Source organism: Zootoca vivipara, chromosome 2 (assembly GCF_963506605.1).
Source record: "Zootoca vivipara chromosome 2, rZooViv1.1, whole genome shotgun sequence".
Classification (NCBI taxonomy): domain Eukaryota; kingdom Metazoa; phylum Chordata; class Lepidosauria; order Squamata; family Lacertidae; genus Zootoca; species Zootoca vivipara.
In genome coordinates this window covers 24,977,340-25,265,697 of record NC_083277.1, presented here as the reverse complement: position 1 = coordinate 25,265,697, position 288,358 = coordinate 24,977,340, and the positions used below count along the sequence as shown (strand labels likewise).

Genomic DNA, 288,358 nt, shown 5'->3' with positions numbered 1-288,358 from the left:
TTTGTGCATGGCAATTTGCTTGCTTCTGCCTTTTTCCCTCAGGTCACACGGGGAAAGTCCCAGGGAAGATGTCTGTGTGTCTGTGTGGAGTTGCCTTGAGCCTGAAGGTCTGCTACAGTCTAAACCACTGAGCCTCTTGGGCTTGCCGATCAGAAGGAGCGGCAGTTCAAATCCCCGTGACGGAATGAGCTCCCATTGCTCTGTCCCAGCTCCTGCCTACCTAGCAGTTCAAAAGCACACAAGTGCAAGTAGATAAATAGGTGCCACTGTGGCGGGAAGGTAAATGGCGTTTCCGTGCGCTCTGGTTTCCATCACGGTGTTCCGTTGCGCCAGAAGCAGTTTAGTCATTCTGGCCACAGGACCCAGAAAGCTGACTGTGGGCAAACGCCGGCTCCCTCGGCCTGAAAGCGAGATGAGCGCCGCAACCCCATAGTTAGTTACCTTTGACTGGACTTAACCATCCAGGGGTCCTTTACCTTTTACCTTGCTACAGATTCCCATGCCAAAGTTCCCCCCAAGCACTGAAATTAATGGGAGCGGCACAAGAGCCGAACTATACAGAACTGAACTATAACATTCTACACAGTCTGCTGCTGGCTAATGCCTTTTATAAGTAACACATTTCTGATTCTCGTTGCTGTTCAATCAATTCCTTTCTCTGCTTTTGCTGCTGCCTCTGCTGTTGTCTGCTGCAGAAAGCACCTCTCTTCTAGTTTAGAAGGAAATTCGTGCCCTCTCTCTCTCTTACTACCTTAGCATTAAACCTTCCCTCAAAGCCTGAACAAATCCAACTGGAATCTTCTGCCCTCAAGGGGTAGCCCCAAACATTGTAGATGGATTCTACTCTCATACCTGATTTATTCCGTTTTGGCTTTGGAGGAGTTAGCTTTGATTGACGTGGATGTAATTAATAACAGAATCGGGTCTTTTGTCACAGTTTAAAAAGCAACATTTTTTAACAGGAGGGGAAGCGGGTGTTGGGCAATGAGAATTAGAAATGTGTTACTTATAAAAGGCATTAGGCAGCAACAGACTGTGTAAAATGTTATAGTTCAACAAACACTGTGCCTAATAAACTCGGTTGACTAATGTGATCAGTTCAGCAGCTTGGGGGGGGGGGAGAGAGAGAGAGAGAGAGAGAGAAAGGGAAGGGGGGAGGGAGGGAGAGAATAATTCCAGTATGGTGAAGAAACCCAAAGCCGGATGAGACCAGCGGATCCAGCAGCACAGATGTTTTTTATTTTAAAAGATATTCAGTTTTCCATATAAAAAAGGCTGTTTGGTGCAGAGGAAACACTTAAGGGGGGAAACGGAACGAAGGATTTCCATTTTTTTTATAAAAAGATCAGAACCATTGTTTATTTCATAGAGGGGGGGGAGGAAGCTGCCTTATAATGAGTCAAACCATTAGCCCACCAAGCTCAGCATTGCCTACACTGACTGGCAGCAGCTCTCCAGGGTTTCAGACAGGCATCTCTCTGGATGCCAGAACAGGTGCCAGAACACACCATGAACACCTCCCTTGTGCTCTTACAATGGCAAGGCTGAGCACCTGAGAGGTGCTGGAACCGAGTTCCAGTGAGTTCCAGCTGGAAAAAAAACAACCCTGCTCAACACATATGTTTCACAACTCTGTGGCAAGTCGTCTTTAATGAATATTGACAATTTAAACAGCAGCTGTTGACTTAAAAGTCTGGAGAATATTTAGCAAGCAAAAGGGGCTTGGAAGAAGAACATATTTAATGTGGCTTGGATGAGATGCGTTCTTACAGATGTGAATTGCCATGGCGGCAAAATAAATGTAATTCCACCTAGACTTTTGGTACCAATCAATAACAGGATTCTTCCTCCTCTTCTTCTTCTTCTTCTTCTTCTTCTTCTTCTTCTTCTTCTTCTTCTTCTTCTTCTTCTTCTTCTTCTTCTTCTCCTCCTCCTCCTCCTCCTCCTCCTCCTCCTCTTGTTCCTTGGAAGCATTACAGAGTTATCACTAAGAATACTGCTAACCCCCCTCCCTCTTAGCCACTTCAGTAAATAAATTAACATTCAGATAATGATTTTGTGCTTGCTTTCTTGAAAGCCATCAACAGGCTGAATCACATAAGCAGGTACTTCTTGCTCAATCAGATGAGGACACAAATAAAAAAAGCAGAAGCTCCATTTATGGTTGGCTGCTAATTATTTAAAAAATGATCAATTAGCACAGGAGAAAAGTTAACATTATCCTGATGACAAATAGCTCCCTTAAACCTTGGAAGGAAAAATGAATTGAAGTTGTGGCATCTGGGTCTCAATCCAGATATTCACACCCAGGAGGACCTGCCTCCTTACAGCTAGGATTGGGAACCTTGGGGCCATTATCCCCATAGTTAGGGATGATGAGAGTTTAGACAGGAGGCATTCCCAGCCCTCTCCATTCATAAGCAAACCCTATTGAGTTCAATGGGGCAGATTCATGCCACACATTTAAAGCACATCCGATGCACGTTTAAAACACGCCCTCGGAACAACAGAGCCACGATTCCCAGAGCTCCCTGTGGAAGAGGGGTAAATTCTTAAAACATTCCAGAAATTGTAACTGGGGCTTCCTAACAGCTCTCAGCAGCCTTAAGAAACCATAGCTCCCAAGATCCTTTGCATCATAGAGCTTTATACATATGGTGTGAATCACCTGTTAGAAAGTAGAAAGAATGGGGCTGCCTGTAACCAGTTCCAAAACAGATGACCTACATGTCCAGAAAGAGGCCTTTCAGTTTGGGACATGTATTCACAATAGCAAATATATCATTTTCAAGGAGGGTGGTGGATCCACGTCCCAAATCTGTGAGCTTTAACGTAAGCCATTCGCTTGCTTTCCTAATTAGATCAATATATGCAATCCTAGCCTCTCCTGTGCAAGGGATTAATTCCATTTCATAATTTAAGTAGCCTTTCCTGGATATCAGGTGGGTATTGATTTCCAGTAATACCCTCAGATCACATTGCCCTCTACTCATATCACCTTATACAAGGCTAAATGCATTGTTCTGGGACATATCTAATTCCCTGACCTTGTTCACCACATAACACCATTTGCCTTATCTCCCGTGCCAAGTGCCAGTTGCATCCCTCACACTTCCTAAGAGCCAATGTGGTTACAGTGTAGGACTAGGACCTGGAAGGCTAGAGTTCAGTTCACATTTTGGCCATGAAGCTCCCTGGGGGATCTTGGGCCATTCACTGCCTCTTAGCCAAACCTACCTCATTTTTGTTGTTTAGTCGTGTCCGACTCTTCATGACCCCATGGACCAGAGCACGCCAGGCACTCCTGTCTTCCACTGCCTCCCACAGTTTGGTCAAACTCATGTTCGTAGCTTCGAGAACACTGTCCAACCATCTCGCCCTCTGTCGTCCCCTTCTCCTTGTGCCCTCCATCTTTCTCAACATCAGGGTCTTTTCCAGGGAGTCTTCTCTTCTCATGAGGTGGCCAAAGTATTGGAGCCTCAGCTTCACGATTTGTCCTTCCAGTGAGCACCCAGGGCTAATTTCCTTCAGAATGGATAGGTTTGATCTTCTTGCAGTCCATGGCACTCTCAAGAGTCTCCTCCAGCACCATAATTCAAAAGCATCAATTCTTCGGCGATCAGCCTTCTTTATGGTCCAGCTCTCACTTCCATTCATCACTACTGAGAAAACCATAGCTTTAACTATACGGACCTACCTCATATGATCATCATAATCATCAACTGCTCTGTGCAATGACTGGGTTTTGTGTCCAGTCCTCAGAACGCTTCTACATAATTTCACTGGTCCATAGCCTTCTGACCACAGGGACAGTAAGATCAGTAGGCTGGGTGTGAGAAACCAGGAGCGAGTGGCAACTCAGCAGCCAAAGAACAGTAGTAATTTGAAAATGAGGGCCGTGCAAATGAGATGGAGCTCTAGAGCATGGGTAGATCCCAGGTAAAATCACTGGCCCCTCCTGTTAAAGGGAGTTTGGATGGCAGGGCTAGGTAAAACCTACCAGGGTGTAGGGGCACTGCCAGTCCGAGTAAACATACTGGTTGAAATGGGCCCACAATCTTACCCAGTATATGACCTGTTCATATAGCAAGTCTGGTTGGCTGCGATGCCTCCTCAGCAATGCTGGTGTCCCCTTTCAGCAGCACAGAGCCACTTCATCAGAAAAAGTGTGGTTGAGATAACATCTGCCTAAGTGCCCCAACAGGATCCTTTTAGGATTCAGTCACACTTAATTCTGAAATTGAGCTCTGCATGTTCCAGAGCCATGACTTGACTTTCTCTCCTGTTTCTTCCAGAGCTCGTGAGTTGCGGGGCTCCCCAAAGGCCAGGCGAGCAGCGACATAAATTGACCCACCTCTCATTCGGAGAAAGCCCCGGTGAGTGTGAGCGTTAATACAGAAAGTGGCCAGCCGCCAAAAAACGAAAGTTACCAGATCTGCCGAGAATCCCCAGTGTGACATCATGAAATGGAAGGAATCTGCTGGGCGCCAAAGCGTCTGTTAAAGATCAAAGAAAGGAGCTGGGGGAGAGTTAAGGAAATAGAAACTAGGAGAGAAAATGGGGTGGCTGGTTTGAGGAAAAGGATGTGAGATTTGGCGCATGGGTGGGGGGCGGAGAGGAAGGGAATACTCTGGAATAAGGAAATCCCCAGACACTTTCATAGGCCTGAATTACATGTGCATTTTCTACTAAGTTCACCGTATCACAAACTCAACCTGACTTTTACAGCAGCCAGATCTGCTACACTGGTAGAAACAGAGGAAGCTGCCTTGCACTGAGTCAGACCATTGGTCCATCTAGCGCAGTATCGTCTACACTGACTAGCAGTGTCTCCCCAGGGTTTCAGGCAGGAAGTCTCTCCCAGCCCTGCCTGGAGATGGCAGGTGGATTGAGGCCTTCTACATGCCAGGCAGATGACCCAGCACTGAGCTGTGTCCCTTCTCCAAACTTTGCCCCGTCCCAAAACTGGCCCCTTTCCCCTGAGTGATTAAGCTTACAAAGAACCACTTTTGCATGAGTTCGAAGTATTTTCTACATACAGTGGTACCTCGGATTACAGACGCTTCAGGTTACAGAAGCTTCAGGTTACAGACGCTTCAGGTTACAGACTCCGTTAAAGCGCTTTATATCATCTAATATAAAGCAGGTTGTGGTAGGGCTGTTAAGAAATTTAATATAGGGTTTGGGCTGGGGCCTAGGCCACAGGTCATGCTGAGTAATGGGGGCGTGGTTATTTAAATGAATGTATTGGGATTGGTGGAGGGGGCCCCCATTTAAGCTTGTGTCCTCCATTTTCTGATCACTTTTGCCTTGGCGTTCAAAAGGGGACAGATGATTGAGTCCTGTCCCAAGTGGACAGATGAGTTGAGTCCTGTCCACAATGGACAGATGGAGATGGTCCTTCTTAGGGAAGGACGAATGGTTAACCAAAAGCCTAAGCCAACACTCGGATTAAAATTGCATTTAAATAAAGTTGTGGCCTAAATTAATGCCAAAAACCAAACAAAAATTTCCGTGTCTGTTGTGAGTTATTTTAAGGGTAATTTCTGGTAAGCCTCGACACACAACCCAGAAATAGTACCTTGGGTTAAGAACTTTGCTTCAGGATGAGAACAGAGAACAGAAATTGTGCGGTGACAGCGGGAGGCCCCATTAGCTAAAGTGGTACCTCAGGTTAAGAACAGGTTCAGGTTAATAACAGACCTCCAGAACGAATTAAGTTCTTAACCCAAGGTACCACTGTTGTTTCACAGCACAATTATTGTCCATACAATATACATGTCTACTCAGAAATGAGCTCAAGGGGACCTACTCCCCATTACCAGGCTTGGGAAACATGTGTCCCTGTATAATGAATCATTATACAAAAGCAGGCATAGCTGCTTACTTCATTTCCAGGAGAGTGCCTTATTTATACATCTGTCCATTTGCAGATCCCTGGACGACCTTGAAATTTCAGCTATTGAATCAGCAGGCTGATCATTCCCCTTGATGGCCATTACCATTTTTCTCATTTTGTTCTCAGGTATACTCTTGTGTTTCCAGTGTGTGTGTGTGTGTGTGTGTGTGTGTGTGTGTGTGTGTGTGATTCCTTTAAGGTATAACAATACATGTTTCAGCACAATGAATTAACCATGTACTAGGATATATATATTTTTACTGTTTGTGAGAGTGTGGGTGTAGACCCAATCTCCATGCTTATTCTAATGGATATACCTTCCTGCTATCTGGGCACCAATGGGAATTGCTGCAAGGGAAAAGGCCAATTTGATGGAGACCATGGCTGGGGAAGGAAGGCTGAAATTTCCCCTCCCAACATACTGTGAACTTGATAATAACCCCCCTTCCCAGCAGCTGTATTTAATTTTTCTAAACATCAGGGGCATAGCCAGGATCAAAATTAGGGGGGACAAGGAGCAAGGGGCAGGGCCAAGGCATGGGGGAGGTGCCACAGTGGGGCAAGGAAAGCCATGGGATCAGCCTGGGGGCCGCAGGATCAGCCTGAAATTGGGCTGCTCCAACCCCCTCCTCCCCCTCTGCAACCGGCAAGGGCGAGGGGGCGCCAGGATCAGCCCGAAATCGGACTGCTCCGACCCCCTCCTCCCCCTCCACAATCGCCGGGGTGGGTGGAGGGAAAGCTGGCTTTCTCTCCACCCGCCCCACAACCAGCAAGGGAGAAGGGAGACGTCTCCCTTCTCCCTGGCTGGCTGTGGGGCGGGCGGAGGGAAAGCCAGCCAAACGCTTTGCGCAGCTCTGGGGCTTTCCCTCCACCCACCCCACAGCCAGCCAGGGAGAAGGGAGACGGCACCGGGCGGCGACGGGCAGCGGGGCAGGCTGGACAGCGGCCCTGCTTCTGGGGGGGGCAACTGCCCCCTCCTGCCCCCCTGCCTACACCCATGCTAAACATGGCAATGATGAGCAAGCACACCATTAGTATCACATGTAATTAGGTCCTGAGTGTTTGATTTAAAAGAAAGGCATTACCCGATTTAGGAAAATGCTGAATATCTGGTTTTGTGTGTTTGTGTGTGTTTTTTTTCAGAACTGCTTGCTGTATCTACTTTGGTTTTTTCTCCTATGTTCTGCACTTGCTTCCTTGTCGTGTGTTCTCAGCAGTGTTCATTTTGCAACACCAGCAAAATTTCAGCCCTGTCTATGTGTTGAAATAAAGGATCAGCCTTTGCTTACGATCTTATTTAGAAGACGATATTGACTCAGGCTGCTTGTTCTCAGTCCGCATTTACCATCATCTTGACAAATGAAGAAACCGGTCCTTCAAAGATTATTCCAAACATTTTGTTGTAAGCAAGGATTATTCCAAACTTTATGAAGTATTTGCACATAAATCTTGGTGTGTGTGTGGATTTTGTTGTTCTTGCTGTTGTTGCTGCTGCTGCTGACTCGGGTCGTTTAAAAGTCATTTCCATGTTTGCTTTTAATAATGCCATTCCGGTGGAGCCTATTGCATCTGTGCAAAAGCAAACAGACAGCGTGTTTCTTAGTAGTAATAAAAGATTCACTGGAACACCCTAATTCAAGCATGTCCAAAGTCTGTTTTGGGGGGCCTAATCTGTCCCTCTGGTTGGTTTAATCTGGCCCCTGTGGCAGTTTATTTCCTGGGGTGAAATCCTTTTTTAAAAAACCCTCAATAACTTCAATCCTAAAAGAAGCTTAGCAACTTTGGCATAAAATCCTTAAAAAAAAGGTCAACAATTTCAATCCTAAAAAAGGGGTCAACAACTTCGGTCAGCCCTCACGGCCCCTCACTTCATCAAATCTGGCCCTCTTTGAAAAAAGTTTGGACACCACTGCAATTCTTTTAACCTGCGACCGTCCTTTTGCATTTGTATTGCTAGCTCTTTTGAATGCATCATTCATTCCGCGGTGCAACAAACACCAATGGGAGTCGCTTGCAACAAATGAATCATAGAATTGTAGAGTTGGAAGGGATCCCAAGGGTCATCTAGTCCAACCCCCTGCAATGCAGGAATCTTTGGCCCATTGTGGGCCTTGAACCCACAACCGTGAGATTAAGAGTCTCATGATCTAACAACAGAGCTATCCCAGATTGGTCAGGCACAAGATTGGTTTGGGAAGCAATCCTCTTTAGTCATATGTAGAAACTTTCAACACAGCATCAGCGGTTGGCTAATCTCAGGTCCAGGGATCAAATGTGGCTCTCCAAACCTCTCTACCTGGCTCTTTCTCACCACACTCCCTGTCCAACCACATCCCTTCCTCCCAGGCCATGCCGCTCACCAGTCCTGCGGAAATAAAAATGTCGGAGTCCTGCTTGAGCTGGCTGGTGGCCCATCTAATATCCAGCATACGGATCACTCAGCAGCCAACCAGATGCCCATGGGATGCTGTGCGGTGGCACTCAGAGCTGTGTCCTTGAACAATGCTTTTTGCGTGCCTGGATGCAGGATGGAGAGGTGTGCGAGTAGAAACCAGTGTACTGTGCAAAGGTAAAAATTGCATTTGTTGCCCTGCACACTTTTGCACCTGGCCCTGCCTACCTCTGGCATGCGGACCTCGGGAAGGGTGTCCAGAAGAGAACGTGGCCCTTCAGCTTTAAAAGTGTGTTCTCTGCGCACTACGTCTTCATGAGTAGAGACAGGGTAGAAGCGTAGAGTTGGAAGGAACCTCGGGGGTCAACCCTCTGCAGTCCCACATCCAATTTGAAACCACACCAGACCCTGCTTAAGTTTTGCAAATGTGCTAGCGGCTTTATTGCTGCACCACTTGTGTGCTGCCCTTTTGGAACAACAGTTTATAACCAAGTTGCAATAATGGTGAGCTGCCCCGAGATCTTTGGATGAAGAACAGTATATAAATTTAAGTAATTAATTTAATTAATATGTTCGTTGGTGCTGGTGACTTCTGACTGCCATTCATACAACTTGGTTTTCCCTTTCCCTCCCCATTGAAACATCAAATATATTAGACTCTGCTGGGGTTCCCCCCCCCTTTAAAACAAGTTGGCATTTCACACAGGTTTGTGTGAAAATATGTGGGGGCGGGGGAGATTCTCTCTCAAGTTTCCTTCTCAGCAGCCAACCCCAACCGCTTGTTTGTGTTTTATTATTACTATTATTACTATTACTATTACCACTACTACTACTACTACTACTACTACTACTACTATTTTGGAAGATTCTACTGTGGAATCTGCCAGAATGAAAACTTTCTGAAGAAATCCTGGTGTGGAAACTTCAGGACAGTCAAAAGGAAGCACCATGCCTCAGCATACACCGTTAAACTATGGAGTTCGCTGCCTCAAGGTGTGGCAAGGGTGGCTGGGCTGGATGGCTTCAAAGAGTTGGGTAGACATTCATGGATGTCAATAGCCACAATAACTATGCAGTACCTCCCGTACTGGAAGCAGTCTACCCCTGAACACCAGTTGCTGGGAATCTCAGATAGTGAGAGTGCTAGAGATCTTGAAAACGCCAAACAGAGCAAACAGGAGCTGAGACCATCAAGAACACAATAATTTGAATACAGCTCCTCTGTGGTGCAACTCTTTTGTAAAACTCAAGCTGCACCTATGAAATTTCAGGCATAAGATTTCATCGGCAAAAAGGTCAGGTCAGGGGTAAGCTCCTTGAACACCTGCGCAACTTCTTTATCGTTGCTGAATAGAGCTTTGTGTGTTGGCTGAGCTGCCTCTCTGACCAACGATGCTATTAATTGGCACTGACGCAGATGTTCACAGCTGCCTACAAGATGTTGGAAACTGCTCCCATGTCAGCTGCACATGCTATCACCAAGAAAATTACTTTAATTCATTCCTTGGGGGTGAGGCTTTTTGTTGCCGCGATGCGACCCGCTAAAACGAAAGGCAGATCTGCCAACAGAAGAGAATAGTCACCAGCTGGGCCGGGGGGGGGGGGGGTCATCAACCTGGCTGGGCACCTGGGCACATTTGCAGGCCAAAGGAACTGTCGTGGTTATTGCACATGCACCACAACTAAGCACCACGACGTATTATATTGATGGCGGTATAATAATGCTTCTTCCAAACCTAATTTTAGCAGGTGGGAAAGGACCCCAGCTGTTCTGTTATAAGCTGAACAAACAGGGCCACTGCTGCTAAACTTCCTCATATAGGCAGGAATTTAAAAATAACTCAAGAAAATCTTAATAAGAAGAAGAGGAGGAGGAGGAGGCGGAGGAGTTTGGATTTGATATCCCGCTTTATCACTACCTGAAGGAGTCTCAAAGCGGCTAACATTCTCCTTTCCCTTCCTCCCCCACAACAAACACTCTGTGAGGTGAGTGGGGCTGAGAGACTTCAAAGAAGTGTGACTAGCCCAAGGTCACCCAGCAGCTGCATGTGGAGGAGCAGGGACATGAACCTGGTTCCCCAGATTACGAGTCTACCGCTCTTAACCACTACACCACACAAAAGACACATTGCATGATCCAGAAGAATGGGAAACTTCTTCTGAACATTCCCCCCTACAAAACATTCTCTCTCTCTCTCTCTCTCTCTCTCTCTCTCTCTCTCTCTCTCTCTCTCTCTCTCTCCCTCTCTCTCTCTCTCTCTCTCTCACACACACACACACACACATTGATTGGTAAGGATGGCAAGAAGCAACAGTGGTAGCAGCACTGTACCCTCCTTGACACCCATGCTTTCTGCTCTTTCTCCTAACTAGCTTTGTAATGTCATCATATGGCTGAACCTGACCATGTGATGACATATTGGCATTGCAATGCAATCACACTTGCTATGTGGTAACCCAAGGGATGATGGCACCCGGGGGTGGAGCAAGGTGGGGGCGGTCCACCCCGGGTATCATCACCAAGAGGGGTGACATTCGGCGCACCGCCCACCCGCGACTCTTGCCTACCCCGAGCCATCAAAGGAAGGGGGTGAGTTGCGCCTCCCCCCCTTCGCTTTGACAGCTCCGCTCTCCTGGGCTGCTGGAGGAGGCAGGCAGGCAGGCAGGCAGGGGGATGACGGGAAGGAGGCTGGCGAGCAAACAAGTGGAGGGTGGATGGAAGGAGAGAAACAGAAGCTCCCTCAAGTCAGGACCCAAACCCTGTAACCCCCCAAAAAGCTCAACAACTCATGACGATGGGTAGTTACACAGCCAGTATTTTTATACTGTGAGTAGATCCCAGTCTCTTGGGAGTCCAACTAGATTTCAAGGTGGGGAGGGGGGCAAGAAATTTTCCACACCGGGTACCACCTGACCTTGCTACACCACTGATGGCACCAAAGGAGTTGCCAGCTCTTAAACAATGAGTAAACAAGGGGAAAGTCTGGTAGGTTTTTAGCATCCCCCCCCCCCTGCCACATGCACTATATTTGCACTGAAAATGTTTAACTGTGAATATACCCTGCAGCCTACTTTTAACGCCAATTCAATGGGACAGATTTAAACATATGTTAGCAAGACTAATAGCTCCGGCTACATTTCAATTTTGCATACAGCTCTAAAATGATGTGCAGAACTTGCCACTAACCCTTTCCCCAGTTTTCAAGAAATGCTGGGCAGCATCTACGTTGGTGACTGTACAATGTACCATACAGTGGTACCTTGGTTTACAAACTTAATCTGTTCCTGAAGTCCGTTCTTAAACCAAAGCCATTCTTAAACCGAGGTGCGCTTTCCCAAATGAGGCCTCCCACCGCTGGTGCCCTTCCACTGTTCGGCAAACTGGAACACTACTTCCAGTTTTGCGGAGTTTGTAAACCAAATAGTTTGTAAACAGGGCTGTTCGTAAAGCGAGGTACCACTGTATTAAAAATAGAGCTGCCATAGTTAACCAATTAATCAGTTAGATTGATCAATTAAAAATTGTTTTCTTTGTAGGGAATGGATTGGGGACAGACTAAAAATGTTGTCCCTAATTAACTGAAGATAATTACTTTAACATGATTTAAAAATATTGTTGTTTATGATCTTCTACTCTGGAGTAGGACCCTGGCAGAGACATATGCTCGACTGGCATGTTCTCTCCCTCCTGGTCGATCGTTCAGGAGCTTCAAAAGCTTTCTTCAGCCCGAACATCACAGCGACTGATGCCAACTGACATCAGCACACTCAGGGATCTGCAGAGTGTTCGCAATTGCGTAACAGACCTCAGCAACTCAGCATTTGGCTAATCTATTTTATTTACATATAAACACACACGGAGCACTGCAACATGGCTCCCTCTCTCTCTAGCATCAGACAGCAAAGAGAAAGAACAAAGGACAATAGTCCCACTTCAGGAAACACGGCAACACAAACATCCTGTCTACATCACTTCCCACTCTGTGGAATGAAAACATATATCATCATGTGATAGACAACAATCCCATGAATGCAGACACGGGGAATGCATCTCCAACCATTTAGTAGTGTCCGACTCTTCGTGACTCCATGGACCAGAACATGCCAGGCATTCCTGTCTTCCACTGCCTCCTGCAGTTTGGTCAAACTCATTTTCGTAGCTTCGAGAACACTGTCCAACCATCTCGTCCTCTGTCGTCCCCTTCTCCTTGTGCCCTCCATCTTTCCCAACATCAGGGTATTTTCCAGGGAGTCTTCTCAGGAAGTGGCCACCAAAAGACACCTCTCAAAAATGGCTGAGTTCCAGTGAGTTCTGGCTGGAAAAAAAAGCCCTGCTTAGGCTACATTCACACCATGCATTTCAAGGACCATGACAGTCATGGCGAACCTATGACACACGACATGACACGTAGAGCCCTCACTGCCGGCACACGCCCCATCGGCCCATTCGAACTGTTGTTGTTGTTTTCCCCCCATTTGTTCTCCCGCTCCTCCTCACGCTACAGCTTGTCTCCGCTGTTAAAACCCGGATCCTTTGTTGTTGTTGTTGCTGCTGGTGGTGGTAGCCAGAGATTGGTTTTTTAACCCTTTCTGTGCTGTTTTTTCTGGCGCTTTGGCAGACGATGATTGGGTGTAACAGCGTTCATTTTTAACCCGTTCTGTGCTGGGGTTTTTTGGCGCTTTGGCAGACTATGTCGGTGCTGTGTGTTAGTTCCAGCGAAGGTATTATTCAACATTTATTTCTGTTCTCTTTCCCCCCCAAAAAGCACAGCAGCTTTGGGGCACCCCCCCCCAAAAAAAGCAAAGCAACTTTTGCACACACACCCCCCAAAAAAACCTACAAAACTTTGGTCAGCATCTCCCCCAAAAAAGCTCAACAACTCTGGGCACTTTGTGATAAATAAGGGGTTTTTGGTTTGGTTTGTCAAATGATTAGTTTTTGGTTTATTAAATACAGTTATATATTACAATTGTACATTTTTGTTATTTAAACTATAAATATGGTGAAATTATGGTGTTTTTTCTTGAAGTGACACACCACCCGAGTTATGCTCGGTTTTTGGGCGAATTTTGACACACCAAGCTCAAAAAGTTTCCCATCACTGGAAACTTTAAATGCTCATGGGTCCCCTCCCCAAAGGATTCTGGGAGTTGTAGCTTGTTAAGGGTTCTGAGAGTTATTAGACCTCCATTCACCTCATAGAACTACAATTTACATAGTGACTTAACAAACAAAAAAACCTCTCTTCATGGGAAAATCCTTACGTGCTTTAAATTTATGGTGTGAAAGTGGCCTTGGAAAGGAGGGGGGAAATAGCTTCTCTTCTACTTCATTTTTTTTTTAAAAAAATAGGATTATACTCATGGGCGGAGTCAGGATTTTTGTTGGGGGGGCGGAACTGACATTATTGGTCAGTTAAGTATTTCTATTGTTTTACTTGAGGGGGGGGCAACTGCCCCCCCAGGTTACACACATGATTATACTGCATCGTTTCATCCTAGATTTCAGCATGTTAGGTTAGTTTACATAGCTTGTGAAGTCTTGCCAATAAAGATGTTTGAACACAAATATAAAATGGGATGGGATAACCCTTTTCTCCAGTAAAGAAACAAATATGTGTAAGATTTTAATTTCCCTCTGATCCTCAGTTGATAATCAAGATTTTTCATATTGCAAATGATGCTAGAAACAAGGGTGTGTCCAGTTTCCCCACCAAAGCAATCTACATAAGAAAAGAAATTTAATCTACCCTGTTTAATGTTATGTTGTCTCACAACAATACCCCATCTGCTTAGTGTAGCTAAAAAGGAATCATTATACCCCTCATCAAGTTACAGAAAGGAGTAACCTTCAAATTACGCCTTTTCGGGCTTTGAAGGAAACATTGACAAGGTAATTAATCTAAGAACACAAAACAGGTTCACTCTGGATTCTAGCTATACAAGCAAATGGCAGCATGGTCTTCATGGTGTATGAAATTTGCACTTTTCAGTGGCCATTTTGAATTATTTAAACAGAACTTGTTTAACCAGTGTTTTTTATTTTAAAAAGCACAAGCACATTAGAAATGCGTTCCTTCTTTTCTCTTGAATAAGCAGGGCAATCTCACTTTATCAATTACAAATGTTTTAAATGGACTAAAAAGTTACCCCTGATTAGCCTGGCAAACTTTCTTTTCTTTAAAAAAAGTTACTTACGGTTTAAAACAAGCATCCCCAAACTGCGGCCCTCCAGATGTTTTGGCCTACAACTCCCATGATCCCTAGCTAACAGGACCAGTGGTCGGGGAAGATGGGAATTGTAGTCCAAAACATCTGGAGGGCCGAAGTTTGGGGATGCCTGGTTTAAAACAAGTATTTATTTTTTTAACTTCAGGAAGCAGGGCCCTCTCCTGCTATTAGATAGCATCAGCTGAAATATATGCATTCACAATCCAAACACACAGCATAGCTGCCAACTTATCCCTTTTTTAAAGGTATTTTCCATTATGCTGAATAGGCTTCCTCGCGAGAAAAGGGAAAACTTGGCAGCTATGCACCACAGTCCTAACCCAGTCTGGTCAGAAGTCCTTCTGAAATCAGTTGTTCTTACCCCAGGTTAGGGTGGCAGCCTAAGCTAGCTCAGTGTTTCCCAACCAGTGTGCCTCCAGATGTTTTGGGACTACAACTCCCATCATGCCTAGCTAGCAAGACCAGTGGTCAGGAATGATGGGAGTTGTAGTCCCAAAACATCTGGAGGCACACTGGTTGGGAAACACTGAGCTAGCTGAATGCAGCTCCCATTGAAATCAGTGTGAGAAGTTAGGTCTGATTACAAGTCTCATTGATGACTAGGGGCAGCTAATGTAGTTCAGATCCAATTTAGTTTATGGATCCTCCTCTTCAGTTGTGTGCAGATTCTATTAATAAAAACCAAATGAGTCAATCTATACATACATACATATGTGTGTAATATTTATAGATACACACACACACACACACACACACACACACACACAGGAGCAACCATAAAACAATCTCTCTAGTCCTCCAGGCTAAGGACCATCTAGTTCAGCATCCTATTCTCACAGTGGCCAACCAGATGCCCATGGAAATACGTCCAGATGTGTGGAGTTGAACTTTTAACTTCTCTTGCATAGAAAGGCACGGCTCTTGTTGTCTTTGCCAGTGCCATGTTTCGAAGAGTGATGGCATCCACCGACGCTTGGCTCAGGAGCCCCCTTTGTTAGATCCCCTTGAGACTTGTCATACAAGTCCATCGGCATGCCTTCTCGTTGTTCACACACATTTGGCAGCATGTTTGGAGCCGCAGCTGTACTTCTGGAAACTGAATCTGTTTCCCAGTCTCCTTCATGCCTAATTGTACGGTGCCCTTTTGGGAACCCAATGACCTCATTCAAACAAAAAGGGTAAGCCTGAGATAACTTTTCCCCCGGGTTGGCGGGGGAAAGCAACCCCCAAGCTATATTTGGTGATCTCCCTCCACCCCAAGGCATTCACGGTGTCCCCCCCACACACATTTCCAAAGCTTTTCCTTATCCCTTTTTTAAATACAGTAGTACCTCGGTTTACAAACAGTCCTGTTTATGAACTACAGTGCTACCTCGGGTTACAGACACTTCAGGTTACAGACTCCGCTAACCCAGAAATAGTACCTCGGGTTAAGAACTTTGCTGCAGGATGAGAACAGTAATCGCATGGCGGCAGCGGGAGGCAGCCATTAGCTAAAGTGGTACCTCAGGTTAAGAACAGTTTCAGGTTAAGGACGGACCTCCAGAACGAATTAAGTTCTTAACCCCATGTAAGGGGGAGGGCTTATAGGGAACAGCCCCCCCATCAGGTCGAGTTCCTCTCAGAGCAGCAAGTCCAGTAGCAGATCAGATTACAGGAATCAGGAAGTAGAGAGGGAGAGGAGAGGCTCAGACAGCATGAGAGAGCCTCAGCACCGAGTAGAGAAGGAAGCAGCTGGGGAGGAAATGACGGGAGAGCAGTCAGAAGGACGGCCCTTCCGTCCGACGCCTGAATTGAGAAGCATGGCATCCTGTAGGGCGAGAGGGAGGTGCTTTGGGGTTCCCAAGCTGTTATGTTGGGCGCGAAACAAAAAGAAGCCATTGCAAAGTTCTGACTCGGACCAAGCAGACATGTTTTCCAGATTCTTTGCACTGTAAATAAGATGCACAATAAAAACACCTTAAAGACAAGCAGTTATGGAGTGTCATTACTCAAGAGTAGCCACAAGAACCTCTGACACCTGAGGTACCACTGTATTCGGTTTACGAACTCAGCAAAACCAGAAGTAGTGTCCCAGTTGGCAAACTTTACCTCGGTCTACGAATGGAAGCCAAATGGTAGAAGGGCACAGAAGGCGGGAGGTCTCATTAGGGAAAGCGCGCCTCGGTTTAAGAACAGTTTCGGTTTAAGAACGGAATTCAGGAACGAATTAAGTTCATAAACCGAGGTACCACTGTACAAGTTTAAAAGTAATTGGGAGCTAAGCACAAAATGGAGTCTCTCTCTCTCCTCTCTCTCTCCTCTCCTCTCTCTCTCTCTCTCTCTCTCTCTCTCGGCATATCTTCATGGAAGATTCCAGTTTAGCACAAAACATGAATGGTATATATGGATGGAAAAAGGAAGCATTAAGTGGTGCTTAGCTCTGCGTCACCTTTTGCCCCATTGGTGGAGTTTGTGGCCTTGCATACTTCGTATTGGCATGGGGTGTGCATATCTCCACAGGTATACAGGATGGTTAGTATGTCAGGTGTCACGTCACATCACCCCTGGCAAAAATCACATAGGCTGTCACAGCCAATCAAATTAAAGGGCAGGGTGGGTAAATGATGTCAAGGGCAGTGCTGGCAAAGAAAGAGAAAGGAGGGGAAGGTGTTCATGAGAAGCAGCTGCCAGTGAAGAAGAGTTCTCAGTGGCATAGATGCAACACAAGCTCAGCAGTGGAGTGCATGCTGTTTACACATAAGAAGCCTCTGGTTCAATCCGTGGCAACTCCACTTTAAAAGATGAGATCAGAGAGAATGAGAAAGACCCTGGAGAGCCACTGCCAGTCAGAGAGGCAACACAGGGGTAGACGGACAATTAGTCTGATTTTGTAGAAGGCAACTTCACATTTGTTTCATTGCTGGAAATGGGGGAAATTACAAAAAAAAGATATGTAGATGGATAGGTGCATATAACTATAAAAATATTTGAGATTCAATTATATTTTTTTAAAAAATGCCACAGAAATATAGTGTCACATAGGGCTTGACTCTTTTGCATAGGGTTCTTGACCTTTAGACCAGATTCAGGCAGAATAGCCGTTCAAGTAGAGGACTCCTTCAAACAAAGGTGGGACCTCAAAGGACTGCACCTGTAAAGTAGGACACACTGGCTCTTCTTACATTCTGATGAGATCTGCATGATTTTCCTTTCTTTTCTCCCCGAGAGCTGCAGCCTGCAAATATGCCCTTCCCTCCTTCAAACAGCCTTTGTTCTGGAAGAGTTGCCATCTTTGAAGCTCTGTTTTTCTGAAGATGGGGAACGGGAACGAGCGAAGCAATGCCATCCCCATGGATACGGAATCGAAACCATAATTGTCAAGGACCTTTCCAGTGATCAGTTATCTTCTGCTCTTTATTTTAGTCCCTGTAATACTGGGCTCCATTATATTTGCTTTGTCTATCAAGGCTATAGGCAAAGACATTTTGAGCCCCTGGTCCTGGAGGACTTTATTAATATGACTCTATAAAGCACAAAAGAGCTCTTTGTATTTTATTTTTTATATACAGCAGCTCTTTGTCTAGGCAGGTATCCAGCCCACCAGGAATAAGATCTCAATACTCTCAATTGAATCTGTCGTTTACTACCTAGCTCTTGTTTCATTGGGGGGGGGGACAAAATGGCAATTCCTGGGCAACCGGCAGATCTAGTTTGAAGTAATCTTATGCAGGGTAATTGAGGGTGACAGTATGGGAGAGAGGAAGATAGCATTGTTAATGTAAAACATGGTTTCCTGGAGATAAACCAAAAGCCTTCACATTTCTTTTGTATTTACAAAGAATTCAACCCTCCCTTTGGAATGCTTCTGTTGACAACCTGTGAATATCAATAAGTTGTTGGGGTCTCTCTGACTTGAGAGACAATGGAAGAGAACACCATCAAGGATAAAGTAAAAACTGCTGGAAAGTTATAGCACTTGCGGTGGCCGTAGAGATCAATATGGGCGAGACATATTTTATTGCAGCTGAGACAGTTTCACTGTTACAGATTCACCATGATGTTTCCCCTCTCTGCATTCCTCCCAGTGGTCATTCCTCCTCTGGTCACTGCTGTGGCTACACAACCTGACTGTCTGTTTCCAGGCACTGTGGTCATTTGCAAGGGACTCCCAAACGGCAGGGCTAACGATGCCAGCCTTCCGTGTCATATTTGCAGACATCTTTATAATGAAGAGTTGGTCTGCCAACAGGCCTGGTGCCTGAAGCCAGCTGTTGTCCACCAGTATAAAGCACATCCTTGGAGATTCTGCCATCTTCCATTCTGTGTACATGACCAAGCCAGCGTGGATGTTGCTGAGAAAGGAGTGCAGAAAGGCTGGAAATGTGGGCTTGGGAGAGAACATCTTTGTCTTGCCTTGTGATGCCCAGACACAGCTCATATGGAAGGCACTGGGGCATTGCTCCTGCTAAGTGTAAGTCACACACGACTCACTTCCATAAATCAGTGCGCTCAACATGCAAGCCTGGTAGACCTTCTACCAGGAATGTCAACAAACTATTCATATGGTTTACAAGTAGGGATGCTACTTCTCATGCGGATCCATTAAGAACATAAGAAGAGCTTGCTGGGTCAGATCAATGGCCCATCTAGTCCAGCATTCTGTTCTCATAGTCACCGGCACGGTGTATGTTGGAAATCTGAAAGCAGGGCATGAGCACAGCAGCACTCTCCTCTCCTATGATTTCCAGCAGCTGGTATTCAGAAGCATTACTGCCTCCAGCTATGGAGGTCAAGCATAACTATCAGGGTTAGTACCCATTGCTAGCCTTTATCCTCCATGAATTTGTCTGATCCTCTTTTAAAGGCATCTAGGTTGGTGGTCATCGTTCCATAGTTTAAGTATGTGCTGTGCTTATTGAAAAGCCAGGGCTGTGCCACAGACAAACTAATGCCAGGGTAGTGGAAGAAGCAAAGATCACCAGTGCCAAAGCAATGATTCTTCAACATCAACTTCGTTGGACTGGTCATGTGGTCCGGATGCCTGATTATCATCTTAGAATCATAGAATCATAGAGTTGGAAGAGACCACAAGGGCCATCCAGTCCAACCCCCTGCCAAGCAGGAAACACCATCAAAGCATTCTTGACATATGCCTGTCAAGCCTCTGCTTAAAGACCTCCAAAGAAGGAGACTCCACCACACTCCTTGGTAGCAAATTCCACTGCCGAACAGCTTTTACTGTCAGGAAGTTCTTCCTAATGTTTAGGTGGAATCTTCTTTCTTGAAGTTTGAATACATTGCTCCGTGTCCGCTTCTCTGGAGCATCAGAAAACAACCTTTCTCCCTCCTCCATATGACATCCTTTCATATATTTGAACATGGCTATCATATCACCCCTTAACCTTCTCTTCTCCAGGCTAAACATACCCAGCTCCCTAAGCCGTTCCTCATAAGGCATTGTTTCCAGGCCTTTGACCATTTTGGTTGCCCTCTTCTGGACACGTTCCAGCTTGTCAGTATCCGTCTTGAACTGTGGTGCCCAGAACTGGACACAGTACTCCAGGTGAGGTCTGACCAGAGCAGAATACAGTGGTACTATTACTTCCCTAGATCTAGATGCTATACTCTTATTGATGCAGCCCAGAATTGCATTGGCTTTTTTAGCTGCTGCATCTTCCAAAGCAACAACTTTATTCCCAACTTAAGAATGGAAAGCGAAATACTGGTGGACAACAATAGAGGTTTAAAGATATTCTCAATACAAATCTAAAAAAATGTAGTATAAACACTGACAACTGGGAAACACTGGCCTGCGAGTGCTCCAATTAGAGAACAGCCTTTACCAAAGAGGTCATGGGCTCTGAAGACGCTCAAACTCAAGGCGAAAGGGAGAAACGTGCTAAGAGGAAGACATGCTTGGCAAAACCCTCACCATGATCAACTCCCGTCCGGAAACCTATGTCCCCACTGTGGAAGGACGTGTGGATTCAGAATTGGCCTCCACAGTCACTTACAGACTCACTGTTAAGACCATGTTCATGGAAAACAATCTTACTCGGCTACGAGTGATTGCCAAAGAAGAAGTGTGTGTGTGTGTTTGTGTGGGTGGGTGGGTGGGTTAAGTATCTATATATTCTTTTTTTAAAAAAATCTAAATTAGTGCACAAATACATACAACACACACACACAAAAGTCTCATTAGTTTCATCTTACCAGAATGCAAAGTGAAGTGAAATCTTTGGATGTTGCTTATACAGATGTTGCCCCCATGGTAAACTAAAAGCGAAGGAACTAAAGTACAGGAAGTTATGTGGACTGCAAGTATCCATCATTACAGACAATAGTTTGATGCTGCAATGGTCAAAACAAAACAAAAAAGCCAGGGAGATCAAACCCATTAAGGATGAAAATGATGTTTCCAATGCCTTCATGTGGAATCTGCTCAGCAAAATACCCATTTAAGGTGCAATTCCAGTTCCAGGCAGACACAGGGGAAGGAGAGAAGCATACACAACCGGGGTTCTGGAAAAACCAACAACACACCAGCAAGGCAGCTCAGCTGTGGGGAAAACAATCAAGGCATCCCAGGTTGTAACTTTACCCACATGATGGCTGCGTAGGATTACCACCGCAGGCCGGATTCGAACTAAAGTATGCAATATTCTGGTTTGCAGTTTTAATGTTACTGTCATCATTTGTTTGTATCAAAAATGGTTAATACTGCCTCTCCTGACGAAATCACCCCAAGGCAGCTTACAACAGAGCCCTAATATCAGCAAAACCGCCATATAAAATAGGTGACTATGTAACAGCATTATATATTCAACTCTCCCAAGACTCCAGATGGTTCCTTCAAGCATTTATAACATTATTTATTCAAGCATGTGTTAAATAGGCAAATAAAAATAACGGAGCAACCTTTCAACTGCTTCCATCTACTCAGCACCGTCTTACGCAAGGAAAAGGGTTGAGCTGGAATCCTTCCCGCTAACATGTAGTTTTCTCTGGAAGCTTATAATATTATGCATTGCACAGAGGGAATGAATAGTTTTTTCTCCCTCAGAACACTAGAACTCGTGGACATACAATGAAACAGAATTTTGTAAGATTCAGGACGGCAGATAAAAGGAAATTCTTCCTCGCACAGCGCGTACTTAACTGTGGAACTCACTGCCACAGTGGGCAATGGTGCAGATGACACCAAATTGGGAGGGGTGGCTAACACCCCAGAGGACAGGATCACACTTCAGAATGACCTTAACAGATTAGACAACTGGGCCAAAGCAAACAAGATGAATTTTAACAAGGAGAAATGTAAAGTACTACACTTGGGCAAAAAAAATGAAAGGCACAAATACAGGATGGGAGACACCTGGCTTGAGAGCAGTACATGTGAAAAGGGTCTAGGAGTTTTGGTTGACCACAAACTTGACATGAGTTAGCAGTGTGATGCAGCAGCTAAAAAAGCCAATGCAATTCTGGGCTGCATCAATAGGAGTATAGCATCTAGATCAAGGGAAGTAATAGTACCACTGTATTCTGCTCTGGTCAGACCTCACCTGGAGTATTGTGTCCAGTTCTGGGCACCACAGTTCAAGAAGGATACTGATAAGCTGGAACGTGTCCAGAAGAGGGCAACCAAAATGGTCAAAGGCCTGGAAACGATGCCTTATGAGGAACGGCTTAGGGAGCTGGGTATGTTTAGCCTGGAGAAGAGAAGGTTAAGGGGTGATATGATAACCATGTTCAAATATATAAAAGGATGTCATATAAAGGAGGGAGAAAGGTTGTTTTCTGCTGCTCCAGAGAAGCGGACACGGAGCAACGGATTCAAACTACAAGAAAGAAAATTCCACCTAAACATTAGGAAGAACTTTCTGACAGTAAGAGCTGTTCGGCAGTGGAATTTGCTACCAAGGAGTGTGGTGGAGTCTCCTTCTTTGGAGGTCTTTAAGCAGAGGCTTGACAGCCATCTGTCAGGAATGCTTTGATGGTGTTTCCTGCTTGGCAGGGGGTTGGACTGGATGGCCCTTGTGGTCTCTTCCAACTCTATGATTCTATGATTCTATGATTCTATGACCACCTGCCCAGGTGGCAGCAGTGCTTATGAAGACCAATCGCTGGAAACTGCAAGAGGGAAGAGTGCTCTTGTGCTCGAATCCTGCTTGCGTGTTTCCCACAGGCATCTAGTTGGCCACTCTGAGTACAAGATCCTTTACTAGATGGGCCATTGGCCTGATCCGGCAGGCTCTTATGTCCTGGTGATTATGATGATTTAAAAGGAAATTCTGGTGTGGGGGGTGATTTTCCATAGCTGCCAAGTTTTCCCTTTTCTCGCGAGGAAGCCTATTCAGCATAAGAGAAAATCCCTTAAAAAGGGGGATAACTTGGCAGCTATGCAGTGATTTTCACTGGGGCCACAACTCATTGGGCTTCAATCCTTCTAGGTGCATTGCCATTAAAAGCAACAACAACCCACAACCCTCCACGGTGTTGCGATTACCCTTAGAAAAACAGCTCTCTGAGTGGCCAATAATCCTACAGTCTTGTGCCAGGCTGTGACGTGTGGATGAACTGCGTCAGGTTCATGGGTGGAGATGAAAGGGTTAAACCTCCCCTCTCATTGTGCCGCAGTCCAGATGAAAACCAGGGAGCCCTGCACGGATTAATATTTTATTCTAAAATCACAGGCATGAGTCACTAAATTAGTGCAACATCTGGTTTGGCTCCGAGCCCAAGCCACTTCTTTTGCACCCACATTTGCTGCATCAGCGTAACATCTGCTTTAAAAAAGACAAAGTAATGAGCCTGGGAGGTCCAAGGCAATAGATGGAATCCGAGCAAAGGTGGCATAGCCCTTTTGCTCCTGCCCAGGCATGCCACACATCCTTTATGCCTTTGCTGTATGTTCGGGCACCTGCGCTCAGGGCCAGCTCCAGGCTTTTTAAGAAAACAGAAACAAATTTCTGCCACATCCCTATACAAAAGCCCAAAAGACAGGCAGTCAAATCTTAGTCCTTCATTGCCGATGGGGCACCATCCTTCGCTACGCCTGAGGACATGTCAGGGCAGGCCGTACAATAAGGTTACCAATTTTTTTTCAATGAATCCAGGGACACTTTTCAATGTCAGTAGGAATGATAGGATTTTGTCAGGGGACTGATTTGTAAATCTGGGGACTGTCTCCGGGAAACGGGGTGTCTGGTAACCTTACGTAGGACACACTCCATTCTGTTTAGCCCCCACCCCATAGTATCTGCCACCTGAAGCAGCTGCCTCACTCTGCCTAATGGTAGGGCCGGCCCCACTTCCAGCCTGTCCCCCTGCCCAATATCACAATGTTTCATGGTTACTGAACACGCTCAGTTCTCACTGAGCAGTTTGGGGGAAATGGCTCCCTCCCCAGAAAATTGTTCCTAAATACTTTTTGTGTTTCTGCAAACATCCAGATTCTGCTTCTGAGGCTGCCGATACTTCCCTTTTGGGTGTGGACAATGCCATTTTGTCTACATAAGAATCAAAACTCACCTCTGAACATCACTAACTGAGGGGATGATTACGTAAACGTCTGCTTTCTGTCGAGGTTTTCTTGTTGTTGATATATAAAATGTGTGGAGTGCAGGTATTAGGATTTATTTTTGTCAGAATAATCAGCAGGAAAGCCTAATTTATAATTCCCTGGGTAGCAGCTGAAGAGAGAAAGTTAAAAGTCTGCCCTAATATTTTTTTGGAAAACTGAAGCAAGACAGGTCACTTAGGAAATTTCAGTCTTCATATTAGTTACTACCTGAAGACCACCCCATTATTATTATTATTATTATTATTATTAGAATGAGCACAGTGGCAAATGTTAAACTAAGCGAAAGACTATAGATCTGATTCTCTTTCAAGGCTGCTGGTTCAAATGTTTAGCAACATAAAGCTATCGTGAAGCAGTTGTATTAACAGAATTTATGGACTCCAGAGTCTTCCAAAACAAGGGGTGTCCTTTTAATTTCTCTACTGCAGACTTCTCCACCCTCAGGTCCTCCAGATGTCTTGGACTAAAAGTGCTCAAATTCTTGACCATAGGCCATGCAGGGCGGGGCTGGTGGCTCTCGTGTTCCAAACATCTGGGGGGGCACCATATTGGTGGTGGAGGCTGAAAAAGAGACATTTCTTAAAAAACACCAGGCAGCTGATCTCACATCAGAACTGGTGCCTCTACATTTACTTAAATGGGCTCTGATGGCCTGATTAATAACAGTGGTCCAGTAAGCATGGCACCGACTGCACTTTTTTGTGCTCCTTAATCACCTTAATCTGATTTATCACTCTGTGTTACAGCTCACTCCATTTGGATGTTTAAAAGCCATGTTAAAATGTTTGGATGATTCAGTGTCTAGTCAGCAGTAACATCTGCTTACATCTAATTATTTTCAGGTGGAATCTCAACAGCAAACCGTAGTTGTTGGTTTTTTTTGCAAGGATAGCAATGATGCTTTCAGGAATACTGATGGAAGACAGAACACGTGAGTTGTATGTGTTGCTTTCTCTCCAAATTAACATCATCTCTCTCCCCCCCCCCCCCCGGCAACCTTGATAATATTGCTTTTAAAAATAAAATTATTTAGATAAAAAGGCTGGTGGCAACTCATAGATGACCCCACTTCAAAAGTGCACCCCAGTGGGACTGGCACAATGTTTTGCACTTCCAGAGCTGCTATGGTGATGGTGGGGGTGATGTTGATAATAAAATGCTTGCATCTGCCAGGACCTTGACAGCGCTCTTACAGCAGATGGATCTCAAGGGGTGTCCACAGCACTGTCTAGTCCTGTTGTGTTGGATGAGCTTATGTTAGTAAGGCTCAATGTGGACAAGGTATTTGGATCGGTAAGAGCACCCACTTGCTCTCTGGACCCTTGCCCCTCTTGGCTGATAAAAAGTAGCAGGGAGGGGACAGCTGGCTGGGCCAGGGAGGTGATTAATGCTTCCATACAAGAGGGAGTGGTCCCTGCCTGCTAGAAGGAGGTAGTGGTAAAATCACTTTTCAGGAAACCCGCCCTGAATTCAGAAAGTCAAACTAATTACTGGCCAATTGACAATCACCCATTTGGGGGCAAGGGTCTGTTGCTAATGAATTTTCAGTACCATATACAGTGGTACCTCTACTTACGAATTTAATGTGTTCCGAATGCACATTTGTAAGTCGAAAAAAAATGTAAGTCGAATCCCATAGGAATGCATTGGGAGAAAAAATTCATAAGTCGAAGCAACCCTATCTAAAAATTCATAAGTAGAAAAAATCCTATCTAAACCGCATCCAAGATGGCGGGCGGAGCTCCGTTCGTAAGTAGAAACATTCGTAAGTAGAGTTATTCATAAGTAGAGGTACCACTGTACAGTAGCTTTATGCCATGGGTAGGCAAACTAAGGCCCTGGGGCCAGATCCGGTCCAATTGCCTTCTAAATCCAGCCCGCGGATGGTCTGGGATTTTTACATGAGGAGAGAGAGAGAGAGAGAGAGAGAGAGAGAGAGAGAGTCCGCCCCCCCCCCACAAGGTCTGAGGGACAGTGGACCGACCCCCTGCTGTAAAAGTTTGCTGACTCCTGCTCTAAGCTTTCCAAAAGCTCTACATTTCTCTAGGTCCATGAGCCTTGCAAGAAGTAAAATTGTCCAAAATATTTCCCACAGAGTGCTGAAGAGCTCTGAATTGGTTGTTGTTTGTTTGTTAAAGCACAGCAGAGAAGGATTTTTTTTTAAAAAAAGTTTAAAGCAGGCATCCCCAAACTGCGGCCCTCCAGATGTTTTGCCTACAACTCCCATGATCCCTAGCTAACAGGACCAGTGGTCGGGGAAGATGGGAATTGTAGTCCAAAACATCTGGAGGGCCAAAGTTTGGGGATGCCTGGTTTAAAGTGTGCAACATTTTAGACAGCCTCATGTTGCGAGGCCTATAAGGTGTTCAGAGGACACAAGCATCAGAAATGAACAGCTTGTGCAAAACTATAAACTTTAAAAAATATATACAAGCACCAAATATACATGCACCAAATGTGCACACCTCTATTGTTTTAAGGTAAGGAAGAGCAAGAGATAAAAACACTTTCCCAATATGGAATTATGGAGGAAATTTGATCACTTTCTCCCACAAAAGGCCCCTGGACCTATTTGGCTATAAATTGGCAGGCTTAATCCCATGCCTGTAAATTTCATCCACTGTCATCCTATGCCCGCTCCTCCCCTCCAGTTATTTGGAAGGCAATAAGAGTGTATCTTTAAAAACTGAAAAAGGAATGAGCAGAAGGTCAAAGTGTAGATAGCGAGATGAAGTATAAAGAGACCCGTCTGGAAAACAGACAACTATCAGGCAAATGTGTTGTCTGGCGCTGAGATAACAAGGTTTTGTGGTGCCTGTAAGGAGATGGAGGTAAAACTAGTCATTTACCACAGATGCAGCGCTATTCTCAGTGACTCACATCTTAGCTATCCAAATAAGTCCAGGAGGTTTCCGTATGTTTGCATTTACGGTTCCTCTCCCCTGCTGCGAATTTACAACTTTACAGAGCAACAGTTCCATCCACGAGAAACTTTAAAAAATTAAAAAATTAAAATGTGACGGTGATCTTCAAGTCCTAGTACTTTTTGGCTACAGTACAAGGCCCACCAGCTGCCATCTTATGGCAAGTGAGCACAATCCTTCAGCTTCTCTCTCCTCTCTCTGTGTGTGTTTTAGATATTTCCAGAAGTTGAAAAAGGAAGAAAATCACAAGAAAGGAAGATAAGAAGATGGGTAAGTAGCAGGTGTCGGGGCCACTTCACCCATCTCTATATAATGGAATTTAGAGAGGAAAGATGCTATGTGGTTGTCTGAAATGCTTTTATGCGGTGGGCTGTATCATGCACTACAGCTTTAACAGGATTGTATGTTTTCAGACTTGCTAAATTTGTAGCATTTGTAGCAGGCGTACGTATCTTTCTGCATTCCACATGCACTTGAGAACTCCCCTCCCCAAAGGTAGGGTCAATCGCAGTGCCACGGTGCGTATGAAATAAAATAAACATGGTCAAGGTTGATAAAAGTATAAGTGTGGGGAGAGAATGGAGCAGATTCAATATAGACAGAAAGATGTACTTCCTTACGCAATGACGCATATCACTAGATATAGCAATGCCCATTAGCACAGATGACTTTTTAAGAGGTCTAGACATCTTCATGGACCACAGTTCAGTTGCAGCCTATTGGACATGATAAGCAAATGACAGGGAGACTATAGTTCTGAGGTCATGATGCTGTTTGTAAGATTCCAGAGGCACCTGTTAGAAATACAGTGGTACATCGACTTACGAACGACTCGACAACCAAATTTTTCGACTTACGAATGGGGGTCATGGCCGTGCGCTTACGAATGTCTCGACATCCGGGGGGGAAACCGCAGCGGTTTTAGATAGGGATTTTTCGACTTACAAATTTTTAGAATTTTTCCGTTTTCAATGCATTCCTATAGGAAATTGCGTTTCCAATGGCGTTTTTCGACTTGCGAATTTTTCGACTTACGAAGGTGCCTTCGGAACGGATTAAATTCGTAAGTCGAGGCACCACTGTACAACTGGGGATTTGATGGGTCCAAGTTGGTCAAATAACCCAGGAAAACATAACTCATGTCAAGGGTGGCTACCCTACAGCTAGTGCGCCATATCTGGCCTACCCCCCAAGCAATTTCTGATGGACCCCCCCAAGCTGCCCAGTAACTTTGCTGCTGTTTTACCAAGCAGGAGATGGCACTGCTGGACCCCATCGTCACACTTTTGTGAGCAGAGAAGTTTCCCTCTCTCTCTGTCCAGACCTGTGTGCCAATGCTGAGCAGGAGGAGAGGATGATGTTGAGCCCCACCATCATACTGGTGCAGGGATGCATGAACATGCTGAACATGTGTCAATTAATTCTGATTTTAATTTACACTTCCATCTGGCATTTTCTGTTTTGCTGCCCTTTGTTTACTCTGCACAAACCTGTGTTTCTTCTCATAGTTTGCTTATGTGGAAATATTCACATATGTTAAACATAGCACATGATAGACACATATCTCAGCCATCAACATATTTGTGAATCAATGACCTCAGCATGTCCCCCTTTCAGAGCTATTGCAGAGCCTACTATGGCTGCAAACCTATTCATGTCTAATCAGAGGTAAGTACCGTAGAATTCTGTGGGGTTTACTGCCAGGTAAATGGGACACACGTGGCGCTGTGCGTTAAACCACAGAGCCTGGGGTTTGCCGATCAGAAGGTCGGCGGTTCGAATCCCCGCGATGGGATAACACTCTATTCAGGGTTCCAGGCACTCCATTCCATTCTCCCTCTCAGAGGTTTTTGGTTTTTGGTTCCCAACAGTTAATCCACATTCTGCAGCTGCTGAGCATGCTCAGTCCTCATTGGGCTATTCTAAGGGTTCTCCTCCCTACTAACCGGTAGAGTTTTCCTCTGCTGTGGATTTTTCGACTTCTGCAAATCTCGGGCTTTCCCCAAGCCTGCATGAGTGATGCTGTCTAGCTACATAACACTCACACAAACTGAACACTGGAAACCGAGGGAATGATTTGTAATCAATGTGAACCAAATCTGCCGAGGAGAAACTCATTCTCTTTGCACACAAAATATAAAGATGGCCTCCCCCAGTCTTCACTAAGGATGGAGGAGGACTTTGACTCATTTTGTGCGAACATACCTAATTTGACGCAGGTGGCGCTGTGGTCTGAACCACAGAGCCTAGAGCTTGCCGATCAGAAGGTTGGTGGTTCGAATCCCCGCGACAGGGTGAGCTCCCGTTGCTCGGTCCCAGCTCCTGCCAACCTAGCAGTTTGAAAGCACGTCGAAGTGCAAGTAGATAAATAGGTACCACGCCGGTGGGAAAGTAAATGATGTTTCAGTGTGCTGCTCTGGTTCGGCAGAAGCAGCTTAGTCATGCTAGCCACATGACAGAGACGCTGTCTGCGGACAAATGCCGTCTCCCTTGGCCAGTAAAGCGAGATGAGCGCCGCAACCCCAAAGTCGTCCGCGACTGGACCTAATGGTCAGGGGTCCCTTTACCTTTACCTTTAAATGGGATTAGAGTTGCAATCACTCTCACTACCTTGATTTAGAAGGTCAGTATAAACTCATCATCCTATCTCATTTCCCCCACACCAGAGACGGATAGTTTAATGCAGTGTTTCCCAACCTTGTGCCTCCAGATGTTTTGTGACTACAATTCCCATCATCCCTGAGCACTGGTCTTGCTAGCTAGGGATGATGGGAGTTGTAGGCCAAAAACAGCTGGAGGCACAAGGTTGGGAAACACTATTTTAATGATAAGTCAAGAAAACCTTAGGGGTGTGAGGAGAGGAATTTTGAATTTAATTTTACTTTTTAAATGAGGTTTTAGGGTGGTCAGAAATGGGCAGTCAAATCCAGGTGGTTCACCCCACTTTCACTAAGAGGCTAGAATTTTATCTGAGGAGTAATGATTAAATTCACAGGTCACAAAAGAAATAAATTCTGTTAGAAGAACAATGGGTTACTCGTTACTAGACTCCTCACAATTATTGTTGCCTCCCTTTGCATGCACTGCAATTTGTCTTGGTCCTTTTCAAAGTGTGATGGCCCAATACTTCAGATGCAGCCTGAACTGTACAGATTAGAGAGGTTCAGAGCTGGGAGCCAACATGTGAAGAGCAGCCTCTCAGCTGTAGATGCTGAGCTCAAACAAAAGGATGGGCTCTTAGGAATGCAGTGGGAATCGCATTAGATAGTTCCACCCATATCCTCACACCAGGGATCACTGTCCCCTCGGGATGCGGCAGAAATCCAATTCTAAGTTGAATGCCCCCTTAATTCTTAATTTCTGAAACAATATGTGAACCAAGAGTCTTAGAAATGTGCCCTTCTCTGAATTCTGCAGTGCAGTTCTCCAGCCAAGCAGTGTGTCCAGAAATGCATATGCAAGGGTGAAGTATGAATGTAAATGAATATATCGGTGAAAGTAACGTTCAAAAATGCATTACACCAGGGGAATGTGTATATTTTGTACATGTGCGCACAAAAATGTGTGTATCTGGGGTGGAAATCACATGAATTTTCAGGAGGAGTTGTTGTTGTTGTTTAATACAAATACAAGTTGGAAATGTAAAGAACTGAATTTAGGAGTGGAAACAGAGAAACAAAAACGGTCAGAGTCTCCCCACTCCCTCCCATTAAATGTTGCTGATGGTTTCTCTCTGCCTGCTATATCCATCCACTGTGCACTGGCCTATGCTTCACTGTTCCCAAAGCAGCATGTGTTAAGTAAACCAGCCAGCTTATAAACAAGCACATTGGCCTTCCAGATCCATAAAAGGAAAGTTGAGTAACGAAAGTCGGTGATGTGTATCGTCCAGGGCTAGCCCAAGGCATTTTGCTGCCTGAGGTCCAAGTCTATGTACAGAAGCCAGCCAGGCTGACAGCATCTCCTGCTGCATTTCAGGCCAGCAGGCTGCCTTGGGAGGTGTATGGCAAGCCACGCACAATGCACAATGCCCTGTGCTCCAACACCTCTTCACCATTCCCTGCCTTCCAGCATCTGCCGCCTGAGGCAGCTGCTTCACTCTGCTTAATGGTAGGGTCAGCCCTGGTACCTTCTTGGAAGCCATCTTGCCTTTCACCTATCCAAATTTCCATGACACAATCCTGTTTCTTCCCCACACTTTGTATAGGTGATTTAGTTTTGGCAGATACGTCCAATACACTCGTTCCCTCTGCCCCCCCCCCCCTGGTCCCAAGTTAAAACAGAAGTCCCATATGTCCTCCCTGGATTTTCACACATCATTCTTCATATTCTTGGATCAGGGCCACCATCCTCTGTGTGCCAGTATAAACCTCCAGCTTTCTATTTTTCTTTTTTAATTGCATTCAGGGTTTGTTTCTGATTTGCAAAACAAAGTAGGAATCCAGCTGTAGTACAGTACATTTTTGAATGGTGATTTTATTCCAGGAGACCCCTGGGTCCTACTTAGCAATACATGGCAATGGGCTTGCAAAACATGTTCAGAGCACATCCAAAAGGAGGAGCAGGCCTTCACTCAGAATTTAATGACATAACAAGCCGTGCAGTATGAAACCAACTAATCGTGTGGCCTTCGCTTTTAAAAAAAGAGAAAAACAAAGCCGTGCAAAATTATTGATTTTTTTTACCCAGTCATTTCACTCACAAGTCTCCCAAACTGCATTCTGCTAACTCTTACCATGAAATTATCTCATCATTGGGCCATCCTGCTGAATGCTGTGTGCTCTGACTGGTTATGGCTTTCTGGGATCTCTAGTGGAAAGGAAGGGCCTCCAAAAATTTGCTCCCCAAAATTCTTTGGGTTAGCAATTGAGCCAAGCAATTTCTATTCGCAAAGTAGGTACCCCACCACTGAACTATAATTATTGTTGTTGTTGTTGTTGTTGTTGTTGTTGTTTATACCCCACCCATCTGGCTGGGTTTCCCCAGCCACTCTGGGCAGCTTCCAACAGAAAAATAAAATACAGTAATCTATTAAACATTAAAAGCCTCCCTAAACAGGGCCTAAACTAAGACCCTGCACTAATCAGACTATGGAGCTGGACAAACCTCAAACCCCCAGGCCACTTTGGGGACAGATTTGGGGCTTGTCAGAACCAAAACAAGGCTTCTTCCCGTGCCGCAGTGTTTGGTTTTTTTATTGAGGGGGCCCCCTCAATGTTCAGAGGGTGTTCGGCTACACCCCCTGGCTCCTTGGGGTGTCATCAGGATGCTGTGTGACATCACACATATGACATCGGGACATTGCGTTGGGTCCCCTCAATCATCTTGAGAAGATTGTGCCTCTGCCCTGAACTAGGGTATGTAACGCTTACCCACCTGGTACTAACATGCTTGTCTTTTTCCAGCACCAGGTTATGACATTTCTCTATTCCAAGGTGTTTGACTGGAAAATGAGGAGCTGATTTCATTCCCTATGATTTAGTCTCTTGGGGGAGAGGGTAAATTGCTGCATAGAATTTGACATTGTGTTTGTTTCTAAAAAAATATATATCTGAATCTGTGGTAAGACGCCTTGAGAAAAAGTCTTCTAAGAAATTTAATAAACTAAAATTAACTTAACTAATGCAATTTGCTGAGTATCAACGTTTCCCATGGAGCATATGACTAAATTAACATATGAAGCTGCTGTGTGAGGTTTCCTGGAGTCTTGGGTCATAGCTGCCAAGTACCCCGTTTTCCCTGGGAAACCCCCGTTTTTAGTTACCTTTTCCCGGTGGTCCCCCGTATCACTTGGTCTCCCGTTTTTCTCCGTTATTTTCTCCTGCCGGCAGCCATTTTTTTCTTTCCGATTTGCCCTTCTATGGGCACCAAAAATGGCCACTGCCGGCTTCAAAAGTCGCATCTGCGCATGTCTGGAAGTCCTGACATGCGTACAAGTGACTTTTGAAGCCGGCGGTGGCCATTTTTGGTGCCCATAGAAGGGCAAAGCGACACCGGAAGTTACGTTGACGCAACTTCCGGTGTCACACGGCTGCCGGTCCCGGATTCTGCAGTCCGGGACTTGGAAGGTAAGTCTTGGGTTTTGGTACCCCTAATATGCTGATGACACACAAATCTGCCTCTCCTTTACCAACTGCACTCTACCGGGCTATAGAGTTTATTGATGTTTTTACTGCTTTTGGTTATTATTTTGTATTTTTAACTTTGTTTTTTAGTGCCAGTTACAAGTAGCTAGCCGTGTTGGTCTGACGTAGTCAAAACAAAAAATAAAAAAAATCCTTCCAGTAGCACCTTAGAGACCAACTAAGTTTGTCATAGGTATGAGACATAGGTATACCAATGACAAACTTAGCTGGTCTCTAAGGTGCTACTGGAAGGAATTTATTTATTTTTTATTTTAGTGCCATTAGCTGCCCTTGCTGGGATGACAGTCCACAAATATATATAAAAAGTACGAAAATAAGTATATAAATAAACAAATTGTTCTTTGTCGGGTATTTCCTGATCCCTTCCTTTAAAAGTTGGGTCTGGGGGAACCAGAGAATTTGATGTGATGTGAAAGAAATGTGTATATGTGAGGATTATGTGTACACACTATTTATTGAGGGAAAAGACACCGCAGAAGAATGTTAATAATGCAAGGCAGCAGTTGGCACTCAACGGGCTTAAATCTAGCTTTCCTTTTGGCTTTCAGAAGCAGCTGGATCTCCATGTTGCTTCTGGGACAGCTGGCTACATGTGGACGATTCAGCCCTCTGAAAAAAACAACTAAGTATGTGTACGTCAAGCTTTTTATTCAGAGCAAAGGGGCTTGCAAAATGTATACAGTACTCAGAAAATAAGAACTAAATGCTTAGCCAAAGTAAACACCGTGATCAACATTGCGAAACCAAATAAGGCCTATATCCTGTGTTGGCATGTACTGTGACGGTCTTCACATAGGTTTGTATGTTTGTTTTCAAACCAATATTATCACAGCCACTTTGTGATGCGTCTCAGGCACAGAGCCTCTTCATAGCCTGATTGTCACCGGTACGTTTAATGCGTCCTTGGGCTTCTCTTCTTCTCTACATGTCTGGAATGTGAATCACGTCCTCAAGGGAAAGCAGGAAACCGTTTTTATCTGAAGGCAACTGCTCATGATGCAAGAACCAAAATAGTTTTGCAGTAGGTAGGCAGAATTGTTCAAAGATTCAGAGATATGAGGGGGCCAAATTTACAGATGACAGCAAATTATTCGGGAGTGTGAATAAACCAAACTAGATTCTGAAAAGCTGAGGAAGGATTTTTTATATTTTTTAAAAAGGTGAATAGGCAAGCAACTGGCAGATGTGGCTCAATGTCATAGCTGCCAAGTTATCCCTTTTTTACAGGGATTTTCCCTTATGCTGAATAGGCTTCCTCGCGAGAAAAGTGAAAACTTGGCAGCTATGCTCAATGTAAGGAAGTAGAAGGTGGTGTAAAATGGGGTACATAAATGAATAAATTCTAGCTTAGATCTGTGTGATCTGAGCTGCCCAGGGAAGAGTTATTGGTATCATGACAAATAACTCAATATGTAGATCTAGAGCAGGCATAGGCAACTTTGGCTCTCCAGATGTTTTGGAACCCCAACTCCCATGATCCCTGACCACTGGCTGTGTTAGCTAGGGATCATGGGAGTTGTAGTTCCAAAACATCTGGAGAGCCAAGGTTGCCTATGCCTGATCTAGAGTATGGCAGATGTGTGTGGGGGGGGTGGACTTCATGCTAAGGCTCATTTGGAAAGAGATAGAAAATGCAAATATCACGATGGCTTTATAGAAATCTATGGTGCGGTCACACTTGGAGAACGTTGTTTGTACAGTTCTGATTGTTGCCTTTCAGGAAGAATATTGTAGAGCTGTAAAAGATGCTGAAAAGGGGAACAAAAATGAACAAAAGGTTAAAGTAATTTCCATATGAGGAAGAGGTACAATGTTTGGGTTTGTTTTTTTTAGTTTAGAAAAAAGAAGGAACCCTATATAGTCAGCCAGTGTGCTGTGGCACCCTCGAGTGCCTTGAATGACGGTTAGGGGTGCCGTGGGCAACACTGGCTCCTGGACCTCTTTCATTCCCTCCCTCCTCTGATGCCCTCTTGTGTCTCTGCTTCCCAAAGGCTTGCACAACTGTTTGTTGCAACAGCCCTGGCTACAAGCTCCCCAGGCGAATGGTGCCTCTGGGACTGGCTTCCCAGTGGGGCAGTGGGAGGAGGCACCTCTCTTTGGGGGCAGCTGTGGCTGCCCAGAGGATCCCAAGGAGAGGGAAGAGGATGCTAGGGAATACTCCATTTGTGGAGGACAAAGCTATTCGTGGCCACTAGTAATGATGTCAGTATGCCAACTCCCAACTGTGTGCTTGTTTCTGTGCCCACATAATGCTTGCATGACTTAGGCATTAATAAACAAACCAGAGTTTGCTTCAGAAATTATTCCTCCACGTTTTAAAAAAATATGCAAGGAGGCTTTGCACATTGGACATGCCCCAAATGTTTCCATCCGTTCTCATTCCACCCCACCCCCACCTCCCAACAATCCTCAATGTGACTGCAAATCGCAGTTCAGAGTTTTCAGTTACGTGGAGATTTCCAAATACCTTCAGCCAAACATATGAAGATTCCTGCATTAGACCTTTTCACTCAGTGCATGGTCAGGAATGGAACTGGCAGGGGTGTTGGGCCCGACAGGAACATCAACATTGGGAGTGAGGCATAGCTGTGCCCCCACTTACTCATTCAGACATTTAAGCTGAATGGCTGTAGAGGGACCACAATTCTCCCGCTTCCTGCCCTCCAGAAGGAAACTGGCCTCTTGAAACGCTGGCTCGGACTTCCCACCACTCAGCAAACTGGTGGCGTGAAACATTATTCTTAAAAAGACACGCCTGGTTTTGCCAAGATTGGATTAGAAGTAACACCTGCTTTGAGGTTATCTATGGTTATTCATAGAAAACTCACAGATTAAATTGCTTGAGCCTAATCTTTCTTGACCCCCCCCCCCAGGTCAGCTGAGGCCAGACAATTCACAGAAGCCTCCATTCATCAAAAGCACGCATAGCAAAGGACCAACATGGCACATTCATTCAAAATGGCGACTCCATCAGCACTTTCAGCAGTAATTTATGATTTTTTGAAAAATAGGAGGATTTTTAGAGCTAGGGGGTAAAGATATGGTTTCTTTCCTTTCGAACTGAAGACACAAGCTCGCTTCAGGAGTTTGGGCCACTTTTCTTGAATGTCATGCCATGAAGTGTGGTTGAGTTCCAGCTGCCTGCTGTGGACATGTTATTTGGCATGTTGCAGACATGCCTTCACATGTATACTTATACATACGGTACATAAGCAAGCTATACGGATTGCATAAAATAAATAAATGAGCTTTATGTTTTCTTGTAAAGTTCAGCTTCTTGTCTTCAGAGACACATTGCGCTTCTGGAACCTGGGTTGGTCGATACAGCTCTCCCCTTTGAAAACCCCCAACAACTTTTCCATGTACACTACAACCGCGGCTAGGACTTTATTAGCCCAAAAATGGAAATTACAGGAGTTACCAACGATTGAGGAGTGGCAGACGAAAATGATTGACTATGCAGAGTTCGCAAAGTTGACCTGCGGGATCCGAAACCAGGGAGAGACAAAGTTCCAAAAAGAAAGGAGTAAATTCGTGGACTATATGGAGAAGAACTGTAGAAGCTTAAAGACACTTGCAGGACTGAAATAAATCCTACGAATTGGTTTTAAATAGGACTAAAAGGAACTGCGAGATAAGAGTGGGAAAGAAAACCGAATAATGGGAGGGAGGGAAGTCAAAGCTCAGCAGAGCAAAATGAACTAAAATAGGTGAATAGAAGATAAAATGCAAAAAAATATTGTTTTTTGTTTGTTGTTGTTGTTATTTGTTGTTTTCATTGTTGTTTGATGTTGTTTATTTGAAAATTTAATAAAAAATATCTCTAAAAAGAAAAAGAAAAACCCCAACAACTTTTCCAGAGTGTAGCTGTGTTATGATAGACCACTTGACATGCAGAGAACACATGAGGAGAAAAGGGCTAAAAGGAACAGGCTAGGTAAAATCAGATTAACATAGTTAGTCAAGTCTCCAGGATTATTTATGAAGCTGCCTGGCAATCAAGCCAGAGAATCAATAATTCACTGTTTTACACAAACATCAAAGAACATGGCCTGAATTTTGAAAACATAACCTGCCTGTGGGATGGGGCTTTCTTGTTTTTGATGTCCTTATGTAAGCCGCTGTGGGAGCCTTTTCACCGGTTGGAGAGCAGGATAAGAATAATATATTTCACATCAGCTTTCCCCCCAAGCTGATGTCCTCTAAATGTTGTGCATTCCAACATACCCATCAACACCAGCCAGAAGGATACAGAACATAGGTACAAGCTGTTCTCCACACATTTACATGTGTTTGTGTGAAAGAGTCTACACTTGTTGATTTGTGTGCAGGTAAACTATTGGGCGGCTGGCTGCACACATTGAAATTTACATCTGTATATGAGTGTGTACTCAACTGCTGTGTATGCTGGTACACATGCTCATTGAGTGCAACGTGCGGACACCTCTAATATGGTCCATGCTCAAGGGTGATGCGAGCTGTGGTCCAGCAACATCTGGAGGGTGCCAGGTTGGGAAAGGCTGACTTAAACAACTGAATCAGCTTTTTGCGACCCAGTGCCCCCAGATGTTGTTGGACTACAACTCCCATCAGTGCGGGCTGGGACTGATGGGAGTTGTAGTCAAGTTGGCAAAGAGTGAACAAGATAAACCTAGAAGCAAATATTTGCCTGTTGCCTCCCATCTGAGGTTTCCTGTTTTCCCATATGCAACAAATGAAAATGTGAATTTTTTAATGCTTGCACAATCTAGCATAACAGATTCTCAGAAAACATCAAAGATGGGAAGAAATCCAGCTTGAGGTTGTACCAATGCCCTTGTGTGGTTTCCTGGGGTGTCACCCATTCCTGCCAAATCTACAGCCGTTCCTTCTGACAAGTGGGCAGGTGTCTGTATTGTATCTGTCGAGCACATTGAAGACCTTCATCTTCTTCTGTCTAAATGGAAAGGGAGGGCAAAGAAGGTAAACGATGTTACTAAACATCACCTCGCTGCTTGCATCTGATGGACAAAGGCAAAAGTGTTGATCTTCTGTGCAATGTCTTTGGCACCGGAACAAACAACAACCCCTTTCAAACATGCTGGCTTTCCACAGTGAGGAGACTGGGTTGAAAGTAGAGAGGGAAACGGTGCTTTTTTGGTAGGCAACATTTGCATAATGTATGTCTCATGGTTCAATTAATATCTGAGCGTTTTCAAAGAGGCAATTATTGTTTTCATTTATAAATCATGAGAGAGAGGTATGGAGCATTTGCCTTGCTCTATGTGGCTTTTGCAAATGAGGGCTGGTTGGCTTCCTGGTCGTGTAATCCTATCTGGTCTCAGCCTTCTGTACAGATTGCATGCCAGTGCGATTATGTATTTGTCTCTCCCCAGCTGCCAAAATTGCATATAGTACAGCATTTGCAATTTGACCTCAAGTACAGGCTATAGAACCAGGGGGGGGGGTGTTTCCTTTTCTACTCCCTCCAGGCTCTCCACATATTATCCTGCCCACAGTTAGTATCTCCCAACAATGATCATTCCCAAAACCCCTTGGATTTCATGAAATACTAGTCTCATTCAGCCCGTTAAGAAAATGGGCGCTAGAGGTGCGACAGGGCCGCGGCCTTCCCTCCCTTTCTGCGCTCGGCCACAGGGCGCGCCGGGAACGCAATTAAACAAAGCGCTCTCCCGTCGTGTCCCGCAGCCGAGCACAGACAGGGAGGGAAGGCCGCGGCCCCGCCGCTCGTCCCACGGGCAAGGTGGGGTTGTCAGGAGGAGGTGGCAGCAGACCAAGATGGCGGCATCGGGCTCTGGGGCTGCGGCCCCAGGCGGCGGGAGCCAGACCGGGCTCCCGCCGCCGCGGCCCTGGCCCCGGAGCCCGATGCTGCCATCTTCGTCCGCCGCCACAGGGGAACAGGAGGCAGAGGGTTGAGGGGGGGAGAGAGCGTGCGCATGTGTACGTCCCACCTCTTCGTCCAGTCCCTGTGTCCGTGGGGCACATGCGCAGTAGCACAAACCAAGGGACACAGGGAATACTGGACGCAGAGACACAGGGACTTTATTATATAGGATGCCAATTTCGGAAGCCTGAATCATTCATGGTAGAACTTCAAGTCTGGATGTAAAAGACTATACAGTATGGTCCTGGCTCTATGATGTGCTGGCTGAGATCTAGATGCCTGAAACCAAGATGCCTCATTATAAACCCTGTGGTTTTGGGAATACAGTGGTACCTCTACTTACGAATTTAATGCGTTCTGAACGCACATTCGTAAGTCGAAAAAAAATGTACGTTGAATCCCATAGGAATGCATTGGGAGAAAAAGTTCGTAAGTAGAAGCAACCCTATCTAAAAATTCGTAAGTAGAAAAAATCCTATCTAAAACGCATCCAAGATGGCGGACGGAGCTCCATTCGTAAGTGGAAACATTCGTAAGTAGAGGTACCACTGTACGTTTTTGTTTCTCCTATACATTTTGTACTATTGGTTGTGAATGGTTTTCTAAAAGATACAGTAGATTCTCTGTATTCAGACACCGATTTGAACTCCTCCCACCCCACTCCAGTACATGAGACCTGTAACATCAAAGGTCATCCGTCACAATTATTCTTAAACAAAATAATCTCAGTTCACACAAACCAGACAGTATGCAATGCATGATGAGATGCACAGGAGGCATAGAATAATGTGAATTACAGTCTTGGTTTAAGGAGACAGCTTCAGCCTTGGGTCCCACATTTTTCAGCTGACATTATGAAAAGGGACAAGAGTTAAGAACGAGCTGTCAAATCAGCATGTGAAATTCAGCCTCACTGCCTCTGGTTCTTGGCTCTCATTGGCCCCTTCTGGTTTCCAGGCTATGTAATGCTGTAATGGCAATAGCAACCACAACGGACAGAACTCCGTGAATATGTCAGTTTCTCATCTTTCCAATCTTAAATTCAGTTTTCCACATCAGTTTAATTTTATTTTAAAGTCCTCATGAAAATTCACCAGAATGTTAGTGTGGATTTCTCTGAATATACTTTTTTTTTTCAAAGGAATTTCCCCAAATATAATGCATTTTGTTTGTTATTTTCACGAATATATACCTTTTAATGCACACTTTGCCTTAATATGTGTGTTTTTGTGCACATTACTTGGCTGAAGAATTGCACCCTGCTGGAGAAGAGCGACTCAAAGGATGGCTGTGTTTTGCTTCATGTGTCGTTTCAGAAAGTGTGAATTGGGGCAGGTTCACCTTGAAATGTGAACTGTATTGAATTCCTCCCCCATTCCTACCTGCTCAGAGTTGAAGCTCTGAAACTTTTGCTTCTCTGCTTCCTTTTTGTCACAGTGCCCAACCCATTCTAAGCCCCATATGTGGTTTTTTTTTTTGTAAAGACCCATTATTGTATATGCTTGTTCCACCATCTGAACCACTTTTCCTTTCTTTTCTCAGTGGATAGCATACTGAGGCATCTTTGCCCCATGAGTCAAGGCAATTCCAGTACCGTGGAAAGCTCCAGGTGAGCAACTAGCTCCAATTTAGGCTGGAGATGCAGTAAGACCATATGGATGCTTTAGCTGAGATTCTTGCATTACAGGGGGTTGGACTAGACCCTTGGGGGGGTCCCTTCCAACTCTACAATTCTATGAGTTCCTCAAGCTCCACTCAGGGCTGGCGCAAGGCATTTTGGCACCTGAAACGGACCCCAAAATGGTGCCTCCCTCCCCGTCAGGGAAGAAGGGGTGAAGGAAGATCCACAAAAGGAACAAAGTGGAGGAAGAAAAATTGACATCAGGATTTGCTGCCCCGGTGGGTCCAACAGTCTGAGGCAGTCCTTCACCTTGCCTCATGGGTGGGCCAGCCTGCCTGAAGGATGTGAATCCTTAAAGGGCCAACCCCCTGGCCTTAAGATGAGCATGTCACATTTCTCTGGCTTTCCTCGTTGGCAAGCCCAAGAGGCTCAGTGGTTTAGACCACAGTGCCATGTGATGGGGTGAGCTCCCGTTGCTCTGCCCCTGCCAACCTAGCAGTTCGAAAGCACACCTGTGCAAGTAGATAAATAGGTACCACTGGGGCGGGAAGGTAAATGGTGTTTCCATGTGCTCTGGTTTCTGTAACAGTGTCCCGTTGAGCCAGAAGCGGTTTAGTCCTGCTGGCCACATGACCAGGAAAGCTGTCTGTGGACAAACGCTGACTCCCTCGGCCTGAAAGCGAGATGAGCACCACACCCCATAGTTGCCTTTGACTGGACTTAACCATACAGGAGTCCTTTACCTTTACTGTTTTACCTACTCCCTGCACTGTAGGGCAGCTACACTGGGGAGGGGGGACTCAAATCTGCTGAATTGAGCTCAAGGGATAGCATCAACAATGGCTTGGCTGCTGACCACTAGCCTCAGGTTCAGTATCAGGAATCCAGTCTAGCTCCTCAGACAGTGACACAGCAGTCAGTCTTTCTGTTATGTACTGACTGAATCCTAGAACAATAGGATCCAAAATGCAGCAGTCTGATTGGTTTGCAGGAGCCACCCAATCCAGCTCCAGGCAGAAGTGAATCCGCAACCTGATTGGCCTGCAGGAGCAACCAATCAGGCTGCTGGCAGAAGTGAATCTGCAATATGATTGGTCTACAGGTGCAGCCCTGAAGTAGCCAATCACGCAAGGCCCATTGTGTAAATAATGTATATAAGCAGACGTTTTGGGAAAAGAGCCATTCTTCTCTTCTTCTCCTTTGCTACTACAAGCTGAATAAAGAGTATGAAATTCACTCTCGACTCCGAGTATAATAAAAAAATTCCTTCAGTAGCACCTTAAAGACCAACTAAGTTTATATTTTGGTATGAGCTTTCGTGTGCATGCACACTTCTTCAGATGCCGCTTTCGTGTGCATGCACACTTCTTCAGATGCCGTATCTGAAGAAGTGTGCATGCACACGAAAGCTCATACCAAAATATAAACTTAGTTGGTCTTTAAGGTGCTACTGAAGGAATTTTTTTATTTTGCTTCGACTCAGACCAACACGGCTACCTACCTGTGACTCCGAGTATATTTCACTCTCCGTGGCCAGCTCATCCTCCTTTGACTCAAAGCTCAAGGCCAGGGTCACAACATACTATTCTTTGGCTATAATATAAAATTTCATTTGCCAAACTGCAGATGACCTCTCTTCAAGGTGTAGGACACTCTGAAGAGTACAAACCTTTTTAGCACTTTTTCTCCTCCATAGATATATGGATTTGTTATTACAGCTTTCATAAAAAGGTAAAGGTAAAGGTACCTCTGACCATTAGGTCCAGTCACGGACGACTCTGGGGTTGCGGCGCTCATCTCGCTCTACAGGCCGAGGGAGCCGGTGTACAGCTTCCAGGTCATGTGGCCAGCATGACTAAGCCGCTTCTGGCAAAGCAGAGCAGCACACGGAAACGCCATTTACCTTCCCACCAGAGCGGTCCCTATTTATCTACTTGCACTTTGTCGTGCTTTCAAACTGCTAAGTGGGCTGGAGCAGGGACCAAGCAACGGGAGCTCACCCCATTGCGTGGATTTGAACTGCTGACCTTCCGATCGGCAAGCCCTAGGCTCTGTGGTTTAACCCACAGCACCACCACCTAATTTGGTACCAAGAGGGGTCAAAATGTCTGAATGAGATCAACAGTGTAATGAAATAATTAGTGGAAGCATTAAGCAAAAGAAAAAAGGAAAGGAAGGAATACTCAGGAAATGGTGCCAAACAAGTTAGCATGGTGTGTCTGTGCGCAAGATTTTGTTTTCAGGTTTTGTTGATCTAGATTTTTATTTTATACATCTCTATATTGCCCTCCAGCCAAACGGTTTCCAGGGCAGTTCGCAATAAAACACAGGACAATATGTTCAGTATAACAAAACCAAAATCACAGTGGAAACCAGCAATTAAAAGCACGAGATAAACAGCTTTATCCACAAAAACTGTTTTATGGAGTTCAGAGTTTTGATCCATATGCTGCACATTAAATCCTAAAATGCCCTCTCTCTCCACCCCACACCACTGCAGCTTGCTATTGATACTGTGAAACACTGCTCACTTTGCAGATATGACTTTTTATAACATGAAAGAACGGAACGGCTCAGCCATGTTATGTTCCGTTCTTACTTGGAGAACAGCCGCTTTTCTGTTCAGAAACTGTTTTTTTGCCATGAGGTTCTGGAGGTTACAAAAAGGTCCAGAAAGCTATAGGAGGTATGATAGGTCAGCTGAGGAAACTGAAACCTAAAGGGGAAAATAGAAACAAAAGAAGCTCTGCTGCCTTTCTGGTTGGGAGAGGGAGTTACGAGTAGGGAATACAAGGAGAATTGGCAAGCGGGCAAGAGATTTGTTGAGAATTTCAGAGAAGAGTTAGACATCACAACAAGGGAGAGTTCTGTTGCACTCATGCCCTGCTTATGAACTTCCCATAAACAGCCGGTTTGGGCCACTTTGAGAACATGGTGCTGGATTAGTTGAGAATACAGTGGAACCTCGGTTTATGAACACCTCGGTTTACGAATTTTCGGTTTACGAACGCCGCGGACCCGTCTGGAACGGATTAATTCACTTTCCATTACTTTCAATGGGAAAGTTCGCTTCAGTTTATGAACGCTTCAGTTTATGAACAGACTTCCGGAACCAATTACACCCATGCTTCAGGTTAAGTACACTTCAGGTCAAGTACTCCGAGGACCCGTCTGGAACGGATTAATCCACTTTCCATTACAATGGTACTTCTACTTACGAATAACTCTACTTACGAATGTTTCTACTTACGAATGGAGCTCCGTCCGCCATCTTGGATGCGTTTTAGATAGGATTTTTTCTACTTACGAATTTTTAGATAGGGTTGCTTCGACTTACGAATTGTTTCTCCCAATGCATTCCTATGGGATTTGACTTGCAAATTTTTTCAACTTACAAATGTGCGTTCGGAACGCATTAAATTCGTAAGTAGAGGTACCACTGTACTTTCAATGGGAAAGTTCGCTTCAGTTTAGGAATGCTTCAGTTTATGAACAGACTTCCGGAACCAATTGTGTTCATAAACCGAGGTACCACTGTATGTAATCTCCTCTACCAGTAGCGGTCCCCAGGAGAGGGAGAAATCGGGCTCCTTTTCACTAGACCTTGGTCTGACCCAACGGGGCTTGGAATCAGTAAAAGTCAGGATGGAAAGTGTTTTGCAGATGTCTGTGGGAAACCTGCAGGCCAGACCTGAGCACAAAAGCCCTCTCTCCTCCTGCGCTTTCTAGCAACTGATCTTCAGAGACATTATTGCCTCTGACTGTGGAGACAGAGCACAGCCATTGGGGCTAGTAGCTATATTATTATTATTATTATTATTATTATTATTATTATTATTATTATCTTATACCCTGCACATCTGGCTGGGTTTCCCCAGCCACTCTGGGCGCCTTCCAACAAAAGATTAAAAATACATTAAAACATCAGTCATTAAAAACTTCCCTAAACAGGGCTGCCTTCAGATGTCTTCTAAACGTCAGGGAGTTGTTAATTTATTTGACATCTGATGGGATGGCGTTCCACAGGGCGGGCGCCACTACCGAGAAGGCCCTGTGCTTGGTTCCCTGTAACTTCACTTCTCGCAGTGAGGGAACCAACAGAAGGCCCTCGGCGCTGGACCTCAGTGTCTGGGTTGAACGATAGGGGTGGAGACACTGGCGGAGGAAGAGGAGTGTGGGGGGAGCGCACCGCCCCCAGCAGCGCGATCCTGGTGGGGTGACATCGTGGCTTCCCCCCCCCCCCATGCTGGGCACCCCGCCCCTGCAGGTGGCTAACCCCGCCCCCAGGATGCACGCCAGCCCCGTACCCACCTGCTCTCCATCCCACCCCCCACCCCCCGGTACTGGAGCATGAAGCTCTGCCACTGAGTGGAGACACTCCTTCAGGTATACTGGGCTGAGACTGTTTAGGACTTTAAAGGTCAAAGTGCAAGTAGATAAATAGGTACCGCTCTGGCGGGAAGGTAAACGGCATTTCCGTGCCCTGCTCTGGTTCGCCAGAAGCGGCTTAGTCATGCTGGCCACATAACCCAGAAGCTGTACGCCGGCTCCCTTGGCCAGTAAAGTGAGATGAGCATCGCAACCCCAGAGTCGTAAACGACTGGACCTAATGGTCAGGGGTCTCTTTACCTTTACCTTTACCAATACTTTGAATTGAGCTCAGAAACAGCTTATTAAAGATAAATTTCTCCTGCTCCTTGGGAGCACTTTCATACCATCCACACAGTGTCCAATGGTACTTTGGCAAATCCCAGTACATAAACTCTTCTTAATTTCCTTCTGCGGTCATATAAAGATGAAATTACCACAAAACTGCTGACAGGGGGGTTCAGGTGGAGAAAGGAGCTCCGGATATTTGGCAGGGAGGGTGTTTTTCAAGTCCCACACATTTTGGAAGAATCTTTCTTCTGGGGCACTATAAATATACAAAATACACGCACAGGGAATGGGGTAGTGAAGGTTCATACTAAATAAATAGGATGGAAAATTATCTAATTACTTATGGATTTTTTTTAGCTTTCCAAAAACCAGAGCACTACGTCAAGGACAGCAAAATGTTTTTAATACACCATATTAATAAACATGAGACTAGTATACTTTACGATCCCATTTCCTCTGTATAAAGAAAGAGAGTAAGAGAGAGAGTATTTATAGCAGCCCTGAAGAAATTCTGAAATGCATCAAGCCTTAAATAAATCCAGAAAGAAAAGTACGCAATAGATAGTTACAATAATTTCTGGTGGCACACTGCTTATTAAAGAACGACAATATGATGCTGCCATTGAACAGAATTAGGCTTGCATCAAAGTACTTTAGAATAAAATTACAAGATATAAAACATATCGGTATGCAATACGAAAGCACCGTACAACCATCAAATCACAACACATTATAAAATATATTATAAATAAGGGTTGAGGTAAAAACCACAAACACAATACAAGTAAACTGGTCTTCGCCAACCAGGTGCCATCCAGGTTTGGTTGGACTACAACTCCCATCAGCATGTGTTGGCTGCAGCTGATGGGAGTTGTAGTCTAACGGCATCTGGAGGGTGCCACGTTGGTGCAGGATGTGTAAAACCAATGAATACATTAAATAGCACTGGGCAGAACAACATTTCAATAGGCTCGGCCTCCTAAAGCATCACAGGAAAAGAAGCTCTTGAGCTGCTTCTGGAAAGATGATCAGATAGGAAGGCATCCCAAAGCTCTGGAGCTAAAACAAAGAAGACCCTGCACTTCTTGGAATCCAACCTGACCTCAACGTACCGTAGGATGGTGTTTGCAGCAGGGCATTCGGTCTTAAATTTCAGGACAGGTGACGAGGAGTCACACAGGAAGGGACATTTCCTGAGATAACCAAGCCCCAGACTGCTTAGGGCTTTGGCACAGATTGGTATCTTGCTGTCAAGGAAAAGAATGTGGAAGGGTGCCACTGAACAGCTGGTTCCCCCCCCCAAAAAAGCTATTAAAATATTTGGAAAGGAGCACAAACCCACAAAAAAACCCACAACGACCTACAGAGAAGTGGAAAAGCTTTCTTCATGATGATGAAAATGAAAACACACATAATTACCTTAACGGACATTAGGTAATGTCCGCATTTCATCCTCTTTCTTCTTTTCCTTTTCTCTATTTCCTTGTTTTCTGTTTTTCTCTCTTTGAATCTTGACTTCTTCTACTTCTTTCTCAATTTACTTTATTTATTCTTTTTTTCTCTTTTCTTTTTTTTTATCTTTTTTTCTCCTTTTTCTATTTTTCTTGCCAGTTTTATTATTTTATGTGATGATGTTATGTTTGGATTACATAAATGCAATGTTTGTTATTTGTTATTGTTTTTAACTGTGTAAATCAATAAAGGTTTTTTTAATCGAAAATAATTTTTTTTAAAAAAGAAGACACACATAATAAATCCTTCTCACACCCTATGTGGAAAGAGACAAATCCGCCTTTGAAATCATTGGCCCTTAGCTTTTTTAACTCTCAGCACATCTTCACTTGCACCACCCTGGGAGGTTTTAATCCCATTGGGTGATAGCAAGGAAATTGCCTTAAACGGAGACAGATCATCGGTCCATCTAGCTCAGTATTGTCTACGCTTGACTGGCAGTGGTTCTGCAGGTTTTCAGACACTTCCGGCCCCACCTGGAGATGTTGAGTATTGAACTTGGGACCTTCTGAATGGAAAGCAGATGTCCTACCAGTGAGTTATGGCCCTTCCTGAATCCTAGTGAAACAAACAGCTTTCTGTTCCCTCACAGAACCTGGACTGCAAAATGCCGTGTGTCTTGGGCAACTGGTTTTTCCACACCAGTTCATCCAATCAGCAAATGACATGTGATTTATAGGTCAGGTGCATGTGAGTCACAAACTATGGTTCCCAGTAGGCCCCTCTGGTTTGTCATTAACAAAGCTCCCAATTTTCCTTAACGTTATGAAAGTCAGATTGAATGGATTCTTTTAGTAACCGGAAATCATTTTCAGATTTTGCATGGCAAAGAGCCAATGCCAGAAAAAAATGATCTCATAGCAGTGCAGGTTGAGAATTTTGGAAGCTTAGCTATGTTGTTATAAAATTCCTGTAAATATCTATCAGCACATGAGCTATTGAAGCACAATATTTGCTTCTACATGTCAAAACTAGGAACATTATTCAAATCCTCTTCTTTGCACATTTTCCTCATTAACTCGTTAGAAAAATATTGCTGCTTCTGTACAATCTGCTTAATTTTATCCTCCCTGATTTTTGCATTTTCTTTCCCCATCTCTGCAATCTTCTGAGCAGATTTTGATTTTAAACAGCCATATGGTGTTGTTTATTCGTTTAGTCGTGTCCGACTCTTCGTGACCCCATGGACCAGAGCACGCAGGCACACCCGTCTTCCACTGCCTCCCGCAGTTTGGTCAAACTCATGTTCATAGCTTCGAGAACACTACAACCATCTTGTCCTCTGTCGTCCCCTTCTCCTAGTGGCCTCAATCTTTCCCAACATCAGGGGCTTTTTCAGGGAGTCTTCTCTTCTCATGAGGTGGCCAAAGTATTGGAGCCTCAGCTTCACGATCTGTCCTTCCATTGAGCACTCAGGGCTGATTTCCTTAAGAATGGATAGGTTTGATCTCCTTGCAGTCCATAGGACTCTCAAGAGTTTCCTTCAGCACCATAATTCAAAAGCATCAATCCTTCGGCGATCAGCCTTCTTTATGGTCCAGCTCTCACTTCCATTCATCACTACTGGGAAAACCATAGCTTTAACTATACGGACCTTTGTTGGCACGGTGATGTCTCTGCATTTTAAGATGCTGTCTAGGTTTGTCATTGCTTTTCTCCCAAGAAGCAGGCGTCTTTTAATTTTGTGACTGCTGTCACCATCTGCAGTGATCATGGAACCCAAGAAAGTAAAACACCCATATGTGTGTATACATGAGCACACATAGCTCTCTGAAAACCAATGAATTGGACATTGAATGGTTGAACACCAAAGCTGATAGACTCATGGCACTCCAAGGAGGAAAGAAAATAAAATCTGAACATCCAGGGTGCTTTTTTTTTAGCCGAAACTCACCAGAACTCAGTTCCTGCACCTCTCAGGTGGACACCAATGACATTATAAGAGAACAAGGCACAACTTTTTCTAGAAAAATAGCACCGTGAACATCTACTCTAAGGCAGAGTCATCTGCACATCACAGACCCAGATTAGCCTACGTAATGCAAAACCTACATGCCACACAAATAAAGAGCAGGTGATACCATGGCAGGGTGCCATGTTTCAAGTGGGTGAGCAAATGTGTTCTTTTCACTGAAGCATCACTCCCGTATACCAAACTAGATAGAGCATTGGTCTTACCCAGTAAGAGGCAGATTCCTAAACTGTGCTAAAGCCAGTTTGACACTGAAAGCTTCTACATCAAAAGATGCAGTCAAATATGTTGATGAGGTGATGGATATTAAGGGTGGTGTTGACTATTTGGGGGGTTGTGGGTGCGGCCGCAATGATATTTTTATGGCATGAATGTTCACTTGACATATGTTTGGCACATGCTTCGATGCAGCCTGCCACCCAACCTGCACCATCCATCTGAAAGCCATTTCATCATGTGTCTGGCAAATACACACAGCGTAATCTTGGCCTATTGCTTCGCCACTTGCAACCATCAAGCATTGCCGCCCAGGATCCTCCACCCGAACAACCATCTTGAGATGTGCTTCTACCAAGTGTTGATTAATAATGGATCCAGGCACAGACTGTTGGTCTGTTTAATGTCCAACAGTTTTTGTCTCTCTGTTTCCATCTGGGGTCCTCAATAACTCAGACTGGATGACTGACACTAGTTTTGTGCCAAAACGTTTCCTCCAATTTCTCAAAAGTTTCCTACACTTGTGAAAGAGCCTTCGGTTTTTCTGCCTCATCTGATGGACACTTTAGAATTTTGAATGATTCTAGTGGGTGAGCTTACTTTATCCTTGCAAGGGGGCTGTTGTGCATGTTTTACTTTCCGCTACTTATTTCTCCAGGGCTCGGCAGCCTTCCTGCCTGCCGGCATTTCCTGATCCGATAGAGCCCAGTGGGAGGACTTACCTCATGACACCTTCTCTTGAGTTTTTAATTGAAATGAGGGAAGCCAGGGAGGGTGGCTAAGAAGCATGTGAAAATGGTGCACTCATTGGTTTTGTTTTTTAAGGGAAGTTCTACCTTTTATCTGCTTTAAAAAATCTTTCTGTGCTGATTCATTTAAAAGTAAAAAATGTGACTTTAAAAATAAATTGTACAGAGCAGCTGCCAGCAAGATGGTAGACAATCTCCTTGGCTTCCTGCACTTACAACAAGACAGTGTGGTGTAGTAGTTGGACTAGGAGTTAATGGTGGGGTATATGTTGAAGTAACCTTAGCCCTTAGACTACATGTTGTCTAACCTTAGAATATATGTTGAAGTAACAGGGTGGCGCTGTGGGTTAAACCACAGAGCCTAGGGCTTGCTGATCAGAAGGTTGGCGGTTCGAATCCCCGTGACAAGGTGAGTTCTTGTTGCTCGGTCCCAGCTCCTGCCAACCTAGCAGTACGAAAGCACATCAAAGTGCAAGTAGATAAATAGGTACCGCTACAGCAGGAAGGTAAACGTCATTTCCGTGTGCTGCTCTGGTTCGCCAGAAGCGGCTTAGTCATGCTGGCCACATGACCTGGAAGCTGTACGCCCGCTCCCTCGGCCAGTAATGCGAGATGAGCACCACAACCCCAGAGTCGGTCACAACTGGACCTAATGGGTCAGGAGTCCCTTTACCTTTACCTTTAACCTTAGTCAAGGGATATCCAACAATGTGGCCTTCAGATATTATTGGGCTCCCACTAGCCCCAACCAGCATGTCTAGTACTCAGGGATGATGGGAGCTGTAGCTCAACATCTGGGGTAGTCATTCCTGCCTCTGAATTCACACACACATTTCTTGTGTGAGTAAGGAATAGGCACTAAAAGTGCAATCCTGTGTCTGTGCACCCAGCAGAAAATCCTCAAGGGGACTTACTCTCAGATCAGTGTGCATAGGATGCAGCAGAAGAGTTCCCTGACAGTGGACATCAGCAATATTCTAGAGCTTGTGGGTGTGCCGGGAAGCATTCATAATTCTTAAAGCATTAGTATTTGTATCACACAAATGGGAAATACAGCCATGATTTTTGTAAGACAAAAAAACAAAGCAAAACTATTTATTGGAGCCTCTTAGTCCCTCAGCTGTTCTCCCAATATTCCTAGAGTTTAATTAGGATTTTCAACTCTTCACCCCAGCTTACTCCTACTTCTTAAACAACACCATGTTCTGCAGAAATGTAACTTTGCGTGACCAAGTTGCGACTGTCCCAGCTCCCAGGGACCACCAGAAAGGAATAAAGACTCGTGACAACGTGTTATGGAATTAAAATTTGGCCACACTTTCAAATGTAGGAAGACCTTGGCTTAGGCATTGGGCATGTTTTCCTCCCAGCCCCCCAGCCGGGGGAACTGGGGTTTCTCAGGGTAAATGGGATATGAGGGTGCCCTGCAAGACGCATGTGTACGCAGGCAGCCCACCCCATATCCCTGCATGCAAAGTAGTTCACTGATTACCTTTCAGTGTATGGCCAGTGACACCCATATTACAGTGGTACCTCGGTTTACAAACACAATTGGTTCCGGAAGTCTGTACTTAACCTGAAGCGTACTTAACCTGAAGCAAACTTTCCCATTGAAAGTAATGGAAAGTGGATTAATCTGTTCCAGACGAGTCCGCAGAGTACTCAACCTGAAGCGTACCTAACCCAAGGTATGAGTGTAATTGGTTCCGGAAGTCCGTACTTAACCTGAAGCGTACTTAACCTGAAGCGAACTTTCCCATTGAAAGTAATGGAAAGTGGATTAATCCATTCCAGACAGGTCCTCAGAGTACTTAAACTGAAAATACTCAAACCGAGGCGTACTTAAACTGAGGTATGACTGTACAACCCCATAAGAGGGGACCCTGGAATCGCTGCTGGGGGGGGGGTGTCACCAATTCTAAGCCCCACACACACACCATTTAGGGAAGAAAAAACTAAAGGATTCCACCCAAGGCCTTAAATCGCCAAAGTTTTGACGAAGTGCTACGGGAAGGACAAAACCTGCCAATGCAGGAAAATTTCTTCCTGGTTCTTCAACAGCAACCAGTCAAAAGACTGTCGCAGTGCCCGCTAAACAGGAAGAAAAAAGTTAACCTGCAAACAAGAAACATGAAACGAAGGGAGGGTTGGGTGGGTGGGTGAAGCTCCTGAGCTGACTGCCTGGCTGCTGCCGGCTCCACCCCCTATTTATGCGACCAGGGCCGGCTCTAGGCCCGCTCCCGGTGGCGCGGGGCGCCAGGCCACCAGGGGCGCCGCTGCGCCCGCTGAGAGGTGCGGCTGAGGATGCCCCAGGCGTGCCTCCGCTGTTCAGGGGCGTCGCAACAGGGGGCATGCAGCGCCCCCTGGCCCAGGGCCGGCCCTACGGCAGGCTGGGTAGCGCAGTGCAGGGTAGCGCCCGCCGCAGTGGGAAACGGGGCAGGGGGGCGCCGGAGGGATCCGGCGCCCCACGGCGCCAGGGCACCGGGCATGCTTAAGACAGCCCTGTATGCGACTGGCCCCACCTCCCAGCAGTGTAATTTGACTAACTGAGGCTGGGTGTGAACATCCAAAGAATAACACTGAGAGGCAGGTCAGCCCATACAACTGGTAAGTTCCCCCAGGTCCGAAGCACCATGCACGATCCCGCAAAGGGCACCCACAGAATAAGTGTGAGTGCTCATTCCATGACAAAGATATTAAAGTGTTGAAAAATATATTTTGTGGGGGTCGTCAGATACCAATGCACCCCTTGTTCTCTGTGCACTTGGGCAACAGGTGAAAAGACTCTCACAAGTTGACATACATGTGTGTAGGGCTTCTCCATATGAGGAACCTGGCCCAATCAGGGTCCCCTCTAACACAGAGAAACGCTACATGCAGAAATGCAGAGCCAGTGTGCAGTAGTGGTCAGAGTGTCGGACTAGAACCTGGGAGATGAGGGTTCAAATCCCCACTCGGACATGAAGCTCATGGCCGCTGCCTCTCAACCCAGCCTGCTTCACAGAGCTGTTGTGGGGATTAAGTGAGGAGAACCATCTACACCACCTTGAGCTCCTTGGAGGAAAAGGTGGGGTGTAGATACAACAGATAAAAATAAATCAAATTGATCTGGTTCACAGAACACAGTGAGCCACCGTGAGCAGACCTGCGGGCTCTCAACGCAAGGTTTGGCTTTATATGTCGCCCAAACAACTAAGCTCTCTCCTCACCAATCATGAGCTGTGAGGAAGACCATAGTTTGGCTTATTGTGTCATGGGAACCAGTTCATTATTATGCCCAGACTCTTTGCACACCAGCCAAAAACATGAATGGCAGGGAGATGTGGTTTCTGGATGCGTTGGTTGAGGCGGGGCTATTCCCCACCAGCCCCTCATATCTTCTTTCAGTGCTTAGAGGAGTAGTAATTGGGGGCAGGAAACAGTAATGGGGCTGAAGTATCCTGCTTCGTTCTGCACCCATGCAGGGTTAAGTGTCCTTGTTAAGGACACTGGAGTGAAGCTGTGAAGAGATAAATAACGCTGGGACAGAACAGCTGAACAGAAGCCAAGGCTCATTGATCTCAGCCAGGGACTGGAGCTGGAATGGAATGGGAAGTTGTTGTTTAGTCGTTTAGTCGTGTCCGACTCTTCGTGACCCCATGGACCATAGCACGCCAGGCACTCCTGTCTCGCACTGCCTCCCGCAGTTTGGTCAAACTCATGTTCGTAGCTTCGAGACCACTGTCCAACCATCTTGTCCTCTGTCGTCCCCTTCTCCTAGTGCCCTCAATCTTTCCCAACATCAGGGTCTTTTCCAAGGATTCTTCTCTTCTCATGAGGTGGCCAAAGTATTGGAGCCTCAGCTTCACGATCTGTCCTTCCAGGGAGCACTCAGGGCTGATTTCCTTAAGAATGGATAGGTTTGATCTTCTTGCAGTCCATGGGACTCTCAAGAGTCTCCTCCAGCACCATAATTCAAAAGCATCAATTCTTCGGCGATCAGCCTTCTTTATGGTCCAACTCTCACTTCCATACATCACTACTGGGAAAACCATAGCTTTAACTATACGGACCTTTGTCGGCAAGGTGATGTCTCTGCTTTTTATGATGCTGTCTAGGTTTGTCATTGCTTTTCTCCCAAGAAGCAGGCGTCTTTTAATTTCGTGACTGCTATCACCATCTGCAGTGATCAAGGAGCCTAAGAAAGTAAAATCTCTCACTGCCTCCATTTCTTCCCCTTCTATTTGCCAGGAGGTGATGGGACCAGTGGCCATGATCTTGGTTTTTTTGATGTTGAGCTTCAGACCATATTTTGCGCTCTCCTCTTTCACCCTCATTAAAAGGTTCTTTAATTCCTCCTCGCTTTCTGCCATCAAGGTTGTGTCATCTGCATATCTGAGGTTGTTGATATTTCTTCCAGCAATCTTAATTCCGGCTTGGGATTCATCTAGTCCAGCCTTTCGCATGATGAATTCTGCATATAAGTTAAATAAGCAGGGAGACAATATACAACCTTGTCGTACTCCTTTCCCAATTTTGAACCAATCAGTTGTTCCATATCCAGTTCTAACTGTAGCTTCTTGTCCCACATAGAGATTTCTCAGGAGACAGATGAGGTGATCAGGCACTCCCATTTCTTTAAGAACTTGCCATAGTTTGCTGTGGTCGACACAGTCAAAGGCTTTTGCATAGTCAATGAAGCAGAAGTAGACGTTTTTCTGGAACTCTCTGGAATGGGAAGTAGAGGAGCATATAAGCAGAGTTGGGTCTGCTCCTTCCCTCAGATCTGGAACCAGTAGCCAGGCTTCCCACATCAACACTGGCCCCTGGCCCATCACCAATGGCTGGCCCTGCAGCAATTAACAGGTGATTGTGTTTATCTCAATGGCCCCAATAGCTTCAGCTGCTGATTTCTGCATATTAAACTTGGATGGAGATCCAGAGGCAGATCAGGTTTGTGGCGTCCCATGGCCAGTAATTCACATCTGCAAATACCCCTATTTTCAGCTTTCCGCACAAGTCTTATCTCCAGGGGATCCTCCAGACAGCCCATTCATGGCCTCATTCAGAAGCTTATATGGCATTACCAGCAGCACCCGGAGTGAGCAAGCGACTGTATGAAAGGCTCTTTGATTGATAAGCTAGCTTATATCCTCCAGCTATTACAAGACCATTTATTTTGGCCTTTGAAACTACTGGAAACGTCTGTCCTGGGAGTCATTGCTTCCTCACTGTTTTATGGCTATGGCCTATCCCTTTGGCCAGGATTTCTCCAGTTCAGGCCAACTCTTCAACCACAATTGGAACCAGATATTGTAAAGTTCTCAACACCTACCAATTAAGAACACATTCTTTTCCCCCCTCCCCACCCTTCTTTCTTTTTTCTTTTTTACACTTCTCAGCACTGAGAGTCAAAAGAAGATCCCTTTCCACCCACCCCTAAGTTCTAAGTCACCATTTGAAGTTTCCCCAAATGCCTCAAAGCACACAATGTAATATCACTCTGGTGCATTGTGGGAAATTTAAATGGCAGCTCAAAATCAGTAGCAATCCACTTGGGGAAGGGCAGGTGGATTCTTCTGGGATGCTGTGACCCCAATAACTGTATAAAGGTGCTGGGTGTTGATCAGAAGTGTCTTTCCCATAGGGCTTAGTGGCTCAATGCACCAGGGTGCTGGCCTCTCAGGGGGGGAGCTTTGCGGCTTTGGTGGCAGCCTCCCCTTTCCCTGCATGCCGCCAGATGGTTGACAGGGCACAACGAGCCACTAAGCCCTATGGCTCCTCCTCGGCTGATGCCTCCTCTCCCTCGGCCGCGGGAATCCCCTCCGCACCTCAGCGTCAGGGCGCCCAACCTGCTTGAGACTGCCCTGGTGGTGGGAGTGGCAGTGGCAGGAGTGGCTCCCAATGGGCCTCCCCTGCGTCACCAGTGTCCGCCGCCCCACCACCACCACCACTCCCCGGGACGCAGGTGGTGGCGTGGCAACCACCTCCTGCTCCTCGGTCTGCTGGGCAACAACAAGAGTGCTGGCAGCGGGCTGTCGTTGCCAGGCAGTGGAGGAGGAGGAGGTGCCCTGGAACCTCACAAGCAAGCGTGGGGTTCCAGCAGTTTGGCCAGCCCCGCCGCAGCGACCACATCGGCGGCGTCTTCTGTGGGCGGCGGCTCCCGGGGCTACGAGGTGGTCCGCAAATTTGGCCCCAAGTTCTAAATTCATGGAAAGGGAGGGGGCGCCGGAGGGATCTTTGCGCCACGGTGCCTGGTGTGCTTAAGACGGCCCATGAGGCAAGGTGAGGAGACCGTCTCAGGCAGCAGGACCCACAGGGGCAGCAGATCCCAACGTTGATCTTTATTTCCCCATTCTTCCTAATGTACATCTTCACTCACCCCTTCTTCCCTGGCAGTGGCGGGGGGAGCTGCCATTTTGGGATTTGCCTCAGGTGCCCAATTGTCTTGGGCCGACCCTGCAGCCAGCTCAGGCTTGCTGCCACAAAGCTTACGTATCAATCTGTCTGAAGCTTAAACTATACCACACTTTCTGAATATGAGCCATGAATTTTGAGTTGGGTGGCAACTACACAGAGTGACTGGCACCAAGAGGTATGGTGAGCTGGCGGAGGCTATTCCTTTCCCGTTCTTCTATACATTCTCATCCCATTATGTGTAACTGTCCTGACTTATCATTTTTCTCACTGACCTGAAGAGGATTAAGCTGTTGATTCTTCGTACAAACTGGAAAGTTCCTCGAACAAGTGTTTGAAGAGCAAATATTTTTTTTAAAAAAATACACACACACATACACACACACATACACACACACACACACACACACACACACACACAAAAAAAACCTCCCTCAGGAGACCCAATCAAGGATGAGCAATCAAGGATCACACAGCCTTCTGGTAATAATGAAAACTGAGGAAACCAAGTGGCTGTCTTTATATCAAATGACTATTGAATATAAACCAAATGGTCTCACTTCATGAACTGACCCTCCTGCTGCTAGAGAATCTCTTGGCGATGGTGGCCTGTAGGAAATGGCATTCTTTCTTTGGCAACTGTTGGCTAATCTGTTGTACGCCATTTAGAGTTTTCGGTTGTTGTGTTTCAAGTAAATGGTTTATACATTCTATAAATATATTCACCATTTTTGTGCATTTCAAATGGCATGTTTATTTTTCTCAATTATAGCAGAGACCGTAAAGATTTCTAAGTAATCAAGTGATCATCCATGTAGCATAGCCAAACTGCTGAGGTTTTTTTGGGGGTTTTTTGTAAATCCCACCCATTTTAATTGTATGGGTATGAGTTTGTACAGTGTTATACAATACAATTGTACAGTGTTGCTGCAATGCACTGGATTTTGTTTTAGTGTTTTAGAAATTATTACTTTTTCCTGATATCATTTTTTTAAAAAACTTTAAATGTAACTTTGGGTTCAGTACCTGTTATCATCAATTCTGTCCTCCACCTCATCTTAAAATTTTATTCCTGTTCCTTAATAAAGGAAGCCTGTGCAGCAAGAACATAGTGGAGCCACATTGAATCGTTTTATGGAGGACTTAATAAAGGTAACCGACAGGGTAATGGTTAAATAATTTGTCTGCATCATCACAGCTTACACACAAAGAGCCTTTAATTGTTTTCTGGCATCCAAGGAAAGAGGGGGAAAGAAATGCTGAGCTCACAGACAACATGTAATCCATCTGTGTTTGTTTTGGTGCATCCTGGATTTGTGGGAGATGCTGGCAAAAGATGTTGCCTGGGGTACAGTGACCTTTGCACACCCGCTGAAGGAATAGCTCACGAGACGAATAGCGTGTAAAACAAGAAGGCTGCTTGTCTTTAGATTATGACCTGGGTCACTTCAAGCATGTGGGAAAAATGTGTTCAGATAAAGGCAACAAAATTGTTAACACTTTTAATTATGCCTAGATTACAGGGGGGCATTATCCAAAGAGTAGAGTTCACATTACTGAAAACCTTATCATCTGCCATTCGGTGAATGGTCAGGGCTAGCAAAATCCTCGGAGTTTCTTTCTTGGCATATTCATTCACCATGCCTCTCCATCCATTTAGCCTCTTTTGAAGAGTCATCCAAATCTTTATCCAGATCAACAATAGCAGCTTCATTCAGGTCTCCATTATCACACGGTGCTTAAAGCAATGACCTCCTTACCAGAAGAACACAGTTTTTGTGCTCTAGGTTATTTGGCACAAGCTTCTAACGGAGCCGAAGAAAGCCTGTGCGAAAACAATCCAGTTAGAACCCTAAGGTGCTATTTCGTTTCTTGGAGGCTAATGCCCAATTAACACGTTCCCTTTTCAATTGCATACTGTTGCAAGATGTTCTAAGCCTGCACTTAAAAATGCAATGCAACAAATGCATCCTTGCAAAAATGTGCATCATACAGGTATGTTCATCGGTGAAACACGATTGGCTGAAGCTCCTTGTCAAATGTGCACTTGGTGCCAAATACAAATTTGCTTCTGTGTGAAATAGAACTAACTGGAGATGCTGGAGCATAGCTGCCAAGTCTCCCGTATTCCCCGGGAAATCCCCGTTTTTCCAGCTGTTTTGTTTTTCCCCGGTTTATTCTGGCGCGGCGGCCATTTTGGAACTGGGCGGAGCATGCTCAGAAGCGACTTTTGATGCTGCTCTGCCCAGTTCCAAAATGGCTGCAGTGCGACTTCTGGCGCGGTGGCCATTTTGGAACTGGGCAAAGCAGCATCAAAAGTCACTTCTGAGCATGCTCCGCCCAGTTCCAAAATGGCGGCAGCACTACTTCTGGTCTGCTACTTCCGCCCGGTCCCTTATTTCTCCGACAGCAACTTGGCAGGTATGTGCTGGAGCTGTTCTCAGCAGCCAGAGTTGGATATTTGGGGTTCTCAAAAACCCACCGCAGAGGTGCAAGCTTTTATAGCCCCAGAATTCCACTGCTGCTTGGATCAAAATCCAAGCCAGAGAAGAACTCCCTCACTTGGCACACTAACATCAGCCTTCACCATAGTGCCCTCCTAGCCCGTCCCCCACCTTCCCCTTTTGGTTCCCGTAAGTTGCAACTTGTTGAGTCAGTGAGAACAGTGGGGAGAGAGGGGGGGAGGGAGGGAGGAGAGAGGGGGAGGTTTGCCTCTTCTCTCACTTCCTGTTATTGGGCATGATGGGTAGCAGCGTGGCAAAGCAGAAAGCCTGGAAGACCATGGATGATGCCTACATCTTCCATAAATCTCCAGCCTTTTGCACCCTGACACACTGCTAATTGGTGCTTTGGGGGCAATGGAGAAAGGGGAATAAGGAGGGAACTCTCCTCACGCCATGAACCACTCCTCCTGCCTCCAATGCCCCTGTTACTTACAAGGGAAAAGAGAGCAATGGGAAATGTGTTTGGTGGCGGAACATGAAGAACTGGGAGAGGTGGCTGGAGCCTTGGATTGCTTCAGGCAGTAAGTACATCGTCGTGGAAAGTGTTAATATAAGAGTCATTTTCAGGGACAAGGATTTCGAACAGTTGTGGTTGGAGATGGACAACTGCAGCCCTGTGCCTAGATACAAGGCCAACGGGCCTATTTAGTTGTTTAAACCTTTTCTATAGGAGCTGGTCATTTTTTAATGATTATTTGCATTGTTTTGAAAGTAGCTAATGCTTTACTGCACCTGTGGTGCCAAAGAAGAAGGATGTTTTGCTGGACTCCAGCTTTATATTTTATATAAGGTGGCAGTCTATAAAGATGGTTACAAATAAACAAATGATATCCTCCAGGCCAGTAGGCAGATTGCCACTATGGCTAGCCAGATGCTTCTGAGACTCTCACAAGCAAAGCATGAAAGTAGCAGCTCTATTCCGAGATATGCTCCCTCTGAACATGGGGTTCTGTCATATCTCATACCCATTGATTGATATGCTCTCCATTTTTTTTAAAAAAAAATCTAAGATGTGGATTAGGGACGCGGGTGGCGCTCTGAGTTGAACCACTGTGCCGCTTGGGCTTGCCGATCAAAAGGTCGGAGGTTCGAATCCCTGCAGCAGGGTGAGCTCCCATTGTTTGGTCCCAGCTCCTGCCAACCTAGCAGATAAATAGGTACCGCTCTGGCGGGAAGGTAAACGGCGTTTCCGTGCGTTGCTCTGGTTTCGCCAGAAGGGGCTTAGTCATGCTGGCCACATGACCCAGAAAGCTGTCTGCGGACAAACGCCGGCTCCCTTGGCCTGTAAAGCAAGATGAGCGCCGCAACCCCAGAGTCGTTCGTGACTGGACAGTAATTGTCAGGGGTCCCTTTACCCTTTAAGAGGTGGGTTATATGACCATTTAAGCCAATAACCATATCCACATCTTGTGGCAGTGAGTTCCATACACTACAACTACAGTTGTGTGAAGAGGCACCAAGGATGGCAAGATCAAAGTTGCCCGAGGCTAAGAAGTTTGAAATCCGGTGACTGAAACATTTCATTGCAGAACAGGAAGGCATGCTACGCTGACTTTTCCCTTTTCTCTTCTCTCCATTACCCATTTGCAATATTTCCATATGAGAATACTCTCTCTTTTCTTGGGATAATCTTGTTATGTTCACAGATGTATGTCTGAGAGGTACAAATTGGTTTTCAAATGAAAATTAATCCACCGGGGCTCTTAATCATGTAGACTTTACATACACACAGTTAATCATGCAGATTAAATAATTAGGTGCAGATACTGAATGAGTAATGTAACTGGGAAATGTTTACCTGATTGTGGGACATTTCTGCAGTTTAGCATTTCAAAGGCTGAGTGAGTTTTGACCCCAGAGATGATGGCTGCTCTTCGAGAATCAATGTGGTCCATATGCCTGATGAATAGCTTTGTCAGGAAGTTGCCTGGAATTGAGTTTCCCAGGAGGGCACCAGATCACAGGATTAGGTATTGCGGCAGTCAAGTTTGTTACCTACAGGGAAAGATAGAGGAAAGATCACACTCTACCATGCTGCAGAGTGGATGGGGGTTAGAAGCAGGAGGGGGGCAGAATCCATTGGTCAAGGAAAACAAAGAATTTATCGGACTTTTAAAAAAACACCCCACCCCATACATGCATCTTTCGAGCTGTGCTGCTCTTTATGGAAAGCCAAAACAAGTAAGGTGAGTATTTTAACTTGGCTTCATTTGAAGATTTACCTCTGCACAGTATGGCTGCAATCCAACTGACCCAGCTCTGCTGAACTCAGTGGGATTTATTCCTGAGCAAATTATCCTCGAGTCAAATGGCTCTGCGTGTTTCATTTACTCGTCAGCTCCTTGGTTTGCAAAAGGCAGGGAGGGCACTTCTGTAATCTATATAAAAGGATGTCAAATATATATAAGGATGTCATATAGAGGAGGGAGAAAGGTTGTTTTCTGCTGCTCCAGAGAAGCGGACACGGAGCAATGGATTCAAACTGCAAGAAAGAAGATTCCACCTAAACATTAGGAAGAACTTCCTGACAGTAAGAGCTGTTCGGCAGTGGAATTTGCTGCCAAGGAGTGTGGTGGAGTCTCCTTCTTTGGAGGTCTTTAAGTGGAGGCTTGACAGCCATCTGTCAGGAATGCTTTGACGGTGTTTCCTGCTTGGCAGGGGGTTGGACGGGATGGCCCTTGTGGTCTCTTAATTTATTTCCATTCTCTCTTTCCTTTTTTGTACACTGCCTTGGGAAAATGTGTATGTGTGTGTGTGTGTTGAAAAGCAGCTTAAAAGTTATGCGATAAATGAATAAAAGCAAATGTATAAGAAGCGTTAGCCTGCAACGATTCCCTAAAATATTTTTTCCAAATGGGTGCATTTAGGCCTTGTCCCCTGTACGTTCACCCTCCTTGCTATCAACAGATACACTTGCCGTGTTTTCTTGAATCGCACTCTGTTTGATTCCCTGCCCCCCCCCCCTTTTATGATGCCAGCCACCAGGAGGTGGCACAATTGCCCCTGACCTAAAGACACTCAGGGCACAATGGAAATCCCGACCTCTGCTCCACACACTCTCCCTCCCATGGCCTTCAATATGGACAGATATGGATTAATCTGGAAACATTGAGAAGTAACTTGGCATAGTAACAGCAATCTGGATTCAGGCATTAGACACAAGGAGAGTAAGCCTATCTAAAACAAGCTATTCCCTCCCCCATTAACACCCCCCCCCCAATTCATAACAATTGCTTATTCCACTCAACACATCTGCCTTTTAACACCCACAAAGTCTGACGCTGCCAGCAGGTAGGGGTGGCTGAGTAAGATATTCCTCAAATAGCCTCAATAATAGCATAAGTAATTGCTGTAAATATTTACATGACGGTTATCAGTAAAATGGAGATACTGTAAACACATACATGCATGCAAGCAAAACCCTAATAAGCACTGCTGTGCTTTCGTTAAGATACAAAGCACATTGAGAAACGCTGCCTTTTGATGGATAGCTTAACCAATGAAAAAATGCTTCTGTTTCCTTTTGGATCCCTTAATTAAAATAATTCTCATAACTTCTTCTTCTTCTTCTTCTTCTTCTTCTTCTTCTTCTTCTTCTTCTTCTTCTTCTTCTTCTTCTTCTTCTTCTTCTTCTTCTTCTTTCTTCTTCTTCTTCTTTGCAAGGAAGCCTTTACATCTGATTCCTGTGAAAATCCCAGTTAGTATGCACATTGTTTCCACCCATCCTGAGCCACACACACACACACACAGACAAGCTCCCCCACCACCCACCCCCTGTGCATGGGAGTCTTGGCCCATGTGTGCAAATGTAACATAAAAAAAGGAGGTCTGATGCCAAGGAAATTCTCGATTTGCATTGCATCTTCAGGGGATCACATTCCGTTCAGGGTTTTTGTCCCTTTCTTTGTTGCCCACTTACTTGAGGCCTTTTCAAGAGTTGGAATGATAAATTAGTGTAATTTAGCAGGCCATTGTTGGGAGCGATTAGGTTTTTTAATTACCGCTGATGTAATCCCAGGAAACCACTCAGTGATTCTTCAGCAGTGGTTAATGACTGGTTTGTTAGTGAAGAGCTCTGAGCCAAGTGAGGGGCAGGTTAAACTCTTCTGAAGGGCTTGTTAATCCCCAAACAAGAGCTCAATGCAGCTATTAACCATGTTTGGCCATTTTAGAGCTCCCTCCGAATGGGTGCAAGCGGTGGGAAATGGCCTCAGCTGTAATTGCCTCGCACAGCGTTTGCCTTGAGCTTTGAAGAAAGGCCACCTCAAAGTCAAGACATCTCGTTTCTTTGTCTTCGGGACTTCGCGTCAATCCCACGAGTTTTAAAGGGACCACTTTGTGGGTTTGCGAACCAGCGGCTCCAAACAGAAACAGAACGATTGCAGCAAATGATTGCCAGAAACAAACCTTGCTCTGGACTGCTGCTCCCACTGTGAATATACTGACTTTCAGTCGATAAACTTGCAATTTCTTCTTGCCGGTCCTTTGATTACTGACTGAGCACCTTCTCCTAAGCACACACCAATCATGCCCTTTTAAGATGCTTGCAGCAAATATGGGGCGGGGGATGCCATGAGCTTTCATAGAACCATTGAACTGTAGAGTTGGAAAGGACCCCAAGGGTCATGTACTTCAATCCCCTGCAATGCAGGGATCACAGCTAAATAATCCCTCTGTTTGTCAGCTCCCCTTTAGCGAGGGGCTGCTTTGTGGGCAGGAACCGGGTTCCCATAGCGACCCTGGAGTGGGTGCAGGTAAGGCGCCCACGTCAGCTGGGTCCCCGGCCGCGTCTCCTTCAGCCCAACCAATTGGGCTTGCTTAGGGGCGTGGCTTCACCTGCTTAAATGTTGGCGCGGCCGGGGATGCTGCCCCTTCTGCTTCCAGTCGTCGGATCTCCCAGCCCGCCCGCCCTATTTTTCGTGGTTCGGCTATGACTTATGTCGGTCGCCTGGTTGTTGGGGCCGGGTAAGAATTTTTCCACTTGGCATAATTGGCTCTAGCCACTTGGTTTTCACCTACCTAGTAGCAATCATCACAACTTTGTGAGGCTAAGAATTGGGTAAGCCTTTTATGGGAGGGGAGGTTGCTGCCTCCGCCTGCCCCTCCACGGTAAGGGTACCCCGTTAAAGGGATCTGGGGGTGTGGTCCCTGTCTGAAGCTTGGGCATGGGCTAGGGCCATGGCACATCCTCAACTTGACCCATTTGATGTACATCAGAGGGCACCCCCCCGGTGGTTAACCCTTCAAAGAGACTTCCTGCGGGCGTGCAGGAGTCACGTTATAGTCTTGCTTCACCCAATTGCCTAAGCCAATACCGCTCACATCTGTAACCAATGAAGTTGTGGCCTTACTTATCCCATTAACCCAATATTCTTGTGTTCGTGTGTTTTATTTCCAAGGAAGCTGGGGGGGGTCTGGGTCCTTGCATAGCTGCCAAGTTCCGGCCTGAGAAATAAGGGACTGGACCGGAAGTAGCAGACCGGAAGTAGCGCTGCAGCCTTTTTGGAACTGGGCAAAGCAGCATCAAAAGTCGCTTCTGAGCATGCTCCGCCCAGTTCCAAAATGGCCGCCGCGCCAGAATAAACCGGGGGGAAACAAAAAAAATCCATTTTTTCTGCTGGGGACAGCTGGAAAGCCAATAAGGAGCCTCAAGCAAGCCTTGCTTTTTGTGTGTTTTGCTGGTTTGTGGCAGCTGTTTCTCCAGAAACCATGGTGTTAGGGAGGGAAGGATGGGGGTAAAGGGAGAGAGTCTGGGCAAATAAGAGAGCTTTGTCCCCTTCCTTCCTTCCTTCCTTCCTTCTTTGCCTTTTGCAAAGTCTCAGAGGGTTTTCCTGGAATTCCCCACCATTTTGGGGGCCAAAATTCCATGGCCGTGAACACATTAGACATTTTCAGACATGAATCTATGGAAATCGTCGACTCATTATGCAAACTCTTGCCTAACAAACGGTTCCCTGAGAACTCATTGTGTTTGGATCGTGAGACCTTGCATGTACACCACTAAGGGGCTTCATCTTAGCACTACATCGAATTCCTCCCAATAGACGGGGGGGGGATGCTTTAACGTGTAACAGGAAGTAGCATTAGGAGGGCAGAATTACATCGGGAAAATGGCAGAGGTCAAGGGTTACTTCTCCCACACCATAGTACAAACCTCCCACTCAATGGCTGCTCTCAATTTTTTAAAACAAGGAGACCCTGTTACACAGATATCCCAGGTTTCATCTAGGTTGGAGCATCAATGTGTGGCTCACCAACCTCACTGTGATGACCCTCCACACCCCCAAGTCCACAACCTCAAGGCTACTGGTGTAGTGGCAGCAGGAAGATGAGGTCATGATTATGATGTTTTCCTTCTTCGGGATGAAATCCAGCTTGTCTCACTTGGGAATGAATTAACAGTCAGTCCCTGGGTACTCTATTAGTAGTCAGAAGATACGGGTTTAAGTATAGCTCTTAAAGATATATATATATATATATATATTTTAGCCTGGTTATGTGCACATTTCCGCCATGACCGAACTGCTTTTATTTTGGGCTATTAGACGTAGTTGTAACATAGCCAAGCACCGCCATATAACATCCACACATTTCTTAGCACATGTGCTCATTTCTTTTCCCCCCAGGGACTACCTTTCTGCTGTAATCTGGCCTGGAAAGAAACCTATTATTTAAATGACCTTGGCATTTTACATCACATTTCCGTCAATTATGCCTCTTGGGCTTCTTTAGACTTTAGCTGGGGGTGGCAGGGGGGGGGGAGAACCTCCAGTATGTTGTGCAAACTGTAGAACAATGTTGCTATGAAAAATGGCACTTTAAGGAGTTACCGATATAAATGATTTTGGGACACGTGCCAGAAACGCATCTTATCGGCTCATTCTCCCCATATGGGCATTTTAAAAAATTATGCTGGCCAGCATCAATGGCCCCTGGAGATGTGAACTCATTAACATTAAGACACTAACATCCTAGTCATAGTTAGTTTTAAAAAATGCAGGATCTGCCTACTTTTTATGTAAGGTTTCAGCCTCTGTGTTTCGTTTCTGTATGTTTCCAAACAAGTTTAATACTGTAATCAGACATTGCTTTGGGACTGTATTTTCCTGTTACGTGTTGCAAGCTTGTGAATACAGTTGTGGAGTTGCCTTTAGAAAGAAGCACTTTTAAAACTGCAATTGATGGAGTCCAAAGGTTCTCTCATAGCCAGCTGTGATTCTACACGTTAAACTCTGGCAACTAGACTTGCCTGCCTCTAATCTCCTTCCTTAGAGCAGTTAACTGAGCACGTGGTCAACCCAGAACATTTCTGGATAAGATATCCATTTCCCCCCAGTAAGATTTCCCATGGAACTGTGGTTGCGTAATAAAATTGGATTGGCTGGTTGATTGATTGAGTTATGTTTCCGACCTGGCTTTGGAACTGATACTGTTTTGGTGATAATGGTGGAAGATAGAGTTATCTATTTATTTTAGTGGAAGATCTGTGCCAGGGGTTCCAGAGGAGGAGAGCAGAAGCTGAACCCTACTGGTTCAGACCAAGGCATGAAGCAATAGCCTGCTCCAATTGTTACATGCTTTCCGTTGCTAATCAGAGCCATACTGTCTCTGAACCTAGAGGATCAATATAGCCAACCAGTTATTAAAGGTAAAGGTAAAGGTGCCCCTGACCATCAGGTCCAGTCGTGTCCAACTCTGGGGTTGCGGCGCTCATCTCGCTCTATAGGCCAAGGGAGCCGGCGTTGGCCGCAGACAGCTTCCGGGTCATGTGGCCAGCATGACAAAGCTGCTTCTGGCAAACCAGAGCAGCACACGGAAACGCCGTTTACTTTCCCGCTGGAGCGGTCCCTATTTATCTACTTGCACTTTGATGTGCTTTCGAACTACTAGGTGGGCAGGAGCTGGGACCGAGCAACGGGAGCTCACCCCATTGCAGGGATTCGAACCGCCAACCTTCTGACCAGCAAGCCCAAGACTCTGTGGTTTAACCCACAGTGCCACCTGGGTCCCTTGTCCCTCTCACAATTACTTTAGTAGTTTCACAGACTGGGATCTTTTGGAAAGGCCTGTCCCTGGAGGTTGATGAATTCAACTGGTTTCTGACCATTCTGAAGGATTCGTCAGCTAAAATGGCACGCCTGTCAAAGCCCTGGCTTTGTGGAACGCAAGGATGAGTCAGGTAGTTGATGGGTCATGACTCTTGAGCATCCTCTCAAGAATCATTATCAACCCTACCTGGTGCCAGTGAAGACACTTGGCTGCTGTCATTGCACCCTCGTTATACCATCCAGCAGAGCTTTTGGGGGGGTAGTTCTTGGCTTTTTACATATTGGCCCGAAACAGCAGTGGTCCACTGTGGTTAGTTTGGAAAGCATTTCAAGCAGTCCCTTCCAATGGGACAATTCTATGATAAATCCACTTGCATCCTCCAGTACATTATAGCAGATGACTCTCAGGAGGTATCCAGAACACAGTCTAGTTCTGTGTTGGAATAGTTCTAGGAGGTGATGTCTCCACTTTGGAAAGTTTTTGTGTTCTCCACAGGAGCAGCTGATGGGGGTGGCACAGATATCGGCTAACCTGGCTACTAAACTGCCCTGACAACTTTGAGCCTGCAGTCCCTTAAGTGATGTAGAACAGAACAAGGCTCATGAGTTCAAGTCATTCCTATATCCCAAGATTTGTTCCCAAAAAACGCCGCCCCGGCAAAGAGGCTCAACTGAGGATCGCATCTTCTTGAGGGTCTTGTCTGAGACTGGCAGAGAAATCATCTTTGGGTGTACAGTAAATATTGATTCAGATCTGGTTTGTGGGCTCTGACTTCTTATCTCACATGGCTTTATCGTTCAGACTGTGTTAGGTTATCTCTCAGGAAAGCAGAAGGACCTCTGTAAATACGTGAAACTTACCTCGAAGCACCATTTGCAGATCATTTACATATAACAGTCTTAGGTCAAAAGGGTTGGAGACTCCATCCTAAGTGTATGTCTGGCCGACAATATGAAGAACAGCGGGAGGAATTGGTCATTGGGAGCTCAGGGGAGAAGCTGGTTGCTTTCAAATATTTAAAGAATGGCAGGGGGGTGGAAGGGATGTTTGCAGCTGGAATGAAGTGTTTATCTTACACACTTTAGATAGGATAAGAAGTAATGGCCCCAGTTCCTTGATCCTAAAGTGTAAGACTAGACTGTGAACACACACAAATGTGTGTTTGGCTCTTTAAAAGAATTTCAGGAGGAAGGAACTTCAAATCAATTAAAAATAAATTAAAGGGAGAACTTCAAATCAATTAAAAATAAATCAAAAATAACAGAGGCAGACTTCCTTGTCATACTCGTTGGTGTTTGGAAACTTTTAAAGAGTGGGCTATCTATATTCTATTGAACACAAGCTATAGTTTTAGAATAGTAAAGTGATTATCAATTTCAGTAATCCTCTCTGTTAGAATTTACTGAAAAGTTGATTCAATAACATTTGCATAACATTTGTCTTTACTAAGCTGGAGTTCAGTGGGATTTACTCCCAAGTAAGTGTATATAGGGTTGCAGGCAAGGGTCCAAAAATACCACATAGAAAGTAGTAGTTTTGCTAATAGTTTAAAAACACTCTCTTTATAATTGGTAATGTAAAGAAATAAAAAAAGAAAGACTGAAAATGAGTCAAGGCCCTATTATGTTCTGGAAGAAATGGAATGTTAAAAGTCAAACAGACCTTGCTGAGCTTCCACTATTGGCTTGGGTAATTCTTTGCTTTTTTGAATGGCAGAATCTGGTTGGCTTGTTGAGTGTGAATAGACGTGGAATAGACGGCGCATTCTGCGTCTTGACAATGATGCTGACTCTCATCACTGTGTGGCATGTCAGAGGCCTCTATGCTCAGGCAGTTTGAGATGCAAGGGCACAGAAGCGCCCCTAGCCCAACTCAGGCTTCGCCATATATATGTGCAAAAACTGCTGTCCATATTACACATAAAAGTGGACCAAAGACTGCATCAGCCCATGCGATGTGCTCAAAGTATCTTATCCAGCCATCTGATGGCCACTTAGATATGTTTTGCCACCATGCTTGAAGCATCAAGTAAACCAAATTAATAAGAACATGCTGTTCTGAGTAAGCAAACTGTGCTGATCCCTGGGATAGAGTAGAACAGTTCATTCTTAACTATCCTTATCTATTCCTCATAACAATTCCCTCCCCCAACAATTCTAGCCAAGGCTAAGATACCTATCTCATTTGTGCAGCCTCCTGCCCCCTCTCCCCCAGCCAGCCCACATTTACTCGATGGGTTTGTGTTTTTTCATCCACTGTGTTAATACAGTTTTCAAATCGTTTTAAAGAAATAGATTCCCCCCCCCAAAAAAAAACCCCAACACCCTCTAATGCTCTAGAGCAGGGGTCCCCAAACTAAGGCCCGGGGGCCGGATGCGGCCCAATTGCCTTCTAAATCCGGCCCCCGGAAGGTCTGGGAATCAGCATGTTTTTACATGAGTAGAATGTGTCCTTTTATTTAAAATGCATCTCTGGGTTATTTGTGGGGCCTGTCTGGTGTTTTTACATGAGTAGAATGTGTCCTTTTATTTAAAATGCGTCTCTGGGTTATTTGTGGGTATAGGAATTCGTTCATATATTTTTTTTCAAAATATAGTCCGGCCCCCCACAAGGTCTGAGGGACAGGGGACCGGTCCCCTGCTGAAAAAGTTTGCTGACCCCTGCTCTGGAGGAACATATGAAACAGATATTAAAGCCATGGAACTTAGCTCTGCCTGCCTGCTGGAAGCAAGGGAGCTGAAACAATAGGCTCCAGCATTCAGAGAGATCTAGCTTGAAGACAAAGGCAAGGCTGGAGAAAGCTAACTCTGTGTGTGTGTGTGTGTTCTTCCACACAGGCGGGCACCTAAAATGTACCTGTATAAATCTGTCTCTGTTAAATTCCAGGTTCCATTCACCAGCCTGGATAACCCAGTTGGTTAAAGCGTGGTGCTGATAATGCTAAGGTTGCAGGTTCAATCCCCGTATGGGACAGCTGCATATTGCTGCATTGCAGGGGGTTGGACTAAAGATGACCCCCAGGGTCCCTTCCAACTTTACAATTCTATGATTACTTAAGCATCCCAAAATATATGGAATGTAAATGTGTCAATGTACGTGGAAGCAGTCAAGAAGATAAACTTAGTGACACAAAGATGGAACAGCTACCAGGAAAAGATTCAGCATCAGAGGGACGGAGGAGGAGGAGGAGGAAGAGGAGGAGGAGGAGGAGGAGGAGAGAGAGAGAGAGAGAGAGAGAGAGAGAGAGAGAGAGAGAGAGAGAGAGAGAGAGAGAGAGAGAGAACACACATGCAGAAGGGTCAGAGAGAGTTAGGAATGAAAGAAAGCCTGTTTAAATAAAGCTATTTGTTTTATAAGTCCACTGCCTGATCCTTAATGATAAGGGGTGGGGGTTATTGTTTCATTATGTATTTTGTGTTCTTGTTTTGTAGTTTTTCTGTTGTGATCTTCGGATGAAGGGCCATACTGTATATAAATTTAATAAATAATGGAAACTCTGAAACAGTCCTTTTACCTGTGTGATGGTACTCACCGATATGGAGTACTGTCACGGAATTTCTCCCCATCCCTTCATTCAATGCCAGGAGGGGCATTTTGTAACTAGATAGTTACATAAGAGGAAGAATTTCCTGAGGGACAGCTTTTCATATGATATTTCTATCATGTGGGTCCCCCCCCCCAGTTTGGCCCCGTGAAGCATTGACCTTATGGCAATCATTTTTTCCCTTTCATTTGCACCTGATCTGTTTGCCTCATGTTCCTAGCAGGATAGCTCCACCTCAGGAAACATATAATCACATGCAAAATGCATAGAGCTTGCCGCCTTCCTCTTCTCCTTGTCTGTGCCAAGTCTGAAAAGCACTTCTCAAGACAAATATCTTTTTCAGAGCCGGTGACGCTATGCCGGGGCACACAGCTCTCTATTATCCCTCAGACAGATTTGCTTGGGAGCATTTGAAGGGGGGAGAAGGAGGGATAAAATATCTCTTGTTATGAAATGGTAGGTTTTCAGCACAAGATAAATGATGCTTGCCGTACCAGCAATGAGGATGCTGGCTACAACCAAGGTCTCAGCAAAGTACTGGGACACAGAAGACAGTCCTTTTAATTCCCCAAACCACACATGCTTCTCTTTAGATGTCTGGGTCATAAGAATATAAAAAGAGCCCCACTGGATTCTGACCCTATGGCCCATCCAGTCCAACACCCTGTTTTCCAAAGTAGCCAGCCAGGGCTTGAAGGCAACAACCATCTCCTGTTGATGCTCCCCAGCAACAAGTACTCAGCGCTGTGCTGCCCATGAACCTGGAGTTAGCATATACAGTGGTACCTCAGTTCTTGAACGTCTCCATTGACGAACATTTCGGAACCCAAACACCGAATGGTCTTCCAGAATGGATTACATTTGAGAATCAAGGTACCACTGTAACCATAATGACTAATGGCCATTGAAAGACAGAGAGCCACTACCGCAGCCAATGCCCTGCTTGTTAGGGCAGAAGGTGGGTGGGCTGATGAGAACCTGTGAGCTTTCAGGAGATACAGAATAGTGGTGGAAATGGAATCTAGTGAATGCTCAAGGATGGGAGAGAGCCCTCCAGATGTTTTGGACGACAATTGCCTTTATGTCAGGGACTGGGCAGTGGAGGAATGGTGGAGACCGCCTTCCCATCCTGACCCTCCCAGGGAGAAGGAAGAGGAAGACAGTATAGATTTACAACAGGGGTTTGAGGGAGCTCACAGCTCAGAGGTAGATGAAGGGGAAAGCTGGGAAATAATGGGGGGGGGGAGTCAGAACCGTAGCAGCAGCTGGCTGACATGTTGTCACTAGAAAGCATTCCAGGCCCTCCATCTCCCAGAATCCGGTAAGCCTTAAAAGTAGGAGAGCAAAGAGCTCAAAGACAGAGGGCCCGTAGCAGCACCCATAGAAGTGATGAATGAGGAAGTGGGAGAAACGGGGGTTGGAGATTCACTCGGGGCAACACCATTATCCAAGAGGCTGGGTTCTATAGCCTCTCTCTGTAAAGTTTGAAATAAAAAGGACTGTAAGAAACTTTTCCTTGTCTTTATACTTTCCTGGGCAACCAGCTGGGAGCTGCTGACAGCATTCTGACCCTTTAGTTCCAGCGGCCTACTGCCATACTGGCTGGGGCTGATGGGACCTGTGTCCAAAACATCTGGAAGGCTAGCAGAGACTGGTCTGGTGCAGTGCCTTGCAGCCAATTGCATTACAAAATCTAAGCAGCTACCCCGGCTCTGCAATCTTCACTTCTGCTCTCATGAACAGAACACAAGATCTATTCCTTTCTGTCCTACCATGCCACTCAAAATACCACTGGACTCATTGGCAACACAAGGGCTGGAAATTGAGCCAAGAGTTCAGCATTTCAATACAATGTTTTGTAAGCCTTCTATATAGTGGTAGAGAAAGGTTTGGGAACCTGTGATGCTCTCTCCACATTGTTGACCTCCAGCTCCCATTAGCCCCAACCAGCATGGTGATGGGAGTTGCGGTCCACCAACATCTGGAGGGATGCAGCTTCCACATCCCTGGGACAGACAGAATCCTTCCTCCCCTTTCCTATACTTACGTATTACTTTCTAGGAAAGCAAATGCAAACTGGAGAACAAAATACAGAATATTTTGTCTTCCAGAACCTACCCCCCCCCAAAAAAAACAGAGGGTGTTTCTTGATTCTTTCTCTCTCTTTTTGACTTTCATGTTGTGTCTATGAAAGACGGAATTTTACAGGCACAGATGGCAAGACAGTTTAGCAGACATTGTTCTTGTGTTGAAACAGCTTGTTGGTTTTGCTACGAGATAAGATTTTCTTTTACTACCACTGCAGTGTGCAAATGTAAACATTTCAGGTGGTTACTAAGCAAAACAATGGTGAAGTTTTGGGCAAAAGGACAGTCATATTTCTCGGTATCTGACAAACAAAGCCATTCTTCAGAGTTGATCTAGTGTAACTAGGGACTCCAGCTTGGACAAAGGTCCAACTTCTTTTGCCAAGAAACTGGATCTCATGCAATGCAATCCCATGCAGGGTTACTCAGAAGTAAGTACTACTGTGCTCAATGGTGCAAACCAGGCATGTCAAACCTGCGGCCCTCCAGATGTTTTGGACTACAATTCCCATCTTCCCCAACCACTGGTCCTGCTAGCTAGGGATCATGGGAGTTGTAGGCCAAAACATCTGGAGGGCCGCAGGTTTGACATGCCTGGTGCAAACGTTCCCATACGTAAGTGTGCAGAAGATTGCAGCCTTAGATGCTTTTTGGCAAGAAGGCCATTAAAACGAACAAGGTCTGGAATGGTTAAGCAATTTAAATATATTATGGAAAGGCTGCTTTCTCCACTTCTTTTACTTGATCTAGCAAAGCAGACACAGGCCGGTCCCTCCTTCTGTTTATAGATTGAGGCCTCTCTTGTGTCTCTTCATACATACCCAGACTGCTAGCACTTATACAAAACAATAATTTTCAATGAATTTCGACCATTCTATTCCTAAATTTGAAGCGTGAGATGGACGCACACCTGCACTGATTCAGAGTGTGATGAACTTCATTGGGCAAGTAGAGGGAATCCATCTGGGATTAAAGGAAGCACTTCCGGATCAGAGGGCACTATTTCCAAACAGCGCTAGCCCAAGACATTTTGATTCCTGGAATGGAACAGCAACAAATGCCCCGATCCGAATCAAGATGGTTTGCAAACAGGGTAGCCATTTATTCATCATCAGAGAAGGGAGTGCAGATTCACATGATTTTTTCATATGCTAACTTATAGAGACAGATGCAAATCTAGAGATACTTGCTATAATTAAGATTTTAAAATGTAGTAAATCTCACCATAGTGGGAGTAGACTGTGATTGGATGCTCAGTCTGCTGTCTATGTGCTGACACATTCAGGGGCACTGCTCACCATTCTTATCTTTCAAACAGCCTTGGGCCAGATAGCACTTCAAAGAAAGAACTGTCCTCTGTAAAGTAGGACACCCAGCAACCCTCTTTCCGCAGACTTTCCGCAGACTTTCCGCAGACATGCTCTAGTTATCTCTTGCTTGGACTACTGCAATGCGCTCTACGTGGTGCTACCTTTGAAAGTGACCCAGAAACTACAACTAATCTAGAATGCCGCAGCTAGACTGGTGATTGGGAGCGGCCGCCGAGACCATATAACACCGGTCCTGAAAGACCTACATTGGCTCCCAGTACGTTTCTGAGCACACTTCAAAGTGTTGGTGCTGACTTTAAAAGCCCTAAACGGCCTTTGTCCAGTATACCTGAAGGAGTGTCTCCACCCCCATCGTTCTGCCCGGACACTGAGGTCCAGCGCCGAGGGCCTTTTGGCGGTTTCCTCACTGCGAGAAGCAAAACTACAGGGAACAAGGCAGAGGGCCTTCTCAGTAGTGGCTCCCGCCCTGTGGAACGCCCTCCCATCAGATGTCAAAGAGATAAACAACTACCTGTTGCAAACAATTAACTGGCAGTGGAATTTGCTGCCAAGGAGTGTGATGGAGTCTCCTTCTTTGGAGGTCTTTAAGCAGAGGCTTGACAGGCATATGTCAAGAATGCTTTGGTGGTGTTTCCTGCTTGGCAGGGGGTTGGACTGGATGGCCCTTGTGGTCTCTTCCAACTCTATGATTCTATGATTCTATACCTGACATATGATTCTATGATTCTATACCTGACAGCCCTGTTTAGGGAAGTTTTTAATGTGTGACATTAAATTTTAATCTTTGTTGGAAGCCGCCCAGAGTGGCTGGGGAAACCCAGCCGGATGGGCGGGGTACAAATAATAAATTATTATTATTATTATTATTATTATTATTATTATTATTATATTAAGCCAGAATTGGTAAATGGTAAGGGGGAAAGGAATATTCTAGCCCAAGACTCAGAATGCCCAAACCATAGCATTCTACTAGGCACTCCTGCATTGCATAACAGTCCCCAGGCATATTAGATTTGTAGCAGGGGGGCATGCCCTAAACGCAAGGGAGATTGAAAAGCAGCTCCTCAAACATAGCTTGCTGTTCTGAATGGAGTTCTGAAGCCTGCCTTTTTCAGTGGCCTGGCCTAGGTCAGTTGCAGTCATTAAGAAAGGCATGATCTCATGCTGAGGGAGTTCTGTCTGACCAGTTTAGCGCATAAGGTTTCAGCCCAGAAAAAGCTTGACCTGCTCTAAATTTGAAGTGTATAAAGGCATCCCAGGGATTGTATTTAACAGAAAAAGCTGTTTAAAAAAAGAAGAAGATTAAAAGTTACATAGCAGCGGAAGATGGGGTTAGTAGGAATCGGCTTTCTTGTAACTTGAGTCATTAATATACTACCGCCTTTTAAATATGTTTATGGGAGGGGGACTATTGTTTTCTTGTTTCTGTTTATTTGTGCTTTTATCTTGTATTTTTGACTTGTGAACCACCCTCAGATCTCTTGATGAAGGCTGGTATATATAAAACAAACAAACAAACAAATAATCAAGTCCTAGCTTCCAGAGCAGGAGAAAACAAGCTTGCTCCATCTTCCTTATGACAGCCCTTTAGATATTTGAAGATGGCTATCATATCACCTCTCAGTCTCCTCTTCTCCAGGCTATACATACCCTCAACTGTTCCTCACAAGGCTTTGTTCACAGACCCTTTATCATCTTGGCTGCTCACCTCTGCACATGCTCCATCCTAATTCCATCATGCGCAGGGAATCCCATGGATCACCCTTCCCCTCAGCTGACTTTTGTGAGTGGGGAGGTTTAGCTCAAAAGTCAATCATTCACTTAATAGCCATCTGCCAGCTTTCCTAGCAGGAGAAATTGATTGCAGTGAACTTCAGAAAATTTGAAGCTAGCTGTGTACAAAGAGCTGAACGCCCGGCTTCATTGGGCATAACTTGTAGGTGGCATCTCAACTCCGTGCAGTTTGTTAAACAATCAACAGTGATGGCTTCATTGTATTGTTTAAATAAACCTCGGAAATCTGTTTGCTTATTGCATCTGACATTATGCCACAGAAAGCAAATTGCAACTGAGTTCTTCAGTACACACCAGAAATAAAATGAAAGTCACAGCTGCGGGTGTGGCAGATGTGCACTGATTGTGAAACTGCACAGGACCTAAGAATATAAGGCAAGTCTGCTGGATCAGACCAAGGGCCCATCTAGTTCAGCATCCTGTTCTCATGGTGGCCAACCAGATGACTGCCGGAAGCCGGAAAGCTAGACATGAACGCACCAGCAATCTGCTCACATGCAATTCCCAGCAACTGGTATTCAGAGGCATGATGATGCCTCTCTGACAATTGTGGTGGGACAGAGCCATTGTGGCTAGTAGCCCTTGGGTAGCCTTGTGCTCCATGAATTTGTCTAATCCATCCAAGTTGTCTAAAGCCATCCAAACTGGTCACCACCACAGCCTCGCGTGAGAGTTCCATAGCTTTGGTATGGGCACAGGATGTGTTTGTTCCAAAATGATCAAGACGTCAACTGAAGTGGGCGTTGGCTTCATTTCCCCCCTGCTCCCCATACACTCTTGAGGTTTGCCAGAATCCGAGCATCCTCGGGGCTGATGCAAGGGCAAGCGTTTGATGGCCTTGGTTAAGCAACGGTGAGTGCTAGCAAAATATAGTATCGATGATGTGCATCAATACCAGTGTGGTGTAGTGGTTAAGAGCGGTAGACTCGTAATCTGGGGAACCGGGTTCGTGTCCCCGCTCCTCCACATGCAACTGCTGGGTGACCTTGGGCTAGTCAAACTTCTCTGAGGTCTCTCAGCTCCACTCACCTCACAGAGTGTTTGTTGTGGGGGAGGAAGGGAAAGGAGAATGTTAGCCGCTTTGAGACTCCTTCGGGTAGTGATAAAGCGGGATATTAAATCCAAACTCTTTTATGCACATCTGGAATCTATTTCTGAGCTGCCATTCTGCCTGCAGAGAAGTGAGGGCAAAAATTGGGAATGTTGGGCAAAGCAATAAAAGAGTGAGAGGTCAAGCCAACCTCCCACAGCTCTGAAACCCTACCTAAATTTCAAGAGCTAGCAAGTAATCTGTGCCAATTTATTATCGTTGTCTTGGACCAAGGGGCTGAATATCTGCCTTCCACCCCAAACTTTATGCTTTGGAACTGGAGTTGATTCCTGTGTAAGACAGGGTCTAAACTGAGTTTCCCCCCAGTCACTGAGACTTGCACAGTCAGCTGGTTTCCATAGATATAGACACAGATATAGATAGATATAGATATAGGTATAAATGTGCTGGAACTCACCATCTCCCTTTGTTCTCTTATAATGGCAATGGAGCCACCAGAGAGGTGCCTGAACTGAGTTCTGGTGAGTTCTGGTTGGAAAAAAAAAACAGTTGTCACCAGTAAGCAAAAGAGAATTTGGTGGTGGGAAAAGCTCGGTTTAGACAAAATACAGAGCATGTCAGAAAATTAAAAAATGACCAAAAATCAACAGTTTGGTAAACACTGAATAAATTAAACATTACCAAAAAAAAAAATTTAGATCACGTAGATTTCAAACCCTAAAAAGAAAGTTTAATTGTCATTTCAGGCCATTTCAAAATGGCTTCAACCACATGGTTGCCTGACCACCACATTAGACATAAAGAGGAGTTGCTCATCATCACAGGGATGCTTGAGGAATTAGAGCTTTGGACGTTCCTGTGCAAATGACTGGTTTACAGGACAGCTAGCCAGTGTGCAAGCTTCATTGTTTTGCAAAAACCGAGAATTGCCCTCTGGAAGCTACCCGTGTCAAGCTAGCCAATATAAGCCTCTCTGCCAATGGACAACTCTGGTATGGTCTATGATTGATTTGGGCTCATGGAAAGGCTTCAGCTTTGAGTCTGTTTTCATGTGAGACCATGCGTGAATCTGCTTTTGTATTTCTGTGTTTGAGTCTGTGTTTCTCGTGTAAAGCAACGTGTGTATTAGAGAGACAGGCTGTAACTCGGTGACTGGGCGCAGGATCTTAAGAACATAAAAGTATGAAAGCCCTGCTGGTTCAAACCAAAGGCCTATCTAGCCCCACAGGTGCCTATGGGAAGTTCACAAGCAAAAAGTGCTTTATATTATCAAATATAGAGCGGGTTGTGGAAGGGCTGGAAAGAAGTCCCTTAAGGTGTGGGCTGGGACCTAGGCCTTGTAAGGAGCTGAGTAATGGGGGGGGCGTGGTTATTTAGATGGGCATAATGTGATTGGCTGGAGGGCCCCTACTTAACGCCAGCTTCTTTCACTTTTGGGCCACTCTTGCTTTGGTGTTTGAATCTACCACCCACCCGCCGCTTTTTCTTGCAGGTTTTAGCCTGACCTTGCTTTGCCTGTCATGGGGTCGCCTGTTGAAGGGCCCCAGTAGGAATTTTGCCATTTGGCTGATTGGCTTTGCCACTTGGTCTTTGCCTACTGCTTAGCAAATCGTCACAACTTGTTAGGTTGGCAGTTAGGCTTTGGGTTATTGAATTTGGTTGGAGGAGGGGTGTGGCATCCAAATGCCTACCCCTCTTTTAAGGTTGCTCCACATAGAAGTATTCCATTAAAGGAATCCTGGAGCTTTTGCTCTAGTCCTGACATTCTTGGTCGAGAGGGTTGAATGTCTGGACACAGCTACCTCCTCTCCCCAGGGGTGTTTTCTTGACTTCCTTATCTATACCCTTGGGGTAGTCGGAGCTGGTACTGTCCCAAGATGATCTGAGTCCTGTCCCAAGATGGACAGATGATACGAGTCCTGTCCCCGAGCGGGGCAGATGAATATGGTCCTTCCCAGAGAAGGACAAGTGGTTAACCAAAAGCCTAAGCCAACACTCAAATTATAATTGTATTTAAATAAAGTTGTGGCCAAAATAATGCCAAAAAAACCCAAACCTAAAATATTGTGTCTGTTGTGAGTTATTAGGGGGGGGGGGATTTCTGTCAGCCTCGTTATTCCTCAGCGACTGGTGTTCAGAGGCAGTTTGCCTCTGATCCCGGAGGGGCCATAAAGCCATCATGACAAATAGCCATTGCTAGCCTCATTCATCATGAATTTATCTAATTCTCTTTTAATACCACTTACAAGTTTGTGGCCGTCACCCCATCTTGGGGCAGCAAACTCCACTGACTAACTGTGTGCTGTGTGAAGAAATGCTCCGTTTTAACCAGTGCTGCTCCCCCCCCCGGGGGTACTCAATGGCACGCAGTACCAGCACCTCCTTTTTGTTGTTAAAAAGTGTGGCACTTACGGTAACAAGTCCATGGTGAGTACCACAGAGCCATAGCTACAGGAGGGCTGGCCAGGTTTTTTGCCCCAGGTGAAACCTGCAGAGGGCCACGTCATTGAGGCTCCCAGCCTGCATGTGTGTGTGTGCAAATGTGCATTAGAATAATAGAATCATAGAGTTGGAAGAGACCACAAGGGCCATCCAGTCCAACCCCCTGCCAAGCAGGAAACACCATCAAAGCATTCCTGACAGATGGCTGTGCTGTCAAGCCTCTGCTTAAAGACCTCCAAAGAAGGAAACTCCACCACACTCCTTGGCAGCAAATTCCACTGTCGAACAGCTCCTACTGTCAGGAAGTTCTTCCTAATGTTTAGGTGGAATCTTCTTTCTTGTAGCTTGAATCCATTGCTCCGTGTCCGCTTCCCTGGAGCAGCAGAAAACAACCTTTCACCCTCTTCTATATGACATCCTTTCATATATTTGAACATGGCTGTCATATCACCCCTTAACCTTCTCTTCTCCATGCTAAACATACCCAGCTCCCTAAGCCGTTCCTCATAAGGCATCATTTCCAGGCCTTTGACCATTTTGGTTGCCCTCCTCTGGACACGTTCCAGCTTGTCAGTATCCTTCTTGAACTGTGGTGCCCAGAACTGGACACAGTATTCCAGGTGAGCTCTGACCAGAGCAGAATACAGTGGTACTATTACTTCCCTTGATCTAGATGCTATACTCCTATTGATGCAGCCCAGAATTGCATTGTGGGTGCCAAACTGGGTGAATTTCACCCCTGATTTCACCCCTGATTTCACCCCTGAGTACCAGCACTTATTTTTCTGGGGGGGTGGGAACCACTGCCTTAAACTGACCTGAATCTTCCACTGCTCGGCTTCACTGGGTGAATTACTGGCAGCCCCTGCTTGTTATAGCATGTCTGCAGAGCTAGAAGCCAAAATACACCACGGTACTTTGCAGGAAGGAGTATTCCTAGATGTTGTTCGTTGCCTGGCAGAGATGACAGATTCTACATCCAAATAAAATAAAATAAAATAGACTTGTCTGTTGCTCGGCATAATAAGACTTTGTTTCCAACGGTTGCCCTCTGGAACGATTGCAGTGCTCCTTCGTTAGCAGCGTTGTAGGAATAGGGCTGGGTGGCGATAGAATTTTTTCTTCCCTGCAATCCCAAGTACCTAAATTCTAAAGCTATTTTATAGCTTTTCACTTCACTGACCTCGCCTTGTGTTTCTCTCTGTCTGTTCATGCATTATGCATCCCTAATTCCAAGCACCATATGAGGCTTCACTGTAATGTGAGTAATCCCATGGGAACCATCCACATAGGTATCTTTAATAGGGGAACGGTTCCTTTTTTTATATAACCGTGAGCGCCAAACCAAACTCCCAAAGTGGACGATGAGGTGACTTTCCTTTGTCTGCCCCCAGCCATAAAAGCTTGCTGATGCTAATACATCTCCAGTGCTGCTCGTCAGTGCCTAGAGCCCTTTTGACCTGCACAGCAAGGGGGAAACCCTCCCAGCCATGCCCTACAACCCATCGGAAGTGTAGGGGAAAGGGAAGAGGCTCAGCAGTAGGGAGCAGGCTTTGCCTGAAGAAGGTCCAGGTTCCATCCCTGGAATCTCCTATCTGAAATCTTGCAAGCCTTTGCCAGTCAATATAGATCAGTGGTTCCCAATTGCTGGTTCCCCAGAAAGTCTGCAGCCATGTCACCCTTCACATAACAAAAACTACCATGGAGATATCAAAATATCTCCTGCTCGGGGGGGGGGGGGTAGGACTCGAGGCAATGGCTTCAAGTTACAAGAAAGGAGATTCCAACTAAACATCAGGAGAAACATTCTGACAGTAAGAGCTGTTCGGCAGTGGAGCAGACTCCCTCGGGAGGTTGTGGACTCTCCTTCCTTGGAGGTTTTTAAGCAAAAGTTGGATGGACATCCATCTGTCATGGATGCTTTAGTTGAGATTCTTGCATTGCAGGGGGTTGGGCCAGATGACCGTTGGAGTCCCTTCCAACTCTAAGATTCTGTGGTTCCGTGAAAGGTCCATGACTTGGGTTTTGAAAAACAGGGCATTTGCAGTACTTAGCTAATTGGGAACCACTGGTGTACAGTACAGTGGTACCTCGTTGCAGGTAGGTAGCTGTGTTGGTCTGACGTGGTCGGAACAAAATAAAAAAATCCCTTCCAGTAGCACCTTAGAGACCAACTAAGTTTGTCATTGGTATGAGCTTTCGTGTGCATGCACACTTCTTCGGATACACTTTGGTTTACGAACAGCCCTGTTAATGAACTATTAAGTTTACAAACTACGCAAAACCAGAAGTAGAGTTCTGCTTTGAGAACTTTACCTCAGTCTAAAAACGGAAGCTGAACGGTGGAAGGGCACCGGCAGTGGGAGGCCTCATTAGGGAAAGCGCGCCTCGGTTTAAGAACGGATTTGGTTTAAGAACAGACTTCAGGAACGGATTAAGTTTGTAAACCAAGGTACCACTGTAGATTATATTGACAGAGATGGACACATGGTCTCATTCTATCAATCAGCTTCCTTTGCTTCTGTGAGAAGGCTGCAATTTGCACCATGTCAAATGTATTGCCTTTATCAGTATCTTTGGTGCTTTTGTGCAGGCACAGGACATTTAGTGGCATGTGGCGTCCTAGTTATGGACCTGCCACTTCCGTAATTCTTGTGGGACTTTACTGTTTCAAGTTCCCATGAATGCATAAGGGGGTACATGGTTGCACGGAATTGAAGTGGGGGGGACTGAATGGAGACTTCTCAATCATATGGGGCACCAACACAGTGTCACGGCTTAAAAATTAGCCGCTGTTTCTTTAATTAAAAAAGGAACTAAGTCAGCGGCCTGCAAGGAATTGGCAAAGCCTGCATGACTCATGCAACCTTTCACCCAAATATGCTTGTGTGTATATATAGGATGATCTGTGTGGGTGTTTGTGGTGGTTGGGTTGGTTGGTTGAAGGGTAGAAAGCTGGTTGCGGTTGATGTGTAAAGCTGTTGGTCGTGGTTGGAGAAGTTTTTGTATTTGTAAAAAAAAAAAGCAGCATTCTGCAAAGTACTCTTTTTCAAGGACTCTTTGTGCCGACTAGGGTCCGAGGACCAGGCAAAGGAGGCTGTCAGGGGATTGTTGCGGCTACTCTCGAGTAAAGACGCTCCAGTCTGCTCTGTCTTTAAGAGCTTTATTGTGCATATTATTTACAGTGCAGAGACATCAGAAAACATGACTGCCTAGTCTGATTCAGAATCCGGCAATGGCGCTTGTCTGCTTTTGCGCCAGCATAATAGCCTGGGAACCCCAAAACGCCGCCCCTTTGCCCTATGTCTGGGTGCATGACCCAATGTGGGCGCCGCAAGGAGCTGTGTTCCTTCTCCCGTCCTTTGGCTGGAGCGTTGCAGAGGCTCCAACACCTTGGTACGTTGTCCTTCCTCCTCTGGACAGCTGGGTCGGTGCAGGGGCTCTGATGTGACTTGGAGCCCCCTCTCCATTCCGCTCCATTCCTCATTGCCTCCTCCTGACCCGCTACTTGCACTGTCACTGTGCTGGTCAGGATGACTGGGGGAGGGTCTCTGTAGGGAGTCCCCCTGACAGAGGCAAAAGAGGTCAGAACCTTTTTATTTTTTTCAAAACGCTGACACACAGATGGGGAAAGTGCCCCCCTTCTAAAGTTATTCCTCAAAAACATGAGAGGCTGAGAGGAGCTGCACAATGTCTGGCAGGGCTAAATATGCAGCCCCTTTGGATCCTGGCTGCGATGGGTCCAAAGGATCCCCATAGTTCAACGTGCAGAGTCAGCTCTAGTTGAGCAACCTCTCCAGTTGTTTCCAAGGATCTTTCTGAGCAAAGCAAGTGTGCATTTCAAAACCTCTCTGCCATGGAGTGAAGATGATCTGCAGTGCTATGGCAACATCACGATCTTCCATGAGCCCTTCTGCACTGCTTCACTTTGAAACAGTAACTGCAATCAGAAAAAGAAGACTTGGACTTCTCAGAATGGATTTCTGAGGCACGGCATTCATGGGCGAAGCTCCCAATTGGTATTTGTTTTTTATATACCGGTATATAAAAAACAAAGCAAAACAAAGACAAAAACAAAGAAAACCTTCCTTTTTCTCCAGAGTGCCCAAGGCACTGGTTGGACAGTGTTCTCGAAGCTACGAACATGAGTTTGACCAAACTGCGGGAGGCAGTGCAAGACAGGAGTGCCTGGCGTGCTATGGTCCACGGGGTCACGAAGAGTCGGACACGACTAAACGACTAAACAACAACAAGCCCAAGGCACTGTGTGAGTGTCTGGAGGCAGTTGGAGGATGGATGGCAGCTAACAGATTGAGGTTGAATCCTGACAAGACAGAAGTACTGTTTGTGGGGAACAGGAGACGGGCAGGTGTGGAGGACTCCCTGGTCCTGAATGGGGTAACTGTGCCCCTGAAGGACCAAGGTGCGCAGCCTGGGAGTCATTTTGGACTCACAGCTGTCCATGGAGGTGCAGGTCAATTCTGTGTCCAGGGCAGCTGTCTATCAGCTCCATCTGGTACGCAGGCTGAGGCCCTACCTGCCCACTGACTGTCTCTCCAGAGTGGTGCATGCTCTAGTTATCTCTTGCTCGGACTACTGCAATGCGCTCTACGTGGGGCTACCTTTGAAGGTAACCCGGAAACTACAATTAATCCAGAATGCGGCAGCTAGACTGGTGACTGGGAGCAGCCACTGAGACCATGTAACACCATTCTTGAAAGACCTGCATTGGCTCCCAGTATGTTTCCGAGCACAATTCAAAGTGTTGGTGTTGACCTTTAAAGCCCTAAACGGCCAGTATACCTGAAGGAGCATCTCCACTCCCATCGTTCTGCCCGGACACTGAGGTCCAGTACCGAGGGCCTTCTGGCCGTTCCCTCGTTGCGAGAAGCCAAGTTGCAGGGAACCAGGCAGAGGGCCTTCTCGGTAGTGGCGCCCGCCCTGTGGAACGCCCTCCCATCAGATGTCAAAGAGAAAAACAACTACCAGATTTTTAGAAGACATCTGAAGGCAGCCCTGTTTAGGGAGGCTTTTAATGTTTAGTAGATTATTGTAATAAAAAAAATTCTCTTGGAAGCCACCCAGAGTGGCTGGAGAAACCCAGCCAGATGGGCAGGGTATAAATAATAATAATAATAATAATAATAATAATAATTATTATTATTATTATTATTATTATTATTAGAATAGCCCTGCTCCATCAACCACATTCGGTGGATAAGAAATCTTTGTGTATATAGGAATGGGTGAGGAACACGCTTTCTGTTCTTGCCCCTTAGCGTCACGCATTCACCTGGCATTCACCTGTGCTGAGCCCTGCACATGTACCAGCAATATGCATGTAGGCTAGTCTGCACCTTGCATTTTTGTGGAGACAGCCGTGAGGATAGTACTTCCTCAAGAATCCAGTCCACAACTGTGTAGTTAGGCTCTGTGCAGAAGTTCCTATGGATTCCCGCTCTGTCTCACCTCCATGGTGTGTGGCCTTTGGTGTTGAATTGGCCGTCATTCCTTTGGCTTAAGGGGAAGCTGGAACTCTACAATGAAAATCTAGTTGTAAATGTCATATGTTCTGCAGCTTGAATACACTGCACCATTTTGAATGATCAGACTAAAAGCTTCACCGTAAGGCAAAGGGTAGCAACTGCCTCAGGCAGTAAACGCTTTATGCCACACCAGACCCATTGGTCTGTCTAGCTTAATATGGTCTGCATTGATTGGCTGCAGCTCTCCAGAGTCTTGTGAAGATGTTTTCTTCAGTACTACCTGGAGAGACTCCCCGCTCACACAGTGTTTCAGGAATGAAGGAGGGGAGGAAGCAGCCAACTTGCCTTCCTAACACTCCATCCCAATCAGTAGTATCCCTTTGCTGGATCCAAAGTCTTCCAAGGATGGAAGAAGCCTTTTCACCCATGGAAATTGACGTTGGGCTCCAACCCAATGGCTTATTTAGACTCGCCTTCTGCACCAGAGGAGAGGAATCGAGCCCAAGCACTCCGGAAGTTAGGCACCACTAGAAACCAAGTCCATCTCAACCTCCACAGTTGTTTCCAACTTCTGTTTTCTTGCCATAAAGTTTTAGATCATGCTTTCAAAGAAACCTTTATCGCAATTTCTCATGTCACATTTCTTGCAAGGACATTCTGTATTGCACTTGCCTTTGTTTACCGCCAGAGAAGATACTACTACACCCATCCATAGATGCAATCTTTTTCAAGTGCAGGTGCCAAGGATTGACAGGGCAATCCTATCATGTGTTTGCTCAGAATTAAGTCGGACTATGCTCAGTGAAGCTTACTTCCTAGTAAGGCTGCAAACCAATACACACCTACCAGGGAGTAAGTGCCATTGAACTCAATGGGAATTATTTCTGGTAGACGTAAATAGGCTCGCACTGCAGTTGTGTTTAGGGTTGCATCCATAGCTGCCAAGTTATCCCTTTTTTTAAGGGAAATTCCATTATGCGGAATAGGCTTCCTCGCAAGAAAGGGGAAAACTTGGCAGCTATGGTTGCATCCTGTATCTGGGGCCATGGGTGCAGGGAATGTGATCTTCCAATAATCCCCATGATACATCCCCATTAATCAAGTTAAGCAAAACCGACCCTTTTTGTTTTGACTAAGAATGCCAGGGTGCCATACGTAAATTAACACAATATGCAGCCTTGCTGAAGAGAGTTTTCTTGTGCTAGAGTTTAAACACCAAAGTCTGTTCAAATAACATAACTTTACTCTCCTATTAAAAAGGCCTGTAGACCAGTGGTGATTTATACAGATGGATTGTATAAGGGCATGTTCCTCTCACAGCAATTCATTTATCATCATTATTATTGGTGTCATGAAATAGATATTATAAATGTATTGTTACAAGTTTGGCTTAGCCCCTGCTATCTTTCATTCTTCCCTTCTTTTTATCTTGGCCTCTTCTGTATTCAGTCACAAATCTTCTTTTCAAACCCCATTTATCACCTGCTATTTCTTAGCTTCGTCCTTTTTCCCTTTCTTTCTTGTCAAATTGCATTGCTTGGAACATTCTTCCACCATACATCCAAATGCCTTCTTCTCTTCATTTTAAGATCTTTTTTTTAAAAAAAAAAAACACGTCCCTCCTCTTATTATTTTCTTTTCACTTGCTTTTCCTTCTTGGTCCTTCTTTGATTCCTGGTCAACATTTGGAATGCTCTTGCTCTTGGGGGAAAAACCCCTGTCCCTTTCCCCTAGGTTACCAGACTTCAAGCCTGCATGGAGAATTATATCCCTTTTAACTTCTGCATGGTGCCTCAAATAGGAATACATAAGGCATAAGAAAGGCAGTGATGCGCCTCCTTATTCATGCACAAATCCCCCCAAATCAGTGGGACTTAACCCAGGTACACCTATAGGCAGGATTGCAACACACACCCCTCCCGGTTTTTTATTCTTCAACTGGTAGTTTGCCACTTGTCCTTTGCCTGGGCTCCTCAGGGAGCTCAATATCCCTTTCACATCTTACTGAGATCACACTCTGATGAGAGGGGGACACTTCCTGAAGTGCTTATTTAGCACAACAGGGGAGAGGCAGTCAGGCAGTACTGAGAGCATGGTTTTCAATTGCACAATTGCACGAAGAGAAAAGTAGAAAATAGGAGGCTGGGTTTCATTGATGTCTTCCCCCTAGCAGGAAGGAAGCAACATCGATGGCCTTGGGCTGATGTAGGAATCAGTTAAGGGAAGGGAGATATAAAGAGACAGTATCGTTTTTCACCACAGGAGCCCCCAGGGTTGAGAAACACAATTGGCATAGTAGGTCAGAAGATAGAGGAGAAGACACTGTTATCTCCCAAGCTGTTTGCTTTGTTTTCTAAGTTGGGTTGAGGACAGACATCACCAGCATCTCAAATGGTAAGGATAGTGCTTTGTTTCTCTCTTCCTTCCCGGGGGAAGGGCAGAGGCCAAACCAGTTTGTTAAGCATCACATATGGTAGCCACGCATGCATTGCCCTGCAAAAGATACATATAAGTTGCCTGTGTTATCTATATGAATAGATGCAGGTGTGGAAGTATTATAACTTAAGTAGATTTTATAACTTAAATAGATTGTTGTTGTTGTATAGTCGTTTAGTCGTGTCCGACTCTTCGTGACCCCATGGACCAGAGCACGCCAGGCACTCCTATCTTCCACTGCCTCCCGCAGTTTGGTCAAACTCATGTTGGTAGCTTCAAGAACACTGTCCAGCCATCTCGTTCTCTTAAATAGAAACATCTATATGAATAGATGCAGGTGTAAAAGTATTATAACTTAAATAGATTGTTGTTGTTGTTTAGTCGTTTAGTCATGTCCAACTCTTCGTGACCCCATGGACCAGAGCAGGTGTCACGGTCCGGTCGGCGGGCGGTTGAAGCCCTGGCTTAGGACGTCAGGATCAGGGCAAGATGGTGGTGTAGAAGCAGGAACCGGTGCAGGGTTGAGGGTCCAGCAGCAGGCAGTCGCAGGGTCAAGGAGCAAGGCAGAGGCAAGGGTCTGGGAGTCAAGGAGCAAGGCGTCGGCAAGGCAAAGGTCCAAGGGGCAAGGATCAAGGCATCGGCAAGGCAGAGGTCCAAGGGTCGAGGATCAAGGCGTCGGCGAAGGCGAGGGTCCAAGGAGCAAGGCGTCGGCAAGGCAAGGGTCCAAGGAGCAAGAGGCCAGAGGCAACCAGGCAGGGATAGTGTTGCTGTGGCAAAGAGCTGAAGGGAAATGCTGAGCTTTTATCCCTCCCAGCTCCTGCCACCAGGTGCAGTGAGATATCAAGTGGTCTCACCTGAGTGGCCACTCCTTGCTTCTCCAGCACAAGCTGAGGCAGGCCCCAGAGCCTGACTCCTGCCCATACTCCTGACAGCAGGCCAGGCACTCCTGTCTTCCACTGCCTCCTGCAGTTTGGTCAAACTCATGTTGGTAGCTTCAAGACACTGTCCAACCATCTCGTCCTCTTAAATAGATACATGGTACAATAGTTTGGGAGTGTGTGACCAGATGACCTGCATGCCTGCTCAGCTTGCTCTCCAGGAGCTACTTGTAGATGGACAACTACAAGGCCCCTGCTGTCCATTATGATGGCTCTTTATCTTTAAACCAGTCTTGGACTAGGCAGACCTACCAATGGAAAGCGCCTTCTATAGAGGACTGTCAGAGGATGCATGACTAATTTGCACAGAGAACTCTAGCAGGATTCTGAACCAAGGAGAGGCATCATCTGAAACAATCCAGCGGTAATAAGGAGTAGGCTGAGTGAGGGGAGCCCATCCAATGACAACCCCCCAGCTATGTGTGGAAATAACAGAGAAAAGGGCAACTCTTTCACCAGTGGGCCAAAGAGGAGAAGTTAACCAGCTGCCCCCTACACAGCTAATATGTCCAGCTCACTGACTCTGCAAAGGATGTGAGAAGGGGTTAGACCCGTGGTTCCCAACGTGGGGCACACATCCCACAGGGGGGCAATTATATTTTTAAGGGGGGCAATTCGAGAATGAATTAGACCAAGTTAATGGCATTTTAGGCTTCTTCCACTTGAATAGGAGTTCACTTTTTGAATAATAAGAATTATATGTCACCGGGGGAGGGGGAATCAATATTTTAGAGATGCTTAAGTGGGGCATGGCCAAAAAGAAGGGTGGAACCACTGGGTTAGACAGAAGGACTTTTCTGGCATCCGTTGTTGATTTGTCTCTGTGTGTGATTATTTTGCAGTTGTTGCACATCAAATTTTGGATTCCTCAAAGTTTCCCCACCACCACCACATAAGATCCTGCACAATATGTTTGTTATGAACTGTGCTTGATCTATAGTTATTCAGAAGTATCACTGAGTAAAGGTTACTCTCTGGTAAGGATGAACAGGTCTTTAATCATTTACACCATACCTTTCTTTCCACTGGGACCTGTAAGACAACCTAATAACAAAATGAAAACCACACAGAATGAAAGCCGCAATGCAAACAGCAGTATCATGAAACCAGAACTGAACTGGGCATAGGAGCAGCTAGAATTGTAGAGCTGGAAGGGACTTCAAAGGACATATAGTCTATTCCCCTGCCAACACGGGAAATCCAGATATCTAAAAACTAATTGGCTTAGAGTCCAGCTGAGTTTCTGCTCATGCAAGCATCTCATGACAGAAGTTCCAATAATGGGATACACATGCCAGTGGAAGGTGGGCTGTAGCATTTTTTGCTTATCAGCACCAGAGGATTGGGGGGGGGTGTTTCAGATAAAGCAGGTAAGTGACACAGGGCGAAGGCTTCATCAGTGAAAAATGCTGCCCCACCCCTATACTCCAATGGGGCATCTTCTGATCCTAGTTCCCCCCCATAGACAAAAGGTTCCCTTTCTGCTCATGGAGGGCTAGTGAGGATCCAAGCCATCACCTATTATCCCCAAGGTCCTCTGAAACAGCAGGTTCTTAATGAACTATCTCAATAAGATAACTGAAGAAGATGTGCTAGCTAGCCTCTCATAAGAAGGGAGTTGCATTTTAGGCGCCACTACTGAAAGACTCCTGCCCACAAGGTTACGTAGGGAGCATAGCATAGTTCAGAAGACAGAGCAAATGCTTTGCATGCAGAAGGTCCCAGGTTCAATCCTGGAAAAGATATTCATTTGTCTGGGACCTTGTCAGTCAGAATAAACAACAATGTGCTTGGTAGGTAAATAGCCTGGCCTGGTGTGTGCTAAGGTGTGTATAATGACCACAATACTTTCTCATATCTGTAGCATTTGGGAACAGCCTGATCTGTTTTACTCGGTGTCATTCTCATTTAATTCTTTATTTAGGTCCAAATCTGATCTGTTAAACACAAAGTTCTGTTTTCTCCCCATTGATTATAATAGAGAATCTAAAAGTGTCTGCAACTTTCCCTGCTTTTCACATAAGTGGATGAAATTTGCAGGCAAAGAAACCCCTCCAGAGTGGATTAAGCTTGCCAAATTTCAGGCAGATCATCCATGGTTCACAAACGTTGATGTCACAATAAATGTGTGAGTTCTTAAGGTGTCACACACAAAAACTCTTTGCTGCTTTTGCTGCAGCTGTCTAACACAGCTCCCCCTCTGGAAATTGTAACAAGGGAAGTTATAATGTAATTTTCTTTGGAATCTTTTTGAGCGAGTGTCTGTTACATGATATTTTCTTCTCTCATCGAAGGAAAAAACCATTGTCTTTTCTGTACAAACGTGAGCATAACAAGATAAACATTGCACTTGGCATGGCAACCAAAGGAAAATATCTAGAGGTCAACTGAGATGTGGAGATGGAATTAGGAGACAAAGCGTCCTTTGTATCGTAATCAGAAGAAACACATCCTATAAGACCCTCATAATGTCATCAGATAAAAGAGAACCTTTGCGTGCGCACACAAAAGCCCCTACTAGTATGGACGTGTTCTTTGTAGTCTTTGCACTGCCAACATCAATATCTCTCCTTTTCTTTGTTCCTTTACCTGTTTGAAAAGCAAAATAAACTAGTGACCACAGTTGAGTCCATTTCCATGGGGCAACCAGATTTAATTTTGATTCATCTTCCAGAGGTTTAAAATCTTTTGGTTTCATAAATGTGCTTCCCAGGATATATGGGCAATTTGGAACCTTTATTTTATTACTTTTTTTTAAAGGGATCATAAACCAAGCCCTGAAGATCGCCACTAGGGTGAAATAAGCAGTTTAACAAAGCCAGCCATAGAGCATTCTGCCACTGGAAGGTGAATAAAACTTGTGGAATAACAGGGTTTGGTTTTGTTGCATGGCAGAAATATGGGTGAGCTGCCCATCCTTGCCAGTGGCACTGAATCCATTTCCTTGGCACGACATTTGTTTTTACAAACATTCTGCCAACGATAAAAATGCACCATCGATTTTATTTGTTCCACTGCTGTCTACAGCACGGATCGCCATTTTGCCACCGTGATACACATGAGGAGCCATCCCTATTTTTCTAACGGTGGTTACATTGATTTCTCACTGCGGCCATTAATTTGGCCATTAATTTTAATTGTACATAGATGCTGCAGTGCTCACTATTTAGTGGAATCAATGGAGGGAGGGAACGGCTCCAGCAGCAGTTAGAATAAAGGCCCTTCCTTTTGGGACAATTTAATTGGCCGTTTTCAGTTCTAGGCTTATCCCAACTACTGAATTAATCTCCGGGGAGAAATACCAAAATTGTCAGTAAGGACTTTTCTTCAGGACATAATTATGAGAGTAAGGAAGCAGCATAAGTTATTCAAGACTGAGAAAACTCACCAATTAACTATTTTATCCTCCCAAAAGTTACTTTCCCTTTCCCTCTCCTCAGAAGCAAATGTGCAGGAGTCCTTACTAAAGTTGGAAGATGTCACATTTAAAAGCCTCCTTAAGGTTACATTCACACCACACATTTAAAGCACAACAATAACACTCTGAATTCTCATGGCTTCCCCCAAGGAATTATGGGAGTTGTAAATGTTAAGGATACTGGCAGTTATTAGGAGACCCCTATTCTACTCAAAGAGCTACAATTCCCTGAGTTGCCTGTGAAGGGGGATTGACTGTTAAAACACTTTGGCTATCGGAGCTCCGTGAGGGGAAAAGGGGTTTCCTAATATCTCTCAGCACCCATAACAAACTACTACCCCCATGACAGTTCCTTGGGGGAAGCCATGACAGTTAAAATGGTATCATAGTGCAAGATCATCGCCACTGGTCCCATCACCTCCTGGCAAATAGAAGGGGAAGAAATGGAGGCAGTGAGAGATTTTACTTTCTTGGGCTCCTTGATCACTGCAGATGGTGACAGCAGTCACGAAATTAAAAGACGCCTGCTTCTTGGGAGAAAAGCAATGACAGACCTAGACAGCATCTTAAAAAGCAGAGACATCACCTTGCCTACAAAGGTCCGTATAGTTAAAGCTATGGTTTTCCCAGTAGTGATGTATGGAAGTGAGAGCTGGACCATAAAGAAGGCTGATCGCCAAAGAATTGATGCTTTTGAATTATGGTGCTGGAGGAGACTCTTGAGAGTCCCATGGACTGCAAGAAGATCAAACCTATCCATTCTGAAGGAAATCAGCCCCGAGAGCTCACTGGAAGGACAGATCGTGAAGCTGAGGCTCCAATACTTTGGCCACCTCATGAGAACAGAAGACTCCCTGGAAAAGACCCTGATGTTGGGAAGGATGGAGGGCACTAGGAGAAGGGGACGACAGAGGACGAGATGGTTGGACAGTGTTCTCGAAGCTACAAACATGAGTTTGACCAAACTGCGGGAGGCAGTGCAAGACAGGAGTGCCTGGCGTGCTCTGGTCCATGGGGTCACGAAGAGTCGGACACAACTAAGCGACTAAACAACAACAACAACAGTGCTTTAAATGTATGGTGCCGATGTGGCCCGAGAGCACACAAACAGCAGAATGAAGTCATGGGACCCAGCATCACTTCACCATATGCCACATATACAAGACTTTGTTCTTTCTTTATCTAATGAAGAGGAAATCCATAACTCAGTGTATGGAGCAAGTGTGTTAGCCAGAGAGATGGAGATGTTGCTGACTTGTTCCTCAACACTGGTGGGGTGGGGAGGCAGTTCGTATCCTTTCCCCTGCTGTCCCTAAATGGCACTCTTGCTTGAACTATGGGGGGGGGATTTGGAACAGGATGGGGAAGTGGCTTGACAAATGGAGGGGGGTAGGCTGTTTATAGGATGTAGCAAGAGGCCCAAAACAGGAAGGGAAGGAGACAAAAGGACCGATAATCAACTGCTTACTATTCTTTTGTTGTCTTGTCTCTTCAAACAGTCCACACCCTGCACACCTACACAGCAGGTCCAAGGCCTGGCCGGCTTAAAGGAATAATAAACAAATCACTCTTCATAAAAATAATGCTTTCTGTGAAGCATAGATTTCAAGTTTGGAACACAAAACTAATGTGGTAGCTCAGTGGCAGGGCAACCGCTTTGCGTGTAGAAGGTTCAATCCCTGGCCTTTCCGGGTAAGGCTGTCAGAGATCCCTGCCTGAAGTTCTGGAGAGGCACTGGCAGGCAGAGTAGACAATACTGAGCTATATGGACCAGTAGCCTGCTTTGATATAAGGCAGCTTCCTAGAACACTCCCCGCTTCTGAAAAAATGACGACAGGGGTCCTAGACGCTCTTGTGAAATTAATTGTCTCTTTCCACCACACCAGCTCCAGTTTTTGCAGGATCCCTGGCCAAGGCATCTCCTGTGCTTGCCTCTGCCTTGGGGCTGTAACTCCTCAACATAGAGCAGGTTAATGAATTCCCCAGTTGTTACGTACATAAGTAGCCATTACTTAGGAGTAATAGGAGTATAGCATCTAGATCAAGGGAAGTAATAGTACCACTGTATTCTGCTCTGGTCAGACCTCACCTGGAGTACTGTGTCCAGTTCTGGGCACCACAGTTCAAGAAGGATACTGACAAGCTGGAACGTGTCCAGAAGAGGGCAACCAAAATGGTCAAAGGCCTGGAAACGATGCCTTATGAGGAACGGCTTAGGGAGCTGGGTATGTTTAGCCTGGAGAAGAAAAGGGTTAAGGGGTGATATGATAGCCATGTTCAAATATATGAAAGGATGTCATATGGAGGAGGGAGAAAGATTGTTTTCTGCTGCTCCAGAGAAGCAGACACGGAGCAATGGATTCAAACTTCAAGAAAGAAGATTCCACCTAAACATTAGGAAGAACTTCCTGACAGTAAGAGCTGTTCGGCAGTGGAATTTGCTGCCAAGGAGTGTGGTGGAGTCTCCTTCTTTGGAGGTCTTTAAGCAGAGGCTTGACAGGCATATGTCAGGAATGCTTTGATGGTGTTTCCTGCTTGGCAGGGGGTTGGACTGGATGGCCCTTGTGGTCTCTTCCAACTCTATGATTCTATGATTCTATTCTATGATTCTACTTTCATTGCCTCTCCCTCCCTCCCTCTCTCCCTCTCTCTCTAATTTTGCTTCTCTCTCTTTTGACATATCATGGGAGTGAGTGATCTATCAGGGGACTTTTGAATAGTTACCCCAGCATCCAGGGATTACTTTAGAAGTTGACTCCTCTGAAAGTATTTGTTGCTTACTGCTGCAGAATGTCATCTGTACAGCCAGGAAGCTGCTATCCGGCCAAATATGAAGCCAGCAGGATTCAATTCAAAGGAATGCTTAGCCAACTTTGGAAAATGAATAGAATTTGTGACCCAGAAACTAGAGAAGTATACAAACGAGTGGTCAGATACAGCTGTACTACATAGCGCTTTCCAGGGGGCTCTAATCTGATACATGTCATGTTTTATGTCATTTAAAAAGATATTGCTTGTTTTGCTTTCTAGATTATTTCACAAAGCAGCCAGTGAAACCCTTGACGAAAATTATCACTGCTAGTTGTTTAAGCTTTGCATAAATGTTTGGGTCCAGAATGTTTAGCTTCAGAAGTTGAGTATGTAGCTTTCCATTCCAAGTTGCAGTTGTATCGCTTCCATGTGTCTGAGAAATCCAAAAACATTTTGAGCATGCTTTGCCTGCTGCTTCCCCAGAAACTCAGTTGTGTATGTCTGCTGACTTGAGGGGGTGGGAGGTGGGGATCACATGTTTGAGATCACAAGTTATCCTCACGTGTTGGGATCCCACAAGGCTGTTCATCATGTACAGTGGGCTGGAAGGAAGCCCAAAGTGAAAATGAAATGGGCAAGAGTTGATAGTACATAGCGATTCTGACATTCCTGAGCTGTTACGTGGGGTTTGCATCTCACCAGAAACCAAAAGGGCCTAGAAACCCAAATCAGCAAGCAAAGGATCACATTCCTGTTGAAGATGAGGCAACAGATCTCCTCCAGCGCTATTGTAAGGTTGCTGCTGAACTGCTCTGTGTTGCGTTTTAGAACCACCACTGAAGATAGTATTGTGGATACTACAGATAGGAGGCAAAAGGGGAAGGTGAAATCTGCTCACCTCTTTATGCCTTGCGTTCTTCCACTGCCATTTATTTGGCAGTGGCAACAGCAGGCTTTTTCTCGATGCCAACACTCTCCATCCCAAATGAAGTGTACATGGGTTTCTACAAGGTGAGACACAGTGATAACAGCAAGAGGCTTTATTGAGCTAACAGAACTGAACAACAGGGACAAAGCAACTGCTTGTACAGTGGAACCTCGGTTTATGAACACCTCGGTTTACGAATTTTCGGTTTAGGAACGCCGTGGACCCATCTGGAATGGATTAATTCACTTTCCATTACTTTCAATGAGAAAGTTCGCTTCAGTTTATGAACGCTTCAGTTTATGAACAGACTTCCGGAACCAATTGTGTTCATAAACCGAGGTACCACTGTATGTATTTCTGAAGGCCTGGGCCATTCCCACTCATCGTGATTGGCTGTCTAAACCCCCAAGCTGTGAATTGCAACTCAGCGCTTAAGAGCCAATGCCAGTAGACCAAAACCTGATAATGCTACGTGATTGGATATCATGTATCGAATTAGAATACAGTGCTTTCTTTCTTAAAAATGTTTAGGGGTACTCTCATTTTGACTCAAGAAAACCACCATTTTATAGTTCAAATCGGGGGGAAATAAATACAGTAAATGGACAAAAGTACAAAGATTCACAAAATGTTTAGGGGTATGCATACCCCCCAGAAAAAAAGCACCGAATACCCCTGAAAGCAACAATATATTGCCATCTAGCCAGGGTGGGGAAACTTTTCCAGTTCAAGGGCAGCATTCCCCTATGAACAACCTGTTGGAGGCCACATGCCATCTGTGAGGAAAAAGTTGTGACTCTTTTCTTTGTAAAATCCAGTCACGCAATTGCTAGAGGTTTCTACACACCATCATACACATAATTTCAATCGTCTGTCAAGGCAACCAAGAGGCATTACCTCACTTGAAAAACACATAGACACTGTGGAATTTGGTCTGGAGGAGAGAAAGGTCCTGAGGTGTGGATAGAGAAGAAGAAGAAGAAGAAGAAGAAGAAGAAGAAGAAGAAGAAGAAGAAGAAGAAGAAGAAGAAGAAGAAGAAGAAGAGTTTGGATTTGATATCCCGCTTTATCACTACCCCAAGGAGTCTCAAAGTGGCTAACAATCTCCTTTCCCCTCCTCCCCCACAACAAACACCCTGTGAGGTGGGTGAGGCTGAGAGACTTCAAAGAAGCGTGACTATCCCAAGGTCACCCAGCAGCTGCATGTGGAGGAGCAGAGACTCGAACCCGGCTTCCCAGATTACGAGTCTACCGCTCTTAACCACTACACCACACTGGCTGAGGAGCTGCATTTGGGCCCAGAGATCTCTCAGAGAATTCCTCTCAGAGGAATACTTTTCTGATTGTTCTGTCAGCACAAGCATTTCCACTTGCCGGGTGGAACAATCCCTCCTCTCCTTCCCCCATGCAGTGTTTTCCCAACTCGCAGAGCAGAACTGGGGTGCAGGAAAGGCCCTTTGCACTAGTAGGAGCCCTTGCTTTGCTTTTCACGAGCACACCAGGTTAGTTGAATCCGGGCCAGAGGTTCCCTATCCTTGTCGAATAGCGTCATTCATCGGTAGGACACACCATTTATTTATTTTTTAAACCACACAGAAGGCCTCTGGTATGTACGCTACCAAATGACATACCATCACTCACAGCGGCCTGGACCATCTTTGATTTTACAAAGTTACTCGTAGTTTAATTTGCCCCATTTTCCTCCCTCATAATAGCCTCGTAGCAACCCTCTAAAAAGCCATACATTGGCAGAGGGAAGAGAAGTCATTTCGTTTTATAGCCGCACTCATTCATTATCCACCCGAACTGGAAACCTGGCAGACATTGCCTTGCTTCTGTCATTCTTGGCTGGTTTCGTGTATCTTGTCTTCAGTCCTGAGAACGGCAGCTTTCATCTGGGTTGCACTCTCACATACATATATTTGTACCCTGAAATTAAATGGTTTTCCTTGTTTTGGTTTATTGAAGACTCAAACCACACAACGAACAAACAAGCCGTAAATCCTTGATGGGTGTGGGGCCTCTACCCTAGCGACCGTTTCACCACATTAGATGCAACATCACCTTTGATCGTTGCCTTAAAAACCAGGCTAAGTAGGACTCGGAAGGACACCCAGCAAGCCGCAGACTGAAAAGGAAATGGACTGAACCTCTCACTCATCTCTTCATTTGTTTTTTTAGGAATCTGTGGCACATCAAAAAGAAGTTTCCTTCCCCACATATTGCAACCAACAGAAAGGGTTCATTTGCAACTCTTTCAATCACAGTGTACAGTATTGGTTATTATTCTGCATACATGTGATTTAAAGCTGTAGCCTGTGGGCTGTTTAAACCAACATTTCTTGTCCTCAGCTAAGCCAGAGATCCATTCCTGCAGGATCTAGTGCAAAGAGAAATTGCCTTCTCATCCCAGTGGTGGGGATTGGTCTGTTCCATTGCGCAATTCATGCACAGCTGTTGCGTTACTATTACCATGAATTACTTTTGTATCCCACCTTTCTTCCAAAGAGCTCAAGATGGCTTACATAGTTATCCTTCCCATCTTATCCACACAACTTCTTACTGTGAGGTATGTTGTTGGGCTGAGCCCAGTGAACTTCATGGATTTGAACCCTGGTCTCTCAGGTCATAGCCCAACACTCTAGCCACTATGTCCAATGGCATGGTTGGGCCAATACATTTCTCTGGCATTGGCATGAAGTAGAGCAGGGGTGGGTGGCCAACCTCCAAGAGACTGCGATTTACTCACAGACTTAAAAAACGGGCAGTGATCTACCCCCTTTGGGGGGGGGGTCCAGGTCAAAGTTATTGAGCTTTTTTAGGAAGGAAATCCCTGTTTTGGGGGGTTCAGGTCAAAGTTGTTGAGCTTTTTTAGGAAGGAAAGCCCTGTTTTGGGGAGTTCAGGTCAAAGTTGTTGAGCTTCTTTAGGGAGGAGAAAAGCAACATTGGCATTGAGATTTATTTATTTTTAGGAAGGGGAGCCCAGTTTTTGGTGGTTCAGGTCATTTTAGGGGTGGAGGGCAAAGACGTTGAGTTTTTTTAGGGGAGCCAATTTTTTTTAGCTTCTTTGGGGGGAGCCACTGATCTACCAGTGATCTACCACAGACGGCCAGTGATCTACCAGTAGATCACAATCTACCTGTTGGACATGCCTGAAGTAGAGGATAAGGCTCTCTCTACTACCCTCTTGCAAAGCATTGCCAGGCAGCTTTGTTTCCCAAGCATAGGAACGCACTTCAACAACACTGTTGTCTGTCACTCTTTGCGCTACCACAGCCTAAACTGAACCAAAGGATTGATTGCCTCTAGTCCTGCATTCAATTATGTCCAATGAAATCAGTGGGGCTCATGTGGGTGTAACTTCCATCACAGCAGCAACAGATAACGGAGTCCTGCCCTTCCCCTATCAACTGGAACCTTTTGCAGGTGAAGAAGCTGTGGTCTATCACTAAGCTGTGGTCCTTCCTCTCTTGAGTAGCGAATGATGAGGAAGTGGAATAGCACTCACAACTTCCTGTTTCTTCTCTTCTATTGTACCAGTGTACTTCTATTGTACTATTGTACCAGTGTACCAGTGATGGGTTGTGAGTACAGTGCTACCTCGGGTTACAGACACTTCAGGTTACAGACTCCGCTAACCCAGAAATAGTACCTTGGGTTAAGAACTTCAGGATGAGAACAGAAATCGGGTGGGGGCATTGGTGCGGCGGCAGCAGGAAGCCCCATTAGCTAAAGTGGTACCTCGGGTTAAGAACAGTTTCAGGTTAAGAATGGACCTCCAGAACGAATTAAGTTCTTAACCCGAGGTACCACTGTACTCATGTGCTGGGTAACCATTGGACCAGGAATTGGGTAACCCTGGCCTGCAGGTGTTGTTGGACTGCAACTCCCATCATCCCTTATTGGCCATGGCTCCTGGGGTTGATGGATGTTGGAGTCCAACAATATCTGCAGAGCCACAGGTTCTCTCCATCCCTGCATTAAGTTGAAGTCATCTACATGGGTGGAGGGCAGGGGGACCAACCTGTTTTGGAAGGTTTTGGAATTGCACTGTATTTTGCATATGTTTTTATTGCAGATATTGCCTCATCCAGAAATTATCTGCAAAGAGTTACGGCTCAACGCACCTAGCTTTCCTTCAAGCAAACTCCCAACTTGCACTCCTCTATTTGCATGTCTTTAAACTTGTAGGCGTAATGCACAACATTTATGTTATGTCTCAGTCTCATGATCCCTGTGGGACAAAACATGCATCTTTAAATGTATATTTGGCTTCAGCTAGCTTCCTGGCTCCATAAATAGAACAGGAGTGGCATACGGTTTTCTGCTATGTCTTCCAAGGTTCCACCCAGAGACAGGTGAATCAGCTCATTTCCAGTCCTTGTCACTTTTACATATATAGAGCAATTCATAGAATCATAGAAGTTGGAAGGGATCGTGAGTGTCATCTGGTCCTGCAATGCAGGAATCTCAGCATGCAGTCCCTCATCAAATTTGAAACTATACTTAGCTTTGCAAATGTGTTAGCGGTTTTATTGCTGCACCATTCCCATTTATGCACTTATCTGCTGCTGTTGTTGAAACGAACCATATGGGGGTTGCGTTCAATGAAGCCTGTCCCATCAGTGCAAGGATTTCTCCTCTTGCAGCAGAATGTTCTCCCTCTCTCCTCCCCACAAGCATTCCCCAAATCTGTTCTGGGCTTCCCCCAACACTCAACAGCAGATTTGGTAACAGTATGGGGAAGGAGAGAGAGGAGGAAATCCCACTGAGCTAGCACTCGTCTTTATGCTAGCACAGATATGTCATTGAATACCGCCCATGGTAATTCACATTTAAATACGTATTTAAACACACATTTCTGAACATCCTTTCCCTCAGGATATTATCTGTGGTTGTGGTTGTTGTTTTTTGAATTTATATCCTTCCCTTCCTCCCTAGGAGCTCAGGGTGGCAAAGAGACATACAATTTAAAAACAAAGTAACGTGTTAAAAAATGCTAAAAGCAATTACAATTCAAAACATCTAAAAGCAGTTATAGTTAAAAAAATTCTAAAGACTATTACAATTTAAAAAAATTGATTTCAAGGTTGCCTGGATTTGCAGCTAATTATTATTATTATTATTATTATTATTATTATTATTATTATTATTATTATTATTATTATTTATACCCCACCCATCTGGCTGGGCTTCCCCTGCCACTCTGGGTGGCTTCCAACAGAATAATGAAATAAAATAATCGATTAAACATTAAAAGCATCCCTAAGCAGGGCTGCCTTCAGATGTCTTCTAAAAATCTGGTAGCTGTTTTTCTCTTTGACATCTGATGGCTGGATTTGCAGGGATGTTTTCAAATTCTTCCTGAAGGTTAATAATGACGGTGACAGGCATACTTCTCTAAGGGGGGGATTCCCCAACTGGAGAACCATCACTGAAAAGGTCCTGCCACAAGTCATTGATGGCACCACCAACAAGGCTTCGCCTGAGGTCAGGCTATGCATTTTTGATCCAAGCCCTGTGGCAGATTTTTTTTTTATTTATGCATGTATTCATTATATTTGTATACACCCTACATAACTGAGTTCTTTGGTCAGGTTCAATAAGTGTAAAAATCAGCGAATAACAAAGGCTATAATTCTAAACCCGCTTACCTGGAAGTGAACCCCTATGAAGTCAGTGAGGCTTAATTCTAAGTAGGATTGCTACCACATTAGTTTTGCACATTAGCCTGGAAGGTTTGCATTATAATTCGCAAAGTTCAGGATCCTTGGCTATCCCTGGTTCCTCCATTGTTTGTCTCTGACTGGACTGAGGACCACCAGGGATGACGGAATAAACTGCTCTCCTCCTGTTTACTTAATAATCCTCACACACAATGAAGCACTTCTAGTTTAATAGAAACATAAATGTGAAGTTCTTCCCTCCTCTCATAATTATCTCTGCCCTTGATTTCCCCACCACCACCAGAGTAGTGTTAGCGCATTGTCACTTTTCGTGATTTTTTCCCCTTCTCACATTGATGTGCAAAAAATTACTTTATTCTGGAGAAGATAATTATATTAGCATGTTGTTCTGTTTCTTCAACAGCTGATGACAAGGCTGAAGTTTCATGTCTCTTCAGTCTCATTGAGCTTCCCCTTTTTTTATTGCCTTTGTCTCATCTCATTGTAGACACGCTGGGATGAAAGAATCGGGTGGCCTATTGTCAAAAGGTTTGAGGCTGGCGTACTCTGCCACTCCTCTCACTAAAAGATCCTCTGGTGATTTCTATTAAAAAACACTTGAAGCTGTGATCTTCAGCACCCTTAGATGAAAGGGACTTCCATTGAAATCTGTGGGATTTATGTCCAAGTAAATAAGTAGCGATGTAGAATAGGTAAAGGGACCCCTGACCATTAGGTCCAGTTGTGACCGACTCTGGGGTTGTGCGCTCATCTTGCATTATTGGCCGAGGATGACAAAGCCGCTTCTGGCAAACCAGAGCAGCACATGGAAACGCCGTTTACCTTCCCGCTGTAGCGGTTCCTATTTATCTACTTGCATTTTGACGTGCTTTCGAACTGCTAGGTTGGCAGGAGCTGGGACCAAGCAACAGGAGCTCACCCCGTCACAGGGATTCAAACCGCCAACCTTCTGAACAGCAAGCCCTAGGCTCAGTGGTTTAACCACAGCGCCACCTGGGTCCCAAGAGCGATGTAGTATAGTAAAAAAAAAAAACAGCGTGAACAAAACACTCTGATATTTGTTCATACAACTAGAACGTTATATGGATCCATGTCAGATGGGAAAGAAAGCCTTGCATACAAACAAAACATATGCTCACAAGATATGTCTTGACCGACTGTGATGCTTCCATGATACAGATACCACAAACCAAAAATCTGCCTTCTATAGCAATCCTAGGCCTGCAGTTGTTGGTCAATGAATAGTATTGATGCTTCTGCTCTGTAAGATGGTGTAAGAAAGGAGACATGAGTCTGCTTTTGGGTCAGCTACCTCACTAGCTTCCCATTGCTATTAAACACTGTGAAATACAGAAAAGTGCACATTAGGGACATGGGAAGCTGCCTTATACTTGGTCCATCTAGCTGAGTCTTATCCACACAGACTGGTTGCAGCTCTCCAGGTTTCGGGCAGGAGTCTCTCCTAGCCCTAGCTGGAGATGTCTGGATTTGAACTCCGGACCTTATGCCTGCAAGGCAGATGCTCTACAGTGAAGGATGGCTGTGCGTTGGTTCTTGCGTTGTTTCAGAAAGTGTGAATTAGGCAGGTTTGCCTTTAGACGCATCACTGAAATGAATCTCTCCCCCATTGCTAATCTGGAGGCCTGTGGGTTTTCCATCCCTGCTCTAGTGATGATTGCTGAGTATTCTTCCCCACTTCTCAAAGGAAGGGGGCAGTTTCTCCGGCTTTTGCTTGGAAAGAGCTCAGGCGGGCTGGCAGGGAAGGGGCTCCCTTGTTTATTCTCCAAACTTTCATGTAGAATGCACAGAAACAAATTGCTCCCTCCCCACCACACACCTCTAAGAGTTCCCAGGAAAGCTGGTTCTTTCTTTTCTTTTCAAACCCAAATAGTTTTTGAGATGAGCAACGGGGAGTTCACCTAATACCATATTTCATGCTGCTTTTGGTGTGTGGCACAGACATGGCAGACTTCCCTGTCCCACTGACACCTCAGAGGTGGTGCGCTTTGCTTGTGCCGACTGCACGCTCAGCTTTTTTGGGGAGTTCCAATGAAACGCCTTGAATCAGAGCAGTGAGTTGTACTGTATAACTTCCTACACTTGCCTCCAAGCTCCTTGCATGTTCTCCCTCTCCCTCCCCACCCCACCCCACCTGCTGTTTTCACTGCTGCCTCGCTTCTCTTGTTTGATGAAAATGGCAACTTGCTCTATAGGGGGGGGAAAGGGTAGCTGGAATTAATCTCTTCCGGAATATGCTCCTTCTGTTTGTTAATTTAGCGTGTTTATGCAACCACTTCTGCACAGATTTCTGCCTCATGGCCAAGACAGCAAAGAATGCTAGCCTGAAAATAGCCTCCTAATCCCTTCACTGCAGTGTTTTCCTACGCGGTGCACAGAGCTGTAGAGAGACGCTCTCTTCCTCCCTAACTGGGTCTCTTGCGCTCTTTGGCAACTGATTCCATGTGGAAACAGCTTCTAAACTGGGGATACAGCAAAGAATGGAGGTGCAGAAGAAAACACTGAGGTGTGCCACATGGAATAAATGGTCCACTGTGATACATAAGCTGCAGTTCTGCACACAGTTCTGGTTTAGGGTTGTGATTTAAGACCCTTTTGTGTAGAACTGCGGTTGGGCCATGTCGTTCTGAACAGCAACTCTTTCGTAACTAAGGCTTGGAGAAGTTAAGAAGGCTCTCTGTGTGTGAATCCCACACTTGCAAGACAACTTCATTCGGTGTGCGGTTGTTGGAGAAGTGGCGGACTTGGGGCTTTCAAATTTCAGTGGTGGCTTGTGCGCAACACCCAAAATCTGGCACCCCCCACCCCACCTCTCATCTTCCACCCTAAGTCACTGTAGTGGTCCCTGCTGCGGTGGCATCTCACTTCATGTGAGTAAGAAGTGTTGCCCCACTCTGGTCTGAAACTATTAGAGTCCTACGCATGAGTGAACAGGGTTCCTGTGAACTGCAAGTAGATCTATCGGCGGTCTGGCTGCCATGGTCCCACTAGGCATTTGCCCCAGTTCACCCTCTGCATCTGACTTTGGATTTTTCAATCCCAAAAAAGTTATCCACAAAGTTCAGCAATGGGCAGTGAGGCTGTGTACTCTTTGAGTTAAGTTACATATCATTTGAAAACCTTTCTGTGTTCAGAGTGTTTTGCTCTGTATCTGTCACTTGTCCCTATGGGGCTAATTTCCGTTTTATGGACAGAGCAGAGGAGGCAGGACTGATCTGGGATTTGAATTCAGGTCCATCACCCTTCATGACCCTAAAGTTTGGAATTGGCTAGATCAGTCTGGTATGTGGGTGGAAGACCATTCCGCTCAGTCTATTGAATAAAGTAAAGGTAAAGGGACACCGTACCATTAGGTCTGGTTGTGACCGACTCTGGGGTTGCGGCGCTCATCTCGCGTTATTGGCCGAGGGAGCCATCGTACAGCTTCCAGGTCATGTGGCCAGCATGACAAACCAAGCTGTCAGGGGTTGTTGTGGCTACTCTTGAGTAACGACCCTCCACATCTGCTTGTCTTTCAGATGTTTTTATTGGTGCATATTATTTACAGTGCCAAGTGTCTATAAATCATGTCTGCCTCAATCTGAGTCAGAACCTCGCAATGGCTGCTTTCTGTTTTGCGCCCAACACAACAGCCTGGGAACCCCGAAGCGCCTCCCCCTGCTCCAACGAGGAGCCGTTCATCTCAATTCCGGCATGGGGGGGGGGAATGGCCTCCCGGCTGACTGTCTGCTGGTCCCTTCTTCCCCTGCTCTCTTTCCCTCCCCTTGGAGCAAGGGCTCTCTGAGGCTGTCAGAGCTTCGGGTCTCCCTTTCTGTTTCCAGGCTCTTGTAATCTGATCCTGCGCTTGACTTACTGCTTGGCGAGGAACTCGACCTGATGAGGGGGGGGGGCTGTTCCCTATAAGCCTTCCCCCTACACAAGCAAAGCACAGAAACGCCATTTACCTTCCCACTGTAGCGGTACCTATTTATCTACTTGCACTTTGACGTGCTTTCGAACTGCTAGGTTGGCAGGAGCAGGGACCGAGCAACGGGAGCTCACCCTGTCACGGGGATTCAAACCACCGGCCTTCTGATTGGCAAGCCCTAGGCTCTGTGGTTTAACCCACAGCACCACCCGCGTCCTCCATTGAACCTAAAGGCCCTTAATTTCATGTTGTGAACGGCCATGTGATCTATGGATGGTAGGCGGTATACACATTTTAATAATAAGAATGTGACAAAACTATGTCCTTGTAAGTACCACATCTGACAAGACTGAGAGTGGGAGATGGGAAGATGTTGGTGATCCCCTGTACTAGAATTTGAAGAACATGCCCTCAGCTATGTACCACCCAGCGGACATGTGTTTTCCACATGAGAACATACACATTTTCTGCCAATCTGGGTCTAATTTTGACCGTGTCAAAAACACATTTACATAGCAGTCATGCTACAATTAATCAAAGCAATTTCCGTACACACTTTCAGAGTATAAGGTTTGCTCTGTCCCTTACCCAGTTCACATCCCAACAAAAAAAATCCAGTGAGCAATACAGTGGTACCTCGGTTTATGAACACAATTGGTTCCGGAAGTCTGTTCATAAACTGAAGCGTTCATAAACTGAAGCGAACTTTCCCATTGAAAGTAATGGAAAGTGGATTAATCTGTTCCAGACAGTCCACGGAGTACTTAAACTGAAGCGTTCATAAACTGAAGCGAACTTTCCCATTGAAAGTAATGAAAAGTGGATTAATCCGTTCCAGACGGGTCCGCGGAGTACTTAAACTGAAGCGTTCATAAACTGAAGCATGGGTGTAATTGGTTCCGGAAGTCTGTTCATAAACTGAAGCATTCATAAACTGAAGCGAACTTTCCCATTGAAAGTAATGGAAAATGAATTAATCCGTTCCAGATGGGTCTGCGGCGTTCGTAAACCGAAAATTCATAAACCGAGGTGTTCATAAACCAAGGTTCCACTGTATTGTGACAGTTCCTGTTCTACACATAGGAAATGGATAGACAAGGTCATAGGGGGGTGCTTGTTACCTAAAAACAAAACAAAAGCCCTACCAAATGTGTTTACGACTAAGCAGCTATTAAACCCAGTTCTATGTTTCATAGGATATCCCACTGCCTTACGCTATTGCGGTGGGGCAGATTACAAAGGCAACAACACTATATCATAAAACATGCTGGCGAATACAGAAAATTAGGCTAAAACTACTGTAGGGTGATCTTAATCACGTTCACTCAGATATAAATCTCATTTAGTTCCAAGTTGTTTTCCTTATATTTGGAGCCTTGGAGACGTCACTCCCTTCCCTTTAGCAAAAACATAAGATTAAGCCAAATATTATCATGTCCAATGTGCCTTTCACAACTTGCTGCTCATCTGATTTAGGGCTTTAAGTCTCCATAACAATTATGGGGCAAGGTTAGCACTTGGCAATCAGTAATGGACTCAGGTTCGGACCAGAATTTACCTCACAGGCATTGATTCCAGTGCACCACCAGGCATGTATCCATCTACCTACCACCAGAACCACAATAGGCGACTATCAACTGCCATAAGCGGGCTACTGACGCCATTGTGAGAGTCGTGAAAACAGGCTTTGAAAGAAAAGGATTAAAAATATATACGCTTGCACAACTCCCAACCCACCAAGCCAAGCACAACCCAGCTATGTTGTGGGTCTAACAAGACCTAAATGATGCAGGCCACCCCAAGTATCCTTTTTTTTGGTGATGGGGGGGGCGCAGGGAGTACAAACTGGTAAAATAGTCCCCCTCCCACAACCATGCCATGATTCTATCCCTTACATATGCTAACACAAGTTATGAAAGGAAAGTTTCTATTTAAATTCTGAAATTGCATTTCTAAAATTACACCAAGGTCCACACTGTGGCTTTTCTACCACATTGCTTTTGGCTACTTTTGTTTAAAGCTTGCTGACTACCATATATACTCGAGTATAAGCTTACTTTGTCAGCACCAAAAATGTGCTGGAAAAGCCGCCCTCGGCTTATATTTGAGTGAGGCGGGCGGCGGCGGAGAAAGGCACAGGACCGGGTGTTCGGAGAAGCACTGCGCTGCAACTCTCCGAACCTCCGTCCTATGCCTGCTCTGTGCGAGGTGGCGGGGAGGGAGAAGCGGCAAGGAAGGGATCCATTCCAGCCATTTTGGAACTGGGTAGAGCAGCACCGGAAGTCACTTCTGAGCATGCTCTGCCCAGTTCCAAAATGGCCGCCGCGCCAGAAGTCGTGCTGCGGCCATTTTGGAACTGGGCAGAGCAGCCTCGAAAGTCACTTCTGAGCATTCTCCGCTGAGTTCCAAAATGGCCGCCACGCCAGAAATCACTTCTGCGCATGTCCAGAGACTCCAGAGCCTCCCCCAGCCGGTAAGTAAACCGGGGGAAAACAAAAAAATCCATTTTTCCAGCTGGGAACGTCTGGAAAAACGGGGGTTTCCCAGGGAATACAGGAGACTTGGCAGCTATGAGCATAGGATGGTATTTATTTTTATTTTTGAAATTTACCAGTAGCTGCTACATTTCCCACCCTTGGCTTATACTCGAGTCAATAGGTTTTCCGAGGTTTTTTTGAGGTAAAATTAGGTGCCTCGGCTTATATTTGGGTCAGCTTATACTCAAATACGGTATATTATATTTTACAACTTTACGGTTGGTCCTCGGAAAGGGATTCATCTGTCAGTGTTTTGATTCTTCTCATTATAATGGAACAACAGAGCTGCAAACATTAATAATAATAATAATAATAATAATAATAATAATAATAATAATAATAAAGCAGCTTTAAAGCTTTATTTTTCTGGCTCCCCCCCCCCACTGAAAAATCATGAATTGTCTCCGCAAAGTCCATTTCTCTTGCAAGTTCACACTCAGTGGACAAAAAGACTTCTGTGTGGTTCTTTTGAAATTCTCACAAGGATAAACATGCCCCCCCCTGCCCCGGGGGGGGGGTGCTCCAGATCTCAATTTAGGCAAAGGGGGGGATGCCCCCCCAAACCCATTGGTAGGTCTGGGTTCAATGGCCCTCCAATTCTGGTTGCCTTCCTGCCTCCAGTTCTGGGACAGTAAAACCAGGATGGCTGTTAAATACTCTTGGCAAGCTGCAATCATATATACCCGGTGGGCTGTGTTAAATTTGCTGGGTCACAATTCATCCAGGCCTGCTTTAAAATATAACCCGATGGGGAGGGGTGTGTGAGAGGGATTAAATCCCTCTGTCCCTTTGGCAAATCACCTCTGAGTAATCTCAGTTTTAATAAGCGTGTCTACCGGCATAGGAAGCTATTCAGATTCATTAACAGGGAGCCTACAGATATGAGAGCCAGCCGATAGGCAGCATGTGAAGCCATGCCAGGAAGTCAGTTCTGCTCTGCTACACCTTATGCCAGACAAAAATCTGAGAAGCAGCGAGAATCCTAGCTGTAATCAGTTAAGCATGCTGGGATTAGAGGGGGAAAGTGGGGAGGGCAGAATGGAAATTAAAATATTCAATAAAGGCTTGCCAGCCACAGATGGATATGGCAAATGCCAAGGCAAAAAAAAAATATGGGGGGGGAATCTGCTTAGAGGACCTGCAGAATAAACATAATCATGGAAAGGAAAGAACCAGAAGCTGAAACCAGCCAAAAAAGAAGAAGAATAGCAAATCATAAAGATTTGTGTGGAGGGTGGTTGTAGGCAAATGACAAGGGCCTGTCTAATGACACAAGTGTCTAGATTCTGATTTATTCTCACCATTGATGCTCCTGCTGCAATTTTTATCTGCTCCCTGTATTTTTTCGGTTTATAATCGCATTGGCTTGTTTTAATTTGCATTACCATCCTGGTATCACATTGCTATGAAGTGGAGGGATTATAAGAAAGGAGGTTCTGACTAAACATCGGGAAGAACTTTCTGACAGTAAGAGCTGTTTGACAGTGGGACAGATTCCCACGAGAGGTGGCGGACTCTCCTTCCTTGGAGGTTTTAAAGCAGAGGTTGGATGGCCATCTGTCATGGATCCTTTAGTTGAGTTTCCTGCATTGCAGGAGGTTGGTCTGAACAGCCCTTGAGGTCCCTTCCAATTCTACGATTCTATGATTCTATGAATTTCAGTTTCTCATGTTTCCAATATTAAGCTCAGTTCTCCACTTAAGATTGCAAAAAATAAAATAAAAATTAACCCCTCATGAAAATTCACCAGTATTTTAGTGCCAATTTCTCCTCACACACATGTTTTCGTATACTCTTACACCTAAGAGTGGTTTTTCTGTTTTGTTTTGTTTTACAAAACAGTGTCCCCTAATACAGTGTTTCCCAACCTTGTGCCTCCAGATGTTTTGAGACTACAATTCCCATCATCCCTAGCTAGCAAGACCAGTGGTCAGGAATGATGGGAATTGTAGTCCGAAAACAGCTGGAGGCACAAGGTTGGGAAACACTGCCCTAATAAAATGCATTTGTGTATGTTATTTTCACTTCAGCATACGTTTCTATGCACTCTTTTACCCTAGTTTGCACATTTTTGTACCTGTTAGCTGGCTCGTGGGTGGCATTGCAAAATTCGGAGGAGAACAAATTTCAAAAGGGGGGGCTGTGGTTTGGTTCACAGGTTGCAAATTAGATGGAGTTCACATTCAGATGCAAGCGGAATGAAATTTCTTCCCCATCTCTAGTTCTAAGGTATGGTGCTTATATAAGGCTGGTGGGGTTTGTTTTGTTTGTTTTATTCTTTGAGGTTGATGGCATTGGGTTTTATTCTGTCACTTATACAGTGGTACCTCTACTTACAAATTTAATGTGTTCCGAACACACAGTTGTAAGTCAAAAAAAATTGTAAGTCGAATCCCACAGGAATGCATTGGGAGAAAAAATTCGTAAGTCGAAGCAACCCTATCTAAAAATTCGTAAGTAGAAAAAATCCTATCTAAACCGCATCCAAGATGGCGGACGGAGCTCCATTCGTAAGTAGAAACATTCGTAAGTAGAGTTATTCGTAAGTAGAGATACCACTGTATGTTTATTGTGAATTCCTGTGAGAGCCCAATAGAGCCAATTTAGACTCTTTGGACCCTGGACGTCCTGTTCTTCAGGTGATGGAGACGCTCTTGGATGGAAATACTATTACTTCTTTCATTTAAAAATGTGGTACACCAGCTATGCTGTGTTTCGGGGGGGGGGGCTTTCTGTTAATCTGCCCTCCCCCCAATCCTGTCTTGAAGGTATCACTGGGTTGAAGTGGAGTGTTAATTTAAAACACACACACACAACATTTAAAAAACCCCTCTTATCTGTATACGATGCTGTCCACATAGTTTAGCTCTGAGAAAATGTGCTGTTTGACAGGGGAAAGCTTGTTATGACAAATCTCGTTTACTTTATAATGCTTTCAGAAAACCACACAGAAATTGTGATGGTGGGGACTGTGTTGATCTCCAGCACTGCCACGCTGACGCTGAGGGCTGACTGAATGATTGAAACAAGTGTCCAATTGCCCTCTCGCCTTCTTCGCACAGGGACCATAACCATGCAGGCTAATAACAGAGGCCCCTTTCACATGCAAGTGTACAACACAGATCCTAAAGGTCTGGAGGGGCGACTATGAGGTCATGCAGTCCCCCGTCCCGTTCCCTGCCCCCCCCCAGCCTCTTGCATGTTGAAGGATAACTTCAGAAGCAGTGAGCCTTTTCTCTTCAAAGGGGCTCCCTGCACCATTTGGAAACCTGAAAGATTTCTACAATTCTATGACTGCACAGAGTTTCTATAGCAGGGGTCAGCAAACCTTTGCAGCCGGGGGCCAGTCCACTGTCCCTCAGACCTTGTGGGGGGCCGGACTATATTTTTTGGGGGAAAATATGAATAAATTCCTATGTCCCACAAATAACCCAGAGATGCATTTTAAATAAAAGGACACATTCTACTCATGTAAAAACACCAGGCAGACCCCACAAAAAACCCAGAGACACATTGTAAATAAAAGGACACATTCTACTTGTGTAAAAACACCAGGCAGGCCCCACAAAAAACCCAGAGATGCATTGTAAATAAAAGGACACATTCTACTCATGTAAAACATGCTGATTCCCAGACTGTCCGCGGGCCGGATTTAGAAGGCAATTGGGCCGCATCCGGCCCCCGGGCCTTAGTTTGGTAACCCCTGGTCTGTAGAAATAGAAAAGGCTCCCAGCTTCAGAGGTTATCCCTCAACACTTGAGTGGCCGGGAGAAGCCACGTGAGCCGGGGGGGGGGCTAAATGTACACCATATGGTACTTTAGTATCCACATTTCCATTTTGTGCATGAAGGGAGCTTTTGTCATTGGTCCATCTAGTTACATCCCTTGTCGAGCAGTTGCGAAACCAACCCTGCTAGGGTAGCTAATAGGTGGAAAGAAGGAAAAATTTGGCAAAGGTCAGTCACCGAATACCTCATCTATACCAGGATGCTAGAAGCCAGGGTAAAACACAGAATTTCTATAGTCTGGTGCCACTGTTTTCAACACCTACATAACTGGGGTAGCTGCGCAGAGCAGCACAGCTAGAAAGGAGTCCCGAAGGGACCCTGTCTCTGCATCCTTATTACTACTACTATTATTAAATAAATTTCTATACCTCATTTCATCTGAAGGGCACAGTATTGCTTACAATATAATAACACAAAAATGCATGCCACAGTAAAAAAGCAAGAACAACCAAGGCAAGCAAGCCTTAGGTCCCATATTGAGAAGAGAGCGTGCGGTTGTGTGTGTGTGTGTGGAAGAGGAGGGGTGTGTCTGTGGAAATGGCCACATCCTCACACCAACTTAAACAAACTTTATATGCAAGGACAGGTAGGGTTTTATAATACAAAGCCCTGAAAAGAAACATTTTTTTTAAAAAAAATAACTCTTATTAATTTTACAGAAAGGAAAATACAACACTTTAACACAACAAATACAAACAAAAATAACAAAAGAAAACATTATAAGAATAACAAAAAACAACAACACAAAAGTCCAAATACCATAATCCTTTTCCCTTAACATTATCAGAGGGGCCTTTCTCAAGTTCCCTCTATCTGCGGTTCATTTCTCATTCATCTTTAGCAATTTCCAATTCATTATTTAAAACTCTTTACAATTTCAATTCTCTCATACATCAATTTACTTAACATAATACTTAAACCCGCAGTTTCTATAAACTTCTAAATTTAAACTTAATATACAATTTTACCATACTTTTTAAGATAAACTTTAAAATCTTTCCACTCTTCTTCTGTCGCTTCTTCTCCCCGGTCGCATATTCTCCCGGTCATCTCAGCCAGTTCCATGTACTCCATTATTTTCATTTGCCAATCGTCCACTGTTGGTAATTCTTGGGTCTTCCAGTTCTTAGCTAATAATACCCTTGCCACCGTTGTAGCATAAATAAAGAAATTAACATTTTTTTAGTTAAAGGTTTTTTTTTTGGGTGGTAATAATGGTTTCTGAAATCTTGGCTTGTTAGAGGAAATGTTGATCCAATTGGGGGAAAAGACATTGGGAGGGGGGAAGGAGAGTGTTTCAAAAATTTAGGGTTAGGAGTTTTCTGGAGGGATTAGAAGAATGGTTGAGGAAATATTTTAGAGTTTGTTTTTAATATTTTTTGTGTTTAGAGAGGTGTTTGGGTAGAGAGCTGCCTGTCTCCCTCTCTTTACTCTTTGCACCTAGTGGCAGGGGGTGCTCTGAGGGGAGAGGGAAGGGTAGAAGGAAACCCAGACACAAAAATGGAACCTTTAGAGTGCTGAGCCCCTCGGGTTACCCTAGTGGCAGGAGGGGACTCGGAGGAGGAGCAGCATGAAGAAGGAGAAGGACTAAGTTAATATGATAAGAATAAGATTTTGAATTAGAATAGAAAATCCGCCATAATCAATTAAAGAAGTTTGGGAAACCAGGAGGAAGAGAATCGAGGAAGCCACAAACAAATTGTTAAGAAAATAAGATTTGGGATTTTATATTTTTTCTTTTTTTCTTTTTCTTTTTTCTTGTTTTTTCTTTTTTATTTTTCTTTTTCTATTTGCTGTTTTATTGTTAAGTAGATTGGTATGTTGAAGAATTAGCTGGGGGAAAAACCAAACCTCAGAGATCCTCCGCTTCTGTCCTCTCAGTGGCAGGGAGGGGATGAGGGTGGAGGAGGGAGGGGGGAGGCCAAACCCAGCTTAAAATGGACCCCTTTGTTTCCCAATGCCCATGGGTATCACTGGTGGCAGAAGTGGTCTTGGGGGTGGAGGGAAAATGAAGGGACAGAATTTAGTTTGCGTGTTTTGTTTGTCTTGTTTCTATAAAAACTAATAAAAATTATTTTTTAAAAAAGAAATTAACATTTTTCTTGGGAATCTCTTTTCCAACTATACCCAATAGAAAGGAAATGTGTTTTTCAACACTCTCTTTGGTTCATTATAAATCTTCTCCCAGAAATCCCTTACTAGTGGGCAAGCCCACCACATATGATAAAAGGATCTTTCTTACATTTCCAACATTTATTATCTTGATTATGAAAAATCTTAGCCAAATCTTTTACTGAAAAGAAACAATTGGCAGGACCTCCGCAGAATCCCCTGCTTATATTTAAAATGTTCCATTTTTAAGATGTAAAGCTTTGGCTTTGTTTGGTTTAGAAGAATTTGATCAAGCTTACACGGAGCATTCTCTAGCAACCACAATGTTTTCATTTATTGATTAACAGACTAGACTAGAGCTAATGCTGATCTAAGGCATTCAAACCGCACATCTATGTTGCATTAATAGCTTTTGAAATCTATTCCTTATGTGGAGTGGAGGAGATCTAGGGGCAGCCTTAGGACTAAGAACACCACCACCCCCGGCTTGAGCATCTGCAACTTATTATCCATGATTATTTTTCTTCTGGCTTAGTAGCTCCAATTAAGACCAACTCATCTTCCTTTGTCTCATTTGCTGAAGATAATCTAATGCCTGCCAACAGGCAGCTACACCAATCAAAGACCAATAAAGGCAGAAACCTTCAATTTCTACATGAAGCTACTGGGAATGATCATCTGGAGGGAGCTGTTGTCAATATGCTGATGACACCCAACTCCATTTGTCTCTCTCTCTCTCTCCCCCCTGCTCCCCATCCATTCAGAAGAAGATGCTCTGTTGCTTAACCCGAAGCATGGCCTGGAAGCCATGAAAATCGTTTCTCAGAGAGATGGAGGGAATAATGGTTGGAGTCTGGAAGGGAGGGAATTAGCTGGTACTGGTGTCTCCAAAGCTGAAAACAAAATAAAAGGGTTAATTTCTAACAACGTTTCAGGATTCTTTGTTGCTTTTGCTACTATAGATTAATAAGGCTACCCTTTTGGAATTTATCCCTAGCTTTGGTTGAATATTTCTGAGATGTCTTTTGGCTCCTCCTCCTTTCCCCCCCTTTTCTATTATGTCTTTTAAGTTTCTAAGCCGATAGACAGAGGCCCTCTTGCTTTTAATCAACTGTATGCAAGCTGCCCTCCAGCCTTTTTAGCAGGGAAGGGGCATTAAATAATATTTTTCAGAAATAAAGTGTGATAGGTTTACAGCTTGGAAGAGAATAAAGAGTTACAGGGAGTTGTTGTTGTTTAGTCATGTCCGACCCTTCGTGACCCCATGGACCATAGCATGCCAGGCACTCCTGTCTTGCACTGCCTCCCGCAGTTTGGTCAAACTCATGTTTGTAGCTTCAAGAACACTGTCCAGCCATCTCGTCCTCTGTCGTCCCCTTCTCCTTGTGCCCTCCATCTTTCCCAACATCAGGGTCTTTTCCAGGGAGTCTTCTGTTCTCATGAGGTGGCCAAAGTATTGGAGCCTCAACTTCAGGATCTGTCCTTCCAGTGAGCACTCAGGGCTGATTTCCTTCAGGATGGATAGGTTTGATCTTCTTGCAGTCCATGGGACTCTCAAGAGTCTCCTCCAGCACTATAATTCAAAAGCATCAATTCTTCGGCGATCAGCCTTCTTTATGGTCCAGCTCTCACTTCCATACATCACTACTGGGAAAACCATAGCTTTAACTATACGGACCTTTGTTGGCAAGGTGATGCCTCTGCTTTTTAATATGTTGTCTAGGTTTGTCATTGCTTTTCTCCCAAGAAGCAGGTGTCTTTCCATGAAAGTAAAATCTCTCACTGCCTCCATTTCTTCCCCCTCTATTAGCCAGGAGGTGATGGGACCAGTGGCCATGATCTTGGTTTTTTTTTATGTTGAGCTTCAGACCATATTTTGCGCTCTCCTCTTTCACCCTCATTAAAAGGTTCTTTAATTCCTCCTCACTTTCTGCCATCAAGGTGGTGTCATCTGCATATGTTTTGCCATTTGCACCTTATTTCAGAAAAGATGGGAAAGGTGGAAGCTGTCATGATTTTTTTTAAAAAAAAAAACACCACTTCAAGGCCAGGCTGCTTATACAGTATGGGATTGCTTTTGGAATTTGGCTGCTACAGAATGCTGCACCTTGCTTCCTAAAGGCTGTTGGAAACTGAGAATGTTACAGTGACGTATGTGATGGACTGGTTGCACGCAGAGGAATGGTGAGAGGAAGAAGGCTCAGAGCCTGGGGATTGGTGGTGAGACAATGATGAGTGGTCAGGGGGAGCAGGTTGCAGATCTTGGCCTTAGGGAGCAGAGAGAGTCTGTGGCTGAGAGAACTCCAGAAGCAGAAGCAGGAGAGGGGGGAGGCCAAGAGGCAGAGATGCTTGTGAAGAGGCATGGAAAGCTATGACAAGCTCCCCTCCCTCCTGGTCTCCCAGAACCAGGAGGGGCATGAACTGGGAGGAGCGAAGACAGGCACACAGGCCCAGTCTCTGATTGCTTGGGAAACACCCTGGAGAGCAGGAGACGTAGTCAGCAGTGAGGAGGCCCCATTAGTCTTGGCAACTGCTTCATGGGGACAAGATCCTTCGCAGATCCTGTTTTGCTAATAAAGAGTTAACTTCAGTTTGCCCTGCGTGATTTACTGCTGGCCCACTCCTGTCAGCTTAGCAGTAAAGTCTGACTAGGAAGAGCTCCACTTGAGAGCTCTCCTACCACCATCAGTCCACCAAGGAGAGGCCATAGCCCAGGAGCGGTGTGTCACTGCTCTCTCGACCTGGATGGGGATGGGGCCAGGCAGGTCAATGGTGAGGCTGTGGTGTGCGGTTGTACCAGGGAGAGGGATGGATTGGCAGTACCATCACATGACTCCAACACTGCTACAGCCCCATCCAGACCTGTGCAGGTAAACAGGAGCAATACCACTATCAGGAAGGTGGCATCTACATCTTCACCCAGCCACATGTCTTGTTACTGCCACAGCCATGGCCATAACACCCAGTTATTTAGATTCAGTGCAACTGTAATCCTGTGCATTGTTTCCTGGGAATGAGTCTACCATTGCCAGCTTGTAAATCAGACTGAACTTTAACGAAAGATCTCCAGCTAACTGAAACGAGCTTTGGCAAAAGATCAGCTGAAACGCAACTTTAAGACGTCCAATTAGAAATGCAAATTAAAACTGCGCAGAAGTGTTATCATTTAAACTGCTAGCATGAACTCGGAATTCCATCAAAGGGCAAAACTATCCCGCCTCTGCTTGATTATTTCCCTCCTTATCTGACTTCCTCCAAGCTAATCTGTTACAAACAAACTTAAAAGCCTCGTTATCACCTCATTCCAGGCAAAGAAGAGTCCCCCAGTTGTTCTGGTGCACCAGCAGATGATGTCATCACTCCTGCTTTGAAAATGTCCTGTGCTTGTGCACTCCCGCATGCTGTCCTCCACTATACCACTGATGTAATCAGATAACTTCCCTTCCGCTGCATTGAGTTCCAGGCTCAAGATGCTGGTGCTTATCTTTAAAGCCCTGTGTCGCCTGGAAACAATCATATTTAAGAAAAGCCACTATCCTAACATCACAGTTTAAGGGCTTGGTGTAGTTTAGCAACATAGCTCATTCATTGTGACCCAGTCCTAGCTGTTGGAAGATAGACAACATTATTCTTATTACTTAGACATGGCTTTGGGAAAGAATAGTGTTTTAAAATCTGATTTTAATACTAATGTTCTTAACTGGCACATTTTGCATTTTTTTTATTGTTCTGCTTTTTACAGGCCATTTTCTGACAGCAAATTATTTTTAGCTGCCTTGGTCGCATATGTGGAAAGGCTGGGTTGAAATTTGGTAGATGAATAAATGAAGAGCCATATGTTGTAGAAGTGCTCAAACCAGTATATCAATGATTTAGGCCAAGGAAGCATTGCTTTCAGTCATTGGCTCCTAAGGCTGCAAGATATCTGAAGATAAACTGCCTGATTCCGTGATCTGAGGAAGTATTTTGTGGTACATTTTGCCAACTACACCTTGGAATCCTTTTTTATATTTAACAAATACTTATTTCCACATTTTCTCAAGCTTCTCCAACAGCAAGAGCAGACTTTGCTCTAAATCCACACATTTGTTTCTTATTTTATAGGTTAGGTATGGGGAGCCTTTGGTCTTCCAAGTCTTGTTAAACCAAAACTCCCATCACCCCCAGCAAGCATGGCCAATGGCCAAGTGATGATGGGAGTGGTAGTTTATCAACATTAGAAAAATCAAAGGTTCCCCAACCCAGTATAAATTGATCTCTTCCAGCTCAGGATACAGGTCACCTTACCACAAATTGGTACCATTTTGGCAGGTTTGCTGATATATCTGGTACAGTTTCAGCATCCACCCAATAATTCTTAAAGAACTCAAAGGTGACATTGCTTGTTTCTTAACAAAAAAATATGTAACGTGTCCCTGGGATCAGCCTGGAAAGTGGCCAATGTAACACCAATTTTTAGAAAGGAATCCAGGGGGAATCCTGGAAATGACACTAGAAAACTAGTGGGAATTACTGTTAATGGTTAAACAACCAAGCATATAGAAGAACAAGCCATGCTTGAAGCAAAAACAGCATGGCTTCTGCCATGGTATGTCCTGCCTCACTAACTTATTAGATTTCTTTGAGAGTGTCATCGAGCATATATAGAGGCAATCCAGTTGACATAGTTGCCAAAAAGCTTTCGATAAAGAACCTCATTGAAGATTCCTGACGAAGCAGTTGTGGAATATGAGGTGAGGTACTTCTTGTGCAGGATATTGTTAGACCCGGGATGGGGAAACTGTGGCCCTCTAAATGTTGCTGGAGTTCAAATCCCATTATCCCTGGCCATTGGCCACACTGGCTGGGATGGTGGGAGTTTGATTTCATCGTCTAAAGGGCCACAAGTTAGCCACACCATACAAAAGTTTTGCTAATGCCTCATTTTTGCATAAGATGTTATCAAAAAGGGGGTGGAGATGGACACCTGTGAATTGCCAGAAGGACCACTAGGAGGCACTGTGTTCAGACAGAGAAAGTGATTTGTACCACAGAGTGGTGTAGTAGAGAGGCACACAACTTTTAATGCACAAATGAGTCATCATCACAACCCAGCTCCTCTTTCCCATCAGCCCTTGCTCTGAGCAAAGCTTAGCAGAGTCAGCGCACATTGGAACAAAAGGGGGACTTTTATGCAGTGGCTGTTGAGTAAATTTCAAGTAGCGTGGTTCCATTTTATTTTATGCAAATGTATAGCCCTGTAATACTATAACAAAAAGGCACTCCATAACATTAATTAATTCTATTCCCACCCCACCCCAGTATTTCAGTTGGAAGTCATAGAGCCATTTAATTTCCACTCTACCCTAACTCTTTGGGGTAAATCTAACTTAGGGGTTGCCAATATTGGGCCCTTCAAATGTTGCTGGATTCCAGCTCCCATGAGTCAACGTCCCAGACCACTAGCCATGTTGGCTGGGTTTGATGGGAGTTGGAGTCAAAACATCTGGGACCCACCACATTGGTACCCCCTGATCTAACTGCTCGATTCTGTGTTCAAGATCATTCCTGTACGGTTTGGCATCACTCTCCAAACGCTTCACGGCTGTTGGGATTGTTTCCAACATGAAGAAAGAACAGAAATTTTGGCACGGATTCTTTCCAGAATTAAATGCAGATCAATCATGCTGGAGTTTGCTTCTCTACAAGGGTATGAGCGTTTTGTGCTTTCGTATAAGGGCTCTTTACAAAACAAAAGGAAAAGAGAAGAGAAAGAACGAGAAAAGCACAAAAGCCGATGGCAGATGCTAAGCCACAAAGCCAAAGTTAATGCAGAAGGCAGAAAGGAAGGCATTGCGACAAACTCTCTACTGCACCATTAGATGATAAAACAAGGACTATGGAATAAGAAGAATCCAAACTGGACACGCACAGTGCAACCAACACACTTTTATAGACAAGACCCCACTGCCTTCAAATAATAACTCAGACCCAGGTGGATCTGAGCCAAAACACCTGTGTCTTTCTCTAACTCATGCGGGATAACCCCTTTACTTCCATGAATGGAAAATGGCAACATGCCATCTCATAGCTCCTATGTTAGTCTAGTCCAGGGGTCCCCAGACTTACCGCGCAGCGGGCCGGTGCCCACCGCGCCGACCGCGCGGCGGGCCGGAGGTCAGGGGAGTGCGCGCGCAGCGGGCCGGAGGGCGGGGGAGTGCGCGCCCGTGCGCATGCGCACACGGGCGGGAAAAAAATCGCCGATAATCGCTTGTGCGCATGCGTATGGGCCTCCCCCGACCCGGAAGTGCACCAGAAATGACCTCTTCCGGGTTGGGAGAGGCCCATACGCATGCGCACAAAGGATTTTCGGCGATTTTTTGCCGATTTTTAAGATCGCCGCTGCGCCGCGCGCCGTGAGAGCGGGTGGCAGCAGGCGGCGGGGGTCGTCGCGGGCCGGATTGGAAGGCCGATTGGGCCGCATCCGGCCCGGGGGCCGTAGTTTGGGGACCCCTGGTCTAGTCACACAAGCACATTTTGCGTAAGAAATGTTTTAAACCCCCTCAAAAAACAACAACAACCCAGCTGCTGGCATATCATTGGAACTGATTCTCATAACAATTTATTCCTTAGAATGCTAGGTGCAGCTTTTCAATAAAATTGAAGTACCTACATTTTCCTGCTTATGACAAATGGGAGGCTGGTTACTTCACAAAGAACCTGTTTAGCAGGGCTGACTACAGGTTTGAAACTTGGGGATGAGGGACAGAGGGCCCTGGATAAAATATTCCTCTGGTGTCCCCTCGCCTCTGTCAGTGGGCCTCAAGGTGTTTACCCGGCTGTGGTGGTAGTGCTGCAATCAGAACCAGGCAGCTGGGTCTAGATACCATTTTAATTCCCCATAATCCCCTGGGGTGATACTAAGTCAGGGGCATTGTGGGAAATTAAAAGGGTGTCTAGACCCAGCTGTCTGATGCTTCTCAGAGCACTGGACCAGTGGTGAGGGACGCACGGCAGGCATCAGAAGTGGACCTGCTTCTCATCTGCACTGAGACCTTGGCAGCTGCCTAAGGATGCCTAGTTGTTGTTGTTGTTGTTAAAATAATATTTATTAAAAATATTTCCAATCAAACCAAATTATATATTCCAAATTATAAAAATTATCCAATAATCAAACAAGCCCAATGTTATGCCTAATTATAAATTATTATTATTATTTAGCTGACTTCCCATGCTTCGAGATCGGAGGGAATCCTAATCATCTCATAGTTCTACTGCATTTCAAAATATTACAATAATTCCCTTAATACATTCTGGTGCTAATCCTTCATTATTTTCAACAGCCTCTGTGTTCATTCTGCAAGTGAGTTTAAGTCCAAATAAAATGTTTCTGTGTGGATTTTATGTCTACTCTTCTTTATAGTCCAAATCTGTAGTCCAAGATTCCCCTCTGTAAATTCACATCCTCTCTTCACAAACTGGTGATTCTGCCGAATCAGTCCAGGAGCCTTCCACTGCAGGTAGCTGCCTTATTGGCACACAGTCCAGATAAAATCAATCATGGCTCGATTTTGGGGCACTCCCACCACATGTGGAAATATGTTCCTGTTGAGGTGCATCCTCTCCAGCATTTTTTTGAGGTTCCTGGGCATATTAGCGCTAGTTTTCGTGGTGTTAGGTACCAGCTGTAGATGAGTTTCAGAGTGAGTTCTTTCCTTTTTGTTGATATGGATTTAAAGGGGAGTTGAGACCACATTCTGGTCCATTGAGTGGGGTTGATCTCGTAGCCTATGTCGTCTTCCCATTGTCTTTTGATTTTGTCTAGGGGATTAGTGGGATTTTGGAGTAGTATTTTGTATATTGCAGATGCCCTCCCTTTGCTGTGTCCCTTTGCCCAATGTTGTTCCTTAACCAGCTGCTATTCAAACATTAGCTTTGCCCGGTGTGTGTGTGTGTGTGTGTGTGTGTGTGTGTGTGTGTGTGTGGTGTTACCAAGTAAACTGGAAGTACAAGTATCGAAAAGTAAAATGTTAGAAGTTTAGCGCCCCCCCCCCCAGCAATATAATTTGATTCAGCTAGCTGGTCAGTCTACTTTTGGTTTCACTCCTGGCTCCTTGCTATTATTATTATTAGTAGTAGTAGTAGTAGTAGTAGTAGTAGTAGTAGTATTAGTATTACTCCACCCATCTAGCAGGGTTTCCCCAACCAATCTGGGCAGTTTACAGCAGCCCTGTGGTTTAAGGAACTCACATTGGCAGTGAGGTTTAGTAAGCACAAAATCCAGGGTAAATCTCAGGCCTGCTTTAGAACCATGTTCAGCATGCATCTACATTGAGACCTGCCTTTTGGATCTGACCTCACTTCCTTGCACAAGGCCCACTGGCATGTAGCGAAGCAAATCTAAACATGCTGCTAGATTCACTGAAGCAGCCTAAAAGAAATTTGCCCCACTTTTCAGCCTCTCTGTTCACGCTATTCTTCAGAATTGTTTCTCAATAACAGCAGCAAGTCCTTGGCTCCGGAGTACTCCTCGGCAATAGCCTTCAAGGATCCCATCTAACTTGAAAACAGAGGTCAGCCTGACTTGCCCATTTTGGAAAGCAGCAGTGGAAGGGAGCTTAACCTGCTCCAGTGAAGACTGGGGGTGACAAAGAGATAAAATGAAACTTTCAGCAATCCCATTTGTAACAACAAACTGAGTAGTAACCTTGCCAGCTTCTCTTCTGTCTCCTCTCCACAAATTCCTTATCAAGCAATGGCTTCTGCATTCTCATAGTCTGCTGTGTGAATTATTTGGTATCAGTATCTGTGCAGGACGATACATGTTGTTCTTCTCTTCTCTTCGCAAAGCCCAGTCCCTAGTTTGGTCTGGAGTTGTTCTCATCCTTATCTGCCTTTTTTGTTAGGCATCAAAATGGTAAATGAATCTAGTGCTCCACAGTTCCTTTTTCTCTTTCTTTTTAACTCCCATGTTAAGTGTATATTAACGCGAATGGCGTTGAAGCTGGCGCAGGCACAAAGCCTGCTGTTTTAAGCCAATCCAATTGGCAGTAAGGCCTAGTAATCACACACCGCAGGCTGGAACTGAAGCCTTACTGAGAAGCCAAGTCCTCTCTGGCTGGCATTGGCTCGCCAAATTCATGCTGAGTTCCTTTACAGTAGTTAGGGATTGCTTGCTGACTTCCACAGACATCTGGTTTGCTACTATGATAACAGGATGTGGACTAGATGGGCCATTGGCCTCATTCAGGGAGCGAATCCAGGGAAAGGGCCTGCCCAAGACATTTTGCTGCCTGAGGTTCAATAGCAAATGTTAACCTCTCCCTCCCCAAGTCAGGGTACCCATGACCTATTCTTCCCCCTCCTCCCCCCATCCACCCCGGCTCATGCCTGTGACTCCCCCCACCCTGTCCAGACCCATGACCTATTCTGTTCCCTCCCCCCCCCCCGGCTCATCTCTGTGACTCCCCCAACTCTGTCCCAACCTATGATCTATTCTGCCCCCTCCTCCCCACCCCCGGGTCATTCCTGTGATTCCCCCCACTCTGTCCCAACCCATGACCTATCCCGCCCCCTCCCACCCTGTCCCCCTCACAAACCTCTGCGGCCTGGCCGGTTCGCCCGCATTGGTGTTGTTTTCTGTTAAAGGCCCATATTCAGTTGGTTGGAATGTTCTGTTGTGCCACTGATAGTATGCAGCCAATGGCAGCAGGTGAGGTGCGCCTCACGTCCACTGGAGGGCGCTGGTTTTTTTGTGATAAAATTCCGTTTTTACCTGCCAAAGGTTTGGCACATGTGGAATCTAAGGTTATGTTGGCACTCGCGTATCGGTACTGGACGCTGTGTCAAAATTTGAACGCAATCGGTCAAGCGGTTTCCGAGAACAGTGGAAAGTCCCAAACATGGACCCTTTACACACACGCACACACACACACACACACACATTATATATATACTGTTTCTCCAAAAATAAGACGTAGCCATAATATAAGCCGTAGCAGGATTTTTAACCATTCAAGGAATATAAGCCATACCCCGAAAATAAGCCATAATGATAGGCACAGCAGCAATGCCGGCCACAGCAGTAGAAGGAGGAAAAAATAAGACATCCCCTGAAAATAAGCCATAGTGGGTTTTTTTTTTTGAGGAAAAATAAATATAAGACGGTGTCTTATTTTTGGAGAAACACGGTGTGTGTGTGTGTGTGTGTGTGTGTGTGTGTGTAGATATATATAGAATTTTTATGCTGCAAACCGCTCTAGTGAAGGGTGGTATACAGATTCAATTTGTTGCTGTTTTTGTTGTTGTTTCCCATTCCTCTCACAGACCTGCAGTTCCCAGAGTTCCTTGGGAAGAAGGATTGATTGTTAAACCACTATGGTAATTGTAGCTCTGTGAGGGGAATGGGGATGTGTGTTTCTCCTAACAACATTCAGCACCTTAACAAACTATAAACTTCCCAGGATAATAATAATAATAATAATAATAATAATAATAATAATAATAATAATAATAATAATTTATTATTTATACCCCGCCCATCTGGCTGGGTTTCCCCAGCCACTCTGGGTGGCTTACAAGAGAAAAATGAAATAAAATAATCTATTAAACATTAAAAGCCTCCCTAAACAGGGCTGCCTTCAGGATGACATGGGGGAAGCCATGACAGTTTAACATGGTGTGTTACTGCTTTAAGCGTACGGTGCTGATGGGCCTGTAAAGTAGTGAGACGACACAGCCATTCTTCCAAAGCAGCTCTTTATTAGGAAGATGAAACAGAACTGAACTTACTGCTGAGCCGGCCTGCTTTTATAGACGGCTGACTCAAACAATGTATCCAGCCTGATTCAAAGTTCCCTCCTAAAGTTCCCTCCTAAAACAACTGCCAAGAACTTGAGGGAAAACTATATACACCAATACATAACAGGGCCTCAAAGTAGACCGACTGAAATCAAAATTAGACTTGAGGGACATACACCCAGGCTAAATGTAACCAGTAATGTTAAGATTTAGGATGGACACAAGGAACCTGTGGTCTTCCAGACGTTGCTGGAGCCATTGGTCATCATGGCTTCAAGGTGATGGGAGTTGGATTCTAGCAGCTTCTTGGGGACCACAGATACCCCATCCCTGATTTAGGACAATGGCTGAGGTCCCTAAACCCACCCTAACAAATAGCATTGGACTACTAAGTAATATATAACACAGTTATATAAGCTTCTGCCTTTGGAAAGATGCAGTAGTCAACTGATTAACCTTACGTATCACAAAGTGAGGGAAGAAATGTGGCTTCTGGGAGAAAATTGGTTGTATCCTTTGGGTGCATCAGCTCTCATTATCATGGATCCCATACTTGCCCCCAGCTGAAGAGGTTTATGTTTTCCTATAGCCCCTCTCTACGGATTGATTAAAAATGTGTCCATCTATCACAGTCTAAACAAATATTATGCCTCTGAAGATATTATTAGTTCCTCTGTGATTATTTGGTTTACTCTACTTCCCTAAACTATTTCCAGATTTAAGCCATTGTTAATCTGTGTGTGGAATTATTGTTATTTTAATTTATTTTAATCTTTATTTTTTTTAAAATCTCCAGAACTGTATTATATCATCATTGTAGAACTGGAACTAAATAAGTGAAGTTTATCTTGGCTTGACTTTTTACAACTGTGGCTGGTTCTCTGGCACCTATCCCTTGTGGAAATGTATTTATGCAACTGTCAGTCCTTGCAGTTGCTGAAGATTAGATGGGAGCCCTTTTGTTACCAGAGCTTTTGTACCTGATGCGTGATAAAACCTCATTGCTACCTGCTCAGTGTAACAACAAGCACACACTTGGCATTTATATGGCACTTTGGAATGTTCTGAGAGTTGTGTTGCATTTTCTCAGTATCTTTGCAACGAGGGTCAATGGCAGCTTGGGGGTGGATGAGCCTGTGGTGTCTGCTGAAATGCCAAAAAGTATCTTTTGATCCAGCAGAGGCTTTTTGTCAGTAGTATGGGGAGGGGTTCAAAATTGGTTCAAAATTGGGAAAGGGGTACGACAAGGCTGTACAGTATATTGCCTCCCTGCTTATTTAACTTATATGCAGAATTCATCATGCAAGAGGCTGCACTGGATGAATCCCAAGCCAAAATTAAGATTGCCGGAAGAAATATCAACAACCTCAGATATGCAGATGACACCACCTTGATGGCAGAAAGTGAGGAGGAATTAAAGAACCTTTTAATGAGGGTAAAAGAGGAGAGTGCAAAATATGGTTTGAAGCTCAACACCAAAAAAACTAAGATCATGGCCACTGGTCCCATCACCTCCTGGCAAATAGAAGGGGAAGAAATGGAGGCAGTTACTTTCTTGGGCTCCATGATCACTGCAGATGGTGACAGCAGTCACAAAATTAAAAGACGCCTGCTTCTTGGGAGAAAAGCAATGACAAACCTAGACAGCATCTTAAAAAGCAGATACATCACCTTGCCGTCAAAGGTCCGTAGAGTTAAAGCTATGGTTTTCCCAGTAGTGATGTATGCAAGTGAGAGCTGGACAATAAAGAAGGCTGGACCATAAAGAATTGATGCTTTTGAATTATAGTGCTGGAGGAGACTCTTGATGGTCTCATGGACTGCAAGAAGATCAAACCTCTCCATTCTTAAGGAAATCAGCCCCGAGTGCTCACTGGAAGGACAGATCCTGAAGCTGAAGCTCCAATACTTTGGCCATCTCATGAGAAGAGAAGACTCCCTGGAAAAGACCCTGGTGTTGGGAAGGATTGAGGGCACAAGGAGAAGGAGACGACAGAGGACGAGATGGTTGGACAGTGTTCTCAAAGCTACCAACATGAGTTTGACCAAACTGCAGGAGGCAGTGGAAGACAGAAGTGCCTGGTGTGCTCTGGTCCATGGGGTCACAAAGAGTCGGATCACGATTAAATGACTAAACAACCACAACAACTCTCAAATGAATCCAAATCCCAATGCCTAAAATTCCTTGTAGAAAATAAGGACCCTGAGATTACGATAAAAGTAGCCAAATTTTGTGCGACTGCTATAAAACTCAGGGAACAAGCGGTGTCACCACAATGATTAAGGCCCCCAACGGCAATTTCAGGCTGTATTTTAGCGACCCAGTTTTAATTTACATATTCTAAATGCTGTAATATATACATGTGTATTGTCCCTGCTGTGTAAATTTTAATGCTACATCATTGAGTTTTATGATTTTTGATTCTGTATGTGAGCTGGTCTGGGACCGTAAATAAAATTGAAACAACAAGAAGAGGAACAACAACAATGGGGAGGGGGCAATGTCTTCTGATTCCCCTGCCCTCCTGGGTCAAGCTGTCCCAAAGGGTTCATCTGGAACTGATTTGGTGTGGGAAGGCTACAGGGGAGAAGGGGAATTGACAAAAATGGCCTCACTCCCCATTCCACTGAATGGGAAAAATCTTCACTGGATCGAAGAACCTTCTGGGCCTGTGAGGGATGCCAGCCTAAGGGAATGGGCAGATGTGGTCTGGTGTGTATTGTGTATGTATCAATCGATCCTAGTGCTGCATATGCCCCATACATTTAAAGCACACACACCCAAAAAGAATCCCAGGAACTGCGATTTACCCCACCCCCCCAGTGACCCACTTTTCAGAATTCTTAAACTATAGTTCCCAATATTTTGGGGTGGGTGGGTTTTTAATCTATGGGGTATGAATCCTATGTCTCTGGGTTTCTTTAATGTGAAGTGTTACTCCTTTGAAAGTGTTCTACACCAAACCTCGTTCCTTCAAGAGGCACACTTTCTTTTTCAGGTACATTTTGTCATGGGGGACAGACAGTTTTTCTCCGGAGGGTCCTTTCAAACAAGTGGCTGCCCCTGGGGGACAGTATCCTGCGGTCTTAGAAAGTGACTGTTTGAACTAGGCGTTTCTTTTAAATGTTATCAGTTTTGTGAACATAACAGGAGGCACAAACCATTTGAGCTCGGCACAGTTGACTCTTTGTCTTCAGAGGAAAGAGGGCAGACAGCAAGCCCCTTCCTTACCAGCCGACCTTTTTTATATTTAGAAAATGCCCTGGTTCTGTGTTTCCCTTTTTTTATTAACCAGCTCACATTTTTATGGTGGCTAGAACTGACGATATGGACAAATTTTGCCTCAAAAGAAATGCTCTGTTATAAATATAAACACAACCCCTAGATGAATTTAGGCATGCCAGGAGAACTTGTCTTCTGTTTAATATTCTTCCAAAACCATCTGGTATCTTACATTCATGGCCAAGAAACACAGTCATTTTATTTCTTTTAGAAGAAGATTCTGCTTCTAATCTTAGACTCTCTTGGGTACTAGTTCAGACAGAATATTTCAAGCTGTACAACAGAGCCTAACTAGAACTGGTGGGTGGGTTGTGTTAGTCTCTATTAGTGATCCCAACAAAAGCAGTTGTGGTCTTGCTGACCACTAGCCAAAATGCTCTCTCCTTTTTCCTTTTAAAAAAAAATAGGCTGTGTTTGGGTGGGGTGCTGTACTGTTCCATTTGCTTTCCACACCCATCATTTTAAGGGTTAGCACTCCTACTTCATTAGCATTCACAGGAAGCCACAGCAGTGAACTCAACATCTCAAAATGGTGCCTATTGTTGTGCTCATTCTGCTCATGTTGTGGAGAATGTAACTATGCAGAGGGATGGGGGATTAAAAAGTTCATGAAGGCAGGAAATCTCAGAATGTGGCATTTTTCACTATACAGTAATAAGTGAGAGCTACAACAAAATGTTACAGTACAGAGTGCCAGCCATGTCTTGGTCGACAGTGTGCCAGAACACATAGAATCGTAGAGTTGGAAGAGACCACAAGGGCCATCCAGTCCAACCCCCTGCCAAGCAGGAAACACCATCAAAGCATTCTTGACATATTCCTGTAAAGCCTCTGCTTAAAGACCTTCAAAGAAGGAGACTCCGCCACACTTCTTGGTAGCAAATTCCACTGCTGAACAGCTCTTACTGTCAGGAAGTTCTTCCTAATGTTTAGGTGGAATCTTCTTTCTTGTAGTTTGAATCCATTGCTCCCATCCATCCATCCATACATTTTCCATCGTCCCCCATCAGTATTCCATGCCCATGCAATATGCTCAGTTGTCAATGGGCTATTTCATACCCTCTGCTTTCGGAAAGAGACATTGTACTCCTGCAAATCTTTAAATTCCCCCCAAGTAGATACTTCCTGCTCATGTCCAGCTGGTGCCATTTTGGCTTTCTAAGGATCCACACTCAGAGAAAGAGTTTGTTGTAAGTATGGACATATGAGTTTGTGGTTAGCATATACTACGCTGTATGAACCCCATCATAGTCAGATCCTGGTAGCTGCAACCTAGAGAACTCCATTGTCTCTTTGTCAACAAAGCTGAAGGAAAATGTGTAGCCAAGGTTACCTTACCCCTGTCCTGTCATTCTTCCTCCTCTCCACCTGCTGGACCGGGTAGAGTTCTCCTTTAGTGGCCCAGCATATGTGATGGGAGCGGACGATGAGTTAGGTAGCTCCCTCTTTCTTCGTGGCTCCAGAATTACTAAAGGGACAGAGGAGCTTCTCCAATCTGGCAACCCTTTGGAAAGGGAATTCTCTAAGGCAGGAGTGGCAGAATGTAGATTGGAATCTATTGACAGATTTCAGGTGAGCTGAAGTAGATTGGCAAAGATGCATGACGTATAACAATAAAGTTACCTCAAATAATATCCTGCTGAAATAGGGTGAGGTAACATGGGAATGTGTTTTCAGAGACTTTCCATTTTAAAATGTATTTTTAGAGTACCTTCATCGTATTTCAGCAGTGTATTCTGTTCAGTTTTGGTACTCAAAACAAATTCTTGCACTCAGAATTTCATTCTAAGTGTGTAGTTTTTGCAACAGGCTTCAACAACAAGGTAGATTCTGCAAGCCTGAAATCTGCCTTCCCCTGCTCTAAGGTATGTTCTTTAACTGTTCAAGGCATCATAGATTAAAATGGAATTATTCCATCGCTGACCTGGCTGGAATAGTAAGTCATTGCATGCTGTAAGGAGTGTTTTATGTAGGTTGTTGTTGTTGTTTAGTCGTTTAGTCGTGTCCGACTCTTCGTGACCCCATGGACCATAGCATGCCAGGCACTCCTGTCTTCCACTGCCTCCCGCAGTTTGGTCAAACTCATGTTCGTAGCTTCGAGAACACTGTCCAACCATCTCGCCCTCTGTCGTCCCCTTCTCCTAGTGCCCTCCATCTTTCCCAACATCAAGGTCTTTTCCAAGGATTCTTCTCTTCTCATGAGGTGGCCAAAGTATTGGAGCCTCAGCTTCAGGATCTGTCCTTCCAGTGAGCACTCAGGGCTGATTTCCTTCAGAATGGATAGGTTTGATCTTCTTGCAGTCCATGGGACTCTCAAGAGTCTCCTCCAGCACCATAATTCAAAAGCATCAATTCTTCAGCGATCAGCCTTCTTTATGGTCCAGCTCTCACTTCCATACATCACTACTGGGAAAACCATAGCTTTAACTATACGGACCTTTGTTGGCAAGGTGATGTCTCTGCTTTTTAAGATGCTGTCTAGGTTTGTCATTGCTTTTCTCCCAAGAAGCAGGCGTCTTTTAATTTCGTGACTGCTGTCACTATCTGCAGTATGTAGGTAGGCGCAGCTTATGCCGTCAACTGAGGCATTGGTCCTCTGCTGTGCAGGAAGTCTGCACAACGGGGTTCCCCGCTGACAAGAAAGAGGTGACATCCTACGGGAAAGCTTCAAGTTGTTTTCTTCCACAATGACAATCTTTGAGATATAATACAACTAACACATGCCAAGCTACAAGAACAAGTGTGCGGGAAGGAAGCAACTTGTCAGGGTTTCTGAGGTCTTATGGTGTGAATAACTCAATGGGAACGCATCAGGTTTGTCCATAGGTATTGAACACACAGTGTCGGCCCATTTTCAAAGAAAGGAAAAACATGTGTATTTAGAAGTCTGGTCCTCTTGGGCACCCTTGCTGATGGATTGCGTGGCTTTGGATGAAACATCTGATTGCTGCAGGTTTTTCAGCTGAAAGGGGGGGGGGGACAAAACAGAAAACCAATCCGCCTTTCCTTATGGGCTTGCTTGAGTGATTACTATTATTTCATGCTTTACGAAATATTTGGTGTAAGAATACATAGCAATAGGGCTGAAAGTTCTCTGGTCTTGTATATAACCTCTACATTTCACAAGTCCTTTGCTGGCTTTCAGACAAGAAGCATCTGTTGTGTTTGCTCTTAATTGGGTACTATTTATAAATTTATTGGCAAGGACACCTGGGTCACACTCCCAAGTGCACTTGTTCCTGCAGCTTCATTACCGTGTCATGGTATAATAAGCCAGTGCTTGCTTACTTGTGAGGAAACCACACTGATTTCAGTGGGACTGAACAAGCATGGTAAAAACACCTCCTGAGATAACTATAAGGATGAATGTGTGTGTGTGTGTGTGTGTGTGTGTGTGGCCTCGGTCCAGTATACCTGAAGGAGTGTCTCCACCCCCATCGTTCTGCCCGGACACTGAGGTCCAGTACCGAGGGCCTTCTGGCGGTTCCCTCGTTGCAAGAAGCCAAGTTGCAGGGAACCAGGCAGAGGGCCTTCTCGGTAGTGGCGCCCGCCCTGTGGAACGCCCTCCCATCAGATGTCAAAGAGAAAAACAGCTACCAGATTTTTAGAAGACATCTGAAGGCAGCCCTGTTTAGGGAGGCTTTTAATGTTTAGTAGATTATTGTAATTTTTTTCTCTTGGAAGCCGCCCAGAGTGGCTGGGGAAACCCAGCCAGATGGGCGGGATATAAATAAATTCTTCTTCTTATTATTATTATTATTAGACAGTGTTTCTCAAGCCTGGGCCCCCAGCAGTTGTTGTACTACAGCTCCCATCATCCCTGACCACTGGTCCTGCTTTGGGGGCTGCATGATGACGTTCTTACATTTTTGTTATATAGTGGGATATAACAGTATTGAAAATCCATTTGAAAAGAGTTTGGCTAGGGTCTCCAAGGGTTGCTGCACACTAGACAAAAAATACCGCTCAGTGAAATATGAGTTGAAAGGTGTAAAATTGCTGAAAAGGCAGAAATAAACTGGGAAACATCCATAAACCATTGCAATTACTCCTCTGTAAGATTATTTCTCAATAAGGCCGCAGTCCCACATATTGCTAAAGCATCCATCCACACCACTGAAATCTACGGGCCTTCCACATTAGCATTCATTTTAGTATTTATATAGTACGTCTGAGCAGGGACGGGCAAATGTTTCAGCCTGAGGGCCACATCTGAGAACAAAAATTGTATGGTATTCCACGAAAGGTATTACCGTCATCTCCAAGAAGAAGGCTGGCGCTGTGAATTATGAAGGGAGGAGAGCGAAAGGAAGTGAATGGACATTTGTTTGCTTGCTTGTTTGTTTTACTGAAAAAGGCACCTAAAAATAGCCATTTCTTTATTTCAGATAACACGAGCTCTTTCTTTTGCATGTCAAACTATTATGCTTTATAAAGCAGACACAAACATACACATGAATCTTTGCAACAACCCCCAAATGCAATGTTATTTAATCAAGTATTGTTTTTTCAAGCTGCAGACCATACTACATTTCCAACTTTGGTTGGCACATCTGAGTCGTTGGCACAGAGACACACTCTCCTCTGACTGCATTGCATGAGGCTCCTGGATGCAGAGCGATTGCAAGAGTTGTCTCCCCTTGGCCTCCCATCTTTGGCAGGCAGCACAGTCCTGCAAGAGGCAGCTGGTCTCCGAAGAAGCACCCAGATTGCGCCTCCATCACCTTGGCAACATGCCAGCTTCCTTGGGCTTGGCAACTAGATCAGTGCATCCAGAAGAAAGCCTCTGAATTGTCCTGTCCAGGGTGGTCTGCTGCACCCGGTTAGTCCAGCAGCATCTTCTCACAGTGGCCAATCAAATGGCTATGGAAAGCTTGCACGCAACAGCCACCCTCCCACTTGTGATTCCCAGCAGCTGGAATTCAGAGACAAGGTGCCTCTGACAGCGGAGGTACTAGAGCTGCCTGCCTTTCAAGGAAGCATATTAACTTTTCCTGATCTTCTCACCGAGGAACCCATGATAATATTCCAGAGGATGGTATGCAGCTAAGGCCACATCCACACCATACATTTAAGACCGAGACCACATAACACCGGTCTTGAAAGACCTACATTGGCTCCCAGTACATTTCCAGGCACTATTCAAGGTGTCGGTTCTGACCCCTAAAAATGGCCTCAGCCCAGTATACCTGAAGGAACGTCCGAACCCCCATTCTTCTGCCTGGACACTGAGGTCCAGCGCTGAGGGCCTTCTGGCGGTTCCCTCACCGCGAGAAGTGAGGTTACAGGGAATCAGGCAGAGGGCATCTTTGGTAGTGGTGCCCACCTTGTGGAACACAGATGTCAAGGAAATAAACTATATGACTTTTAGAAGACATCTGAAGGCAGCCCTGTTTAGGGAAGCTTTTAATATTTGATGAATTATTGTATTTCAATATTTTGCTGGAAGCCGCCCAGAGTGGCCGGGGAAACTCAGCCAGATGGGTAGGGTATAAATAAATAAATAAATAAATAAATAAATAAATAAATTATTATTATTATTATTATTATTATTATTATTATTATTATTATTATTGTTACATGATGGTACCACTCTATATCAGGCACGTCCAACAGGTAGATCGTGATCTACTGGTAGATCACTGGACGTCTGTGGTAGATCATTGGAAGATCACTGGCTTTTCTCCTCCCTAAAAAAAAGCTACACAATTTAGACCTGAACCCCTAAAAAATGGGCCTTCCTCTTCCCTAAAAGAAGCTAAACAACTTTGACCTGGAGCCCCCAAAAGGGGGTAGATCATTGCCAGCTTTTAACACTGAGAGTAGATCGCAATCTCTTGGGAGTTGGCCACCCCTGCTCTATATCATCATGGCTTTGCCCTAACAATTCAGGGAGGTGTAGTTTTGTTTAGGGTGCTGAGAGTTGTTAGGAACACACACACCCCATTCCCCACACAGAGATACAATTTCCAGAGTTCCCTGCGAAGATGGAATTGTTTATTAATCAAGGGAGAAGGGAAGGAAGTCCCGTCATGCTAGTGGTGACCCTGGCGCTGGCAGGATGTGGTGGGAATATCGCCTTTTGAATGATGACCATTCCAACTATCAGATACTGCGAAAAATATAACACATTTTTTTAATAAAAAAAAACAAAACCCAAAAGACCTAACAACGTCACATTCAGCATTTCTAGAATTGAAGGGATGGAAATAGATGTTCTTTCCCCTCAGTTTTATAAGAGTGAACCACAATTCATAAAATGTGTAACAAGCTTCCCAAGTCTCCAAATTTCAATATTGTAATAAAATAAATAAATAAGTGTTTTGCTTGTTCCAATTAGTTTCTGCTCCGCTACAAGGAGCCATTTCCCACCACATACATCATGTAAAACAAGTACACCTATTTTTGTCTGGCAAATGTTGGAGGGCACTGAGTTATAACTAGTCTCCAGCATTCTGCAGACACTCGCTCGAGCACATGCACTGCCCCCCAATCCCTGAGCGCTATGTGGGGCCAATGAGATATGGGGAGAACGGAGAAGTGGAAGCCAGAGGCAGAAGAACTAGCTACTGGGTAAGAGTTTGGTCATAAATTAAAAACCCTTCAACCAGTGCATGATCAAAAAGCTTTTGCTTGGCAGGCAGACTTTTGAAAATTAAATGTATGCCAAGAACCTGCAGGTTTTTGGCTTCCTGACTAGGGTTGAAAATCTTGGATGCTGTAGGGTTTACAGCAAACGCTCTGACATAATAACTGAAAATATATTTGTAAGAGATAACCCTTCCTGTAAAGATAAGACTCACTAAATTCAGAAAATGGTAGAACATCGGAAGGAAGGATCAAAATCTCTGTTGAATGCACGATAACTAAAGGGTATAATGCCAAGAAAATCTGGATTGTGCCAATAATTTAATAGTGCAATGCTATACATGTGCACTCAGATTTAAGTACTCCCAAATAAGGGAGGATAAGATTGCACCCTGAAATGACCAATCCAGAAGATAAGGGGGAACACCTTTCTGTAGATTATTTTCATTGGCAGAGAGTCTGAAACAGTTCTGACTCTGTAGTGACAAAGACATTTTGCCTAGTATAACATTTCAGATACTATATTTGCTCTCTGAAATGTACTGGATATGTTCAGTGAATGGTTGATGGTTAAGAGTCAGTTAGGTAGGGGGCCACATTCCATTCTGGGCAACTTCCCTAGGGCCACATGCCAGAGGCAAAGGTTGGTGGAGCCAGGAACAGAAATTTTGCCTTTGTACAGTGGGCAAGTTTCTATAAACACACCTACCTCTCTCTATCCTCTATTTAGGCAAGCAAGGGGCATTACCTGAGTTCACGGATCCACATTCCCACTGGGCCAGTGAGGGGTAGGGCCTGGGTTGACATAAGTTAGCCCATTCATTTCAGTGGGCTTTTTGGCAGGTATAAATGGTGTTTAGATCCACATGCTGTAGAACAGATTTGTTCATTTAGATACCAAGGTATACTTTTATAGTGAGGTATCATATGGAGCCCGTGAAAGTCAAAGCAAAGAAAACCATAGGGACATTGATGAAGTTCTATTACAATAAAGGAGCATTTGTTCCTGGTATTTAGGCACTTGCTTAAAGGATCAAATCCATGCCCCCTCCAGTCTGAGGTTTTACAGAACATGGGCTGCATGATTATTAAATTCACTGGCTCTGATCTAGCCGGCTCTGATTTAAAAGCTGAGGGACTCACCAGCTCATTGCAACCTAACATTTTTCACCAGGTCTTTTCGTCACACCTAATGTTGGGAGAACAGCATCACAATTTTCGGAAAAGCACAAATTCCACATGACAGCTGCCTTCAGTTCGCTTACTGATTTGGGAAGTGAAAATTACCCGATGAATTTCTCCCCATCTCTGCCTGGGACTGGCTCTCAGGGGACCTGCTCACATGCAGATCCGTTAATATATGAACCATGTCTAACCATTGGTGAAAATCATCGGGCAAGTTAGCTGTTACTAGCTTAAGTCTCCCTGATTTGATTGATTTTTTTTCAGGATAAAAATGGCAAACCTTTTCTAGGCTGGGCCAATACGCCCAGATATTTTGAATGAATATTCAAGCACATAGATTCGGGCTGCTCCCTCGGTAATCAATCCGATCCTATAGAGTGGGAAGGATTTCAGACCCACATAAACGAAATGTTCCTCCCTCCCTCTCTCTCTCTCTCTCTCTCTCTCTCTCTCTCTCTCTCTCTCTCTCTCCCTCTCTCTCTGCGTGTGTGTGTGTGCGTAGTGTAATGTTTGCACTAATATTATTATATCCAGAGCTGTCTGTAAGTAAAAACAGATCCTTCATGATAGGGAAGCTATTTGCTGAGTTGGTATTTAGGATTACGGCTCCATTCCTTCAGATGTTGCATATCTATTCACTTAGGCTGTGATTTTCCTCCGGGCGTCCCATCTGCAAAGATTCACAACGCCGAGCTGTACGAGGCTTGTCTGTATATCATCCAAACTGCCAATAAAAAGTCATTCAAACACTATACCACCCAGGAACTGGTGGCCACAGCAGGGGCTGATCTATAGTACCATTCCTTAGTTGATGGCTCTTTTAAGTGTAAGCATAAAAGTATGTTGATTAAGCCTGGAAATACAAACAACAGCAAAAGCATTTATTGTTTGACCTTTTAGCATTGAATTTGGAGCTGGTTTTAAAGAAAAAAAGCTAAGGGATTCAGATGGCCATCATTACCCTCAAAGGATGTATCTTTCCCCCCTAACCACAATGAAAGAAATGGGTTTGCCAATGTAGTCTTGTCACACAGCATAATATTATTTCAAAGGATTTAATGCCGGATACTGTTCCTTAAAGCAACCATCCCACTATCATATCCCTTCTCGAAAATGTCGACGCAATCCTAAAGACTTCAGTCCTAGACACTTACATGGGGGGTGTAAACACAGTCAACAGTGCAGAAATTATTCCTGAGTAAGCAGATAGGATTGTCCTATAAAAGTCACCATTCATATTTTGGGTAGATCCAGGGGTATCTTTCACATGATTCTTTTTAGGTTGTCCAGGTTTGCTGTGTACTCTTCAGAATCTGGAGCAATCTGAGGATATGACCCCATTGGCCCTCTTTAATGTGATTTACAGACAATCATGCCATTATGTTTTACATCTTACAGGTAAAGGTAAAGGCACCCCTGACCATTAGGTCCAGTCGTGGACGACTCTGGGGTTGCGGCGCTCATCTCGCTCTATAGGCCAAGGGAGCCAGTGTTTGTCTGCAGGCAGCTTCCAGGTCATGTGGCCAGCATGACTAAGCCGCTTCTGGTGAACCAGAGCAGCACATGGAAACACCGTTTACCTTCCCGCCGGAGCAGTACCTATTTATCTAGTTGCACTTTGATGTGCTTCTGAACTGTTAGGTGGGCAGGAGCTGGGACCGAACAATAAGAGCTCACCTCGTTGCAGGGATTCGAACCGCCGACCTTCTGATCGGCAAGCCCTAGGCTCAGTGGTTTAGACCACAGCACCACCTGCGTCCCATTTACAGACAATCATGCCATTATGTTTTACAGCTTACTTGCATTCAAATTATTTCTTTCTTGTTTAATTTGAGCCACCCAGAGAACTTTGTGTTATGGGGCAGCATGCATGTGCCATGAATGAATGAATAAATGAATCCTATCCATGTCTACTCAGAAGTAAGTCCCATTGGGTCTAGTGTGATTTGCTGTCAGATAAGTGTGTATACTATAGAATTGCAGCTTTACTCAAATAGATACCACCAGTAATGTGTGCAGCCTGATCATAACACTATGGCCTGCTTGTGTTCAGTGTTTTGAGAGCTAGTATTTCCTAGCGTCTTTTCAGATACATCATATTTCAGTTTTTCCTGCCACTGATACAGTACTTCAGTTTCTTTGTGGCTAGAATAAATGCAAAGTTTTCACTTGGCCATTGCAATTTCATAGGCTGTGAGTCATGTGATTGCCATCGGTACCTATTGGCTAGTGCCTGTGACATCACTGGTGAAGAACAACCATACACTCTGTTCTCATGCATGCAACGTTCTGAGAATACCAAAAGTGTTTTTATTTCCTTTTGGGGGTTGCACTGATCGAACAGAAGCACTGAAACAGCCTTCTAAAAGAAAACAAAGCACACACGTAAAACCTAAGCTGCTGGATACCAGCAACTATCCCTCCCTCTCATTCCACCGGTAGCTTCCTCCCATTTCACGAACAGTTTTTCTTTCCTCAGTCTCTTTAATTATTTGACACGCTGTTTTTCTTTCTAGTACTATAGCACACTTTGGCCATGTTTGAATTTTTTTTTTTTAAGGAGGGGGAACCTGTGATGAGATCATTCTTCTGTAGCAAGATGGTGGTGTCCTTATTGCCATCCAGGATAAATCTAGGCTAGAGCTTCTGCTCTAGCATGAACAGTGAAGGTGATGTGAAGAGGTTCTAATGTTAGTAATATTTATTTGGACAAACATTTCTGGGCTGCTTCTGCACATTGACCCAAACCACATCTGCACCTGATTGTGCAGATGTTCACCTATCCATCCTCTCTCCACAATAGGAGGCACTGTCCAGCTTTGTGTTCTTTCCCCAACTAATTTCCCACAGGCTCACCTATTTCTGCAGTGCCTTACACAGAGCAGGTAACATCAGAGCTCCACCACCGTAGACGTGGTTGACCTCCCTTGAAAGGCCTGCTTTCATCCCGAGCCAGGACAGAACACAAGAACAATGGCTTTTCAGGGAAAGTGTGCCCAACAGACTGAAGTAATTTTAACAACGGATTGGCCTCTTTTGTATTCCCAGGGTTTATTTTAACTTATTTGGACATGTATCTTACATAGTTACTAATAGGCTGGTGCGGTTTACAAAAATTGGACCTTGCAGGGTAGCGCTAGCTAGTGGCTGCAAAGCATGTTGAGAAACATCCTGACATGCATCCAGGAACATACCGAATTCTGCCAAACATGCTTCTCGCACTCAGCTTCCAGCTGGTCTGGGCTTGTTGTTGGGGGGTGGGGTGGGGTTAACTACGTTTTGCCACACAATGACCATACAGTCATACCTCGGGTTACGAACACCTCGGGTTATGAACTCCGCAAACCCGGAAGTATTTTCGCCATGCGCACGTTCTGCACATGTGCAGAAGCGGCACACGCGGTTAGCGCATGTGCAAAGCACAAAAATTGCAGAAAATGCACTTTGCGTATGCGCAAAATGGCGCTTCGGGTTACAACCATTTCGGGTTACGAACTGCGTCCCGGAATGGATCATGTTCATAACCCGAGGTACCACTGTATGTGCAAAGTATAATAGAGTTTCTCTGCCAGTATTTTGCACTAAGAGCTGCAACTCAGTGGTAAAACATCTGTTTTGCATGCAGAAGGGCTCAGGATCAACCCCCCCCCCGGTGGGGCTCAAAATATCCTTTCTCTGAAATCCTGGAGAGCGGCTGCCTGTCACTGTAGGCAAAATTGCATTTCCCAGGAGTTTTGGTGTCTGGGGTGTCACTAGTGCAAATTTTAAAGCACCAGGGAAGGAGGTGGGTGGTTGTTTTGATTTGGAGTCAGAAAACAACTTTTGAGGAACATGCAGCAGTATTTGCAATGCATCTGAACCCTGCAAGTTGCACAAGTCCATGTTCTTCAGAGCCTATTAACTTTGGTGATGTCTCTTCTTTTAAATACACAAACCCATCAGTCTTCAAGGTTCTTAAATTAATCAGCTTAAACGAGATTGTTTCCTTCATTTCACGTGCCTGAAACCTTTCTTTCTCTCCCTCCCTCCCTTACATTGTCCCCACTCTGCATTTCTGTAAATGTTGTTTTATTCACAAAGGGGTTTCCCTTATTTGTGATGAACTGGAATATTTCAATAAGGAAAGATGGCTAAAGTATTGCATATCAAAGCAGTATGAGGGGTTCTGTGGGTTGATTGAATAAACCAACAAACTTTCTTATATAGACACAGACTTGGTAAAAACAAAACACGAAAAATTCATATACACTGTGTTAAAATATATCATAATTCTATTAGCCAAAGACAGACACAAACTGAGATGGAATAAATTTAACAAAATCCCTTTCCTAGTCTTTGCCGCAGAAATGAGAATTCTAGCAATTATTTCTGTTATCTGTAGAAAACAGAATCAGGCATACATGAAATTTAAAAAAAAAAATGGCAAGGTGATTCATGTTAAACTCTGATTTTACAACCAATGTTTTGATTCCTGCAAGAAAAAAAATCAGTTCCTGGGATTGTTGATCTAGAATCATCAAGTGGCTTTTCAGTAGAATTTTCAGACCTGTGGGTTGTTTTGTGGATTTACTGTGTACTGCATCATGGGACTTGCAGTGTCCGAGTTACGGAGCACATACAGGGTTCATAGGACAAGGCTGCGCTGGTCTTATTAATTTCTCGTGCGTCCCTTCAGACTTCCTCAAACATTTCAGCTGAGGTTTACTGCTAAAATCCAGTAAATCTAGGTAGCATCTGTTCTGACAAAGTAACAGGGTTTTGTAGTGATCCTATCCGGCCGAGGAGACATAATTTGAGCATACGATTGTAATGAAAGGGGGTAGAAAGAGTATCTCAATAATGGCGTCCTTCATACAAACCTGCTCGGAGTGCTTTATTCAACATTGGTCCATCCACCATCGGATATATGGTTGGAGGATCCTTGGAAGGACCAGACTTCAGGAGGCCCTCAGCTCAGTGCTACCAACACACACACACACACACACACTATAGCAGGGGTCCCCAGACTTACCCGCCTTTGGGCCGGTGCCCGCAGCGCCAATCGCGCGGAGGGTGGGGGAGTGCGAGCGCAGTGGGCCGGAGGGCGGGGGAGTGCGCGCCCGTGCGCACGCGCACACACATTTACTGACGCGGTGGCACGCTTCCAGGCCGGAAAAATCGCCAAAAATTGTTTGTGCGCATGCGTATGGGCCTTCCCGACCCGGAAGTGCACCTCCCCTGACCCGGAAGTGCACCGGAAATGACCTCTTCTGGGTCGGGAGAGGCCCATACGCATGCGCAGAAACGATTTTCAACGCTTTTTTCAGATCTGGAAGTGCGCCGCCGCGCAGCGCGCCGTAAGAGCGGGCGGTGGCAGCGGGCGGCGGGGGTCGTCGCGGGCTGGATTGGGAGGCCAATTGGGCCACATCCGGCCCCCGGGCCGTAGTCTGGGGACCCCTGCTCTATAGGGTCATGCAGTCAAGCTTGGATCCCATTCAAATGTGGTGTTACTGGCCACCCATTGCTAAAATGGTCACCTGGGGGCAGGCTGAGGGGTGGCAGCATAGTTGGGGTGAGTCAATATGAGGTAGTAGATACAGAGCGCCAATTGGATCTAGCCAGGACTCCAACTTTTATTGCCAAGGAATCCACCTTGCCTCCCCTATGGCATATCTAACTAAAATCGAAGTCCCTAAACACCGAAGGGGTTTTACCCTGACTCGATGTCATGCCCTCCCCTCGGCCGTTATTGAAGATACAGGAAGATTGACTACCTGGAGTTACAATGCCCCTGTGACTCGGGACAAATAGAAACATTAGACCAGGCATCCCCAAACTTTGGCCCTCCGGATGTTTTGGACTACAATTCCCATCTTCCCCAGCCACTGGTCCTGTTAGCTAGGAATCATGGGAGTTGTAGGCATTTGGAGGGCCACAGTTTGGGGATGCCTGCATTAGACCATGTCCTTTTCCAGTGTATTACAAAGACATTTGTACTAGCCTGATTTTCCCGTAACCCAGGGCGCACAGGACAATTTTACACCTCCCTTTTGCTCTCAGATACTGATCCTGATGCAATGTATAGTGTTGCTAGGTTCTGCACAGCAGCACTGGAGATTCGTAGGAGGAGGATTTGCCCCACAAATCAGCTTTAATGAACATATCAGAATGCTCTGTAAATGATAGTTAAAGCCGTTATATAGCAACCTTTTGTGCTCTTCCACACTCGCCCAATGTTCCTGACCCTTCTTTTGGCTTCTTTTGGCTTCTTTTAAATTCTTATAGACTTTTATAGTCACCTTGTGTTTCCATACCTTTTAGTTTTCTAAAACGCTTTTTAGATTTTAAATGCTGGTCTATGATAATTTGTATTGAGTCAGTGTGAGAGGTAGTGCAGTGGCAGCCTGACTACTAGTGCTGAGCCTGGTACTTGGGACAGGGCCTTTTCATCTTAAATCTGAAATAACCTTTCTAAGGAGGTCTATTTGGCACACAGCTGTTTGCTTTAGACAGGCAGGGAATACAATTGTACAAGCTTTCCCCGAGCACTGCTTTTAAAGTGTGATTTTGATTGCTGCTGCTGCTGCCTTTTAACCTGCTTTTAGTTTTAATTATGTGGCTAGAGGGACCCAGGTGGCTCTGTGGGGTAAACCACTGAGCCTAGGGCTTGCTGATCAGAAGGTCAGCGGTTCGAATCCCTGTGACGGGGTGAGCTCCCGTTGCTCGGTCCCAGCTCCTGCCCACCTAGCAGTTTGAAAGCACATCAAAGTGCAAGTAGATAAATAGGGACCGCTCCAGCGGGGAAGGTAAATGGCGTTTCCGTGCGCTGCTCTGCTTCGCCAGAAGTGGCTTTGTCATGCTGGCCACATGACCCGGAAGCTGTCTGCGGACAAACGCCAGCTCCCTCGGCCTATAGAGTGAGATGAGCGCCACAACCCCAGAGTCGGACACGACTGGACCGGATGGTCAGGGGCCCCTTTACCTTTTTACCTTTACTCAGATTCTTAGAAAGTTGAGGTAGTTTTAAACTGTTTTAGTATTTTCACCTTTGAGTGTTTCAAAGTATGGTTGTGAATTTTTCTTGATTTTCCTGTTTTGTAAACTGAGGTTGTTGGGGTTGTTTATTTTTACAGTCAAGTGGAATATAAATTTTATGAGATAGATAGATTATGGTTTCTCCGTGTTACTCATGTTTCCCATCTGGGTATGTTTACTCATGTTTCCCATCTGGGTATGTTTAGCCTGGAGAAGAGAAGGTTAAGGGGTGATATGATAACCATGTTCAAATATATAAAAGGATGTCATATAGAGGAGGGAGAAAGGTTGTTTTCTGCTGCTCCAGAGAAGCGGACACGGAGCAACGGATTCAAACTACAAGAAAGAAAATTCCACCTAAACATTAGGAAGAACTTCCTGACAGTAAGAGCTGTTCGACAGTGGAATTTGCTGCCAAGGAGTGTGGTGGAGTCTCCTTCTTTGGAGGTCTTTAAGCAGAGGCTTGACAGCCATCTGTCAGGAATGCTTTGATGGTGTTTCCTGCTTGGCAGGGGGTTGGACTGGATGGCCCTTGTGGTCTCTTCAAACTCTATGATTCTATGATTCTATGATTCTTCAGTTCTCCATACTTCCACACCATTTCACCTTTTTAAAAGTCCTCTAGAAAATTCACCAGCCTTTTGGTGCTATTTTTTCCTAATACACACATTTTCCAATCCTATTTCCCCTAATATACATTCACTAATGTATGCATTCTAATGCACTCCTTGCCCTACATGCATTATTGTGCACATTACCTGGCAAGAGAACTGCACTGTAAAATTCAAAGAAGTGCAAGTTTTGAAAGGTAGCTGTGTTATGGTTGTCTCGGAAGATGCAGGTTCTCCCCTATCCCCAATACCATATAGATATATATTAATTTTTTATTCAGCCAGAACTCAAGGGAACTCAGATGGGCTAGATTGCCATTGTAAGAGAACAAGAGAGGTGTTCGTAGTGAGTTCTGGCACCTCTTTTTTTCTAGAAAAAATAGCACTGTTGTGTGTGTGTCATAAAAATACAGTGGTACCTCGACTTATGAACGACTCGACAACCGAATTTTTCAACTTATGAGTGGGGCAAATGGCCGCACGCTTTCAAATTTCTCGACATCCGAACGGAAACCGCGGCGGTTTTAGGTAGGGTTTTTTCGACTTGCGAATTTTTTGATCTACAAAGGTGCCTTCAGAACGGATAAAATTCGTAAGTCGAGGCACCACTGTATAGATAAAAAACCTTGTTACATTAATTTACCGACCTCCCTTCACCCTAAAAACAGATTTACCTAAACTCTGCATATTGCAACTTGGATTATTTACTAGAAAAACAAATACCCTAGCCTGGGACTGCATACTGCCTGTTCTCACTGTGTTTTATTCACTGCTTTTATATTCTTCCATTTACTGCCCACCCCCTACCCCCCCACATTAAGTTTAACACGGAGAGCAGAGGGTCAAATACCGTTGCTTGAAATGGCTGGTGGAAACCGTTTCCCAGAAAGGAAAATTTCAGCAAGCGAGGTTTTCTCCCCTCACGCCTGCTCTACAAGATGAGAAACAGCACCTATGAATAGGACCCTTGTCCGGCATTGAAGTTGCAAACCTTATCAAACCACACCTGCTCAGCTTGTGACCTGTAGAGCAACTCCCAGAATTGTCTTGGTGGACTATGGGGTCTGTCTAGTATTATTAGGGTATTTAGAGCCCTGTTCACCCATTACTTGCCTGAAAGGGCAACGTGGGGGGGGAGGGGGGTCGAGGCGTTTAGTCCTGCCTCCAAGGTTATATGGCTCCACCCAACCTCTCCCATGCTGAGGCTTAACTTTTCGAGGACACCTTTTCTATCCACGTGGGCTCCCTATGTGATTTAGGACTCTGATCTTTCAAGGGTCTAAATCACAAAGGGAATCTGTTAAATAAGCAACAACAACAAAAATGTATATAACAAGTTCTAATAAGTGTTGGAAGTGTAAAGAGTGGTGGAATTGTAAGGTAATCAAAAGCTATTGGGAAATGATTTATAATGAAATGAAAAAAAAAGTTTAAGATAACTTTTGGGAAAAGACCAGAAGCTTTTATGTTAGGCTTTACTTTGCAAGAGGTCCTGCTGTTTCACTAAGAAAAACAAAACAAAACAAAACAAAACAAAACAAGGGGGAAAGGTAAGATTATTGTGGCTGATGACTCCCCCCCCTTCTCTCTCTCTCTCTCAGTATCAAGGGGAGCTAGCTCAGGGAAGCGACAAAGGGTTTTCCCACACTCCATAAAGTATTAATAATGTGCAGGATTGTTCCAGATTAACTCTCAGTCCAATGAACGATAAATAGGTGCGAACCTTGCCCGCTGCCGCTTATACTTTTCAAAGTAGCTTCCTCCTTTTTGGAAGAAAACAAATTATAGAGAAGGGGAGTAATTCAAGCGGGCAGTTTTCGGCTTTCAACAGACAGGGGTTGAGAGAGAGAGAAAGTGAATGACGAAGCACAAAAGGAAACCGAAGAGCCGGCCACTAAAAACTTTTTGTGGAAATGTTTATATTGTGCCACATTTATTGGCAGTCCAGGCTGCAGAATTCAACCACCACCACCACCCCCCCAACCCCGATCGCTCTTCAAAGCTTAAGATCTCGGATCTCTTCTGCCTTTTGGGCTCGGTTTCGGAAGGAGGCCCTTTTGATTTCCACCCGAACCTGCAAGAACCAACATTTTATTTGGAAAGGCGAATAGGCGAATCCCAGAGCCTCGCTACGGGACACTCTCGCAAGTAACGCGGGGGACACCGACGCACGCACGCACGCAACCAACTCCTTCTCTCTCTCAATCCCCTCCTTAAAGGGAGGCGGGATCTCCGGGCATTTGATCTCTGCGATCCCGCCCCTACTCCGGTATCCTAAAGTGGTTCCCAAGCACTCTCTAGTCCGGCAGGCAAACGGGGGGGAGAGGGAGAGAGGGGTGGGTGGGAGAGCAAAGGAGGCAGCCCACCAAAAGTGCAGCGGCGTCTTTCCCGCCCCCCCCCCCACGCCAGCCCCTCTTCCCTGCACTATGGTGCACCCGATCCACCGCGCTCGAGTCTTTCCGCTCCTGCCGATCAACAACTCTCCAGAGCGGGCAGTGGTGGCCACAGCAGAAAGCGACTCGGATCGGAGGGATCCCCACGTTTAATAAAAGTGAAGTTGCGGGAGGTGGAGGAGGAGGGAGGGAGGGAAGAAGGAGAGAGGGAGGGAGGAGGGGAGGCAGTCAAGGAGAGTGGGGGAAAAAGCTCTCTCTGAAGTTTTGGCTCCAACAACCCCCCCCCCCGCTCTCCTCGCTCCCCCCCCACTCCAAGTCAAGCAGTAAGAAGGGGACGAAGCGGGGGTGTGGAAACGCTGACCCGCTGCAACGGAGCGGCACAAACCACCATGCAGCTTGTGTTATGGGCAGTGGGATTAAGCACGCTCTTCCTGCAAGACTTCTTGAATGTAGCCGGTGCAGCAGCAAGGAAGGAAAGGTTGCATCTGAGACAAGGTAAGATACAGCAGCGCCTGAAATATTTCTTTTTAAAAAAATTAAAAAATGTTTTTTTTCATGTTCTTCTTAAGTTTGGCATTGCTTTGCTTGTGGCGGGGTGGGGTGGAGGGGGTGTCACGCTTTTCTCTTCAACGCGGGGAGGCAAATCTGCAAAGCGCAGAAAGCGTTCCTAAGCAATTGGAGCTCCAGACGTATCCAGTCTGCTAGCAGCTCCGCCTACAAATATATGTATGCTGTGCTTAAGATTTCGAAACACTTGCAGCCCCGCAACATTGCTGTCTGTAGTTCAGCTTGCTTTGCTTTTCTCTTTTGCTGCCTGTGGCTGGAAAGCAGCCTCCTTAAACTTTTTTTTTTTTAAGAAAACCTAAAACTCCAGCACTTGTGCCATGTGTACTTCTGCTGCAAACAGCTGGACATTTTATGTTAGCTCTTTTAGTGTTGCTGCTTGCAAGCTGCTCAGTGTTTAAAGGCAAAACTTTTGCATTGGGGAGAGTGGGGGGAAGGGAGCTCCTGTTAGCAAACCTGTTAATTCGCTCACCTCCCGAAAGTTTCCTTGGGTTGAACTGCCTCAGAAGGATGCTGTTTGCAATGGCCCATAACTACGTGCTATCTTTCCAGAGCCGCATTGGGTTTTAGGGGATGTCAACCTTGTGGTGCATTCATATGTACCTGTGTGCATTTTGCGGTGGTTAAGGAGTTTTACGTCCCGTTTTTGCAATAGCTGCCGAGTGCATGTGCTGTTCGCAGTGCTTAGCGTGGTTACATAAGAGCGGAAAGTTTTTTCCTTCCTCACAGGCAGCCTCTGCCCTATTGCTCTAAACCGCCAGCCTCCTTTACCTTTGTGAGCGTTTGCAGAATGCACACATCAGATATTTCAGGTGAATGAGACAAGGGACATCTTAAAACTCCTGAGAAAGATGGACAGTGTTCAGAAAAAGTGCCTTCCACGGTCACTGACTGTGTCTTTCCCACAGATAAGGAAATGGCCACTCTATGGGGCAGTTGCTGGTTTTCCCTGGTACTGGATTTCTCACAGTCCCACAGGGTAGAAATAATATTGTATAGTGCACAGATGCACACACTTGCATCTGCTCACAGGGGATCTGTTTTGTTCCCTCTCGACAGCTAAACTGCTGGAGACTCTGAGTGAGTACGAGATAGTGACCCCCACCCGGGTGAATGAGTTTGGAGAGCCCTTCCCTCCCAAGGTCCACTTTCGAAGGAAGAAGCGGAGTCTCCATTTGGACGCTGAGGCCTGGGGCCCGGATGCTACCTCCTCCTCCTCCACCCCTTCTTCCAGTGCCATCCAAGCACACTATAGGCTCACAGCCTTTGGGCAACACTTCTTTTTCAACCTTACAGCCCATTCGGGATTTATTGCTCCTCTCTTCACTGTCAGCCTCCTGGGAGTACCTGAGGTTAACCAAACAAACTTTTACACCGAGGAGGAAAGTGATATTAAGCACTGTTTCTACAAAGGACATGTCAATACCGAGCCCCAGCACACAGCAGTCATCAGCCTCTGTTCTGGGATGGTAAGTAAGTGCCCTTCCTTGCTGGTCTTGGCTGTGGATGGAAGTTTTGTTGTCACAAGATGGACAGCCCCTGTTGTTGTTTTTTAGGGTCAGGGGGTGGGTGGAGGGAATTCATTCTCAGCCCTTGATTCTGATCCACAATTGGGGGATGCTCGGGATTATGTCACACTTTTTTAAAACATCCTTGCCCCGTGACTCTCTTGGAACCTGTCTGCATGTAGGAGGAGTGCTGAAGTTAAAGATAAGGCTTTTAAACAAAGCAAAACTCCTGTTTGTTAAAAGATGTTTGCTGATGGATATCAGAGCTGGCTACTTTCCTTCCTTCAGAATTCTCTCCCCCCCCCCCCGGCCTTATTTACAAAACACTCCTTTAAAAAAAGCAATCTAGAATAATGTAAACAACATCTCAACAAAAAACAAAAGTTAAGGAATTGCCATTGTGGTCCGAGGCTAGAGCAGTAGATCAAAAAATCAAAGGATTCACTTTTGAGGAGAGCTCATTTTGATTGATGGGGAAGAGGGAAAAGCGATGCTGCGGGGAGGGAGAAAGGAGGCTGGGGGGGGGCAGGGCGAGACCAAGGAGCTGCCAGGAACAAGCAGTGATCATTAGCAAATTCTGTTTTTTTTTCTTCTCCCAAAGGTCATTAGAGCCAAGTCCTTCTCTACCCCCTATTCCCATTGACAAACACATGAGCAGTGTCCAGCCAAGGAGACTTAACAGGGGAACTGCAGGGCTCTGACGTGAGGCTAGGATTGCAATGGGAGAGGAAGCAGGGAGGTGGGGTTACCCCAGGCGGCTTTTTGGAGGAGGGGGCAGATGGGTGGGTTTGGTGGGAGGAGGATTCGCAGTCAGAAGAACCCCAAACAAGGGTGGTGCTCTGAGCCCGAGAGCCGTTTAAGGTGGAAGGGAACAAATAGAAGCAGCGTGTGCTTTCCCCTTTTCTTCCCCCCTCGCTCCCCCTAGGGACGAAAGTTTACTCCTCTACAGCTCTGCAACTTGGAAGTTTCTTGAAAAGTGTCCTTAAAGCCGGTGGGGCTCCTCTCTAGTTTAGCAGGTTTTACGTTGAAAAGCACAGCAGAGTGTCAGACTGTTTTGCACAGTTCTTGGTAATGAAGCCTGCCCGAGGATGGGGGTATATATTCAGGACAGATACTGCTACTTTGATCCAGTAGGTGGGTTTGTGGGAAGAGTGGCACGGCTGCCGGCTTTCAGAGCCCCAAAAGAGTAATTTGATTAAGCTGTCATTTCCCCAATGGGAAGAAGTCCTCCTTTAAGAAGTTGCAAGAAAGGCTTGGGTCCTGCTGTTGAAACCTGACGCTCATCAGCTTTCTGCCCCAGTTGCACGGGGAAGAAAAAAAAGATGAGAGGTTTTGCTTTTCTCCCCCCTCCCCATTCCCCCCTCTGTTCCAGAGATAGAGAGAGAGGTACGAGTAGCTAAGTTTTAGCCATACTTACCAGGCAGAACTGTCCTGGTGTTGGGGTTGCCTGGGGCAGCGCCCTACAAGTGTACATCAAAGGTGGGGAAGGGATGCAATGACAGGTAGCCCATTTTCTCCACCCCGCAAAACCATGCTGCTTTCCTCCAAGATGCTGCTTGCGCAGTTGTAGTAAACCTCCGTGCCATTGTTGTTGTTGTGATGTTCTGATGCTTAGGGGGCGGAGGCAGTGGAGGGGAGGGAGGGAGGGCCCAGGGCTCTGTGCAAAGAACCACCAGGGAGTGGGAGTGTGTTCTGCCAGCCCTCTAGACAAGCATGGCTTACCAGAAAAGGGGGGGGGAATAACACTCATTTTCCTAATGGAGCTCAGGCACTGTGCCTGAGGATCGACCTTAAGGGAGTCCAGGAACTTCCCAGCCTCTTCAGCCAGCTGGAAACTTAAGGTGGAAAGGCAAGGAAGATGTCAAAAGAGATCTTCCCTCCACGAGCCCCTGTGGGGAATGGTGAGAGCAGGGCCCTGTTTGTAACTTGACTGGATCCGTAAGAGGGGCCACCTCTGCAGCGAGTGTCCTTGAAGTGCTCCTGAGATGCAATCTCTTGTGCCACCTCCAATCTTGATCGTTCCTGGGCTCCTGTTTGAGAGATCCAGGATGATAACCTACAAATAAGCTGCATGTTGGAAGGTTCGGGACAGATGAAGCGAAGTGCTTCTTCAATGAGTGCATATGGAACTCCCTCCCAAAGGAGGCAGTGAAAATGGCCACCAGCCTGGAAGGCTTTAAATGAGGTTTATTTCAGATGAATTCATGGAGAAGAGGGCTCCCATGGCTATGCTGTGCCTCCACGGATGGGGGGGAGTAATTCCACTTGCTGGAAACCGCAGGAGGGGAGAGTGCTCTTGTGTTCGAATCCTGGCTTCCCACAGGCATCCAGTTGGCCACTGTGAGAACAGGATTTTTGGACTAGATGGGCCATTGGCCCGATCCAATAGGCTCTTCTTTAGGTTCTTCTAGAAATCCAGCCTGAGAAAAGAGAAGTTTCTCTCTCAGATCACTGATCCATGCCCAGTTCTGCCATTTAGTCCAGAAAAAGTGGTAGTCCCCACCTCCGTCCAAGAATACATAAATACCTCAAGGTGCAGCTTGTGGCCGGGCAGAACTCTGTGATGAATAAAAGCAGAACATCTGAGAAATTCCCTCCTGCTGGCTTGCTCATTTGATTGCACCACAGTGGTAAAATTAGTGTGTGGTTTGCACAAATGTGTGTGTGTGTGTGTTTTAAAACGGTTCAAGGAGTCAAAGAGCATGACAAAGTCATCTGCTTACTACAGGGGTCCCCAAACTTACCCAGCTTCAGGCCGGTTCCTCCAGCGCCGATCATGGGCCAGAGGGTGGAGGAACGTGCTCCCATATGCGCACACACTCGCCTTTTCTGGTGTGGGGCGCCGCCGGAAATGGCTACTGCGCATGCGCAGACGTCATTTACGGTGCACTTCCGGGTCGGTGCGGCGCTGGAAATAGCTTGTGCGCCGCGCTGACCCGGAGATGGGCAATTGCACCGCGGTGTGCCGGTAAGAGCGGGCGGCGGGAGGAACAGCTTAGGGAGCTGGGCATGTTTAGCCTGGAGAAGAGAAGGTTAAGGGGTGATATGATAGCCATGTTCAAATATATAAAAGGATGTCATATAGAGCAGTGTTTCCCAACCTTGTGCCTCCAGATGTTTTGGGACTACAACTCCCATCATCCCTAGCTAGCAAGACCAGTGGTCAGGAATGATGGGAATTGTAGTCCGAAAACAGCTGGAGGCACAAGGTTGGGAAACACTGATATAGAGGAGGGAGAGAGGTTGTTTTCTGCTGCTCCAGAGAAGCGGACACGGGAGCAATTGATTCAAGCTACAAGAAAGAAGATTCCATCTAAACATTAGGAAGAACTTCCTGACAGTAAGAGCTGTTCAGCAGTGGAATTTGCTGCCAAGGAGTGTGGTGGAGTCTCTTTCTTTGGACTTGATGGCCCTTGTGGTCTCTTCCAACTTTATGATTCTATGATTCAGTGGCAGGGGAACCCAGCCAGATGGGTGGGTTCTAAATAATAAAATGATAATGATGATGATGATGATGATGATGCAAGCCATGCCTGTTGGAATCCCTTCTTCTGCAAACCTCTGAAAGGTAGGTTTCTTCTGCAAGGTAGGTTTCTTCTGCAAACCTCTGAAAGAGTCCTGTCCTCTTTTGCCCCCTTCTTCCCTGTTTCAGAGTCTTTGAATGAATCTTCTCCCTCCTCGGCACAGCTCTGTCAGAAGCTTCATGGTATTGTTTTCATTCATTCCCAGCTCGGCACGTTCAGGTCTCATGATGGAGAGTATTTTGTAGAGCCACTGATATCTTCTGACCAGCAAGAGTATGCAGAAGAGCACAAAAAGCCACATGTGGTCTACAGACACAGCGTACCTCCGACAGCCGTTCCAAGGGACAAGCAGACTTGCGACACTTCAGGTAATCCCATCTTTTGCTTTTCCCTGGCCTTTAGCATTGAGTTTGCAGGAGGTAAGAATAATTTCGAAACCATCCAAGATAGCCCACAGGAATTGGAATCCTATATCGGGGATGAAGAACTGATGGATGTGAGCTGCTTACTTTCTAAGAATATCTCCCTAGAATGGAGAACCTAGTCCTGTTGCTCAGCTGAGTTGGCTTTGGGCTCTAGCATTATTGATTGCCCCAAGGCAAAACTCAGCTCCTTTCAGGTCCGCCTTTCATCTCTTGTGCTTGAATTTCCCCTTTTTGTTTCGCACTGCTTGTGGAGCTGGGCCCCCTTTCTCCTTCAAACTACAAAGGCACAATATTGCGTGAAACTCAGTCCATAATGCCCTGAAGCAGGAGGGGAAGGGGAGAGCTCCTCCGGCCTTCTCTCTCAGTTGTGTTTCTGCACAAATACATTTACTTATAATGTAAGTAAGGGATGCGGGTGGCGCTGTGGTCTAAACCACAGCCTCTTGGGCTTGCCGATCAGAAGGTTGGCGGTTCGAATCCGCACAACGGGGTGAGCTCCTGTTGCTCTTTCCCGGCTCCTGCAGTTCGAAAGCACACCAGTGCAAGTAGATAAATAGCTGGAAGGTAAACGGCGTTTCTGTGTACTCTGGTTTCCATCACGGTGTTCCGTTGTGCCAGAAGCGGTTTCATCACGCTGGCCACATGAACCGGAAAGCTGTCTGCGGACAAACGCTGGCTCCCTCGGCCTGAAAGCGAGATGAGCGCTACAACCCCCAGAGTCGCCTTTGACTGGACTTAACCATCCAGGGGTCCTTTACCTTTACCTTACATTTACTTGTAAGAATAAATGCATAAATAAATTTATTTATGACCCTTTGGGTCCCTTCCAACTTTAGATTTCTATGATACATGCTTAAAACTGAAGATACAGGCTGGCGTTGCTGCTTTCATTTGCATAAGAACGCAAGGAGAGTCCTGCCTCCAACAGTGGAGATAGATCATTAGCCATGGTGGGCTCTTGATAGCCTTACTTTCTTTTGCCTTTTGTTCCAACATCTGTGCTGGCTCTTCCAAGATTCAGCTTCACTGGATGTCACTGAGTTTTAGTATTAGGTAAAGGTGCACTTTCTTCACACCATGCGTGATCTTATATACTGATTTGGAAGACGAGCTTGAGAGTAACATTAGCACTTAATGATACAGGCCTTGCAAAACATTTCAGATGAGACCTCTTGGTCACAGGCTGATGTTGAACACTAAAACGACACTCCAGGAGAAAACGCCCTACTCCCGTCTCACACGCTTCACCAGCATCCGGCATAAATATCCGTAGTGGGTTTGCATGGGGGGAATCGTCCATCGCTGTGCCAGGAGACAACTACAACGCCAGTTGCCTCATTGCAATACATGCATGCATTTATGAGAGAGGCATGAAGAGCCATATTTGCCTAAAACACGTGTATGGAATTTCTTTTTGTGTCTACATATATTTGGGTAGCAGGGATGCTATTGACTTACCTTGTGCTTTGCTGTTATTATAGAATCCTTGAACCCCCTGAATATGCAGCTGTCTCATACAAGGGTTGAACCATGGCATGATCAGCACAAATGCTCTCTGTCTATAACTAGATTCCCCCTGCCCCAACTTCAACATAACATGTCTTTTTCTCTCTGCGTGTCTGTTTGCATCCAGTAATTTACTTCTTACTGTCCCTGTATTCCAACCGCCTGTGCGCATTTCGGCCTGTGCGCATCGGCAGCCACACATTCTAGTGTAGCTGTTGTTTCTTTTCTTGGGTCGTGTGCCGTCCATGCCATGCAGGAGAGAGGCAACCCGGAACAGGAGAGATTTGGGAGCTGCGAGGTGTTTGGAGACACAAACTACAGTTGCCGGGATTCTTTGGCGAGGACTCTCAATGCGGAATAAGCGCTTTAAATGTGCGTTTCTGCAGAATGAATACTTAACCTGAAACCCCTTTGTGCTGGCCCTCACGCCGAGTAGGACCGTGTCAGAATTTTGCCTGTGAAATAACCTAAGCCTCTCTTGTTCCAGGTCCCCACTCTTCTGTTCCAGGTGCCATCTTTGATTGCTATTCGTAACATGATTCCAGCTTGTCCAATACCATGCTGGGGGTGGCCGGGCAAACCTCTCACATGTTTAAATGCCACATGGAGGGGGTGGCTGTCCCCTGAGACTGCTCACCACACCTCCCTGTAGCTGCGTGTTTGGCGAGCGGGTAAAATGACCCCAGTGCGTCTACTAGCTATGCACAAAAAACAATCTCTCGCAGGGGTCTTTCTGGGTCCTACAGAAGAAGCCCTGTTTGCATATATCAGTACATTTGTGCTCACTGATCATGGAAGTGAAAAATATGATGGGCAGATGAATCAGTGGCCAGGGAGGGGGCTAACCCTTGACCTCAAGCATGTTTTAGACGCGCAAAGGGGTTTGTTTATATGCAACCATACTACCGTATTGGCCCGAATATAAGCCACACTTTCCCCCCCTTCAAATTCCGACAGTGAAAAGTTAAAGTGCGGCTTATATTTGCAACCTTACGATATCGCAGCTGGAAGAGCCTATGATGCCCACCCCGTCTGCCGCTCCCAAGCCTCCCTCGAGCTGTCAGGAGTGAAGGAGGGGCGGCCGCTGGCAAAGTGGGTGGGAGCGTGGGGCAACAGCGCTCAGCCTGCTCTCTGCTTCCAAGCCTATAACTCCTGCTGGAGTCCTAGCGAGTGGGGGTGGCGGATTGCTGGCGGGTGGCCGCCGGTGCTGCCACTTCGCGCTCCCTGCTGTGGGCCTCCATTGTCGGGGTGTGTGTGTGCCTGCCCAGTGCCGGTGGGGGCTGCCGCTCCGCCACTGCCCTGCAATCCCCCTCTGCCTGCCCTGCCGCTGTTAATATGGTGGGGGGCACCCACCTGGCGCGGTATGAGGCAAGCTCCCCCCCGCAGAATGTCTCTTCTTGCCCAGTCGGCCCCCGCTGTCGCTGTTAGGGAGTGGGGGGTGCCCGTCTGCCACCTCTGCCCTATGCAAACCTCCCCCCAGCTGCACTGTGTAAGGCTGGCACTTCGGATGAGTGTTGGGGCCTCTTTGGCAGCCTCCCCCATCATTTCCCAGTGCGCCATGCAGGTCCTCTAGGGCCACAATTTTTTGCTCGGACCACGTAGTCGCCACTATGTGGTTGTCTTATATTCAGGTATAGTGGTGCCTCGGGTTACAAACGCTTCAGGTTACAAACTCCGCTAACCCAGAAATAGTTGTTGTTGTTGTTTAGTCGTGTCCGACTCTTCGTGACCCCATGGACCATAGCACGCCAGGCACTCCTGTCTTCCACTGCCTCCCGCAGTTTGTTTGTTGCTTCGAGAACACTGTCCAACCATCTCGTCCTCTGTCGTCCCCTTTCCTAGTGCCCTCCATCTTTCCCAACATCAGGGTCTTTTCCAGGGAGTCTTCTCTGCTCATGAGGTGGCCAAAGTATTGGAGCCTCAGCATCAGGATCTGTCCTTCCAGTGAGCACTCGGGCAGGTTACAAACTCCGCTAACCCAGAAATAGTACCTCTGGTTAAGAACTTTGCTTCAGGATGAGAACAGAAATCGTGTGGTGGCAGCGGGAGGCCCCATTAGCTAAAGTGGTACCTCAGGTTAAGAACAATTTCAGGTTAAGAATGGACCTCCAGAACGAATTAAGTTCTTAACCCGAGGTACCACTGTATTGTCTTTTTTCTCCCCGTCCCCCTGGATTTTAAAGGTGTGGCTTATATTCGGTTGCGGCTTGTATTTGGGCCAATACGGTATGTGAGAATATCACTAAGGCGAAATGAAGCTAATCGTTTCCCTTCTCTATGAATGTTTGTGTTGCGGGGGGACGGGGGGACGGGACGTATCCGCATTTTCACTAATGCAACTTGGTCACTTCTTTCTTCCCATATTGCACTGTATTTGCATCCCCACTCAGTGAATTCAGCAACAGTCCTTTTAAAAATCAAACCTAGCTCAATACATGGTTCAAGTTCAAGCTGGTTGACAATTCTGAAAATGATTTAATTAATATCCATTCTATTTGGTTGTACCCAGGAGATATACTCCAGGAGATATGTGCCTCCAGAAGCTGTGGGCATTTATAGATAATTTCAAATGAAGATAATTTTTTTTTTAAAAAAAAGCTTTTCGTTTTTAACAGGGTTCCCAAACTAGGGGCCGGATGCGGCCCAATCGCCTTCTAAATCCGGCCCGCGGACGGTCCGGGAATCAGCATGTTTTTAAAGGAGTAGAATGTGTCCTTTTATTTAAAATGCATCTCTGGGTTATTTGTGGGGCATAGGAATTCGTTCATTTTTTCCCTCCAAAATATAGTCCAGCCCCCCACAAGGTCTGAGGGACAGTGGACTGGCTCCCTGCTGAAAAAGTTTGCTGACCCCTGGTTTTTAATCATTTGTTTCCCATTCTAATACTCAAGTGGAATATTGTGACATACAATTCCCCCCCAAGCAATTATTAGGGGGGAATGGAGGTGGGAGGGAACAGTTTGCCAATATACAGTAAATAATTAAATAATGAAAGAAATGAAAACAAATCTATACTTGCACACCATTTTTAACGTCTTTTGTAATCGCATAAACAGAGTAAAGTACATGATGTTCCTATACTACAGGAAAAGGGTTAACAGCTGCCTCCGCCGCTCTTGCAATTCTTATGGAAGAGTATCTTAATAATAAACATTGCTTTGATTCTTACACCACTCTCAATACCTCTTTTCCAATTTTTTATATAGAACTTTACAAACCTGTAATATTTATGCCAACATTGTAAAGAGCCTTTCCCCGCACCCATTACTATAGTTGCTTCCCACAGTTTCTCTTGTGATATTTTATGTATTAATATCCTGTGCCAGATGTCTGTGTACTATTCCCCCAGAGATGACGTTCATTGTTTTGATGTGCTTTAAAACAGTGTTTGGCTTTGAAGGTCCAGACATCTGCCATAGCACTCACCACGAGCTAATTCTCTTTGTGTTGTGGGCAGGTAGCCTTTTACCCAGGCCATCATCTTAATCATAGCTGCGTGGTCATGTTGATTTATGTGTAGCAGGCTTGAAGCAAGAGTTCATTTGATTCCAGTTTACTTAGCCATGTTGACTGGAACTAGTAGTGCAAACTAGTAGGTGTTTCCTGCTTGGCAGGGGGTTGGACTGGATGGCCCTTGTGGTCTCTTCCAACTCTATGATTCTATGAAAAATTAGTATTAAGGGTAAAGCGAGAGAGTGAGGGAAAACCCTTGCCAGGAGTTGCGTTAACATGTGAGAGGGCTGTGGGGAGTAAGTTTGCCATGAGTTGGAAGTCGAAATCCTAGAGCAGGGATCCACTTAAGGAAAGCCCTGTGGGATCAGACCACAGGCCCATCTAGTCTAGCTTCCTGTTCTCACAGGGGCCAAAGGAAGCTCACATGCAGGAGACGAGGGCATTCTCCCCACTTGGCATTCCCAGCAACCGGCATTCTACCGGCCTCAACAGCAGAGGAGGCTCCTCATGTTAGAATCCTGATTTTTCCAGTGTGGGGACCTTCCACAAGTACATAAGGCTCCCTACTTCAATCAATGCCCCTTCAGTTCATGGGGGAGGCAGGTGAAATAGTAGTGGGGGGTGGAGTTAACACTCCTCCCCCCAATGGAGCACCCACCCCATGTTGATTTAATGCAGGAAAATTATGGCTGAAGAGAACTAGAGAAAGCATGAGATGTCTTAATGGCAATCAGTAGGGCTGGGCGATATATCAATAAATCGCCCCAAACCGGTTTGAAGTCCGTATTGTGATACCAGTTTCATAATTTTTGATCTGTGAATCATGGTGTGTGTGCTATGCAAAAATCACAATGCAGGAAAAACTATGAACTTGGCCAGTGTGGTGTAGTGGTTAAGAACTGTAGACTTGTAATCTGGGGAACCGGGTTCGCTTCCCTGCTCCTCCACATGCAGCTGCTGGGTGACCTTGGGCTAGTCACACTTTTTTGAAGTCTCTCAGCCTCACTCACCTCACAGAGTGTTTGTTGTGGGAGAGGAAGGGGAAAGAGAATGTTAGCCGCTTTGAGACTCCTTCGGGTAGTGATAAAGCGGGATATCAAATCCAAACTCTTCTTCTTCTCTTCTCTCGATTCCTGCAGCCCCTTTTTATCTCTGTCAGCTCAGCTCTCCCCTGCCAGGAAAAATCATGATGCGGGGAAAACCCATGAAGCCAGACATTGCCTCTGCATAGCTCCATCCTTATTTCAGACGTTGTGGTGCATCGATATATTGCAATGTTGAAAACCAGATATCGCCCGGCCCTAGCAATTAGCAACACTCACCCAGAGGTGTAAGAAGGGCTGACTTTTCAAGAGAATGGTACCTCTGACAAGGCTTTTTATTGTTCGTTCTTCCAAAGGTTGCTGCTGGACTATGCCACTCTGGTTTCTCTCTTCCAGCTGTCTCTGCTCCCTTCTTTGAGATCAGATGCTGGAGACTCAGAACAGTTGGAAGGAACCATGGGATCTGGCACATTTGATCAGCAACCCTTGAGAGAGTGGATCAGCAGAGCATGGATTCCACTGAATCAAAGGTAGTTGGAGGGACCCTAAAAAAAAAAAAACTTGTTTGGGGATCCTCCTGTTAATCTCCCTCCATTCATTCACCAATCCAGTGGTCCACACATCTGGGGAGCATAATGAGGGCCATCTTCTGACTAGCCTCGCATTGCTTGGCTTTCTTTAATAACCCCAAGGAAGACTCAACAATTCTGTTCGTTAATTGATTGAAGATTCAGTAGGATAAGGTTCAGACCCGTAGCTCAGTGGTAGTGCATCTGTTTTGCATGCAGAAGGTCCCAGATCTCCAGAGAGAATGCCTGAATCCATGGAGACCTGTTGCCAGTCAGTGCAGGCAGTGCTGAGCTAGACCAGTGGTCTGACTTGGTATTAGGCAGCTTCTTATGTCCTTATGTCCCCTCTTCTCCAGAAGATGCCTGGATTTGCCATTCATCATTTCCTATGCTCATCGCAGTGTATCTTCTTGTGCTGGTGTCAAGCGCCTTGAAGATGTATGGGAGGCAGTGTGCCCCTTTGCTCATACTCCCCTGCTCTGACCTTTCTATTTGGAGAGAGTGGCTTGCCATCAAAAGAGGAGTGGGGGGCTGGCGGGGGCTATTGTCAGCTTCATCATTGCAACTTGGCTCGTCCCGGTCCTTTTGTGCGGGCCGACTCCATCAGTCACAGTTGCCAGCCAACCAGAGGAAAAAGAAATAATCTCGTGGAGTCTTTGAAGCTCAGCTGTATTCCACTGGGATGCTTGGGTTAGCTTTTACAGCATTACTGGAGCAAACAGTTGCATAGACGCCACAACTTTTGCAGCAAGGATAAAAACTGCAAAAACTTGCAGAGAGATCTGCAAGCCACATTCTTAATAGCTAAGCCCTGTGAGACAGGGAAGAGCTTAGTGTAGTAGCTTAACTGGAAATGAGGATTTCTGAGTACCAGTATCCAGTAAATATTTCTTAAAAAACACGATGATTATTTAGATAGCATATAAGAAAGGGGACCTCACAAGGGAAATTAGTCTTTGTTTGGAACACCACCTACACTCAAGAAGTTATTTCTCTTTGCCTCTTCTTCCAAGGTGCTGTGAAACACCACGTCCTGGTAAATTTCCCATGACTCACACAAAATCACTGATCACATTCCCGATCCTCCTGACTGAACTCCCCCCCCCCTTCCTTCCTCTCCTCCCCTCTCATGCATGGCTTAACAGGCCATTTCCTGATTCCTTCCAACACGTGTCTCAGTGGACCGCTTCATGGCTGCCAATCAGCCATCCCTCCTCCCCAATGTTGTCAGTGTCCCAGGTATGCCACACAGCAAGCCTGGGAGGGGGGCTGGGCAATAGGGACATAGAGGGAATGGGCAGGAGACATTGCAGGACTTCTTATCTCCTGCTGCGTTGGGAGATCTAAGGGCATGTATATGTTCAACCCAGCAACCCTGGTTTGGGAGAAAGCTTACCGCAGAGCCTAGAGCTTGCCGATCAGAAGGTCGGCGGTTTGAATCCCTGCGACGGGATGAGCTCCCGTTGCTCGGTCCCAGCTCCTGTCAACCTAGCAGTTCGAAAGCACGTCAAAGTGCAAGTAGATAAATAGGTACCGCTACAGCGGGAAGGTAAACAGCGTTTCCGTGTGCTGCTCTGGTTCGCCAGAAGCGGCTTTGTCATGCTGGCCACATGACCTGGAAGCTGTACGCCGGCTCCCTCAGCCAATAATGCGAGATGAGCGCCGCATCCCCAGAGTCGGTCACGACTGGACCTAATGGTCAGGGGTCCCTTTACCTTTTTACCTTATATGCAAGAGAGCTGGCCAAACATTGAAATGAATGGTTAGAGTCACTTGTGTGAGATCTCCATTTGTGCATCACAGTGATTGTGGAGCTTGCGATTGGGCTAAGGGGCCAAGGTCCAGAGAAGTCAGTAGCGTACATGCCAGAAATATGCTTTTCTTAACCAGAGTCAGGCCATTGGCTCAGTACTGTCTACAGCAGTGACTGGCCAACCAGCTCCCTGTTGTTTCATAGGGAGCTGCCTTAGACTAAGTTGGACACAATGGCCTTCCAAGCTCAGCAGTGACTCTCCAGGGAGCTCCCCAGGAGTGCTTCCCAGCCTGGAGAGACCTGGTATTCAACCGAGGACGCCCTACCTTTGAGCTACAGCCTCATCCTGAAAAGTGTGCTTTCCTAGCCTGTCCTCAAAATGCCAGAGATTGAATCTGAGGCCTTGTGGATGCTCTGCCACTGAACCACAACTCTTGCCACATTTTTTTTTTTAAATTGTGATGTTCAGCTTCAGCAGGTCTTGCAGAAATGTTAAGCAGTCCCCTCTCCCCCAGTTCCATGCACCTTCAACCTTGATAGGCTATTTAATGATAGGCTATTTAAATGGGGTTGTGATGCAGAAGGGTCAAGACAGCAGCACCAGTGTGCAGGCTTTTGTGTCGCTTTAGCGCTCCTCTAATCAGAGGCAACTTCTAGTGCTTTCTCTGCTGATGTGTGCCAGCATCCCTGTTGAGTTGGCCTTTCAGATCCCAGCTTCAAATAACATTTGATCTAAACATTTCCAGTTATTGTGGGGAGGGGATGTGGGCAGGGAAGCGAAGGAAGAAGGAGGGACTGGGAACTTAAAAATAATCCTTAATAAAGAAAGGAAGCACCGCAGAACTCAGGAGCCTCGTCTTTCCTGTGAGCCGCGGAGGAGGGTGGGCTTGAGAACGAGACGGAGAGGAGGAAAAAAAAAAAGAGATTGGCTCGCTAGTTCGGATGCTCACTTGACTTGTGGGAGAGGAGGAGGAGGAGGAGGAGAAATAGTTTCAAGGGCAGGAGGTGTGACCCTTTGGAGCGGAAAAGGTCATAAAATGCTACCGAGTCATGCTGTTGTAAAATGTCGGATGCTCGTTTCGTAACACTCTCATCATTCCTAGTTAAAAGAGTTCTGCACGTATTTTCTTACAATGTGCCCCAAGGATTCTGTGCCGGGAAAGCGACGTCACTCATCCGTTCTACATGCAGAGGGTCCCTGGCGCTTCCAGGTAGGGCTGTGTGTAGGAACTCTGCCTCATGTCCTGGAGAGCCACTGCCAGTCAGCATAGACTAGATGGACGGATGGCCTGAGGCAGCATCCACTGTTCCTAGATTTTTATACCGGTACTACTGGTGGGTTTTTTTCCTCCAAATCTACCTAAGACATTATGGCCTGGTGCACCCTTGCCTTTCTAGTTCCTAATGACCTGTTGTCATTATGGTCCAACGGTTTCCCAGAATGGCAGGATGCCCTAAAATGTAGCGTATACTGCCCATATTTGGACCACAAAATCTAAGTTTGATAACCCAAGATGTGCATTAGCTTCACGTACAGCTTCTTTATAAGCTCCCTTTCCACATACAAGCCAGGAAGCCACAGTTAACGATAGTTTCCTGTTACATCTGAACCAGGTCAGTGGCTTCCAAACAAGGTAAGATGATGTCGTATGAAATTGGTTTCCTGATCCTTGATAGTTGTATCCAGTTGGCATTCCTTCACTGGCAGAAAGCTTTTGCCACCGGTAGAGGATTCCATCAGTGGAACGGAAAGGGAGGTAATGTTTGGCAATACCCCATTTACACCTTGCAGCCCCCTGCAACCCCTAGCATGCTTCTTTGGCGGCTCCTCCAACCCTCTGGAGCTGATTTGGGGGAGTTCAAAGGGAAAGGGGATTCTTGGCTCCTCCCCATTCCACTGACAGAAGCCAAAGAGTATTACTAGTTGCTGGAAACCTTCTTAACATTCTTTTGTTTACATGCCCAAAGTTGATAGCCATAGCAGTTCAAGTGGTGTGTGAGAGCCATGTCTTGTGATTGATTATGCAGGGTGGGGCTTACCTGACAACCCCCCCCCCCCCAATATTTTATTCAAGTTGGCAGCCCTGGGTATATACATTTGTATGCTGCTGTATACTCCCTGGAAAAGACCCTGATGTTGGGAAAGATGGAGGGCACAAGGAGAAGGGGACGACGCAGGATGAGATGGTTGGACAGTGTTCTCGAAGTTACCAACATGAGTCTGACCAAACTGCGGGAGGCAGTGCAAGACAGGAGTGCCTGGCGTGCTCTGGTCCATGGGGTCACGAAGAGTCGGACACAACTAAACAGCAACAACAACAACAACAAATGCTGATGTATAAAAAAGTTTTCTGGGCTGCTTACAATAAATAATTAAAACAACAATGAACTAGAGCAAGTCCACAACTTATGCACATTTAACTTGTGTGCATTCAGCTTTATGCGCTTGGCAAAGAATAAAAATAACAATAAGAAAGGGGGACAGGGTTCCAGGAAAAATGACTCGGGCAATCCCAACCACCATTGAACCTGATGGGTTTTGACTATGCACGATTTTGGCTTTAGGTGCAACCCCTGGAATGTAACCCTCATCATGTAAGTTACGGCTTACTGTACAAAGTTAAAAAGATCAAAAAAATTAGAAAAGGGGGGCAATCCCACATAAATAACAACAATGCAGAACTTGCCACACACCCAAAATTAAAAACAGATTTGCTATGTTTATGATATAGCAGCACTGAAGGGTTAGAATCCAGAATAAAACCCAGGCAGATGCTACACATCCTTTGTACGTATGATGCCCTGTGTTGAAGCCCCGGATACCTCTAGTCCAGGGGTAAGCAACCTTTTTCAGCCATGGGCCGGTCCACTGTCCCTCAGCCTATATTTTGAAAAAAAATATATGAATGCATTCCTATGCCCCACAAATAACCCAGAGATGCATTTTAAATAAAAGCACACTTGCTGCTCATGTAAAAACACCAGGCAGGCCCCACAAATAACCCAGAGATGCATTTTAAATAAAAGCACACATTCTACCCATGTAAAAACACGCTGATTCCCGGACCATCCGTGGGCCGGACTGAGAAGGCGATTGGGCCGCATCCGGCCCACGGGCCTTAGGTTGCCTACCGCTTCTCTAGTCGATGATACTGGGCTTGCATGTGAGACACAAGACTCAGAAAGTCCTGCTCAGCTCCTGATCACAGAACCTATGGCTGGTGTTCGGAAACTTGTAGGTTGCGAATAGGTCAGCCAGTGTCAAAGGGGGGAAGTGTCAGGGAAAACCAGCCTTAGGAACAATTCTGTGCCGTCCTTGCTTACCAAACAAAGTGCAGAATATCTATGGACCGCTTCATATGTGACTGTTGTCACGTTTGCAAGTAGCTTGCAATTTCAGGCTGCTTCTCTGTCTTGATCGGTTGATTTTATTTTATTTTCCAATTTTGCATGCTCTCTTCCTTTTTTAAAAAAAATTGCATTCAGAGGCTGTATTTTTAATTAGCTGTTTCTGGTATTTCCTTCTCAATGTCATGAATGGTTTTTAACTCTTGTTTTCTTATCAGTTGACCTTTCCTTGGGCTTACTCGGTTTCCTTCCTGGCCTTACCTTAACGATTCCAACCCTCTCTCCCTCCCCCCCCCCAAAAGAAGTGTAATCCAAGTTGCCCTCCTCGTGCTCCACACCACTTCCCCCTTGACCTTTGTTTGGGATTGTGGCGGGGTCTGCCTCTGGCTGCAGCAACTGATAAGGGTGGATTTCTCGTATGTCAGAATGGGAAATGAAAGCAGTTGTGTGGGGCCAAGTTCTCCTCCTTTTTTCAAGTGGAATGTGAGGCGCCTTGCACTTCTCCTGCCTTTCAAAGCAGCTGTGGTGAGGGATTGCAACAGATTAGATCTGAGGTCAATTTCAATCCCGATGTGTCATAGCTCCTTTGGGCGGAGGCGGTACCTTCCACAAAGGCTTGACCGCTCCAGCGACCTAAGGCTGCTCATTGATTTCATTTGTGGCTAGGAAAGGTGACCAGAGACCTCGCCTCCTTGAGAAGAGGTAAAGGGGTTGTAATCGAGGAAGGAAAGGACTTCCGCCGATTCTCACCATGGTGGCAAGAAGCTGAAATGGTTCTCAGCACAGTGAGCCTCTGGGAGAATATATAGGATCTGACGCCAAAGTCTTTCTTCCCTTCTCAGCAGTGGCTGATAAGGTGGAGGGGTGACCAAAAGTAAGGGCTTTGTCTGAGATCTTTTTTCTCTTCTGCACTTCCATGAACACTCTTCAGTGGAGCTGGCAGATTTCAGGATATGTGTGTGGTTTTCAATTCAAATGGCATTTGATTGAAAGAAGCAAGAATCGGGGGAGGTGGGGCGGTAAAGATGTAATTCCACTTAGGTTTCCAGCTAAGCGATATTTTGTTTAGTCACCTCTCTCTTTTTCATATTTTTTTTATTTGATTTTAAATAACGTAAACAAATTACAAACAGCAATTCCAAGTCCAAATGTTGAGATTACTCTGAATCTCCTGACTTCCCCCCATCCCTTCCATGGGTCCTAATGATAATATTTACAACTCCATATTAATATTTATCCAAATTTTCATCCTTATAACTTATTCATCCTTTCTGTTACATTACAAGTGTGGTTCAAATCCTGCCAATGTTTTAACTTGCTTGCAGTGGTCTTGTAAGTAAATAAAAAACTTTCCCCATTCTTTTTAAAAGTTCTTGTCTTCTTGATTTCTGAGCTTCCCAGTTAATTTTGCCATTCTGGCATAGCCCATCAACTTGGTTTGCCGTTCTTCTCTATTCGGGGTTCTTTCTTCCTTCCATCTCTGAGCTAGTAGCATCTGTGCAACTGTTGTCGTGTACATGAATTTTCTGATCCTTTGGTATCTCGGTACCTGCAATTCCTAATAAAAAGGCTTCTGGTTTTTTGTTTTTTTTAGCAAACGTTATTTTAAACATTTTTTAAAATTCATTATATATCATCTCCCAGAAATGTTTAATTACTTTACACGTCCACTGTTTAGTCACCGCTCTCTTTCCTCCCCCATTATAAACTTGGATGCAGTGGGGCGGGAAAAGTAGGTTGTATTCAGAGATCCTTCTAATTCCTAGATCCAGCAAGTGTTACAATCTAATCAAGGCTTCTGATTCTTGGAATAGGCAAGCTAGCCTGCTGTTGAGGTGTAAGGAGAACCAAGCAAGGGGCTCTGTCAGAGATGGCAAATGGGTGGGGCCTCTCCCTTAACTTGCAGATATTCATAAGGGCAAAAGCCAGAGTTTTGGAGTGGAGAGTTTGCAGTGATGTGACCTAGAAGCAAAGCAGCAAGCAGAGAGAGAGCAAGAACGCGCCATGTCAGATTTCTGCTTGAATCTAAGGTATGGGAGAAACAATCCCATTTTGTGGTGTTAATGCTGTGAACCCCTCCATTGTGGGCTCAAGATATGTGTAAATAAACCATATATCCTAAAGACACTGCAGTCTCCGCTGTGCCTTGTTCCAAAAGGAAACACGAACCCCAGGGTAAAGGCCTGGAACACTTGGAATCTCGCACTGCTTAGAGATTGGGGTGGCGTGCAACATAAACACTACCGCTTAGCGCAGTGATGGCAAACCTACGACATACGTGTCAGATGTGACATGCAGAGCCTTCACTGCTGGCACGCGCCCCATCAGCCCATTCGCGCTGTTGTTGTTGTTGTTGTTGTTGTTGTTGTTGTTGTTGTTGTTGTTGTTGTTGTTTTTCCCCATTTGTTCTCCCGCTCCTCCTACAGCTTGTCTCCGCTGTTGCTAGTAGCCAGAGATTGGTTTTTTTAACCCTTTCTGTGCTTTTTTTCCTGGCGCTTTAGCATACTATGATTGGGTGTAACAGCGTTCGTTTTTTAACCCGTTCTGTGCTGGGTTTTTTGGCGCTTTGGCAGACTATGTCGGTGCTGTGTGTTAGTTCCAGCAAAGGTATTATTCGTCATTTATTTCTGTTCTCTTTCCCCCCAAAAAGCGCAGCAGCTTTGGGGCACCCCCCCCAAAAAAGCAAAGCAACTTTTGCATCATCCCCCCCCAAAAAACCTCCAAAGGTTAGCAGCTCCCCCTAAAAAAGCTCAACAACTCTGGGCACTTTGTGATAAATAAGGGTTTTTTGGTTTGGTTTGGTTAAATAATTAGTTTTTGGTTTATTAAATATAGTTATATATTACAAATATACATTTTTGTTATTTAAACTATAAATATCGCGAAATTATGGGTTTTTTCTCGAAGTGACACACTACCTGAGTTATGCTTGTTTTTTTGGCGAATTTTGACACACCAAGCTCAAAAGGTTGCCCATCACTGGCTTAGCGTCTTTGAATGCATCCCTGTAGAAAGGATTTGGTGTAAATGCTTGAAATAAAGAAATAACGGCGAGAGGCATGCTTGAGTGGAATCCTTCGAAAAAGGGGGGGGGGGCGCTGGCATATTTCTTTCCAGCCTTTCCTTCGTGAAATGCTATCAGTTTCAGAGTCCACTTTGAGAAAGTATCAACCTGAGTTGGCTGCCTTTGTTGGCTGTGTGCACTTGACTGGGCATAGAAATGGAACTCTTCGTAAAAGTCCCCCATGAAGTCAAGGTTGAAACACATTAGCAGAATATGAGGAGCTTGGGTTACTGCAGCTCGTACTGTGTAGCTGGGGGCATTCCCCCCACCCTTTTTAAAAATGCCAGTGGCAATAGAGCTTTGGTTTCCACTATCTCCAGCCATAGCAACTTTCATTAGTTTTAATCAAAGGGCCTTTTGAAATCATGGAAACTTCTTTATAATGGGTGCATTTAGTGATAAGCTGAACTGTTTAATGCTGTACTGTTTTAATATTCGGTTGGAAGCCACCCAGAGTGGCTGGGGAAACCCAGCCAGATGGCCGGGGTATAAATAATAAATTATTATTATTATTATTATTATTATTATTATTATTATTATTATTATTATTATTATATACCTGAAAAGACACCTTTGTTGTTATGGGTGATCTAGGACTAGTTCCACCTTGCCAGGATTTTCAGAGTTGTGTGCCATGGTGCTGTCACCTCCTATAGTGCCCTTGAGTGACAGGAAGCGGGAAAATGCACTTCTTCCTCCGCTGATAAATCCATTTTGTGACCTGGCTTATACTGGCACTGCATCCTCACCTGGAGGGAATAGCTACACCTTCATAGAATCATAGAAGAGTTGGAAGAGACCACAAGGGCCATCCAGTCCAACCCCCTGCCAAGCAGGAAACACCATCAAAGCATTCTTGACATATGCCTGTCAAGCCTCTGCTTAAACACCTCCAAAGAAGGAGACTCCACCACACTTCTTGGCAGCAAATTCCACTGTCGAGCGGGTCACCGGCTCTAACTACGGTATGGACTTTTTACCTCAGGCGGGGAAATGGGGTGGGGGTCGGTTGGCGGCGAGGGAGGGGCGGAAGGAATCTGAGGGGTTGCATGCTGACGCGCATCTTGCCCCCGCCGCGCAAAGCGGGCTGAGGATGCGCGCCCGGCTGAGGCGCAGGCATGGGGGAGGGGGGAGAGCAGCAAACGTTTCCTCAGGCGATCCGAAATAGCAGGGTGACTCCCTTGCCTGCCTGCCTGACTCAATCAACTCAGCAAAACCACCTCCGCTCCCCAGCTCACTGCCCGGTGTGGGAGCAAGAGGACACACACTCGCAACAGGACACGCAAAACGTGATAGCGGGGGGAGCTACTGCACTACCCATGTACCGTAATAAAAATAAGACATCCCTTGAAAATAAGCCATGGTGTGTTTTTTTGAGGAAAAAATAAATATAAGACGTGTCTTATAATATGAGAAACACAGTATTTATTTTATTGAATTTATATACAGGGCCGCCCTATACCTGGGGGTCTCGGGGCGGTTCACAGAATAAAACCGAGATATAAAACCACAAAAATACCTAATAAAAATAAAAACAGCAACCCAATACACCCCCCCCCCAAACCCCACATTTTAAAAGGGCATAGGATCAACCAAATACCTGGTTAAAGAACACTTTTGTCTGGCACCCTAAGGTATATAATGAAGGTGCCAGACGCACTTCCCTGAGGAGAGCATTCCACAGATGGGGAGCCATTGCAGAGAAGGCCCGTTCTTGTGTTGCCACCCTCCAGACCTCTCAAGGCAGAGGCACACAAAGGAGGGCCTCAGAAGATAATCTCAGGGTCTGGGTAAGTTCATATGGAAAGAGGTGGTCCTTGACGTATTGCGGTCCCGAGCTGTTTAAAAATGTGTATAGTAGGAATAATTCGCGGGAAAATGCTGATGGATTTTTATGAGAACATCCTTTCCCATGGAAATGGAGCCCTCAAAACCCTGAAAAGGTTGACCATACCTGCTCTCACGCATCTTCTTCTCTTGCCTGCTGTTGCCATCCAGACTCGGGTAGACAAAGGAAGGTAAATGCAAGGACCATTGGAGGAAAGGATTGGAAGGTGCACAATACCCTGGGGCAGTTTTAACCTTTACGTCCTCAAATTGGGTGATGAAGCTACCACTAGCCTTCATGGTTTCCAGATTTTTACTGGACCTGCTGTTGTGCCATAGCAGTACTAACCAAACATGTTGTCTGTTTTTCCGCTGTGCCTTTGACTCTTAATTTTTTGTATGTCACTTAGAGACTTTTTTCTTTGGTATTAGGTAACTAACAACATTAAAATTACCATTACCATTAATTAATAACAATAAGAATTAATACTCTGGCATGCAGAATATTGCAGGTCTGGCATGGAGATGAAATGGTGAGAAAAGTTTCAGTGTTGGGTTTTTCCTATAACGTCGTTTTAATTTCACCTTTAAACACGCTTGCACTGAGATATACCGCTGTTGACATTGGAGCATGTGACATGCGATAGTTACATAAAAAAACAAAACAGCAAACACTCGGACAAACATTTCTGAGTATATTAGGAACGTTGTGTCGAAGTTCAGTGTTTGTAATTCTTGGTGGGGCAGGCTGCTTGGTCCATAGCATAGAAGCAGATCCAGGAAGAGGGTGGAAATCTTCCTTGCTTGGACTACAGGCTTTCCCTACCAAACAGTCAGTTCTGTGACATCTGATATCAACGTGACTTCTTCCGGGAAGCTGAAGTGCAGTGCTCTGTCAGAGGAATAGCTAACATTTCAAGTCATGATAGCTGGGAACAATCTTGCAAAATCGACGAGGGGGGCGTGTTATGACAGCCTTCAACCTACGTGAAGCGGGAGCGGGTGGCGCTGTGGTCTAAAAACCACTGAGCCTCTTGGGCTTGCTGATCGGAAGGTCAGCGGTTCGAATCCGCATGACGGGGTGAGCTCCCGTTGCTCTGTCCCGGCTTCTGCCAACCTAGCAGTTCGAAAGCACGGCAGTGCAAGTAGATAAATAGGTACCGCTCCAAGCGGGAAGGTAAACAGCATTTCCATGCGCTCTTGCTTCCATCACGGTGTCCTGTTGCGCCAGAAGCAGCTTAGTCCTGCTGACCACATGACCCGGAAAGCTAAAGGAATCCGGGGGTGTGGATCTTGTCCGAAGCCCGGGGAGGGGGCTAGGGCCATGCCACAACCCCATCAGGAACCCAGGGGATGGTCAAGTCGATCCGCATCGGCGGTGCTCCCCCTACTGGAGGTTTACCCTTACCAGACTCCCTGCAAGGTGGGCAGGAATCAGATATAGTCTGTTGGTGCCAATGCCTAAGCCAATACCTCTCACATTCTGTAACCAATAAAGTTTGTGGCCTAAATTTTGCCCATTAACATATAACCTAAAATTCTGTGTCCTTGTGCCTTTATTCTTCTGGGGGTGGCTTGTGGGCCTTGACACGCAACCCCATAGTCGCCTTTCACTGGACTTCACCGTCCAGGGGTCCTTTACCTTTTTTTTTTTTACCTCACCAACATGGTGCCCTCCAGAAGATGTTGGACTCCATCCATCTCCCATCAGGCCCAGCCAGTGTGGTCAGGGACAGAGGGAGTTGGAGTGCACCGCTCAGAGAAATGCTGTGCTATGACAAGATATTTTTTCTACAGAGATACAAGATGCTTTCTACAGAGATGCAGACAAAGTTCTAATGCATCCTGTTTGGGGCATCTATATAGTATATGCAGTAGCGGCTCACTGCGGCTTACTGAGAGAACAGGGCCGCTGTGGCAGGGAGAAAGGTGAGGTGCAGAAACACTGGCACTGTCGCTGCACCAACCTCCCCAATGCCTCCCCTTTCTCCCTGATGGTCAGCACCAGCGACCCACTTGCCAGAAAGCCAGCACAACTCCCCTGCTGGATAGCAAGGGTAAAATCCTCCTTTCCAGTTTAGGTTTGCCCTCACTGACAGCTCTAGAGATGCGTAGCTCCGTGACAGGAACCCCATGTTGCTGCCTTGCACCATCGGTTATGACAGAATGTCTTGTATCGTGAGGTAAAATCTGTTTTGCTGTAGTGATACATAGCACCAACCAACACCGTTTCGGATTGTGCCAATTGCTTAAAACAACAGCAACAAACAAACAAACCTTTGTTTTTAGTTCATAACATGTGTATCTGCCTGAAGGTATATTGGTTAACATTTGATCAGCTCTGTGAAGGCCTGTGAAATAATTAACTTCCTAGTTACTGTAAGGCTGGCTGACAGTAGCTATAGAAACTGACACACACACACACACACACACACACACCCCTCAAATCTGTCATGAGCCTGATCTGGACTTGCGTCCGTTGTCACATGTCCCATTAAATAGTGAAAAAATGGTGTCTCTTCTGAAGGACAAGTTATTCTGGAAACGAAGGGGATTAGAGTGACTCACCATAAGTGGTTGCCCTCTTTCAATTTCTACAGTTTAGCATAACAATGCTTGTGGACACAGCGATTACGCATCGTGTAGCGTTGCCATATTGCCCGGAGAGCCAAATTTTTGCCAGGATTCTAGGCCTGCCACCTTGTGCCTGTTTGGGACATTAACTGCCTGGCCTGGATTCATGTTTTCTTTTGTTACAAAATACATTTCTGTTTTCATGGAATTGTTGCATATTTTGAGTACAGTGGTACCTCGGGTTACGAACGCGATCCGTTCCGGGTCGCAGTTCATAACCCAAAAAGTTCGTAACCCGAAAAAGGCCCGAACCGCCGTTTTGCGCATGGGCAAAGCGCTATTTTCGCTATTTTTGCGCTTTGTGCATGCGCAAAGCGCACACACCGCTTCTGCACACGTGCACGCGGCGAAAACACTTCCGGGGGTGCGCAGTTCATAACCTGAGTTGTTCGCAACCCGAGGTGTTCGCAACCCGAGGTACGACTGTACGTGTGTTTATGTTTTTTTGAAATCGGTTTTATAATTGCAAATTGCTCAAGTCTATTGGTTCAGTTAAGCAGTATATAAATCTATTATTATTATTATTATTATTATTATTGGCATATAAATAAATTTATGATGTTATATATATATAGAGAGAGAGAGAGAGAAAGTGCCTGAGATATAAGGGGACCTTACAGACAATATTCTGCTCAATTGTTTAGTAAGAAACAAAGCTGTGTTCTGCCTTCCACTGTTGTAACTAACAAGGAAATTCACTGCTAAGATTGACAGAAGGTCATTGGAACAACTGCACATAAGGAAAGTGACAAGATTTCTGTACTCCTCTCTCTGGTTACAGCTTTCATGTAGGCGCTCAAGGTTTCTGCCTTTTGTTTGGTATGGAGGTATGAGTGTATAGAGTTCATCCTCCCTTTCTTCCAAACAAGGGCCTTACGAGTAAGGTGCCCCGGAGCATATATAAATGATGCTTTTATAAGGACAAATTTTTCCTTTGTGAGGGAATGCCCCAGGGAATGGTGTGAAGGCACGTTAGACCACCACTTTGCTGAAGCTAAGCGGGCCGGGTCAGTGTCATTTTTGTCACAGCTCACGTCAGAGGGGGCAGAGTTTAAAGGTAGACGGCTGGCCGAGCTTAAATGTCAAGATCACAAAAGTGGGGAGCGTAAAGTTTAAGTTGTGCTTAGTTTGGGAAGTGCTTCTTATTTTAAATTCTAAAGTTTGCAAAATAATACCAGCGTGAATCTTGATGTATTTTTAATATCTGGATTTTTGAGAACTCCTCACAGGAAAGGCGCTCTACCTCTTGTTAGATGTCGTGCCAGTTTATGGGATTTCTTAATTCCATTATATGACTTCGCATGTATTCCTCTCTGTGGACCCAGTAGGGTGCTGAATATTTTCAACCAGCATGGTGTAAATTAAAGCAAATCTTCAAAACAAAAAAGGGCCTGAGATTCTAAAGATTAAGCCCTTGATCTAGAGCGACCTAGATACCTAGAAGCATAGGTGGAACGCTTGCGTGAGCATTTCAATACCTGTGGAACGTCAATACTTTAGAAACGGGAAAAGAGAAAAACCCCTGTATGCGTGGAAGCTCTGTGGCATGGAAGGAAATTCTGGCTTCAGGAAGAAACAATCACAGTCTGAGAGAGAGTTTGCTACATGAAACTGCTGGCAGGTTGCTTCTGGGAGGCAACAGTGGAAGTGAAGATTCTTGCAGAAAATCACCTTATGAGTTCTCAACAAGAGAGTTGCCTAGAGGCCCTTCAGATATTGTAGGAATACAGCCCCCATCAACCCTAACCACTGGCTGTGCTGGCTGGGGCTGATGAAAATTGTTGTCCAATGACATATGGAGGGTCATAAGTTCCCCAGCTGTTAGAGAGAAACTCCAGACAGGAGTCTGCAAGGAACCTCTAGGCACCATTACATGGTCCTCAATTCCACAGAGGCGTTTCTTAAAATAAATAGAAGAAATTGTGTGCAGAGAATTTAGTGACTGGTGTACCTGCAGCAGCACAACTGGGCACCTTCATCTGCCCCAGCTGCAACAAAACATGTCTCTCGCATATCGGTCTTTGGATCCACAGCAAGCCCTACAATCTTCCAACCATTTGACACTCCCCCCCCCCCCGAGGTGCATTCCTCCATTGACTCCCAAGACAGGCAGATGCTAACAAGTGAGCAGTGAGTCCAGGGACTGGCCTTAATAACCAAGCCAAAAACAATGTTTGCCAAGCCCATGCCCCTTCCTGGTTTGGCTGTAAAAGCCACTTTCGGAAATCTAGCACAACCCAGCAGACGTTTCATGCTCATTGCCTTGCTAATGGTTTCCAGAAGAAGAAGAAATGTTGGCAAACTTGGTGTGTGTGTGTGTGTGTTGTGTTGCAGTTTACCTTTGTTTTGCATTTATCGTGCTGCCCCTGTTCATGTGATGAAATTCAGGGTGCTTTTCCGGCATGCAGTTCTTCCCTGCTGTTTAAAATTTAGCACAACGTGGCCGATATATGTTGCTCAAAAAGCCACTGTTCCATAAAGTAACAGGTACTGCAGTTTAAAAGGAACATCAAAAACGCTAGCATTATAACCTGGAAAACTTAATCCAATATACCCCCACCTCTGAATGGAGCCACAGTGATCTGGGCTGCAGTCCTAGCCTTGGCTGTTGCCTGCCTGCCTGGACTTAACAGAATGACAGTGCCACCTCTGCATCTGCAGATCTGCCAGCCTGGAAAGAACATGGGTGGGCAGGAAGATTGCTTTGCTAGTCTAGGGTTGGCATGGTAATCAAGCCTGGATCTGCCCTGGCACCATTGCTCAGGAGGATCAAAATTTCCTCCAGAGCAAATTGGAAGAACATCTTGATTGGACAGGCAGTGTGGCAGGGGTGGGTGGGTGGTGAGACTGCGCTTGTGCTTTACGTTAAAAGAAAAGGCTTTTGTGCAACAGCAAGTGGAGTGACGCATCATATATATTTTGGTCCTAGATGACAAGGAAGCCATCTCACGCAGGGGCTTCATGTGGGGGTTTAGACAAGTATGCCCGAAGGAGCGTCTCCACCCCTATCTAAGGTCCAGCACCGAGGGCCTTCTGGCAAGAAGCGAAGTTACAGGGAACCAGGCAGAGGGCCTTCTCGGTAGTGGCGCCCGCCCTGTGGAACGGCCTCCCATCAGATGTCAAAGAAATAAACAACTACCTGGCGCTTAGAAGACATCTGAAGGCTGCCCTGTTTAGGGAAATTTTTAATGTCTGATGTTTTAATGTATTTTTAATCTTTTGTTAGAAGCTGCCCAGAATGGCTGGGGAAACCCAGCCAGATGGGCGGGATATAAATAAAATAAATAAATAAATAACTTGGTCTCATTCAGGCATATTTTCAAGAATGTCTCTTGTCTTCCTGCCTTCTTTAAAACTGCAGGGCATGAAAAAAGCTACAGAAAGTTTAAGAGGCGGAGCAGGACAGGACAGTGGGCCACGGCGAGCATATTGTCCGACGTGGAGGCGTTGAAACGTGGCCTAACCTCAGCACAGTCTCCTGCATCCAGTAAAAACAAGACTAGCAGCGTGAGGAGGAAAAGCACGCGCCGAAGAACCAAGCGATTCCTCTCCTACCCTCGATACGTGGAGGTCATGGTGGTGGCAGACAGTCGGATGGTTGCTTACCATGGAGCAAATCTACAGCACTACATTTTGACCTTAATGTCCATAGTAAGTATTAAAATCCCCCTGTGGGGATTATAAGTATGCCAGATCTGTGCAATTTAATGCTTGCCAGATGGAGACTTGGAGTACTCCTGGGCATTTCAGAGGGCAGCTTGTTCCCCCCCCCCATTGCACTTGTACACACTGAACCCAAGTGTTTTGTTGCTGTGTTGTGGCAGAGATGAGGAACCTCCAACCTGGAGTCCAAAGATGTGACTCTGGGCTTTGTACAACAGGCCAGAGGTTTCTCTGCAAACATACACCTCTCCATCCTCCATCCAGGCAACAAGAGGAGTTATGAGGGTTCAAGGGCACATCCTAGCCAGGCAGAAGATATTGAGGAAGGTGTGGTGCTCAGCAGGGCCCAGGAATAAGGGCCAGATAAGGAGACCTGCAAGGCTGCATTTGGCCTTTAGGTCTGATGTCTCCCACCCCTTCCTTGCTCTCAGAATCTGTCGCTAACAGAACGTACTTCCCAAGGTCAGGATTTAATCAGCTGTAGGCCAGCAGCCGTAACTTTTTGCACAGCAGGTGTTTGTTTGTTTTAAAAAAGAGTCAATTATTTGCTTGCTTGTATAGTGTTAACGTTAACTTTTCAAAATTTATCCTTTTTTATGCAGGTAGCTTCTATATATAAAGACCCAAGTATTGGAAATTTAATTAATATTGTTATCGTGAGATTAGAGGTCATACAAAATGAGCAGGTAATTACTCCTTCCCCCGTTCTTCTTGTCTCTCACTCTCTTTCTCGCCTGGACATATTTCTAGGAACGTCTTACTCTCGATCATTTAAATGCTTTAAAACTGGGGGGGGGGACATGACATGCCCTTCCCAAAAGCTCACTGAGATTTGTATTGCTGAAAGTTGGGTATATGGGACAGGCAGTATGGGGCAAGCTGGTCTCAGCTTCAGAGCCCCACAGATTTGTGTACATAGAGCAGCAGTGGCTTTCTAGAGTTCCAGACAGGAGTCTCTACTAGATGTTCTACCGCTGAGCAATCGCCCTTCCCTAACGATGTAATTCAAATTTGTGTGATTGGGATAATTCTAGGAGATTTATCCATATCCTTGGGTGCGGGAAGGGGTTAAATCTTTGCCGCTGCTGCAATCCCGGTCAGAATCAGGGGGCCTTGCCCCCCCCCCCATTTGCAATGGCAGAAACATTCCCACTTATCTATTAGCAGCAGCTTTGTGTGCAATGTAGCTCAGAATCCTGAGAAGCCAAAAATTAAGGGCAGTTTTGAAATCGGTGGTTGAAATGAGTGTGGTTTTGAAAGATTGACTCTGCCATCTCGATTTTCAAAATTGTGTCTAGTTGTATCCAAACGTAGATGGAAACCTGCTCCTTGATCACAGGAGCCATCGTGCGCAATTTGGTTAAGATCAGTGTGAGGTTTTGAAAGGTTCAGTTCAGCCATCTTGATTCAAAATGGCGTCCAACTGAATCCAAACATCTCCTTGCTGTCTCCAGGAGAGTGACAAAGAACCATCTGCATCTTGCTATGCTGAAAGGTGCTCTCCAAACAGCAGCACCACATGGAAGATCCTCAACACTCCTCATGAGCTTGGAGCCAGGGAGCTCCCTCCCCAACACAGCTCCTCTGCCTCTGTAGATCAGGCCAAATGCCCCTGATCCATCTTGTTCTCAGGGGCCAGTTAAAATAGGGATAACAAGTGTGTGTGTGTGTGTGTGTGTGTGTGTGTGTGTGTGTGTGTGTGAAAGGTAAAGGGACCCCTGACCATTAGGTCTAGTCGCGAACGACTCTGGGATTGCAGCGCTCATTTCGCTTTACTGGGCAAGGGAGCCGGCGTACAGCTTCCGGGTCATGTGGCCAGCATGACTAAGCCGCTTCTGGCGAACCATAGCAGCGCACGGAAACACCGTTTACCTCCCCGTTGGAGTGGTACCTATTTATCTACTTGCACTTTGGCGTGCTTTCGAACTGCTAGGAGCTGGGACCGAGCAACGGGAGCTCACCCCGTTGCGGGGATTCAAACTGCCGACCTTCTGATCGGCAAGCCCTAGGCTCAGTGGTTTAGACCACAGCACCACCCGCATCCCTGATGTCAAGGATAGACGCTGCGAAAAAACATGTATGCACGAAGGGTACCATTTCCTCATTTAATCACCCACCTGGAAGTACCCCCAATCTGTGCAAACGAATGCTTCTCTACTAAACAAGTTGTTGCAATGTTTTCCCATTTTGTAGCAAAGTAGGGTTCCATACAACCAAGACAGAGCTTCGTATTCCTGCTGAGGATTTAAGAAGGAACTCCACCCTCCCTTTCTCACTGTACTTGCCGTGTTTTTTGTTTGCTGTATTACTGAGTGGGTGGGCCTATCATGGGGAGAAGAGGGCTTTTTATTTTAATTTTACAGCACCCATCAGTCTCACAATAGTATTAATGTGTTTTTGGAGGAGGGGAGGGTGGAAAACAACAACAACACTGCTACCTTATTGAAAGTCATTAGGAATTCGAAAGTAAGCCACAAGTAGGATGCCGGTGCGGAATGCTTCTGAGCAGAGAGAGATGGTTTGCTGTTTTTCTGATGACTACAGTCAGTGTTCTTTCCTGCGGTCGTCCATCTCTGAGATATGTTATCAGGTAGAAAGGTGGCCCATAAATGTAAAATAAAATGGTCAATAAATAAAAGGCACCACAGGTGGAGGGATGGGAACTGGGGAGGATAGGGAGTCCTAATCCTTCGACATGTTTGCTTTATACCTAGGATGGCCCTTCCATATCTTACAACGCTCAGACGACACTAAAAAACTTCTGTCAGTGGCAGCAGACCCAGAACCACCCTAACGAAGATCATCCAGAAAAGCATGACACAGCAGTATTGGTGACAAGGTATGTCACGGGCAGATTTATTTATTTTCTGGCCTCACTGTAATTGCCACTAGAATGCAATGTTACAGATCACAACTGAACGACAATGCATGTTATAGTCAAGGATAATTGAAATGTTGAGGAATGATGGGGAAAGGTATTTTATTGCTCTCTGATTTTTGGCAGTGATGAGAACAGGAGCTATGGGTAGGGGCATCGGGAATTCATTTCAATTTGCGATTAAAGGCGGATCTACTGAATTCCCCCCTTTTGGAAACGATAATGCAAACAAAGCACGGCCTTCGTTCAAAATGTGCAGCGCAGTTCTCCAGCCAAATAACATACTGAATATGTGAGTGGTAGTGGGTGCATAAAAACGCTTATATTGTGAGGAGTATCAGTATATATTAGTGAAATCAAAATACAAATGTGTGCTACATTAGGGGGAGTCGCATGCAGATATTACAAATTTGCGCTAGAATTTCGTTGAATTTTCATGAGGGCTTTAAAAATATATATATATTTAAAAACTGGTGGAAATGTGGAAAACTGGACAAAAGGCGAGAAACTGAGAGGAACTGAAATTAGCCCATCCCTACCAGGGGATCAACATACTTTCTATCTTCTTCTTTTTTTTGGCATGAGAGTATACAATCCTATTACTCAGCCATATGGTCGTTGGCTGAACCCAAACTGAGGCTTTCTGGGGTTTTGGTGCAAAGTTTGCAATGTATGGGGAGTTTCTTATTAAGCCACACCAGTTAGCAATAAAGGCGATGCTTTCTCCTTTTCAGAAAAGGAGAGGTCTTGCGGGAGGGATTTCAAGCTGGGGGCGGAAGTGGCTTTATGAATGCAAAAGCATTTGCACTACAGCTGTGGATGGAGGCCGTGATCTAACACGTAGACATCTTCTTTTCATTGTTGCTCTCACAGCCTCCCTGTTGCATACTATGTTTTAGATGTTTAGGGTTCTAAAACACAGTTCGTCAGCTGGGGGGTGGGGTAGGTGGGGACAAGCAGCTGGACTAGAAATGAAAAAAGAAATAAAATCTACATGCCCAAGTGGTCATGTATCTCAAGTGGAGACCTAATTGAGCCTTGATTGTAGATTCAAAGTGGGGGAAATTGCAGTAAGTGTTTGCCTTTGTAAAAATGTTCTAATAAAGTACCACAGCCTATCCAGTGTTTCCCAAATGTGGGTCTCTAGCTGTTTTCGGACTACAATTCCCATCATCCCTGACCACTGGTCTTGCTAGCTAGGGATGATGGGAGTTATAGTCCAAAAAACCATCTGGAGACCCAAGTTTGGGAAACACTGGCCTGTACCAGTGACATAAGATAGTAAAAACATCAGCTGTTTTTAGAAGGAATTTATTTCTAGTCCTGCCTGCTCCAACCAATGCCATCTAGAGGTTTTGGCCTACAACTTGCATCATTGGCTATGCTGACAGAGGGCAGTGATGGGAATTATATTGCTAAACGTCTGGAGGGCACCAGGTTGGGGAAGACTCCTCTTACTCAATATTATGAGCCACCTCTGGATTAGAGGATACTAGCAGCTGCCTCCATGACTTCAAATCTGGCTAGATGCCAAGTGGATGGGGAGCATTGCCGACTACCTTCAGAACATTGCACAGTTTGAATTTTGCTCCAGAGCGCATTAAAAAAAAAAGTGAATAGAAAGACCCATTTGGTTTCTTCTTCATTTCTGCTATTAGTTTAAAATAGCTACTGGTTATGAGCAATGCACAGCACTCAGTCAAATACCAATGCAGGGCCTTGGAGTTTTGCACTGAAATTTTCATTAAAGTGAGCGCTCATGCCTCTTATTTATAATGCTGCAAAATATTTTAATGTGAGATTATCAAGCCTTAATGATAGTCCTTTGAAAAATCAAATTGGATTTTTATTCCTGCTTTTTTAATCTACTATTATCCCCGTCTTGAACATTTGGAATTGGGCAGGCTACATATTGAAATTAATGCCAAGCAAGAAACCCAAAGCCATATAATTAAATGGTGTTATGTTTATTATTGTGTGTTCTGAATGCTAACTTGCATGGAAATTAAAAGCATCGAGTCTGTTTTGCTTTCAGACAGGATATTTGTAGAGCTCACGACAAATGTGATACTTTAGGTAAGCCTAATCTCCTTTTTCTTTTACTCTTTAAGGTGTCAATGTTAACATGTTTTTGACAGAATGTTGTGTGCGCCTTTATTTAGAGAGCAAACTCCTCTCTCTCTCTCTCTCTTTTGTTCTGCTTTTGATTTTCCAGGTCTGGCTGAATTGGGTACAGTCTGTGATCCATACCGAAGCTGCTCAATTAGTGAAGACAGTGGACTAAGTACTGCTTTTACGATTGCACATGAACTTGGCCATGTGTATGTTCTATAAAAACCTAGATATATTTAAAAATAACAGCATTGAGAGAGATATGTAAACTATATAGCTTACATGGGGATGCAAGTGATTGTTCTGGTTTACGAACGTTCTTTTGGAACCCAAATGGCCGATGGGGCTTCTGTGGCTTCTGATTGGCTGCAGGAGCCTCCTGCAGCCAATTAGAAGCTGTGATTTGGTTTTCGAATGTTTTGTAAGTCAAACTGACTTCTGGAATGGATTCCTTTCAACGTCCAAGGTACAACTGTACATGCCAATATTGACTTGGATCCAACCTTTCCCCTTGTAAACTGAAGAGTTATAGAACAGGGCCTTCCACTCCCCTCTGCATCCCCCTGACCTCTCTAAAAATCTGATTAAGGGAGCTGGGGGACCCTTGATAATGGTGCGTGATATGGCACTGGGGACTGTAAATAGACGGGAGAGTTGATTAGATTAGATTATTTCATTTCTATACCACTTAACTTATTAAAAACATCTGTAAGTGCTATACAGAAAACTGAAGCAAAACCAGAAAACTTAAACAGAATATTACAAAAATAAACAGTTACATGTAATAATGTTAGATCAGGCATCCTCAAACTGCGGCCCTCCAGATGTTTTGGCCTACAACTCCCATGATCCCTAGCTAACAGGACCAGTGGTCGGGGGAAGATAGGAATTGTAGTCCAAAACATCTGGAGGGCCGAAGTCTGGTGATGCTGTGTTAGATTAATACAGTGGTACCTCGGTTTATGAACACAATTGGTTCCGGAAGTCTGTTCATAAACTGAAGCGTTCATAAACTGAAGTGAACTTTCCCATTGAAAGTAATGGAAAGTGGATTAATCCGTTCCAGACGGGTCCGCGGCATTCGTAAACGGAAAATTCGTAAACCAAGGTGTTCATAAACCGAGGTTCCACTGTTCAGTTACTAATATTTATATAAATAAATATGAGTTCATTTCCCTTCTGATACTCCCTCCCCCTCAGCCACCAGGGTCAAAACAAACTCTCCACTCAACCTGCCAGATGGCAGAAATGAATCCACTGCTCCTTTATGTGAATGATGAAGGAGCGACCTAGGGTTTGAGGCAATGTTTTCTCAATTTTTGAAATTGTGGTGTGAGCATTAAATACTGTAGTGGGAAATATTTTGAAAAGTGAAAAAATGAATACTGAAATTTTTGGTGTTGGGTGACTGTAGACCAGGCATCCCCAAACTTCAGCCCTCCAGATGTTCTGGACTACAATTCCCATCTTCCCCGGCCACTGGTCCTTGTAGCTAGGGATCATGGGAGTTGTAGGCCAAAAATCTGGAGGGCCGCAGTTTGGGGGTGCCTGCTGTAGACTATCATTTACTACACTATGGATGCTGCTAGGCTTATTAGCAGAGCATGTTGCCACATGGAAAGTTGGTGACACTGTCCTGCCACAAGGTGGGGCAATTTTTGCTTTTCGGGATTTCTGATTGGGTAATACAATAAACAACAGTTTCCCCTTGTGGTTGTTTTGGTGAAGCATGCAAAATGTCTTCCCTTCTCTACCGCCCTAGATCATTAGTTACATGTCCTGACAGTGCTTCATCAAGAATTCTATATTAAAAGTTACAGGTATTAAAAATTCATTTGCATAGCTTGCTTTACTACTTAAAAACCTATGGGGTGCCTACACACTCAGTTAGGCATATAGTCACCCTTTGATTTCCAAAGCAGAAACTCCAAAACATCTGAAATGCTATTGCTTGCTTGCCAATGGAGAACTGGAAATTGTTGCTTTGGAGATGAGGCAGGATCACATGGGCCGTGATCTCTGAATACAGCCCTAGGACAAACCCCTGTGTATGTAGGAATTCTGTAAGCCTTTGCTCCGGAATTCCTACCCAGAGTGCTCTGAATGAAGTGCTTTTACTAGATGACCCCTTTCAATTCTAACATTCTGTGATTCAAAGTAGGGGAATTGACGAGGTGCTTGGCTCCCTTCCACTGAAATCCCTTATGTTTGCTAGTGTTTTAACTTTGCCTTTTTAAAATTCATGCTAAGCACATTGGCCACCGTATGCTGTCTCTTGTAGATTTAACATGCCTCACGACGACAACAATAAGTGCAAAGAAGACGGAGGGAAAAACCAGCAGCACGTGATGGCGCCCACCCTGAACTACAACACCAACCCTTGGATGTGGTCAAAATGTAGCCGGAAATATATCACAGAATTTCTAGAGTAAAGCCTTAATGACTACTTCATAGATTCCTGAGTTGATGTGAAATTGCCCGGCTATGAATGCATGCTTAGCAGAGGGGGCGGAGCACCAGGGGGGAGGTTTGGAACGCAAATATACATTACATGCACACTGTGGATTCGTTTGCTCGTATTACGTGTTTGTGAATCAAAAGGTCCTGGCGCTTGGTCCATTCATACCTCATTCTCGCAACTTTTCCTTGGCAAAAATACAGTGGTGCCTCGCTAGACGAAATTAATTCGTCCCACGGGTCTTTTCTTATAGCGAAAAAATTCGTCTAGTGAATCCCATAGGAATGCATTGATTTTTTTGATTTTTTTTGCCCATAGGAGCACATTAATTAAATTTCAATGCATTCCTATGGGAAACCGCGATTCGCTAGACGAATTTTTCGTAAAACGCATTCGTCTAGCGAGGCAAGCTCCGCTCGAAAAATCCTTTCGTTAAGCGGAAATTTGTTAAGGGCATTTGTTAAGCGAGGCACCACTGTAATAAGAAAACAAGAGGAGGGCTGTGCTGGATCAGGCCAAAGGCCCAACTAATCTAGCATCCTGTTCTCACCATAGCCTGAAAGATGCCTGCGAGAAGCCTGCAAACACGGCCCAAGAGCTCTCCCCTCTTGTGATTACTACCGTAGCAAATGGTATACAGAGGTAGACTGCATCTGACATCATGGCCAGCAGCAATTGATATCAGTGCTACTCTCCATGATGAGCAGAACAAAAGAAAGGAAGGGTGTTAAAGGTGCAAGCAAAGCGTACCAACCACAAAAGAAAAATCTGGTGATTGCAAGCAAAAAACCTTGTAGTGTATCCTCAAATCCTAAAGGAAGTGTTCCTGTTCAAGGTTCATGCTCTCCTCCATCAGGTCATTCAATCCCTGTCTCCCTTTCTGTTTTTCTTTTCCATCTGATACTCAACATTCCACAACTATTGAGCACGCTCAGTCCTTAATTGGCCCTTTCCCAGTTCTTATTTGTGTTTTTCACCTTAAGGCTATCTTACAGCTTTCTTGCACTTCTACAGCCTCTGGGGTTCCCTTAGCATGCAGATACCTCCCTCTTGTACCCCCCCAGTGTCCTTATTTTGGCTATAATCCTGTCAATGTTTGAGTTTGCGGTTATAAGGAGTGATAAAGACGTTCAGTGATGCAAAACAATCTTAATTGTAGAAGTGGGTGATAAAAAACAATCACCATGAGTGATGGCAGAAGTACAAAACCCACATGAGTGTTGTATCCAGCAACTCACCAAAGGAAAATAAGCTACTGGGTTCTATTCCTGGGTTATCATCTGATCCTCTTTCTTTGAATGTGTATAGCACTCTTCCAGGAGTGCCACATGAGGGTGCTTTTCCAAGATGATTCCATATGTGAAAATTTGGCCGGTGGGGAACAGGCCAAAATTATGTCATGAGGCTGCGCACGCAACATACTTTTAAAGCACACACACATATCTCACCCAAGAATCCTGGGGACTAGTTTACCCCCTCACGGAGCTACAATTCCCTTAACACACTACAGTTCCCACAATTTCTTTGCATGGAGGAAAATGAGCTTTAAATGTATGGGGTATATGCAGCTTTTTCTCCCCCCTCCCCCAGGTTTTCCAAGCCCTACTGTGCACATTACTAAGATGCATTTGAGAACAGTGGCCAGCTGTTAGCTTTCTGCCAGTCTAAAAGCAATATTCTCCAACCCTAAAAGGCAAACTCTGCAACTGTACATTAATTTATATAATAAAGAAATCAAAGTATCTTTCTCAAGCAGAGTTTCTCATCAGCATAAGAGGGTGACAGGTGATTTGAGGCAGCTTACACTGCCTTTAGGTTCTCTGTTTTAATTGTGGAATGATGCAGTGCTAGATGGGAGGGTTGGCCTCATAGGATATGTTGGGCAGCTGGGAGGGAACTGAGAAGAGTAGGATGCTATTTTTACCTTTCACTCTCACTTAACTTTTTGTTCCAGCCTTTAGAAGACAGCCTTGTGCAGCTCTTAAACCCCTCTCTACTGCTATGTTACAGAAATATTATATGAAAATTAATTTTTTGTTAGTCTTTGTGAGCAAGTGGTTATCATGCAGTGAAACAACTTTATGGCACAACTGTGGTCCTTTAGTAGTACTCTCTTTATAAATGGGTTTTTGAGGGTTGGTAAGATTAGGTGGCCTTATGCTGTATGTTACTATTCTGTGCTAATAATACTTTATTCACTAACCATTGAGAGATTTCTTAGAATGATCTTAACTGACTTCTCAAGTGCAACCGTGGAGATAAATGTCACACTTTTCATTCTAGCACTGGTTATGGGGAGTGTTTGCTTGATGAACCTTCACCGAGAAAATACGCATTGCCTCAACAACTTCCAGGATACATATATGATGTCAATAAGCAGTGTGAGTTAATTTTTGGGCCTGGAGCTAAGGTTTGCCCCTACATGGTAAGAACACTTTTTTTTTATAAAAAAAAACTTGCTTTGGGTATGAAATACTGATAGGCACATTTCAAATAAGATGCATGCAAGTGTTTTGTATGTGATATTCCTAAATGAGACAAATCCTTCTTGTAGAAAAAGATTGCAGCCTTTCAGTCATTTTGGATTCGAAGCTTTACAATGTGAGTCTTACACACACACACACACACACACACACACACACACACACACACCAATTTCCCATGTCCTCTCACATGGCTGTGGTATTATTATTATTAGTAGTAAGTAGCTGGCCCAGCCACGCGTTGCTGTGGCTCATCCCTGTGATTCCCCCCACCCTGTCCCGATCCATGACATCCCGGCCCCTCCCCCCCACCCCGGGTCATCCCTGTGAGTTGCCCCATAGTGTCCTGACCCATGAACTATCCCACCCCCGTTTCATCCCTGTGATTCCCCCATCCTGTCCCGATCCATGACATATCCCGCCCCTTCCTCCCCCCAACCCCCACCCAGGTGAGTCCCCACTTCCATTCGGCCTAGTCTGTAAAGGCGAGCCAAGGTGCTGTGGAGAGGGAAGGTTTTCTAGCTGCAGTACCAGTGTAGCCGCCACTAGAAGGCGATGTTTTGTAACCTGGTTCTTTTCCCAGCATGCTTGACAGGGTCTCCTGGTTGACTTTTTAGGTCTTAAAAACAGGGTTTTACCTTGCGCAGGTGTGACATTTGTATACCCCACGTAGCTAGGAACACTCCCATAGTGGCATGTGACGTTGTGTTCAAATTTCATCACTATTGCTCAAGCGGTTTTGGTGAAAGGTGGAAAGCAACAGACATTCCCAGTTTACATATATATATATATATATATATATATATATATATATATATATATATATATGTATTAATACTTACAGACTACCCTTCACAAAATGGCTCCAGGGACAGGGACATTGGAAGGATATCACATTTTGAATTCTAATATACTAACATTAAAATCATAAAATTGCAGCAAGAAAACCAATAGCAAATATTGTATGTGTTTGAATACACAATGAATGGGTCAGGTCAATCTTGTGGACCTTTCTTACCCAGTCAGCACTCTACTTCCTTACAGAGTACTGATCAGATGGGGGAAATCCATGCAGTCTGCCCAGTCCATGTATTTGGGTTGTTCATGTTCATTGCACAGCCATGTGAGAGTTGCCCCTGGGTAGGTGTGTGAATGGGGCCTGCTTGAGCAGCAACATTTAAGCTTACAGGCAATATTAGGTAACTTCAGTCTACAAGCACAATATTTGGTAAAGCTTGTGCCCAATTTTAAATTTGCTGGGTGAAGGGAGAGGAAATCTGATAGGATTTGGAAGGACTCATGTCGCAGAAATCCCTGTTTATATCACTAAATTCTCACCTAGAGCAGGTTCTGCATGCTGCTACAGGAAGAACTTAAATTTTTATATAACTGTTCCAAATTAGGAATCACAGAGGGGAAATGGCTTATCCGCATATTTTAATAGTAATAGTTGGAATGTAAGACAGTTTCATTGTAAACTGTGATTGCCAACCTGATTTTCTCTCTACGCTTCAGAGGCTCCATACTGCAAATGATACTGCTGATTTTTTTAAAAAAAACCCACAATGCTTCAAACACTAATAATTTGGGGAGCATTTTGTTTACTTGTTTCGTGACTTTTATTAAACAGGGCTGCACTTTTTTCAAGCTTTTCTTAACTGGCACAGGGTCTGGAAAGCTTTTAAAATAGTAACAGTTGACTTTACATATGAGATCTGTAGTGGCTCACGGAAAAGGCCCACAGAGGAAGAACTTTGCTGGGGAGGAGGGTCAGAGATTTAAACGCTAATATCAATGATGCAACCACGTTTCTGAACAATCGGAAATATTCCTGGGTTGTCCAGGTGTTTTTGTTTACTCTTATTTGGCAGGGTGTTTCCTCCCCCTCCCAACCAGCTTTCCATAATCTTGTGTAAATTGCACTGGCTTAAGGGTTGTTGTTTTTGTGAACAGTGGCTTAAGTTAACCTATTCCAGAATCTGTTCAGAAAGGATTTGGGGGAACGTGTCTTACACCACCCTTTTTGCAAACTTCTGCTGGGTTGCCAGGTCACATAACCAATCACAACAATACAAACACAACACATAGGCTAATAGTTAGTAGAGAATATAGAATAGAATAATGATATCATTCAAATTATAGGAATAAGCCAACGTTTGTATGCCTTGTATCTTATTTCCAGCTGACGAAGACTGTTATGAAACAGTAGTGTCATTCCGGAGACACTGTCCTTTTGAGACCTCTTTTGTTGGAACTTTTGAAAGACTATTGTGAGACTGTCCTTAGACATCTGTTTTGAACACACGGCTTGATGGTCCTCTGTTATATTGTACATACAAATTTTGATTGGCTTATTCCCATAATTTGAATGATAACATTATTCTATTATATAGTCTCTACTAACTATTAGCCTACGTGTTGTGTTTGTATTGTTGTGATTGGTTTTTATTGCAACACGGGTTTGTTTTATGTCACATAACCAAGTTGAAAGGGGTTTTGAAGGGGTGTAAGTCCATTCTTGCTCTCTCGTGTCCCCAGAATACTCCCTTTTTGCAGTTTTAATGCTTTAAGTTCCCCTGGCTGAGCCTTGGCTCAGGGTAAGTGTCTTACACAGCAAAACCCCAGCTGAGCCAGGAAACCCAAGATCCACTGAATTCAAACTCTCCCATCCCAGTGGATCTTCGGTTTGGACTGAGCTGTTGGCCACTAACCCGGCTGCTGAAATCCATGGTTAAGGCACTTGAGCAGAAAGCTTCTACATTTGCAACCAGAGCCCGAGTCATCTCCCCCTGCTTTATTGCGTTCGTTGTTTACACACAATGGTAATAACACCAGGGAGATAATCTAAACTATGTCTCTGGGCTATGATTTATGTTGGGTTGGCTGTTCAGTAATGCTGAGACTATTTGAACTCACTTAAGCAGAAGCAGTGCAGGAGACTCTGGTGCATCAATGCTGATGGAGCACATAAAGGATGTCGGACTCAACACACGCCATGGGCTGATGGGACGGAATGTGGCCAGGGCAAGGTTTGTTGCAGCTCCTTTACTCTTTTTTGCTAACTCCAAACAGGTAAGCCATAATGCCTCCAAGCATGGAACATTGCTAGCCTTATCCTCCATGAATTTGCCTAATCCTCTTTTCAAGTTGCAGGGAACCAGGCAGAGGGCCTTCTCGGTGGTGGCACCCGCCCTGTGGAACGCCCTCCCATCAGATGTCAAAGAGAAAAACAGCTACCAGATTTTTAGAAGACATCTGAAGGCAGCCCTGTTTAGGGAGGCTTTTAATGTTTAATAGATTATTTTATTTCATTTTTCTGTTGGAAGCCGCCCAGAGTGGCTGGGGAAACCCAGCCAGCTGGGCGGGGTATAAATAATTAAATAAATAAATAAATAATAATTATAGATGATGGTAGGAATTGTAGGCCAAAAGCAGCTGGAAACCTAAGTTTGGGAAACCCCGATCTAAACTAAAAAAAGCCCAAAATGTCATAACTAATGGGAGTTGCTCCATCTCCTTGACCATATTTGGTTGCCGTTTTCCGAACCTTTCTCAACTCTAAATATCCTTTTCAAGGGGAGGAAACCAGAACTGTACACAATATTTCAAGCATGGTCATGCCATGGTTGTTGTTTTTAAATCGGCATTATTTCAGATTCAGCTGATTCACACAACTAGTTGTAGCACTCACCTGCAGTTGCCATCATTGGATTACACCAGTTTCTCCAGTGAGACTTCCGCCTTTCACTGCTGGCTCAAACATGCGTAAAACATGCCGCGTCGTGTGAGTTCTGGGCGCTCTCAAGCCAAATCGGTCTGCTCTGCGTGGAGCGCGATTGCTATTCAATATTTTCACTGCACATGGCAGCTGTTCTGCAAGATGTTCCTCTTTGGGGATAGCGCTGTCTATATTGATGCCATGTGTATCTTTATTTTGACAGCTGCAGAACCTCTGTGCTCTTGCAGAAGGTTAGCGTAGGAATTGATGCTGCTGTTCTTAAATTCTCCGAGCTTCCCCTTCACTGGGAGTGATGTGGTTGCACATAAGTGGTGCAGGATCTTTTCAGAAGGGGAACATATTGTGCCTAGGGCATCCAGCTTGACAGGGCAGAGACATGAATCCACTCCCCCCCCCTCGGTTATTTACATCATCTTTTTCCCCCCAGCCTTCAGTATTTGAGAGGTTTTTAAAACATGCCTGATCTGCAGATGCATCTTTTCTTTCTACACACTGTGACATCTAACCTGTAATCAGAAAATCAGCCAGGCTGCTTTCCTCAGAAGCTGTAACAGCTTGCGCTTCTTGTCCTGGATCAGCAAATGAGCAGAACTCAATGACTTGGGGAGTTGTCACTCCACTGTCCTCAGCAGATTGATTGATCTTCATTGTTCAGAGATTCAAACCTCCTTCATATCTGCAGTAGAATTTGATAGGAGTGGAAGCTTCTTAATCCATAACTGAAAACTCTCCTCTGTCCTCTCCTCTTCCATGCACCAGAAGAGGACATTGAAAGCATCCACTCTTACTTTTAAGCAAACTTTGGTTCCTTGTGATGCTTGAAGTTGAAAAACTGTGGCTTGTTTAAACTATGTTTTTTTTGAACAAGACAGCACCTGAAACTATGTCTTTATCTTGGCTTATCTTCACTAACCATAGTTTAAGCGACCCCCTCAATAAAATAATGAGTAGAAGAATTTCATTTTAGTAGGATGGAAAATACCAGTTTATCATAGTGCTACAACCAGATTTTGAGCAGCAGCATAGCTGCCAAGTTTTCCCTTTTCTTGCGAGGAAGCCTATTCAGCATAAGGGAAAATCCCTTTAAAAAAGGGATAACTTGGCAGCTATGAGCAGCAGCAAAAATGCAAATGCAGCTCCCTACCCCACAGTAAACAGGAAAATGCCCCCTGCGCAACTTGGGTTCATCTCTAATAATTGTGTTCTGATGGGTACAATTTCTTTTCCTGCTAAGTTTGACAACACCACATTCAGGTGTAAAGCTAGACTGGTGACTGGGAGCGGCTGCTGAGACCACATAACACCGGTCTTGAAAGACCTACATAGGCTCCCAATGCATGTTGGTGCTGACCTTTAAAGCCCTAAACGGCCTCGGCCCAGTATACCTGAAGGAACGTCTCCATCCCCATCGTTCAGTCTGGACACTGAGGTCCAGAGCCGAGGGCCTTCTGGTAGTTCCCTCACTGCGAGAAGTGAAGTTACAGGGAACCAGGCAGAGGGCCTTTTCGGTAGTGGCACCCGCCCTGTGGAACGCCCTCCCATCAGATGTCAAAGAAATAAACAACTATCTGATGTTTAGAAGACATCTGAAGGCAGCCCTGTTTAGGGAAGTTTTTAATGACTAATGTTTTAATGTCTTTTTAGTCTTTTATTGAGAGCCGCCCAGAGTAGCTGGGGAATAAATATATTATTATTAGTGTCTCGGGTTCATTTTAGAATGCTTGGATCCAGATCATAGCAATGAAACAATGTTGTGAAACTCTTTCTTTTTCTATTGCCCTTCCTGGAGTGTAGCACTGCAAATATGGTCACTGTGTTCCCAGAGAGCGAGAGATATCCATGACAGACGGAGCATGGGGCACATGGAGTCCCTTTGGCGCATGCTCACGAACATGTGGCGGGGGCATAAAAAATGCTGTTCGAGAATGCAACAGGCCTGAGTAAGTACAGGAGTGCTAACCAGCTGTCAAGCTTATTAATGAAAGAGTAATAGCCATTGTTGGCCTTCCTCCCAAAATGAAAAAAAAATATTGCTAAAATGCTGATATCTCTAGTGTTGTAGTAAACCATATGATATCACCTGTGAGGGTGTCTTGCTCTTATATCACAAGGAAGTATTTCATCTAAGGATGGATGGATCAACCTATTTCTTAACCCTCCGTTGTATGTATAATCCATCCTCTTTGCATTTAAATTCTCTGCATTTTATATATATTCTTACTCTGAAATATACATTTTGTATGTTTTTCAAAATTCTCCACTAAAACACCCATTTCTATGCACATCTCTTTCTTTCAAATAATTCATTTTTGGCATATTTTTTTGAATGAAAGCTACATCACGGAATTTGGATACATGCACAGTCTGCTTCATACCGTAGCTGCATTATGATCAGCTTATGAATCTGAAACTGGCCAGTTAGATCACTTCTCTTTAAAACAATTTATTTTTGTATTGCAAATTTCAGCCGTCAGTTTCCAGTTGTGGAAGTCATACAATTGACAATGAAGATTTTTAATCAGGGCTGATCTCAAATAAGCAGAATGAGAAGAAGTAATGCATCAATTGTTGAATGTTCTTCCACAAGAGAGGGTCACATGGTGTCTGATAGAATTTTGGTATCGGTCAAATACCTTGTTTGAACTTTCTCAAGTCTTTTAATTCAGTTTGCTGTTGTGTTTTCATTTTTGTGTTACTCCTTTTAAATTTACTGTTTTGTGTGTGTGTGTGTGTGTGTGTGTGTGTGTGTGTTTGAATGTATGTAATCAGAAGCCACTTCAGGAATTCTCTAGAGTGCAAATTTCTTTTAAAATGCTGTTTGTTTTTAATATTCATTTTGAGCCAAATAGTACTTTTGAATATTTGTAAGTGATTTCGTCTGCTATCATTCTCATATGTCAGTAGATTTTGCAAAGAGCCTGGGGGTGTGGTATACCGTGTTTCTCATATTATAAGACACGTCTTATATTTATTTTTTCTTCAAAAAAACACACTATGGCTTATTTTCAATGGGTGTCTTATTTTTTTCCTCCTCCTCCTGCCGTGGCCGGCATTGCTGCTGCGCCTATCACTATGTCTTATTTTCGGGGTATGGCTTATATTCCTTGAATGCTTAAAAATCCTGCTATGGCTTATTTTATGGGTATGTCTTAAAATATGAGAAACAGGGTAGCAGTAGGCATGAGGGAGAAATTGGACTCCATTCACATATATAAAGACAAACCTAGCAAATTCTCACTTTCTGAATCAACATGCTAACCGACCCACAGCCATCTATAAAAGTTCACACATCTCTGAATTTTGCAGGGCGGTTGTCTAGCCAAGTTAAGTGCACAGAAATGAACAAATGCATAATGAGTGTGCATAAATATGCATATATTAGTGGGGAAACAAGTTATATTGGCATAATTACATACAACAATGTGTACATTAGGAGAAATTCTCCCTAAGCTGCAGATGATTTTTCATGAAGACTTGTTATTTTAAAAGAAAAAGGAGTTGCAAACTGGTGAGGAAATATTGGGAACTGAACTTAAGATTGGAAAAACAATAGAAATTGGCAGATTTCACTCATCCCTAGTTGGCCGTGTTGAAGGACAATGCTATGAAGTGTGAGCTGGGAGAAGAATAGGAGGAGGAGGCCTAGTGAAGCCTCTTTTTCCTGACTTAGTACTGCCTCCCCATTAAACTTGATGGTGCTCGTAAAGCCCAAGACACTCACAGCCTTATCCTGAGCTTTTGCTGCCAGTGGTTCTTTTTTATTTTATTTAAAATGAATTCATTCTGACACATACATGGACCAGCTCTTTGTAAGAAGATGTAAGTGGCTTTGCAAGTAGACTATGCTGTTATAGCAATCAAAGGAATGAGCAGAGCAGGCCCCATCTCACTGCGATTCTCTGCTGAGTCCCCAAGGTAGAAAAAAGGCTTACGATAAGCCACTGATGGATGGGATTGGTGCACTTACTGGATGCCACATGGGGAACATGCTTTCAGCAAAGCAAGACTGGCCTCAACCACTGTTTGCAAATCTATGTCAACAATCATATACGTCGTATATGTTTAAAAATGTTTGTATCCCATCTCTTTGACATAACTGATTCACAAGCCGGCAAGTAGGATAGCGTCACAGCAAAACAATAAAAAGCAGCAATTAAAACAATGGCCATAATTTCAATAGTAAAAGTAAAATTGGAGTAAATATGGCAGAAGTATAAACTCACTTTAACAGCTGAGATGTCTGTTGTGTTGGACTTTCTTATATGGCATTCCTTCATCCTTTTAATATTTTTTGCTCTCCGTGTTTTTAGCTATATATTTATTATTATTATTATTTTTTAAAAATCAAGGGAACATTCCTGTACTTCCTTGGAGACGCCGCCAGGCTAGGGTTTCCCAAACTTGGGTCTCCAGCTGTTGTTGGACTACAATCCCCATTATCCCCGACTATTGGTCCTGCTAGCTAAGGATGATGGGAGTTGTAGTCCAAGAACAGCTGGAGACCCCAGTTTGGGAACCCTGCTCCGGGCTATACATTCGTAGGAATTGGCATAAAGACCATTCTACTGACTGAGGGAGCTCCACCAGTAACCCCCCCCCCCCAGAGGTGCAAAATGGGAATGCCTGCTAGCACTGGTGTTCCAGCCACAGGAATGGGAGCAGAAACAGGTTGTGCCAGGGCTGTACATGGGCACACTTACTTCCACCCCCCCCCGCTGTTTCCCTGACACAAGCAATCAGAATTCTGTGTCACCTCCTTTCCCTTCATGTTGCCCTCATGCCAGGTCCCTTAGCTTAAGATGAGTCCAGGAAACCTTCTGACTACAGCTGCCTATATTTTCCCGCTGTAGAGCAGAAAGTTTGGGTTGATAACCCAAGAGTCTTTCCAACTGTCAGAATGCATAAAAAGATTTCATTTCGTATATCTATTGAAAAAACAGAATGGAATTTGCTTGTATAAGAAAAGGAAATGTCGCAAATGGCAATTGGGAACAAGGCATGGCAATATTGGAGACAGTACTTAATTGGGAACATACCCTTTCTGCCAGTGGGTTCTTCTTCCGCTTCAAAGTACATCAAGCCAGGCTTAGATCTGTCTCTGCTTGCTGCTGAGAAAGGTAGTGCAAAGACTTAGCTGCTTCAAAGTTGTCATAAAATTTGTTAGGGTGGTAAAGGGCTAGTTTGGAAAAGAAAAGAAAAATCAATTTCAGAGCTGTAAGTATGTTTTAACCCCAACATCCAGATTGAAAGGAAGTTTCATTATGGTACCGTGAAGCTGATGAATGATAGCTTGGCAGCAAAGCCCAGCTTCCTGTGGTTTGAGACAGTACCATCTGTGCAGTGTGTTGCCTCTGACATCAAAAATTGCAGAGGAAAATGGTATTGCCTTGAAAACTTATTATGAGCAGCCTTCAAACCCAGTTTCGCGTGGATTGGAATCCATACATTGTTGCTTGTTCTCTTCAAATAATAAAAATTCCATCCTCATAAAAACTTGTTTTTGGTGTCATGGCTTGGAAAAAAACTGGACATGCCTTGTTGTTGTTGTTGTTTAGTTGCTCAGTTGTGTCCGTATTGGAGCCTTAGCTTCAGGATCTGTCCTTCCAGTGAGCACTTAGGGCTGATTTCCTTAAGAATGGATAGGTTCGATCTTGCAGTCCATGGGACTCTCAAGAGTCTCCTCCAGCACCATAATTCAAAAGCATCAATTCTTCGGTGATCAGCCTTCTTTATGGTCCAGCTCTCACTTCCGTACATCACTACAGTACTGGGAAAACCATAGCTTTAACTATACGGACCTTTGAACATGCCTGCTCAGAAGTAAATCCCATTGAGTTCATCATAGTTTACTCTTAGGAAAGTGGGCATAATAGTGCAGCCTAATTTTCTTTCAAACCGTTTTGGATTAACTTACTAGCTTTTCACAGTAAAGGGGGAGGATATTTCCTGTCACATAATTAGCTATTGAATTAAATGGATCCTGCAGTATCTGTTGAGAACCAAGATGGTCTAGCAGACTGTGTACTGTTTTCAGCCCAGATTTTCATATTAAGTGACTGATGTGCCTTTGCTCTTGGTCTCAACACGGCTTCGTTTGTGACATTTTATTCTGCACAGATCATCTCCTCTTGGGGAATGGTATGTATGTGCTGTCACATGTGAAATGCAGTGTGCAAACTTGTTTTGCAAAGAGAACACCCACGTGCTTGACAGTTCTTACCTCATCAATCCTTATAACAATACTGGAAGGTCATGTTAGTGATTCATAATCGGAACGAAGCAGCTCTCTCTAATTCTGTTCAGAAACAAGGGAGCCAGCCTGCACAGTGTGTGACCCATCACTCTAAATGAAGCCCACCAGCCATATATTGTGGCCTGCCTGGTAATATATATCAGTGTAGGCAAGCAGTGAAATATTAGCTCCTGTAGGCATGTCATACAAGGTTGGTGGGTTGTGTTTGCCACGAGTGGCAAAAATATTTTGGAGACCTGAAGTCAGTTCAGATAGCTAATCTTCTCCTGTGCTGAGAAATGTTGACCTTACAACACCAGTTCAGACATAATGATGTCAATCCAATGGACCATTACAGGTGTTCTTAAACTGGTCCACAGACCACCAGTAGTCCGTGAGCTTCGTTCAAGTATGTCTGCGGATTTGTGGCTAAAGGGGAGAGATGGCACATCTATTGCATTAAATATTCATATTGATTTTTAATTGGATTTTTCTTGCTGCTTTCATTTCTTGCATTCATTTTATTGGGTTATAATTTGAATCATATGGGATTCAAATTGCAATACATTAAATCACCATGTATAAGAAATAAGAGAAGCAATAAAAATACAATTTAAAATTATACAGTACCTAGCACAATGCATTGTAAGTGCTACAACAGGCAGAAAAGCTGCTAAGTGGTCCTCCAAGACCATCAGTGATTTTCAAGCAGTCCATGGGGAGAGGTTTAAGAACCACTGGCCTATTAGACTGATAAAAAGTGTTGTGCTCTGGGGAGAATGGGAGAAGCCCCAGAACAGCACTTGCGGGGAGGAGAGGGGGTATTGTTCTGTCTGGCAAGCTGAAATGATCGCTGCGATAGAAAGATCATGATAATGTGATTGTTACCCTAAATTTCTTCCTACGTTACAAACCTGGTTTGATTTTTGTTTGCAAGCCAGGATTTTAGAAAGAGCTTGAAACACAGTTTCCTGGTTTGGATGTAACAATAAACTCTGGTTTGACAAACGCGGGAAATATGGCGTTAACGCACACAAGAGAAGGAAGCAAGGAGTGAGTGGGCACAACACTTCTTCTTTGTCTCTTAAACCACATGGGACAAAGTACCATCACAGCTATCAGTATGTCTGATGCGACCAAGATTGTGATAGGGCTTTAAAAGTTGGAAAGAAGCGAAAGGATCAAACAACTAGTCAAGGCTTCAAAAAATGGATGGGTTGTGTGAGAGGGTTGGGTTTTCTTAATTACGTAATGTTATAATTTGTAACTGTCTATTTATCTCTTTTTTTCAAGACCCAAAAATGGTGGAAAATACTGTGTGGGACGACGAATGAAATTTAAATCCTGCAACACTGAACCATGTTCAAAGCAAAAGAAAGATTTCCGCGATGAGCAATGTGCAGTCTTCGATGGGAAGCATTTTAACATTAACGGTCTACCTCCTAATGTGCGCTGGGTTCCAAAATACAGTGGAAGTAAGTATATCAAAACGATTTAGCAATTAGGTCGGGGTGGGGAAGCCCAAGTCCAGGAGCTGGGAAGTTCCCATGAAGGAAATGAAGCCCTCGAGTTTAATGGGTCCCTCGTCTGTGGACTAGATGCCAGGAACACACACCTCACAGCTTAATTCTCTGTATTGTTCTTAGCCCCAGGGTTGATTCATGTCACCATTTTTAAGAGCAAAGCCTTAACATGAGGCATCTCTGCCCCCACAGAAAAGATATTCATGGGGCTAGTTTGGTCTGACAAAAGCTCCCTTACATTCTTTAAATAGCAAGTTGCAATATTGGGAGTGGGGGGCTGTCGAATGAATGCAGGCACGATCTCTAGAGATTTTCAGGATACAGTGATTTCATCCTTGCAAAATGACAGTCTAAGGAGGAATTTGTGGGGAGCCGCCTCAAGATGATTTCCTACCACGCTTCTTCACTGGAGCCCTGCCTCTGCTGCCCAGTTCACTTTTACCACCTGGCCTAGTAGAATCAGTCACCTGCCTGCAGCCATAGGCCTCTCCATTACCGCCACCAACCTGCTGTCGCCATGGCAACTGAGCTGAGAGCAACCCAGCTGGGCAAATGAGTGTCTCATTTGGTCAAGGAGGTGCTGGCATCTGATTCTTGGCCTGCTTCTTAGCTCAGAGTTGTGGGAGAGTGAATAAGAGTGTTCTCTCACCATACAAAGTAAACAACCAGCACTAATTTAACTTTGTTTTCTCCTCTCTCTCTCTCTCTCTCTCTCTCCTTTCTTTCTTTTGGCAGTTTTAATGAAAGATAGGTGCAAGCTCTTCTGCAGAGTGGCAGGAAACACGGCATATTATCAGCTCAGGGACAGAGTTATTGATGGCACTCCTTGTGGCCCAGACACAAATGACATCTGTGTACAAGGACTTTGTCGGGTAAATACAGCCTCCTTTGGTTTAACTGGCTAACTCTCTTCGAGGAACCAGCTCTTTCCTCTCCCATGAGTTGGATCCTGAGTGCCTTCCTCCAGGTTTCACAGGTGGGCGCACCACCAGTCAGTCAGTCACCTGTGCTCACAATGACCAGTTTCTGCGTAGTGCTCCGCAAATATGACATCCGATATAGGGCATGTGGGCATGACTTGGCCTAAATGGCTTTGTGGGCCAAATGGGAAGGCCTGGGGGCCCTAATCAGGATTAAGGCTGCTCTATTCCATACTCTTTATCTTAAATTAAACCCAAGAGCCTTGTTATCTGCTTTAGAATGTAATATATCCCCTTTAGGGTTCTGTTTTGTATTACCCAGCTGCCTTAACAACCGCATTTGGTGTGTCTTGCCAAAGCCCCAAATCACAAAATAATGAGAGGTTTTAAGTGTATGAGGAGTGAGGTTTCATTCCCCACATAATAGCCATGATAGGGATGAATGCTGCGGAGCCCTGGTGCATGCCTGTGTGTTGGCTTTGTGCTAGGACCTGGAGGCTTCATATAGTCCAGACAGAATCCACTTTGAAGAGGACAAACAGGCCAGTCTGTTCCCAAAATGGATCTGTGGGATATGAACTCCACAGAACTTCCGGCATCTAAATCGTATAACAGATTTTGCTGCTTCCTCTACCATTAATACAAAGGAGTAAAGGATTATAGTTTCTGTGCCTAAACAGGACCTAACCCCTGACTGAAATGGATCTAGAAAATCAGTTTCCCTGCAGGCGCCTGCCTTCTTTGCTCTCTTCTCTGCCACTAGGTAGTCTCGATTATGAACCCTCACCAGTCTTTGATTCCATTTGACTAGAGTTTCCCTCCACCACAGCATCTCCCTGTCCCCGACCCTGAAGTGTGCCCTGAAGCTACACCAAGTACCCAGGTAGTCTAAACCACTGAGCCTCTTGGGCTTGCCGATCAGAAGGTTGGCGGTTCAAATCCCCACGACAGGGTGAGGTCCCATTGCTCTGTCCCAGCTACTGCCTACCTAGCAGTTCGAAAGCACACCAGTGCAAGTAGATCGATAGATACAGCTGTGGCGGGAAGGTAAATGGCGTTTCCATGTGTCTGGATTCTGTCACGGTGTTCCGTTGCACCGGAAGCGATTTAGTTATGCTGGCCACATGACCCAGAAAGCTGTCTGTGGACAAACGCTGGCTCCCTCGGCCTGAAAGCAAGATGAGTGCCGCAACCCCATAGTCGCCTTTGACTGGACTTAACTGTCCAGGGGTCCTTTACCTTTACCTTACAACTGGGTGAGAACAACTCCACCCTGCTCACCCATCCAGGTCTCAGTGATACAGCCCAGACCGGCCTCCCCATCCACAATCAGATCATGGCCAACCTCAGAGCCAACCTGGCATTCAGCAACAGCAGCCACAGACCCGAGGGCTGGCTGACAGGACAACCACAATTCCTCAGGTTTGGCACACAGCACAGTCACTAGCCACCTGTGCTGTGTACCACTTACCCAGCCTGCCCCACCTCCTACACAGTTAAAACATTTTAAAACCGGGGGGGGGGGGGAGATTGTTAAAATACAAAGCCTGGGGTGGGGACTTTACATTAAGAACCGCCTGACTCCTTATGCCCAACTTCAATCACTGATTACAGGTAGGTAGCCGTGTTGGTACTGCCGTGTTGATCTGAAGAAGTGTGCATGCACACGAAAGCTCATACCAAAATAAAAACTTAGTTGGTCTTTAAGGTGCTACTGAAGGAATTTTTTTATTTTACTTCAATCACTGAGATCTTCTGATGGCCCTACATCTGGTGCTTCCACACTTCCCTCAGGTTCAGCTGGCCTTCCCTGGGAACCAAGACTATAGTGTAGCACAGAGGTCGGCAACCTAAGGCCCATGGGCCAGTTTCAGCCCATGAGCTTTCTGGAACCGGCCTATGGCTGTTCTGTGGATCAGCGTGGGGATTCCATGCTTTTTTTCCCACGGCACCATTTTTTTTCTCGCCGCAGGGAACAGACTTCCGAGTCGGAAGGGTGCCAGAAACAGCGCATGTGCACAGGTGCTCCTCCATCCCGGAAGAGCCCCGGAAATAGCTTGAGTGCACGCACGGGTGTGCACGCTCCAGCCTACCGACAGGTCTGCTGCGGAGTGGACCGGACAGGCCTCAAAAAACGTTGCCGATCCCTGGTGTAGCAGGTTCAGGCCCTGCCAATGGTGGTTCCACAGGAACCACCCCTGCTTTCCTTTAGGCATTTTCACTACACTGTGTGGTTTAGGCAGGACTTCATAATATGAATTTTCCCTTTTAACCAGCCAGTATCTACTTACTGTTTTATTTATATTTTAATTATGTCTTAATGGATGCTTTTGCTTGTTTTCTTATAACTTTTCATGCTGCGCTCCCCCTCAGTATGCTTTTATGAAAAGAGCAGTTTACAAATACTTAAGAAATACATAAATGCCATTTTGATAATGACCCTAGCCCACGTCTGTGTGACTTTTAACCACAGTGTAATCCTGCCCCCCCAGCTTCTTATCTGCCCCCCCACCTCCTCTCCCCGCCACGCTGAGTGGTTTTGCTCTTCACATGGCAGGCCTGGAAGAGACTCGTTTTTCAAGTCCTAATTGGAAGATGGCTATAATTATAGCTTCAACAGAACACGTTGGGAAAGAAAAGAATGAGCGAGGCTGTCGGAGGCCTTCGGTGGCAGATGCATGTTTTCAATTTGGAGCCCTGCTAAACGCTATCCTGTTTTCCGTATTTGTTCAATCTAGTTCTGAACTTTTCTTTCTCTAAAGCAAGCTGGATGCGATCATGTGCTCAATTCGAAAGCAAGGAGAGATAAGTGCGGTGTGTGTGGCGGTGACAATTCGTCGTGCAAAACCATTGCAGGGACATTCAACACGGTGCACTATGGTAAGAATCGGTCGCAGGAAACTTTACTCGGGCAGAGCGCCAGGATGGAAAGCTCCTTAACCGTCCATGATGCGCTCAAACCCCTAACACTTATAATGAGCAGGAATTCCCTTTAGCTACCGGAAATGTGAGTTTCTTGCTACTTCGTGATCACACCAAATAACTAATTTAATTGCTGTAACTCCACATTTTTACATTGGTTTCCCCTCTCTTTACTAAGATGATTTAGAAAGAAAAAAGAAAAACAGAGGATACAAATGCATGACAAGCTTGACTTTCTAGTTTATTTCCCCAGGTTATAACACTGTGATACGCATACCGGCTGGTGCTACAAATATCGATGTGCGGCAGCATAGTTACTCAGGGAAACCAGAAGATGATAACTACCTTGGTAAGACATGGCGCTTGTTAGCAGTGGCAAAACCATGCTGTTTTCTTGTCCTGCTTATATTTCCATCGGGCTAACGCAGGACTTCCAGTATGGAAAGAACTCAAAGGACATCAGATGCAAAGTTCCTCTGTGCCGGATGTTGAGTCCTGATGGTTCTGTAACAAAAATGTGTATTAGCCCCATCTCAATCAAAATCTAGCATGGAGCAAAAGAAGAAAACTCACCCAGAGCTGCCTTCAGAAGTATTTAATAAAATGCATTATTATTATTACTATTATTAAGATTTATATACTGCCTTTCATCAAAATATCTCAGGGCGGCTCACAAGGTAAAAATATAAGATAAAGACAGAAATAATAGGTAAAACAAAAACAACAAAACAGGCTGTAGCCCCCTGCTCCCACAAACACATTTAAAAGGCTGTAGAAAATTAATCAGCCAAAGGCCTGGTTGAAGAGGAATGTTTTCGCCTGGCGCCTAAAGATGTACCTTGCCGAATAAAGCATTCCACAAATGGGGAGCCACTAATATACCTTAGGCTAGCCTTTGCCAACCTTGTGCCCTCCAGATGCTTTGTACTACAACTCCCACCAGCCTTGTGCTGGCTGGGGCTGATGGGAGTTGTAGTCAAAAACATCTGCAAAGGCTTCCTTGCACAAATAAGATGGTGGAGCAACTCCCACCTGATCCAGTGGGGTTAAGTGTGTCTTACTTGAAGCTAGTGTTTTATTTCCTCTTACCCCCTGAGAACTTTTCATTTCCTCTTATGGTGGCCTATTTGTGTTGAAGGTGGCGTTCATGCTTTAGGAAGTATCCAACCACACCTTCAACTGAGAGGTGTACCTTTTTTGTCTCACTACTTCACCCTCCCGCGAGTGGAAAGACTCGGATTTGTTGTGGGTTTCAGTGTCATTTGGCACCGTAAGAGCCCACCGCTGTGTAAAAAAAATCAGTGGCTGGATTCTGTGTGCTTTGAAAGTTCCCCTTCCTTGTCCCTTTGCAGTGTGATAGCTTTTTATCTCTTGCTGACCTTTTCGGAGAACACCTTCCTTTCTGTGCAACTTGACTACTCCTTTAGGGCTAATATAGTAGCTGTGATGGGTGAAATGGTGGGGAAACTAACTTAGGAAATTAACTACATAATCGCATTAGTGTGAATTTGTGCAGCAGACTGCTGTTTTCAGGAAACCATCCCTTTTAGAGAAAGCTTTTGGACTTTTAAGCTTTTTGACATTTTTGTGCTTTGCTCATGTTGGGCATGAAGCAAAATGCAGAATACGGTGCTGGCCAAACACCTCTGAATCTCCCATTTGGATGGTCAGCTTTAGATGTTTTAACTAGATCCTCTTGTTTTAGTATTTCTTTATAGCTAAATCAAGGTGTTATGTGGTGGAGTTAACTTCCATCCTACAAGTGTGTGCTGTGTAGGAAGATAAGAGAGAATGAACAGATGTGGGATGTTCACGTGTACATTAGGGAGAGTGTTGAAGTGTCTCTGTACTGGTTGTGAGAGGGGTTGGGTTGACGTTAGAGGTTATAGGCATTTGTGTCCATGAGCATAGTAGAAATTTGTGTCTTGGTGTTCGATATGATCCATGCTAGTAGACTCCAGATTTTGTACATGAGCACGTGCATGTTTGCTGATTTGTGTATATTTGATACATGTATTTGAATCTGAAGCAAGCACGGTCCAGGGAAATTTGAAAAAGAAGCCAAACGGATGCCTCTGTTGCATTCCTTAAATGCAGTATTTGGGTAGAGTAAGGTAAAAGGTAAAGGACCCCTGGACAGTTAAGTCGAGTCAAAGGCAACTATGGGGTTGCGGCACTCATGTCACTTTCAGGCCAAGGAAGCCGGTGTTTGTTCACAGACAGCTTTCCGGTCATGTAGCCAGCATGACTAAACTGCTTCTGGTGCAACGGAACACCGTGACGGAAACCAGAGCACACAGATACACCATTTACATTCCTGCCACAGTGGTACCTATTTATCTACTTGCACTGCCATGCTTTTGAACTGCTAGGTTGGCAGGAGCTGGGACACAACAACGGGAGCTCACCCTGTCACGGGGATTTGAACTGCCAACCTTCTGATCAGCAAGTCCAAGAGGCTCAGTGGTTTAGACCACAGCGCCACCCACATCCCAGATTGTGTGGAGTAAACAGTGCCAGATCTGCACATTTTGCTGCTACCCTCTGCAAGAGCAGTGGTGGGATAAAAAATTGTGTCCATGCAGGCTTCTGTAGAAAGGCTCACCTCTTTGCCCCAGGAAGAGGAGAAGGTGTGGGAGACAAAGGGGAAAACTCTCTAAGCCGTTCCTCATAAGGCATCGTTTCCAGGCCTTTGACCATTTTGGTTGCCCTCCTCTGGACACGTTCCAGCTTGTCAGTATCCTTCTTGAACTGTGGTGCCCAGAACTGGACGCAGTACTCCAGGTGAGGTCTGACCAGAGCGGAATACAGTGGTACTATTACTTCCCTTGATCTAGATGCTATACTCCTATTGATGCAGCCCAGAATTGCATTGGCTTTTTTAACTGCTGCATCACACTGTTGACTCATGTCAAAGTTTGTGGTCTACCAAGACTCCTAGAGCCTTTTCACATGTACTGCTCTCAAACCAGGCATTACCCATCCTGTATTTGTGCCTTTCCTTCCCCCCCCCCCCAAAGTGTAGAAAAAAAATGATAGTAGGTAGTAGTAGGGAAGCCTTTTTGGACTTCGGGCTGTATTGCCAAGGTGGAAAGCTGTCAGGAGTTAGGTTGCAGTAGTGGGAGAACTACACACACACACACACACACACACACACACACACACACACACGTTTCCCCAGTGGGATCACAACCTGGAGAAGCAGCTCCCATCATTGTGCAAATGAGGTCAAGTATGGGAGCATGGGGACACCAGCCCTGCAAGGAATTCAACTTGAATTTGAGTTTGACTTGGTTTATGTTTTCCTGTCTGCCGGGTTTCATTATATTGGCAGCCTGATACTTTTGTATTAATCTAGTTGCTTTTGCTGTTAGCTGCTTTGGGCTTCTGTCAGGAAGGGACAGCGAGACAGAAGCAATAAAGGGAACAAAATGAATAAGGAGTACATAAATCAGTGGAGGCGGTCTCTGGTTCCCTCCCAGTCTTGTTCTGTCTTGGTTGCTTCTGGAGATAGACATCCCTGTGTTCATTTTGAGCATTATGTAAATTAGATGGCTTTCGAATAACGTCCTTTCTTATCTAGGCAAACAGATTACACTGATTCCGTGTGTGTGTGTGTGTGTGTGTGTGTGTGTGTGTGTCTGCTTATTGTTGTTTCTATCTGCACAGCCTTGTCGAGTAACGAAGGCTTCATATTAAACGGAGACTACGTTGTCAGCATGTTTAAAAAGGAAATCAAAGTTGGAAATGCGGTGATAGAATACAGCGGCTCAGACACCCCCGTTGAAAGGATCAATTCTACATACCGTATTGACCAAGAAATAGTTCTTCAGGTTAGAAACGTCTCGCTTTAAAATGAAAACCTCATACTGTTCTTCTAAAGCGTGTGTTTTTAGGGAAATAGCTGAGACAATTCTTTTCACCTTATGTTCCCCCCACCCCTCTGTAATCCTCCCTCTTAGGTGTTATCAGTGGGTAATTTATATAACCCTGATGTTCGATACACATTCAATATCCCCATTGAAGATAAACCTCAGCAGTTTTATTGGAATATCTATGGCCCTTGGCAGCACTGCAGTAAACTATGCCAAGGTATGTGGTCTTAGGGGTTTTTTATTTTTTAAAAAGCATCATTATCACCATCTTCTGTATTTAATGCTTTATCTTCAATTCTGGTGGTGATGACAACTATGCTTCTCTTGTCTGCTTTTAGCTTCTGATAAAATTCAAGCATTTTGTTTTCTGAGAACTGTCATAGTGGAATGATGCATACTATCTGCAAGTCACTTGATAATGCTGAGGCCCCTCCTTAACGCTTCAGATTTCCTGCTTCTTCCACAGACTAATGGCTGACCATTCTGCTGGCAGGTGGCTCCTTATCTTGCCCTGCTCAAGGCGAAGCGATAGCGTAAATGGTTAAGCGTGTGCAAGTAGACACTGCAGTTTTGCTTGCAGAAATCTGAGCCCCCATTTGGAAGGCGCTGTCCAAAGGCAGCTCGGCTGCTAAGTGAAGCTTATGGAACTGAACGTGTTTTGTGAATCCTGGTGTCCACCTGTCATTAGAGCATCGTGCAGACTGTTCTGATATTGGAGATTTCAAAGTTGATCATAAGAGCGGGGTGGAAGAAGTGAAACCAGGAGCAGGAATGGGTTGCTTCTCCCTGAACAACATCCCAAATGATGTATGAATCAGCCCCAGCTCCTACAACATCTGAACAATGTAACTACTGCACATAGCCATCATAGGTTTCACTACTGTATGGACCTATGATGTATTTGTGCATACTTCCTACTGATCTTTAGATATGAAGAGGTTTAGAAATGTTTTAAAATGAATTAATTCCCCCTTCCCCTACAATTAATTTAGATAGCACTGGATTAGTTCAGTGGCTAGAGCGCGGTTCTCCTAATCTCAGGATCGTGGGTTTGAGCCTCATGTTGGGCAAAATATTCTTGCTTTGTTTGTGACCTCATGGTCACTTTCAACTCTACGACCCTATGATTCTAATTTGCAATGTGGAACATAGGAAGCTGGCTCATATACTTACAGGCAGTGGCTTTCCAAGGGTTTCAGAAAGGGGTCTTCCCCAGACCTACCTGCAGATGACAAAGATTGAACTTGCACAGCAGGAGTGGGGAACCTTTGGCCCTCCAGATGTTTGCTGAACTACAACTCCCATCAGCCCTAGAACACACAGCCAAGGGCCAGGGATGATGGAAGTTGCAGTTCAGCACATATTCGGTGGCCCAGAGGTTCCCCCTCTGCCCTAGTGTATAGAAAAACCCTGTGAGGAGGTGTCAAGACTGAGCCCATAGGCAACTGTTAGAAATGAACCAAAGCCAGGGAAACAAAAGGCAGCAAGTCAGAACTGAGGACCATGCAGAAACAGAGCCAGGGAAACCTTGTCACTCAGGAGAGATCCAAGCCCCTACAGGAAGCCTTTTACAGAACTTCCTGTCCAAGAGGAGACTGCAGTTCAGATAACGCACAACCCAGAGTGCACAGTTCTGGCCCTGGAAGCTCCTGACAAGAAAGTCTTCATTATTCTAGTTTTTCAGCTAGGAAACTGAAACTTGAGAGATAGTGACTTGCCCAAAGCCATGCAATGAGTTCATGGCACGTTTGGCACCCAAGACTAGTACTCTATTTCCTGGACCACTCTGCCTCTCCCTGTGAAGTCAGAAATCCTGCTTCCTTGGTGAGTGGCATTGGAGGGGAGGGTAAGTGCCTGGATTGAAAGAACTGCTAATGAGCAGCTCATCAGCAGGGCTGCAAACAGTTTTGGCAAAGAAACACTTGTTGAATTGTGAAGGACCCTGCTTGTCTTGATAGCCTACTTGCCTTTTCCAGCATTGTGATTCTCTAAACCCCATCTTGAAGGCTGTAAATTCTTTGTCAGCACCACAAATCGGACTTGCTCATAGACAAGTCTACTCCCCTGGTTTTCTTCTGTCTCTAAGACCAAGGGTTACTATATTTTTGACAATGCTTTTTCACAGGTTCTGGCTGTTCCTCTTTAGCTGGGAGCACAAGTTCTTCCCAGGATACCAAGCAAAGTCACCCCAACCTCTTGTGGCCTAGCAGAATCAGCCATTAGCTGAATCCTCTTTTCACAGCCAGGTACACAGCAGCTGCATCCTGGGAAGAGCACTGAATACCCCTGGGCTCAGGATGCATAAGCAAAACGGGCTGCAGAATGAAAGATCTAAATCTTGGTAGTCGGGATAACACAAATGTATACACAGCAAGTAGCATGAATTATGGATACTGGCCGAAGCATTCTTTTCCATTCCCTTCACTAGGCAGAAACTCCAGCATTGGTGCAACCATTCACTATTACGGATTGGCCACTTGGGCCATAATGGGATGTGGAACAGGACCTATCTTAACATACCCAGGCCTCTCTTTGTCATTAACCAAGCCTCAAAAGCATAGTAATGTACACAGAACCCTACTTCTTGAAGGCAGCATGTGAGTTTGGATAGCCACCAAGGCAGAAATCAAGGTCTCCAATACACTCAGTCTTTAACAACCAAAATAAGTCTTGAAGCCATTGTCCTACTTTTCAGCGGGGGTGGAGAACCTATGTCACTACAGGTGTTGTTGGATTCCAGCTCCCATTCATGGCCAGTGCAGAGGGATTATGGGAGTCATGGTTCAGTAATGTAAAGGACACAGGAAGGGAGTAACAAGGGACAAAAAGAATGAGGAGTTGAAACTACAGCTGAACCAAAGTTTGTCAGACATCTTTCTGAGAAAACCTCTGAGGCTTTCGTTATCCTCAACCACCACAACCAAATTAAAGGTCACTTATGTAATAGAATTTTTCTCTGGATATTCTCCACAACTGCCATCCTCCTGTCCTCCCTGCACACACGCGCACACACAGTTATGCAGAACAGACACATTGCAGAATGATGTCCTGGCTGCCAACATACTTGCTCCTGCTGTCACTTTCCTTCCTACCCATGGGGGGGGGGGAAGAAAGCAGTGGTGCTTACCTGTCATTGGTGTAATGGAGAGCATCATTCCCCCAAACCTAGTCCTCCCAATTTGTGTGGCCACAAACAGGGAGGAGGCTTTCAAGAGACAATTTGCACACAAATAGAAAAAACTATATATAGGGCTTTGTTGAAGCGAGGCCTGTGTACAGCCTGATGCAAGGACATGTAAACCAGTTTGTGGAAGACAAAAAGTGAAGTTTTGAGAAATAAGGGGTATGTGTCTCTTTCTCTAGGCCTCATAAAACTATGCTTACTTTTCTATTTTAGGGGAACGAAAAAGGAAACTGGTTTGCACCCGAGAATCCGACCAGCTCACGGTATCTGACCAAAGATGCGATCGGATTCCCCAGCCGGATCCAATAACTGAGTTGTGTAATACAAACTGTGAATTAAGGTATTGGCACCCCTCTCCCCTACCGCTGCCCCAAAGTAGTCTACATATGGTGCATCATATATATTAGGCCTTGTCTTCTTTCCTAACACCTGTGTTTTCATGCCAAATTTTTGCTAAAAATCCAAGTGTGCAGTGTTGAGGTTTTCCTTGGCTTATGGAGAGTCCGTTTCTACCGCCCTTGCCTGAGCAGGGACAAGACGGAAATCCACACTTCTCGAAACAGTGTGCAAGCTGACACACAACTATCCTTCAAAATTTTCCATTCTCCAGATTTTGCTGTGCAATCCTCTCAAACAAAAATGTGTGCAGAAAATGCATTTCCTGTTGCTGAGAGTTGTCAGGTGGCCTGTTCTCTGAAGGGATAATAAGTGTCCCTATTTTAGATGGGGAGAGCACTTGCTCCCAGGAGTCTGTAGCCCATTGAGACTGGTAGGGCCGAAGGCAAGGGAGGCCAACAGTAGGTGGCGCCAGAGCCAATGACAGACAGGGCCAACTAATTATAGTTTTGACCCCATCCTCCGGTGGCAAAAGAGAGACTAAGGAAGAGGAAGCTGACAGCTAGGGTCACCCCCTGGACTGGTTGTAGGTAAGACGGCAGGCAGGTATAGCCTGGCTGGGGAAAGACTTAAGCTGGTGGAGCAATTGCCCATTCACTCTAATGGACCACTAATCCACTGCTATTCTCTTTTTTCCTTTAGAGCATCATAGTCCCATAGAACACAAATGATTCCTCCGGTTTCAGAACACTTAAGTGCCACGAAACAAATGACAACAGTCTTTCTTTGTTTCTCTCCCTCTCCAATTTTTTTCTCCCTTAGTTCTGCATCCATCTGGCAGCCAGAATTGCATACACTCGAAAAAATCCCTATTTGTCATGGAACAGTTCCATTTTTCTGGGGCTTGTCCTTGGCAGATCTCTCTCTCTCTCACACACACACTGTTTTGGCTTGGAGGAAGATTTAGGGGATGCCTTTTAAGCATTTTGTTAGCATGAACGCATCTGCATTCACTCCTCTTCCTCATCACGTGCCCTCCCTTCATAATGGTCCATCCAGATAGTAAATGTTGCTGAATGGCGCATCCATTCTAGAACAAGCACAACCAGATCTTTTATGAGATTAAAATTCTGCTATATATTGTTTGGTTATTGTTGTTGTTTTAAAGATACTTGTTATTCCAAGTTTACTAACCTCCTTTAAAAGCCAGTGCAGGACAGCTACACCTGCTCAGGACACATGTCTTGGGCAGCATATCCTTGGTATATGAAATGGGCAGAACATTATTATTATTATTATTATTATTATTATTATTATTATTACCATCTTCATCATTATCATCATTATTATTACCCTGCCCATCTGACTGGGTTGCCAGCTTAAGTAAGTCACCCCTGTAGCAGTGCTACTGCCGGAGGAGCTGGCCCAATCCTGCCAGAGGGAAAACAAGCCTTTAAAATAGCATTGTGAGATTTACTCTACTCTGGAGTGTTTCATTCCATGCTCTCCTTACACAGTTCTGTCTGCCAGCCACTTACTTGTTAATGCAGTGGACACGAGAGCCTGTTGGGAAAAAGTCTTGTCCATCCAACAGTAACAGTTAAACCAAGCCTGTTCCTTATTTCATGGAAAGTTCTGTTGTTTAAGGAGCCTCTTCAAGTGAAAAGCAGCCCCACCTTCCTCTGTGTTCTGCACTTGCAGCTGGGGGGCGTTAAAATGTTTCCGAATGTGTTGCAGATGGCAGCGTAGAGGCCTGTAATGGTTGCTCCTGTGGTGAGTGTTCCTTCCGCTGGCACATTACATGCCATGCTGTGGTTTTGCCAAGGAGAGGAAGCTAGCAAAAGCTTCCAAACTTTGTGACTGCCACACTTCCAGGGCAATGTCCTGTGGTTCCTGGCACTCTTCATTGCTTGTTCTTGTGCTCTATAGGCTCCTTCCCGATGATTGTGAGATTACAGCACTAAGGTTGTTCTCTCCATGTGTCCTTAAAACACCAGCTCCAAACTGGAGAGGCTGCAGTGTGAAGCAGTTCCATGGTTCAAAACCTTCTCCCACTGTATCAAACACTTTGTGTTTTTGCTGGAGCATTTGGCCCCCGGGTTTGAGATTCCCCACATCTGTCCTAAACTCAAAACACCTATTATTATTATTATTATTATTATTATTATTATTATTATTATTAAAATCCAAGGTCTAAAGGAAGTGAGGTTCTATAGGTTAGTGGTAAAAAGCACATGGTTTGCGTGCAGAAGGTTCCAGGCTCAAACTCTCAGGCTCTCCAGGTTCAAATAGCATTTCCATTTAGCAAAAAGTTCAGGTAGCAGGTGATGTGAAAGGTCTCCACCTAAGTCCCCCAAGAGCTACATGGACGATTAGTCTGCAGCTTCATAGAGATTTTTTTGCTTTTTGAAAATATATTCATGTTTAAGATTGGACTGTAAGTCTTCTTTGGTTGAGGCTCAGTGGGAGAGTGTGTGATTCATAGCTGTCAAGTTCTTCCTTTTTTTAAAGGGAAATTCCCTTATGCTGAATAGGCTTCCTCGTGAGAAAAGGGAAAACTTGACAGCTATGGTCTGATTGCATGCAGAAGGACCCAGGTTCAAATTCTGACATCTCATAGAATCACAGAACTGTTAAGTTGGAAGGAACCCGAGTTCTCTGCAGGAATTGAATCTCCAGGTAGCGCTGGGAATGTTACTGAAACCTTGGAGAGCTCCTGCCAGTCAGTGCCAAGGAAATACTGAGCTGTGTGGACTCATCTGACTTGGGTATAAGACAGCTTCCTGTATTTCTGCTTCTCTTCTGTGTTTCAGGCTCCCTTGTCACTGTCTTGTCGTGTTTTTTCTAACACGGTGCTCTTGGTTGTCCCTAGGTGGCACGTTGCGAGAAAGAGCGAATGCACTGCTCAGTGCGGATTGGGGTACCAGACACTGGAGATATCCTGCACAAAGTACAGCAAACTGGAAGGGAAAATTGAGAAATTCGATGACCGGTACTGCAGCGGCATCCCCAAGCCAAGCTCTAGAGAAAAATGTTCAGCGGAATGTAACACTGGGGGGTGGCGCTATTCCGCCTGGACAGAAGTAAGTGCTTCCACTTACTGTGGCTCCTTCTACTGATGCTTCTTTGTATTGAATGTGTGTGCGCACACACACACACACACACACACACACTAAAAGGACAGGGCCTTCTCAGTTGTGGTTCCCCATCTGTGGAGTGCTGCGCCTGAACTGACAACTTTTTTGGCACCAGGTAAAGACTTGCCCCTCCCACCCCCAGCTTTTGATGAATGGAGATGGTGTTGTTTTGTTGCCAGTGTGCCACCAAACATTCTTGTGGCTGCTGGTGTGTGTGTGTGTGTGTGTGTTTGCACGACTCTGTTAAAGACGAAATGTTTTCGATTTTAAACATGTTGTTAGTCAACTGGAGGCTAGCAAGCCAAACAGCAATAATTTAATATTTCACGTTTGTTAGGTTACATACAGTGTACAGAAGTGAAAGGGGCTCATCATTTTCACCACTTCCTAGAATGGATAAAACCTTTTAGAGACCAAACTTAAGAACATTCCTCCGGTTGCTTAAAATTAGGGGAGAACTATTTATTACAGATAGGATTTTCTGAAACGAGATTGCTACCTCGTTTTTTTCTGAACTACCTCCTGGCACTCCCTAACGAATGGGAGCTCATCACTCCTGACCTGGGGAAAGCGGGGAGTGGGCATTTCTGCTGCTGTCTGCTGACTCTGCTTTTCGTCCTTCAAGTGCTCCAAGAGCTGTGGGAGTGGCACAAAGAGGCGCCGAGCTGTCTGCATGAACACCTTCAACGACGTCCTGGAGGACAGTAAATGCAGCCAGCAGGAGAAGGTGACCGTGCAGCGATGCAACGAACTCTCGTGCCCGCAGTGGAAGACCGGCGATTGGTCAGAAGTAAGGAGCTTATTGCGTTAAAGGTGCAAACAGCATGGTAGATTTTGATCACGGGAAAGCTGCAGTGCAGTAATGTCAGAAGGATCCTGAATCAGTTTGCCACCACCATTAGGAAAAACTGTGCATGCTGCTTTCTCCCTTTTCTTTTCCTTTCCTTTCCTTTCCTTCCCTTCCCAGCAAGCCTGAGATTTACTTTGCTCGAATCCTCCTCCTCCTTGACTAGTGAGGGGTGGTAGTTAAGTTACAATGCTTAATTCCAGGTTGGGGACTCCCTCACCTCCTAGAAATACCGGTAATGCCTTAGAATCTGAAGCCCAGTGGAAAGCCCGTTGAACCTTTTCCTGAATGGTAGCTGCTGCATGTGTGTTACATGTTTGGGGTCATATCCTGTGGACCTTTCTGGTTTTCAAGGTTTGTGGGATCTATATTTGCACTCACAGACCAAAGAAAACTATCGAGTTGGATTGCAAACTTAACCCTATACATGTCTTCAATGAGACTTAGTGCCAGGTAAGTGCTGAGGATTGTAGCCTAAATTAGTTGCAGCATCGAGAAACTTCTGGCCCATGGGCCTAATTAGGGCTGTGAGACTTCTGAATGTAGTCTGTGGGACCATTTTGGACAAACCACTGCCATCAGTTGTGAGACAGGAGTTACAGAGACCTCTTATCTCCAATATAAGCTCTAAAATCGGAGATAAAAAAAATATCTTATCCATAATCTTGGAGCTAAGCACCATTGCAAGAAGATAAGCTTCTATCTGATCTTAATGGTGTCAGACTACAGCTCTAAGATCAGAGATCAGCCACTGTCAGTTGTTTGAAAGGCAGCAAGCAGGAGAAAAGGGCAGGAGGCAGGAAAATCCTCTGCCTGCTCATTGAAGGTGCAGCAGAAAAAGGGTTTTCCCCAGTGCTATATCAGGTTAATTCCAAACCAAGTTAATCAGAATTTTAACTCATTGAAACAAGTTAGTCAGGATCTCAATGGGACTGAAGCAGGGGTGAGATCTGGAAGTGGCCCACCTTCCATTTTGACATGTGGGAGAGGCTTTAATCCCATTGAAGTCACAACTAACCGGAATGGTTGTCTTTTTAGGATGAAGGCAGTGCAGTTGTGGGTTTGTGAAGGGAGACTTCTATCAAGTTCTGGGAGTGGCTGTGGAGGACGGAGACGCGTCCCACTGCAAAACTGCTCTTTAGCTCACATTCGGAGCAAACAGCAAACAGGCTTTGAGCTAAAGAGCACACTTTTCTTGGGAAAGGGACAAGGGGAAACCACTTGGAACCATTGGACAAGTGGAAGTATGGGTGTGTCCCCCCCTGTGCTGCATTCATCCATTCTGCAACCCGTCCTGCATATTTAGCAGCTCTTCCTTGGGCCCCTAAAGCTGTCTGTGGACAAACGCCAGCTCCCTCGGCCCCTAGCTGTTTGCTGTCCTTCAGTTCCAATGTCTCAGGGTAACTGCATAAAAATCTTACCAATCTTACTTAGCTTTTCAGTGATGGTTGCACTGGCTTTGGATGAGCAGCTGCGTATGCATGCCTAAAGCTTGCCGTTTCCTTCTTTTAGTGCTTGGTAACCTGCGGGAAAGGGCACAAACACCGCCAGATCTGGTGCCAGTTTGGAGGAGATCGATTGAATGACAGGCTTTGCCATCCCGAGAGCAAACCAGTTTCCGTGCAAAGTTGTCAGCAACAGGAGTGTGCTGCATGGCAAGTAGGACCCTGGGGCCAGGTATTTGATGCCATTCTTCTCATTTTTACTGCTATGGGGCTTTTCATGGACTCCAGCAGACGTTGTTTTGGGGTGGTGTCTTTTTTTAAAAAAAAAATGCAGGCTCTTTGTCATGACTTCTGTCCCAGCACCCAAAAACAGAGGCTCAAGGCTTCCAATGGTACAGGTGGAGCCACAGGTGCAGCTGCAGAATGCAACTTTTTGTTACTTGGACAAGTAGCCTATGGCTGAACACAGATATACCGTATTTTTTCGTGGTTTTTTTGACTTTAAAAATCGTGTCAAAAAACTGGGGTCATCCAATACACGGGTAGTGGCATGGGGGAGAGAAGCAGCGTGCCTGCCAGCCAGCCGGTTGGCGGGAGCACAACTTCCCTCGATGCCGCTGCACGTGGGAAACGATCTAGGGAGTGTTTCCTGCCTGCAGCTGCATTGGGGAGGGGGGGGGGGGGAGAAGCTGGCTGCCGGGAATGCAACTTCCCCCAGTGCCACTGCGCACAAAAAGCACTCCCTAGATCGTTTTCCCCATTCCCCATTTTGCCTTCACAATTACCCTAGGTTAAGCAAAGAGTGAGAGTGAGTGACCCAAGGTCATCCAGCGAGCAGTGATTTGGAGCCACATCTAGCCCAGCATCCAAACAACTACAACACAATTACTCATATTGTAAGCCAGAGGGGAGCCAGCCACATGCCGCTGTTGAAGTGCTGCGCCTTCCATTTACATATTTACATCCATTGCCGCCTTATGTTTATCACAGAAATGGAGGCTCTCGGCCTTAGCTCGCTTGCTGACCATAATAATAAAGTGTTCTTGGACTTCCAAAGAGCACATGCCTTCTGCTGAATCAGATTGTGGGTATTTTAGACCAGTGTTGTTAGTGCAGACTTGCAGTCCACCACTTAATGTGCTCTCAAGGAGAGGTTCCCAGCCTGGATACCAGCTGGCAGGGGTCCATATGCATGCAAAGCATACATTAGTGGCGGCATAGAGCAGCAGCACTCATTTCCCAGAAGGCGTGCCAGTGCTTCTTACTGGTGGGGAGAGAGGGGTGAGGTGGCAGGTAGGATGGCATGGTGCAGGTGCATCTGCAGAACCACCAGTGTGCTTGCACCGCACCAACCTCCCTGCTGCCTCAGACCTCCCTGGAAACCAGCACTGAAGCTCCACCCCACTTTCTGAGCCATTGCTGAAAGCTCATGCTCTGCCATGCAGCTGTGATCCTGAAATCAAGTAATTTTGCTATGAATAAGCACTGGAAAGGAAAGGCAGGTTTTGATACATTCTGCTATCGAGTTGGCTTTAAGGATCCTTTAAAAGGGGGGGGGGGGAACACACGCACACAACTTTTTGTGTTGACCTTTTCGTTTTTAACAATACATCCTACACGGAATGAAAACTTCCAAGCAATCCGTCGGAGAGACTTCATTTGCCATCTCCAGTCTCCAGTGCAGCAACAGCCCTGATCTAATTATACTTTCAAAACAAGTAAATGAATAAACCTGTCCAGACCACACAAACTTCTCTTCAGCCGGTCATGCCTTCCTGTCATGATCGTGTTCTATTAAGGTTGTTGCAGTAGTCAATCGGTAAAGAAATGTGACAGAGATTATGCGAGGCTCGTAATCCACAGTATGGTAAATGATTTAAACACTTGCACATGTATATTTGAAGGGAATAAATGAAGCATGGAAGATTCCAATGGAAGCAGCGCATTTTAACCGTTTGACCTAATTTTAAATGGAAGCGACTGAAGAAGGAGAAAGGGCTCTTTTTTCTATTTTAAATCACTCTGGATTTGGCCAAAGAAGTTAGGTGCTTTGAACTTCCTTGCCTCTTTTTAATGCATTTAGAAGTAAGGCAGGTGCATTATGAAGCCTGGGACACAGGGCATATATTTGAACTGGTTTGATATTAATTCCCTCTCTGGGGGAAACTATAGTTCGGAGAGGCAGGCTAGTGTTCTCTCTGTCCTCACCAAAACTATAGTTCCCATCTTTTGGCAATCACAAAAGCACGTTCCTCCTGCTATAGGTGTCTAGTTGGCCACTGAGAACAGGATGCTGGACCAGATTGGCTTTTTTGGAAGCTGTCTTCTCGCATCCTTAGGCTTGCTTGCAGTATAGCTATCCCCACAGCTTTCTTTCCTTCCCCGCAGTGCACTGCAACATGTGGGCAGGGCTATCAGATGAGAGCGGTGAAATGCGTGGTTGGTGCCTACGTGTCCGTGGTAGATGACAACGAGTGCAATGCTGCTACAAAGCCAACAGATGCACAGGTAAGTGCGTTGATGTGGCAGCCACACAAGAATCTCTCTCTCTCTCTCTCTCTCTCTCTCTATATATATATATATATATATATATATCAAAGGGCAAAAGGGGATGGATGCAGTGTGTTGTCTGTCAAGAAAAGTGGAAGGGCATGCAGCCACCAACGTTGCCTCCACTGGGAGGGGGTGAATTAAGCTTGCTGGGAAATGATCAAAACACACGTGGTGTGATGGAGGGGTCATGGAGAAGTATGGTCCATGGTGGCATGCTCTCGCAAGCATTCTCTCCTGATGAAAAACGAACATGTTAGGGGCAAGGATTTCAGCTTAGCCTAATAATAGTAGTAGTAATAATAATAATACTAGTAATAATAATACTACTACTAATAATAATAATAATTTATGCCCCAGCCACTCTGGGCGGCTTCCAATAAAATATTTAAAATACAATAAAACACCAGACATTAAAACTTCCTTAAACAGGGCTGCCTTCAGATGTCTTCTAAAAGTCAGATAGTTGTTCATTTCCTTGACATCTGATGGGAGGGTGTTCCACAGGGCGGGTGTCAAAACCGAGAAGGCCCTCTGCCTGGTTCCCTGTAACTGCTTCTCACAGCGAGGGAACCGCCAGAAGGTCCTCGGCGCTGGACCTCAGTTACCAGGTTGAACAATGGGGGTGGAGATGCTCCTTCAGGTGTGCTGGACCGAGGCCATTTAGGGCTTTAAATGTCAGCACCAACACTTTGAATTGTGCTCGGAAACATACTGGGAGCCAATGTAGGTCTTTCAAGACCGGTGTTACGTGGTCTCAGCGGCCACTCCCAGTCACCAGTCTAGCTTTCTTTCTGGTATGCTAGCGCTTTTCACCTGGAGGGTGGGTTTTTGAATATGTAGGGGGTCCTTCATATGCAGAAGGAACTGAGTAGTACAGTCCAATCATACAGTATTCCTGCAGATTATTATTATTGGTAGTAGTAGTACTCTGCCTATCTGACCGGGTTGCCCCAGCCTCTCTGGGCAGAATTGTTCTTTAGTTTCTTCATCTCACTCCCTTGCTGCTCCCCCTCCTCGCAAGATGCTTTTGTCAATTTCTCTTCCTCAGTACCTCCAGGTTCCTCCTCAAGAACTGCATTTTAACCAAACCTCAGCTGCTCTCTAAAGCAGGAGTGAAGAGCAGGGATGTTCTTGCACTGCAACTCACATCACACCTGACATTCTGGCTGAAACAGATAGAAGCTGGAGTCTGATGATATGGGCACAGCTTTCCTATCCCTCATCTAAAACTTTCCTCTCTGAGCCATTCTATTTACTGGTATTTGCCAGCACTTAATCTGTCAGGTTCAGAGCATCATGCCAGGAACCAACCTTCCCCACCCCCACCCCCCGGGCTCATGTGCCCCATTCCTCCTCTGGCATGGCCACAAGGAGGAGCTCAGAAGCAGCTTGTCATTTGGTCTAAACTTGTCAAAGTGTGGTCAATCTGATTTCTTCGAAACAAGCCCTCTTCGAAGCAGTAAAAAGCAGCAACAACAACAAACATGGTTTACAAAGCTGGCCTGTTTTTTAACAAACCATTGTTAAGATTAGCCACAATCCGCGGTTTAGATGTAATACTAACATGCGTTTAATTGACATTGGAAGTGAAAGATTCTGATCTCCTGGTGAGCACACTGGCGGAGAGGAGGGGGAAGCACGTGACCTTGAGGGGAGGGGAGGGACATTCCCTTCACATTAAATCATGGCTTGTTGTGACGTCCAAATAGTCCCCGCTAATTCCAGTCTTCTCTTCAGATTGATTTTGGGCCTCATCCCAGTGTCACGGGTTGTAAGCCCTTTGTGATTTATACAGGACATGGTACAATTTGGTGCTATATAAGTGATTAATAGTAATGATGAGTGCTTCTGTAAATTAGCATGTTCATGCTTTTGAGGGCTGACATTTTGTTGGTGGGAGGGAATGCAGCTAGAGCAAAATAATTGAGGTGGCAGCCTTCAGGCATGTATATTCTCAGCTTGGCAGATGCCCTGGGAGCATCCGCCTTTAGGGTAAGATGAGCCATTTGTATCAAGCAAAAGATTTGATGACAAATGTAATGGGGGGGGTTTCTCCCTCCACCCACCCACCCCGCTTCCATCACTGCATCGCTATAACCATCTAACCTACACTGAAATCCCTGTGAATAGCTTGCTTTTTCTTGTTCTCGTCTATAAAATAGGACTGTGAAACAGCACCATGCCGTCTCCGCCCAGGAAGCCCGGAAACAAAGCAAAGCAGCCACAGAACCCAGTGGAGATTTGGATCCTGGACTCCCGTACGTTAAACTGGTCAGCTTAGATTACAAGGAGACCCCTTGATAAAACCCCCACAGTCCTGCAACTCCGGGGGGGGGGGCTTTTTTTCTTGTCAAAAAGGGTCAGCTGCTCCCCCCCACCAACCCCAATTGTCACTCCTTGTCCATCTTCCCTAGTGTTCGACTACATGCGGGAAAGGCACCAGGATGAGATATGTCAGCTGCCGCGACGATCAAGGCTCTGTGGCTGACGAGGCCGCCTGCTTTCACCTCCCAAGGCCATCGGCGACAGAAGCCTGCACTGTGACACCATGTGGACAGTGGAAGGCCATGGAGTGGAGCCCTGTAAGCAGCTTCCTCTTGTTTAGGGGTAGTCTCTCCCAGATGCCTGTTGCTTATTCGACATTTAGCGTTGATCAGGCCTTTTAAAGATAAAACGCTTGGTTCAAACGGAGGAAGCAAAATTCCCCCTAATCGGGAACCAGTAGAAGTAGTTGTTGGGGCAGAAGTGATAATAGGGTGTTTCTGCCCCTGGTAGTGGTGGAAGCAGCAGCAGCAGCAGCAGCAGCAGCAGCAGAGATTTTCTTTGAGCAGCAAGCTGGAAAGTGGGAGTGAGCAGTGGGGAGGGCCTCCACCGCCATACACCCAGCCTCCTGGCAGTAGCATTGCTGCTACACGGCCAGGATGGTGAGGGGACCAGGACCAGCGGCAGGAGTGTGCAGCGGCAGGAGCACTGGATTGCCTCCACTAGTGCCCCCAAACCACCCTCACTGTGCCCCCCCACCCGCACTATCCTGCACTCTCACAGCAGTGACACTGCTTCCTGGGGGGCAAGTCTGCTGTATCATCCCTCCCCTCTGGTTGTTCCTGCTTGAGAACTAGATGAGCGAATGGGATCAGGCAGCTTCCCATATTCCTAATCATGCGAAATCAACAACCACATGGGATTCGCATACATTTAAAAATAGTTTTACGTAAATATGTTTCTTCTGCGATTCTTAAAACTTGTGCCGCGTTGATCTCCCCGTTTTCTCCTCCTATCAGTGCTCTGTAACTTGTGGGCAAGGCAAGGTGACCCGGCAAGTTGTCTGCATCGATTACAGCGACCAGATGGTTGACAGGAGTGAGTGTGATGCTGAGGACGTCCCTGCAATGGAGCAAGATTGCTCCATGCCTTCCTGCCAGCAGATCAGCCCTGAGTACAACAGGCCAAACCCTTCCTTCCCTTACCCTGACTATCGCCAAAAGAACAACCAGGGTGGAAGCGTGAACCGAAACCAAGGCCGTGGGCATGTGCACGGAGGCAACCAGTGGAGAACTGGCCCATGGGGAGCGGTGAGTAGCTGGTGGAGATACTCTTAATCCATCGCGAGTTGGGTTACAGCCCATGTATTCTCCTCCACCCCCAAGGGTTGTATCTGATGTTAGTCCTTGTCAGAGTAGACCAGGCATCCCCAAACTTCGGCCCTCCAGATGTTTTGGACTACAATCCCCATCTTCCCCACCCACTGGTCCTGTTAGCTAGGGATCATGGGAGTTGTAGGCCAAAACATCTGGAGGGCCGCAGTTTGGGGATGCCTGGAGTAGACCCACTGAAGTTAATGGGCAGGACTAACTTAGGTCCATTAATTCTATTCTAGAACTAGGATGGATACAATCCCAAGACTCCATCAAGGCATTTTACTGTATATTAATATTATCAACGAGGATGGAAAGAGTTGAAGGGGCCTAGTTACACAATCACTAGGATTAGAGGGGCAGGGAATAATAACCATGGGGTGGTGGTGGTGATAGAAACCTATCATCTGCCCTCCCAATGTTGAGAAGCCCTGTTCCGGCACTGTCCTAATTTTTTAGGCTTTGCAAAGTTGCCAAGATTGTCCTTGTCATTACAGGGACTAGCAACTTGCCTCTTAAAAAAAAATTCTGGCATGTCTACATTCTGTGTCTCTTCTCAGACAAAATGCACTGATTTAAATGCAATGGCAATGTGTTTCTTCTCTGAAATCTCCCACTGGACTTCCCCTCGTTAGTACCTACATTGATAAAAGTGGACAGGATACTCTCTGCCTAAAACACATTTGATGTCAAAGAGAAAATTTTTAGCGGCTGTGCTAATGCTACCTCAAACTGAATTCTTAATGCCAAGAGTCTGATCTTACGGTTTTAAGGAACGGCACCGGCGTTCCATCAAGAAGACGACTTTTCGATTATGACTGCAGGTCTCATAGCCATTGGGACTCCTCACTTTACTAGGCTATATCGCTTAAGTTAGTTGTGGGCTAAGCTCGGTGGAGCCTCCTCAGTCATGTGAAACCATGTTTTGTAGTGTTCCAGTACATGCGCTGGTGGATTCCAACGGCGGGTTGTCGTGTGCCAGGATGAAAATGGATACACTGCCAGTAATTGTGATATAAGAATGAAACCAGATGAGCAAAGATCATGTGAATCAGGGCCCTGCCCACAATGGGCCTATGGCAGCTGGGGTGAGGTGAGCAAATGCTACTTCATTTGGGGTTGTTGTTGTTGCTTTTATTTATTTTTTTAACTAACCCAAGGCAAAGCATTATTAACTGTAGATTTTAAAGACACGGCTGTATTTGAATTTCCTTGAAACCTTTTTTTATAAAAGAAATCAACAATAGCATAAAGTCAATAGGTTTCGACAGAAAGTCAGTTATCCAGATGTTCTAATTATCCTGCTTGTTTACCTTTCCTCGTTGGAAATGATAACACTTATTTATCCAGTAGTGTTCATAGGAATCTTGAGACTTACTGTTGTTTGTCTGGATCAGGGGTCCCCAGACTACGGCCCGCGGGCCAGATGCTGCCCAATTGGCCTCCCAATCCGGCCCGCGATGACCCCTGCCGCCCGCTCTTACGGCGCACAGCGTGACGGCGCAGTTCCAGATCGAAAAAAATCGCAGAAAATCGTTTGTGCGCATGCGTATGGGCCTCTCCCGACCCAGCAGAGGTCATTTCCGGTGCACTTCCGGGTCGGGGGAGGCCCATACGCATGTGCACAAATGATTTTTGGTGATTTTTCCGACCTGGAAGTGCGCCACCGCGCCAGTAAGTGTGTGTATGCATGCGCACAGGCGCACACTTCCCTGCCCTCTGGCCGGGTAAGTCTGGGGACCCCTGGTCTGGATAAACTGTGGTTATTAGACCAGGAGCAACCCATGTTTCTGCGGGCTTCCTCCTAGACATAATTGTGCGCCATAATTCAAGGTTTCCAAGATTTTGCTAAAGCTACCATTTCACATTGCATCCGAATTGGGAAACTGGTTTAATCTCTGTTTACTGTTCACAGGAAGTAAAATCAAAATCCCAGTTCCATGGCCTGGTTTGCAAATGGATATTAAACTGCAGTTCCCCCGTTAGGCTATAAGAGGAAACTGTGGTTTAATAAACCATAATAGAAGCCCCAGATTTGGGTATGCAAAGAGCAGGGAGTCTGGTTACATGTGGAATCTGGTTTTCTCTCTAATCAGCAGTTCATAAGACCAAGACATTACACCTGAATCAGTCCTAAAACTAAGAAGTGTAGATAGATAAAACCACATTTTAGCAACCTTTGTGTTTTCCATTGGGGTGGCTCGCCAACATTGGGGAAGAGTCCCAGAAACTATGCATATGTCTTATTATTCCCTGCTCTACCTTCCCACCCACAAAAAGACCTAATCTGGAACCTACTCCCCAGTTTATTTTGAAATAAATAACAAAGGTGTCATTCACTTCACTCATGAGAGCAAATTTAGATGCTTTCTCTTTCCCAGATTGTATAGTTGTGGGAGTCCCTCACACATCCACAGTCCCAGGGGGGAAATAAAGCCATGTGGAAAGTAGCAATACATTGAAGTCCGATCAGGACGCTGTCAAGCGCATCTTAACATACAGATTTGATTGCCTTCAGTTTTGCTTAATGAAGAAGAATCATCGCTCAATCTATGGTAGGGCATCTGCTTTGCATGGAGAAAGTCCCAGTATCTTCAGGTAGGGCTGGAAAAGAGTCCCTGCCTTAGACCAGGCACTCCGAAACTCAGCCCTCCAAATGTTTTAGGACTACAATTCCCATCATCCCTAGCTAACAGGATTAGTGAGAAGGAATGATGGGAATTGTAGTCCCAAAACATCTCGAGGGCCGAGTTTGGGGGTGCCTGCCTTAGAACCTGGTACCTGGTCACTGCCAGGTACTTTAGACCAAGGTTTCCCAAACGTGGGTCTCCAGCTGTTTTTGGACTACAATTCCCATCATCCCTGACTACTGGTCTTGCCAGCTAGGGATGATGGGAGTTGTAGTCTACAACTGGACTGTAGACAATACTGAGCTAGATGGACCAATGGGTCCAGCTTGGTATAAGGCATATGTTTGTATTTTTTTCCCTTTGGAGTCTAGAGTTCTGAGTCTCTCGCATCAGAAGGAAAGCAACATCTAAATTGGCTGTGAGTCAGATCAAAGAGGACAAAAGTAGCAATCATGAAGTATAAATGAACCTAGCCGTTGCTTATGTGATCTTCACCTACTGCCTTCCTCCCTCCAGTGTACAAAGCCATGCGGTGGAGGAACCAGAACAAGACTGGTTGTGTGCCAGCATCCCAATGGGGAGAGATTTACTGATCTGAGCTGCGAAATCCTTGACAAGCCACCAGACCGTGAGCAGTGTAATATGCAGGACTGCCTTCGAGATACCGCCTGGAATTCTGGTCCTTGGAGCTCGGTACGGCCATAACATACTTCTCTTGTTGTTGTTGCTTTTTGTTAGTCATTTTTACAGATATTTCATAGAAACGGAATGAGTGTCCTTAATGTCAAGGTGCTAATACTTGGTGCATGTGCACATGTTTTTAAAAAAGGAAACTGCACTTAAAGGTGTTTAAGAAACAAAACAAACTGATGCATTCCAAATAAATAGGCATTCAGGAAGGGCATCAGCTAGGAAATCTGTTCGTTTTAAAAGGCACTTTCTGCTTGTTAATGAAGTTTGTACATTTTATTAGCCCATGACAAGTGCTGCACGATACCGATCTTCACTATGAAGGAAACCCATTGCAAGCAAATGAGAGCCGTCGAAGTATTCAGCTGTTTCCAAAACCTTTACTTCTGCCTTCATAGATCTGTTTTAAGCTCTTGTTTTAACACTTAACAAGCCACCTTCAAAGCTACTTTAGTTACAGGATAATTCCAGTCCTAAGCTGCTGTCATCCATGTAGCTCTTTCTAGATATTTAGAACTGTATAGTACAAACTTACTTGTCCAGATGAAGGAACATCCTTTTTTTAGCAACAACAACAACAACACAACCCACAACAATAAGTAAGAGTGACACAGAAGGATGTTGCCTTTGGGCTCCATCAAAGGATAGCTAATATTTTTAATAGCAACATATTGCATAATTGGGTATCTGGGTGTCTGTGTTGTATGTCAATGATGAAGACCAAAGGGGGATGCTTTTAACACTGGCTTCTTGCCTTTCAGAGTAACCTTACAACAGCAGATGGTTTTGATTTAAAAGTTCTGTGTTACTTGTCCCAAGCCCTTTTGATTGGATGGCATAAACATATTCATAAGCTCATTGCGCAATGCTTCTTAACCTCCAGCAGAAAGATGGGGGGAGGGGGGGAACCCCCGACATTAACCATCCCTAAGAGATTGTACCTAAAATCCTTCCCAGTCGCAAAGCCACAAGCGGGTAACAAAATAGAGATCTGGAGCATTTTTGTTTCCATAGGTCAGTGTTGCCATGTTGGTGTGAGAAGCTACATGAACACAATCTGTTGCCAGGATGGGGGAACCCGTGGCCATCAATATGTTATTGGACTACAGTTCCCATCATCCCTGATGATCAGCTGTGCTCATGGAAGTTGGAGTCCAGCAGCGATTTTGAGAGCCACAGGTTCCCCACCCCTGATCTCCAGAAATTCAGGTATGCCTGAGAACAGTTGCTCACTTTACAATTCCTCATGTACACCACTGTCCGACGAATCGAACACGTAGCATCTGTCTTGGAAACTCTTGGACAAGATGCTCAAAAGGACCACTTCTCCTTAAGTTTCCCCATCTACCGTACTCCTCGTTGCTGCTGCCTATCCACTTGCCTTGTCCCTCTGAACGCTGCCATAAAATGGTTGCACAGATATTTTTTTAAAAAAAAATTAGGTAAATTTCCCAGGCCCACTGTGGAGAGGAGAGGGAAGGGGAAGATAGACCTTTATTACAGCTATCCCATGGGTACTGATTCTCAAGAAACCACTGCAGCTTGGAAAGTAGGCATGGGTGATGAGCAGAATGTGAGTTGACAGAAGGAACTCATCCCGACTTCTCCTGGGCTCTTGAAGCCCGTGTAAGTTAATTCCCTGCCTCCAGCCATGTGAGTTTAAGATGGTGGAAAATAATGGCTGGATAGGAAACCATAAGTGTGCCTGTTTCAAAGTGTCATGCAAATCAGCCTCCAAATATCATCATTGTGATATAATGTAATTTAAAGGGGTTGGGGTTTTTAAAGTCCTAATCTGACTCTAAAGCACTTTATATAAAAGAAGCTCCTTTTCATCCAATATATGAACTTCCACAACAGGCATGGCTGCCATACTGCCTGGTGCCATAGTCTTATTGCTGTAATAGTCCTTCCTCCTTTGTTCCATCCTTCACTGCTGTTTCTATGGAGAGTTCTGTGACCATTTTTCACTTTCATACCTCAGCAAACGATGTCAATAGCCGCACATTTGCTCAAGTTGTATGTGTATGGTGCTTTTTTTTAATTACAAGGGACAGTGCTATAAAACACTTTCATCCAAGGTGCTGCTGTAGCCCTTTCTACGCTGAGGGGGGCAGAGTTGGTGCTAAATGCAAATGTGCTCTGTGTGGCTAGGCATCTGCATGCCTTGGACTTTCTCCCCAAACCAGGGGTGGCCAACATGACAGTCCTCCAGATGTTGACTGCATCTCCTATTGTGCCTCTTTCCATTGACCATGCTGGCCAGGGCTGATGGGAGTTGTAGTCCACAGCTTCTGGAGGCACAGTGTGGGCTACTCTAGCCCAAAACTATGTACCAAAGATTGCGGTTGACACTGGATTACACTTGCTTTGTACATTAACAAACAAACAAAAACCACAAGGGTATGACATTGAGACTGTTCTGGTGTATGATTCATATGCATTCTGGCAATTTCCTCCTTCAGCAGCAGTCCCTGCAGAAACTTCTAGACCCATTCCATTGGAGTTCTTTCTCACCATAGTAAGACTTCCCTTTGAATTTAAAATACAGGCTTCAGCCAACTTCCTTCACTGGAGGTATTTAAGCAGAGGTTGGATGGCCATCTGTCAAGGATGAGTTAGTTGAGACTCCTGCATTGCAGGGGATTGGGCTAGATCAGGCACCCCCAAACTTCGGCCCTCCAGATGTTTTGGACTACAATTCCCATCTTCCCTGACCACTGGTCCTGTTAGCTAGGGAACATGGGAGTTGTAGGCCAAACATCTGGAGGGCTGCAGTTTGGGGGTGCCTGGGCTAGATGACCCTTGGGGTCTCTTCCAGCTCTATAGTTCTGTGATTCTCTAATTCCTTAACTAGGCAGGCCACAGTTCCCATTATGTTGTTTTAAAAAGAATCAGGGAAGCACTTCCAAAAGTAAGCATACTTATATCTCTCTCTGTGTGTGTGTGTTTGTGTGTATAGGATAAACCCAAATGATATTTGCATCTTTTTTATATAAACAGCTCTGAGAACTAGACATCTAAACATCTAAATTGTTAGTACAAAGTGTAGCTAAATGTAGTGGTGCAGTTGTTTTAAAAAAAACAACACCACCACAAATGTCTGCTGGCATGCCATAAAAATGTAATCAACATAGTTTATAAAGTCTCGCGCACAGCACACGGCTTAATGTGCATAAATGAAAGCTTATCAGATCCTGAAATGGACAAGACTCTGTGGTGCAGAATTAGCATGTGCCCTAAGTTGCATATCTGTGTCCTCTTACTCTATCTTGACACACACACACACACAAACAAACAAACAAACAAACAGCACAATACAACTGCGATCTCTTGGCCCATTCTCTTCTGCTGCCCACTTACCATTCAAGGTCCGAAGGTGAAAGGGCAGGTAGTATCAGAACTGAACTAAGTTCTGGATGTGCTGCTCAATGCAAAAGTAGTTCCAGGTTCATATCTCTTCCCCCCCCCCCCCCCCCACTCTTTTGAAATGATGCTTGGAACAGTAAATTGTCCTCCTGTTCTTAACACAAATGGTCTTTGGCTCTTCAGTGGGGAGTCTTGTGATCCGAGTATTCAGAGTTCCTTATTAAATTCCAGCCATCCGTCCACATGAAAAATCCCCCAGAGAAAACGTCTGCAGGGCTGAGCCACTTGATTTGCATATCACGATTATTATTTTTTTAAAGAGAGAGAGTGAAAAAAGTTCACACAAACTTACTTTAAGCTGCTTACAGTTTAGATGGCCGATGATACAAATGGTGCTGAGTGAAGACAAAACTAAAACACTGATAAATGAGCTTAAACTAAGATTTCTCGCTTCACCTGAAAAATTCAACCAATTATGTTTGTCTACCTCGTTTTGAGACCATGTGCTACTGCTGTAGGTAGTAGAGAACAGAAAGAAGTTGTCTTTTTGTTTCATGTTGCCACATACTTTCTCCTGGCTCTGACATTTATCACCACCTTTCTGCTGTAAATGTTTCTACTTCATCTGTCCCAGATGGAGTGTTGCTTCCATGTTTTTGGACACTTTTGAAACAAGAGTATAGTATTGACTGAAGCTTTTTTTCTTCAGCAGAATGGATCTCTTTATGTATTTATGTTAATGAAGTGTATTTATTTTTCAACTATTGTTATTTAATTTTATAAAAATGTCGCATTGCATTTACAATGTTTGAATGCTGGGCAAAGGAGACAGAGAAATTAAAAGTAGAATGTAATCATCAATATGTTTCGCAGAATGATTTCTTGACTTTGATAATCATAGAGTCATGAGGCGTATTTATTTTCTGAACACAAGATCGATAGGCTCTGCTTTAGGTCTGCTGCAGCAGAACTGATCCGTTATATAATGAAGTAATGTAAACATGAATTTGCATGCAAAGGCTAAGTGTTCAAAAGACCGCAATACTGTATAGCCTCATGGCAGGTGCATTCAAGCTGACAGAATGCAGAGTTAGCATGGTGCCATGGTTAAAAAACTGAGGGCTGGATTCAACTAAGTAGGTGCCAGTGCAGCCCACACAACAAGTCCCGTTGCACAATGGGACTTCTTCCTCTCTTTCTTCCCTTTCGCTCCCCCACAATCCACTCTGGGAGTTTGGAGGTGCCCCCAGGCTGTGTGCAACTTGATGGGTCACACATTGTGCATGCCCGAGATCACAGCTTGAGTAGAGGCACTTATACTAGCTCTTGTACAGTCGTACCTCAGCTCCCGAATGCCTTGGGAGTTGAATGTTCTGGCTCCCAAACGATTGAAAACCGAAAGTGATTGTTCCGGTTTTCAAACGTTCTTTTGGAAGCCAAATGTCCAGCGGGGCTTCCTTGGCTTCTGATTGGCTGCAGGAGCTTCCTGCAGCCAATCAGAAGCCGCACTTTGGAAATTGAACATTTCAGAAGTCAAACGGACTTCTGGAACGGATTCTGTTTAACTTCCGAGGTATGACTGTATTGTTGATCTTTATTCGTTTCCAAGGAAATGAGAAATCGTAACCTGGAGATCCACTGTTGGAACCAGTTATGCTACTGAATACCAGTTGCTGGAAACCACAGGAGTGTAGACTGCTTGAGGGCTTCCTGCCTGAGGGATTCCCACAAGTGTCTGGGGTGACCACTGAGAACAGGATGTTGGACTAGATCAGTGTTTCTCAACCAGTGTGCCTCCAGATGTTTTGGGACTACAACTCCCATCATTCCTGACCACTGGTCTTGCTAGCTAGGGATGATGGGAGTTGTAGTCCCAAAACATCTGGAGGCACACTGGTTGAGAAACACTGGACTAGATCAGGCATCCCCAAACTTCAGCCCTCCAGATGTTTTGGACTACATTTCCCATCTTCCCCGACCACTGTTAGCTAGGGATCACGGGAGTTGTAGGCCGAAACATCTGGAGGGCCGCGGTTTGAGGATGCCTGGACTAGATGGACCCCTGGCCTGATCCAGCAGGCTCTTCTTATGTTCTTAGATGTTGTCTATTGCTCCATCTTCGTGTCTGTGCTTAAAGGATATAGGATGAGCAAGTTACCACCAGCCCCATATATTTGTATCTGTTTTAACTGATCCATGGAACAGAGTATAGATCTGATCTTTGAGCAGCATTGCCAGTGAATATCTTGCAAATAACTGAGTATACCTTCCTGCATAAATTGATGGGACTGGGGCAAGGTTTCAATGGTTTGTTTGTTTGTTTGTTTGTTTGTTTGGCTTCCCTGTTATCTCTCCTGTGGGATATGAGTCAAAAGCACAGAGACCGTTGCGTCAGACACAGTAACGCTTGAAGGGTCCCACAGCAGTCATACAGAGAGCACTGCAAATATGCTTCATATTTCTGTTTGGGTGACTTAATATCAGGCGTTGCTGGTAGAACTTAATCTGTAATAGACGGAGGCAATTTCTTCTCCAGCGTGTTGCTCATAAATTTGTCGGTGCTGGCTGAAGACCCAGAGGGCATACCTTAAGTGGCAGGTAATTGACATACACTGCATCTCATTCACAGTAGCTTGGCAGGAACCAAACTTCAACTGAGAGATAAACCGAACTGACTGAATCATGTTCTCACTTGGAAAATTGTTAACTTGAGTCAGCTCTTAGTATACTGAACATCCTTATCAGGAAGTGACTTCCTTTAAAAGCTGTTGGACTTCCTGCCAGTTAAACCATGTTTAGCATTGACTCTTAAATCGACACTGCTGAGCATATTCACTTGGTAATGTTCAACCAAATCAGTGGGAATTAGAGACACTTTGTACTAGAGATTAAAAGGACTAAAATCAGAAATGGGGGGGGGGAACCCGGGGTTTTCCCTGGGTCATCCTTCCACCCCCATTCTTTATATCTCTATGCATACATGACCATTGTTGATCAGTTTACATGGCCAGGTCCCATCTGCACCAGAAAGCAGCAGGGACCAAATTGTATTATCAAAAGCTCTTACCGGTAGTTATTTACCACAACGCTGCCTCCTGAGGAACCGAAAAATACCAACATTATCAAACCATTCCACATCATTCCCTTACACAAACATTGCCAGGCATCTGTAGGGCCTGATCACATGGAAGCAGTGACAAAGCTATATTTAGTAGTTATTGTTATTCTTATTTTGATGAAATTACTCCATCGGGCATGCCTGATTCATTTAGAACAATATGCCTTCTATACAATATGTATTCATGCGCATAGCACTGAGTGTCACAGCTGCTTTCAGCATGCTAAATCGAACTTGTGTGTCAGCCCTTCCTTCCTGTATGCTTAGGATTATAGTCTTAACACTCAGCCAGAAAGACAGGACGGAATTGGTTTTATTTACTTGCTTCTTTGTTAGGAAGAACATAGGAAGTGGTCTTAGGCCCATTGGTCCTTCTAAATCAATACTGTCCACATCGATTAACAGTATCTCTCACATGCGACTCCTTCCTAACTCTGCCTGGAGATGGTGTGTGTGTGTGTGTGTGTGTGTGTGTGTGTGTGTGTGTGTGTGTGTGTGTTAACTTGGGACTTTCACTCCTGCAGAAAACTGTTCTGTAGTTAAGCTGTGGTTCTCATTTGGCCTCATTACACCCAAGATACAGTGGCTGTTAGCACAGTGTCCGTGCTTTTTCCTGTTCTAGTGAGCAAAGCACTGCTTTTCTTTTGCTACATTCTTTTGCCGAGTATCTTAAGTTATTCCGCAGTCCGATTTTTATCTCCAAAAATGCATCCAAGCATGCATTTCCCATCTACCACATTTTATTTTATTTTTGCAAGCAAAAAACCGCAATGTATATATATGGCTGCCATTTATCAAGACACATTTCACTGAGGCATTGGCTCCCAGAGACACAGTATTCTACATGACACAGCTTTAAATAATTTATTGAATGCTTAACTTAATCAGAAATTTGAAGTGAGTTCACATATTGTTTCTACCTGAGGGCCTGTGAGTGGTGCTTGATTCCCTGTGCCACTCAGGTTCTTTCCACCTCACATCATTCCTTTCTACATCTGTGGCATCAACAAGGATTTACAAATGTTGTCCTTTGTCTCTTGCCCAAGCTTAACAGAACAACATTAGTCGTATTCAACATTAAGCCTTTGAAATCAATGGACTTTGTACTTAAGTTTTTCTACCCTGTGGCTCTTTTCGGATTATGACTTTGTTGGATATTGCCCCCGTTGAATATATTTGTTTATGAACCCATTTTCCATTTAGGGAAGAGCAAGTAAATGCAATTACTGTTAACAAAAGTTATGTACATCTAAGGTTAACTCCACAGCCTGGGAGAGATTCATGTTTGTCCTTAACTTGCTTGAACTCCACATTTCTTTGCCCAGGCAGAGGGCCTTCTCGGTAGTGGCACCCTCCCTGTGGAAGGCCCTCCCTTCAGTTGTCATTACACAACTTTTAAAAGACATCTGAAGTATTGGGAGGTTTTTAATGTTCGATGTTTCTATTATGTTTTTAGATACGCTGCAGCCACCCAGAGTGGCTGGGGAAACCCAGCCAGATGGGCGGGGTATTATTATCATTACTATATAATGGACGACTCTGTCCCTCTAATCAGCTGTTGGGTGTACATCTGAATAGGTCATGTAAGTTAGCCCATACAGGCAGTGCTCTTTTTTTTGTAAAAAGTGAGGTGCTTGGACTCATTGATAAAAGTGTTGTGGATGCCAGCACAAAATGGCTGCCATGGGCAGCAAAATAATAATAATGTGCCAGTGCTCCATATTGGTGAGTACTGTCACACGCAAAAACCCTCCTATGTATAGAGATAAGTTGTCCCTGGGAACCAGGACTGGAAATGAAACTCCTGCTTGCAGACTTTTATAGACTGTGGCAGGTATCATATGCTTGGGCTTCAGTGTATTAAGGGAACATGCAGATCCAGGACCGGGCTTGCCCATGAGGTGGCCTGAGGCAGCTGCCTCAGGTGGCAGAATCCTGTGGGGTGGCAGCCCACCCGCCGCCACCAGAGAAGTGAGGAGAAGTGGCAGCAGCTTCCGGTGAAATCTTGTGGAACTCTTGTGATAGCTCCGTGAGACCTCATGAGAGCTCCACAGAGTATTGCCAGAAGCTGCAACAGGCATGTGACCTTGGTAAGCGCGGCTTTGGTGTGGGGGGGTGGTACCTCCCCGTTTCTCCTCAGGTGGCGAGACAGGACAAGCCGCCCCTGTGCAGATCCACTCTGAAGCATTGGCAAGAGAGGGGGGGGTCCGTCCTAATGCATAGTGGAGGTTCTTGTGGCATGGGCCCGAGCAGCCCCAGTGAAATAAGAATGTAGGGTATGTTGGGACTATATATTCCCCATGGTTATATGACTCCCGCAGAGGTCATAGCTATACCTACCAATAGATTTGCAATCCTTTTTCTAACACCGGCAAATATGAAGCTAAAAAAATAATAATCCTTCAGTAGCACCTTTAAGGAATTTTTTTATTTTGCTTCGACTCAGACCAACACGGCTACCTACCTGTAACCAGAAATATGAAGCTGCCTTTCTTGAGTCGGGCCATTGCTCCACTGAGCTCTGCATTTTCTACTCTTCCTGGCAGCGGCTCTATTTGGGTCTCAAGCATTTCTGGCTTTGCAACCTGATATCCTTCAACTGCAAATGCCAGGGGTTGGACCTAAAGACTTAACCTGCCTCTTTTTAAAAGCCGTTTGCCCTAGTGAGCCCTACAGCTTGGTAGTTTATCCTCACTAGCAGTTTAGTGAACAGCCTCAAATGTTTGTATGGGGACATAAATGGCCCTTTACCTTTTGTATTCAGTTCTTTTTCTAATAATTCCGCACATCATGTTTTGACTTTCTCAGTGCCGTAAACCGAGGGCCTGATCCCAGAACGGAAGCAGTTGCAGCTGTCGTCCTTGAGCATAATGATGGCTGCATATATGCGAGAAATACCTGAATATGCTAGGGTGCTGCAGACATGGACTGGCAAGCCCTGAAGGGGCCACTTTGATGATTGCCCTCTTCCCAGGGGACCAGAAAGAGAGCAGGAACAAAATTGTTTTCTTACACTACTTTAGAAGCTGAAATAGTACTCCTTTATTCCCTAGGTAATTTTTTCATTCTACAATAGCGCCAGTGTCCGGAGGCATTGCTTACACATTCTTTCAACACATTGCTCTTGGTCTCTCTTCGTTTTTATTTCTGCACAGGTTTCCTGCACTAAAATGCCCATGAGAATTAGACAATTTTCTCTTTCCTTCTTCCAGAGAGCTCCTAAGTCTGCAATCTAACCCTGTTACTGGTGCCTAGTAATTTGGTACCTAACCACCCAGTTTTTCTTCTACTTCGCAATGCATTAGGGAGAGAGTCCTCAAGCGAGGAAGGCATAATTGCTGAGTGCGTTTAACTTCGATTTAGCTGAAACCTATAAAGTAAGTGCTTTACCGGTTCGCTTAAAAAAATAATAAGCTTGACATCCCTTTTCCTAACAAGTTGGGCATTGTGCGGAAGTATGGGACTAGTACAGGCATCCCCAAACTTCGGCCCTCCAGATGTTTTGGACTACAATTCCCATCTTCCCCAACCACTGGTCCTGTTAGCTAGGGATCATGGGAGTTGTAGGCCAAAACATCTGGAGGGCCGCAGTTTGGCGATGCCTGGACTAGTACTTGCCAGGCCTTCATGAATATCTGTTATAAAGATCCTCAGCCGGTTCTCAAAATGCGGAAGTGTATGCAATGTATCCAAAGGGTCTGGATGTCATCAAACATACTGGGAAATTTGAAGTTTGCATAAGTAGCAGTCTGGAGGAGAAGGGAGAATAGCAGATATAAATTGGAGTGTGGTGTTGCCTAGAAGAATGTTATTTAAGTTATTCCATTGACGCCATACAATGTCTTGACTCCATAAAGATCCTGCTACCAGAGAATGTGAGGGGATAGCAAAGAAGACGTGGCCATGGCAACTTCTGTTTAAGGATACAAAAGGATGCCATGTTATTTCTTTGGAACAAATCCAAAAGCCGCAGTAGGAGACTTGGTAGCATGTGGCTCTACTGTGGCTTTTCTAGTTAAGGAGACATTTGTCTTCTCCCAAAGTACTGATTCTACAGGTAGTGATTTAATAACATGTTCCCTTATAGGAGCCCCATGTGGTTGATGAAATGTCTAGTCTGAGCTGGAATGGTTACAGCAAATTCTAAAAACCTGTCCAGATTTTTACCCCTGTTAAGGATTGAATATGATGGGTGGAATTCAATGTCAGACCATACGTCTGCAGAAGCGTTGCAGCTTCCCATATGGAACAATCCCCTCTGGGGTTTCTCCCCCCCCCCAATTTCAGGGAGACACAGGGGAGAAGGATGTGGGAGGGAGGGTTTGCTTGTTGTTTTTGTTGTTTTAGCTATTTATTTGTGCTTTTACCTTGTATTTTTATCCTGAGATCTTGTGGTGAAGGGTGAACAATAAAATAAAATAGTTCCATGGTACAAGTGGGAGCACTGTCAGGGTCCATTAAATGAATTGTGTCTTATGTCTTTAAACATATACAGTAGGACTCTGATGTAAAAGTATATGTGCTCCAAGCTCAGGAATTTTCATAGTACAGTGGAACCTCGGGTTACGAACACCTCGGGTTATGAACTTTCGGTTTACGAACAACCGAAACCCGGAGGTAAGTAACCCAAGGTGTTCGAGGCCTAGGAAGGCCTCTGTCAAGGCCCGGAGCGAAGCCCCGGCCTCTGCTAAGCCATCCGAGGCTCGGTGGCTGTGCTGCAGCACCGGAGCCCTCTAATGGCTTAGTGGAGGCCGGGGCTTCGCTCCGGACCTTCGTGGAGGTCCTGATCCAAGCCTGAGCCTTCTCAGAGGTCCGGATCGAAGCCCCGGCCTCCGCGAAGCCATCCGAGGCTGCGCTGCAGCTACAGAGCCTCGGATGGCTTCGCGGAGGCCGGGGCTTCGCTCCGGATCTTCACGGAGGCCCCGATCCAAGCTGTGATCTCTATTAGGCTTGAGTCCAGCATTCATACATTGTCCCTTATCGCAGAGGTGAGGAACCTCTGCTCTGCGGATCAGTCCTGGACTGTCAGGCCTTTTCTGCCAAACCACACCCTCCTGCCTATCAGCTGGCATCATGGAGACATCAGCTGATAGGCAGGACGACAGTGCTTAATCCGCACTTGACTGCATGCCTGCTCCCAGCAGGGAACAGAACCACACAGCCATGGCAACAGGATTTAATCTCAGCTGATGGTCAGTGATTAAATCCTGCTCAGATGCACTATTTGAAGTAGCTTATTGTGTTCTTGCAGGAGCAGCACACAAGCTGCTTCAGACAATGCTTCTTCATAGAAACAATTTAAGACATCCCCCATCCGTGGGGGATGCCTTGAGGAGCTTCTCAAACACGCTGTTTGAAGCAACCAGCCCTTCTCCTTCACTTAAAGGAGGTAATGGATGGATGCTTGTAATAGCTTTTGAAACCCAGCGTTAAGCGGTTGATGTGAAGGGACAACTATCCTGCTAAGTGCTGGGCTCTCCTGCACAACTAAACTCATCTCTTAGCTGGACCCTGTCCCCAAATCAGCTGAAGAGAAGGGAGAGTGATCTTGCTTCCTTCGTCTGGGTGTTCACAAGCAACAGCAGCAAGCAGAGCTTCTCCACTTGGCTGCTTATGCTTACAAAAGGTAGCTTTTTCTCCCCTCCATATAAGTGGTGAGGAGGAGAGAAGCAAGTAGCTTGCCAGAACTATGCTCTGAGCTCTCCAGTCTGCCACATGTGAGGTTAGCAATGGCCCCTGCTGTATGGCTCCCAAGTAGGAACCCGCCCCACCCACCACCAAATATGTGATGTACTATGTGATTGACAGCCAGCACTGTCCACCTTCCAAATTTGGTCCACAGCGCTCATTCGGATAAGAATCATGCTTGTGGAGCTCCAGACGTTTTCCCACCCCTATTCTGTTGCAATGTTTGTTTTAGGCTGCAGCCTATATGAACTTACCTGTGAGTAAATTCCATTGTACTCAGTGTTGGATACTTCTGAGTAGGCATGTATAAGGTGATGCTGTTAAACTTGCTAAATCTTTAGCACTGGGCACTCTAAGAATATTAATGAGTAAAAGTAGTTGTTGTTTTAAGCCTTTCTGTGTTATCCAAAACCAGGGTAGTAATTTTGGCTATAAATCCAGAGGTGATGCTGGTAGTATTAATTAGCATTCTGACAGCATTTACAGTACGTTGCAATCCTTACCCATTTATCATCACGGGAACCTTGTAATGGAAAAAAGGTAATGGTATTAATAATGGTGGTGGTGGTGAAATTAGCACATTTTTATGAGTTGTTGCCTGAGGACTACACTGACTTGCCCCAGGCTGTAAATGAATACAGATTAAAAAAGAAATTCTTAGATCCATATGTAAAATTCATCTGTTCAAGGGGCCATGCTGGCTATAACTACTCTGTCTTAATTAACTCTGAAAAGAAGAAAATGACCTTGAATGAATACCTGTAGACTTAGCCCCACTCAGTTCATAACATTTTGCTGAGAGTGGCAATGAAATAGCACAGCATGATACTCTTCACTCAACCACACAGAGCCTCCAGCATTGAAGCAGGCCCTCTGCATAAAGCAGCTGTGCAAAAAGTTGGTTCACTTTGCAAAGAGGGAATCGAATAATTCAGGCCTCTGCACTTGTGTGTGGAGAGTAATATTTAGACCAGCCCTACCAAAAAATATTTCTCTTCCAGTGATCTCATAGTTCATATGACAGCTCCGATTGTGTTGCTAGATCTGCAGGTTTAAAAGATCATGAAATATTTGGAGTTCAGTTTTAATCCTAAGAAATGAAATCATTTCAAGGGTTTAGGGTTTTTTGTGTTTCGCTTGCCATATTGTAATTTTCATCACAGCTTTCCATTCCTCTCTGGGTCCTTCAGTCTTGGTCTCTCTGCTTTGTTGTATATATTGCCCATCTAAAGTTGTATATACAGTGGTACCTCGACGTACGAACGACTCGAGAACCAAATTTTTCAACTTACAAATGGGGAAAATGGCCGCACGCGTACGAATTTCTCGACATCCGAACGGAAACCACAGCGGTTTTAGATAAGGTTTTTTCGACTTACGAATTTTTAGATGGGGTTGCTTCGACTTACAAATTTTCCTGTTTCCAATGCATTCCTATGAGAAATCGCATTTCCAATGGCGCTTTTGGACTTACGAATTTTTCGACCTACGAAGGTGCCTTTGGAACGGATTAAATTAGTAAGTCGAGGCACCACTGTATTATATATATTGCCCACTCCTAAATCTATGACCAAAAAAAGGAAAGCAAGTATTACTAATTATTACCAATTACCAAATACTACCATTGTTGAACCCACAAAAATCTCACAATCAAATACATATATATTAACTTGATAGAAGTAAATGTACCTGATCAGATAAATTTAATAACCAGAACTGGTTTAGCACAGAATTCTAAAGCTTCTGCTGTCATTATTTTTTCATGTTCCTCTTTGGAGTCATTATTTCCAGAATAGGAATATCAAGAAATCGGCATGTGCACCAACTGTTCCTTTGCATCTGCCATAATATTACCATATGCAAAACATACAATTACTAAAACATGCAGAGGAGTTGTGGCTTTCTGCAGCTCATAATGTATTTTACAATTCAGTGCACAGTGTAAATTAGGTTGTCTACTCCAATTGGACATGTTTGTGCCGTCACTGTTCAAAAGGCACACTTTAAAACTTGAATGGGGTTGGGTTTTTTTTACTTTGAATGTTTGCATTTGACTTTGAACTTAATTTGAAATTAATTGTCCATGGCAGGTGTTTTGATTCTTAAGTGAGTTAATGATTTGTATGGCATTTTTCCGTTTATAATGTGTTGTGCAGTTGTTTTATACCCACATTAATTTTGATAGACGAGTTAGATTGTGCGGTATTGTTTTAGTATTGGCTTTGAGGCTCTATAGAGATTTGGATCTTCATTTCCTTTGCTCTAAGACAGTTGGCTGTCAGTGCTAAAACATTCAGCTGGCAATTGTCTTGCTACTTATTTAATCTTCGCTATCGATGTTGAGAGTTTGGCCCACTTTGTTTTCCCCCTTCAAAGTCTCTAGCACATATTCCTAGGGCAGGGGCACTTGTGTGTGTGTGTGTGTTAATTTTCATATATACTTGTCATGACCATTCAGAAGTTATTTCTGCAGCTCATATTTCATGAGAAAGTAGAGTTGAAATTGACCTTTAATATCTATACCAACTAACTGGCATAAGGAAGAGGTCAATGGAGTGACTTACTTGAGTTCCTCAAATGAAATTGATGGAGAACCTTTCTCTCAAGTTCATAGAGCTTAGAGCAAGGCAGTTGTGTATCAGAAAGAGATTGTAAACCCTTCAGTTCAAACAGATACAACCAGAGAGGCATTTGCTCTGTTCTTCTTTTCTGTGTATTCAAGAAGCCCAGGGTCAAAGCTTGCCTCACTGCGGAATTGTTAGAGGTGGAAGTTACAAACAGGACGTGTAGTTTGCAGCTGTGAAAACAGGACTTATAGTCAGCCAGTGACATGAGAAGTTCATGAAAGAAAAATGTAACATCAAGAGGAGATTTGTTTGGCCTCTTTGTATGACCCATGCAAAGTCAACCACATGCTATAGCAATCTGAACTCTACAACTGCCTTCTATATCTGAACGTGGCTCATACATTTCTGTCAGGATGGAACTCACTGTGTATGAGTATGCCAGAATAAAAAATGTGGGGGAAGTAGGTGAAATTTCTAGTCTCTGCATAGAGAACTCAAAATATGGTAGATGTGGCATAACTAAGTTCCTTATTGTTGATACTTTTTTACTTTAATTTTATTATTTATTCTGTGGTTCTGTGGATTAATAAACATAGTTAATAAACAGAACAATGGGCTAATTGCTATGGAGTGATCCATAGGTAGGTATGAAGGCAAGATTTTGCTTGTGGCTCTTCCCCTCTCATATATATATATATATATATATATATATATATATATATATATATATATATAATGTTTTGCTTTTTTAAAAAATGTATGTGGTATGAAATTTTTTTAAAAATAAAAATCTGGGCCTGTCTTTAGGTTAAGCAGTCAGATGAAACTAACCCTTTGCAAACTACTGGGGGCAGACACACCCTCCATTCTCTCCAATGGGAGTTCCCCTCTGCAATGCAAATTGTAGGAAGCAGGGGTCCAGTGCAGATGTGGACCATGGTGTGGGGAACAAGAGGGCTTTAAACCAGTGTTCAAAACTCCCATTGTCCTAGGCACATTTTGCGACAGGGAATTTCATTAGCACGAGCAGTTTCCGAGCTCTGGGCGCAGTACTAAGATTTCAGATTAAAACTGCAGAGTGGGAGGAAAGGGGGACCTTTTTCTGCCTCCCCACTTCCAGCTACTCTGAAGATTGGAGAAGAGACCCTCTTATGAATATTAGGGGGGTGGGCAGGGGAAGGACTAGACCGTGTGAAAAACGGACATACCAGTAATATGTTAGCTGCAGTTCATTCATTTCCAGCTTCATATTCTTGTTATTACAAAAAGTGTGCCTAGACATTCCGTTGTTGCGCCCATAACCTAGCTCTAAGGTGCCATTTAGTTCCTAGCTTTCCTATCTCAGTTTTTAACACTGCTTTAAACCTCCCCCAACCCCTGTTGTGGTCCCAAGGTAGAATGGGGTCCCAGCAGATAAAATTGGATGCACAAAGGCCAAGGAGGAGCAGGTAGGGGCAAAGGAGGAAAGGCTAGATGGAAGTCTCCAGTCCGCGGTGGCCTCTCCCAGTTCCCTGCCTTTGTGTTACATGGACATTATATCAAGTATAATATCTACAATGCATGTTTCTGCTTCTGCAACTGTTTTGTGCAATAATCACTTATCCAAATTGCTGTTAATTCCACATATAAAGTGCAGAGCCCTATTAGTTAATATCATCCCACCAGTAGCAAATGAGCATTTAGATGGGAGCAAAGCAAGAGGAGAGCTACTCTGCAAACCCTACAGTACTTATAGCCGAAGGTCATGACATCACTTCATCATGCAATTTGCCAGGGCTTCTTGTAGAAAGTGAGTGAGCATGTGCAGCAGAAATATATGCCAGTGAAGGGCTGTTGCCAGGTTTTTTTTGTGAATGGGAATGTTTAATGTGTTGGCAGTAATGGCACTGTAATTATAAGAGGTGGCTAAGGTGCAGTTAATAATATGATAAATAGATAATCTGAAGCTTTCCTAAATCCCCAGACAAAATGATAGATTCTCCCGACTCCTGTATCCACCTCTTTCTAGCTACCTTAAATCTTGGGGGTGGGGTAGGGGTATAGAATCAAAGAATTGTAGAGTTGGAAGGGACCCCAAGGGTTATCTAGTCCAACCCCCTGCAATGCAGGAATCTTAATGCTTGGGGGCACATGCATAATTGCAATTTTAAGCCCTGCACAGAACAAGGCTTCTATAAATCAAAAGAAGAGCTGAGAGGCCTGTTAGATGTTAGTGGGCTGCATCCTCCTCCATCGATTCAGCTCTGAAAAGAAAACAGGAGAGTGTTACTTCGAAAGATCACCACAGAATGTGTTTGTGCTAAAGGATTAAGCTGACATTGTGTGTGATATAACATGTAATGACTTGTTTAACATGTAATGAAGAAATCGAAATTGAATCTCTCCCTGCGTCATGCTGAGTAAGAGGCCCGTTCGGCAAGGAACTGTCATATTAAATTCTTGTTGTGCTTCCAGACCCCTTTTGATTCCTAAATCTTTTAGTGGAGACTAATCTAAAATCAAAATGGTTCAGGGGCCCACATGCCAGAAGTGGTCACATTTGTAAAAGTTCAATGAACCTGCAGAAGGAGGTTGAATTTTGTTGCTTTACTACAAAGCTTGCAGCCAACGCACCTGCTGGTTTGCTTTTTGCTTGGGCTTGTAATGTCCTGTTGTGTCCGCTTTGCCTTCTTTGGAGCTGGCTACATAAAGTGTAAAAAATACTGAACCCCTTCTGGTTAAATACACGTGTAATTAACAAGCAGCAGCAAGCCACCAACCCACACTTTAAAAGGCAGCACTAGTAACATTTTCAATATTAAATATTTGTAGTTGTCCTTCCTTCTGTTGTTATGGTCCTTAAAGCTCAGGTTTCTGCGAAAATCATGTGCCAAAATAAGTCAGGCTAGTTATTCAACTAATTTTATTCCATGACCCGCTATTCAGGGCTATTTGTACTTCCAACAAAGTCCTGTAGCTCTTTACTGTTTATATAATCCAGCACCTTTGAATTGCCACTGCAGGAGATCTTTACAGTTTCCACGATGATGTTTGCCCACTTATATAACAAAACACTAGTAACACAGAATCAGTTCCTTGTTTACTTTTTCATTCAGTTCATATATTTCACTCTGTTAACATCTAGTCTTCCTGCTTCTGACACATTTCTCTGTCACTGCTGGAGGCAGCAGTGACAACTGAGGCTGCTGGCAGAAGCGTCTATCATAGTATTGCTAGCAAGTCAACTGGTACTTTTGTACGGAACTGATTGAGGCATTCCTATCCTCACCACTGTCTCCCATCATGCTTTGGGATGAACCGTGGTACGGAGGGGGGAAAGGGGGCAAACGTTCTTATCCCACTGCATCAGTTGCATCCCTGGTGTTTGCCATTAATTGGAAGGTGATCATCTGTAGTGAGGAGCCAGATTACTTAGTTAGATTTCCCCACGAGATTTAGAAAATCTGAGTTCCAAAATGCACAGGGAGCCTACACGGCAGTCACCCTCGAATGGGTGTAGAAAATGACTCAAGGCAAATCTTTAAAAATGTAGTATAAACGCAGACAACTGGGAAAGACTGGCCTGCGAGCGCTCCAGATGGAGAACAGCCTTTACCAAAGGTGTCATGGACTTTGAAGACACTCAAACTCAGAACGCAAGGGAGAAACATGCTAAGTGGAAGGCACGCTTGGCAAACCTGCACCACAATCAACTCCCGCCTGGAAACCTATGTCCCCACTGTGGAAGGATGTGTGGGTCCAGAATTGGCCTCCACACAGTCACTTGCAGACTCATTGTTAAAACCATGTTTATGGAAGACATTCTTACTTGGCTACAAGTGATTGCCAAAGAAGAGAGAATGTCCAGAAATGCCGTAGAAGCTGCGGAGCGAGTGTGTTGCTCCCCATTTCTGCCTGTTACACATGCTTGGAGGAACTTGGTTAGGGTTGCACTGTTAATGCTCCCTGTGTTCTGTCCAATTGCTTTTCATGTTCTTATTTGGACTTCAGGAGCTCCTGCCCCCCCCCAAACACCCCAATTCTAGCATAATATAGAAGTGTAAAGAAGTGATTCCTGTCACCCCTGATAGTGAAGGGTGGCAGATGCTTGCCCCAAATATTTTTTCCTACCCTTTCCACCACCAGTATATTTCAGTCTTCTTTCTCATGCTATGTTTGCATTTAACGTGTGCAGCAAAACTCTTGCTCCCCTAATAACAGTCTTTGCTCCCCTAATAACAGTCTTCCAAACTTTTTTTTCAGTCACTCCTTAGTCCTAGCTACTCACAAATCTATGCAGTTCAGTTGTATTCCCTCATAATTGCTCCTTTGCTAATTTTAGGGGGTTTTTTATTTTAAAAAATGTTGCATTTCAGAACTTTCTAGAGAACATCGAAATGCCCGTTAAGTTTGACACAAAATGTTTATATTCACAGCAGTAATTTTGGTAAAAAGACCTACAAGCAGGGCATTTTTTTTCAGCCAGAACTCACTGGAACTCAGTTCCGACACCTCTCAGGTAGGCGCCATTGCCATTATAAGAGAACAAGGGAGGCATTCGTGGTGAGTTCTGGGACCTATTTTTCTAGAAAAATAGCACTGCCTACAAAAGATCTGAAAATATAGTGTGGAAGAGGCAGGGTTTTTTGCACCAAATCTCCTCAGTTGCCACTTCTTCTCCTTTGCTTTGCTTTGGGATAATGACCTGTGCCATATTTATGGGAAGGTTAATAGGGAGAGACCTGGGGAGGTAGAGGTTGAGGGACAGCTATTGCTTGTTATTATTGCTAAGCAGCCTCAGGGTACTCTGCTCTCTCTAGTTCTCCGAGTAGGGGACATGAAATCCACTTGCTTGCTCACTTAACACCCCAAATAGTCTTATGCTGTATTTTTCGCTAAACATGTGGAAGGCCGTAAAACTAGCTGTATAAGATATATTTGTCTTTACCTTTACATTTCAGTGTTCTGTCTCTTGTGGACGAGGGCAGAAGTATCGAGAAGTTTATTGCTTGTCGAAGGATGGGACACATTTAGAAAACAATCTTTGCAAACACCTGGCTAAACCGAATGTGCAAAGAAAGTGTAGAGGTGGCAGGTGCCCAAAGTGGAAAACAGGAGACTGGGGACAGGTAAGGTGTGACATCCTACTTTTTGCACCGACAACTATGGCTGTTAATAAACATCTGGGTGTTGTGGTCGTTTTAAGGGAGGGGAATCATAGCTCAGTGGTAGGACACATGCTTTGCATTCAGAAGGCACCAGTTCAATTATCACCCGCTCCAAGTAACAAAACTGAGATTGACCTCTGCAAGAGGCCTTGTAGAGTTGTCACCTGAAAGTACTGAGCCTGATGGATAAGGGGGTTGATCCGGATTTTATTGGGTTTTATTTTCCTGATTATTAAAGCTGCTTCTCTCCTGGATATATGGTCTCATTGTTTAAGATGAAAGGGGCATGTAGACTTCCCTTCCCACCCTACACCTCTATATGTGTTGTTGTTTTTTTGATCACATGGAGGGGAGCCGGATCATGCCTGCCCTCTCTCCCCACCCCTCTTCCCACTTCTCATATGTTCAGCATTTACGTGAAAAGAATTGTGTGTGCATAAATTTCCACGCTAATACTGAATGAACAAAAGTTGAGAGACAAGGTCCTACTCTCCCTCCACACGTTCATCATGCAGGCATGGGATGAGAGATGTCTGTGTACCCCTGGGTTGCAAATCTTCCTTGGTTTCCCAGCAGATGGCTGCATTCAGTCCCATCTCTCTAAATGGGACAGTCAAAGGCAGATGGATCTAACTTTGACAGTAGGAATCCTCCACTGTGGCGTGTAAATTCAAGCTTCAAGCTTCCTCTGTAGCTTGACATAGAATTTTAAATGTATTTTATAGTACTATATATGTTTGTCAGGCTTTTCAGTAGTGGCCCCCTGTCTGTGGAACACTGGACCAATGCTGGCATTTTGTTTGTTTGGTCTCCTCACACCCCCAAGCATCAATCGCCTTTTATTTCTCCAGGCATTTTTGAGTATTAATTTTCTACAGCGGTTGAATATTTTTTTGGGGGGGGGGAGGAATCAGTGTTCGAAAGACCCATTGCTCTAGGCGCATTTTGCAACAGGGAATTTCATTAGCGGGAGCAGTTTCCAAGCTATGGGCACAGTACTGCACCTAAGATTTCAGATTAAAACTGCAGAGTGGAAGGAAAGGGGGACCCTATTCTGCCTCCCCATTTCCATCCACTCTCTGAAGACTGGAGAAGAGACCCTCTTAAGAATATTAGGGAGGTGGACAGAGGAAGGACTAGAGCACGTGAAAAATGAATATAAGATTTTAGCTGCAGTTCATTCATTTTCAGCTTCGTATTCTTGTTATTAAAAAAAGTGTGCATAGACACTCCATTGTGGCATCCATAACCTAGGTTTAAGGTGCCATTTAGCTCCTAGCTTTCATAGCTCAGTTTCTAACACTGGGGGGATATTTGGTAGTCAAGTCCATGTTGGGACATAGACGGGTGTACTTTATTTTGTGGCCCCCTTAATACTCTTTTCAACACCTTACTTCGTGTTGGATTTTTAATTTTTGTAAGTTCCTTTGAATCTTTTGTGGGAACATAGGAAACTGCTTTCTCCCCACCCAGACCATTGTCCATCTAGCTCAGCATTGTCACTGGCTGTCAACAGGTCTCCAGGGTTTCAGGAAGGAATTTCTCCCACCTGGAGATGCTGGGGATTGAACCTGGGACCTTCTGCATGCAAAGCAGATGCTCTACCACTGAGCTATAGCTCTTCTCCAACAACTCACAAACTGAGATAATAATGATACTCAGAAGTAAGCCCCCATCAGAGGGCATAGAATTGCGCTGCTAATACCTTCCTTGGATACATTTCACAACCCCTCTTGTAAAGCCTATTGTGGAAGGTTCCATTAGTTAACGAAAAGAGAGAAGGGAGGGAGGATGTAAGAAATCATATGTCAAATTCCTGTCACTGGCTTGTTGATCTCCTCCTGTCCCAGACCTTCGCTTTTATCTATGCTGTGGCCATTCCAGTTAGCATACTTCCAGCTAATACAGTACAGCTCCTTTTGTAAACAAAAGTGGAGGAGATCGTCCCTTGCGGTTGCTAAGCAACTGTGGGCTGCCATCAGAGACAGTGTGATACACAAGCAACCTGGGCCATGCAAAATATCCGGGCCTGTGCTTCAGCAGTTGCTGGGGGGGGGGGCTAACTGAGGGAATGGCGAGGGAATAAAATGAGGTTGTGCAAGGAGTGAGCAGGGGTTATGGTTGAAGGACATGCAAAGGCAGATGACAAGACGTGAGACTCTTCAGGCAGCCATCAACCTGCCACAGCTTCTTACCTTGCAAATCGTTGGCCGCCCCAAAGGGAAGAATATCAATGTCGGAGAGAAAGTGTTGCGCCTACCTTCAGTACAGACAGAAGTGCTTTTGCTTGCTGTTGAACCTTGCCATTTCTGCATCAGTTTCCTATTAATTAAAAGAAAAAGTCTGCACGCACAAAAATTCCTCAGCATTTTAGTGCACGTTTCTCCTAATACGGTATACACATCCAATGTGGAGAAGTGTGAATTTTTGAAAGATAGCTGAATTTCGATTTGAGTATTGTTCTGCAATGTGCAAATTGGGTACGTTCACATTAAAATGCAAACCATATTTCTTCCTATCTCTCTGGCTGGACTGGAAAGGCAGGTAATTTCTCTCCTTCTTCAGGACCCCAGGAGCCTGCTCCTAATCATAATGCAAATAGGCAGAGGGCCTACAGACCATGAGAATCTTAACTTGGAAGGGCTTCTCAAACACAAATGTGTGTGTGTGTGTGTGCGCGCGCGCGCGTGCATACACACACAGTGTCTTCAGCTTTCCTAGAGCCAAGCTGCTGAGTTGAGTCACTCACCATCACTGGTTTGGGGCAGGCAGCTTTAGTTCAGCTTTAGTTGAATGTATAATTTGGTTACTCCCTTAACATGCTGTCGCTGGTCACAGACTTTTAACTTAAGCAGACGGCTCTCTGTGGAACTCATATGATTATTGGCAGATTGAGGGGAACCGCCTTTGTAAGTCTGGGAACTTCCTTTTTAAGACGCAGCGAGTTTGCCATACTATTTTTGGGCCCAAGCTTTTCTTCTTCTTTTCTTTTCTGCACCTCTGCTTTTGCAATCACATCTTGCCCTGAAAGCAATCTTTGTGGCTAATGAAGGCATGCCAGCCGACGCACGACAGCCTGTCAGATGCTTGAACTTATATAAAAATAGACGTTCTGAAATTTCCAAGTATTATCTCAGATGATTGGGGCCCAATTCAGAAAGGACGCAAATTAATAAGGATATAGTATGATTTATAGCCTGCGATAATCTGTTGTGACTTGGCAATTAAAGGCTATGATTGCACTGCTCTGCCTGGTTGCCTGTGCTCCGCCCCATTGAAACGAGTGGGGTAAACAGCTAATCTGTATGCTAATGGTTAGCCCATGAACAGGCCATTGAGAGACCTAGACTTTGTTCTTCAGATGGTGTAAACCGAAATGTCTGTCACCTTAGTATAGTGAGTGGTACCAATTTAAGCCATCTGGACATCAAGCTGTGGTGATAGTGATTTGTTTTGGGGTTGTTTTTTTCCCCCATTTACAAATATGTGTCTAATGACACCCACAGAGAACTTTTAAAAATCTGCTGTCAGTGTTCCAACAGTAGTTCCTTATATAGTCGGTCTAGAAAGGGCTATCATTCATCACCATGCAGTGCAATGACACGTTTTGTCTAGCTTTGCTGTAGGAAAACCAAGAGTACAAGGAGGCTTAAATAATGCCTCCTTGGAATGTCATGGCTCTTTCTGCTAGATGCTGACATTTGGGGTGGGGCAGGGATTTATTAGCTGCTGCAATGTATTCTTCATACAGTATTTTCATTGGACGTCATAGAGAATATAATTTCAATGCACCCAAGGTTTCGTGGGCTCCTCTTCCGTCAAGGGGAAGGGACTTGGGTGTAAGATAAGGGGGGAAAGATGTGGGTGGTACCTTGCACTTTAATCTCAGGGAAGGAAATATGCAGCCTTGTTGTGTTCTTGGAAGCAGGACTTGTGGGAGGGGGGGAAATGCCCGCAGAAAGTATGATTTGCCCCGTAGGTTTCCAGAAATGTCAACCTATGGAGGAAGGGGAGAAACAGGCAAAAACTCACCACCATGAGTTATGCATGACTCAAGTTCTCACTCTCCATGGTTTTGGTCAGCAACTAATTTTATTGAAGGGCCACTATAGCCTAGTTTGCACAATCATATCTTGGGCTACATAAGTCAGGATATGCATAAACTGCAGGCCCTGAGTTGTATTATCGCAGTCACCAGCCAGATGCTTATGCCCACAGTCAGGACTGCTTTTGTACCCTGGTGGCTGGTACACAGAGGCAGGCGGCTTCTCATCCTGGCAAATAATTATCAGGACAGTGAGTGACTTTCCAGGATCCCATCCTGGTTTTCTAAGCCATGATGTAAATGAGAGGTATGCGGTCATATACAACCATTCCCCAATGTTTTGCTTTGCCCAGTGAGTGAGTTCCTAAACCACTGTTAACCACAGCTTCCTGTTACGTGCGAACTCAGAAATTACTGCTAGTAACCTACGACAGAAGGAGCAGGCATGGTGCTGTCCAGCTGTATTTCACTACAACTCCCATCAGGATAATGGGAGTTATAAGTCCACAACAGCTGGTGTTAGCTAAACTGACCCATGATATTAAGACATGGTTTAAATATGGCATAATATGCTGACTCATTTGTCAACTTTTTTTAAAAAAAAATGGGGGTAAAGCACATTTTTAATTAAGTTTTGTTTTGTTTGTTTCTTTAAAAAGGTCAAAGCGACATTTTTCACAATACTGATTTCTACCAGGTAGATACTAAGGGCAATGCCGTATTGTGTTTTCTTCTTTCAGGTAAAGTAGTGATTTGCTAGAATTGTGACAGATCTCACAAATATCAGTTACCCTGTTTCTCATATTTTAAGACATACCCATAAAATAAGCCATAGCAGGATTTTTAAGCATTCAAGGAATATAAGCCATACCCCAAAAATAAGACATAGTGATAGGCGCAGCAGCAATGCCGGCCGCGGCAGGAGGAGGAGGAAAAAAATAAGACATCCCTTGAAAATAAGCCATAGTGTGTTTTTTTGAGGAAAAAATAAATATAAGACGTGTCTTATAATATGAGAAACACGGTATGTACATTGAGATCTGAACAGCAAGATTGTTTTCACTGTATACATGATAAGTACTACTAACATCTGCCTCTAAGGAGCTATTACTACCTTGCTAGGATGTTGACTCATTACTACTAGGGAGAGGTCCTCCAGTTCAATTTAGCTTAACTCATTTTGTATCAGTCTTCTATATTATCACAGCATTCCTGAAAATGAATGCCCTTGAGTATGAGGAACAAAAGGGATAAACTCCTTTTTGAAATACATTAAAGGGAGCGGTTTCGTGTCGATTGCTCTGGCTGCGATTCCGCTATTCCACTATAGGATTGCAGAGGGTAAGCAGCATTATTAATCTCAATGCAAAGCACCACACCACATGGGAAGCATTTGGGTACAGATCAAGCTCTCACTCGCTGGATCCTCACCTTGTCGTGGTGAGTGGGCTTGTGTGTTCCTCTGATCCTTGTGAGCGAAGCCGTCGGGAATCTCGTACTCCCAACAGGGTTACCGAAGGCGGCAAGGTCAACGGGAAGTGCGCTGCACATATCGTCAAATGTAAGATTCCGCTCTGGTTGCTGTTGCCAATTCCTTCTTTCCCAATAGTCCCAGGCCACAGATCGAAATCTCGCCCAACTCTTGCATTAAAATCACCCAGGAGGATAATTTTATCTTCTGTAGACGTCTCTGATAGGATGGTATCCAGCTGAGAGTAAAAAAATTCTTTAATGTCTTCATTAGCATTCAGTGTTGGTGCATAAGAGCTTATAATAGTAGCCTGTTGGTTTTTGGTGAGTTTTATTTGAAGGGTTGAGAGTCACTCATTAATGCCAGTAGGGACTTTTGACAGGAGCATCACAAGATCGTTTTTGATAGCGAAGCCTACCCCATGTATTCGATGTTCTTATTCAGATAGACCTTTCCAGAAGAATATGTAGCCTCTTTTTTCTTCCTTCAGTTGTCCCTCGCCTGCTCTTCAAGTCTCTTGATGTGCTGCAATATCAATGTTAAAACATCGCAGCTCTCTTGCGATGATGGCAGTTCTGCGTTCAGGATACTCGTTATATGTGTTATCTGACAAAGTCCGTATATTCCATGTTCCAAAGTTCAACTGTCTTTTACGACGGCTGGGTGGTGAACCCACTGGACGCAGTAATCCAGTCAGGGAAGAAGGGAGGCAGACTATGTTTAGGACACCTTTTCTGGCCCCTCCCCCTTTTGGGGGTGAGCAGAGTGGATCCTAAAAAAGCACTCCAATTGGACATCTTTACCAAAGGTGTCATGGACTTTGAAGACACTCGAACTCAAGACGCAAGGGAGAAACCTGCTAAGAGGAAGGCACGCTTGGCAAATCTACACTGTGATCAACTCCCACCCGGAAACCAATGTCCCCACTGTGGAAGGACATGTGGATCCAGAATTGGCCTCCACAGTCACTTACGGACTCATTGTTTATGTGTTTATGGAAGACGATCTTACTTGGCTACGAGTGATTGCCAAAGAAGAACAGATCAAGCTGCATTGTGTTCCACTTTTTCAACTTACAAAACTAGCCTTTCATAACTGTTTACAACCCCCCAAAATGTCCAAAGTACACTTGCTCTTTGGGTCTCTTCACTTTACGAGGCATACCAACACTAAAGTATGCAGCAGTGTAGAAGCCCTTTTTAAAGTTATTTACTCAATATAGAATGGTGATTTGCCGGGGGGGGGGTGTGTGCATTGTAATTGACAACTAGCTGTAAATGTAAGAAAATGGTATGAAATTGTTATTTGCAGGAAAATGATAATTTGTGTTGAATTCAGGGACATTTTGCTTTGATAGATACGACATTATTGGGTTTATAAAGTTGTTTTTAATAACTCTTATATTAACAAGTGCTCTAAAACTTGTTAAACTAATACTTGCAAATGTTATTCATGAGCTCTGTATTTCAAGTATCTTATAAGTTCAAGGAAGCTTAAAGGTACTACATTACTGGATTCTAAAGTGTTGCTTAATGGTCCTTGCATTATTAGCAAAACCCAATCTTCAAAAATGCTAAATGTCAGCCGTAATATCTGTGTTTTAGCTACAAACCTTGACTTTTAAACTTTTTTCTTGGTAACATTAATTATCCTCTTCTATACACACTCAAACTGCCTTTCAGGATCTACGAATGAGCAATAATATCTCATCCATTTGCCATATTCAGAGGGCAATTCCATGTATACTTGCCAGGAGAAAGTCCAGTTGAGTTGTGGGACTTACTTCCATGTAAACAATGCATAGGATTGGACTGGAGTACTGTCAATATGAGGGGGACGTGGGTGGCGCTTTGGGTTAAAGCACTGTGCTGCTTGGGCTTGCTGATCAAAAGGTCAGCGGTTCGAATCCCCGCGACAGGATGAGCTCCCATTGCTTGGTCCCAGCTCCTGCCCACCTAGCAGTTCGAAAGCACGTCAAAGTGAAAGTAGATAAATAGGTACCACTCCGGCAGGAAGGTAAATGATGTTTCTGTGCGCAGCTCTGGTTTCGCCAGAAGCGGCTTAGTCATGCTGGCCACATGACCTGGAAAAACTGTCTGCAGACAAACGTCGGCTCCCTCGGCCAGTAAAGCCAGATGAGAGCCGCAACCCCGGAGTCGTTCGCAACTGGACTTAATTGTCAGGGGTCCCTTTACCTTTTACTATCAATGTGCCGTCGGTAACACATTCCCTGTGAATAAGTGAGACTGACTCACAAATATAAGATTATTCACGTACTCCAGACATTATTATTGCTTACTTATATATTATTTTAATGAATCTTCTAAAAACAAGGACAAATGAAACTATTTTTCCTAACCTTCATTAGGATTAGTTTTAGACTGAATATGTTAAAATAATTCCAAAAGCAATAGTAAATTAGGATGGGGGAAGAAGAAATAAAGTGGAAAGATAGTTAGCTATGGAATTAGACATACGCTTACCGGTAAGTCTGCTTTAGGAGCTGTGGGGAAGCTTGTAGCATGATGTGGGAAGAGGGACATATCCAGCAATCTGATAATGATCCTGTTGGCTTACTCCATAGTTTTCAACAATGGTAGCCTTTCTGCCTCTCTGCTTTGTTTATCTGCAAGTGCCATCTTTTGCCACTCTTGCAATTTTCTAGATCAGCTCCATTCTTCATTTTTCTATGGAGCTGTTGGAACCAGTTGTGACATTCAGTAAGTTGATAATTTCACACAGGCCTTCTCTATGTGACTGTGATCTGTCATTTACCTCACACAATGGAAGAAGAAAAACATTTGCACAAGGAGTTCTGTACATGTAGCTGTGCATTGAGTAGTTCTGCTAGAATCCCATAGCTGGAAACGTTTCTTCTTGTGTTTGTAAGGCCTGTGGCCCTACAACGTGTTTCCCTACAAAAAGATGAATTCGGTGGCTTAAAAGCTTGGCTGGCCCTAACGTAATACAAAATTGAGGTGGCTGCCTCAGTCAACAGATTCTTGACAGGCACTAAACGGTAGCTTTATTGTGAGTTATATTCTTCTTTTAGTGGGTGAGTTGGAAAAGTGATCTTGTGTATGTCCTGTAGAAAGTAATGCACACTGATTTTGAGTGTGTTACCCTAATGGAAAGGGGGTGAAACAACTGGGATTACTTCAATCATATCAGTTGCGTGTCGAGGACCCCATAGCCACCCTCAAATAAAGACACAATTCACACAGAATTTTTGTTTAAGGTTTTTGGCATAAATTTTGGCCACAACTTTATTGATTATAGCATGTGAGTGGTTACTTAGGCATTGGTTTGCGACTATCTGTTCCTGTCTAGAGGTAGGAACAGAACTGACATCCGCAAGACTGCGAAAGTCAGTAAGGGAAAACATTTTGGGGAGAGCATAGAGCTGGGCGCCATGTTCTCACCTCTCCCCAAATGTTCCCAGGGACTCTTGTGTGGCCCAAGCCCCTTGACGGGGGTTTGGACAAGAGCATAGCTAGCCCCTGGATTCCTTTAACAGAATACCCTTGCAGCAGCAGCAGCATTGGAGGGGCCGGCACAGCCAACCATACCCCCTCCATCAACCAAATTAACCAGTGCCTAACCGCAACCTTACAAATTGTGACGATTTGCTACGCAGTTGGCAAAAACCAAATGGCACCAGCCAATCAGCCAGATGGCAAAATTCCTACCAGGCTCCTGCCCGAAAAGCAGACGACCCCATGACAGGCATAGCAAGGTCAATGCGAACAGCCCTAAATATTTGGGGGGGGGGTGATCCAATGTGTGCAGCGAAAAGAGGAAGCTCAACGCTGCGCGTAGGGAATAAATAGCCCCTCAACAATCACTCATAAAATTGCTACACCAAATTCTTCCCAACGACTGAGGGATACCCAATCAGATTTGTGGCCATCTATACTACCAGTATACCAGCAACACAGGGATGTCTTGGTTGCCCCCACCGCAACACATGCTCTGCATGATGGAGAGCACGCTTTTGCAACACAGCATAAGAATTTACATGCATCATTATTTATGTTATATATACACTGCCCTGAGATGGTTTATATTTTTAAAGATAGCATGAAAATATTTTTAATAAATACTGCATATGTGGAAGTGAGGTGCCACTCAGGTTCACAAGGGTTTTTGTAGTCCTGCTGGAAACCACTGGCATGTAGCATTTCAGCATTTCCTATAATAGGTATCTAAATCTATTTGCACATGTTGCCCTGCAACCAGTCCATGCAGAATGTAGGCACCCTATATCTAGAAATGAGCAAACCAGTGATATTTTAGGGAGCAGGCTAGCAGGTGGGGCCCATTATTTACATCATAGGAGCCTACACAACACAAAACACTGTTGCTATATGTAGGTTTTATTTTATTTGTGTGTTTTTTTCTTATATTTTGGAAATATTTTTTTTTCCTTTACATTTTTTTGGGGGGGGGGCAAGAGAGTGGGTCCCTAAGCTATATCCTGTTTAGCTTATACGTAAATCCGGCACTGATCATATAACCTCCGCACAAGCAAATCATAATAAAAGCTCAATAAAGGGCAGGGGATGTGTAACCTTCACGCAAACTCGTGAAAACAAATCAGGGTGAATGCTCAATGAACAGGTTGCCTGGAGGAGACCTCACAACTGTCTTTCTATTTTAAAAGATATCTGAACTAAAAACTTTCAATGTTGAAGAGAGACCAGGGGTGAAAATAGGCAAGACTTTTGAGCCTTACCTTTTGTGCCTCTTCAGTGCTCAGTGTCCTGTGGGAGAGGAGTTCAGCAGAGAAGCGTCGTCTGCCACCTTGGCGCTCACAAAACAACTAGTGACACCGAATGCAGTCAGGCCAGCAGGCCAGCTTCTGAACAAGAATGCCAGATGGCGGAATGTGCCTCTTACAGCTGGAAAACAGAGGATTGGCAAGATGTAAGTAGACTATTTATTTATTTATTTATTTAAAAAGTTATTTCAGTGTGTTTCGCCTTTAATATTTATATATTATTAAGGTGATTTCAGTTAAAAGAAATAGTGATACAGAAAAAAAGAAGGAAAAGTGAGAGGTAGAAAAACAACAACAACAACAACAACAACAACAACAACAACAACAACAACAACAACAATACATATAAAAGCAAAAATATGGGGGGGGGAGCAATATACTATATTCCTATATATTCTTGTATAAATTGGTGTAGTGTTATTGCCCTAGTGTTCATGTAAACGCTAATAGCCTACTACATTTTGTAGAGACTCATTCCACATGTTATCGTATTTATTCATACAGTCTGTGCCTGTAAGCAGTCCATTCATAAATTGCCAGTGATAGCATATTGTCAGTGCCTTGATTGAAGGGTATCATATCTTTATTTTTCCAATTCCTCAATATTGATCTCTTGGCCACCATTGGGGCACAGAAAATCCATTTCTGTTGTGCCATTGATAATTTCCATAAAAAATATTCTCCTCTGAAAGATTTAACTCTTTCTGCCCAGTCATAGTTACACAGTCCAGCACATTCTCCCCAAACTGTAGAACACTGTACAAACATGTGTTTCAGAGAGGCATTGTCCTTGCCACATCTCCAACACTGAGCTATCTTAGCTAACCCCTTTTTATACAACCGTACAGGAGTCCAATAAACTCTAAATATTATTTTCTGTTGTATTAATCTTCATTTTAAATCTAATGACACCTTAGGTATTGAAGCTAATACATTTTCCCACTGTCTGGGTAATAATGTAAATTCCAATTCTTTATTCCAATCATCTCTGCATATTGAACTTGTGAATTGTTAATAGATACCTATAAAAAGTAATTGCTGGCTTTTTATTTTTGAATGAGTTGTCCATTTGCTCCAAAATCTCAGGTATCTCGGAAGCTGAAAGGGCTGACGGCCCAAACACACTTGTTAGGAGATGTTGTAATTGAAGATATTTCCATTGGGCTGCATCTGATAGGTGATATTTTTGTCTTAATGCAGCAAAAGTATAAAATTCATCTTCCCTATCTATATCAGTTGATCCAATGTCAATACACCTGCTTCCATCCAGTTTTCCCATATCACCATCTAATTTTGCAATTCTTAGTGTGCAGTTTCCCCACAGAGTAATTTAGCATGTGAAAATGGATCAAATTTGTTTTTATTAGCCAATATGTTCCATATTCTTCTAAGTGATTTGTTTGCAGATATAAGTAGACTATAATGTGGTGGGACTATGCTAACATTGAAACAGAGCAAAGGTGTTCCTGATACTCTTTCTTTGCCATCCCATTTCTCTTTGTGGGGAGTTAGACAGCACAGAGAGATGATGGGATAGTTGGCTGGTTAAAAACACACTGTCACCATGCTTTGTGTATTGCAAAGGTTGAATCCTTGAGTGGGAGGGGGGGACCCTGAGACCCCCAAAGAACAAGTGGGGTCCAAGAATACACAAATAAGTGGCACTGAACAGATTAGCCACAAACTGTATGTATAATAAGATCTCCCTCCGAGTTCCCGTACCAGTGTGGTAGCTTTCTCCATTCTCTTGAAACCTTGTTTATGCTTTCTACATGACCAAGTCTGGAGATACGCTTTGGAAAATGAGCCCATGCTTTGCAAAATACCCCCTTTTTAATGCTTACCAAGTGTTCAGTGCTACAGCACGAGCCATGTGGCAGATTTATTACAGAAGCACTGACACACACACCTGTTGGACCTAGTGTGCAGTAAGAAAGTAAGAAAGTTTATTGGTTCTGCTGTGCTAGCTAAATCCTGCATTAACGCTTTTCATTTGGCAAGCAGGCATAGAGTAGACATGCTGCTGTGGGCAAGAGTCGGCTCGATCATCAGAATGTTAGTTCAGGCAAACGCTAAGCATTAAGTTCTTAAGGAAACACCAGGACATGTTCAAAAACCTATTAATGCTGGTGACTTGATTTGTTAATTAAAGCAGGAAGCTTAATTTTCAGAAGGTAAAAGGCAGAGCTTTTTAAATGAGAAGTGTTTGATCTATCCCACATAAGAAGTGGACGGCATAAGCAGATTTAATTACCACTATGCATGGCATATATGATTACCAGAGTTGTTGCTCTTTTCATCAGTATAATCTACTGAGCTGATACAGGATAATAGAAGAAAGCAAGTTTGTTCTATTAAAAAAGGCACCTCTTTAAATAATTTTAAGTGTAAGATCACCTTCCCTCGCATACAATTATTACTTCGTTTTTAATTTTGCCATTCTATAAACAGCTTTCAATACTGTCCCCATTGGTAGTGAATAGATATTTTGGTCCACAACTCCCATTGGCACTGGCCAGAGGCCATACTGGCTGGAGCTGATAGGAATTGTAACCTAAATCATCTGGAGAACAGCATATTAAGAAAAGGCAATAGTGTATATATTTCAGATATATGCTAAACCTAGGATATATCTGGATGTGTCTGGGTAGAATCTAGGAAATGGTCACTCTCTTTGAGTGTGTATTGCACTGTCTGATTGGAGGCATGGTTGTGGGCAGTCAACTGGGTATAGAAATGACTACTTAGATCTCCAAATCGTTCATGACAGACTGGCCCTTTTGAGTCCAGTGTTTGCTGGAACTTAGGATACATTCACATGGCAGTTTCTTCTGTTTCCCCAAAGTTTCCCTAATTTCTGCATTATTGTTCAGCTTTCATATGACATAAAAACCACTTCCAGAAATAGAGCAGAATGTGGCACAAATTTAGTGCTTATTTCCCTCTTACTTTGTCTGCAAATACTCCGCCATATTTTCAGAAGTGGTTTTTGTGTGGTATGAAAACTCAGATATAATGGGGGGAATGGAATAAGCTGCTGTGTGAATGCAACCTTGGTCTATTCACTTGTGTCTGAGCATATCCTGATGTATCCAAGTGCTTGGAATTCACCTGGAGAATTCACCTGTAGCTCATCTTTTGCAAACGGGGTCAGTCCCAGGCATCTTCCTATGTGAGTACACAGCATCTAGTACAAAACAGTGACGTACCGGCACATGTGCTGACACATGTGGTTATAAATGAATCTAAAAACAGATGTCTGTCTTAAAAGTGTTTCTCCAGAGCCTGCTAAAAAATGGATCTGGTTATGGAAAGGGTTATAAGGTGGAGAATAACTTGTCATTATTAAAAAGCAAGGAGAAGGGATGTACCAGGAAGTTCTGGGTGTCTGTGGCTTTATAGTAGCCAGCATTTGTTAATCTTGCCCTACACAGTCAATATTTTACAGCAGCTTAGTAAAAGAAAGAAAGAAAGCAAAAAGAAACCTCTGCTGGCTTGTATAAATAGAAAACTCTCCTTGTTGCCCCTCCCTTGCCTTCCCATTCCTTTGTTTTGTGAGCATTTTCTAGACAGGTAGATCAGATGCTTGTGGGATTATGAGGCATGTGTGAGAAAAGGAAAGCAAAAAACATAATATTTAAAAAATAAAGTAAAATTAAAACAGCCTGAAAAGGAGAGGAGACAGTGTGTGAGAGAGGGTACGTTGTGGGTGTATTTGTTTCAAAAGGTGTATAGCTCTTAACAGATTAAAAGTATACATTTGTAGTACATACTTGGGATATGCAGACACAGAATAAAGTTGTGAGTTTGAAGGATTGTTTGCCTAACACACTCTGATGCAAATATATACATATTTATATATGTTTGTGTGTGTATATATAGTGTGTGTGTGTGTGTAAAATGTTAGCACCATGTGGGCACTTTTGCATTAACTGGTAACTGGCATGGTCTGCTCAGGTTGTTGAATTCCATGTTTGGTATATCTTTCCTTCTGGCACATTCACAGTTGCATAAAACGCTTTCTTCCTCCCCCTTTACTTGGGACAGAAAGGAAGAATAAAAAGCAATTCCCAGTTCTTCAGATTCTGAAGGAACAAACTTTCCTCAGAGAGCAGAGAGAATGTTTAAGGTGAAGTCAACAGCTCCCTCCTTCAGATTTGCTTGTCCTCGAATTCCCACAATATGTTGCATTAACAGCATACATGGCAGAGTCTCTTACCCTCAGCTCACTCCCACATCAATTGTGCGCCCTGGGGATGGTTTTTATATATAGAAAAGATACACATTCTGTCATATTCTGCTGCTGTCTTAAGGTCCAGAGATACTCCAATCCCGTACAGTGACAAGTGAGGATCAATAGAAGCTCCAAGGAAACACTTCAAGTGGTGTAAAAAAATTGTGGCTTGAGCTGCACTACAATGGCCCACAGCCTATTTCTTTCTGTAAGCAAGAAACAAAGGAGGACTCAGCCTTGAACTGTTGTCTTCTGCAGAACTGCTTGTAAAAAGATTGTGTGGAAGATTGTAGGAAGCACAGTGTGAACAGAACACATTGAAACAGATCACCAAATAGCATGCATTGGCAGAACTTACCCAAATCGGAGTAACTTTGTTCCCAAAGCAACTGCTCCTTTCTCTCCCCAGTCCCTCACTTTCTTCTTTTTCCCTCTGTCTGTTTCTCGCAAATTTTGTTATAACTTCTACACAACTGGAAGGCATTAGGGACCCCTCCCCCACGCACACTGCCGGCCCTTTTTGTGGGAGGTGAATGTTTGATGGGTCACGCTGGTTTTCTAACGCTTTCCAGGCTCCCCGTGTGCTGGTTTTGTGTGTGTGTGAGAGTGTGTGTGCGTGTGTGTATGTCTGTGCTCTGTAAATCTCTACCATGTGACAGAACAGACTTCAAGGAATGCTTTAAAAAAAAAAACCACCAACCTTTAAATCCCTGACATCTTCCTCATAAGAAATCATGAATGACAGTCCAGATCTTGCACACATTAAACACTTGGTCCTTGGGATATCTTTTTTCCAGCAGTCCTGCACCCCTCACACCACTTCCAACCTGCAACCCCCTCTTTTTCAAACTGATAAACTGCCAAAAAAGGCACCTTGTCTGCCATAGATCTCGTTTTCATGTTATTTATTGAGGGATGAGGTGCTGGCTGAATTAAGCCATCTGGTAGTAAATCCAGACTGACACGAAAAGCCTGTTGGAAACAAGGTTACAACCTCATTAAGGCCTGCGTTTGAACCTCTGTCCCTGACTGGTTCAATTTTCCCTGGTCCTGTTTACAATTCTCGTGGAGTTCCAGCGAGCTTATTCTACTGTTATTTAATTGTTTGCAATGACGTTCTACGTGGAACAGCCCTTGAAGATGGTCGGGGGGTAAAATGTGTAGCCTGGTGGCAAACAGGGACTTCCTATAGGGACATCTTGCCAGTGCTGAAAAAGTTGTGCTGGCTGTCAGGTTGTCTTTGGACCTAATTCAAAGTTCAAATTCTGGCCTTTGCCCACCTAGGGCCTAGTCCTTACTACTTTAAAGTTTTGCTGTGGAGCCATTTGCTCTGTCTAAATTCTCTCAGCAACCTTGAGGTATGTATGAAGCAGAGTGGCTCATCGGTAGCATTCAGATGCAATGCAATTCACTGTCACTTTTTCCAGTGCAGACTGTGGAACTTGTTCTTCCTTCCCTGAAGTCTCTCAGCCCCACTCACCTCACAGAGTGTTTGTTGTGGGGGAGGAAGGGAAAGGAGAATGTTAGCCGCTTTGAGACTCCTTTGGGTATTGATAAAGCGGGATATCGAATCCATACTCCTCTTCTTCTTCTTCATTGGCTGTATTTTTCATTTGCTGTGCTTTATGATTACATTTGCTTTGTTTCATCATGGGTTTTTTCCCCCAACGTCAAAAAAATACCTCGAAGGCTGAACGATGAGTTACACATTATGATTAATTAAATAAACGAATGAAGTTACAGCATACCGTGAAACACAAACCCATTTTCTTCCCCACTGCTTGCTCAGAACGACCTTCTCAAGTAAGAAACACACCACATATCACAGGCAATGCTTATCTTTCCTAAAGCTGCTTCCACCTCCTTGGTTCGCAGAACTTTATTTTGTCTCTGCCACCATGGTTCTAATATATCCAACTAAACTTGACAGCTATAGAGGCTGGCAGAAGGAGTGACACAGGACCATGTCTTGGTGTGAAGTCATGTGGTAGACTTATCAGCATATTCCTATTGATTGGGTAATAGTATGCTTCAAATTAAGCTTTGTTCCTTTTGGCTGTCACTCAGATAAGTTCCACTCCAAGCCCCAGTCATGGGGCATGTAGTGGTGCAAGGTGGAGCCATTGTCAAGAGGGCGGCTTCCCAGTTCCACCCCATGGCATGCACCACTAGTGTTGTATGTCTCCTTCCTAGATCCAGCACAGAAGGAGGTAAGTGGGAAGCAGCTGAAGCTTTTTCAAAACTTCAAAAAGCAATGAGAGGACATCTTTCTTCACAGCCAACACCAGTCCTGCCATCCACCATATTTCTCCCTCGCTGCATCAGTTCTGCCACATGGTCACCAACCTCCCTTTCCGATCTCTTCTTTCAACAGTGCAGCAAAACATGTGGCGAAGGCTCCAGATATCGCAAGGTGACCTGTGTGGATCAAGATATGGAAAAGGCCGACAGCCTTCACTGCGATTCAAGCAAGAGGCCGCCTGATATTGAGGCCTGCAACCTGGCACCGTGCGAATACATTTGGATTACAGGGGACTGGTCAGAGGTAAGTCTGCAGGAAGGCAAAAAGAGGGAGCCTCTGCTTTTGTGCTCTGATTAATTGCATCCACCCAGAATGCCAAGAATAATTTATGCAAATCATATATTATAATGCTCCTTGAATTTCTCCAAGAGCTGATCGGTGGTGTTCTGCTAAATATCAAAAATTCCTTCAGTAGCACCTTAAAGACCAACTAAGTTTTTATTTTGGTATGAGCTTTCGTGTGCATGCACACTTCTTCAGAATGCACACGAAAGCTCATACCACGAAAGCTCATACCAAAATAAAAACTTAGTTGGTCTTTAAGGTGCTACTGAAGGAATTTTTTTTATTTTACTTCGATCCAGACCAACACGGCTACCTACCTGCTAAATATCACTTTACGTTGATTGATTTGTTTATCAAAAAGTGGGTCAGGATGGGGAATGATAGCAGGAGAGGTTACTATTCGGTCCCTATATTTTATACTCGGCAGAGGTGCCCACTGTTGGTCCAGTTGTTGAGGAAACAAAAAGAAAATTAGGCTGGGAGGGGGAAGGCTGAGGAATTACCTGACAACTTTGAAAATAACAATTTGTTCTCGTAAATACAAAGATCAGATTTCTACTTCTTGAGCAAATCTGGGCTGACACTTCAGCCCCCACAACACTGAGCACACCTGTCAAGAGAAATCAGCTGCTTCCCATGTTTGCCCAAGCTCAGCACAGAAGGAAACAGACGGATCCTGGCCTGTTCCTTCTGCATCATATGAAGAAGCGTTTCACACCGGGGGAAAGCCCCATCGAGAAATGGCAGTGCTATTGCTCACCTAGCAGAAAAGGGAATTTTTTTAGAGTAGAATGGAGTTGAAACATGAAAAGAAAATGCATGTGGATGTCTGGTGCAAGATGGAGCTAAGAGATTCAGCTGGACACCCCCCCCCCCAAAAAAATCCACATTTCTTTGGGCTCACCTATATCCCAAAGCTAGATTATTGGGGGAGATAATGGTTCTTGGTACATTCCTTAAACGAGTAGAAGATAGACCTGACTATATTTCTGTACTACTAATCTAAATGATGCTGCCATAATAAATTATCCAGAGCAGGTGGATTTTGCATAATATTCCCTAATTATAGTTTCAGATTCTGGGTGGGCAGGGAATGGAGTGATAAAAGAGAATGAATAAATGGAGAAGACGACAGAATGAGCGACAGGAGTTGGTAAAGAGTAAGGGAAAAGGATTGGGTAGTCAACAGAGATTGTGCCTTCGCCACTGGAGGTGCCTCCATTTTGTTTTCGGCCCTTTACCAGAAATGGTGCTGTTCCCAAATGGCCTCAAAGCAAATATCCATAGCATATTCTTTCTTTAAATTGTGGTGGTTCCAGTCCTGCAAACATAGTCATGCTTCAGTTAGGTTCATGAGGCCTTGCCATATGAAACTCTTCTTCAAAGATATGATTCAAGCTCTTCTTAGGCACTGATGCTGGAGGAGGGGGGATGTATAAAGGCAAAGTACTTCTGTTCTTCTTTTTTAACATTGCCTGCAAATCTTCATCTGCTTCTTTTGCAACCACCTTGTTTTACTTTGGTTTGACATCCCGTGGAAACATTTCCTGTGTAGGATTGTTTTCAGATTACAGTGTGTGGCCCATAGACTCCCTGATATTATGCTACAGGGAAACCACAGGATATTTGATCCAGCAGTAACTTGTAATATATTCCTCACCACGGGAGTGTAGGGAAATGCACTCTCTTCGATGGCAGCACATAATAGTTTATTCCCCCCGTACCATGTAAAAACAATGTGATTATGTGTGCATTGGTAGATAAAACAGCAAATTATACCAAAATTCCGATAAAAAAGTCTTCTGCAGAATCTCTGTATTAATTTGTTTTAAGTCTTTATGTGCGTGCAGCATTGATTGTCTGCAAGGGAATTCCCCACATTTGTTCATATTTTGATGGAACAGTTCCCTTCAAGTGGGTTGTGCTAAGCCGTGCTCATGTGGGGAGCAAACCGAAGGAGGAATGTGGTGATAGAGACCACACATCGAAATGAAATCCTACTTGTTGCAAACCACTCACTGAAACATTGTGCTAGCAATCTTCCACACCAGCAGTGTTATTTTTACCTCTCTCTCTCTCTCTCTCTCTCTCTCTCTCTATATATATATATATATATATTGCAGTAAGAGGAAATCCAGACTAAACGCTTGAAAAGGGCTGGCATTTAGATGACAATAACGTCATTAGGGCAGTGCGGGGAGGAAATTGCATGTGGGGGCAGCTTTACTCCTTTTCATCTCTTTGCACACTCTGAATTTTCAGACTGTGTCACAGAGACAGAATACTAGGAATCCTGCCTGGCTGGGAATAAGAAGGGAATAGCAAATTTGATGGCCAACTTCCTTGGGAATAGAGGACAATCTGTTTCCGATCCTTTACTATCTCATTTTAGGTGCCTACTCCAAAAGGGGGAAGGAGGATATACATCACAGATTAAGTGCTGACTAGGGTATAAGGTAAAGGTAAAGGGACCCCTGACCATTACGTCCAGTTGCGGAGCTCATCTCGCATTATTGGCCAAGGGAGCCAGCGTACAGCTTCCAGGTCATGTGGCCAGCATGACAAAGCCACTTCTGGTGAACCAGAGCAGCACACGGAAGCGCCGTTTACCTTCCCTACCTATTTATCTATTTGCACTTTGACGTGCTTTCGAACTGCTAGGTTGGCAGGAGCTGGGACCGAGCAACAGGAGCTCACCTCATCACAGGGATTCGAACCACCGACCTTCTGATCAGCAAGCCCTAGGCTCTGTGGTTTAACCCACAGCGTCACCTGCATCCCTTAGGGCAGGCATCCCCAACCTTTGGCCCTCCAGATGTTTTGGACTCCAATTCCCATCTTCCCCGACCACTGGTCCTGTTAGCTAGGGATCATGGGAGTTGTAGGCCAAAACATCTAGAGGACCGCAGGTTGGGGATGCCTGCCTTAGGGTATAAGGTAGAGGCCTTAAATATCAGAGGTAGGAAGGGTTAAGGGCAGGAAGGGAATAATGGGAAGCACCAGATCCCACCCGTGCTTGGTATAATCGCTGGGCTTTGGCTGGTAAGTAAAAGACCAAGGGGTAGGTCATTTATTCCTTTGTCAAAAGCTTACTTTGAGCATCCCTAATGTTACCAAAACAAATTGATTTTCTTTCTTCCCCTAGTGCTCCGTGACATGTGGCAAAGGCTATAAGCAAAGGCTGGTTTCCTGCAGTGAAATTTACACAGGGAAGGATCATTATGAGTATGGTTATCAGAACACAGTCAACTGTCCAGGAACACAACCACCAAACGTGCAGTCATGCTATCTAGGCGAGTGCCCAGTTTTGGCATCATGGAGAGTTGGAAATTGGGGAAGTGTATGTTTCTAATCTTACTCCTTTTTATTATTTGTTTTTTAATATTAATGTGTAGCCCACTTTGCTCTAAGAACAGGAAAATATAGGGGTGAGGAATATTATCTGTCTTAAAGGAAAGGTAGCTTGAAGAACCAATAGGAAATGAGGCTTGGAGAACTCACATTAATCTGCCACAGTCTTTCACATCTGAATTTACTAATTTTCCCCTGACTTGGAAGGAGGGGTGGGGAAAATCCGTGATTTTTCATCCCCTGCTCAGCCTGCATTGATTGAGTGGCTTAACAAAATTGCAAATTTTGCTGATGAGCTGTAAGTTGAACAACCAATTGCTATGAACAGGAAGTAGCAGCTAATGCACAAGATATGCTCTGGGTTTGAGTGTAGCTACAGAGAGATCCTCCTTCCATCACATAGGTGTTTTCTCATTGCCAATAATCCCCCTCCTCAAGGAGAACCAGTACAATCCTTTGGCAGCTATGGGGCTAAATCAGGCACGATTTTTTCCCCACTCCATCAAGATTGACTGCAAGCTCCCCCACCTCTGATGGGTGACTGTGATAGGTGGGCAGGACTGCTCACCTGTAAAACACCTGGCATCACCATGATGATTCATCATGTAGTTCAGTGGTGGGAAACCTATTTTTCTGTTATAGTGTGGTTTGAGCTGATAGTTGACTGGAAACTGGAGTGTAGCCAAGCCCCACTTTTAGCAGGGATTGGCTTCGCTCATTTGCTCTGATTGTCTTGCATTTGGCGCCAAATTTATAAGCACAAGTCCAAAGCTTTTTTTAAGGCCCCCACTTGTTCCTTCGCATTCAGGTCCCACACTTGATGTGTATGGCTGGGCATGGCTTGGATAAAACAGCCTCACAGGCCAAATGAGGCCCATTGGCTGGACTAAATGAAGAGAGGGGGCTGGCAGGACACCATTAAATTAAGTACTGCTAATTAAAATGTTCTCAGGCCCAGGTGCATTGTTGTGTGGTCCTAGTGTGTCTCAGAACTATGGAATTTTGCTACTGGGAAATCCACTTACAGGGTCACCTACAAATCTTTCCTTTTAGCACAAACCCTTCACAATCAGAGAGCTTCTGGCATTTGTTTGGCGTTCAGAAGGATCTAATCCAGGCACCCCCAAACTGCGGCCCTCCAGATGTTTTGGCCTACAACTCCCATGATCCCTAGCTAACAGGACCAGTGGTCGGGAAAGATGGGAATTGCAGTCCAAAACATCTGAAGGAGCCGAAGTTTGGGGATGCCTGATCTAATCTGACTGTGACCAAACATTTGTATGCTTGGATACAAAAAATAAAATCCAGCCCATATTACTTCAGACAGAAGCGTTTCCGACAGAGTGAGTGAGTTTCATATTTCTAAGATAGATGTTCACCTGGCTTCAGAAATTGCATTGTGCATGGCCTTTTATTGCACATTTTTGCTGATCGCCAGGGGAGGAGGGGAGTTGAACCATTGCACTGAACAAGTGGAACAGTGGACCGTAGTTCTTTCCTTGCAGTGATTATTATTGCCTTAAGATCCAGGAATCGTTGGCTTCTGAATAAAGTATATTTCCACAAGAGCAAAATAGCATTGCCAGACCTCTGGTCTCTTTGCACCCATAACCTGGGAGTCAGAATGGAGGCTGCTTGAGGTCTTACTTACTTTAGGGTGTTTTCAGCAGTTGAACTGAACTTACTTCCTTTGCTTTCCAGTGTTCGGTGAGTTGTGGAAATGGAGTAATGCACCGGTCAGTTCAGTGCCTTACGAACAATGACCAAGTGAGCTCCTTGTGTCTTGACAAACTGAAACCTGAAGAAAGGAGGACATGCCACAATATTCATGACTGTAAGAGCCTTTTGCAAAGAACCTGAACTTTCCCTTTAATGCTATAACCATCCCTAACACCAGTCAAGCGCCTATAGTTCTGTTTTCCTGTCCCCACTGAATTGATGTCATGAAGCTTTACACAGGTGGGTAGCCATATGCCCCCATTAGATGCCGATGCTGGGTTTCGTGTGTGTCTTGTTCTGTTTTTCAGTTAGGGGAATTGCCATCGGCTGGCAATGGGAGCACATACCCTTCCAATAACTAAACACCACATTTTGAAAATTACCAGGCCACTGTTGAAAGGAAATGGTAGCAGTATTGCTGGTGTTTGTCTCATAGAGATAGATAGATGATAGATAGATAGATAGATAGATAGATAGATAGATAGATAGATAGATAGATAGATAGATAGATATCAGGGCTGCCTATGTTCAGATTTTTCCGGACATTACCAGGGGGAACGGGGAATTCCAAAAGGCAGTACTTTGTCCTGGATCTTAGGCAAGTCAATAGAAAAATCAGCTGTTTAGAGCTTGCATTCTGAAATTTTGTATTCTTATTTTTCCCCTAACAATTCTTTAATTTAGGTGAATTACCAACAAGCTGCAAGGAAGTAAAAAGGCTCAAAGTCACCACTGAAGATGGAGAATATTACCTTCAAGTTAAAGGAAAGCTCCTAAAGGTATGGTTCAGCCACTTCTGCATCGTTTCTGTGTGTGCATTTCATTGAATTTCCAGGGCTGCATGAGTTCTCAGAGATCAGATAACTTTGGAGATTGCCTATTCATGGTACATTTCTAGAAGAACTAAAACTTTGTTGCTTATAATAATCCCTCCTTTGGAAATATTGCATTCCACGTTCAGCATCATGGTCAATAGAACTCCCTGGTTCATCCTATTGATTTTAAAGGGGGGACACACCCTTTGTGTCCACCCTTTGTGTCCATGTGAGTGTGTTTGCATGCGTTATTAATCCTTTGAATTTTAATTATGTGCATGCATGTTGAGGCCAATTTGCATTTTGATATATATATATATATATATATATATATATATATATATATATATATGAAAAACTATTAATTCATTTAAGTTCTCTTGTGACTTCTACCTGCGTGTTTTCCATCCTTTGATTTCCTAGTCATTCATTTAACACCTAGCATTAGATGTCTGATTAAACTGAAGGCCTGTTTCTCTCAGATTTATTGTACTGACATGGAATCTGACAGACCAAAAGAATATGTGACTCTGGCAAATGGCGAAGCGGAGAACTTCTCAGAAGTATACAGCTACAGGTAAGAGCGTCAAGGCACTCTGCATTTGGCAATGCTTTGTTTTCTCTTCCTGGTGTTATGTTTCTTGTCATGAGTAGAAAAGGGCTTTTCTTTCGATTCAGATTACATAACCCGACCGAATGTCCATATAATGGAAGCAGAAGAGAAGACTGCCAGTGTAGGAAAGATTACACAGCAGCTGGGTTTTCCGCCTTCAGCAAAGTTAGGCTGGACCTGAACACTATGCAAATAATAAGTGAGTAACAATAGAATGCTCTGTGGTGTGTGTGTGGGGTGTGTGTGTGTGTGTGTGTGTGTGTGTATGCACGTGTGCACAATTTTCAATTTAAAGCTAGGGTAAATGTCCTTACAACACCTGGGTTAACATTTTATACTACACTACTTTGTACTTGAATGGTCGTGTAGTTAAAAATCATTTTTTAAAAATGGATTTCTCTTCAGTTCACTTGAAGCAAGAAAGAACAAGTCTTCCTTTTAGTCTGAATTTGTTCACTTTGTTGCACATTCTGGTTGTTTCCTCCTCCTCCTCCTCCTCCTCCTCCTCCCCCTCCCCCTCCCCCTCCCCCTCCTCCTCAACTCAGAAGCAAAATTTAAATCATAAAGGTTTGCCCTGCAAGTTTCGTTTCATATATGACTCCCCGGCCTTTTCTCCAGTGGCACGATAGACCCTCAGGGTAATAGGTCTATAGCCTCCTCAGAGCTCTCTTCAGATTTGAGCCCCTCTGGAAATCATAGAGGTTCCACTGCAGCAATGTGGTAGCTTATTTTTTATTTCTACCACAGTTGGAGCTGGACACAGTTCCCACTCATTGAAGTGGAATTTGAGCCAGCCCAAAGGAAATTAGATTCTTCACACATGGTAGGACCATATCCAAAGCCTGTTCATGCCATTCCCAGAAGATGTCGAGAAGCATTTCTGAATTCAAGTCCTCCGTTCTACTCCCAGGACAATCCTAAGGTGTCAAACGTGATGCAAAACATAATAAAGGAATAAGCCCCAAGGTGGTGGTGGTCAGATATACCATCGGTGCGCATGTGGTCCTGAGCATATTTTCCCTATGTAAAAAAATATATACCGGTATATATTGTTAAAAGACTGGCATCCTGCATATTTAGAATGCCTCCACCTTTAAAGATAAATGAGTTGTTCCTCAATTTTAACATGCACACGTGTTACGCCAAGTGTCGCATTTAATTGCCAACCTTATTGTTTAGGGAGGGTCCCAGCGGATTCACAAGATTAATGTGTAAAGGCAGGTGTGCCATATTAAATGGGGATCAGATAATGCATTCAGTTTTCCTTTCCCTTTCCCTGCTGTTCCCTTCCTTTTGTCTCTCTGGTTCTTACCAAATATTTTTCACAGCAACCGATTTGCAGTTCGCGCAGACTCTTGATGGGCGACCTGTACCTTTCGCCACTGCTGGGGACTGCTACAGCGCAGCCAAGTGCCCACAGGTATCTCCACAACAATATTTCTCAAACCGTGATTCCATTTGTTATATTCTAGCATTATACGAATTGCTCTTGATCGGAACAGTCGCTTTCCAGCCGCTGCCCCTCCAAATCTAGCACTTCCCTTTGTCAGCATGACAGGCATTGGTTTTGTATAGTCACGTCCCACCCTTTAGCCACAAAGGATTGTCAGGACAGCAGACAATTAGAACAGCAATTTACTGTTCAAACAACGTGAACATTAAAAAGGACACAGAGATTAAACATGAAAGAGAAAGAAAAGAACCACTAGTGTAAAAACACATACTTAGAGAGCTGTTGTTGACAACCACATCTCTTGGGAGACAGTGAAGGAGATTGCAGCACCTGCTGTGACTATAGAGAGGTATATGGGAGAGACATGTTTTGTTGCAGCCGGAACAGATGAAGGCATCTGGTTGTGCTGTTACAGATGCACCATGGCATTTTTTCTTTCTATGCTCATTCCTCCTTTGGTCACTGCTATGGATACACAACCTGACAGTCTGTCTCCAGGCACAACTGTCGTCTGCAAGGGATTCCCCCATGGTGGGGTTGACATTGTCATGTCACTTCATGTCACATTTGCAGACATCTTTGTAACGCAGAGTTGGTCTGCCAACGGGTCTGCTGCCTGAAGCCAGCTCCCCGTAGAGCACGGGCAAACAAAAAAGGTCTTCACCAGTATCTGAAAAGATATCAAAATCAGTTGCTAGGTAAAACTTTATGGGGTGTAACTCCAAGGACTGACCACAGAGAAAGCCCTACCTTTGGCCCTCCGTCTGCCATCAGCTCAGATGCCAGTGAAACTCAGAAAAGGGTGATGGAGGAAGATCTTGTAGATCTCTGGGAGCAAGCGGTCCTTGAGGCACAGTGGTCCTAAGCTATTTAGTTGTACGTGTGATTACATCGTTTCCTAAAGATATGGCGAGTCCTGCACAAAGACCCATTTCTTTTGTTGCAAAAGTGGGGAGGGGAACCAATGACGATTGGCATTCCAGTGAGCAAACAAGAGTGTGGCAGATGCTACAAATGTTCATCCAGGTTTAAAAGGGGGGGGGGAGAAATGATGTCTCTTCAAAAGTGGAAAGTTGACTTTCTCCAGTGAGCAGCAGAGATTACTAGGGAAAGGGCAAGGATGCCCTCAGCTGGCGATCTGCAGCAAAAACAGCCTTTTGGGGGCTGCGGATGGGAAGAAATGCTTAATCTCACTCCTGCTGTGATTTGTACAGTATGTGCTAATCGCTATGAGGGCTTGGAACAATTGAAAACATTGCCGGGGAGATCTTGTTAGAATAATGACACAATGGCTTGTTGTTGCGGGGCGGGGTTGCATGATTGTGCCAGTGGAGAACAGCACTGTTCAGAACTAGGTTTTCTTCCTTTTTCTTCGTTTCAGCAAAATTTATTACATAGCTGTTGTTTCGTAGTTACGTAGACCTGACATATATCCTTTTCCATTTTCAAGGGCCGCTTTAGCATCAACCTCTCTGGAACCGGCCTGTCCGTGACACAAACGTCGAAATGGCTTTCCCAAGGGAATTACGCGGTTTCTGAAATTATAAAATCACCAGTAAGGAAAATCTTTTAACTTGTAGCTAATTGTGACATCGCACCTGTTAACCTATCAAATCATATTGCAATGTACCTTTGTAAATTGTGCCTTGTACATATGGGGCGGGAGTTTAAAATAACCTCTTGAAATCTAATGTGAAGCATAAGAACTGTGAAGCATGGCCTGTAATTGGTGGGTTTAGAGCCACAGACTGGAGTAAATTCAACTTGATCTGTATTATTGCAATTAATTAGTGGGTCTGCTTAACCGTGAAGCTAAAAACACTGAGCACAGTGGTGCAGACACTTCCTTAATTAGTTGTCTGAGTCCTCAGGAAGCATGCAGTTGGGAGCCTGCTCTAACAGTGCTACTGAGCATAATAAAGTACCAAAGAGATTACTTCCCAGTGCCTGCGGTTCTTCACCTCCCTCCCCCTATCCTTGTGGATCCAGGTACAACAATATCACCGTAAAGCCTCTATTTAGCAACGGTTATATGATAGTAAGTTTGCCACATCTGTGACACTTTTTAGCACACAAAATGCAATAATTGTAAAGAGGGGGGGGGAAATCCTTACAATGCCCACTTGACAAGGGTAGGCTGAGGGATTTTCTCCTTCCCCAAACCCACCCAGCAAATGCTATTGATAAGCACAAGGCAGTTCATACGGCTTCTTGTCAAAACAAGGATCTTCATTTTTCCAGAATACCAAACTGGCCTTTGTACCTCATACCCAGGACCGATTAACGTGAATACTGAACGTGATATTTTCGAGAATCAAATGGGTTTGCCACACGCTAGCAGACGCTAGCAGACCCCTTCATGGATCAATGCCTTGTCGTGGCGAAGGGGCTTGAATAACTCAGAGAAGCTATGAGCTATGCCATGCAGGGCCACCCAAGATGGACAGGTCATAGTGGAGAGTTTTGACTAAACGTGATCCACCTGGAGAAGGAACTGGCAAGCCACTCCAGTATCCCTGCCAAGAAAACTCCATGGACAAAGACAACAGGCATATAAAAGTTATGACGCTGGAAGATGAGCCCCTCAGGTCGGAAGGCGTCCAACATGCTACTGAGGAAGAGCGGAGGACAAGTACAAGTAGATTCAGAGCTGATGAAGCGGCTGGGCCAAAGCCGAAAGGACGCTCAGTTGCGGATATGCCTGGAAGCGAAAGGAAAGTCCGATGCTGTAAAGAAAAATATTGCATAGGATTTTAAAAGATGATGCTGTTAAGGTGCTACACCCAATATGCCAGCAAGTTTGGAAAACTCAGCAATGGCCAGAGGATTGGAGAAGATCAGTCTACATCCCAATTCCAAAGAAGGGCAGTGCCAAAGAATGCTCCAACTACCGCACAATTGCGCTCATTTCACACGCTAGTAAGGTTATGCTTATCCATTCTTAAGGAAATCAGCCCTGAGTGCTCCCTGGAAGGACAGATCGTGAAGCTGAGGCTCCAATACTTTGGCCACCTCATGAGAAGAGAAGAATCCTTGGAAAAGACCCTGATGTTGGGAAAGATTGAGGGCACTAGGAGAAGGGGACGTCAGAGGACAAGATGGTTGGACAGTGTTCTCGAAGCTACCAACATGAGTTTGACCAAACTGCGGGAGGCAGTGGAAGACAGGAGTGCCTGGCGTGCTATGGTCCATGGGGTCACGAAGAGTCGGACACGACTAAACGACTAAACAAACAACAACAAGCAGACTCTAAACAGAGTCCCAGGCATGGAAGACCGCAGAAGATGGAATGGCCCAGAGAATGTATGCGTCTACCTTGCCGTTAGTGGCTGGCTGCACTGTGCTGGCATCTGAACCAAGAGAGCTGTTGGCCCGTTTGAGCCATTTGCCATCTCAGCTGCCGCAATTAAAATGGAGAAGCCAAGACAAGTGAAAAATGAAAGGCATTAGGCTCCTCTGGAAAGGGACAGCGCAGAGGGGGGACCTTTTGACGGGAAATCTAAAGTAACTGAGATGAGTCCTGAGCACAAAGACCGAGGGAGTCCCGACTGACCAAATTAAAGTAGAACCTCAGAGGCAATCAATGTAGGGCACATCACGTTACCTGGCTCACCTGTGAGGCACAGCTCTTGAAGCGTAGGTAGCAGGAGAATATGAGAGCAAAGATGCTCTTAGGAGGTGGCAGCAGCATCAACAGATCAATAGTATCAAGTGCAGAAGCTTCATACACCGCAGCTTAACAATAACAAGAAGTCTTGGAAAGTCGTCCATTCAGCTTGGTCGATCTTTGATATATTTTGCTGCTTCTGAGTGTAAAAACATACGAAGGTAGAATAAGCTAAGAGCTTTGCTGTGGTTTTATGTGTGCTAGCATAGATTACACTGGCCAGAATTTGGTATCCGCTGAACTGCAGAAGGGAGACGCTGTGTTACTTTGTATATACTAAAATTTCATTAATACTCACAATATTTTAAAATGCTGGCATGGGGATCAGTTTAGGATGGGCTGGTGGTTTTTCTTGCATGTCCTTTTTGTCTTCAGTGTCAGGTAATTGCTTCCCACCCTGCTCATTGCAAAGTAAATACATATTTTAAAAGCAGTTATTTCCCATGTTGTGCATGTGTTGGGGAAATATCAGTAACCAATACCCTGTGGGTTCAGCCTGGGCAGCCAGTTAGAGCCTGACTCCAGTTGTCAATCAAGCAGGATGTTTGTTTAGGCATTGCAAGGCCAGTGTGACTCAACCTTAACCAAAAAGTCATTGAGGGGTGGCACACAAAGTATGAAAATAGCACAAGCATTTATACACTTAAAATCAAAGGGGGAGTTAGGACCACATATGACAGTACTTCCTTCTACTAGCTACTACTGGTTTAACCACAAGGCATAGCAACTTTACCTCCTTCCTTTGTCCTCAGCAGTTATAAGCAATAGCTCCTGCATACGTGTTGTTCCAGCCTTCTGTCGTGGTTCTCTTGCAAACACAACGTTCACATTCCAACCTTCGCTAGGGTTGCCAGACTCAATAGAGGACAGGACTTCTGTGCCTTTAATTGCCCTGCTCTCTTTTGAGTCTGGAAACCTTAAAGAGAAGCCAGCAGACCCTTTGTTTAATTTCCAAGCAAAGGGTCTGCTGGTTTCTCTTTAAGGCTTCCAGACTCAAAAGAGAGCAGGGCAATTAAAGGCACAGAAGTCCTGTCCTCTGTTGAGTCTGGCAACCCTAACCTTCGCTTGCTCAGCCTTTCTCACACACATTTCAGTTTTTAATTGGATTTCTATTTTTTAATGCAGGCTTACTCGAAAGCAAGTTCCATTGTCTCTAAAAGGACTTGCTTCCCAGTGAACATGTTTACGGTCACAGCTCTAATCTTACGAGATACAGATTTTGGTTGCGAAAGATTGCATTTGCTTTCTCCTGAGATCTGCTTTGTGATTTTACTTATCAGGATGGTACCAAAGTAATAGGGAAATGTGGCGGCTACTGTGGAAAGTGTACTCCATCATCAGGAACTGGCCTCGACGTACAAGTGTTGTAGCAATGGTAAGTTCAGATTTGTTTATTTTACTATAAAGCACCACATTTGAATAGCAGTGGTAGTAATCTGGCACCAAATTAGGTAAACAAGTGAAACTTCATTCCACTTATTCAGGCTTTGCATCATAACCCCACAGTCCAAAACTATGGTGCATTGAGCGAGCAGCTAAGCTTTAGGCAGTTGGGTATAACGATCCCAGCTGATTCTAGCTTAATGGCATAATTGAACTTAGCACAGCAGGATAGCCACCACCAGCTAGTGCATTGCCCACATGGGAAGGATGGGTAATGCAATTTTCTCTGCATTGTTGGAGAGAGGAAATGCAGTAGGTTAGCAACACCACAGTACAGTACCCTGGGAATTGAAAAGAAAGCTGGTACAACCCTGTGTTTTCCCCCTTGTCCAATGCTGTGTGACCTTGCTTTAGCTTCAATTACAGTGTATCCATTGCTAATTTAGCCCTCAGCATGTGCAGAAAGTAGTACCACTGAGCTCCTTTCATGCAATAGCTTCTTCATGACGCAGCCAGGTGGAAATAGCACCAGACATGAGATTGCAGCCATTCCCGCCATCTTGGGCAGCTCCCAAAGTTTGCACCGAGCTTGTGGGAATGGCTGCCAGTCACCTGAGTATTACGCATTGCTGAGGGCGGTGGGACTAGGTGACCCTCGGGGTCCCTTCCAACTCTGCAACTCTATGATTTGTGTGCAGCCCGTGGAGAATAATCAGCATTACAGAGCCCAAGCGAAGTGGCACAATGGTGATTTTGTGACATCAGGGCTTACTCTTGAGGACGTTACTGTTCAAATGAAAATCAAAAGCATCTGGCCCTGATTCAGCTGTGCAACAAAGAGTAGAGGGAAACAGTGAGCCCTGTTCATATTCCTTGCTGTGTAGATAGCTGCCTCTGTTTGGGGCAATAGGAAGAATAAGGGAGTGGTAGATCAGCTGAGTAGAGAAGATGGAGAAATGTTAGAGAGTGAAAGAGAAGGCAGAGGTGTCCACCCCAACTTGGCCTCACCTTCTCCCACAAAGAAAACTTTACCGAACCTGGAGAAAGTAGATCAGTCTTTGAATTTTTGAAGGACTGTGACATAGATGATGGAGCAAATTTGTATTCTGTTCCTCCAGATGGTAGGACCTGAACCAAAGGGCTGGATTGCGCTTTTCTTTTAAATGCATTAATGGTGCTGAAAGTATAGATGAGAACTCTCCATTATGCTTTTAATTCCCAGGGTTTCTGAATGCCGGGAGCTGAAGCAAGACAGATGAAGGACAATGAAGCAATACCTCTGCCTTCCTTTTTGTACTTCTTCCTCTGTGTGTGTGTGTGCACATCCGTGTGTGCACATCCGTGTGTGTGTGTGTGTGTGTACCTGTGTGTGTGTGTGTTGTATATTCTTAATGTTGTAAAGTATAATATTTATGTCTCGAATTATTTATTTTTGATTTAATATTTTTGTACGTAAAATGTTTATATTAAGGCTGCTTATCCTGTGTTTTTTTTATTAATTTTTTAAAAAATCCTGCAGTCACACCACTGCATTTTACGTACTCTACATTATATGTAGCATTATGACAAAAGTGATACTTTTACTGTCACTGTACTCAATTGTTTACTTTCAATCAGTAATTTCTCTTCCTGTTACAGGCTGCACTGATATTTGCAAGGTGCTAAACGGTTTGCATTGGGGTATTTTTGGCATTTTTTTCTCATGAGGAAAAGAATACAATGATGATTGTGATTATCATTTTTTTAAACTCACAAGGCAATCAGCGCTACGCAGGGACTCAGTGAACACACATTATGATACAATGGCTTTATCAATAATTGTTTCTTAGGTGTGTTTTTTTTAATGGCATGTGACCTCTTTTGGCCAGTGCTAACAGCCACTGGTTTGGTGCTAACATGGTAATATTTATTAGTATCTTGTAGGCTTTAAAAGCTGAATCCCGTACCATACTATATAGCCGTGGAGAACATTAGGGGAAATTGGGGGTGCGTTCAAATATTTAGTCTGAGGCAGCATTTAATAAAACAAACTGTTCTAGGGAATCCAAGTATTCTCAGTCCTTCATAAAGAGCTCCTTCCCCAAAATAAAATTTGCCTGTCACTATTAAGCTTGCATTGTGCATCCACAGGAGACTACTGGTGTAATTCTAGGGTGTACTCGTAGAGTGGATGGGGCAACAGCCCCATGTCCTGTGACCAGCACCCCATTGTGAACTGTCTGTACGCCCTTCCTTTGTCCTGGGATCCTGTGGCAGACACAGTGATATAGGAACAGGTCTTCTCTCCTCAAGTGGAGGAAGCCATGCAAGAATGGGAAATGTCCTGTCTTCCAGGCCTGAGATGTGATCACCTTGCATTCTTCTGGATGAGTTTCACCCCCAGTTGACTTCCTGCATCATAACTGAGAGACAGGCTCCATTGAGGCTCCAGGAGTTTGAACAAGAACCAAGAAAGAAATCTACGGATGGGGAAAGAAGAAGCAGTACCAAAGATGATTACAAACAAGTAGCCAAAGCTTGTAGGGAGAATGTCAGGAAGGCTAAACCTCACAAGGAACTTGACCTTGTGACAGATGTTAAAAATAGTTAAAGGGGGTTATTTTTTGCTATGTTTGGGGAAATAGGAAGAATAAGGGAGTGGTAGATCAGCTGAGTAGAGAAGATGGAGAAATGTTAGAGAGTGAACGAGAAGGCAGAGATGTCCACCCCCAACTTGGCCTCACCTTCTCCCACAAAGAAAACTTTACCGAACCTGGAGAAAGTAGATCAGTCTTTGAATTTTTGAAGGATGATGGAGCAAATTTGTTCCTGCAGATGGTAGGACCTGAACCAATGGGCTCAAATTGCAGCAAAAACAGTTCTTGCTCATCCTGGCCCAGCATATTGAGGGACACTTTGGAAAGACACAGGCTACAGCTTCTCAGTTCCTCCCCCCTATCCCATGCCCTCCTGCAGTGGCAGTAAAGATGCTCACCCCAATCCACTCAGGCACAAGGGAGAGCAGAAGCTGGGTGGGGAAACACAGTTGAGATGGGGCCTGACTGCCCCCATCCAGCTAGGCTACAGGATCTCTGTTGCAGCAAACCAAAGACTCTCCTGCAAGAGGATATGGTGAGGATAGCAATGCCCGGCAGATGCCTCCAATATTGCTCCCATGGAGCAAGAGAGTAGAGATGTTTGCCAGTTGGTCTGTTCCCCGTGGTGGAGTGTCACACCCTGGCAGACAATGGAAGGTCCCTTTTCCTAATGGTAGCAGGAGGAGAAGGGCTCCACCGCCAAATTGATGAGGTGGCTTAAGGTCACAGTCAACTGCTGTCTTGGTCAAGCTCATACCAGAAGCAGGGGCTGCAGATCTCTACCTCCCTCAGTTACAGGGGAGAGTGCTACACCTGCAGCAAGTCCAGGCTAAGGCCTAAGGCATAGGGAGCGTTCCAGAAAAACTGAAATAGTTGCTGCCTGGGATCAGTGTTAGGTTAATCCCGCACATTGTAGTTGAAGCTGAATAATTAACCCTGGGATCGGTTCCCAAAATGAATCTTGTTTCCTTTTAGTGAGTGTTTCAAGGTTTGGGAAATGAACGTACTTCTAAAAAAAATGTTGATTATCAAGAACCCCAGAACTCCCTGAAAGCATAACACACATTTCAAATGTGTACATAGAAATTCAATTTTAAAAAAAATGGTATCAAAATTTGATGTTTTATATGCAGAGTGTTTCCTCTTCCGTGTCAGAAATTCAGTTTTAGCCAATTTCTTTTGGAAACCAGAAGAATGCTTGACTGTTCTTAAATATCTTGACTCCGGTCAAACTCTATTCGTGGCTCACTAGTAGCGTGCAAGAACAAATGACCAGCATACTGATTCATATCTCCACCCCTGTCAAAAGGAGAACCCAGAACTAATTAGTATAGATGGGGTCTTACAGGTGGATAATATGGATTCATACATGCATCGGTATGCATGCTATGTCTGTTTCTATGGAAGGTTTCTCCCATGTCTTGGATCTTCTAGCTGTATCATAGCATGTCTTAACATCTAATCTCCGCCAAAGTGGGTGTGGGAAACGCCCTCCCATTCTCAAAATGTTAAGTTTACATGTAGAGATAAAGATGTCTTTCATTTGTTAGATTTAAATCATGCAGAATATAATTTCCACTCTAGATAAAGCCATCCATTCAGTTCAGTTGGTTGCATAGGAATGGGGGGAAATACTGGATTTCTCTGCAGAAATAGGACTGTGGTTGCCCCTGAATCAAACTCTTAGCCAGGCTCAAGCATGGTATCCAGTTGGCAGAATCAAATAGGCACCATACGTTCAGAAGGTGCCTAGAGAAGGTGGCTTCCAAAATGTGCTTAGTTAGAACGTGTCCAGAAGAGGGCAACGAAAATGGTCAAAGGCCTGGAAACGATGCCTTATGAGGAACGGCTTAGGGAGCTGGGTATGTTTAGCCTGGAGAAGAGAAGGTTAAGGGGTGATATGATAGCCATGTTCAAATATATAAAAGGACGTCATATAGAGGAGGGAGAAAGGTTGTTTTCTGCTGCTCCAGAGAAGCAGACACGGAGCAATGGATTCAAACTACAAGAAAGAAGATTCCACCTAAACATTAGGAAGAACTTCCTGACAGTAAGAGCTGTTCGGCAGTGGAATTTGCTACCAAGGAGTGTGGTGGAGTCTCTTTCTTTGGAGGTCTTTAAGCGGAGGCTTGACAGGCATACGTCAAGAATGCTTTGATGGTGTTTCCTGCTTGGCAGGGGGTTGGACTGGATGGCCCTTGTGGTCTCTTCCAACTCTACGATTCTATGATTGCAAAATTAACATTCTTTTTTACTAATTTTACACATCCCCCTTTTTTGCTTCATGGTGCCCCACGATGGTCACTAGTTGTTGTGCACAATTGCTTCCACACAGTTACAGTTGGATCAAGGCCAGTGTGTGGACAACTCGTGTGGAAGATCTGGGGGACAGTCCCATGTCTCCTCTGAAACAGCTCTTGGGTAGCAACAGTAGCATAAAACTGCCCTTAGGAGAATTGCTGTCTGTCTAAGTAAATAATATTGAGCACAAGGCAATTTTGTATGTTCAGTCCCCTGATCTAAACTTCTAACTAAATGTTTTTGCTTTCTGCTGTTCAAATGAAGGAGGCTGCACTTCATTTAGCTCCACAGGTAGTAAAACTATTCTCTGCATAATTCATGTTAGCATAAGTCTCGCAAGAACTGAATAAATCCATATCTCAGGCAAGCTAAGCTCTTCAGATACATGGTGGTTTTTTATTGTTTTAACAAATGCATGGTGGTAGTGTTTGTGTACTACTTTGAGAAAATGCCAAAAATACCATTTCAAAGTACATTCTAGGAAAACCATTTGTAGTTTAAAGGAGTAGTGATTTTTTTAAAGCCCACCACTTATCCTTAAAGATCTTCTTTCAATAGGGAAAATGGGAAATTGCACTATAAGCATTAGGACAGAAACAATGGTGCTTAATTGATATTTAGAAATTGCAATCTGCTTTTTATTTTCAGTAATGAAGTGACTGAGTATTTATACAAAGAAATATTATTAAGGGGGGAAATCTATACATTCCTTTATACTATGTAGTATCATAATGGCTATCAACAACACTGCAAAGAGGAAGCCTTAAAATTATAAAATGAAAGGAAATTGTTGATAGATACTAATTTGTAGTGTGCCTGGTGGGGTTTGTTTTACAAAAGGAGAACCACTGAATGATTAGACACTTCCTGTAAAGTAAATATATAATTATTGTTCTCTTGTACCAATGCCATTTTTAAAAATGAAAATAGCTTTTGCAAGCACTTTCGTTATTTTGCTTCCTTTCTACCTTTTCTGTTCCTTCTTTCGTTTGGACTATCAGAAAGAAAACAAAAATTGTGTTTTTAAGCTTGTGTGGTCTTCCTTTGTTCACCATCCGTAATCGCTTGCGTGATATCCTAGAGAAGAAACACACTGCACACATGGGATTAATAACATGGGTTTTTTTAAGGAATACTGTCAGATCTTGCAATGGCTGTATTCATTCCTGAGGAAGTGAAAGAAGATCAGGCGACACTGGGTGATGCGAGCAGACTTTTCAGGGGAAGATTCGGGGCTGGCATCCGAGGTGGGCACCTGCCACTATCAATGTTCCAATAGGAAATCCCCACAAATCTCTGGAGCTGCCTGGCCAAATGCTTCCAGACCCCTTTGGCCCTTGACACTCTTCTGGGCCATGTTCTCTTTTGGAACGTGTCATTGAATTGTAATAATGTCTCTGGCTTGCCTGGATAAAAAGCTGGTAGGTACGTATCTGACTTTCGCACAGCTGGGATGCAGGCTAATTTGCATCTGTTGCTCCACCTACTTTTGCCTTACTTTGCCTCCACATGCCCATTAGAAATTGCAGCCCAACGTTGATAAACGTTGTCAATCCATAGAAGCTTTTTGGGTCTGTGTTTCTGTTTTGTCGCTGTGGTTGGGCAGAGTCGCAGTGTTACTGTTCCGACGCCAATGTTAATGCAGTGTACCTGGGCAGCACTGGTATGCGCAGGGTGGATGAGGTCAAGGCTGGATGGATTCACCTGCAGGAGAATTAGATGGTCTCTGCCTGTGCATCTGCGCAGCCCCAAATTCACCACTGACCTGCCCCAGCACCATCCAGGTAAGCTGCGGCAATGCTGGTGTCTGGAGGGCGACTCTGCACTAGCTCTCCCTGGTCCCTGAGATGTTCCCCCATTGCCCAAAGTAGATGTTCCTCATATCCGTTTTCTGGAGACCACACCTTTGGAAATGGATGTACCACACTCAAAGGGATCCAATTAACAGTGGCTGTGGTTAATCTCTAGAGCTATCCTAAGGGTATCTGCAAGCTTGGACGTTTCTAGTGGATCCTTCCCCCTTTTGAACAGCAGGTCCCCCATGCAATGTGACAAACCACTTTGGGAACAAAAGAAGCAGCGAGAGCTTTCTTGGGCATGCAGAACAAATCGTTCCATTTGTTGGACCCAGGCTTATGAGTTCCAAATGATTTGGGCGCTTCAAAAACCACATGCAACCCATAGTATGCTTCATTTTTTCAGATGTAACGATTTCCTACTTGAATAAAGCTCATTGCTTTCTACCTTAGCTTGGAAGCCTGGTCTTCGATTCACCAGCAATTAAACCAGAGTGAATGATATAGACCACAAGATTTCCATTCATTCATTCATTCATCTTTATTTGACAAAGCCTTTGTGCCAGAGCAAAGCCACTAGGGTGGTCAAGTGCAAAGGCAGACAAGTGCAAAAAAGTGAAAAAAAAAGTGCAAAAGGGGGAAAGGTGGTGAGTGCAGCTTGCCACACAGGTAAGTAGAGGAAACATGCACATGCTGCAAGTCCTAACTTCTACACCAGTCATGTAGAGGAGGCAGAATACAGGGGATTGCGGCTCCAGGACTTTTTTCAGTGATGCCTTCTGCTGGAGCTTGAGGGAAATTGGCAGATGTCCCCTTTGCAAGCGGACGAAGTGATAGGCTTTCAAGTTCTTCAATATACAGTCGTACCTTGGAAGTCGAACAGAATCTGTTCTGGAAGTCCGTTTTACTTCCAAAACGTTTGAAAACCAAATCGCGGCTTCTGATTGGCTGAAGGAAGCTCTTTCAGTCAATCAGAAGCCGCGGAAGCCCCATTGGACGTTCAAGTTCTAAAATAACGTTTGCAAACCAGAGCAATCACTTCTGGGTTTGCGGCATTTGGGAGCCAAAACATCCAAGTTCCAGGGCGTTCGACAACCAAGGTACGACTGTATATAATAATTATTATCACCATCATTAAATTAGTATACCACCTTTCATCCAAAGATCACAGGGCAATTTACAATAGGAAAATACAAAATGAGAACAACATCCGTAATAAAACCAAAGCAAACCAATAACCCCTCTCGCACAAACACATTTAAAGTCTGTAGTGTGTGTGTGTGTTAGCAATATAGGTGGTAATACCTTTGCAATATTGTTTGCATTTCAATTTAAAATCACAAACCAATGTGGAGAATTAAACTTAAGAAGAGAAAAAAGAAGCCAAGAAACTGAAAGAAACCGAAATGGATGGATTCGCTGATCACTACTTGCATATGAAAATTTACCACTACACAACCATTCTATGTTATGCTGTTATTTATTATCCGTACAGGTGCTCAGATCTCCTTTCCTGCTTCCGCTCATTTCTAATAAACTTCCAGTACTTCCATAATAGTAAACTCCAAAGCAAATCAAGCTCTCTTGGGGGAACGAAACCTGAGATTAGGCTTGCAGAGAGCTGATAGATACTGGAACCAAGCTATAAGGAAAGGGGTATCCAGTTTGCTAAGTATGATGATAATAATCACTGGGTTTTAAAAAAATAATAATCAGTGAAAGGAAGATAAAAAGTATTGGCAAATGCTTCATACATTTCAGCTGGATTGCAGAAATGATTATGATTTTCCACGTACAGATTTATAAAGGAAGTTAATGAGATGAATGTAAAAATAGCCTTCCCAACCCCCGAAATTCTGGAACCCCAAATTGACCTTTCTGGTTAATTTCCTGCTACACGTGGATTAACTATTTCCTGCTCCCGTCCCCTCATCTCCTGTTATGAACCTCCACGGTGTTTATTGGCCAGGCTGAATGTATTCAGGGATGGGTAATCCCAGTGATCATAATAAATCAGGGCAAGAAAAGCAAGGCGACTGCAACCAGAAGTCCCTAGATGTTCTCGTAGCAATCCCTGACTCCTGGATAACCTCCTTGGCTGTTTCCTCAGCACACTGTCACGGTTTCACTCTCTTTCAAGTTAGTTAACCTTTCCTGATATATCCCTTCGGCGATAGCTAAGCGTCTGGAGGCGGGTGATGTATTGGCGATAATGCCAAGTGTGTGAACTTTGTATTCTGCAAATTGCTTAAATGCACTGAAGACATTAAACACATGCCTTGTAGGAACCTCGAGGAATTGCATTTAATCAGCGGAAGATTAGACCTACCTTATGGCCAGGAGATGTATGTTGCGATAAGCCTGCTTCTCGAGGGAAACGGAGATGCGTTCGTGAAAGGTGGTGCTCATTATTCATCACTCAACCCCCCCCCCTTTCCTCTCTATCTTTCTTGCTATCAAAACTTAGAATATAACCTCCTCGCGGGCAGAAACCTATGTGTGGGAGAGGGGCGTGCTTGTAAAACCAAGAAAAGAAAACCCCCATACGCTGCTGTTCCTGTAATGGGTGCATAAGTCAATAAATTGCTACTGCATGCAAAAAAAAAATGCAACATAGAATTATAGAGTTGGGAGGTCATCTAGTCCAACCCCCTGTGATGCAGGAACTTCAACTAAAGCACCCAAGACTTCTCTTACATCCTTCAAATCCCTCCTCAAAAGTCATCTTTTCTGTGAAACGTTTGGCTTTATACATGCACACATACACACCCTGTTCTCATGGCCTACTATAGGGATCAACAGTGTGGTCCTGTGTGTGTGTGTGTGTGTGTGTGTGTGTACAATCCAATGCTCAGATTTCTCCCTATTAACATATTAGGGATCTTCCTCTGTCTACTTCACCCCAGACAGAACACATCAGTGCACACCGTCCTCAGCAGTATCCAGAGAAACCTCTTTCAACAGCCCTTCTCCTGACACACACAGAGAGAAGAACAGAAAATAGTTAAAAACGACAGTTACTGGAATAACAGTCACAACAGAACAGAATGCCCCTCTTATGTGACTCACAGTCAGCCAATCACATGAGAGAGCTACTGCCCAAGGAAAAACCCATGCTAAAAAAAAAAAACAAGTCAACACAAGCAAACATTCCCATTTCAGAAAATTAAACCATTATCCTTAACAGTTCCCACTCTCCCCCCTTGCAAATGTTGAGGTGTGCAACACCCATCACCCCAGACAGCATAGCCAATGGTCGGGAATCATAGGAGCTGTAGTTTAGCAATATTTGGAAGGCACTACATTAGCCACCTCTACCCTACTCCAGTTAACCCAGTCGTAAGCAAAAGCATGTGTAACTAATGATCATTGCAACTCTATGAAATAAGATCTACCATGGAGCCCCAAACAGAGGGAGGTTGACAGTTATTTTGTGTTTCTTCCATTTGCGAATAATTGCAGCAACTGTTGCCACCTTCTCACCAAGCCGCTTGGCAACATTCTTGTAGCCCAGTCCAGCCTTGTGCAGGTCTACAATCTTGTCCCTGATGTACTTGGACAGCTCTTGTCTTGGTCTTGGTCATGGTGGCTACTTTGGAATCTGCTGGATTGATTGCTTCTGTTGACAGGTGTCAACAGCTCATTGTACAGGTACTGTAATGAGCTGGGATTACAGGTAAGACCTCTCCCTTACAGCAGGTACTTCTAATCTCAGCTCATTACATACAGCGAAGATAACAGGTAGCCTGACATTTGGCTGGTTGACTTTTGTCTTCTGGGTTTCTGGGAGTTTTCCTGTTGTTATTCTGTCTCTCCCAGCTACAATAAACCTACCATTAAAATTATGGACTGGTCATTTCTTCGTTAGAGGGCAAATGGGCAAATTTAGCAGGGGATCATATACTGTAGGTCACATGACTCATTCAGGTGCAAAGAGCTTCTCTCTGTGAGTGAGCCTGGGGGGCTGGTGCCTTTTGTCCCTGTTGATGAAACTGATGTGGGGTGATGCCTGCATCATTTGCTTCTCTTTCAGTTTTAGCAGCCAGTTTGTGTTATTCTAGACACACCCACACACTGCAGAGCCGCCATTTTGTGTTAAGCTGCACACCTCAAGGCTGCCATTTTGTGCCTGGCATCCACAGCACTTTCTCATCATAGCTGCCAGGTTTTCCCTTTTCTCGTGAGCAAGCCTATTCAGCATAAGGGAATTTCCCTTAAAAAAAAGGGAGAACTTGGCAGCTATGTTTCTCATAGTCACAAATGTACCCAATGGTCCAAAAATCTGGGTGACCTCTGCAGGAACCAAAAGAAGGCTCGCCTCTTGATGGCAAATGTTTCTTCGGGATAATAGGACCGTGTGATATTAGGCTAGAAATTAATTTTGATCTACAATCAGGTCATCTCTATTTCATTCTTCAATGTTATGTTAGAAAAGTAGGCATTATCCGTAAAATAAATATTGCTTTAGTGCTGTTAAATAGTTAGTAATGGTAGCTGCACTGACTGACATGTAAAGGAGACTAAAATATTCCTTGCATTACAAAATTATTATTCAGTTAATAGCTTAGTGATATTTCTAATCACAAATTTCACTTAGAGGCCTAGGGGAAAAACCCAGTCAGCTCCTTTATAAGAATTTAACTAAAATCATGCATTAAAAATAATTTAAAATAATACTTTGGCCTTTTTTCTCCATTTCTGAGGCTTTAATACATGATTTCTAGCTCTTTTTCTCTAAGATCATGAGGGCTAGGGGTGAAAAGTGCTTAAAATGAAAGCAGTTATTAGCACAGGTTTTTTGCAAAAAGACGCACTAATTCAGCCAGAACACTTAAATGTTTAATGCTGCACATTAAATGCTAAAGGGTGCAATCTTATACATGCCTAGGAGTCAGCCCCATTGAACGCTGTGGAACTTGATTCCAAATAAATGTGCAGTGCTGTTCTTGTAAGTGTTTTGAGTCAGATCTAGGAGCCTTGAAAAACAATTGACACTGTTCTCTTTCATGAGGTCTGTGGAAGAGCATGTAAGCAGAGGCTTGACAGGCATATGTCAAGAATGCTTTGATGGTGTTTCCTGCTCGGCAGGGGGTTGGACTGGATGGCCCTTGTGGTCTCTTCCAACTCTATGATTCTATGATTCTATGTACCTGCAAATTCTAACAATCTTAGAAGTAATTCAGAGCAGGGCTTTTTGTGTGGTTGCCCCTTGTTCTGTCAAATAGCAATCCTGTCATGATACGACAGACACTCACTACCTGCCCTTTCTGGAAACTATTGAAGACATTCATTTGTTTCCCACAGGCATTCTCTGTTGGATAAATGGTTTTTTACCGCAAGTGTCTACTTTGTTAGGGTTTGAGTCTTGTTTTAAATGTATTTGGTGTTTTTAACTGTGGAGTTTTTAACGGATGGCACTGTGATCTAAACCACAGAGCCTAGGGCTTGCCGATCAGAAGGTTGGCGGTTCGAATCCCCGCGACAGGGTGAGCTCCCATTGTTTGGCTCCAGCTCCTGCCCACCTAGCAGTTCAAAAGCATGTCAAAGTGCAAGTAGATAAATAGGTACCACTCCAGCGGGAAGGTAAACGGCGTTTCCGTGCGCTTCTCTGGTTTGCCAGAAGCGGCTTAGTCATGCTGGCCATATGACCCGGAAGCTGTCTGCGGACAGATGCCAGCTCCCTCGGCCTGTAGAGCGAGATGAGCTCGCAACCCCAGAGTCGTCCGCGACTGGACCAAACGCTCACCGCGACTGAACCAAACAGTTACCTTACGTGTAAATTGCCTTGAGGGGGGACCACAATCTGGAGATCCAGACACATGATCCACAAGTCCTGCTGCCCCAATATCACTCAAGCACCTGCATACTGCCACAACCTGGAGCAAAACACTCTGCCAAACAGGGATGCAATCCAAGGATCCCAAAGTCTGCTCACAGTCTGCTCAGCTCACTTTGGGCTTGGCCGCACTTCTGCTTGTCCTCTGCCTACAAAGTGTGGGTCTGAGAGGTTTCCCGCTTGCCCCGTGCTTTCCAGGCACCATATTCTGTTTACACCCCTCCCCCACTGTCCCCTGGGAAAACCCACTCTTTACCGCTGAATCGGAGCAAATGTCAATTCGCCAGAAACCTGGTTGACATTTGCTCTGATTCAGTGGTAAAGAGCGGGTTTTCCAGAGGGAAAGCAGTGGCACAAGCGGAAATGTGGAAAAGGCCTTAAATGCAGAACCCACAGATCACAGAATCATGGGGAGTCATGCATTTCATTGTACTGTTTATAGGTTGTTTTAGATTGTATGCCCTTCGGGGTACATCTTTTAAGTGTGTGCAGAGCCACGTACATCGATGGCAATGTATAAGGGCAAGCAACAGAAATCACACCCACTCCAGACATTTGAAGCACTTTGCACTGCCACGCAGAATCCTGGGAACTGTAACTTGTTAAGGGTGCCGGGAATTGTAGTTCTGTGAGGTCAGCACCTTAACTACAGTTCTTGTGGGTTTTTTTGTGGGGAGGAGCCATGACTCTTAAAGTTGAATAAGAGAGCTTTAAATGTACGGTGCGGATTTGACCATAATTAATAATTAAAATGATGCTCATCTTTTCATTGAACAGGTTAACACACTGCTGGATCAGCATGTTATGTATTCTGCAATGCCGTTCTTTTACACACACACACACACCGGGTTTTAAATTGCATTTAGGTTTTGCATTTTATTTCGCCAAGTTGCTTTGGGGTGTTTCGTTGCATAAAACCACTGATAAATGGAATTATTATCGTGATTGCGATGACTGTGCCGTTAGAGTCCAGATTACATTTCCACATGCCCAGAGGATGTGCAAGGAATTCATTTGGCTTCCCTGGATTATTTCTGGAGAACCAGGGAGAAGGCAATCTCTATGATGCACAAAGGCTAAGAGTTAATGCAGCCCTGGTTATGAATTAACAGCATAAAATGCAGCCCATTTGAACATTTTGAGAGTGGTGTAATAAGCATATTAATTGTTGGCTGAAACAAAGCAGCTCAACACACTGATGTTTAATCCTTGCCTGCAAAGCTTCCGTAAGGTTATCTGCCCGCCTTCTCCCTTACATAAAAGTGATTATTACTCAACTCCTTTCATATGTTGATCATTTTCATCATCCGCTTCCTTTCCTTAACTACCATGCACAAGAACAATTCAATTAATCAGCGCTTTGTGACTTGGTCCCAGAGTAATCCATTCTTTCCAGAGGCTGGTGACCTTCTCATTTGACACCTCTTTCTACTGCACTGAATTTTTTAAAAAATCATAAGTAAAATTCTTTGGCTGCTTGCTCTTCCCCATTGAATGATGGCTGGCTTCAAGGGGTTTAACTGGCAACAGAGAAGTGCATGTGTTTATGTATGTAGACAGACTTTGTCACGTGGAATAAGTTATAAATTGCTCTCTTCCCCTTGGTTTTGAAGGTCCTCTCATGCATCAAACATGAAAAATTATTATTATTATTATTATTATTATTATTATTATTATTATTAATTCCACACATTATAAAGCAGAACCGTTTCTCATCATTATTTTTATTGGGTTGTAGCCAGTCATAGTCCTATCCAGAGTTGACCCAGTGAAGTTAATGGACATGACTAATTTAGGTTCATCCGTTTCAACAGGTAGGACTAGCACTGAGCTAAAGAAATCCTCTACATCTGCTGGTATCCTCAGCTGTAACTCACTGAGTGGTGTTCAACAAAGTTTTACTTAGCCCATTGAAGCTAATGAACATGGCTACAATCAGTCCATGGATTTCAACAGGTCTACTCAAAGCGATACTTAGTTGAAAAAAATTGAAAGGCACAAATACAGGATGGGGGACACCTGGCTTGAGAGCAGTACATGTGAAAAGGATCTAGGAGTCCTGGTAGACCACAAACTTGACCTGAGTAAACAGTGTGATGCAGCAGTTGAAAAAGCCAATGCAATTCTGGGCTGCATCAATAGGAGTATAGCATCTAGATCAAGGGAAGTAATAGTATCACTGTATTCTGCTCTGGTCAGACCTCACCTGGAGTACTGTGTCCAGTTCTGGGCACCACAGTTCAAGAAGGATACTGACAAGCTGGAATGTGTCCAGAAGAGGGCAACCAAAATGGTCAAAGGCCTGGAAACAATGCCTTATAAGGAACGACTTAGGGAGCTGGGTATGTTTAGCCTGGAGAAGAGAAGGTTAAGGGGTGATATGATAGCCATGTTCAAATATATGAAAGGATGCCATATAGAGGAGGGTGAAAGGTTGTTTTCTGCTGCTCCAGAGAAGCGGACACAGAGCAATGGATTCAAACTTCAAGAAAGAAGATTCCACCTAAACATTAGGAAGAACTTCCTGACAGTAAGAGCTGTTCGACAGTGGAATTTGCTACCAAGAAGTGTGGTAGAGTCTCCTTCTTTGGAGGTCTTTAAGCAGAGGCTTGACAGGCATATGTCAAGAATGCTTTGATGGTGTTTCCTGCTTGGCAGGGAGTTGGACTGGATGGCCCTTGTGGTCTCTTCCAACTCTATGATTCTATGAATGCCACCTGCTATGTTTTAAAATTATCATTAAATGTATTGCTTACTAGCTACACAAAGAGTCTTTGAGCGACTTACAAAATCTTGAAAACGTAAAGTATACCATAAAATCAGTATGCTTGTGTGTAGAAAACAATACATTCCGTGCTGCTTTTAAAACGTACAAGAGACTTTCCAACCCTTGCATCTGGTCACCTTATTAAGCACCTGTTGCTTCCACAGCATATTTCTGTGCAAGAGGCCAAGAGGTTGCAATTTGTTAACACACTCAAACAGCCCTCCAGCGGCGAGAAGAAGAAGAAAGCTGGTTGGGCCCTGATCAGCTACAGTAAAAAATATATTCAGATTTGAAGAGAAGGATGCTCTGGCCCCAGCCACTGAGCAAGGGCTACGGTATATTAGAGGTTGAAACCACTAACCTTTCAGGCAGAACATCATGGCAAAGGGAAAACCAGCCAAAAAATCCATGGCACTTCAGTGGAGGGAGGAGGAAGAGAGACCTTTCTGACTCACTGCCGCTGCTGGGTAAATTTGGGAGGAGGGCAGGTAAGGGATGGGAGATTAAACGGTTCATAGGCGAGCGGGGGAAGGGATTGTCTAATCCACTTGCTGCTTCCCCCCCCCCCCCGGAAGAGTTGGGAAGGTTAAAGTAGTGAGTGTGTTTTAACATCCACAAGGGTTTTCCCCTCCCTTCCTTTTTTTAAGCCAGTGACAGTCTCCTCATTGCTAGTCCTTGCCGTAAAAGACATGCTCAAAACGATTCATTATTTTAAAGGCATCTTGTTGTTGTTTTTCATCCGTTTCTAGTGGGAGCTATTATCCAGTTTCTTTGGCAAGTACAAACTTTTGACTTACAAACTTTGCACGCACAGAGATAAAATCGAATCTTGGCATTGCTGGTGAGGTCAAGCGATTCCGTGCAGGATGTAGAACTCTGCTTTGCTGGGAGAATACTCTGAAATTCTAAAAGCAAACATTTATCTGAAGGGGCACCAGGGGGCGCGAAAGAGCTGCTTTTGAAATGCTGCAACTTTTTTCTTTTCTAAAAGAAGAAGCCTTGCAAATGTTCTGCTCTGAATGTTCCGTTAGAAGAGTTTGGGGTACATTTTGCTCCTTGTCGTTCTTCCAAATCGGGTTTCCGGGTCTTTTATCTCCATGTGATGAAACTAGCTAGGAGCCGGGTTTTATGGCGCATTGGCATGCTGTCCTCTTCCAAATGCTTTTTTTATTTATTAACAGCCATAGCAAAGACCAGCCTTTCCAAATTAACAATAGATGACTATAAATCTTGCTCAGTTCCCTAGCAACTAACACAATTAAAAAAAACCAACCCCCCCAAAGGTTAGAAGGAGGGGGGTTGTTTAGAAATACCTCGGTGTGTACATAAGGGTTTCTCACTCAATTTAAAGAAGCAGGCAGGGGAGAGGGAGAGGGAGAAAGAGAGGTGGACGTCTGTGATAGATAGCAGAATTTTGCCCGGACTTAGTTGAAGCAGATGATTCAGACATATGAAAGCATTGCTCATATGTTAGTCAGATGGCTGGGATAACTTTCGTCGGTTGAATGCAGAGCGTTGCATGGCAATTTCAGCACAGTGATGAACACGTGAGAGATTGGCAGGCAGGCCTGCTGGTTTGATTTGGTATCTGGCTGAGCTATTCTGTGTTGTTTTTTTTTACCCGTCGCAAAACCTTTACAAATGGCACCAAGACGGGGCTAATGACAGGGACACCTCAGAAGGCCAGACGAAGCCAGCTAGTCCTATGGCCCTCGGCCCCCTGCCCTCCCTCGCCTCTCTGACGAACAGCAGAGAGCTTTGCGAATAAAAC

General features: G+C 44.7%; 1 protein-coding gene across 4 annotated transcripts; it reads left to right on the top strand.

Moving 5' to 3' along the window:
• Nucleotides 1-145,022: 145,022 nt before the first annotated feature.
• On the top strand, nucleotides 145,023-272,672 carry ADAMTS9 (ADAM metallopeptidase with thrombospondin type 1 motif 9). Of its 4 annotated transcripts, none has more exons than XM_035106737.2 (40): nucleotides 145,024-145,319; nucleotides 146,448-146,857; nucleotides 150,626-150,788; nucleotides 173,404-173,693; nucleotides 174,308-174,391; nucleotides 176,420-176,544; nucleotides 178,619-178,659; nucleotides 178,799-178,904; nucleotides 180,977-181,123; nucleotides 183,437-183,578; nucleotides 186,561-186,665; nucleotides 189,170-189,315; nucleotides 194,901-195,082; nucleotides 195,866-196,002; nucleotides 198,813-198,930; nucleotides 199,226-199,321; nucleotides 202,642-202,805; nucleotides 202,935-203,064; nucleotides 206,245-206,371; nucleotides 209,240-209,450; nucleotides 210,130-210,294; nucleotides 211,864-212,028; nucleotides 214,185-214,304; nucleotides 216,512-216,607; nucleotides 216,764-216,931; nucleotides 217,631-217,921; nucleotides 218,916-219,077; nucleotides 221,131-221,307; nucleotides 240,987-241,154; nucleotides 251,462-251,635; nucleotides 258,098-258,268; nucleotides 261,456-261,650; nucleotides 263,363-263,495; nucleotides 264,065-264,159; nucleotides 264,678-264,772; nucleotides 264,874-265,007; nucleotides 266,137-266,228; nucleotides 267,712-267,816; nucleotides 271,209-271,303; nucleotides 272,534-272,672. In XM_035106737.2, the coding sequence occupies exons 1-39, from the start codon at nucleotides 145,214-145,216 to the stop codon at nucleotides 271,296-271,298; spliced, it is 5,826 nt and encodes a 1,941-aa protein (XP_034962628.2). In that variant the 5' UTR covers nucleotides 145,024-145,213; the 3' UTR covers nucleotides 271,299-271,303; nucleotides 272,534-272,672. The 4 variants fall into 4 exon arrangements, 3 of the variants coding, with proteins under 3 accessions (XP_034962630.2, XP_034962628.2, XP_034962627.2); XM_035106736.2 differs by having other exon boundaries at nucleotides 186,558-186,665; XM_035106739.2 differs by lacking the exon at nucleotides 240,987-241,154 and having other exon boundaries at nucleotides 145,023-145,319; nucleotides 186,558-186,665.
• The last annotated feature ends 15,686 nt before the right edge of the window (nucleotides 272,673-288,358 follow it).

Bases quoted from the DNA above. Each gene is read 5' to 3' on its own strand.
- ADAMTS9 (XM_035106736.2), top strand. From the start codon at position 145,214: ATGCAGCTTGTGTTATGGGCAGTGGGATTAAGCACGCTCTTCCTGCAA. The intron at 146,858-150,625 runs GTAAGTAAGTGC...ATTCATTCCCAG, and splicing joins TCAGCCTCTGTTCTGGGATG to CTCGGCACGTTCAGGTCTCA. The intron at 202,806-202,934 runs GTTAGAAACGTC...CCTCCCTCTTAG, and splicing joins ACCAAGAAATAGTTCTTCAG to GTGTTATCAGTGGGTAATTT.